At 39.4% G+C, this 288,358-nt stretch overlaps 7 protein-coding genes across 19 annotated transcripts in view; 4 read left to right on the top strand and 3 right to left on the bottom strand.

Moving 5' to 3' along the window:
- Positions 1-85,017, top strand: part of LOC101169846 (ephrin type-B receptor 1) — a 92,341-nt gene extending 7,324 nt beyond the window's left edge. The window contains exons 2-20 of one of the 2 annotated variants that reach the window (XM_011474166.4): positions 20,636-20,700; positions 21,307-21,597; positions 21,674-21,892; positions 23,463-23,643; positions 31,775-31,930; positions 39,057-39,319; positions 41,299-41,374; positions 42,434-42,558; positions 54,171-54,336; positions 54,672-54,777; positions 58,808-58,869; positions 58,944-59,141; positions 66,248-66,495; positions 70,988-71,055; positions 71,533-71,680; positions 73,139-73,288; positions 79,797-79,993; positions 80,109-80,267; positions 82,349-85,017. In XM_011474166.4, the coding sequence (XP_011472468.1) occupies positions 20,636-20,700; positions 21,307-21,597; positions 21,674-21,892; positions 23,463-23,643; positions 31,775-31,930; positions 39,057-39,319; positions 41,299-41,374; positions 42,434-42,558; positions 54,171-54,336; positions 54,672-54,777; positions 58,808-58,869; positions 58,944-59,141; positions 66,248-66,495; positions 70,988-71,055; positions 71,533-71,680; positions 73,139-73,288; positions 79,797-79,993; positions 80,109-80,267; positions 82,349-82,460 (2,990 nt within the window). In that variant the 3' untranslated portion in view covers positions 82,461-85,017. The remainder of the gene's footprint in view (positions 1-20,635; positions 20,701-21,306; positions 21,598-21,673; positions 21,893-23,462; positions 23,644-31,774; positions 31,931-39,056; positions 39,320-41,298; positions 41,375-42,433; positions 42,559-54,170; positions 54,337-54,671; positions 54,778-58,807; positions 58,870-58,943; positions 59,142-66,247; positions 66,496-70,987; positions 71,056-71,532; positions 71,681-73,138; positions 73,289-79,796; positions 79,994-80,108; positions 80,268-82,348) is intronic. The other variant, XM_078946034.1, reaches the window with a different exon arrangement.
- Positions 85,018-143,841: 58,824 nt separating this feature from the next.
- Positions 143,842-150,540, top strand: si:ch211-262h13.5 (alpha-2-HS-glycoprotein). Its single transcript, XM_004085581.5, has 7 exons — positions 143,842-144,328; positions 144,865-144,975; positions 145,988-146,075; positions 147,184-147,350; positions 148,236-148,343; positions 148,826-148,912; positions 149,745-150,540. The coding sequence occupies exons 1-7, from the start codon at positions 143,915-143,917 to the stop codon at positions 150,237-150,239; spliced, it is 1,470 nt and encodes a 489-aa protein (XP_004085629.2). The 5' UTR covers positions 143,842-143,914; the 3' UTR covers positions 150,240-150,540.
- Positions 150,541-155,203: 4,663 nt separating this feature from the next.
- On the top strand, positions 155,204-177,822 carry LOC101169597 (G-protein-signaling modulator 2). Of its 4 annotated transcripts, XM_078946625.1 has the most exons (17): positions 155,472-155,607; positions 161,534-161,656; positions 166,570-166,669; positions 166,742-166,791; positions 167,091-167,226; positions 167,530-167,669; positions 168,739-168,862; positions 168,987-169,102; positions 169,382-169,537; positions 170,054-170,162; positions 170,319-170,481; positions 170,658-170,752; positions 172,077-172,262; positions 174,204-174,363; positions 175,200-175,385; positions 175,459-175,556; positions 175,875-177,822. In XM_078946625.1, exons 2-17 carry the CDS (start codon positions 161,652-161,654, stop codon positions 176,040-176,042), a joined length of 1,992 nt encoding a protein of 663 aa, XP_078802751.1. In that variant the 5' UTR covers positions 155,472-155,607; positions 161,534-161,651; the 3' UTR covers positions 176,043-177,822. The 4 variants fall into 4 exon arrangements, with proteins under 4 accessions (XP_023810112.1, XP_023810111.1, XP_078802752.1 ...); XM_023954343.2 differs by having other exon boundaries at positions 155,406-155,607; positions 166,570-166,791; XM_078946626.1 differs by lacking the exon at positions 161,534-161,656 and having other exon boundaries at positions 155,449-155,607.
- Positions 176,680-183,316, bottom strand: mcoln3b (mucolipin TRP cation channel 3b). 4 transcript variants are annotated; one of them, XM_004068080.4, is made up of 14 exons: positions 183,053-183,316; positions 182,204-182,427; positions 181,945-182,112; positions 181,500-181,653; positions 180,492-180,567; positions 180,313-180,409; positions 179,892-179,991; positions 179,706-179,818; positions 178,534-178,683; positions 178,343-178,444; positions 178,103-178,225; positions 177,818-178,024; positions 177,564-177,694; positions 176,680-177,462 (listed from the first exon to the last, which is right to left on the bottom strand). In XM_004068080.4, the coding sequence occupies exons 2-14, from the start codon at positions 182,423-182,425 to the stop codon at positions 177,423-177,425; spliced, it is 1,683 nt and encodes a 560-aa protein (XP_004068128.1). In that variant the 5' UTR covers positions 182,426-182,427; positions 183,053-183,316; the 3' UTR covers positions 176,680-177,422. The 4 variants fall into 4 exon arrangements, with proteins under 4 accessions (XP_004068128.1, XP_078802754.1, XP_078802755.1 ...); XM_078946628.1 differs by having other exon boundaries at positions 177,564-177,688; XM_078946629.1 differs by having other exon boundaries at positions 177,564-177,685.
- Positions 183,268-200,293, top strand: dnai3 (dynein axonemal intermediate chain 3). Of its 4 annotated transcripts, none has more exons than XM_023954340.2 (22): positions 183,268-183,413; positions 185,151-185,228; positions 186,382-186,566; positions 186,870-186,974; positions 187,164-187,280; positions 187,390-187,589; positions 187,691-187,807; positions 188,213-188,409; positions 188,573-188,691; positions 190,642-190,731; positions 190,931-191,020; positions 192,090-192,206; positions 192,855-192,928; positions 193,405-193,558; positions 193,967-194,036; positions 195,690-195,799; positions 195,947-196,007; positions 196,214-196,344; positions 196,952-197,159; positions 197,889-197,980; positions 198,335-198,454; positions 199,768-200,293. In XM_023954340.2, exons 2-22 carry the CDS (start codon positions 185,174-185,176, stop codon positions 199,927-199,929), a joined length of 2,574 nt encoding a protein of 857 aa, XP_023810108.1. In that variant the 5' UTR covers positions 183,268-183,413; positions 185,151-185,173; the 3' UTR covers positions 199,930-200,293. The 4 variants fall into 4 exon arrangements, with proteins under 4 accessions (XP_023810108.1, XP_023810109.1, XP_078802750.1 ...); XM_023954341.2 differs by lacking the exon at positions 183,268-183,413 and adding an exon at positions 183,526-183,651 and having other exon boundaries at positions 186,870-187,013; XM_078946624.1 differs by lacking the exon at positions 183,268-183,413 and adding an exon at positions 183,534-183,651.
- An 18,814-nt stretch (positions 200,294-219,107) lies between these two features.
- Positions 219,108-272,450, bottom strand: syde2 (synapse defective 1, Rho GTPase, homolog 2 (C. elegans)). Of its 3 annotated transcripts, XM_023954338.2 has the most exons (9): positions 270,501-272,403; positions 264,114-264,406; positions 263,521-263,911; positions 253,158-254,296; positions 233,609-233,735; positions 227,616-227,797; positions 226,571-226,802; positions 223,626-223,678; positions 220,759-222,738 (listed from the first exon to the last, which is right to left on the bottom strand). In XM_023954338.2, exons 1-8 carry the CDS (start codon positions 272,242-272,244, stop codon positions 223,665-223,667), a joined length of 4,122 nt encoding a protein of 1,373 aa, XP_023810106.1. In that variant the 5' UTR covers positions 272,245-272,403; the 3' UTR covers positions 220,759-222,738; positions 223,626-223,664. The 3 variants fall into 3 exon arrangements, with proteins under 3 accessions (XP_023810107.1, XP_023810105.1, XP_023810106.1); XM_023954339.2 differs by lacking the exon at positions 223,626-223,678 and having other exon boundaries at positions 219,108-222,738; positions 272,127-272,450; XM_023954337.2 differs by lacking the exon at positions 223,626-223,678 and having other exon boundaries at positions 219,108-222,738.
- A 10,886-nt stretch (positions 272,451-283,336) lies between these two features.
- On the bottom strand, positions 283,337-285,831 carry c4h1orf52 (chromosome 4 C1orf52 homolog). Its single transcript, XM_004068035.4, has 3 exons — positions 285,394-285,831; positions 284,320-284,530; positions 283,337-284,159 (listed from the first exon to the last, which is right to left on the bottom strand). Exons 1-3 carry the CDS (start codon positions 285,685-285,687, stop codon positions 284,005-284,007), a joined length of 660 nt encoding a protein of 219 aa, XP_004068083.1. The 5' UTR covers positions 285,688-285,831; the 3' UTR covers positions 283,337-284,004.
- Between the last annotated feature and the right edge of the window lie 2,527 nt (positions 285,832-288,358).

The raw sequence follows: 288,358 nt of genomic DNA, 5'->3' as shown, positions 1-288,358 counted from the left end.
CACAGTGCATGTTGCGCAGTGCAGCTTTGTATTATAGCCCAGCATATGATTGAACATAATGGCCCATTATTTATTTGCTGCTTTTGAGTAGGCCTTCTGCCATGTTCTTCAAGGTCCTGCTGTGGACATATGGCTTCACAGATAGTCATGCTGGAAATTGTGGACTGCTGTTACAGTCGTAGTGGGGAGAAGGGGAGAGGGCAATGCTTACTTTGTTTTACCTTGAAAAGGTTGTGGGCCTTTTCAAACATTTTATAAAAAGAGATATGGCGTTTTTTGTTGTTGCACATCCCCGTTTTGAGCGGATGTTGATGTTTTCATGATTATTGTTGTACAATTACAGAAAAAGTGAGGAGAGAAAAAAAATATTATCTTGTTATGAGAATGTTACGTACATTTGTTGATGCCATAGGGGAAAAAAACTGCAATGTTTTCTTTCCAGATTCCCACATTTTGACAGATAAGATGTTGGTAAGGCCAAAGAGCTGCTGAAATCTTGCTGACATACTTTGATTTAAAAAGCTGTGTCACAAGGCCAAGGTTTCTACCAACAGGACAGTCTCTGATCCCTGTTTGAAGTATATTCTATGTTTGTTTATAAGCATTTTGCTCTTGCTCATTTTCATTCGCACTCGTTTTTGCGGTTTCTGTTGAGTTAGTTTTGTGTTATTAGTCCCAGTGGAGCGCTGGAACACTAGTCGCCTCTGCTCTGCTCAGAGAAAAAAAAGGACCATTTGATCATGATGTCTGGGAAAATGTCACACAAGCTCAGGACATGTTTGAATCATGATTTCACATGATTTTTGTTTTATTATTTTCAAGCTTCTATTCAAGAGATATTTATAATTTGTAAAAATATTGCATGCCAGAATCGGTGGGGTGTACAGTTTTACATGTTTAAAATTTCCTTATTTTTCATTTTGTTTAAATGCAGATTTATAAACAGCATTTGAAGCAGACTATTGGACCCATTAGTCGTTGTAAAGATATGTCTAAGAAGGTATTTGTCTTTAAAACGTCCATTTGTATGCTTTTTTGCCCAGATTGAGTGAGGACTACTTTGTTTTTCTTTTGTTTGGTTTGCTCTGGATTTGAGAAACTATGGCCATTTGTCTTCTTCTTTGCCAGAATTTCTACTGTTGCTCAATGCCTCTCATATTTTTACTCAAGGTTGATGTTTTTTTTTCATTTTAACATTTATCTTTCCACTAAACTTGGAAAATATCACAGCATTTTTCTAGTTTTCTCTTTCAGCTGTGTTACATATGCCCCTGCGCAAATATAAATGAGGTATTGTATCTCGTTGTTGTTCCAGATTTGATTACAGCTCATAGCTTTTAATGTTTTTCACAGCTAAAAAGTCTCTCTTTGCTCCACCACAGGATAAGTCGCATTTGCTTAAGACATGCACCAAATTCCAATTTTATCTTTCATGCATTCGTACCTAAATACTTCTCAACACCCTTTGAACTCCTGAGCAACCAGCACATAAATATGAGGCTTACATGAATCATGGCTTTGCTTGGTGTATGTGTAAGTGAGGAGATTAGCACAAAACTTTAATACAACTCACAAACTTTGAGGTGGTTGTTTCTTGGCTACAATAAGGGTAGGGTAGTTGCCTAACCTCATGATATGCTGTGTTGAAAAAATGACCTAACCCAGAATTAAGTCTATTATGGACCATGAAAGTAGAAAAGAAACACTTGAGTAGCTGGTGAATATTTAGTATTCTAGAATTCCTTTTATGCTTTTTATAAAACTGTTTACTTGTTTTTTTATTATAGGAACAGCTGCTGTTCTCAGTTTGTGTGAGTCTACCGAAAAATCTGTTTCTAATCTTTTGCTTCCCTGAAGTTTGGTCTATATTAGGATAGAGCCTCACGCAGGCTTTGTGTAATGCTTCAAAAAAAGTTACAACCAAAGCTTAAGCTTTTTCTTTCTTTCGTTTCAAGAGCAACAAAGATGAAGAGGATCAGCTTCATGGCAGATGGATAGAAAACTTCCCTCCCTCTGCTGAGTTGGACGAATAAAGAGAATGCATTTTTGAAGCAGTTGGATTTTGCTGTGCAGTTCAGTATTGTTGCAGGTGTCAGCATTCATTGCATGGTGCAGTTGGAGCCAGCAAATTTAGACCTTGTTTCCCAACATTTTGGAGCAGCTCCAATTAAAATTAGTGTTTGTTGAAATTGTAAAAATAGGGTTGTGGTCTTATAAAAAGAGCCAAGTTTGAGCCCAGTAAGTACTTTGTTGGTAGAAATAATTTGGTCATCTCTTGGTTGTCTGTTTAGATTGTATACGATTTGTAACCAAGACAGAAAATGTCACTGACCGACACACTGAGAGACACCTGAGCCGGGGGTGTCTGTGTCCCTGTAGGGTGGGTTCTGGTCCTTGCCCCCGCGTGCTGGGCCTCGCCAAATTCCCAACAGTGCCCGAGCCTGGTCGGGCCACGTTTGCAACAACCTTCGTGGGCCCCCTTCTCCCCGGGGTTCCCCTTCCTGGGCGGGGGCGGCTGGCCCCTGTCTTGCTCCTTTCTGGACCAACCGTGGGCCTGGTGGGTGGCTGCCTGGAGCGCGGAGCAGGTCTCCCTTGGGGGGTCCTGGCTCGTACCTGGGGTTGGGGCCCGGCGTTGGGCCCTCCTGGCGCTGCGGGGGGCTGCTCTCCTGGTTGGGCTGGGGCGGCACTCTCTTTCCCCCCATGCCTCCCTGCTCTCTGGCTCTGGGGGCCTCGCGGCGGTCCTGCTGGCCCTGGCCTGGGTGGCGGATTCGATCGCCCGGGGGGCAGTTGTTCTCTACCTGCTGCCGTGTGGCGTTGGGGGGTTCTGGCTGCCGCGGCTGCTGCGGCGGGGGTCTTGGTGTGGGGGTGGCTGGTCACTCTCCCTCCTTCTTTTCACATTTCACCATCCATTTTAGAAGAACATGAACACTCACTTGAGCACAGGTGTTAGCTCACCTTTCCACTAATAGTTTGCGTGATTGAACGAAATATTTCACACTAGTTAGCTTGAAGTCACAAGTGTGCATGTGTGAACACTATCTGTATTGCGTACATGTTGACTTGTGGACATTTTTGCAGCTAAAAGGTGTGTTTATAACATTCGAGTGTGTGTGGACAGGCCCAGCTCCTTTGAGATTTGTTATTACATCTGAACCTTACCGTAATGATAAACACCCAGCAGCTTGTTGCTCTAAGCCACTTTCTTGTTTTACACACCCCCCCCCCCCCCTCCTATGATCCCCCCCTCTCTAACATCTTTCTCTCTTCTCCCCTCCTTTCCTTTTCCGTCCGGTCCAACACAAGGATTTTTAAATATGATTAAAATGAATAAAGTTTGACCTCGATTACAAAAGGGGTTTATTCAGACATACCTCTGGTTTGTCAGAAGATTCATAACCCCTGTTGTTAAAGTAAAATATGTCCAACTCAAGAGGCCTTCAGCTCTCATCTGTCTCGCCAGCTGTTGGACAGGACAAGTAAAAAAAAAAAAAATTAAAAAAAGAAAAAATGTCACTGATTTGAATGAAAGGATTTATGGATTTAGCTCCACACCTGTCAGGTGACTCCAGGGCACCAAGCTTTTATATGCTAGCCAGTGTTGAAAAACATTTTGGTTACTCATGCAATGTTCCTTTTAAGATGATTCTGTTGGAAATCCTCTAAATCACAAGAGTGAAAGCGGAGAAAAATGTATGTAATACTAATGCCAAGATTCTTAACCCACAATTTATTTGAGGATTTACTTTTCTTTAGTTATAGAGACTTTTCTAACAGAGTATCGATTTCCTGACTTACAGTACATTTCTTTAGCTTTGGCCACATAGCACGCTCAGATCTCTCCGGAAATAGTTTGTTGGTTGAAACGCCACAATTTGATGGAAAAAAAACATCTGCAAGGTGCAGGAAGTAGGTCAGACGAGCGATAGATAGAAGCAGGGCTTTTGCTGAGGTGAGGACAAGGCATGAAGGCAACGGTTGCACTTTAGTCCGCAGGGTCCGCATTGGAGAAGATGAGGGAGCTCCAGTGTGACAGCTGGTCAAACTGTGTGCGTCTGTGTGAATGCATTCAAGTAAAGCAATTCAGTTGACTAGACAGCAGCACTTGACTTCAACGACCCCCGTGAGCACACACAGTGGCACGCACTTCACACTTAGATAAACGTCATCTTCTAGGCGCAGACGATGAGTGCAGCTGTGATCAAAGTGACATGAGTATGAGCACCGGTTGGAGGCTGGAAATGAAGATAAATGTTATATTTTTGCTGATTTTATTTCTTAGTTCTTGCTGTTCCTTTAATTTGAATAAGCTCAGTTTAAGATGTTGTGAAATCTTCCATCCCTAAACCATTCATGACAACATGTTTTTTTAGGATTTCTTTAAAGAAAGAAGGAAATATTTTTAATCTTTTGTAACTTTTAAGGATACGGTCTTATCACTAATCTTTTAGGAACCCTTAACCTGAGCTTACTGACTGATGCTAAACATATGCTAAGGTATCACCCAAACACATTATTGGAGAAAAGAAATTGATATGTTAATTTTTAGATAAAAAAAAACTGATATAGTTTTTTCTGAGAAACCATAATAAAATTTATAGTATCAGCAGGTTTACATTGATTATGTAAGAACCTTACTTCTGTTGCATATCAGTGCAAACCAAAGAGCTACAGTAACACAACAATAAGTTGTGTGACTATTTCAAAAAAATGTTTTGTTTACAAAATGCATCGAAATGTTTCTGAGTATTTCTTTATTCAAATAATTGTGAATCAGGAGCAGTTGGAAAAATGCTGTTTGAAAAAGCTTAGCCATGACGTAAAAGAAACAATCGGCTCCCTGCTCCGCTCCATTCTGATGCATCCAATTGCAGACAAATAGATCCATGTACTTCTTCATTTTCTTCATCTGAGCAGGCATCTGACTAAAAACTGTACAGCTGGAAAACTCAAATATTGCTTGCTATTTCTGTTGCACTGCTAATATTAGGTTGGGGGTGTGAGGGGCTGTAAGTAAGTGGGAGAGAGTGTAAACAGATAGCTCTCAGTTATAGGTGAAGGGAGGAAGGGGTTTCTTAGTGCCAGCGGTTCCGCCCATAACTCAGAGGCGAATTTCTAATGAACTTCTGCCGCTCTGCAGAAACTGTGTCCTAGAAAACAACACAGTTTTTTTTTTTTTTTTTTGGCTAAAAATGGCATATTCATAATTAAAAGACCACTGGAAACGCTTTTGCAATGGATCAGAAGTTGGGTGGTACTTCAAAGAGGATCGAAGTTGACAACATTTTGGTAACTACTTGCTTATATGGATGCATAAAAGGCTGTTTAAGTATCTGTGCACGTAGTCGCAGATGCTTTCTCAGCTAGTATAAGGTGGTGCTCCGAACAGATCCACTTGCTGATAGATTAGGACCATTAGGGCAGAAACAAGAGAGACCTGGTGGTTATCTGTTACCACCACTTGTTCAGTTTGCCTTACTTGAGCCTTCTGTGGAGAAACAAAGACCCGTGCATGTGTTAAATGTTGTGTGTTTATAGAATAAAAATTAGATTGGCGGAAAGCCTATCAGAGCAGCGGGAGGAACTATCTAAAATCATGCTTGGTGTTGAATTATGCTCTGTATTGTGTCTTTGAGTCACTTAACTCCAGGTTACGGTTTCCAATCATCACAAGCACTTCATTTTTATTTTGTCTTTGTCAGATTGTTTGCTTCTTTTTCCCTTATTCAGGTTTCCAATTTTTGTTTTGTCATGGACGAGTCTATTAATGAAAACTTTTGAGTTTTCAATGTAAGTCGTGCTGAGACACTCGGTGACTTTTTTCATTTCCAGAATGCGCATTCAACCTATGATATTTATAGGTCTATTTATTTTTATTACATTGCTGCTTGATGTTTATCTTGTAAAAGGTCTTCCTAAACTGAGATATTGGTGACACAAGTCTTGGGAGAATCCCTTAAAAACACTCCACAAGCAGCATATTTTTATGTTAGCTCTGTCACAGTCTTAAAGGTTAATTTTTGTTTATTGGAAAGTGAAGAAGAATATTTCATTTACTGTTGGTGATAGAGCTTTGTCAGATTTGATATAAAACTGTTTTATCACCACTGTTGGAAGTAAATCATTACAAAAGTAATTTGTCTATAACTCAAGCAAACATTTACATTAAGTTTAAATAACATAATGTGGTTATCTTAAAAATCCAAATTCAGTTAATCAAATTTACAATTTCTGACAACTAGTCTGGAACACATTTCTACTTATTTTATTTTATACATAGACAGTGAAACAACATGAAATGTTCTTCTGTAATTGTAACTGTTAAAGTACATTAAACTCACAACCTGAGACAATAATTTGGATGTAGTTCTTATATCTTCAGCTGACAAAAACCATCTTTTATTCTGTGCTTGAAAATGTTGGCTCTGATTGGCATGTCATGCATTGCAATTCTAAGAAAATGATATGTGAAGTTAAGGATCAATTTTAGTGAAAATGGACAAGTAATCTGTAATGTGTAACAGTTTGTAAGTCACTTTGCACAACACTGTTTCTCCCTGCTTGAAAGGAGCACAATAAAGTTAACGATAATCATTTACAAGAGCTTGAAGCTTGACTCTCACACGGGAAAATATATGAAAAGATATGAAGGGTTCCACAATTGGTAGACAAAATAAAAAATAGAACAAGTTTGAGCTAGATAACTGTTTAGAAGACAAGGTTAGCATCCACCATTTCCAGCTAAAATGTAAGATAAATTTGTCTCTTTGTTTCACAATAACAACCTCGGATGTTTGACACTGATATTCCCTCTAAAATAATCAACCAGTCTCTTTTTCCGGTCTGCAGCCAATCAACATGCTGTCAACCCAATTCATTTATACAGGTCTTTGCTTCATTTCTCCCCTTCAGATTTTATGATGTTTGCAGCCCATTGAATTGCAAAACAGTAGCTGTCGAATCACCTGCTCTTCATAATCACTTGAAATAGATTTTTAAATGTTTATTCAACACAGTACATAAACTTGGAAGCAACAAGCTCCACTGCAATTTGTTTTTTGTATATATTATGCTTTAAATTGCCATCATTTATCTATGCAAAATGACCACATGTATTCATCTAAATATAAATAATTTTTGCTTACAAACAGACCTGCTGGATCTACAGAGCTTAGTTAACTTTGCAACTATGAAGAAAAAGTAATTCAAATGGAGCTTTTTCCTCTCTGCTTCAACAGTAAATGCCAAATTTTCCATTTGTTATGAACAACTCCTTGGTTTAGCGAAGTGACATGGAAATTACTTATTTTTTTCTCACACGTTATATGTTAATGTGCTGTTTTAGACTAAAATGTCATTTAAATTCAGCGTACAAGACCTGGAACAATCCAGTGTCTACATTTATAAAGGAGAGTTAGGTTACATTAAAAAATGATCCTGATCTCTCATTTAAAGGAAAGAACAGGTGCAGAAAATCTCACTGATATTAATTTAAAAGAACGTCGAGGAAATGTCAATTTAAAATTAGTTTTCTTTCTTTTGTCATTTTGGCAAGATGGCGAACGAGTCCAAATTATTTGCCACAAAAGTAAAGGAGGTAAAAAAACAAAGGTGAACAAAAAGGATGAAAAACATAAAACATAAAGGAAGTGGTTGGGTGCAAACTTTGGATATTAGATCCTTTTGTTTGTCTAGATATGCCAGAAAGGTCGGTCAGATCTTCTCAAAGTGTGTTCTTTTTCTTCTGCTTCTTACTAAACTGAAAACCTTTTTTTTGTTTTGTTTTTAATCGATGTTGATTTTAACACAACATGTTAAGAACATGTTCATTGTGTTGTTATATCAAACAAAATAATGTGAAGGTCATTTTTTTTCTTGATTGGTTGACAGCTCAAAATAACCCTGGGTTCTACTGGCATAAATTGACTCTGTGAAAATGAAGAAATGTTTTAACTAACGAGTGAAGCATTTTCAAATTTGATTGGCTGACGTGAAGCGGCCTGCAGATTGGTTGGTGACGGGGGAAGGTGGTAAATGGGTGATCAACTAAGACTGTGTCTGAGGTTGTAACTTCACTTAGTATCATTAGATCTGTGTGTGTGTGGAAGCCTTGTTAGAGTGTATGTGTTGTGTTCTTTCAAAGAAAGAAAAAAGTTTTGCAAGTATTACAAACTTTTTAGAGCTATATTTTTTATACATACTCAAGTATTATAAAGATATCAACAAGGACAAATTGGGATTGAAAGCACACAACAACTTACAGATGTGTTTTTGATATTTGCAGTTGTGTTTGTTTTTGCATACCTAAAAGTACATCCTTGTAAAATGGCATAATGTGCAATAAAGTTGAGTTTAAAAAAAAGCTCAAAACAACTCTGCACTCTTTTTTCTTTTTTTTTTTAGTTTTACAAACTTTCTTTTTTTTACCCATGTGAATATTTTACAACTGCAAAATACTTTTGAAGAGAAAAGAATTAATACTATCAAGGTATTTTGCAACATAATGTGCCAAAATGTACTGCCTAGTGAGAGCAGAATTCTTGTGGTCACGGATCAGGGTCTTTTAACAAGATAATGACCCACAACGCAAACGGCTGAAAAGAACGTTAAGAGTAAAACAAAAACAAAGCAAAACACTGAATGACCTTCTGGGCCCATATCTTAGTGAACATCAGTCTGAAGAGCTGAGATGTAATCTGGATAATTTCAAAAAGTTGTGCAATAGCAACCTTTTTGTGGAAGCCTCCTCATTTAATTTTTAACAGTATTTTCTTTAAACAGCAGTTCAAGGAACATCTAATATTCATTACACTTTTATTAATTACCCAAATCTCCTGTCCCGTTAAAGGATGCTGAAAGAGTTAAAATCTTAGATTTCTCCAGAGGAGATCTGACTCTGCTTTCTTTGTCTGTGCACCAATCACACCACATGCATCGATGAAGTCTGAGGCACACTTTGGTGGGGTGCTTACCACACTGACAATGAAAGTCATCAAGCATTTCTGCCCGGAAACTAAAGGTTTTGACCTCAGGCAAGTGAGTGAAACCTTTTCCAGGGTCCCTCCTACATAACTGAATTGATGCACAACAAGTAGTGGTGGCAACAAACCTCACATTACTGAGGTGTGAACGCAAAGTCTTTTCCAGTTGCCTTCAATACTTAGCTTATTATTATGGTCTGTATTTGATTCAGGATTCAGTAGAAATAAACGTTCCTTTAGGACAGGTTGTTAAATCTAGCAAAATGAATGAAGACCTTCACAAAAAAAGTTAATCATGAGCTTGTCCACCTTTACATCTGGTGCAAATGTGTCTTTTCTTACTCTAAAACACAGTTCTTGGACATCTTGACTGTTTTAAAATGGATGTGGTTGCTCAGAAAGGCAGATGGTTATAAAGCTTACCAGATGAATATGAAAAGAGTAACCCTGCTGTGAGCTGGATCAACCCACTTGGGCTTGCAACAGACCAAGACTTTCTAGGTATTTCTACAAGTCTACACTCAAAAAACGTTCACTTTGAATGAACATAAAAAAATTATGGAAAGGATTTCCACATGATTAGATTGTGTTACTTGAACAAAAATGAATCATGTTGGTCCTGCTTAATTTATTTAGGTTGGCTCAACTTAATGTATTTAGGTTCAAACTAATAAATTTAAGTTGATTCAATTTAAATAGAGCAGTTGCACCCAACTTTAAATTGATATTGTTGCTCACTCTAAAAAGAAAGAAGTTGATCCAATTTAATTGAATCACTTCAATTGGTCACCTAAGTAAATTAAGTTTATTTAACTTGAATTTCTATTTATTTCTTTAATTTTATTTATTCATCTGTAATTGATATGTTGTTCCAAAGTTACAACCAATGGGTCTTTTAATTTTCACATCAAAGACATGAATTACCCAGCAAAGTCCATCACAAGACAGGAGCTCAATTACCACGAACTCTGTGTTAAGTATTGGAACATTAACAGTTTGCCACACAAGGTGGTTGGTCATCATCCTCTACCAAACTTTAACTCATGGTGCAAAAAAAAAATAAACATAACAGTTTAAATCACTAGTTAAAACAGAGTAAAACAGCTAGACAATAAAACCCATGGTCAAAAACTCACACTTAGACCCCAATCTGCCCAGATAGACAAAGAAAATGGTATCCCACAATTCCTTGCGATTACTAATGCATCCAATTTAATGGTATCATGTTGGATCAACGTGATTGAAATTAGTAACTTTTAGATGGATTATTTTTATGTACAATCGACATGATTCATTCACGTAAGATTTACAAACATAAAATTTTCTTGTTGAAATCACAAGTTACTTTTTCGTTAACTTAATTGGCTGGTAATTTCCTTTTTTTGAGTGTAGTGTCCTCCAGATGAAAAAATGAAGTCAGATACACTATAAACTCTAATTTAGACTTTTAAAAAAAATCAAACATATCGACAAGATTTAGCAGCTGGGTGGCTCAGTTGGCTGGGTGTAGGATTGGCGCGTGGGAAACCAAATTTTGTTTCCCAGGGGTACAATGAGCTTAATGAACTAAGTGTGGGTCCTTTGGCAAGACCCTTCATGCTACTAACGATGTAGCCACAAGGTGCCCCAAGTCTCCCTGTGCTGGTCCCCAGCCCAGATAAAATACATGGTTGTCTCAGGAAAGACATCCAGCATAAAAAATCTCTGCCAAACCACCTGTGCAACTTACTGAAACCTGATTGGCTAATGGGATGTGCCAGAAAGGGAACAAACAAACTTAACAGCAAGATATGATGCTCAAAAACAAGATTATGTTTCCTTTGACATCAACAAATATACTATATCAGCGCAGTCCCCCTTATCCTAGTGACATATTCTTCCATGAAAGTGTAACCTTTAATTTATCATCGCTGCATTGAACGTACGCTCACGTCATCCACAAAATTACCCTTCCTATCAAAGCGCAGAACATCTCTTTAACAAATGATGTCTTCCATGGCACCCACTTCCCCTCTTCTTCAACACCCAGCATGTCACATAGACGCCCCTGTGTTAGTCACAAAGGCACAAAGGATTCTGCCACAGTAACAGACTGGATGCTGCATACAGCACGTGTGTCTGAAACACAAGCACATTTCTTCATGTGGTCGTGGCAGTTTCATCATTCCCTCCAGATGAACAGAGACAGACAGGCCTCACTGGGGCTCAGTTCTAAAAAGACTGCAGCACTTTCTTCTTTCTTTGTCATGTCTCTCCTCTTATCTCAAAGACAATAACTTTTTTGTTTATTTTACAGTGACTAGCATTCCCTGTTGTCTCAAGCTTGTTTTTTTTCTTGTTGTATTTATAGTGACAAGCCTCGGTTGTGACAGGCCATGACATTTTGGTGAAGCACATTACATTTAAAGGCCCTGTTTTACTTTATCGTATTGAATTATTCAGCATAATCTGTCATAGTGACAAGTCGTCAAAAAGCTGCAATTCTCAATGTTTTCTCGCCGTAACACAATTGGCAGAGGAAACGTTGAAGTTACAGAAACGTGGCGGCTGCAGAAACAGAGGTTTAATGGCTTTCTTTTCAGTTCTGCAAAGATGAGATCTACGCTTTCTTTAAGATAGTGATAACGTGTTAGCTCTTGCCACATTGACAAGCCTCTTTTCATCAGGGGAAATCTGCACATTTTCTAGGTCAACGTTTCAGAGGACGATGCAATAAAGGAATGAAAATAGGAGTGAAATTAGAGGATGAGAATGATCTACAAAAAGAGGAGAAAGACATGAGGACTTGATTCTTAAAGTGTGAGACTGATGTATTGTGTTTGCTTTGAGTGAGATTTGTGTCCAATAAGAAGCTGTTGCACATGTGTGTTGGTCTCTTGTTCTTCATGCAGTGCTACGTTTCCCTCTATGACATTATGACAAAGCAGCTGTCTTAAAAGCAGACATTTTTTTCATTGTGAGGCTTATGTTGAATCGCAAAAATCTGCTCTGAGACCTCAGCTCTCTGTGGGTAGACTTGGCCTGAAAATGTCGGCCATGTGTTTTTATTTCTCATAGATGGTTGGAACAATTTTGTATCCATGCTTTTCAAGATTATTGGCCTAGCACCTGTTGCCGGGCAGCCTTTGGTGTCTGCTGGGTGTTTGTGCCTCAAAAGACTATTATATCTTTATTTAGGACACAATTTTTTGATCACCTTTAAAGCAAAAATGTCATCCACTGTTCTAAGTTTTGGTTTTGTGAATTTACACTTCAGCAGAAGAAAAGAATGGAAAGAAAAGCTGAGTGACATGATGAAAAGAACAGGAAGAAAAGCTGAGTGACATGATGAAAAAAGTGATGAAAATCAAGAGCTGCCTAACATTTTTTATACTTATGACCCCTTTTTAGTGCAGCATTGTAGGATTTTTTTTTTCTAAAGATGAGAGCCATATATAACTTATTTTAAGATTGTAACTGCATTTCTGAGTATTTCTTTATTTAAGTTATGATGAATATGAGTTTTAAAAAGCTCTCAGCTGTGACATAGAGACTAAAAGGAGCTAGCATCTGGCTCAAAACTGTTGCACCGATAACATTAGGTTGGGGTTGTGAGGAGCTATAAGCTAGCGTGAGAGAGTATAAACAAACGGTTGATGGAGGTCCCACCCACAACTCAGAGTCAGACTTCCTTTGAGCTACTGTAGCTCTGCACAAACTATGTCCTAGAAAACGACACAGGTTTTTTGATTTTGCTTAAAAATGGCATGATCGTAACTGCAAGATCACTAGGAACCCTTTGATAGATCAAAAGGTGATTGGAGTGGGACTTAAAAATCATTTAGTGAACTCTATCATAGCTCCTACAATTCATCCTATCCGCTCAGAAAGGATGTTTTGTAGTAACAAAACAGAGGCAGCTGCTTGGTTCCAGGCAAAATTGAGCAGTCAACATTGTACATTTCAATAAAATGTGGCTTAAAATATTTATAGTTCTTTACGATGCCAATTCTTTAGAAAAGTGTTTTTGCGCACAAAGCTACCACAAAGCTGCTTCTAAAAATAAGGAAATGTGTTAACTAGCCAGGAGTCTGCTGAAAGCTGAGTTTGCGTTTTTTGCATTTTTTCCTGAGGAACAAAGCATTGTTTTTTGTGTATTCATAGTTTAGGGGATTAATGTACTTCATTTGACTTTTAAATACCCTTTAGATTCTAAGTTGACTTGCAAAATTAGCTAGCAAAAACTAAATGTTTCTTGTTGTTTTGGCAAAGCAATTTGTGGTATCAATTGAATCTGTTAGTTTAAAAGGGGCCCAAGTTCACAATTTTTCAAAAATAGAGATATTATATGTTCTATGGTCTTGAAGGGAAAAGCTATCTGATTATATGCAAAAAAGTCCCAAGTCTGCTTGACATTTAAAATACATTAAGTGCAAAATTCCTGGACTTGAGCCTCTCTTGCATGGGTTTTGCATTATCCCATAGATGGCAGCACTAGTTATCCAATATGGCAGTGCCCCTGTTTAATTCAAGAAGGGTCCAAGTCCAGAGACTTTAGTTTGCTAGTCCTCTGAAATGATAAAGTGAGGTGCTTCATATTATAGCATTTGCTGGTGCTAAATCTAGGTAAAGCATTAATCATTTGGTGTAGCCTGCCTTTAAGCTATGCAATTAAAATCATTTCCTGAAAAATCACTTGGACTTGGGCCCCTTTTGAACTAACTGATTCAATTCACACTGTACCAAAAAAGGAAAGAAAAAAAAACTCCTGCCCTACAGCAAATGGCTACTTTTGTTTATTCTTCTGTAATATTTTGTTGTGGACTGCCTGAGCTCTTATGTAACCACACTTTAGGAGTTTACACAGGGGTAAAGCTTCCCCTATATATCAATTCACATCGCGAGTCTTTCTTACTGTTTATAAATCTTGTCCTCCGGTCTGTGTTTCTGCACAATGAGAAAAATGTAGCCTACCTGTCATGTCAGAACAACAAAACAATAAAAAGCCTCCAACATAAAGTAAAAAGTTCAGTTGCTGTCAAATAAACTCTGAAGTGACCTGTCTTTTTCTCATTTGTTTGTCTTTTTAGTGTCCCCGCATTTTGTTTAGTTCAGAAAGCCTACCTTCAAATTAGAGTATTGAGGTTTTCTTGGGGATGGTTTCTCCAAATTTACAAAAACTCTCCAGAATTAAAAAGTAATGTATGCTTGAAAGTACATTATTGAGTGAAATTTATGGGAAAAAAGGGGCTACTGTTCCTTTTAATATGTGATATTAGCACATTAACCTTTTTCTTATTTGAAGCTCCTCATCTAAACACACTTGCATCATCGTGTCAGTTTCTGCTGAAAACACGCATTTCCAAACGGCTGAGCAGACTCTTTCAGAACCAGAGGGTCACTCAATTAGCCAGCACATCAGAGTGATGTTAAACATGCAGATTACTAACTTGGGCTTCATGGGCTTGAGTTTGGAGTAGAGGAACTTTCTGCTATTAAGATCAGAGCTCAACTACAAAAATGTGAAAATGTAATCCAGAGTTTGACAACATGTCTTCTTTTGTAGATTAACTCAGAAATAAAAAAAACTTTTACTAAGCCTTTGAGTATAATTTTATGATTAGGACATTGGGGTATTCTCAACAAAGAAATTTTGTATTTAGTATTTTCGGGATTTGATTTATGTGAGTTTTATGCGTCTGTTTAGTGCAGTGCTTCTCAAATTGTGGGGGCGGGCGCGATGCGATTCCAGGGGGTCGCGCAGTAGTGGCGGTCTTAGGCACAGTTAATAAAAATGTAACTGTCCGCAAATTTAACGGGGGGCTGCGGTCAAAGCGGCTGAGTGCTTGGAAAATAATCTGCGCCACCATTGGTTTCCTATTATCTGTTCTATCACAGAGTTTGTAACAGAAACCTGTGAACTGCAGTCCCTGCAGCTGCTCCTGTCTCCTGTCACACGCGGTTTGGGAGTGTGAGAATGAAAGGGGAGGGGTAGGGGGCTCAGGCTGTTAGGTGGAACGCGCACACAGAGCCTGCCTATTACGCAACAACAGGATCATCACGTGCCTTTTGATTTTATCAGCTCATGCTAATAATGTCATTCTTTATTGTAGACATTTTGATGACGTGTCTTTATTTCCATAAATGTATTCTTTGTCTGCCTGTCGTTTACTTGGTATCAGTATTTGACATAAAGACAGCAGGTAATGCAGGAAAACAGCTGCACTTTATGAGATCATAAATAAACAATCCATCATTTAGGAAAAAAAATCAGCACAATTTTCTTTGCCTATTTCTTCAGACTAAAAACGTTAAACATATTGGTGCTGCTGTGTTGATGTTTCAGATCAATTTACATTTAATATTTATTGAATGAATTATTTTTCTCAGCATCAAATGGTTCAGTTGGTCAAAATGTTTCTAGTTTAAATAAGGAATGACAGATTCTTTTTAATTTCAGGGCACTTTAAACTTCCTTTCTGTTTCAGACTATAACAGGGTTTCTGTGTGGCTAAATAAAGTTATTATTTGATGAAAGTGGACTTGAATTGCTTTTTTCTTTTGTTAATGTTAAAAGATACAATTTTAGGTATACTTACACAATTTTTACAGATACTAGCCTGTATATTGTCACCGCAGTGAGTGTGTGAGTGTGTGTGTGTGTGTGTGTTGGGGGGGGGCGGCGAAACATTTTCTTTTTCCAAGGCAAGGCCTTGCAAAATATTATTGAGAAGCACTGGTTTAGTGCAATTTTGTATGTTTTTTTCATTAGGTAAGTACATATATCTACTAAAGCTCAATAATTTCCAGTTAAAATGGGAAATAAAATTTCAAAAACACCATACTTTTCATTCTGTAGCACCCTATCCTACTTACACATCATATTGCATAAACAAGCTACATACAGAGAATTTATGGGTTTTCCATTGACATAATGGAATCCTTAATTCCTTATTTTAACGTCAATCACACTGGTCCCAACAAAGTTGGTGTTTATGCCAGAACAAGGTCAAACAAGGTAACAAATGCAAGTACGCACACATGCTGCATAATGTAAATCAGGGCTAAGTGGCATCTTTGAACAACAGTCTAATCTGGTGTAAATGGTTTTAGCTAATTTTCAGCTGATGAGCTGACCTCTTTTGTCATTTGACCTCTGTACTTCAACCTCAACACATACAAATAAAGGAAAAGAGATCGAAGCAAGACGATAAAGGGACTCCTAATCCGGCATCTGTTCTGGAATTACTTCCCCTTCTCCCGTGTGAGACACAACAATGATTTAACAGGGTCTTTGACTGCTACAGATTTACCTGCTGTTTATCCTGCCATAAAACGGCGTCTGGCTTTGTTCACGGTGTAGCGCGGGTGGAGGGAATGCACCTCAGTGGGGGTGGAAGGCTCTCTGCAATCACATCCTCCAATGTGTCAAAAGTAATTAGGGTGATTGTTGAATGTGCCCTATTATGTGCAGAAAGGGTGTGTGTTGTGTGCTGTTAATTAGAATGATGAGCAGACTTTAATAAGGCCGGCACAGACACTCCAAAACAATACCGTCTTGTTTTCTTCTGATTAGACTTTTCCTATAAAGATGTATTCACAAGAGGGTTTACAAATACATGCTCCTTCTTAAGGAATTTGTTTGAAAGGACAAACAAAACGTTCAAAATCACAGGTGTCTATACATATATATATATATTTATATATATATATATATATATATATATATATATATATATATATATATATATATATATATATATATATATTTAGAAAGCAAAAGTATGTTTTAATTGATTAAATTAAGGGTATTAGGTAAAGGAGGTTTTTGTTTCATCTTTTTAATTATATAAATGGCAAGTTTGGTCAGCAAAACCCTCATGTGCAGGGAACTACTTTATTACTAGTCAACACGGTAAAGTATGGAAAAACAGTCCTACTTTTTAAATAGTTAATTTTTGTTCTTTTTTTATTATTTTTCACTTTTAATTAAGTGTTTTAACAATTGAGATTGTGAAGAAGTCTTATAAAAAAAACAAATAACGTGAAATGTCTAAGTTTTAACTTCCATCTTCTAGTATTATTTCCATCCATCCATCCATCCATCCATCCATCCATCCATCCATCCAACCATCCATCCAACCATCCATCCATCCATCCATCCATCCATCCATCCATCCAGCCAGCCAGCCAGCCAGCCAGCCAGCCAGCCAGCCAGCCAGCCATCCATCCATCCATCCATCCATCCATCCATCCATCCATCCATCCATCCATCCATCCATCCATCCATCCATCTTCTGAACCTGCAGAAGCCTTTTTGAAGTTTAGGCTTCGATGAAGTCTTTCTCAGCTTGTTGTTCGAAAGCTAGTTACACCCTGAGCAGGTTGGGAGTCTATTGAAGGGTCAAAAAACCACACTGAGAGGCAATTTAGAACTATGGGAGAAAAAGCCATGCATGCACAGGGAGAACATGCAAACTCCACAAAGAAAGGTCCCAGCTGGAAATTGAACCATGTGAGGTGAGAGTGCTAAGCTCTGCACCACCAAGCAGCCCTTTCAATATTCTAAGGATTTAAGTTAATTCCTGCCTTATCAAGCCACCACCATCTAGTAACATTAACCCTCATTCACAAATGTTCTTGTAAGAATTTCCCTAAATGTGTTCTTGACATATGCTGTAAGGAACATCAACGTTTTCATGATGTGCTTATAAGAAGCAGAATTGTTTGCAAATGTATTTGTGCAATTAACAAATCTGATTTATTTTTCCAAAGCATATATACTTGTTTCTATCAATTATTATGGGAATCAAGCCTTTTTCAGATCATGTCCCTTCTTGCAAAACTTTTGTGTAATGCTTTCTTGCCAATAATCTCTCACTGTTGACTCCCTTTTGCTCAAAATGTTTAATCATTCACGTTTACCCAGATTCCCCAACAAACATTAAAAATATCTGCACAAAATAAAACTGATATCTTCTGCATGTCACTGTTTTTGTTGCTTTTATCACAAACTGTCACCAAGCTTCAATAATCAGCAAATTTATAAATCGATCACATCCGTCACTGTTAGCTTCATTCATTTTTGCATGGCAAGCATGTCATTATCAAAATGTCCTTCCATCTCCAGGGAGAGTTGGAAAAACTGGGTTTTGCAGTAATTAGGTGAGCTCATTGATGAAAAAAAGGAGCATCCTGGGTAGACAAAGGATAACAGCTATAGAGAGGTGGAGCGAGGAAAAAGATGCACATAGGGAGAGTACGAGGAGGAGAGCAGATAATGAGAGGTAGTGTGACAGCATGAAAGAGTGCAAGAGGAGCTCACGTTGAGAATGAAAGGGCTGCTTGCCCACGGCTGCCTCATGGTGTGATGTCGTTGCAGTCTGTTGCCATGTTTTATTAGAAACACCACCATGCTAAGGTCTGTATTATGGGCTTGCCAGCTTACTTATGTTGGCTCCAGCTTCTCAGTGTGTCCGCTTGCTGGGCTGTGTCAGTGTTAATTTTAAATACATTAAGTTAGGTCAGCTACACAAAACACAGGGAAACCCACATTAGCATTAAATTACGATTAAAAAAGGCCCATCAGTGGACCAAGTGGTATTTTTTTTTTTACTGTAGATTGACAGAGGTTTGTTAACAGATAAAAACTGGAGAGAAGCACACAAAGGAGATCAGAAAGTGTTTTTAAAAAATAGTTTTCAATATTTCCTATTGTACTTAAATCTGTATTAGATGTATGACAAATTCATGTCAAGGTTTGCAACAGCATGAAAGTTTTAAAAATGTTATTAGTGACTTACTGTCAAAGTTGTGACTTAAAAAGCTGAGTGAAACATGGCAAAACAAAATAAATGTAAAAACTGGAAATATGGGAAACCAAAAGATAAACATGAAAGAACACTAGAGATCAGTCCTGACACTTTGATAGAGGACAGAATGCTGTGCAGTAAGTTCAACACTTAACAGGACATGCACATTCAACCCCTTAAAAGAAGGTAAAGATAAGACCAGCTGTAAAATTGTTGTGCATTTCAGGTGAAGCCTGAATTTTTCGGATTTACTGGAATTCTCTGCTGTCCAGAAAAAATGACATTTCTGAGAGAGGTGTACGGTCATTTACTCCTGCTGACTGATCCCACATTAGTGGGCAAATTATGTGACGGGTAGTAAGAACATTCATGTGGTCTGGAAAAATATGATATGGGTGCTCTTTGTGCTTTTGAAGCCGTTTTGACCTGTAATGTAATGTTTTCTGGGCAGTGAGCCGTAAAGTTACACCTGTTAGCACAATTGTCCATCATCCATTCCCGTTTCTCTGCAGGGACAGAGTACTTGCTTAGAAAAAACAACAGCTTTTTTTGTTTTAAAAACTTGCAGAAAAGTGCATGTGCTGCATTCACATCTGTGTTGAACAGATTGCCAATCAAAAATAACAAAAATAAAGAAAAGGGTGCAGTTTCTGCTGTGTGCTGCACTCCCAATATACAATGGGGTTAAATGGGTTCATTGCATAAAAAAAATCTTTAAAGCATCAGATGGTAAAAAATTTGTGACATTTTTATGTTGGAAAAAAACAACCAAGGTCTTTACGTTCATAAATTGGGCTCAAATGCATCCTTAAAAATGAAGATTTTTTTCTTTGCTTACACCATACCTGGACTTATTCCTGTCAGGGTTTTTGCCATGAAATAAAAACAATGTTGTTGAATGAAATGGAAAGCTGGATGTCAAATCTTGATTGTAATTGTGGTGTAGCTAAGGACAACAATCCCAAACAGACCAGAAAATCTACAACAAAATGGTAAAAAAAAAGGAAATATAAATAAATGATTGCTTGAAACCTTTATGAAATGAGCCAATCCAATAACCAGTAAATAAATCTTCAAAGGTGTCTTTGTGTTTATAGCTGCTCTGCTTAGTCTGCATACTACAAATAATGCAGTGTTTTGCCCTCTTTCTGTAAAATGTAACTGCAGTTTGAGTTGCAGTTGTCTTTGTCATTTTGCTTTAAATACAGTCTGATCTGATGTTAACTTGCAATGAAATCTGTTTCTGGGAAAAATATTGGCAACTACCCTGAATGCTTTCCTTTTGAAAATGATCCTTTCCCATTGTGTAAATAAACGGGAAAAGATTATCTTCAAATGACCTCAAGTTGCTTGAAAATGGCCTAAAACCCTTTCCAGTCTTACTGGCAGGAAAAATAAAATCAATAAGATCTCTCCTGATGTCTTTGCTTTAATATCTGATGTTGCAGGCAAATTGATAGAAGTTTAGCTTTTCACGGAGGTAGGTGTAGTTGCTAAAATATTAATTAGGTTTTCATAATTAAAATATAGGGTACTTTCTTTTATTATTTTTGAGGCTGCAGAACTGTTTCTTTTAAAGGAGTAGTTATAAATTAAAATGGGATTACATGGATTACCTTTGTCCCCATTGTATCATTCCAATAGAGCATTTGTTTATGCTGTATCAAACGGATTCTTATCTCTTTCTATCAAAGCCAGAACAAAGGGGAAGTGCACTGCAGACAGTATGCAAATAACATTTTTTTTATATGAAAGACATGCATCATAAAGTAGTGCTCAAGATGGCAACTTTAATTAAACTTGTGCATTTTTTCCTTCTGCTACTCATTATTTTCCCTTCTTTCTTTTTTTTTGTCCCTCTGACAGAGACAGTGATGGACACAAGGACTGCGACAGCTGAGCTCGGCTGGATATCGTTTCCTGCCAATGGAGTAAGAGCCATTGTGCAACGGTTTACTGTTCGTGTGTGTGGTGTGTGCGCATGTGTGTGTTGGTGTGCCGGCACCTGTGGGGAAAGCGGTTTGAGAACACTTTACAGTGGTCCATTAACGAGTCATTCAAATTTTTAATTACAGTGGCAAGGTGACACCAATTAACCACTGCTAACGCCGAAAAGAAGGCATTCCAAGGGATCATAGCAGTGTAGCACTCAGGAGTCTGAATTCAACAAACACTAAAAATGAAATTAAGTGGAATGGAACAGAAGAGGTTGTTCCACGCTGTTTTTGTTAAACTCAGTTAGCTTCTTCTTGCTCTGGCTCAGCATCTCGCTGGTCACAGTGGACTGTGTTCGAGGTGAGGGGCTCTAATTGTGATGGATGGTTGTCCCTGTGCAGCATGGAGCAAGGTTGAGGAGAGAAAACAAGAAGAAGGAAATAAGAAATTGGAGGCAGGAGGGGAAATAATGGAGAAAGTTTCAAATGTGTCAGGCTGCATTAAATCCATTGAGTGTTTTAGCTTTTTTAGCTTCTCATTGTGTTTCTCTCTTGCTTCACAACTATTGCCCTGCCTCACACAAAAAAAAAAAATGCCACCAGTGGGAAGAGGTGAGTGGATATGATGAGAACCTCAACACCATCAGGACATACCAAGTGTGCAACGTGTTTGAGCCCAGCCAGAACAACTGGCTGCTCACCACGTACATCGACCGACGGGCCGCACAACGTATCTACGTGGAGATCCGCTTCACTGTCCGGGATTGTGCCTCCATACCCAATGTTCTGGGCTCCTGCAAAGAGACGTTCAACCTCTACTACCTGGAAACAGACAGGAGAGAAACAGCAGGCAACAGGGGAGTGGAATACTGGGCAAACGCACCATTTCTAAAGGTAAATATCATCAAACAAGACCTGTAAAGGATTATTTGATCTCCTTTTGATTTATCTTTTTTCCTTTCTTGGTCAGGTGGACACTATAGCAGCAGATGAGAGCTTCTCCCAGGTTGACTTTGGAGGGAGACTGATGAAGGTGAACACAGAAGTACGGAGTTTTGGCCCGTTGTCCAAAGGAAGAGGGTTCCATCTGGCTTTCCAGGACCTGGGTGCCTGCATGTCCCTTCTGGCTGTCAGAGTTTTCTACAAGAAATGTCCCAGCATTGTGCAAAACTTTGCTTATTTCCCAGAGGTGAGAACAGCAAAGTGATTCTTTCAGCATTTGTAGCAACTGATGTAGAGCTTCATTGATTAATAAAGATTGACATGTAACATCAGAATTACTACAGAAATCATAAAAAGAAGGGTTTTTTTTCTGTGGAAAATTATGAATTAGAAGAAGATAAACTATATAGAAAAACAAAACAAAAAAGGATTGTGAAAAGTTCTTTCATTTCATCAAGCAGGAACTAAGCCAAAATAATGGGAGCTAAGTTTATATGTATGCAAATTTGATTTTTTTTTTTTAATTGATCAACTTTTGAAACAAAATTGTTTTAGAAATTAAGTAGAATTTAAAAGATTATATCTATCTAATTTAATAAATACTAACCCTTGGAAGCACTGTGTGAAGAAACTGGATTGTCTAGAAAGGACTGTATTGTATTAGTTCGTAACCCCGTCAGTTTCTTGCACACAGAAATAATGAATAATGACTCAAAAGACAGTAACTTATCTTTTTTAGGTTTACTCCGCACAAAGACCACAGATTTGTACGCAGGGTTACAGACAGATGACCACGGCGCATTCAAAGTCCGAACGAAGGGGTTCAGGAAAAAGGGTTGACATATATACCTTGCATTTGCATATTCAGAACCTCATTCGATGGATCATGGTGTGAAAAACCCACCCACAGACTGTTGCAGGCTAGATGTTCGAAGGTCAGAGCACCTAAAGTGTCAGATCTCTCTGGGGTTATCACAGACATTTGCCAGAACGCATACACCAGAACACACAAAGATGAAAAGGGAGGATGTTAAAGGAATGTTTGCTCTGTCTGGAGTGTAATATAATTTTGAGATGATAATACATAGTGAATCCAGTTTAAGTCATTAATGTGATAAAAGGTAAAAGTTAGTATAATAAAATGTAAAAAGGGAGTTTCTAACTATTCTGTTTCTAATCATTCCTAACACACTGTTTATTTAATCTAGACCCTGAACTAAGTGAAGCATCTCCGTCACAGCTCACACACAGCCAGAGCCGACCCAGAAAGCCTTTGGGAGGCTTCATGCTGCAGCTAGTCGAACTTCTGCCACTGATTAAAAAAGTTCCAACCATCCATCCATTTTCTAAATCCGCTTAATCTCTTTTGGGGTCACAGGGTTGCTGGAGCCTATCCGTAGTCACTGTTGGGTAAAGGGGGGGGGGGGGGGGTACAACCTGCACAGTTTATCATTTAGAAACTTTTCTATTCAAAAGAACATAGCTTACAAGCAGCATTAACTTCACTCTCCTTTCATGTGACTTAAAATTTGTTTTTAAACTTTCTCATTTTTTTTAAAAGGTATTTCTTTGGGGGAAAAACACAAATATACATAAACACATGACCCCTCCATACACAAACACAAAGCTGTGAAAGAATGTTGGTTTAAGTTAATGTAAAATGAAACATTTAAAAAAAAAAAACTAAAATGTGATGATCAGAGAAATGTTTTAATGCAGAAAGACAAAAAAATGTGACTAATTCACATATGAAGAAAAGGATTATTAGATGATTCTCAGAAAAGAGACTGATTGTTTTATGTCTTTTGATGCTGCAGACGCTGACAGGAGCAGAGTCCACCTCACTAGTCATTGCTAGAGGAAGCTGCATAGAAAATGCAGAGGAGGTGGACGTGCCTATAAAGCTCTACTGCAACGGAGACGGAGAGTGGATGGTACCCATCGGCAGCTGCAGCTGCAAGGCAGGCTATGAACCAGACAGCAGCAACGTGTGTCGAGGTGAACATTTTCTCTAAACAGAAATTTCAGTGACAAAAGAATTTGGTTAGGAATATTTCACTTTAGCAAACTCTCTTGTTTTGTGCATACATTTCATATTGTTTTGGGTAAAAGACCAACAAGGCGGCATGACAGCAAATCAATATGCATCCACCATCTTTGCAGCGTTCAGCCTCAGTAGGGTTACTCAGACTGCAATCCACACCTCAACACAATGAATGGCAAGAAGATTACGATAATGACTGAATGTGCAAACAAAAAAACACCACAAATTTAAAAAGAAAATATAACTTATAGTACATTTGTTCTGTTCTGACTTGATATATATAACAACATCATAACTGGACATATTACAGTTAATTGTTTGTGTAAACTCTGCTGAAAATGCTCTTTTTTTTGACCAGCACAGGACAGAGTATTGCCTTTTTAGCACTTTTAGCTGAATAATGTTATGCACATATAGGGCTCTTTCTGATACATCTTAGCCTGAGGGTTCTGCACACAATGCTCCATATGTTAATATTTGCTGAGGCACACTTGGATGAATGTGTTACAGAAATAGCTTTTCTTCCTCAATGTTCCAGATATCTGCACCTCTTTTTCTTCCTTTTTATATCTGGCCTCTTTCCCCATTTCCTCTCTACAGTAGTACCCATCATTTCTTATTCTCCCTGGAGAGTCTCATTCATTTGATTGAATGTGAGGGTGCACGTGTGAAGCTGTGTGATGTATTTGCATATGGGGATATGATAAGTCAGTGCGCTGCATCCCATGTTAATTAGTTTAGCGTGTTCAAGACAGATTAGTCTTCTGCAAATTAGTACTGAACTTTCAGAGTACAGAGAAGTAGAGGGGGCACAAAAAAAACAAGGAAAGAAAGTTTGATTGGGGGAGGCTGAGAGAGGTTGAAAGCTAAAAGATATGAAAAAGGAAGCAGAGACTGATAGTCGACTGTCTGCCTTGGGTTAAACCTATTATGCAGACAGACTGAATTGTTTGCCGAACTGTTGATGGCAGTTTGTGTTTTACACAGACAACATTTTCACTTTTTTCTATATTCTGATTGTTTTTATTTATTTATTTTTTGTAAAACAGTTGTGTCATGAGGAATTGTGGGTAAGTCTCATATTGACATGTTTGTAAGAGTTAAATTGTGCACAAAATATTTCTTAAAAAGAAATGAGAGGTTTAGATTAGCAAAAACTAACAATAGACAGGATGCAATCTAAATCCGTTAACCTTTAATTCTAGTTTAATGTAGCTCGAAGTCGTTTAAGATCCCAGGCCAGCTGAAAGACCTAGTCTGTCCAGCTTGTCCTGGGTCTTTCCCGGGGCCTCCACCCAATGGGACGTGCCCAAAACACCTTCCCAGGGAGGCGTCCAGTGGGCATCTGAACCAGATGCCAGAGCCAGCTCAATTGGCTTCTCTTGATGTGGAGGAGCAGCAGCTCTACTCCAAGCTTTCTCCGGGTCACTGAGCTTCTCACCCTATCTCTAAGGGACCGCCCAGCCACCTTACGGAGGAAGCTCATTTCAGCCGCTTGTACTCGGGACTTTGTTTTTTCGCTCATGACCCATGTGAGTATTGGAACGAAGATCGACTGGTAAATTGAGAGCTACGCTTTCTTGCTCAGCTCTCTCTTCACCCAAATGGACCGGTACGGCGATCGCATAACAACAGACGCCACACCAATCTACCTGTCGATCTCACGCTCCAATCTTCCCTCACTCGGGAACAAGACCCCAAGAAATTTAAACTCCTCCACCTGGGGCAGGAGCACACCCCCCACCCAGAGAGGGTAAATTTAGTTACTCAAGCAAAATCTGGGGAATGTGATTTAAGCGTTTCTGGATAGGACTTTGCATGATATGAAAAGGATGCATAGTCATACCCAGAAAAGACATCAATTCAACCCATTGAATTGATGTCATTTCAGTTGGACACACTTTTTTTAAAGGACATTTGAGCTCTTTACTGTATAGTTAGGGCTGTATTAGCCAAAGCTTGATATTAAAAGGGTAAAAAAATCCTGCCCCACGTATGAATGTTGATAGTCTGGATAAATGGTAATGAATTGTGCTTCCATTCATTGTTCTTGTTTATTTTTTTAATTGAAATGGTTTATTTCAAGCAATTAGGTAGAAATAATACACAACAGCAATATAATCATCAGTTATACATTCATACAGTAACTAATCAAACTTAGGATAATTATAAATATTAATAAATATTGCTGGAAAGGGAGTGGAAGGAAGCAAACTTATATAATCCCACCCCGTTATACTATAACCATTTTATTACATGATTTATCAATATCCGGTTCTTAGGTTTTATCAGACAGAATTAAAAATTATAAGATATCGATAAAGCACATGACAAAGATGAATTACTTAAGTATTACGTCAAAAATAACTATTTTAGAAATCAACATGGCAAATGCAGATCAGTCATCTGAAATATATGCAGATTATGTTACTTATAAAAGCCATTCATATGAATAAACATAATACTATATCAATAAAATAGACAACACTGTTTCAGGAATTTTCATAGCAAAATTTCATCAAGTATCAAAAGTTAAAAACATGTGCAAAATTATGCTACATTAGGAAAGATTTTTGAATCACTTGATCAATTTATAATCTAGTCATTGTTATCACATTTTAATGTTGATAGATTTGTGTTTCAAAATTTATTTAGTGAACAAAAGAGTATTTAATTGTGGTTTTGGAATTGTGGTCTACAAAAAATTGTTTGGTGAGGTGACTTTTCCATTAAGAGGACACAAGTAGAAACTTTGTTTGTGTATGAATAGTAAATTATCGAAGTTTAAAACCATAATAAACTTGATAACAACATGACTCTTAGTTAATATTTATTTAAGGTTTGTTTAAAAAAAAGCTTCTGTTCTACCATGCACGTTTTTCTGTTTCCTAAAACTATTTTAAAGTCTCGGCTGCACGGTGGCGCAGTGGTTAGCGCTCTTGCCTCACAGCCCATCAGTGGGGGACCTTTCTGTGTGGAGTTTGCATGTTCTCCCTGTGTATGCGTGGGTTCTCTCCGTGATCTCCGGCTTCCTCCCACCATCCAAAAACATGCTTCATAGGTTGATTGGCAACTATAAATTGACTATAGGTATGACTGTGAGAGTGAATGGATGTGTGATTGTGGACATTCTACCCTGCAACAGACTGTCCAGGTTGTCCCCTGCCTTCGCCCACAAGTGGCCGGGATAGGCTCCGGCAGCCCCGTGACCCCGAAAGGGAAAAACGGCATAGAAAATGAATGAATGAATGATGATTTTAAAGTGTTTAAGGGGCATTGAAGTCTACAATCACATATTAAGAATGCCCGGCTCTTATTGCATGCAAAAATGGTTCCCAGGAAAGAGAATTGTGATGATCCAGTCCTGTGAACCATGATAAATGTTGGACTGTAAGTCAAACACAGCAGAGGGAAGACAATGAAAGTTTTTTTTTTTAAGTAGACACCTGCCTGCACTTCTTTCAATTTTCAGGTATCCCACTATGTTATTTTAAAAGACTCATTGTGCATGTTAGCTTTGCTTCCATCAAAAGTGACGCTCAGCGGGATATGCTTACCATCTAAAGACCTAAATCAAAGACAAACTAATCTGACGTGTTGACTGCTTCTGCGATGACTGCGTAAACACGTTTGCTTTTACCATTACTTGCAGTTTCAAGCATAGTATGACAGATCATATCTTGCAGTTTTCTCCTCAATCTGTTTTTTGCGTCCTTTTTCCCCAATCAACTGATAACAACTTGGCAGGAAGCTGGACTTCACTACTGGGACAGATGGTCTCTTTTTGTGTGTTTGTGTGAAGGTTTGAGAGTGTCAAGCCACGAAAATGGTGTTTGTTTTTCACCAAATCACCATATTGCACAAACCATACGGCTAAACTGGCTCATGATCAGAGCGGGATCCATTGTGTGTGTGTGTGTGTGTGTGTGTTTGGCACTGTCTGACTCTTTCTCTCTGTCTTTGTGGGTACGCTTAAAAGAGCAAAAGATAAAGTGTGTTTTTGAAAAAAAAAAGAAAAATCTCACCCTTTTTCCAGTGCACTGGACTTCAAATTTGATGCATGCTCTTTTTCATGTTAGAAGCCCAACAATCCATTTTAAACCAGTAGGTTTTTAATTATTGCATAAACAGAATGTTTGCCAACTTTGGTTGGCTACCACCTACTGAATGTGTGGCGCCACGCTTCTTTTAGAACAGCAAACTAACAGGTCACTCTATTACAAGTAAGTGCAAAACCCGCAAACGGTACTTACATATTGTACCAAATGACTGTTTTCTAGTTTGGAATCCATAAACGTGCAAACACAGGGACCAAAGGGAGGCATCGAGAGATAAGTAATGAGGATAGGTGAGCAAGACATGTTGCCATGGTGACACGCCCCATGTGTATGAGCAAGATTGTTGAATAAATGACCTTGACAAGCCAGATGTCTATCGGCCTATTGAAGACAGGAGGAAAGGAACGTGCACGGGGCTTCTGACTATCCTGTAGAGAGGGCAGGTAGACTTTTATAAATGATGAAGCTTAACAAACATGAAAGATTGGAAAATGGATTGAGCAAAACAACTATTATACTAGGAGTTTTTTAAGCTAACCCAAAATATTGTCTTCATTAATGTCTAATATTTCAGATATTTTTCAATAGTTGGGATCAGTTTAAAGCTTTCCAGTTTAAGTGCCTTTTAACCAGTCTTCCAGAATTTAAGCAAGTGAAAAGATCAGAAAAACCTTCCTTTTTTTCTATATGTTAGAAAGAAAGTAGGGTTTCCAGAGGGCATCCTCTGAGTATTTATTTTATGCTTTTATTTTTTCCAATTGAAATTTACCCGCGCATTAAAGTCATGATTAATGTTTTCGATTTGCTTTCAATGAAAAAGTGTGGGCTATAAAAAGAAAATGAAACAAAATCAAAGTGGTTACCTTCCATTAAAGTTAACTGACAGGAACATATGTCACACCACTGGAACTTTATGGAAGCATCATTGACATCATGATAAAATGCTAGCAACAACATATCAAGACCACAGATGCATTTATCTTATTAAAGGGTCCTAAACCTGAGTAATGGCAAATCACAGAGTGGAAAGCTGTTTTCCAGGGAGATTCTTTATTAATCTTAATCTCGCTTTTTATACGAGCATGTGTTCAATGAAAAAGCGAATATAATGGAATCATTAAGCTTTATTCCATCTAAGTCTTTTTTTTCTCCTATTTTTGATTTAAATGTTCGTTTAAAAGTTTGTTTGTTTTTTGGCCATACAAGAAATAGTTCCAGTTGTACATGATTTTCTGTTTGTGTCTTTTTCTGGGAGGTCAGCTTAGATGATAGAGTATGATAGCTTAAATGCTGCATAATTTATGTGAACAAGGTGTGGAAACCTAATCATTGCTGTACATAAGGAACAAGATTATTTAAGAAAGTTAATTGTGACCTGGTTAACCTGTGCCTTTGCAGACATGTGATCCTACCATATATGCAATCTGCATGCAGCTTGCATCTATTTTTTTTCCGTTCTATAGAGGACACACTGTTATGCACAAGAAGGCTCTGAAAGGAAGCTCATGTGCTTTAGTGGACTTTTTTACAGAGACAGATTTTTTTATTTTTCTGGAGTCAGTCAGTCAGTTATAAAACTGTTCACGCACAAGCTTGATGAAATCCTGAGATCTAATCTGAGGTATATTTCAACTTTCATGTGAGTGGGCTTTCATAAAGCTCTGGGTTATGGATAACCCAGGGGAAGAGAACATGTTCCTCTGTTACAAATTGTGTTAGTACAAAAATATCAGCCAAACAAAGAAAAACAACAGTTTCTTTTTTCTTTTAACCTTTTTTTACATTTCTTTATAGTTGTGCTGTTGCAACTCTGACAATCTTCAATCTGTCTTTCCATGTTCTTAACTTGGACCTCATTAAAAGCCTGCTCTGTGATTCCCTACACACCTCACCCATAAATCTATGCAGCATTTGCATATTGATCGTTCTCTGACATTTTATCAAGATAAACAGTCATCTCAAACAGGGAAAGAAAAAACAAATTGCATAAGATGATTAAAACTGATAAACAAAACACATATTTATGTATTTGTTTACTTGCCACATCAATCTAATTGTCATTTTATTAGTTTCCATTTTTCTTCTCTGTTGTATTTGTTCCTCTTCTCACCTAACAGAGAAAATGTGAAAACTTCTGTCTAAGAATGAAAAAAATAGGAATTATTTGGGATCTTAGAAAGGGTTTGGTTTTTCCTCTATATTATATATATATATATATATATATATATATATATATATATATATATATATATATATATATATATATATATATATATATATATATATATATATATATATATATATTCATTCCAAATGAACATGAGAAACTGGAGAAATACCAGGGACTCAGAGAAGAACTGGAGAAAGCCTGGAAAGTGAAGGTGACAGTGGTGCCAGTGGTAATTGGAGCACTCGGGGCAGTAACCCCCAAGCTGGAGGAGTGGCTACAACAGATACCTGGAAAGACCTCAGACCTATCAGTCCAGAAAAGCGCAGTGCTAGGAACAGCTAAGATACTGCGTAAGACCCTCAAGCTCCCAGGCCTCCTGTAGAGGACCCGAGCTTGGAGGAGAAACCACCTGCGGAGGGTGAGAGGGGCGTTTTTTATATATATATATATATATATATATATATATATAATACAAAATGTTTTTCATGTTCTATTTTAGGATGCTCTTTAGAATATTTGAACTTCTTGAAGCAGAGAGATCCAAGCAGAAAATGCTTTGAGAAGTTGTTTTTGGTGTAAAATCAAGTGACAGCTTTGGCAGGAATAGGTTATGTTTGCAAGGATGCAAGGAAAATAAGCTATAATTCTTCCTTCATTATTCACTTCAGCACAGGAAACATTTGATTACTAATTATGATAGCTGGCTTTCTGTCACACAGAAGCAAAAGCTAAAATGACACTTTATTATTATAATTTTTGCTTCCTTTTTCAATCAAATAAACGCAAGGCCAAGAATGTGAGCAGTCTTATACAAGATTTCTCACTGTGTTTGTTTTTTATTTTTATTTTATTTTATAATGAACAATTTAAGAAAACCCGGATTCAATGTTTTTATTTTTAATTTCGGTTGAATGTTTTGTACAGTGGCAGTTCCACTGGTTTAGGTCATACTGTGCTGGAGTTTGTATAAACAACTTTTTTATAAATATTTGTTCTTATGTGTCAGGCAATGTTTTTAAAAATTCCCATTTTAAGAATAAAATACTTGTCACTAAGACATGTTTTCTCAAACCAAGATAATTTTGCTATTAAAAAACTTTCTTGTAAGCTTATTTTTCTTGCAAGACAAAAAATAAGACAATTTTTCTTGGATAAAAACATGTTTGCTGTCTTAAGATTCAGTTTGTGCAGTATATGTGTTTAGACTTGTCTGTTGCTTCAGTTTCTCTGCTGACTCCTGGTTCTCCATTTTATTAATCTTCCTTTACTGTGTTTATTTTGTGTAGCTGTCGTGATTGTAACAGTGTGTTGAATTTTAGGAAAATCTGGTGTACAACCGAAAACCAACATCCTTTCAAAGACAGTATGCATCACAGACTCTGATTGGACTAAGAGAAGGAGCAGTTTCTCTATTTTTAACTTTAATTAATTATAATTGTGTCAACCTTTCACAAAAGGGCAGGACACGTCACTCTAGTAACCAAACAAGCCTGTCAGGAAGGAACACATGGACAGGACTTTAAATTCATGCATGTAAAGGGATCATTTCTTTTCAGCTAAAAAGTTGCCCTCTGTTTAGGAATAATGAAAAATAGAGACCCTAGTTGAAAGAGCTCTGAAGATTGCAGATTTTTTTGTCATACACAGAATGTGCTTGTGTACCTTGTCAGAAGAAGACAGAAAATCCCCCTCTGTGCTCAACCTTAAAGCACCAACAGTAACTCTGCTGTCATGTTGCTTTTCTAAAACAAACACCACCAAATGTCTTCTTATCAAGACGAACAGCAAAATGATAAAAAGCTCATTTGGAGGAAAAGTTCTAAAGATTTCTAAATCTTTCCTTTGGTCTCATCACAGCTTGTCCTCAGGGCACCTTTAAGTCGTCCCAAGGGGCGGGATTATGCCAGCAGTGTCCATTCAACAGTCGCTCCACCATCGAAGCTGCCACCCTCTGTGGCTGTCGGAATGGATATTATCGGGGAGACACGGAGAAACCAGAGGACATGTGTACCAGTGAGTCAGCCTTTCCTTTTCTGTTTGACACACAAAAGCATATGTTCAGTACACGGCCGGACCTGAGCGGTACAAGACCACTCCTGCCTGACAGATTACACCACATCAGAGGCAGACATTTCCGAATGTCTAATATTTCATAATTACAAGAGAAGCCGGCATCTGCTCTGATTTATCATACGGCACATAAATTTATGAGCCTCACTCCGAGTTCTGTGACTTCCCCATCCTTGTTAGGGGATTTGGGGAGCAGTAAGTAATAATGCTGCCACGCTCCACCGGCTCTCTGTTGAAGCAAAGATGTGTTTCGTGTGTTGAAGACGGCATGTTGCTATGCAAGATGGAGCACAGAGTGAGGCAAGAACGCAGCCTCCGTGTTCCACCGAGACACTGTGTAAGTAGGTTGAGACATGAATCATTTTGGACTCTACATTTGTGTGCTCTGCTGGCTGGTGCACCGATGTTAGAACATGTGTGCGCGTGCAGGTTCATGTGACCTGAATGCAGGAAAACATCTATTTTATGTTTTACACTGATATTATAGAAACATCTGTTCCATTAGTTTTAGTCTTAATGATCTGGGTGCCAGTGTGTTTTACGCATTTTCATTTGCAATCTACATCTACTTCCCTTGGAAAGGACTGCAATATGTGTTCCCATTCTTTCCCATGGAAAGACTTAATATTCTTTTCTTGTCTGGGTGATTCTGACTCTGACTTTCAGTCGTGGTGCAGAAGTAGAGCAGTCAACCTCTGATCAGAAGATCAAAGCTTTAGTTCCCACCTCGCCCACCCATGCGCCGAAGTGTCCTTGGTCAAAACACTGAACTCCACTTTGTTCCTGGTGGTTACAGGTTGACGCCAGTGTTAGGCAGCAGAGCTGCCATGTGTGAATGTGTGTGTGAGCATAGGTAAATGGAACTGTGATTACCATTTAAAGTCACATTGATCATCTTTTGATCTGTTTTAAAAGTGTTCACAGTGTTCTTTTAATGATGATTATGCCGTTTTTAGGCAAAATGCTCTTACTAGCTTACAGCCCTTCACAACCCCAAGTAGATTCTATGCCATAATTGCAAGCTTTTTCCACCGGCATTTGAATGAAGAAATACTCAGAAATGCAATTTTAAGCTTAATGTGGTCCATCGTAAGGAAATTGCCACAAGAATACGTTAAAAACACCCAAAACAATTTTTTATTGGAGTTGGTCTTTAACAAGTAGTTGCAAACAGTCAATTGGATCACAGGCTGACCCTGTAAAGCTGTTGCTTTGTGTAATCAGAGCTACAAACAGCTTAAAGGGGCAGTCTATGAATCCAGTAATTGACAGTATGGTCCGGTGCCTTTTAATACACCTGACCTGTTCCTGTCTGTTTTTACCTGTTCCACGTAAAAAAAAAAGGATTTTTAAATGAAAGTTTATTAGCAGAGACTCCTACTGAGTATCACATGTAAAAAAGCATGAAAAGAGACACACAAGTGAAACTCCCCCAACTTTATTTATATATTGACTGAACCACTTTACACTCAGTCTAAAAGCAGAAAAAGTGAAATAGTCAGCCGGTGGAGTCCAACCTTGAGTGGAAACAATTCCGACTTAGAGTTGGCTTTAAAAAAAAACAATTAAAATGAATTATTTTACTTTCAGCTTAACTGTACTTTTCACTTTTTTGTGTCTTCATAACAGAAGCAGATATTTTGATGTTTTGTATTTTGTTGACTTCCAAAGAATCAGATCAGGAATTTTTCTGGAAGTATTTGAAACAGGAAGTGGAAATGTCAGAGTTGTGTAAAGCCTGAGTGCTGCACATTTTGTTGATGGGGTCAGTGAATTACCTCAGGGAAGGCTCATAGAAAAACCTCTCATCACCAGCAGACACGTTTCAAAAATGAGGCTGAAATTGAGAAAAATAAAATCATTTATCACAGTGGAATGGTGTCAGGTGTCAACCCCCTCAGCCTACACAGCACTCGACAAATACTTTTGGACTTCCAATTCATGGGCAAAAACAAGGTAAATTGGAGTCCTCCAATGCAGAAGTATTGAAACTGAGATCAATCTTTTTAAACAGAGAGATTGATTTTTTTCTTTTTAAAGAAAGAGTTTTACCAACCTCACCAGTAGGATCTTCAGTTGGGTTTTTGTCCAAACGATCCATACTTGCTTCTCCTTATGTGGCGGGATAGCAACTGAGCAACTGTAACCCTTGTGCTATCCTAGGCACGTTAACATTGGGAGTTGGGTCATCTAGACCCACTAGACAGTACTCTGAACCTTTTTTCTTCAATGATTTGTGATCTTCACTGGTGTCCGTGGATTACATGAAATCTTTCCACCTTTCCACCTCCATAGTGTCAACTATGGAGTCCCACAGGGCTCAGCCTTGGGACCGATCCTGTTTACGCTTTATATGCTATCCCTAGGAAACATAATCAGGAAACACAGCATCAATTTTCATTGTTATGCCGACGATACGCAGTTGTATTTATCCATGAAACCTGACCAGAATGACCAGATAGAGAAACTGAACGCCTGCATCAGTGACATCAAGACCTGGATGACAATTAATTACCTCCTCTTGAACCCAGAAAAAACTGAGGTCATTATACTTGGTCCTAAAAACCTCAGAGATGCTCTGTCTGCTCAGATAGTCTCCCTGGATGGCATAAGTATAGCCCCCAATTCCACAGTTAGAAACCTTGGGGTTTTACTTGACCAGGATTTATCATTTAAGGCTCACATATCTCAGGCGTGCAGAACTGCCTTTTTTCACCTGCGGAATATTGCTAAGATCAGAAATATACTTTCTAAGAGTGATGCTGAAAAACTCATCCATGCATTTGTTACGTCGAGGCTGGATTACTGTAACTCCTTGTTAGCAGCGTGTCCTAAGAGTTCCTTAAGAAGTCTCCAGCTTGTTCAGAACGCAGCAGCTTGATTGTTAGCTGGAACTAGCAGAAGAGATCACATCACTCCTGTGTTAGTTTCGCTCCATTGGCTCCCAGTTGATTCCAGAATCAAGTTCAATCAAGATCCTCCTGTTAACCTATAAGGCCTTACATGGAATGGCCCCGTCCTATATTAAGGACCTCATAGTCCCTTACCATCCAATGAGAACACTTCGCTCGCAAAATGCAGGACTGCTTGTGGTTCCTAGAATTAGTAAAAGTACGGTTGGAGGTAGAGCGTTTAGTCACCAAGCCCCTGTCTTATGGAATAAACTCCCAGCTCATGTAAGAGAGGCCGATTCAGTTTCTACATTCAAAGTTAGACTTAAAACATTCCTCTTTGGACAGGCTTATTGTCAGACTAGTTAGTATTCAGAGATTATTTAACTTAATGTTAATTTGTTTAAATTAAACTTAATAATAACTATTTCTTTTAAAAGGCTGCTAGAAGTTGAAGCTGGGGTAACTATGGTGCACTGGGGTTCTGTCCTCTTTCCTTTTTTTACTTCTACCCTTCCTCTCCTCTATTCTTGATCATAATTTATCATTTAGTTCTCCATGCCTCTGTTTGGTGCAGTGCGATTCATGTATTGTCCCTCTTTTCCTCTCCCCTCCTGGGGAGTGGGAGTGCTTCCAGACTCCAGTTGGCTCATCCGTGCTCCAGTTCCTGACCGTTTACCTCGCCTTTGCTCCTGCTCCTACACCTGGCTGTGGATCCTGCCTCTGGCTCATCTCTGGCTCGTCTCTGCTCTGTACCTGACCGAGTACCTCGCCTCTGCTCCTGCTCCTACACCTGGCTGTGGTTCCTGTCTCCGGCTCGACTCGCGCCTTTGACCGTCCCCACAACCACGGCTGGATGAAGCTCGTCTGCTGGACTTTTATATATGTAGTGGTAGATTTAGATAAGTTAATTCTTCTCTAAGATTTCTGGTAAATCGCCTGTCCGTCCTGGGGGAGGATCCCTCCTTCATGTGGGCACCCCTGAGGTTTCTTCGTTTTTTCCGGAATCCGGTTTTTTGGGAGTTTTTCCTTACCGCGAAGGGGGGTCTAAGGGCAAGGATGCCAGTATAGCTTAGTCAGTTTGTTAGTTCATTTTAGTATTTTCCTATTTTAACTCTTTGTATTCATGATCCTTTTGATTTCATGTTTTACTTCGAAGCCCATCGAGACGACTGTTGTTGTGATTTTGGGCTATACAAATAAAATTGAATTGAATTGAATTGAATTGAATTTATCCACCTTTGTCATGGTAGGGAGAACACATCAATGTAAGGGTGGGGTCATCTAAGATAGCACAAGGCCGAAGGACCTCCCAGGTAACTGAGCTTTGGACCCTAAGGGATCCCAGCCACCCTGTGAAGGAAGATTTTTTTGTTCTGCTGCTTTTTTTTCTTTGCTTTGGGCTAAGAGTGCAGATTGAATGAGAAAATTCACACAGCTACTCAGACTGTTTCAAAGTCCACACCACTGCAGCTGCTATTTTGTTTTCATGGCTAGTGTGATGCTCCATCTTTGTCTTGCAAATGAACAAAACACCCTGAAAACTGTAAAAAAAAAATGCCTCAAACAGGGAGGCAGTGCACATTTTTTTGGCTAAAATTGTGGCCTAAGATTTGGGAGCACTGGTTCTCATCACAACCTCTTTACACGCAGCCTAAAAGCAGAATCAGTGACAAAGGCTAGACTTGATGGATTTCCGCCCTAACTGGAAACAAGTCTCACTCAGAGCTGCTTCAAGAGGCTGCTCTGCAGGGATGGCATGGCCCCCATTAGTGGGGCCTGTATCCTAAACTCCAATAGGACCCTCTTAAAGAAATTCGTCAGGACATTGTTGGTTGTCTTCTCCAAGTCCAATAAACAACTCCCAAGATTCCTCAACAGAGTAAGGACTCGACTGAACGTCATGCTTTTTTAAGAACGTATCAAGCAACCCAGACTAAGAGCTTCTTTTGAACAGATTAAGTCAAACAATAGAGTGTGGTGAAATGCCACATGTCCACACTCCAAGGTGGTTTGGCCCAACCCCTTAAAGATGATTGTCAAGCAGAGAAGCACCCAGCCCCACTTTTGGGTTTGGTCTTTTGGTCTTTGATCTATCTGTGGATTTGATCCCACAGTCTCCCAGTTCCAGGGTGGACATTCTACTTCCAGTCAGATGGCTGGAGTGGAGATGTTACACTGATCAAACGATTGAATTGAATGCTTATGTCTGGAGGTGTGTGGATCCCAAAGGCGACAGCTGTATGGACAGATGAAAACGCTGTGCATCGGTCCACGTGTAAATAACTAAATAAACAACCAGAGGTGTATTCTCGTGGAGCATCAATGCTCATAAGAGGATGCCTCTTATATTTCAAGCTCCCCGCTGTTAGAGCTTTGATTCTGCAGTGTTGCTGTTGAGGATTACACGCTCATCCATATTCCACAGGGTCATCACAGTCATTTCTTCTTATTCTGTGATTTAGCATATGCCAAGGTTGAACATCCGTTTTATCTGAGCAGCTCTGGTTACGCGAGCGTCACACTCTCTGTGATGTGTTTGAAGAGTCAAGGAGAATAGCGCCCAGCAGGCTTAACCTTGTGAAAACGGGGGTTGGGATGTGAAGTCTCACTTTGACACAGAGTGAAAAACGAGGGAGCCGGCAACAGAGAAGCTGAGAGCTGCAAAGAGACACATGCAGAGAGCTGTTGGGTCACTTTCTGACTGTTAGTGTTGGCTCACAGGCAAGTTTCCAATAATGGATTGGACTCGGTGGCTTTGCACGAACAGTAAAAAGTCTTCAAATGGCTGATTTAACTGTAAAACTCCAGAAATGTCACATGTTAACACAAGTATCTGCTTACTTAGGATTTCCCTGATTTACATCATAAAAACTATCTTTAACCTTTTGAGATTTTATTTGCAAGGATAGAAAATTCAATTAAAAAAACAGATTACTGTCGCAGCACTGGTTTAAAAGCTATTCAGCTAGCATGTACAATGGAAATGTAACCTTACAAATAATCGCAACCAAACAAAATCCAATTTTTTTTAACAGCTTTAGTGCATTAAATCAGATTAAAAGCATGTTTCCTCTCTAATAAAATAAAAAAAATTACATATAAAATAACAGTAAAGTTTTCCCTAGAATTATATAGTAGAAAAGTAAAGCTTCTTAAAATCTTTTAAAGTAAAGCATTAAAATTGGTTATCATCATCGTATAATTTAATAAATGCTTAGTCAAAGACAAAATAGAATCAGCAGCTGAACATGAAGAATCTGTCTACCATTCTCAAGTGCTTAACAGTTCAGCTGGCACTCTGTAATTGTTTGCTTTGTTTGGTAAGTGAAACCATAATCTGTCTTGATTAGTCGATGAAACGATGTCTGGTCTACCTAAAAACTTGAATTTTGGTTCATAGGGGAGTGAACACTGGTGCAGTTCCCTACAGTGTGAATGCAGACATTGGGCTGTCCAGTGGTCTAAAGACTGCAGAATAGAGACTAGCTGTTTTTTGTCTTCTGTAGTAATTTTCTTTCTGGTCATTATAAGACAATTCCAGTGCAGGGGGTTCGGTTGGTTTTCAACAGTGTGATTTGAAGGTAAACCAAATATATTTCTTTCGTCTTCTGCCCATTTGAACCAGACCTGCCAGGACCCACTTTAGACCACTCTGTAGAACATTTATAATTAATTTTACCTTTGGGTACATAGGGCAAAAAAATTAATTATTTGGTCAAAATACAATGATATCCAGAGGAAAGGAAACTGTATATCAATGTAAGCTCTTCCCACCAACTGTCAACTGGTAGAAACATGAACATTTGGGCTGCCTGCAACCACAGGCAGTATCTGTGCAGAAAACAGTACTACTATTTGTGAAATGTTTTCAAAGAAATGCATATTTTTTTGTGACTCACCAGAAAAAACTCCATTATGTGGATGAAACTTTAAACACACAAACATTCTCTAATAAGACCCATATAAAAGGTGTTACCAAGACTCAACTAACAAACAAAACTTTTTGAGTGCTTACCTCTTGAATTTTATAAAATCTTCTGTTTAGCTATAATTTGAAGAGACTTGTCAGTTTAGAACATGATTGATGTGTTCTGTTCCTCAGCTTCAGGACTCAGACAGTGGAAATGAAAATTGATTCTGATTTCCTTTGAATCGTTCTCATTGTCCCCTCTCAGGCGTCCCCTCAGCTCCTCGCAATCTGGTCTCTGTGGTGAACCAGACATCGGTGCGGCTGGAGTGGCATCCACCCCGAGAGATCGGACACCGAGATGACTTGTCTTATAACGTGATATGCCGGCGGTGCCACAGCAGCGAGCGTCGAACATGCCAGCCATGTGACGACAACGTCGTGTTTGTTCCAGGAAAGCAGGGCTTGAAGGGAACAAGAGTGGAAATCAGCAAGCTGCGAGCTCACATGTCATACACCTTCGAAATCCAGGTTTGTTTGTGCCCAGAATTAGAAAATCTGCTGTGTTGTTAACAGTAATCTTTAAATTAAAAAAATTACACACTCCAAACTTAAATGGTACATAGATGGTTTTGAAATTTGTTCCAGCCTGGTTCTGTTTATGTTCCACCAAATGTTTTGTTAGGAAACGTTTATTTCTCTAAAAAATTTTGTCAGCAGGGAAAGGACATTTTTTAAAGAGCAATCGATTTCCTTTTGCACTTGTTAATAATATAAAACAATATAGTTTAGCCCACTTTCCAGCCAGCCCTGATGCTGTCGGCTTTTGCTTTAAATGCAAATAGTTCTCAGAATTTCACTATTATGCACAAAGTTTGAGGCGGCAGAGATGGCTGCTGACACGCTTGCTTTTATGCAAAATATGCAGTTGGTGAATTTATCTCACAAGGTCACTCTGAACGGATAAAGGCGGCATGATGGTAAACCCACATCCTGCCATCAACTGAATAGCAGCACACCTTGAATTCAGCTCAACTATTTTGAAATACAATAAAGGGAATTTGTATCTACATTCTTAGTATCGGTTAAGTTCTTTGTCCTGATTTAAAGTCCCACTCGGATCCATTGTAAAAGCATTCCCAGTGGTCTTTTAATTAATATTTGGCCGTTTTTAACCAAAACCTAAAAGCACACAAACAAGGACGTAGCAACAGTATACTGACAGAAATTTGCTTCTTTGTTGTGGGCGGGACTGTTGGTGTGGAGTTAGCCCACCTCCATTTCCCATTATCCCTCTGTTTATGCTCTTTCCTGTTACAATCCTGAGCTAACATTACGGTGCAGAAACAAATGACGAGCAATATTGCAGCCATTCAGCCATACAGTTTAGAGCCAGAGACCAGCTCAAACTCAAAGACAAGGACATACATGAATCCAGTTGTCTTCATGTGGATCAGTCAGAATGGAGCATTGCAGGAAGTTTGTGGCCTATCCATTATAGCTTCTACGTCATAGCCACAAACCGTTTCAAATTATATTTTTTTCATCTGCTCCTGATTCACAAGAATTTGGATACAATGTACTCAGCAATGCAATTTTAAGCTTAATTTTTCTCATATATGTCCGCCATCATGAGGAAAATACCATAAGAACATGTTAAAAACAAAAACATGATTTTAATCGGAGTGTGTTATAGACACAATGGTAGGCTCCTATGATGGTAAAGAAAAAATTAAAGCTTCAGTTTCTTATTCTAACGTTACGTTTTGAGCTAATCTGTTAATGCTTTGATTTTACCATTACACAAGGGGAAAAAACAGCTAAATTAAGCATGACTATGACTACCAGTAGGTCACCATTACATTAATTTGGTGTTAGTAATGAATTTGCATAATTGCCTGCTTTGTTAACTTAGTTGGAGCTGATTAAGAGGTTTTTAAAATGATGCAAGATCATCAGATCCGGACCTTGGGTTGGTGCGTCTGACCATCCATTGGGCTTTTTAAAGACATTAGGCGAGAGTCATGTTTCTCTGTAATCTTTAGCTGAAAATGATTTGAATAGTCAAAGTTATTCAAACAGTTATTCATGGAGATGTAACTGAGATTTTCTTCCTAGATAATTTTCTTTAGCCTATTCAAACTGTACATAATCCATGTAGAGTTTAACAAAAGTAAAAGTTTTGTCTTGAACCTAATAGAAAAACTGCAGAATTGTTTCCTTTTGTGGGTGACAAGTTATATAAGGTAGGATAAAAAATGCTGTTTTCCACCACTTCTAGTAGCTTTATGCAATCCACAGGCTTATTTGTTTTCCCCTATCTGCTGTACCATGTTACACTTATGCATAATGACTACCTCTGCAAGCCCGGCAAGCTTTAAAAACAAGGCAAGAGTTAAAGGAGAATTTTAGAGGTGTGAATCGGCACAGCACAAAATGAGCTCATTAAAACGGTACATTTTTTAGTCTATAATGTAGAAGAACTGACAACTGCAATTCTCTACCCACAGGCGGTCAACGGAGTGTCCAACAAGAGCCCTTACCCTGCCCAGCAGCTGTCAATCAACATAACAACCAATCAAGCTGGTGAGTTTGGTTTGCAAAGGCTGCTCCCTGTGAGTATATGTGAGCACATGGCAGTGAATTATATGTGGGAGGGTGGGCTACAGAGATAGTGGAAATTGAGCTACAGCCTTTTAATTCATAAAACATGTTACAAGCTTGTCTTCTCTCTGCCCCTACTTAGCCACTCCCCCCACACCCACTGCTTTCATCCTCTTTTGTTCTTTTTTCACATCTTCTCCCTCTTTTTCTGCTGTATCTCCTTTGCCTCCGTCCCTCATCAACTTTATTACTCCAAGACCACAAAGTAACAGAGTTATTGCTCCATCAATACTTAATGGAGACAGACACAGGTGATATTTTCACCCCCAAGACAAATTTGCACCTCATTCACCTCATCTGCTTTAACAAAAGTGTCACCCTGCTGCTTTCAGGGTGATGTTGTGAACCCTTTTTTTAATTAAATCAACCAAAAAACCTCTTCATTTTCAGGGTGCTTGTGTGTAAATATAAGCTGTGGAGGTGTGAGGTGTACAGGTGGCTAACTTCAGCTGTCAGATTATGTTTACCGCTGAACATAAACATAACTTCTGAGTGACTTTGCTGTCAACTGAAAATGTAATAGTTTCAAGCAGAAGATCCGTTAAATTAATGTGCCATCAAGCATATCAATTCGTTTCAAAACTCAGTTGAAATACAGTGACAGGATGTGTTGTCCTGATTCCCGTTTGTCTTCATTTGACTCTTTCAAAGTGTTATCCATTTGAAAATGTGATGAAAATGAACTCATAAAACAATCCTGGTTTCAAAGCCTATGAGATACATCCCACAACCTCCAATCTCTATAATTATGGATAAAAAATGCATCACACATATAACTCTTGTTGCCCCATCAGTGATGTAATTTTTTTTTATGAACCTTGAAAGGAAGACACATTTTTCCCCTTTGCTTGCAAATACATTTTGACAATACGCCAAGATTTCAGACCGTGTTTCCATATTTATGATGCTTAAGCATCCTAGTGAGCTTTTTAACATCCTAATTGATTGTGTGTCCTTGTGTGTGTGTGTGTTTTTTGACAGCTCCTTCTGTGGTTCCCATTATGCACCAAGTAAGCTCAACGAGTCGCAGCTTCTCGTTGTCTTGGCCGGCGCCGGAACAGCCCAACGGGATTATCCTGGACTATGAAGTTCGATACTACGACAAGGTAAAGAGAGACGATGGACGCCATTGGTTGCTTTTGGTGAAAGCTGGATTTATATGAATGGTCCCCTTTCGCCTGTTCAAAATGGGAAGGATGTTGAGCAAAACCCAAGCCTTCTTTGTTCCTGTGCTTAGTGACATGAAAAATGTTTTAATTACGTCCATTTTACACAGCACTACTCACAATGTTGACAGCACAACTGTGTTTGTTGTCTCTTTAAAGTATTCTTTATCAATTTTAATTATTTCTCTTGACTTCATACTGGCTGCTCAGAAGCATTAGCAGTGTGTTCTCTGGCTTCTAGATTTGTTATCATAATTAAATAAGGATAGCAAACATACCAGCTTGTTTCATTGATTAATAACTAGTATAACCGTTTAATTATTTTTTTTTTTCACTGGTGAGCTGTGTTTGTTGATGTATCATCTTTTTCAGTATTGTCTTCTGATAGGTCAAGATCGATCCTAGCTGCATATATTATGGAGCCTGTAGGCGTGATGGGGTCTTGCCGAGATGGACGGTCTCTGTTCATTCAAGAAAAATGAGGATTGGCTCGTTAGCAGCTGAACTAACAGATGTTTGTTCAAAGAGTCATTATAAACTATGATGATGAAGTAGCTTGATGTTTCAGAGCTTCATTGAACCAATGCTGGGAATGAAATCAAGATCCAGATTTTTTTATGCAGACAAAAACAAAAATATTGACATAAAACCACAGTTTTCTTTTTTATTGTCTATTCTCATTGAACTTATTTCAAACTTCTGTCACAAGTTTTAACACCTTAAGAATAACCAAAGTCTTTAGTGTATATGAACCCACAAGTTCAAACATCCACTCACACAACCCACTTACTTGATCTGAGGAGCACATGAGTGACCAGATCAACCGACCAAACTTATTTAAGTGCAAAATGTAACTTGTGCAAAGTGCAAGTGACATTAAAACCACAGACACAAAACAGTAAACAAGAAAAACAATTTTACTTCAGGATAAGAAATGCATAACAGAAAGAACCCGTGATAGGCAAAATCCGTGAAGTAGAAACCTTTATTTTTTTTTAACTATTATTAAACAATTAAATACTCTATTATACATTGAAAAGAAAGAACAAACCATTTTACAGGCTCAAGCATTTGTTTCACAAATCAAAGTCCTTTAGAAACGTTTTTTTCAACAAATAACTTCTGTACTTTACTGTCAAATAATAATTTGAATCATCAATGTGAACAGAAGACTTCAAATTGCGGAGATTAGCACCGCCCACCACGACCCGAGTAATTGGATTATACGGGAGAAAATTTAAAATGATTATGAAAAAAATACAAAGTACAGTCGGACAAATAGTGACTCAGATGTATTTCACTGCTCTTCAGACTGAGCCGCTGCGTCCTGACTCTGCTCTGCAGTGTTTTCTCCTTTTGAAGCCCGCGGTGCAGCTGTGTTTGTTCGGGAGAAGAACATAGTGATAGGCAATTGTTGTCACTCTTTTTTTTAATGTGTTTTAGAGAAACTTGAAATTGCAAGAGAATTTGCACGTACGTAATGTAAATTTGGCAAGTTTCTTTATGTACGTGTACATATTAAAATGCAACCTTATTGACGCACAGATAGAGAAGAAGCGGAGTGACTTTTTAGCCAATCAGAATGCAGAACACAATGCACAATGCAAATCCGTGAAGTAGCAAAACCGTGAAAAGTAAACCGCGTTATAGCGAGGGATCACTGTACTTCAGTACTATAAAGTTTCAAAGTTTTCCCAGGAGCAGAAAAGGCTTTGCTTCTGATAGGGGGGAGGAGATATCACTGGCCGTATTCGGACAAGAAGCAGATTTCTCAATTAAGTCATTTAGCAGTTACTTCTATCCAGAGTGACACAAAGAAAATAAATCAGGGTCTACTCATTCTGAGAAGAGTGCAGTTAAGAAAAGTCAGGCTAATTCAGTTTGAATGAGTAGGAATTGACAAAAAATGTTGGACTTTGTGTTAAAGGGATTCCAGTTGTGCAAAAAATTTGTTTTTTGAACCCCATATGTGTAAGGATTCAATTGTGTTTTTTGTTTCAGTCATGTTCTTGTTGAAGTTTGCTATGATTTAGCTGTTACTGTTTCTGTTGCACCCAGTATGGACAGGTTTAACTTTATCAGGTGTTGTCACACTTTTTGGGTCTCACTAGGTTGATGGGATTTGCAATTTTGTCATGATTTGTCATACACAACAGTTTATGACAACTTGACTCTACCAAACCCCCTGGAGATGTTCATAGGGAATGTCAGCTTTTTTTTTGCAGTGGTATGGCCCAAAATGTAAAATCAAAGAATGCAGGCTAATCCTTTGGTGTCCTGACAGTCATTTAGGATCTTAACCCTTGTGCTATCCTAGGCACTTTAACATTGGAAGTTGGGTCATATAGACCCCACTAGACAGTGGGGTGAACCTTTTTTCTTCAATAATTTGTGATCTTCAATGGTGTCCATGGATTACATGAAATCTTTCCACCTTTATCCACCTTTGTCATGGTAAGGAGAACACGTCAATGTGAGGGTGGGGTCATCTAAGATAGCACAAGGGTTAATGACCTGGCTGCACCTTGTTTGCTGATCAGACACTTTTTCAACTTTCTTAAAACTCAACTCCTTTCTATCCATACTGTGGGTTGTGTTTTCATCTCCTTTTGTTACATATAAAGCAATACCCTCTTTATCGTGCAAAATCAAATTTTTTTTTGCTTTTAAGTGCATTATAATGTTCATTTCTTTAAAAAAAATATGCCAAAGCCGTATTTTGATCCATGACATAGGCCTTTTAATTCTTTGCAGAACAGAATTTGCTTGCTATATCTGAATCCCAATACATACAAGCTTTTAAACATTACCAAACAAAGGAAAAGGATGGGGACCAAACTGGTAATCACTCTTCAGCCCAGTATTAAATGTCATGATTCTGTCTGGCAACAATCACTAGTAAATGATCATTTTCCAACCAAATCTTTTTACTGTACTTAATTAAGAAACACCGCTTTAAGTATTATTTGGAGTCTGCCCACATTTCACAGGTAGGGATATTTGCATTCTGTAGCCTCTGATATCACTCTTCTGTTTGCTGAGGTAGATCATCTTCAAAAATCATATCCTCGACTCAGTGTTGGAAGGGAATTTTATGTCTCTGTGGACCTCAGTGCTTTTCAAGGTAAAAGACAGCTCCGGCCCTTGGAAATATATAGATTCCTTTATTTATGATGGACGGTCCCTTTTCTTTCATCACTTCAGCACAGATAGCATGTTTTTGGCCACCGGGTTTTTCTCGCTTTCTTTGTAACTTTATTTCCTGTCAGGTACAGATCTTACAGTGTACAGAATTCATGCTTTATGAAACTCCCTTCAACCAAACTCTATGGAAGTTTGCTTCGTCCTTCCCACAGGAAGTGTCCTCTTTCTTTGTCGATCCAGTTTTTTTTCCGCTTTTTGCCCAAGGCCATTCCACGTTTATCCAAAAGTCACTCTGTTGTCATCATCTGCAAGCTCGGCTGTAGGGGATCCCGAGGCGTTCGAAAACCACATTTGATATGTAATCCCTGCAGCATGCCTCCAGGTCCATCCAGAGTTTTTTAGCTAGTGTACATTCACAGATAATCTCTTCTGGGAGGCATCTGGAAAGCATCCAAACTGACTTTAGATATGTGGACTACATCTCCTATTTCTGTGGACTACCCCAAGCCCTCCTTCAGATGAATGCACCTGTATGGGTTATGGTTTCTGTTCCGACTGGTAATTTGTCCCACTAGAAATGTTATCTCATTGTTTGCAGAAGTTTGAATGTCACAGCGTTAGAACAAAGGGCATTAAAGCCCGTTGCTGAAGATTCTGGAAAAAATCTTGCCAATATTAAAAAAAGGCTGGAAACTAAACCTTTTCTTGTTGACCTTTGAAAATATAACCTTGTGCAGTTTTTCAAGAGGGTCCACCCTATTTTGTCAGCACTTTAAGGAGGGTGACGCCCCCTCTAAGATGTCTTCTACTTCTGGATGTCTTCTACTTATCAGAGGTGCTGCAGTGTTTTTTCCCCAGGTATCAGAACATGTAACTTAATAAATGTGTGAGCAAATCACAATTTTTTTTCTCCCTAAATGCGTTGTGCACTGTTAAAGTCCTAAAAAGTGTAGAGTGAAGCAACCATTACATTTCCCACAATCCATTAGAGAAGTGGGCCTTTATTTCATTGCAGGAGTTGCCACATGAATGGAACTTTCAGAGGTTTCAGCATAGAAAAATTACAGAGAAATAAAAATGATTTATATTTTTTATTCTGGTTTTTATCACCAAATACAAAACAATTTTGAGCCATGAGGGGGGGGGGGGGGAGCTTAATTTAATGTCACCATTTTTATTTTTCTAACATACTATTGAGATAACATTCAAGTTATGTTACTGTGAGTTGTGTGTAGATACTTTTTTTTTTTTTGCTGGATTCTAAGGGAGACCTTTTTTTCTTTAAGAAGTTTTCATTTTTTCATTCATTTTCTATTCTGTGTAGTCCCTTTTGGGGTCACGGGGATGCCGGAGTCTATCCCGGCCACTTGTGGGCAAAGGCAAGGGATGCCCTGGACAGGTTGCCAGTCTGTCGCAGGGTAGAATGTCCACAATCACACACCCATTCACTCTCACCTATGGACAATTTAGAGTAACCAATTAACCTATGAAGCATGTTTTTGGACGGTGGGAGGAAGCTGGAGATCCTGGAGAGAACCCACACATACACGGGGAGAACATGCAAACTCCACACAGAAAGGTCCCTATTGATGTCGTGTTTTCCATCTCCCCCAGCCGGGACTTGAACCAGGGGCGTTCTTGCTGTGAGGCAAGAGCGCTAACCACTGCGCCAGCGTGCAGCCGTTTTCTTCTTTTTTTTCATTTCTATTACACAATTTAATGTTAACTTGCTGCTTTTCTGTTTTTGATCAAGTTAATGCAATGCATGAGTGTTTAATTTTAAAAATTAATCGCTCACAGAAATCCAATCATAACTGCTTTGAGCTTATATTTATTATAAAAACATATTTATAATATTGTAAAACCCAGAATAGAATGCATGTTTTGAGTCTGAATTTTGTGGGTTTTTTTAACCATCAAATTTTTTCAGAACTTTGTGACTACTTGCTCTGCAGTCTAAACTTTTTTATTTGACAAGACTTCGTGCCAACAGAGTGATATTTGCATGCATCTCTGCTGTCATTTGTCCCAAACAATCTGTTTTTTTCTCTCTCGATATGTTGGCATATTTTCATTTTTATTTATGTTGAATTCTCTCACATATGTACAAAAAGCTGCTGGTTAACTAATATGTAAATTGGCCCATCTGAAACTGAATTCAGTCAAACTCAAATGACTTGAAGTCATCTTGTATTTTGATCAAACCGCTTGAATCAGTTCTTCTTCATTGTTTGGTCAGCAGATCTCAGAACAAGAAACTTGAATCTCCTTTTTTCCCCCCTGTTAAAGTATCTGTTATGACGGAGGGGAGAGGCAATCTTTTCTGAGATGCTGCTCTCAGGCGGTCCTACTGCCTGTGCACCCACATGGTTGCCATAAATCACATGGAGTTGGGAGATTATTTGTCTGCAGAGTGGGAAAAGAAATAGTGGGAGGAGAGCTGTGGGACATTCCAGCCAAACTACACACCCGAGTGTCACAGACTCCCATCAGAGCCGAGTCATCCAGCTACTCTATTTTTATCACAAAAAAAGGAAAGGACGAAAGCTTTTCAGGAAAATCAGATGTGAAATTGTTCAACTCCCCTCTCGATAAATAGACTTGACAAGAGTTATATTGTGCTGTATCCCAGTGGTGTTTTGACCCCATGTCACTGACATTTAATTAATACTACCAAGATATTATGTCATCTTCAAAAGAAAAACTGTGTCTTTTAAGATAAGAGGACTAAAGCATCAGCTTTCCCTCCAGAGAGAAAGAGAGCTCTTCAAAGCTCTGTGAAGCCGTCTAACTCATTTAATGAGAACTTCCTGCTGCCTTGAAATGGACAGGTCCTTTATCTCTAAAAAACCAGGACACAATATGACATGGGGTTCATTGAACAAACTGCCTGAATGGACAATGTCTGACCTCGGCATTATCAAGAGCTTCCATTTACCTGTCTCATGAAAGACTTCTGCTGCTGTACCAAAGAAAGGGTTGATGGTGAGAAACTATGATTGCATATTGAACTTTTCTAATTCTGCCAGTTGAAAATAAAGTGCTTGCAGGTATATCCTCCAGATGTACCATAGGACCATGTGTTTTTCGGATGTATAGCCAACAAATGCACAAAGAAATTCAACGCAGACAGATTCAATACAAAAATCAAAGCACCTGTAAGGGATTTTCTGTCAGATACAGTCAGGAGGTCTCATACATTATGATTCACCCATTCACACACGTATTCACACACTTATGGCTGCTTAACACAGGCGCCAACCTCTAACCACCAAGAGTGATGGGGTCTTACACTTCGGACACTTTGACGCATGGGCAGGCAGGATGGGAGCCGAACTTGCAATCTTTTAATCAGAGGATGACCTCTCTTCCTCTGCACCACCAAAAGTAATTAATACTTCTGTTTTTTGGGGGATAAAACATTTAACTGGACAACTTCAGTTGATCTTTGTGTACTTTTAAGTTAACAGATTTGTTTAGGTTATTCTCACTTTTAATCTTATTAATTTCATGTGTAAACCTTTTAGATGCCAAACTGTTCAGTATTGAATAATTAGTACAAGTAATATATTGCACTCAGCTTGCTCTTTCTCTGTTTGATTAATAAGTAAAATGCTTTAAAATTTTAATGAAAAATGTGGAGTGGTTATCTTTAATTAGTTTTGTTTGCTGGTAAATGCATTACCAATGCAAAACTAACCTTAACGTCTTTCAAAAGTGCAATTTTAATGAGATTACCTAAATAACCTTTTTAATATATTCAAACCAGGTCCTCTCATAACCCACTCCCACAATAAAATGTACTTCAATGATCTCATTATGCAGATCTGGTGTCTGTTTTCTATGGCAGTGAAGAGGTCATTAACATCTTCATCATAGACAGTATTTTCATTCAGTAAATGTCATTCAAGGAGCTCCCCCACAGCTTATTAAGTGTCCAATTAGAGAAGTGCATTTTTGGCTTTAGAACTCATACACAATCTGTTTGTCATCACCATAAATAGAAAACGATGTCTTCCTTGCGAAAACTGCTAGAAAAGTTTTTCCAACCGAATATTTTACATACAGAAGAGTACAAAAAAATCCCATCTGAATAAAGGGTCTTTTCAAAGCAAGGTTGTCAGGGATCTTTAAATGTCTTCTTTTATGCGTGTTAGCAAGCAATTTAAGGAATCTGAGTAATTTAAGTGTCTAATGTATGTGATAGCAAGCTAAACTTGGAAACCCATTACCTCCCATCTCTCTGAGGACTCTGCATCAAGGACCATCTTGGACAATAGCTCGCACATTCACTTGAGTCATGTAAAGTATTTGTTGTAAAAACCTTAGGAGCAAGAGAGAGAAAGTGCCACGTTTAGTCCACAAAAGTCAGAATTGCCAAAACTTCACTGCTCTTCTGGAAGAAACTGATCCAGAAAATGTCCAACATTTCAGATGTTTAGTGTTTTCCAAAGCGCAACGGAACATCCTACATTTGTGTTAACAAATGACAATAATTAAAAAATGGAATTTGGGGCTTGACGGCACCAGCTATGGAACCACATCAATGTTTGACTGAAGTTTGGATTTTAAGTGTAAACTTAACACACTCCTCGACTTCTTTGTTCCACCATCCTTATTTGCATCCCTCCTTCCAGGTGATATACCAAGTGCCTTCCCCCCACTCTCTTCCCCCCACTCTCCAATCACTTTAGCTGTCCGGTCATCTGGAAGAACCTCCTGATTGTCCACAATTTTTCAACCCTTTAATAAATGCCACAGGTTTAGGTGCTTTTAAGCATTTGTTTGTTGCAAGTTGCTGTGGCTTTCTATTCAGTATAGCTACTTTCTGTTGGTTAACTTTATCATAGATACTTAACCCATTAGCACCCATCAGTGTTACAGAAAAAAATATCAGAAATTGATTCATTTGGCTTGTGGTAAAATACACAATTTTATTTTTAAGAAAAAAATAGTTCTGAGTTCTTGTGGGTTGAGGAGCCCTTGTGGTGTAACTGGTGTCAGGATACGTTGGTATTTCAACTTAGGTAAGCACAAGACACTGTATATAAACAAAGTGTCTTCATGGAAATCATCTGGGTCCTTGGAGTTACCTTCACATAAAAGGCATACAGCTCTCTTCCTCTTTTAACTTCCACCACATGGTCCTCTGCACTGACATTGTCCTCTTCATCTTCCTCACCACCAGAACCATACAAACCCCTATTCTGTGCTGTCTGCCACACTGTCACCACTTTGCAGTTGCTGATCTTGTTCAGATAACAATGTCTGCACAAGATGTGTGTCGCTCCACTTGTATGTATCACCCCACACTTCTCTTTTTTCTGGAAAAACATCCTGAACACGCAGGATATCGACCGTTCTTCTAGGTAAATTGGTCAGAGTTCCTACTCTCCAGCCTTTCCTTCAAACTTACTCTGCAAAAACAAATGGGACTTTATGCCATTTCACTTTGATATCACCTGATATGGGAATTTATGAAGATTTCAAATATGAATAGGACAGAAGGACTAATTTTAGCACTTAGTTTCGATTGAAAATGTCACCTGGGAGCAGTTTAATAAGCCTAAAGAGAGGGGACAGGCCATTCTCTCCAGACAGCTGTTACCCCCTCTTTCCCCGTCAGTTTAGTCACCTTCCCTTCCTCCATCAATTTCTTCCTCACCCCACCGTCCCCTGACTCCCACTCTGTAGATAATGAGTCTTAATGTAGTAAATTTGAAATGGCAGAAGAAGGCAGGATTTTTTTTCCCCTCACTACTTATCTCTGGCTGCCAGGCCTTCACAGATGGGCTGGCCCCTAACCTCTTTACCCTGGGAGGCATAGAGCTACCCCTCACCCCACCACTCACCCACCTCTACAAACACCTCCAAAATCCTAACCTTAACATTTCCAGAAAAATAACCCCTTCAAGCAGCTACATCTAAATGCCCCTTTGACTCTTCCAGATTATTTTAGCATGACAAAAGATCACAAGTCTTAATTATTTGAGTAATATTTTGATAGTAAAAGAACCCACGGAAGCCAATGAGGCTCTGCAATGTGCTCTCTATCATCATTAATCCAGACTAAAGCAATGAGGACAAATTGAGGAAGAAACCTCAGACAATAATGAGCGGACACAAGTGAGGAACGGTGTTAATGACTGCCACAGAGAAGGTGGGCACTGGTTATGAATGATTACATTCTAAAAACTCAATCTTCTTTAACCCTCTGTTTTCTTCTGCTAACCCTCCATCATTTTCCCCAATCTTCCTGGCAATTTCACCCCCCTCCCCCCTCTCCTGAGACGCCTTCCTCATGACCACCATCTCCTCCCCACTTTGCATACAACCTCCCCATCTCGCCATCCTTCATCCTTACGGCATGAATCCAACCCCTGCCTTTCATATCCTCGCCGCTGCGTGTCTGACGTTCCCTTTCGTTCTGTTCAGATTTAGCCTCTGCGAAACCTTGTTATCGGAAAGAAAATGACAGGAGACAGCCAGCCTGGAAAGAGCTGACAAGGGTCACTAATAGAAGAAAAGGCGATAGCCTTGAGTTTATGAAGAAAGAAATAACTGGTTCACTGGTTCAAGAATAATAGAAGTCCACATACTTATGTGCCTCTGTTGGTGAAAAGTAATTAAAAGCAATGTGGTCGCATTTTGTCTGCATGAAACGCTGGTGTGTGCAGTCCAAAAAGAAAAGAAAGAAAAGACCGAATGAACAGTTGACATGAAAAGGGATTAAACATGAAAGTGAAGGAAAGCAATATAAAGATTATGATGAAGAAAGGGTTTAAATATAACATTTAAAGGAAAACCTGCAGCAAATGTGTCATACTTCAATGAAAGTGTTGAACAACTGTTCATCAAATCATTGCAACCATTATTAACAATGCCGTTTTTTTCTACTTTTTCTTAGTGATTGTAGTTCAGTGTTTGCATCATATGATACTGTATATTCAGATGAAACCTTTTCTACAAAGCTGGAATATAAACAGTTCACGCAAGGTTGATAATGTTTTTTCCTTCAAATTTCATCAGAACACAGGAGGAAAATTATCTATTAAATCTTGTTAAAAAAATATTGAATAGTACAAAGATTTTTTTATTGTTTATTTTTATAAGCTCAGAATAAAATGCTCATATCATAGATACTTAACATGACGGTTATTCTTTTTTAATTGTTTATTTTCTTACCACTTTTATGCATTCTTTAAAACAAAGTTGTTGTTTTTTTGTTTCAGAAAAGTTTGACTAAACCAGACTTTTTTTTTTGTCAAACTTGGAGGTCAACTTTAGAAAAATGCTTGTTGTAACATCCTTGAATTTTCGTCATACCTAAGATAAGACTTGAGATTATATATTGAAAAAAAAGAGAATTCTTAATATATATTGTGAATTGGTCAAAAATCTGCATGTTTTTAGGTATACAATGTATATCTATACATTCAGGCAGCTTCAAAGAATTTTCTTGTGGGCTCTTAAAATCCCATGGAAAGAAAGAAAAGTGCTAGACTGTGAGATTATGTCTTAGGAAAGACAATATAGGGGGACAGTGGGGATCAGCTGAGAATAGTAGGCTGTTCCTGATAACTGAAATCTGTTTTTTATTTATTTAATTTTTTTATCCCCCTATCGTATTCATTTATATTCTGCAAACCCAAAACAAATTGGAAGACAATTCTGCGGCTGTACTTAAAGTGCCATCTGCCTATTCTGGATCTAATTTAGCCCCACAACTGAAATAGCAGGAAGCTTTTTAGGATGCAAACACAGCAACAATGCAGCTGCAGCCTTTTGTTCCTGCTCACAGCAGGTTTTTTTTTTTTTTTGCTTCTCTCTTCTTCTGCCATCACAATTATTCCTGTAATTCTGGATTTTTTACAAAAGTAACCCATACAACAGTTCCCCACAAGCTAAGCAGATGTTTGTGGTTTAGAAGTTGCTGCTGATGAATATGAATCTTATTAGTTTGCCACACTTAAAGACCAACATTCCAACAAAAATTGCGTTTTGGGTGTTTTTAACAGGCTCTTGTGGCATTTTCCTCATGACTCAGGACATATATAAAGAAAATTAAGCTAGTATTTCTGAAAAACAGCATATTTGTGACAGAAAATACTGGATGGGTCACAAACTCCCTCCTACGAGCTCTCAGCAACGGGGAGGAGAAGGGGGGGGGGGGGGTTGCTCTGCACCAACAGTTTAAAAGTGAATTCCTAATAAACTACCACCGCTCTGCAGAAACTATGTCCTAAGCAAAACAACATGTTTTTTTTATTTTTGGCTAAAAACGGCATAATAATAATAATTAAAGACCACTTTTTTTGAGAATGCTTTTACAATAGATCAAAAGATGATTTGAAATATATAGGTTTATTTGAGCTTATTTAAAGTTTATGTATGTGTTTCTTCCTCAGTCCCAATCATCACTGCTGAACAGCTCAGTGGTCCTGAGCGATACACCTAACGTGGTTCTGGAGGGTCTGAGGCCCGGGACCGGATATGTGGTGCAGGTGAGGGCCCGCACCGTCGCTGGTTATGGAGCCTACAGCAAGGAAATGCTCTTCCACACCCTCACTGACGGTAAGCGTGTGGGTGGTTGCGTGTGTGGGGAAGTGTGTGTATGTGTGAGTTGGGCTTTTATATGGAGAAGAGTGCTGAGAGAGGGAATGCAAAGGGGTACACGGCAGTGAAATCTGCCTGTGAAGCAACTAAAATTTGCCCCGCTTTTCTGCGAGAGTGCTTACACTCATGTAAAACGAGCCTGTTATGTGAGGCACAGAAGATGTCAGCCGTATTGAATGCTCCCCCTTCCCCAAAAAAACTGTTAGTTTTGTGTCACATGGATGTGAGAAAAACGCAACACAAGATTCCTTTTCTCAGTTGCTCTGCTGGATTTCATCCCTGTGCATTTGCAGATGAATATAAATCCGAGCTCGGACAGCAGCTCACTCTGATCGCGGGCTCTTTAGTAGGCGGAGTGTGTATCGTCTCACTGGTTGCTGTCACCATCATCTGTACAAGGTAATATGCAGCAAACACACACACAGACAAATGTGTTTTTTTATATAAAAAATGTCAGATTCCTTTGAAGTTAGTTGGCCCTATGAGATAACTTAACTAGTTGGATGGTGAATATTTTCTATATTTTCTAATTTCTGTAAGATCATAAGTTTACTAAACAAAGTCCCTGTTCTACCTTTCATTTTGAAACTCTCTGGATCTGTGTCTTTAGTTAACAGGAGGGTTACTTCCTGTCTGTTCTGATTTATCAGCAACTACACAGATGTGTCACTTCAGCAAGCAGTGACGAGTCCCTACAACCTTATTGTCATGGCGATTTCTTTGCAGTTTGATTATGAGCTTTGACTAGAGGGAGTCTATCAAGTCCAGGCCTTTAGAAGCGGTTAAAGGTCCTTACTTTACATGCACGATTTTACTTTATCAAACTAAAAAATATTGAAAGAAATAAACATCCCCTGTGAGTACTTTATAAATTTAAGTTTCTATAATTTACAACCCATGTAACTCTAAAATAGCCTGTATACTAACCAAAATAAAAAAAGAACATTAATTATTGTACTAATGTGCTCCTGTTTAACAGAAGTTAAAGTTAAAGTAACATTAGCTGTCACACACCAAGGTGTGTGAAATTTGTTCTTTGGATTTGACACATATCCTGGGGGTGCAGTGAGCTGCAGACACAGCAGTGCTTGGAAACCATTTGGTGATTTGACCCCCAAATCCAACCTATTCATGTTGAGTGTCAAGCAGGGTCTTTGGTATGACTCAGCCAGGATTTGAACTCACAACTATCCAGTCACAGGGCAGACACTATAACCCAAGGCCATTGAGCTGGAATATTTATTATGAATATGATTTATTTTGAATGGTTCTTAAGCTGTGAAGCTCTGATTTACCTCGGTGCATGGAAAAGGCTGCAGACTGAAAGCGCTCAGCCTTTTTATGCAGTTTAAACCTGACAGATTGTTTATTTGAAGAAACAATATACATCCATTTAACTCAGAAATACTTAAGTATAGATGTGGTACACTGCATGTCAGTGTTACCGTCCCAAATTGGTTTGTCTTTTTTAATTCAGATAGTGTCCAAACTCTTCAAATTCACAGCCTCTTCTTGTTTACACAAACAGCCTCCTCACTCACAGCGCTGGACAGAAAAGATAAACACAAAAATACATCATGTTACACAAAGTCATACTCGAAAAACAACAACAAATCAAATGAATTCCTAAAATTATTCAAAAAGAATATAATATAGAAAGACCAACTCCAGTGATGCATCTCATATGCTCCTTGTTTCGCAGTGGGCAGGGTCTTTACCATATTAACATAGTGTCAGGCTGTTTACTCCCTGCAAAATATGCATGTTGCTCCCTTTAACAGCTGTGTTGTCCAGATCACCTTACAGCTATGATGTCCTGTGTGATCACAACCAGAATGAGCCCTTTTTAAAGCAGCATCTGGAGGCATTTCAGACTGCATTTAAAAATGTTGCCCACAGTCCTGGGCTTTCACAACATCCTATGACCCTGCACAACCACTTAGTTGTCTCTGTGGTTAATCCAGCCTCCCAGACAGTGGTGGCCAACTCCAAACATTAAGAAGACCTGTCCTACTACTTTTCCACATGCATAATTGGCTGTCTGATTCAGATCGGCAACAGTGGATATATCTGGAAAACAAATTGGTGGCCGTAAAGGGCCAGAGATTCCTCCACATGCTCTAGAATCCCACTGATCAACTCGGTGAAGTCCCCTGATGAAGACCATGTTCTATTTTATTTTTGGGGTGAGAAATCAGGCCAAACCACTATGAAAGGAAGTATTAAACCCCCATTAAGCATTAGTTTGTCAATATAGCAATTTTTATGCCTAAAAGAAAAGTGAACTCTGATCAGGTTAGTTTGGATCTGCCAAAGAATTGTGTGCTAAAGCCCAGAGTATAGATCATAAGCCATGAAAATTTTTTAAACAGTTGTCTTTTTCTGAATGCACGCAAATACTAGCATTCAGCAGTGTTCTACACATGGACTGGTCAAATGCGAACTTTATGTGACATCACTTTTTTTGGGTTTTAAAATTGATCACATGGATAGGGCAGCTTTCAGTAAAATATGAACGTACGCAACTAATCTTGACCGTGAACAACCGTATTGGAGAATTTCTTCAGGGTGGGTCACTCAATGCATATATGCAATGGTTTTTTTTTGTAAATTTTTAAATTAGGTTCATTGTGTGTTACACATTATTGTCATCTGCTATTAATTAAAGTCCACTAACATTTGGTCTTCTTACATTAGTTCAATGGACACTTTAATTAAAAATCATACAAATCAAATTCTCAATATTATTTTTTCTTCATACAGTCTCATCAAACAGTTTTCCATTTTTATACACACTGTGCATGTTAGAGACACCATGTGCCCAAATCAGCTTGCTTGAGCAGTTTTGAGACCATTTCCATAGTCTGTGTTCCTTGGGGCTCTGCAAGTACATGATGTGTTTAAGTGCCAGCTTAAAGCTAGGCCATCTGGGGCTTTAAAAAAAAGGGTTTGTATCTCATTTTATGGTGATCTTTTGATGTTCACCCTTTATTCAGTTTTACATATCACAAACATGTTCATTTAAATGTTTCCAGTCTATTGGCAGTTGATGTCCCTTTCATTCAGCACAGTTTATATAAACTGAATTTTTTACTTTATTTTTTACTCATTCAGCAAATACACTATTTAAGAAGTGCCTTTGGAATTTGGAAAATAAACTTTCAGTTTAGACTCAATTTCAAGATCAAAAAGAAAAAACAGTTGAAGCAGCAAAGTGGTTTGTTCAGGGTGAAAAGAGCATCGGCAAAGGTGACCTTTGATCAGCTAATGTATCTTCTTTGACTCACGGATGAGCAGGCATTCAGTTTACATCTCTGGTTTGATCTTTCCTTTCATTTCCTGTCTTTATTTTATCTATCTTGTAAAGGTAAAATGTGCCATTTTTACTTTGACCTTGTTGGTCACTTTACAGCAACTGTATTTCCCCTGCTGGTTTTTTTAATTTGCCCCAGATCTTTCAAGAGAATCTACAACTCTGGATGTTTTAAGATGAAAATAGGTTGCATTAGATTAAAAGCAAAGAATGCACTTGTATAACTGTGGTGTTGCATCACTGCATAGTAGGACGGTAGAAAGGCCACAAGCTCATCTTTTGTCAGCCGTCTTTCTTGTTGTATCGCAGACCTTTATGTGTCTCAGGAGATTCCCTCTCTGAGTTTGCTTTGGATGGCCTATTTCACAAATCCCCTCCCACTGAGAGTTCTGTGTAAAAGCTTGTCTGCATGTGTTCACCCGATCCATATCCATCTTCACCCCATTTCATCAGCGGTTCAGTAATTATTGCATTCTTGTCCGCCGATCATAATAGCTGATCCTGTCAGGCTGGAGGACATTAGGAATTCTCCTTGGGCAGGTGCTGATGATCGTTTGTGCGTTCTTGCTTTTGCCTCAGGTCATTTTTTAGGCGGCCGTGCTCTAAAGCCGCATTGATTTTACATTACTGTTGAGGGTTCTTGCTTGTGTGCATTGACAAATCGCTGTTGAGAAGCTGTAGCAAAGACTGGCCTTGCCTTTTGTTGCTTTCACATCTTTGGCGTCTTCTAGACAGATGATAATCTACTAAATTCATAAAAAAGTTCCCTTTTATGAGAGATGAAATTGGGAATAAATTTTGCTGCAGATACGTATTCATTTATGTAAATTAAATCTGCAATTTTTATAAATAAATCAGTTTTGTGACAACACAGTGTATAAGACTTTTGTTGTTTCCTAACTCAAATGGGAAACAGGAGATCACCAATCACCACACGGGGCAGTAATGAGTAACAGCAACACAATGGGTTCTTAATAGAGTTTTTCTAGCTATTTTACCTCCCAGCAGCTGTAAAGAAAATTGCCAATTTGCATCTGCTTTTACCAAAACCTCCAACAGCATTGTGAAAATGTTCCTCCAATCTAACTGTTCTCTGGATTCTGTTTTGTTCTATAGGAGGAGACAGCTGAAGGAGAGTGTGTTTGGTGACAAGCTGCAGCAGTATAACACAGGGGGAGGTATGGACAACACTTTGTTAATGCGTATATCAGTGCATGTTTAATGTCTGACGTGCACGTTACTTTCTTCCCAGAAGGAAATCTGAGACCAGACATGTTCAGCGGTCCAGCACCCACCGTGACCTTTCCCACCCTGTCAGAGGGACGTGGTTCGCCAGGGGTCAAGATATACATCGACCCTTTTACCTATGAAGACCCCAATGAGGCAGTGCGGGAGTTCGCCAAGGAGATCGACCCATCATGTGTCAAAATAGAGGAGGTCATCGGATCAGGTTGGAAGACACGCTCAGTGTGAATCACTGAAGAAACAAACTTGAAAACCTAATATTAATTCGGTCTGACTGAGCTAATTCGATTTCAACAGGAGATTCCGCCTAAATGTTTTTAAAATAGAAAAAAAAGAGATACAAATAAGTAATTTTCTTCAACTAGGCCACACATTTGTGTAATTTGGAAAAATTCGGAGACAAGCAATTCCTATTCATTATTTTACTTGATTTCTTCTCATTTGAAGCGAGCAGAGATGTTTAATTTATGTTGAAATCCTTCAGAGGAATAAATTAAAACTGTCTTCACGCATTCTGTGTGGCTTTGTGCACCCTCATGGTGAAAAGGCTGTGTGATGTTGGGAATAGCTACGAAGCTGCATGGCAACCAAGCTCAACAAGATAAACAGGGGTGTAAATATGGGGTGGGGGGAGTGGGCTGGAAGACATGTTTAGTCACAGAAAGGTCCTCGATTCATTCAAGTTTGTCAGTAGGACAGAAATCCAACAAAATCTAGGAGCACAAGAAATAAAAAAGATTTTACTTCATGATGAGGCTTTCAACATATATATATATATATATATATACATATATATATATATATATATATATATATATATATATATATATATATATATATATATATATATATATATATATATATATATATATATATACACACACATATATATATATATATATATATATATATATATATATATATATATATATATATATATATATATATATATATATATATATATACATATATATATATATATATATATATACATATATATATATATACATATATATATATATATACACACATATATATGCATATATATATATATATATATATACCTGGAAAGACCTCAGACCTCTCAGTCCAGAAAAGCGCAGTGCTAGGAACAGCTAAGATACTGCGCAGGACCTTCAAGCTCCCAGGCCTCTGGTAGAGGACCCGAGCTTGGAGTAGAAACCACCCGCGGAGGGTGAGAGGGGCGCGCGTTTTTTTTTTTATATACATATATACACACACATATATATATATATATATATATATATATATATATATATATATATATATATATATATATATATATATACACACATGTTTTTGATAACATGTTTCCTTATTTATCAAAAATAATTTAAACTAAAAAAAATATCTAAACTGCAAAAAGAATTACAAAAGTTAAACTATTTTAATTTCATTTCATTCATACTGTTGACTGTCCTTTTTTTACTTCAAATTTGAAATAAAAAATTAATGGTTACAGGTTCAATTCCCACGATCAGAAGGATTAAACTGGAATGGAACGTATGAACTAGTCTTTTTTTTTTCTAATATTGTTTGAATTTGTCTTAGTGCACAGGTAGGAATGTGGAGCTGAATAACAGCCTTTTCATGCATGTTAAAAATCTCTTTCATAAAGAAAAGGTGTTCACTCCCACACCCTGCAGAGAAAATGGTTTGACCCCTTTATGCCTGACTTAATTTCCAATTTTAAATAAAAATAATGTTTGTTGTTTTTTCCATTCAAGGTGATGCTTAATTTCAAGGTGATGCTGGATTTAATTGTTCGTAGCCACATGAATGTTTTCTTTGATTTGTTTTTGTTTTGATTTCGAGGAAATTTATTACAAGCAAATTTATCAAAAAAGTTATGAAAGACTGATAGGACCCATCCACCATGCTGCAGCAATAAGCATAATGCTGTGTTTTGTGAGAATCAAAAAATATTTATCAGAAAATATTTTTTTACACAAATAAATCTTGTTAAGAAAAGAAATTGATAAAACAACAACTTTTCACAAGTTATTTTTTTTTTCCAGGAAATAAATCAAAGATTGGATGGATGTGGAAACTCATTTTATTTTCAGCCTGTCACTGATAAGAATTAGTGTTAAAAAGATGCTTTCAGCTGACAGTTTCATTGGCTTCTTATGTGGAGAAGAAAAGCAAGACTGTCCAGATTCTAAAAAGTGAGATTACTATAAATTACTGACAAATTTGACAAACATTTAAAAGCACAAACCTGTAATAAGAGCAGATTGCAGCAATGTTGTAAAAAGGTTTCCACTTTGGAAATTGAGTTTTTGCCATAAATCCTTAATTCACACATGTTCTGTCACTTTAATTTATTATCAGAGTTGGTATCAGATGGAGGAGCTCCTGATATTTTAGCTTTGATAACTCCCAACTGATTGAACTCCGGTCCCAAACCAATGAAGCCCAAATTGCCACTAAGCTCTGATGTTAAAGGTCCCGAACCATATTCTGACCTTCACCTCTGTGGGTATGAGCTCTGGGCTTTGGTCTGCGGAGCCACTTTGAGAGGCTTTTGGTAATCCCTCTATTTATTTCCCTCAAGGTATGGGGTTCTAAAGTCAGCCAGAGTAAAGAGAAGGGAAAATATGAGCTGGGGGGTTATGAGAGCTGGCCAGAAGAAAACGTCTTTTTTTTTTTTGTCTTTTGGGGGGGCTAGAAAAGTATAATAAAATCCATAAATATTTAGTTTTATTCTTTCTTCTTTGTTGTCCAGTTTTGAGTTTGTGTGTGGAGAAAAGCTAAAGAAAAGAGCAAAGAAGGAGAGGGAGGAACAACAGATTGAGGGGGAAAGATGAAAAAAGAAAACACTGAAAAAAGAAAAATCCCCCTCTCGTGGTGCTCTGCTCGTGCCTCCCCTGTTTTTACTTCTAAAATCACTAACCATCGTTGACATTGGTTCTACTCCCGGCTGACTTCTTTTTGTGTGGTGGTTGCATGTTCTCCCTGCAGGTTCTCTCCTGAACAGGTTGCCGGCTGGCAACCTGTTCAGGATGTACCCTGTAACCATGGCCCAACAGTCGCTGGGTTGGGTCCAAGCAGCCCCCGTGACCCTGAAAGGGATTAAGCGGGTTCTGAAGATGGATGGATAGAAGTATTATTCAATGATTGAACGTTACAAATTCTTTGTCTGTAATATTTTGCTTACCAACTGTTCAGTAACTCTTTAGTCTGATTGTTCAAACATTGAGGCATTAACAGATGAAAAAAAAAACATGCAACAAAGAGAATCTGAACCAAAATTTCATGTTCTTCTGTTTTCATGATGAAATGGTGATACTGTTTTTTTACAGAAACAATGTCCGTTTGTCTTGTAGATGTTGCTGGCGAAATGAAGCTCTCTGTCTATCTCAGATACCAGTTTTTGTTTGGGATGTTGTAGGTGCGCATCGGTCTCAGGTTTTTTTTCTTTTTTTTTGTATCAGTGGAGATGTGTTTACCCTTCATGTTCATTTTGAAAAACTGAATTTGCTGAAGCCTAAGTGCTGGTCTTTCAATCAAACTTCCTGTTAAAGCTTTGGCTGCTATAATGCTCATTTTGTACATAACAGCTTGGTGTTTTATTTTTTTATTTTTTTAACTTGTCCTGTCCAACAGCTGGTCAAACAGATGAGAGCTGAGGGCCTCTTTTGTTGGGCATATTTTACTTTGACAACAGGGGTTATGAATCTTCAGACAAACCAGAGGTATGTCTGAATAAACCCTTTTTGTAATCGAGGCCAAACTTTATTCATTTGAATCATATTTGAAAATCTTTTGTGTTGGACCGGACGGAAAAGGAAAGGAGGGAAGAACAGAGAGGGATGTTAGAGAGGGGGGGGGAGAAGGGTGAAGGGTTTTACCCCCCCTTCCTCTAATCACCCTTCAACCCCCCCTCTCCAATATCCTTCCCTCTTCTTTCCCAAATTACAAATTTAAAAGATGTGAAGGATCGCTTTTAAATAACAGTAGCAAGTCATTTTTATTGTATTACAGGGTAGAAGTAACCAACACTGCCCAACATGGATAAATCTTCCAAAAAAAACTGTTTGACTTGGAAAAACGTCCTTTTTGAAACAACGGCAAAGACGTTTCATCCTGGAGTTCTTCTCAAATAATGTGTTTTGAAAAAGTGCAGATTTAAGACAAGGTTTGACAATGAAAGCAATAAATCTTTCTCTTCTGATGCTCCATCCTTTCCTTGACCTCCTCTATTTTCCTGAGAAAAGAAGTGGCATGTCACTGGGATTCTGCCTCTCTCAGTGAAAATTACTTTCTTTGTCCATGCCCATTCAACCTCCTTTCCCTTATTATCAGTGTTCTTATTCCCTTCCTTCACTCAGTCATCTCTCCTTCTTCTGCCATCCATTTTCCCCCCTATTTTGTTTTTCCACCCATCTGTGCTTCTACTGGTTTGCACAGAGGCGCTAGGCAGTGTTTAATGAGCAGGGAGATGTGGAGCAGAGATCAGTGTGAGGCAGGACGGCACGGCCTGTCATCCAATTCCCATCACTCATCCATTATTCAACGGCTGATTTTTTTCAACAAGGACTTTTATTTTGAAGTGATATTCAATTTTCACGTCCTCAAGCTGCTCACTGCTGCACTTATTCATACAACACGCAAAGACTGAGTTTTTATTTCATCAAAGTTACAGCTGCTTCACATTTGTGACACCATCCGTCTGACCTGGTCAAATCAAAGCACTTGAAAGGGAGCCATTATGCTGTTTTCCAGCTGGTTAGTTTTAATTCCTGACACCTCAAAATTAGCTTTTCACCCTGAACAACTCCAAAACATTCATTAATATTCTTAACTGATCCGCACACACCTACACTGTTCAGGCTCTGCCTAGGCAGAATCAGGTCCCCACCCTGATCCTGTAAATTGTTGATCTTTGTGTTTTGCTTTCCAACGTGCAGCAGCTGTCTTGTCAACCTAGAAATGTTTCCTAAAGGCACACAATAAATTTAACAAAATATGACAACCATGAGAGATAAACACTTTGCAGGATGGATGCTGTTTCAGAACAGCATCCATGTAGAAGTCCTATCTCCCACAGGACTTTATTGACAAAGGAGGTGCTTAACGATTGATGGTTTGTGGAGGACCTTAGTGCAGGTGACAAGAGGCAGATGTGGCAGACAATTGTTATTTTTGATAACCTAAAAGAGGAGACATTAAAAAAACAAATTTAAAGGAACCAATAAGGTGACAAAACACAAGATTTTGACCAAAATGGATCCAGACAGAGAGGTTTTCTGCCTTTTGTTGCAGTCAATTTCTCACCAAGTCAAGGTCCAAGTTCAGATCATTCCAAAGAGGCGTTCAGTCTGTAGAATGCTAGAATGTGCCTGTCTGCGTCTTCAGGTGCTCCAGCTCTGCAGCTAGACCAGAACTCTATTCACCTGACCAGACTATTTCTGTCACCGGAACCCTTGTGCTATCCTAGGCACTTTAACATTGGGAGTTGGGTCATCTAGACCCACTAGACAGTGCGCTGAACCTTTTTTCTTCAATAATTTGTGAACCTCACTGGTGTCCATGGATTACATGAAATCCTCTTCACCTTTATCCACCTTTGTCATGGTAGGGATAACACGTCAATAGGGGTCATAGGATAGCACAAGGGGAGACATTTGTCATTTTTTTTTAAATAATAAACAAAGTTTTGGTGTGGTAATGTTCAAAATTCCTGGTTCAGTTTGTTGAGTAAATTAATTGATTTTTTTTTGCTTTGGGGTTTTTTAGTTTAATGACTGAGCAGATACCTGTGGAGTTTCGAAGAAAGATCTGAAAAGTCCCATTGCAGCAGCATCAGCAGAGGGAGGAGTGAACAATGTGCACTAGGGGTTTTGAGAGGAAGAAAGTAAAATGTTCTGACATCAGGAGCATGAAGAAAACCTGACTAAAACCCAGAGAAATGTGATTCTCCTGTATCCTTGTAAGTTCAAATTGTTCCCGGGTTTCTGACAATGGTCTTTAAAAAAAATTAAAGGAAAATGAAATCCTGTAATTTATCTTGTAAAATGCTGACAACAATAAAAACTGATAGCCTAAGAGCTAAATCTTTATAAATCAACTTTAACATTGTTTTTCTCTGCCTCGGGCTGCGTTTACACTGCCCTCTGCAACGCAGGTTCAAGCGACTTTCAATGAAAACTCTATGGAAGCATGTACATATGCACGTTCCAGGCCTTTCCAATCAAAACTCTCAAATTTAAATGTCGTCACGCAAGTTTCTACAACCATTTTTGGGCTCTACATACAAAATGTTAAACCAGAATAAACTGACCAATCAGGGACTCAGATTTGGAAGGGATGTGTGGATGGCATCCCCTATAAATCACGAAAGTGCCAACCCATTTTAAATGAATAGTTTCGGTTTGTTCACTCATTACCATGTGATTGGTGCAGAAACTATGAGCTGCATTCACAAGCACAGCTTCTGTTGGGGGTGAACACACGGCAGGTCTCCCCTTCAGTCTGATACCCTTGTCTTTCATAATTAGTGTTCCGAAGCATCATTTTGTAACCCCTTAACAACTTCCCTGTCTCAAACAACACTTTTCTGTTGTTTACAAGTTCCAGGGACAAAAAATGTGCTTCCTCACTTCTCCACCAGAGACAAATGGTTCTATAGAGGCACACGAAAGGCGAGGCACCAAATGTCACTACATCCCAGACGCCGAATCTTTATCTATGATAATTTTGACATTTATATAGAATGGAACAAAAGTGCCATGTTATTGCTGTGTAACAACACAGAGCTGTGCCGAAGGAACGGATGCTCCAAGATGCTCAGCAGCCATCAACACTTTAACTTAAAGGACAAATTAGACAGGTGATCAAACTCGCGGAAAGCCTGTATCCACAAAGTCATTTCTGTTGAACAAAAAAGATGATATTTTAGGCGGTGGAGCCATGTTTCCACCCTTATAGTAATTACTGTGTTGCTTTTATCTTGTTTGCCACCTGGACTGCACAGCCTTTTCTTTCTCCTGAGATCAGTTATTGAATGGGTCAAACTTTTTGTTGTTTTTTTTTTTTAGCCTCCAAAAAAAAACTAAAACTGGAAAAAATAGCTGCCCTTCAGCAAAGCCCCCGACCCCAATCTGCTGTGGTGGAACTGCTCAGAAACCATCAGCATGGAGGTTGCGTGCAGACAGCTGCTTCCAGCTGAGAGTGTATTAGGCCCACACACTTTTCTGCAGCACCCAAGCCAAAGGGCTAATGTTGCTTCTTACGTTTTGTGATTGTCAGAACTTATTGCTTTAAATGTTTTTCTGCTTCATTCAGGGGAGTTTGGGGAGGTGTACAAGGGTCGACTGAAACCGGTGGGGAAAAAGGAAATCCTGGTGGCCATCAAGACCTTGAAAGTGGGTTACTCTGAGAGGCAGAGGAGAGACTTCTTGGCCGAGGCGTCAATCATGGGTCAGTTTGACCAGCCCAACATCATCAGACTGGAGGGTGTGGTCACCAAGAGCAGACCTACCATGATCATCACAGAGTTTATGGAGAACGGAGCTCTGGACTCATTTTTGAGGGTAAGCAATGCACGCACACTCGCATTTAATGAGCTGACATCAGACTAATTTACTTTGAAGATTGGCTGGAAAAAATGGTAATCTCAAAGGAAAACTTATAAACTAACCTTTTCAACTCAATCTATTGAAGACGCCTCTCCAAAAACATTCAACGTGTTCCAATTGTTCAATCAATTCTCAGATTTCCAATTAAAGAAGTACAAAACTGCATTTAGACTGACATAAAAAATATTGTACCTCGGGCCTCTCTGTATGATCACAAAAAACACCACAAAGGTAAGGTTCAGGAATTTCATAAAAATAAGGGAGCCTTTATGGATACCGGTTTAATTTCTAATCTGTATTGCATTTTGGATGTTGCAGAGTATTTTAAGACTGAAAACTCCCATATCACACACAAGTACAATCTGTGAATAAATGTGTGTGAATGGCACTGTGAGTGTTAAGTGCTTTGAGCCTTCAGGAAGGTGGAAAAGCACTTTACAAGTGCATAGTGATGTTTTGTTTTATTCTAAAGAGCACTGTCACAAGTGCTTGACTTAGACCAGGGGTGTCCAAGTCCAGGCCTCGAGACTGACACAAACTCGACTGGTTTTCCAGAAACTCTGCCTTATCTGCGGTTCATTACCTAGATCAGGTGGGTTTAGTCAATATGGGGCTTCATTGGCAGGTTGGTTGGAAAACATGTAGGACATTGGCCCTCAGGGAATTGGACTCCCCTGACTTAAAACAGTTTAAGTTCACATAAGGTCCATCACGTGTGTTTTGTTCTTAGTGAAGCATAGTCCAACGTTATTACCAGTTCTTTTGCTGTTAACTTTAATGTACCCTCTGAAGACAACATAAAAGAGCTTAAAAAAATAAAGTCAACTTTGAGATAGAACTTCTGAAAAAGCTTTAATGTTCAGAAAAAAACCCTTAGTCTTTTTTTCTTAATAACTCAGACAAGATCAGTTTAAAATTAAAACCTCGTACAAGATGATATTTTTGTACCATCCATGCAAACTTCAAAAATGGCATCACAAAGATAGAATTATGTTGAATGAATTGGAACAGAGAGAGTGGGATTATAATCAGTTAGACAGAATGTGTTTATTTTCTGCCATAATTGGATTTCTGCTTTTTTTTTTTTCCACGTATCAAATTGGACTGAGCTTTTTTGAAGCCTCACACTTGTCTGCTGTTGATTGTAGATCTATTAGAGCTGGAGCTTTTTCTTTAATGTTAGTTGGAGCTTTTTCACAAAGTTGTGGGTTTTTTTCAGTCTAAAAACTTTTTTTAGAAAAAAAATGATGTATCAAATGGATTATAGTTTATAAAGGGTTTTATAAGCCTGCAAATGTTGGGGCAGAAGCGTACTAACATCCAAACTGAGCTGCAGTTGAAGGGTGGATAATTGGGAATTTGGAAAAAAGACGCAGCGGTAAAAACAAACCTCCCATTCCTCTTCTCTGTCTGTCTCTTTTTCTTTCCCTTCCTGTGCTCCTGCCTCCTCATCCTGTCTCTCTTTGATCTTGGCCTCCTTTCGAGGCGCCTCTAAAAACAGACGGGGAAACTCTTTGATGCAGAATCATGCGATGACTCGTAAACGCACACTACTACAGCGATCGATCTCAGTGATGTTGCTTTCCTGGTGTGACGGTCGTGCAGACACACCACCTGAAGCATCCGAGGTGCGTGTGTGTTTTAGTGCGTACCTGCTTGCCGATTTTTTTTTATCAGGGGATTAGAGCAGAGAAGCGTCAAAAAGCCCAGTTTGATGTGTAAAGTGAATTAAAAGACAAACCTCTCCCTACAACTGTGTCAACAGGGGGTGTCACTGAATTTTCCAAGAAATAGATATGGATAAGCAATAAAAAATCCCTATAATATCACAGATGAATGTACTTCACAGCACATGTTCAGATGTAATCAACATGGAGCACTGATCAAATGAAACTCGTTAGGACTTCTGTGCATTAATCAGGTATTGGAAGAGCCATGACCAAGTCCATGAATATTTATGAAGACGTCAAGGTGCCCCTAAGGGGTTTGCAGGTGCTGTCAGTCATCTGTTGATCATCAGAAACGCCTCATTCGAGAAGGGGGGGAAGACTCTTCATGCATTCGTCTGTGCAAATATAAAGTGACAAACTGCAGCCTGCAATCATTTGTTTTAATTCACCTGAATCCAGTACAAACAACTTTAATATCTGACTAGTGACATATCTCCATACTGTTCACAAGGAATGCCAAGGTATGTTTTTTTATATTTTTAATTTTATATTTTTAATTTTATATTTTTAGTCTGGGATTTTGAGTTTGCTCTGGGAATTTTTTGACTACAGGCAGAGGTTGGGTATTTAACTTGAAACTTGAGACCAACTTCAGTACAGAGACTTGAAACTCGACTTAAAGAAAATATGTATTTAGTTTTTTATTTGAATACATTAAGGTATGAAGTTTAAGAATAAAAATTAAAACTTAAGGGAAAAAAAGCTCTCATTACATTTTTATTTTTTGAGGTGGAGCAGTGGTTAGCAGCACAAAATCCAAACCGCTCTATTGGGCATAAAACCTCCCAATCTGGCAACACTGAATTCTCTGCTCACTAACTTGCTGTTGACTGCAATATTCCATTGGTGCAGAGGTATGGGGGAGGAGGAAACACTATAACAGAATCAACTCTTATGCCATATCAGTAATTTAGTTTTTTTTTATGAGTTAAGAAAAGGAAGAATTTTTGAAACACTTTTATTGAGTGTCCAGCTCAGAGCCCCAGCAAGGTGCCCTATAGGCAATAGCCTACCTTTGCCTAGTAATAAGTCCACCCCTGGTTAGCACTCTCGTCTCTGGGTCCTCCCTTCATAGAGTTTGCATGTTCTCACTGTGCATATGTGGGTTTTCAACGCCTTCCTCTCTCTGTCCAAAAACATGCTTCCTAGGTCTAATCTAATTTGCCCATAGGTGTGCATTGGAGTGTCAATGTGTGGCCCTGTAACAAACTGGTAACCTGTTCAGAGTGTAACCTCGCCCTCACCCGACTCCGTGACCTCATTGGGGATATAGTGGATTCTGAAAATGGATGAGTGTTTGAAAGTAACACAATTTAACTTTTTGACCAAAAGCTTGATACTAGACTTGGACAAAAACCTCATTTACATTTTTTTCCAGAAACACAACTTGGACATGTAAGCAATTTAAAACTTGATTTAGATTTGTGACAAACACTCAATACACATCCTGTCTTTTTCAACCTACACCTTGACTTACCCTTGCAACCAAGGACTTAATACTTGACCTGGATTTATAACCAAAGACTCAAGATTAGACTTTCCTGAAAGGCTTGAGTTTTGGGTCACATTTGTTGCCACAAATATTGGACTTTGAAACTTGAACTTGGCGTGAATGTTTGACCAAAGACTTAACTTGAACTTACTCCAAAATCTTGACCTTGGCTGGGATCTTTGACCATAAACATAAGACTTGACTTGAATTTGTCAACAAAGACTTGAAAGTATATTTCAGCTTTGAAATACAGTGTATTTCACAGCCTCGCTGTTTCACAGATTATTTTTAATGCAATGTTGCATGCATTTGTTTTTGTTTTTCTTCTTTTTTCGCACACTGTGTTCTGCGTTCTGATTGGCTTTCAACCTTCTCAATGAATCCCCTCTGTGCCATGTTTCCTGTACAGAATGCATTCAGTCTGCTGCATATACACGAATCTTTGATGATGAGAATCTTTGATCTTTGATCATTTGTTTTTCATTCTATGGTGGCTGATGTTATTTGTACGTATTTACATGTAATCAAGCAAAAAAACTGATGAAAATCCATGTTCATGTGTATTTCGTGCGGCCAAAATACACATTGCTGCAGTGCCAGCACGTATTTTAACCCTAACTGCAACCTTAACCCCGCCCTATTTATGTGCGAATAGTCACTTCCCCTATTATACAGTATTTATTTTTCCATGGTTTGAACTTTGAGAGTTTAAAAAAAAGAGTGAAAAGGTTCATGTCAGACATTTATGGAGTGTGTTTTGAAGGGTTTTACAGACTTAAAACATCTAGAATCCTACTTTGTGGACTTCACCTATTGCGGGTTATTTATATAAAACAACTCCCCTGATAAATGACGGACCACTCTGTCAGACTTGAGTCTTTATTGTTATATATCTACTGTAAAGAAACTATAAAGAACAACATTAGAATTTACGGTGGGTGAAATGTCTCCAAAGAGGCCAATCCTTCAACCATATTATGACACAAATGTGAAAAGTAAAGCACAGTCTATTCTCTTCATCATTCTTTTAACACAACAATTACGGCTGGGAAAGTCATCAGAGTTTTCATAATGCAATTTATTGTCCCTAATAAATGTTCTTTGGTGGCATTTTCCTTAAGTAATGACATGTGTTTTTGCCTCCAAGGCTTTATCTAAATACGGTAAATGATAAGTATGGTAATGGAAAATAAAACTAATCCTTTCACGCTTCACGCTTTTTCAGCAAAATGATGGGCAGTTCCCAGTAATCCAGCTGGTTGGTATGCTGAGGGGGATCGCATCAGGAATGAGGTACTGTCACACACACACACACCCCATACACACACACACACACCATACACATCCTTGTAATCACAGAAAAAATACAAAGCTTTTTGTCTGGTTTGAAACTCCACTGAAAGCCGAAACTAGGGTGGCGTATTAACTTTAGGCATCCACACTTGGGGAGTTGTGCATTAACCCAACAACCCTGCAAGTGAAAGATGGCCATCTCCTAGCTTAGACTCTCCATCTATAAAGCCGGCATAAAACGCAGCACACATGCACAGCAACATATTCTCACAAACAAGATCTTATCTGTGTTTTACTGCTGGCTGTGATAACACAAAAGCACGCACATCTACACATATTAAATTCCTACATTATGGATGGATGGACCCGATAGCTTTCACACAAAGATGGACACACACCCTAAAATCCCATTACATCCTTATATATTTGCCTGGCAGATAACGTGCAGTCATACAGTAAATCCTGTTGATGCTTTAGGTATCTGGCAGAGATGAGTTATGTTCACCGGGACCTGGCAGCTCGAAACATTCTGGTCAACAGTAACCTGGTGTGTAAGGTGTCTGACTTTGGCTTGTCACGTTATTTGGAAGAAGACACGTCTGACCCCACCTACACCAGCTCTCTGGTAAGAACACAAACCCAGTAACATGATCTGCCTGAAGGAATGTTTCCTTTTTGTTTTTTTTAATTGTATTTTGATTTGGGCAGATTGACCCTCCCTGGGAAGCCTTTACTGCAACCAGTTGTCTAAGAACTCTTTTCTTTCGTTACTCAACCATGAATACTGCTGAGCAGTTATTAATTTCAGAATTATGTCATTTACAGAGCTGCGGGTGGAACCTACTGCACTCTGCTTATTTTATCACAACAGACAAATACATAAAAACTCATAAGATTATTCATAGACTCGCATATTTCTTTTACAAGACTCATAAAGACACCAGGACTTGAAAGGACATAAATGATATGTTTCAATGAGATGTTACAAGTTTACATGGTTAAGAAAAGATAGATTGCTAAACAACTAAAGACATGCATCAAAAATAGTGTAATTTTTGTTGTAAAGTATTTTGCTTTCAGTTTTTTTTCCTCAAAAAAAAACTGGCAGAAAAACTACAATGCTCCTTTCAGGAAATTCTACATATTAGACAATGTTTTTTGTGCCGTATTCTCTTGGCAAACTAATGTAAGCCAGTGCGGCAAGGATTCCTTCTCTCTTAAATTCTACATTTGGCTTTAAAAACATTCCACCACATTTTTGATGTTTTTCAAAGAAAGAAGACTTGGAAGGAAAACTTAAAAATAGAAATACCAACTTTATTTGTAATCACTTATAAATCAAAATCAAGAGCAGAAATTTCTTTGTTCTTTTTAAAACAAACAAGAAGGTAAAATCCTAGTCTTTCAAATAAATGCAAGGCAAAGGTACCAAAATCAAAAAATCAAAAACGCTAAAAGTAAAAAAGAGAGAGTGTGGGTCGAAACTAAGGAAAAGGCTAATTATCTGAACTCAAAGCAGGTCAGACAGAAAGCCGAATCTATTTATTTATTTTTGCCAATTTCTTCTTCTTCTTTTGCCGTTTTATCCCTTTCGGGGTCACGGGGCTGCCGGAGTCTATCCCGGCCACTTGTGGGCGAAGGCAGGGGGACACCCTGGACAGGTCGCCAGTCTGTCGCAGGGCTCCAATCACACACCCATTCACACTCACGGACAATTTAGATTATCCAATTGACCTATGAAGCATGTTTTTGGAAGTTGGGGAGAAGCCAAAGATCCCGGAGAAAACCCACGCATGTACGAGGAGAACATGCAAACTCCACACAGAAAGGTCCCCCGTTGATGTTTTGTTTCGGGGGCCTTTTTGCTGTGAGGCAAGAGCGCTAACCACTATTTTTGCTGTGAGGCAGGAGCGCCAACCACTGCGCCACCGTGCAGACTTATTTTTGCCAATATCCAAAAATGAATTAAAGACACAAACTTCAAAAATAAGACACTTTCAGAACCCTGTTTTTTTTCTTGTCTGTCTTGTTTTATTTCTGTCCATCATTACTACATCTCTGAAATCCTCTCGTCTTTCTGTAGGGAGGTAAAATCCCGGTGCGGTGGACGGCTCCGGAGGCCATCGCCTACAGGAAGTTCACGTCTGCCTCAGATGTCTGGAGTTATGGCATCGTCACCTGGGAGGTGATGTCATATGGAGAAAGGCCTTACTGGGACATGAGCAACCAAGATGTGAGTCACCCGTCTGCTTGTGTGTCTTTCTTCTGTTGTGTGCCCCCCCTCCTCCCTGCGATGATCCTCGCACCGTGGATCTCTTTGTGTTCATCGGCCGTCCTTGTTTGGTTTTTTTTTTGCCGTGTCTCCCAGCAGGGAGTCGGTGTGCCTCAGAAAAGGCATGGGAAGTGAAGACATCAATTTAAGTGTTATACATGTTGCTGCATTAGTTTGAATCTCAAACACGTGAGGGGCTGATGTCTTCAAGGTGATGTTTAATGCAGAAATCCTTTTTTCCACTAAAACGTCTGTTCCAATTACCTTCACACTGCCATCTATTTGCTGCAGCATTTCTGCACCTTTTTGTAACTTTTGCTGTTGCTGTGTCAAATATCATTTTAAAGAAACATTTTACTAACATGTAAATGGTGCCCAAACCTAAAAGATTATTTCTAGTTAATTTTATTTGTCAATTTATTTTTAATGGAAACATTTTCAGGCTATCCATATGTACTATTTTCTCATGATAACATTTTAATTTAAAAAGAAAAGAAAAATGGGGAGGAAATCATTTTACTTCAGTCGCCTTTGTAGTATCACAATGGGGAATGCAAAATATGACTTATTTTTCTTTCCATTGGGCTAGATTGATTATACTAAGACAAGATAGGATAAGATAAAGATACTTTATTGATCCCAGCTTGGGAAATTCAGTTGTTGCAGCGTCGGCGTTAGGCTCAAGATACAAACATACACATAATATACGACAACAGAGAACCACAACAATCAATCGGAAAGGAACATCAGTGAATTAGAACAGTTGTATTGCGTGCCACATCAGGAGAGAAAAACAGACAGACCATAAATGACTTTATCTATTGCATATGGATGACAAGTTATAGAGTCCAATGGAGTGAGGTGTGAAAGATCTCCTGAAGCGGTTTGTGTGACAGCGAAGCTGCCTTAGACTGTTGGAGAAGGAGCTCCTCTGACCATCCAGTACAGGATGGAGAGGATGCTCAGGATTATCCATGATGGATACAAGCTTATTTAAAGTCCTCCTCTCCATCACAGATTCATATGTGTCCATTTTACAACCGATTACGGAGCCAGCTCTTCGGATCAGTTTGTTCAGTCTATTACTGTCCCTAGCAGATATGCTGCCCCCCCAGCAGACCACCGAGAAAATAGACATAACACATTTTTATTTTTTCAAAATATAAAATTGAGGCTTTTAGAGATGCAAAGCAGTTCATCTATGTTTTTTTATGCATTATGAGGGTAAAAAGAATAGATGATTGCATCATTTTTGAAAAATCAGCCTTCAAAGCTTTTCCTTTAGATCAGAGGCTTTTATCTCAGTATTTCTTTCCATTTTTTCTTTCATTTAAAAATGGAAAGAAAATTTAAATTTGAACTTTTTTCATTTTTTAATCCCTTTGTGCTTTCTGTTTTGTGTATTTACTTGTTTTTTTTACAAAAGGCAAAAACTGAGCATAATATGATTTTTTTTTAACCCTGCGATAGACTGGTGACCTGTCCAGGCTGTGCACATTTGCCTGACAGTAGCTGCAACAGGTAACCCTGTGACCCCAAACGGGATTCAGTGGGTTCAGGAAATTGATGGATGAAAGGATGGATTTTTCTTCTTTTTGGATGCAGCCACTTGTATTAAAAACATTTTTTTACAATGATGTTAACCCTGCTTTTGGCCATACACTTAGACTTCTTTATTTAGTTTTCTGCAGAATAGCTCTTGTCTTACTTTTAAGGAGGTATTCAGCAGCAGAACTGTATTTTTTTATTCAAATTATAAAACCACCTCTTCCTTATTTTTTACTGCTGAGTTCCATTTTTCTCTCAATCATCTACTTCACCTTAACTACAACTCTCCCAACTGCCTCCCATGCAGCCTCGCCCTGCTCCCCCTCATGGCTGCTGCTGAGTGACAGAGGCGTCCTCTTCAGCCATAATGACTGAGAGTCGGAATAATGATCAAGACACATTTATCCTGGCACACCCTGTGTATAATGATGGGAGGGTGTGTGTTACAACTGTAGCTAATAAGGGTCTTTGGGGGCATTAGTTATGCGCAGAGCTGACACCCTGAGCTCACACATCTCCCCCACACACACTTACACACACACAGTGGACCAAACCATACACGTACAAAGGTGCGCACACACCGTTTCTAGGAACACGGTGAAATTGTCAGCGCAGCCACTGAAGGTGTTCGACATGAATTAATCATAAAAGAGACCTGTGATGTTTCACTGCACTCGCTGCAATTTTGATTGACGGCTGTGCTTGCAGGGAATTTATGCATTACAACGGCTGAGACGCACGTCGGGGTCAAGTATAGTTCAGCGAGCAGGCAGACGAATTCCCAGCTCTGCATTCACAGCATTAAAGGCAAAGCTCCTCATCACTCTGGCTCACAACACTAAACTTATTGAAGGCGGAGTGAAACAGACGTTGAAGTTTGCTTTAAGGTTTCAAGGTGTTGTTAAAAGATCTAAAGGGTAACACGAGACACAGAAAAGCATGTAGCAAGAGTTTAGAATGGTTTGAACTTAGAAGTCGCAGAGGGAGGTCAAATAAGGTTCATGTGGTAAATAATGGAGACAGAACTTGGCTGAAAAAGGAAAAACTTGCGAGAAGGCAAAATCCTATCAAGCTGAAGACAATAAACAGTGTAAACCTGGGAATAAGACGGGGAAGGGGAGGTCGGGTCACGGGGAATGCTAGGAGTTCACACAAACTCTGCTTTAAAGCTGTGTGGCAGTGATGGTGTCAAAGGAAAAGCATGGTTAGCATTCTCAGACTGTAAGAAACATAAGAAACAAGTCATACAGAATCCTCCTCAGTCTATTCAACGCAATAAACATCATACTTCAACTTAAACCCCTTTTCTAACTCCTTCTCTTGTCACATTTATGCCGCCTCTTAGGTCACTGACAGTAGTGACATTCCTGAGCATAGAAACCACTTAGAACATACCAAAAAAACAACCCATTTCTTGTTTTTACCAGTAAACGCATGTTAACTGGTATTATGCATGGGCACAGGAATATGTACACAGAGGGAGTCTGTGTTTTGCTTTGTGTGCCAACATTTAAAGATATTTGAGCACTAGCGGGAAAAAACCCCCACTTAGACCTTAACTGACAGTTAAGGTCCAAAAAAATTTAACTTTTTTATACTCAGGATAAACTGTAGTGAGGTCAAGTTTTGGACACATAAACCAGTTTTGTAGAAAAATTTACTTCTGCCTTTTTTTGGTGGCTGGTTATTGGGGAGCATTAAATGATAGCTGTGTCACTTCTAGGTCTCCATTATTTCCAATAGTTCAATAAAAACTATTGTGAATAGCTATTTTGTTTTTGTAAAGTTCATTTCTAGTTGTGTTTCAACACTAATGAAATTAGGCTTTATTTTTTTAGTCGGAAGGCTTTTAAACCAGAATCTTTTAGATAATAAATAGCAATTTCCCAACAGAAAATGAACAAGCCACTAATATTTGTGGGTCTTACATAAACCTGTTTTGTTTGTATGGTTGGGCTTTTTACAATCCTAACTTGTGTGATCATGGTTCTTTGGTGAACTGATATTCCTCCAATTTCTTTTTGTTGTAAAACCTGGTGCATATATGCACAGTGCCGTCTAATGAATGTATTCGAGGATGATGGTTTTAAAGCCAAAAGGGTTCACTACAGTGGGAGTTTTAACATACCAGCTTTTATAATTAGAGTTTGAAAGACACTTGGAAAAAGTTATTTATCCTCCATATGCAGGAACCAGAATAATGTCAGGTCACATTATCAGAGCTTGATTCTACTTATATATTTCATTTTATTTTCTTTCTCTCTAGTGGCCAATCATCTTTTAAGAAGATTTCAGTTCTTCGCATTTAAAGTTCATGGTCTTTCTGCATTTTAAATTCTCACCAAAAGGTTTTTTATGGCAAATTCTTTAAATTTCTTCATCAGAATAAGCTCTGAATTTGGTGTAAAGAAGCGTGATTTAACATGTGAGACACTTCAGGATGCAGCCAGTTACACATCTGAATTTACTGCGCTGTGTCTCCCGGTCAGGTTCTCAAATGAAATGACAGCTTTTCACAGAGAATAATCTTAAGGAGAGATAAGGAGCAAGACATGATGAATCTTTAAACATCCTAATATTTCTGCATACAAGCTAGAGATAAGGTAAATGGACCTACATCTTTCCTCAAATCATCATCAGAAAGGGACATAAACTTGAGAGCAAGTATTAAAAGTGAGAGGATCTCATTATTGGATTGTACACCTTTCAAAATACCTTGGACCATCCATCTCCTCAGACAATGGTTTTAGTAAGACAAGAGCCTTCACCTCCCATGCAGTGGTAGTAGGGGGGTTGAAGGTCTGACGTGGAAAACAGTCCTGGTTTTAGAACCTGCAGATGATCATTGTGACATCATGAAAAGGTTGACTGGTTGTTTTCCTCCTTTTGTACTTAGCTCATACATCTGGATGAAGATATGTTCAAAGCTGGAGAGACCCTTTTTTTTTTTTTTTAAGTGTGTAGAACCAACAGCCAGTAGTCAGAGATGAGGATGGAGAGACATTGGTTGAGATTTTGGTTCATGAACTTAGTGTTGTTCATTCTGGATCCTCTGGACGTGCTGAGGGTCTATATCTCTCAGAATGCCGTGGGGTCACCCCGAGTAAAAGTAAAATAACTTTTTTAGGAATAGTAGTCTGCTGCCCCGCCCAACATAAGTGAAAGAAAACTGATGGATGGAGGTATGGACCTCTGTCTTCCTTAGACTCGAGTAGGAATTTGCTGATGTCATGGGGGATTTTTTATTTTTATTTTGCCCCTGCTGGCACTTAATTCACCACAGAAAGATTAAAGATATTTTAGGAACAACAGAGCCTCTCTACCAGTATATGACTTCATATTACTACCTGTCATTTTGATCACGATGATGACAGTGCTCTGTGAAGCATAGAGACAACAACATAATTAGGGATGGAGTATTTATAGCATTTTACTTCAGAGGATTTTTATAGATCAAAGGTAAAACAGATGTAGGAAGGAACTGAGAGAAAAAGCTACAACTTTGAACCTGTCAACAAGCCACAATGTCACAGTCAAAAAGTAGGTGTTTAATCACTCTGTTGTATATAGTACTTTACGTCACAGTCTGATCATCTTTTGAGCTCATTTAAAAGTGTTCCTAGTGGTCTTTAATTTTTTTTTTTTTTTTAGCCAAAATAAAAAAAGACCTGTGTCGTTTTTCTAGGACAGTTTCTGCAGCGCAGCAAGGGTTGATTAGAAATTCATCTCTGAGTCGTGACAGTGAGTCAGCCTGGGCTGATTTCCCCATCATACCTTTGTTTACAATCTCTCCTGCTAGCTTGCAGCCCCTCATGCCCCCTAACTTAAAATTACAGGTGCAACAAAAATGGCGAGCAATATTGGAGCTATCTAGCCATACAGTTTTGAGCCAGATACCAGCTCAGACCAGGAAAACGATTGATTTGTCTGCATGTGGATGCATCACATCCACATGGACCGGAGCAGGAAGCTTGTGGCTTCTATGTCACACCCAAAAGCCATTTCAAACTGTTTCTACGTTTGCAAAGAAATACTCAGAAATGCAGTTTTATGAGAAAAATGCCACAAGAATATGTAAGAAATAAACATGATTTTCATAAGAGAGGGTCTGTAATAAGTTCTTCTTTTTGTGTTTTGTTGGTCCAACAGTGTGAGTATCTTCTGTGTAGGAGAAGTCGCCCAAAGGTTTTACAAATTCCTCTCTATAAATTTTTCTATGATCTGGCAGAAAACCTCTGTCTTGTACAGAAAAGATCATTCTGCAGTGACAAGTCAAAATTAACAAAAAGTCAGCAAAAACATTATGAATGTGTTTGACTCATCATTTTATTTCTTCCAAAGTTGCATTTTGTACCTGAATGTACTGTAAGGTTTGTTTTTTTGTTAGCTCTTGATCCTAGTCTGAATCATAAGGCAGCTTTGTGGAGTAAACATTTTTTCTTGGGTCATATGTCTGAAATTCTGACATGCAAACACAGTGTTCTGGGCTGCTGAGATTACGGAGCATGCCTTGAGAGAAACTGAAAATCATGTTTCCTCTTCCATTTAGGAGAGTTCCTCCATGTCAAAACCGACACACTATCTGATAGCAGAGCCAGAAGCTGTCTCCTCACAGTACGACAGCTGGTTCAGTTCTCTAACAGGTCTATTACAGACTTGACCCCTTCATGGCCTCTATCACGATGAAAACTGACTGCTCTCTTAGCAAATGAACAGGGCTCCAAGCAGACAGTCCATGTGCTTAAATGAGGATGACAATGACCTGACATTGAATCTGTTTATCCTTATTTTACTGACTTCTGATTGCCTGGGTCAGGTGGATTTGGAAAACTGCAACCTGGAGTAACTGAATAGCTGCAAATTTGCAAAATACAATTGAAAACACAACATTTTACAGTTTCAACTCTTTTTCTCCTCTTAGGTAATAAATGCCATCGAGCAAGACTTCAGGCTGCCTGCTCCCATGGACTGTCCAGTTGTGCTGCACCAACTGATGCTGGACTGCTGGCAGAAGGACAGGAACGCACGGCCAAAGTTCCCTGATATTGTCAGCATGCTGGACAAAATGATCCGTAACCCCGCATCGCTCAAAGCCGGATCCAACAACATGCCCCCTGGGTGAGCAGAGAGACAAACCCATTTACATCCACAAGCATCTTTTCTCTGTCCCACTCATCAGCTTTACACGGTGCTGTTAATATTCCCTCTTCCCCCTCATATCTGCTTTCTGCAGCCCTCCTCATCATCCCTTATTAGACCGGGGAGCTCCAGACCTGAGCAGGGTGAGCTCAGTGGAGGACTGGCTGGCTGCTCTGAAGATGACCCAGTACAGAGACTCCTTCATTGGGTCGGGCTTCACTTCTTTGCCACTTGTCACACAAATTACTGCTGAGTAAGTCTGTTTCCAAGGAGACATCTTTTGTCTTTTCTCACCACGTCCTTTCAATTTGCTAGGAAATGGAAGACAACTTTCAAAAGCAGTTTTTTTTTGCACTATCACTTGGGAAGAAAGCAGTGAAACTAACAGATTATTAAAAAAAGAAGCATGTTTTCAGCTTAAAGACCCACTTCAATGGAAATCCTTTATTTGGTGTTTTGAACATTTTTTTGTAGCAATTTTCTCATGGTAGAGGACATATTCAAAGAAAATTAAGATTAAATGTATGTTATTGAGTATTAATTTATACAAATTGTTGTGAATCATGTGAATCAAAAAATACCATTTGAAAAAGCCTGTAGCAATGACATAACAGCTACAGTCTGTGTGCCACAAGCACCCTGCTCCGCTCCATTCTGATGCATTCACATATGTAATCATGCTACATCTCGTAGACAAAGAAATCCATATCCGTCTTTGTTTTCTTTTTCTGTGCTGCAGGCATCTGGCTGTGCCAATGTTCCCACCTAAAACTCAGAGGCAAATTTCTAATTAACTACTGCTGCTCTGCAGGCATTATGTGCTAGAAAACAAAACAGTTTTTTTTCCTAAAATTGGCATAATACAATCATAATTAAAAGATCACTGGGATTGTGTTTAAAAGATGATCGGAGTGGCACTGTAACAAGGGTTGTGCTATCTAAGATAGTACAAGGGTTAAATGACCTGTACAAACAACTGTGAGTCCTGAAGAATCAGTTGGTCTTAGAAGATCAAAAAGAAATGCTCCTTGCTCATGTTTAAAAAAAATCACATATAGTTATAGTGGAAACATTTCCACTTTCAAGCACTGCAGTAGAAATGAAGTAATAAGAGTTTTGCAGCTATTTAACCCTTGTGCTATCTTAGATGACCCCACCCTTACATTGACGTGTTCTCCCTACCATGATAAAGGTGGATAAAGGTGGAAAGATTTCATGTAGTCCATGGACACCAGTGAGGTTCACAAATCATTGAAGAAAAAAGGTTCAGCACACTGTCTAGTGGGTCTAGATGACCCAACTCCCAATGTTAAAGTGCCTAGGATAGCACAAGGGTTACACACAAAACTTACCTAGTTGATTTCGGTCTATTTTTTTCTTTTTCTTTTTTGCATTTACATTTGAGACCACCTTTCCTGGGAAGAAGCATTTAGCTAATTTAGAAATCTGAAAAGTAATTTTCTTAAATGTTTTGGTATGTAAGACTTTGGGGTTTGTGATTTACTTTTATCCTTTTCACCTTATAAATGTTTGAAAATCTCCATTTGCCTTCAAACACTAGCAGAGTGAACGTGAAAAGGATTTTAAAACAGTCTACTCAACTTGAACTGCATTTTAAAATCTGTATTTATGTCTTAAAGCACTAAAAGAGCCCAGCTCATGCTCCATGCTTCAGTTAGCTTGTAAGGAAATCAGGGATAGAAGTCCGTTCCTTGGCTTTCAAAAACTAAGCAGCCAATTTCTACTAGCTGATCCACAGATGCCGGATGGAGGCTGCTCATTCCTGCTTAAATGACTGTGTGAGGTTATACTCTTCAGATAAATTTAGCCAAAGGGATTAATTAGAGGTATTTTAAAATTGCACCAGTGTGAAGATGGTGCATAAAAGGAGTATGAGCCACTGAACGTTGCTGAAGATGCCTTACATGCAATAAGAACAAGTACCTTGGGGGACAGGGGGATGTGCAGCCTACCTGCACTCACGTTTCTTCGGTTTTTAATCCGTTCTCTGCATGATAAATTCACTGTGGCATGTGTGTGTAATTAGATTTTAAAACTGCTGCCTATGTTGCAGAGTGTTCCAGCTAATACAAAGCAGCGCAAATGACATTAGGGGAAGGAATGTTTTTTTATTGGTCCAATTTAACATGGAGTTCCTACGATGTCCTAATAGATGATATAGAATTATTGATTTATTACGCCTCATTTCAATATTCTTGGGAGGCATAGTTTTATAGAATTCGTTTTCCAGACTGTCATCCGTCTGTTCACATGTGCTCTAATAAAAAAATAAAAATAAAAAAAACAGACTACATTTTTTTCTTTTTCTTCCAGGGATCTACAGCGGATCGGGGTAGCCCTGGCTGGACACCAGAAGAAAATCCTGACCAGTGTTCAGTCAATGAGGCACCACGCCGATGATCAGTCTCCCACTGAGTCGGTTTAGCCATATTTGAGATAATCACATGACATTCAGTCTACGAGGGAGCAAAATTCTGTTCAGTGCACCGAAGCCCACCTGGATTTCCTGCTTCATGGGATCAACATTTGTCACTATTTAAAGTCTGAATCAAAAAAAAAAATTAAGCAAACAGATGCCAGTGACTGTTTTGAAACACAAATACATCTATCATCTCCAAAATAATCCCTCAGAATCCGCTTTTAAGATAACTTTGACTCCAATCACAGATCTCTGCAGGTGGTTTTCTACCAAACTAGCTTGCTTTTAGGAAACAGGGTGTGTTCTTTATGAAGGGTAGATCGTAAAAATATGTTTAAAAAAATACCAGAAAAAAACTGACTGAAGTGACACAAATGGGACCACAAGCCTAGATAAAAGGTCTTTCAAACTGTTTGTGGAGACAGGAACAGCAGCTGGCCTTTGCCCTCTGCAGCATGTTGTGTTGTGACTTCTCCATCATGTTTAAATGGGACCTTTTTTTGAACCTCTCTTCATGTTGAAGAGTCTGTAAATATGATATTGGAAGAAAATTTCCACTTTACTCAATTATTCTAATTTTAGTAAATGTTCTGTCTGTTTTTACTGGAGTATTTGTGACCTTTCTGGTCTTTTTCTTTGCTCATAGCTCAAACTTAAAGGTATTTCAGACTGCTGACTCAATCCAGTTACATATCTGAGTTGGACACCAAAATGAGGTAAAGAAATGTCAATCCGAAGCAAAGCTGTTCCCACCTTTGGGACAAATCAACTGTACACCGCAGTATTAAGAAAAACAGCGGCTCAAGACATTGTCTGAATTGCAACATTGGTGGTCTCCAACCAGCACAACCAGAAAATCTCCGAAAAGGTAATCTCTTCCAATGTTCTAGTGATTTGGCAGCAAATCCGCAAGCTGGGAGCCAGTCAATGCATAAATACAGTGCATGAACCAACCCAGAATCCATTGCTCATGTTCAGTCTACACACAGAGCAAATCTCATTTCTGCCTAAAGTGTATGGCATCCGTCCAGATGGCAATCATCGCTCTGCTGCGGGCTGTCTGGCAGGCTCCTTTGTATTCTCTTTTTTTTTATTTTATTTTATTCACTGGCTCCTGGATGCTCCTGTGTTGTCAGGGTTTGTGTTGACTGTCTCATTTCCAACCAAAATGACATCTCTGGTTATTACTGCTGTGTCTGTTTGCAGATGAAAACTATGTAAAGATACCTGTACATGTTTTCTTTTTGAACTGTGGACAAAAACTTTTTAAAGGCACCATACAGATTTACAAGACCGATTATTGACTATAATTCAACCCAAAGAAAAGAAAAAATGAGCAGGCAAATTGACAGCTTGTTTATTAATTCATAGTTGAACCCAAACCCTCTTATCTTGCACTCACAAATGTCTCTTTTCCAGTAGCTCCAAATGGAAATTGTGCTTTTTTTTGTCGCCTGACTTCCAACAACAGACAATGACAGTTGTTTGCTTTCTCTGCTGCACAGCTCTGACACGTCCCATAAAACTGTGTGTTTGTTTTCGTCTCGCAATGCTGCTTGGCAGTGCTGGAACACCCCAATGCCTTTTTCTTTTTTTCTTTTATTTATGAACACTGTGACATTGAGAGGTCTGAATATTTCAGTTTCCACTTATCGCTGAAACTCTGCCCTGATGGCGCATGCGTAGTGATACTGTGGCTTAGAATTGGCAGATTTTTGAGCATTGTATATGTTAGTAGGATCGACAGAGAACATTTTGTAGCTTAGAGACAAATTTTGTTGTAAACATCTCTAGAAAAACAGACTTGGACAGGGCTTTTACAAATGACTGAAAACGTAATATTTGATTAAAAGTTACATTACATTTCACGTCAAGAGAATGAAAAAGAGATAAAAGCAACGTCTTCATCAAATAACAACTTCATTGTGAGCTTTAAAAATGATTATTTGGGTATCGAAACAGTTTAAGGTAAAAACACAAAAGAAGGCAGTTTCACAAGAAAAAAAATTTGCATTGCAGATATTGACTTTGAAGATGCTAGAAAAAACAGGAGAGATGATCTAATCCCAGCTTCAGTTGCAGTTATGTGTAAGCTGTGCAGATAGACATGTCCTCTTGTTTTGGTTGGGTGTTTGCGACTTGGCTGTTCTGTATTGTATCAGTGTCACTGGCATTTTTTGGCACATTTTAGCATTAGCATAAGAGCATGCATGTGCATTTGCATCTTGCCATTATTTTTGTCTGACAATTTTTGGTTCCACCATTAGGAAAACAGCAATTGCAAAATGTTTAGAAGTAAACTCTAAATCCACGTACAGACCGGACAGTAGATGTGCGTTCTTGAATGCATGTTTAGCCCATGGTGTTCACACTGGTTAGCAGGGAGGGGCTTCTTTTTCTACTGTTTACTACCACATGTCCAGCACCTACAGTTGGAAAAGGCTTTGAGCGATATGTTGGAAAATGTATTCATTGCTAAAGTCTTTGGAAGGAAAGATATGGACTACCATCATGTCAGAAGAGCTGCCTTGATTTATATTTACTTGAGAAAAAAAAATAAAAACACAGATATCATCAGTCTAAACCAGGTAAACCAAATCTGAGTCCCTGATTGGTCAAAGTTCTGGTTTAACTCGCAACGTGTGTCTAGTGGTCACAAACTTAGTACATAGAGGCCAAAAACGGTCATAAAACCCTGCGTAGCTACCCGTGAACACGAGAGAACACAGAAGCCCAAAACGTGCATTTACATAGACTTTTCATCGGAAGTGGCCGCTTTAGCGTGTGTTGCCTTTGGTGGTGTGAACACAGCTTGACAGTCAACAGTGCAGTAGAAAAAAGTAGTGCACAAAACCGCATGATTGCTTTTGTCGCTAAACTTTATAAAATGTTTTGCTTCCCTAAGGGTCAGTCAAAATACTTAAGGGTTTTGGGTAAAAGATTTTGTCACAACGCTTATTCATTGGGTTCACTTACAGAATAGAAATAAAAATACAATGTTACATTAGCTTATATCTATTGTAGACAGAGAAATTGCTTTTATACTCCATTCTGTCCCCTCTTATTTGGTTTCTGGTGTTATATTTGAGTTTTAAATCCTCTTGTTTCTGTCTTCAGAGTCAATATTTGGACTTATGAGCCCATTCAGATCCACAACCAGCAACTTTTTATAAGTGTTCTTTAGGCAAAAGTTTGATTCGGCACTTGGCACCACTGATGGTACTTTGGTAATTGGACCGAAGGAAGTTTGCTCGTGACGGACAGCAAAAGACAGATGGTTCACCCTTTTACCTGCCAAGTGGTATTTCTTTTGCCCTTTTTTCTAAACACTTTCAACCAATCAACACCCAGATGGCTTCTTGTAACAAACCATCTGGTGTGTCACTTTAGTTCAGTACTACAAACCAGTATACTTGACTCAGCGGCTGCTTCTAGACTCCAGGAGAATGCTAAAAATGGCACAGTGGTCAGCTTTGTGTTTGAGAGTAAGACCGTTGGAAAGTCGGTGCTTTCCAACCTGTTACCGTGCAGGCACTGCTTCAGCCACATGCAGACTGAGTCTGATTATTACTTTGGAGCATAATAGAAGAGTTTAATAAACACTCGGCATATTGACTGGCTTGAGTATGAAGAGGCAATTCAACACTTTAATTTCCCAGCAGTGCTTCCTGTCATTGCTATTGCATTGTTGTGCGTTTTGGCATGTTGCTGCCACTTGGAATAATGTTAAAGCATTGGCAGACAAGTACTGTGTGCATTTTTTTGTGTTTGTGCACAAAAAAGTAGTAGAAAACAGATTTTCAGTACTAAAAAGGAGAAAAATGTGTGAATTTATAATATGTTTGAACATTTTTGTGATCTTTCTTTTTTAACAATTGTGTTCCAACATACGAAGCTGGTGTGTGTGGGACCAGGAAACTTCCTTTGCAGACATTCTGCATTTTAAACCAAAATGGTGCACTCTGTGGCTCCAAGAGACCAGAGAGTTAAGACCATGATAAAAAGTTTGTCTCTTTTACCTAATTTTTGAATGGCACAAATGGGTGCAGCAGAGACAAGCTCCATGCATGATTCTGTTAGGTTTGACAGCAAAACTTGACTTACACAACAGACATTTAAAGCTAAGTTCACACTGGACATGTGTTCACGGACACGCTGAACGTGGGTTTTGAACACACTTTTATCATACAGTCTTTACACAGGTCGCTACTCCACACTAGCACACATACTCATAGTTGGAAGAGGCTTGGCGCGAAATGTCAAAGCAGTGCAAATCTTGCCAATCTTCCTCCGGGCTATCTTCCTCACATCTCTATTCCGATAAATTAAGGACTAATTCCAGCCAGGCACAAACCGCAATTATGAATTTCTCAATCATTATCGAATTTCAGTTGTGTGGTACTCACCAAATCCAATTCCCTAATTGTTCATAGTTCAACTGCTTAAACTTTCATTGTGTGTTCAATTAGTTATGTAGACCCCAAAATTTTACCTAAAAACTTGCATAATGACGCGTGAAAGCAAGAGTTTTGAACACGGAAACCTTAAAAGCACAAATGTTCACATCTACATAGACTTTTCGTTGAGAGTGGTCGCTCAATTGAGTGTTTCCAAGCCCGCTGTGAACGTAGCATCAGACTTATAGACCAGGACCTGACAAGGGAAAAGAGAACCAGAGAATAACAACTCAGGCTCAGAAATGAGAGGTGACAGTGTCCCAAGCTTTAACGGGTGTTTTTTTTTTTTTTTTTATAATTACAAGCAGATTCCACAGCTTTAAGTGTGGGGTTGGAAAAGATACCAGGTGAGAGATGACAAGTGAAAAAGTTAAAGGGAGCCGAAAGGACAAAGATGAAAAGAAGGGAGCGGGAAAGAAGCTGGAGGGGGAGAGGAGGGGGAGGAGCGGGTGGCAAAGCTCCACTTGTGTTAGAATAAAAATGAGGCTGGGTGTGGAGAGATTACTCTCTTTTTGTCTTTTACTCTCTACTCTACCCAGCTTCTTCTTCCTGTGCCCAAAACCTCTCTGAATAACTCACTCTGCTTCCAGTCCACATTTCCACAGTCTGCTTTGTACTCATAGCTGTTCTATTTTCCATGCACCCTTCACACTCAGCGTTTTGTGCCCTCTTAGACTTTTATTGGAGATTTTTTTTTGAAGCCCCAGCAGTACTTTGTTTTGGAGTATTCAGAAGTGCTACAGCACTCTTTACCTGTTTTTCTCTGCACATCCTACCAGATTTGATCCAATGGACCAGTCCTGCTGTAAAAACACGAAATGTGTTTTCGTATTGATTTTTTTCTTTTTACAAACATTCATTGCTCTGCGAAAAAAAAAAAAAAAAAGTTCCTGACTTTGTTTTCCCCTAGTCTTCAAGCTGTTTTTATCTGAAATTACTCTACAACTGCAGGATGGAATACCTTGGAATTTGGATCCTTTTCCCCTCTGGAGGTTGTAATAACAGCAGTTTTCATTTTAACTGTATTAAAATGTTGCTGCACTGGTCTGCAGCTGTGTTTAACCTACTACAACATTTTAGTGCAGCCTCTCAAAGCAAAAATCTCTGCTACTGAAAACAGTAAGAATCCCATAAATTGTGAATATTCATTTTCATCCCCTAAATGGAAATAATCATCAAGATTTTGAGCTTCCTAATAAGTTCTATAACCAGCAACTAATTCTAAAATATCTGCCTGGTTGAATTTTTTTCAGAGAACCTTTTAGGTCCCAGTTTCTTGCAATCAATAATGTTTTTCTTTGTGAAAAAAGATAAAAAACTGCTTTTTAACCAACTTCCTTTCTCTGTTTACCTTCAAAACTGTTATAGATGTTGAGTGCTCACAGAGTTGGAGCATCCGATGTATGATAAGACTTTAACATCATGCATATCCATGTGTGCCTGTGTAAAATAATGTGTGTGTGCTGTTCAGTGTACAGTGAAACGTTTGTACATCGTGTTTGGGGGTTTGTAGCTGTAAACTTTCTGACATTTACAATGCACTGTTTGTCAAATAAAGAAGACCAATCAAACTGAAATGAGTTGTTCATTTAGCCCAATGCAAACCAAAAATTGAATTTGTGTTTAAAAGTATGGCTTCGAGATGAGTAATCTATAGAAGTAAACATCAAAACCTAAATAATTGTCTATTGATTGCTGATAATTGAATAAATAATAAGGGAGCTGTAGTGCACAGGCAGAGCGGTTGACCTCTAATCGGAGTATCGCAGGTTTGGTGCCCGTTCATGTCTCGAAACGTCCTCGGGCAAGACACTAAACCCCATATTGGGGTAGCCGCCTTCATTACGTGAATATGTGCGTGCACTCATAAATTGAAGTAAGACTGTGAAGCACCTTGGGCCTTAAAGCAAGGTAGAAAAGGGCTATAAGTATATGCAATTTACAATTTTACCATAAATAATTTTGACTTCAAAACCAATTGACCTTTTCTTTTTTTTTCATTAGAAAACAATAACGACTTTACAATCCTTTGCATGATTTAAAAGTCACCTAATGTGCATACAGTATCTTTGTATTCTTTGCAGAATGACTGCAAGAAAAGCATCAAGCAAAGAGTACATTTTTGTTATGGTTAATATGCAGTTTAAATTATACTGGTAAGACCAAATCATTTTAAATGTGTGTTTTATTGTTCATATTAGTAATCAATAACAATAATGCCATTCCCTGCGCTTTGTTTGCCAATGGGTGACTACAAAAATAAACCAAAATGGAAAAAAAAAACTTCCAGAAAAAGCAGGCCCAGTAATGACAGACATCTGCGTGACCAGCAGGGATCAGAGAGGATGAAGCAGAGATAAACAAAGGCATCAACTTTTGTTAGGGCACAAAAGACAGACAAGTTTGTTTTCTGCAATTATGACGTACATATTTATGGACAATAGAGCAGACAGGGCCATGGCTTGCGGTGAGAAAGGTGAGAAAAATGCCCAGCGAATCCTGGAATGGCCCTAAATTTAGATCTACTACATTACTGAAGGGTCAGGGTCACACATGTCACCTTAAGTAAGTTTGACTGAAAGAAAACCGTAGCCTTGGAGATAAAGATGGTGTTTACCCATTTGACTATAGATAATTGAGCTGAAAGGTGTGACATCAAACATTTTTCTACTTATTTCTGGTGTTCTTGTATTTATTTAGATTGCATCCAGGGATTCAACATCACATCATCTAAATCTTGTAATATGACATTAAATGTTCCACAAATATTAAAAATAACAACAGCTTTTTTGTAAGATGAGTTTTGTAATATTTTTGGACCATATAACCACAATAGATAAAAGCTTGTCCCAATGTATTTAACTTCTGTTATTCAATGCAAACTGCTGTTTATTATAAAACACAAAGGTTATTTCAATTGAGAACACCAACTGAGAATATTTTCACTCATCAACCTTTTATTTCTGCCTTTTTAAGGCCATCTCCGTCACAATAGAAACTTGTTAAACATACTTCCTTGTTTGTTTTGATGTGACAAAAAACGTAAATGGACAATCTTTACATTAAAAGCTACTCAGGACAGACAATAATCCATATTGAATTTCCATATCTGAGCGCAACATTAAGCTCTAAATTCTCCTTGATGTACTGTGCGTTGAATTCTCAGTAGATTAGAGAAGTAAGCTGCGTTCTGAAAGTAATAAGAAAGGTAATAAAACTCCATAATGAGACCCTCTTTTATGTCAGCACACTTAATGAATCATTCATAGTGCAGAAAGTAATTTTTTTTTTTTATGCGTGAGAAATATCTGTTCTTCACAATAATTCCTCATAAAGATGAATTTGAGCGATTTAGGTCAGACATTTAACCACTGAGTGGACAAAAAAAGTTGGCAGGGGATGAAAAGCAACAATGTGGGAGTTAAGAATTGACACTGAAGCTGTATTCAGTGATAACAGAAATCTATTAACTGTGGAAAGAGCTTCAGAATTCTGTGATCCCACAAAAAATGTGCTATATTTCCTACTCTGTTAATTACTAAGGGATGCTAAAAAACTATTTAAAAAAAGCACATGTTAAAAGACAATTTAAAAATGAGGTCATCAATGAGCTTTTTGTATTGTTATGTCTTGACAATAAAAAACATTTTGAAATCAAGTGTAAAGAAATAATGCTAATAGTGCTAAACTCTACTAGTTGACATCTAAAGACTTAAATCTCACGACAGTGTTTTGCCTCCAGAATTGTCAAAGGCAACAATTTTTACAAAATTCTGCCTCTCATATCTGCCAAACAGTTTCTAAACTGTGTATTAGTGTTAGCAACATCGGTGACACTATTGTTGGTTTAGATTTAAACAAATAATTAACTGTTAGACACATGGGTGGAATTAAAGCCATGCAATGGAAAACCATGGGCTGAATATTCATCCACATGAACTGGTGGTGAAAGACCCAAATTGCAGGAGGCAGAAATGTAAACATGTATTGAACAAACTTGCACACATCAAACATATGAACTAAAGGAGCAACAAAAGAGGGACAAAGCAGGAGATCTGAAGGGCACACGCTTAAATAGACAGAGGATAATTAACTCAATGAAGACAGCTGTGGATAATTAACAACCTGAACCTGGTGTGACCCTGACAAGAGAAACTCCAAAACAGAACATAACCAAAACCAAGACATATCACTAAAGTACACAATCCTCACACCATGTAGATTTGATGGGATTGTATGTCTGTTGTGGCTTTTATAATAGATAAAAAATATTGTACCAGTGAAGGATTTTTGGGGGGGGGATAAATTCTATTTCTTTTTTAGAAAATATTCACTCTTAAGATTTGAACATATATTTACTAATACATTTTTTTCAGTTTTCACTGTGAAATAGAACTGTATAAGTTGTTGAAACAAAAATATTTAGCGGTAGATATATGTTTTGTATTCTTTTTTCAAAATTTATCATCAAATTAAGAGCTACAAGATTTTAAAAAATAAATCAATAGAATTGACTTATAAACGTTTAATGTCTGGCTGACATTTCCTAGATTTCTATTGCTTTTTTTTTTTTTTTGCTTTATTTCACAATAATATTAATTATTCCAACTTTGTATTATTATTTGTACAAACGTTTCTAATAACTTACAAAAACTCCTATTTTTGCAATATACCTAGCATATTCAGAATCTTGATTTTAATCTTAAAGTCTAGACAGAATGGGACACTGTGCTAAAAATATGGAAACAGTCTCAAAATGTCAAAATAAAACTATTCCTTTCAATTTTGTTTGGTGAACCCACAAACCACATTAGTGTTTGCAACCAAAAGTCTTTGTTGTTCAATTTAAAACAACCTCTCACTGACATGCCTCAAGTATGTGTCAGGAGAAATAGCTTTGCACAAAAAAAACCTCCAAGAAAAATAAAAAACCCTCTTTAACCTGTGCTGCTCAGCAGTCTCAGTTTTTAAAACGGATGTCAGAGGTCAAGTAAAACAAAGACTTTCTCATAGTCTGCCGTGAAACCCACCTGTTAATTTCTATCAGTGTTGTTTAATAAAGCTTACTCTCATTCTAATCCAATTTCCTTTTCTTCGGCTTGTTGACCCTTTGCCAGTCTGGCTCTTCTCTCATTACTTCTGATGTTCAGCGCTCAACATGTGTGTCATACTCACCCGCTTTCTCTATGTGTGTGGGGGTTTTTTGGGGGGTTGCTTGCAAAATATGAAGATTAACCTGTGTGAACCCTCATTTTATAAGTGAACTTTAGACCATTAAGTGGGGGGCACATCTGGTAATGTGGGGACTTGGTAATCAAGTTCAATGATCACCATAATAATCACCATAATTTCCCCCTTTGTGGAATCAATTAAATTTTATTTTAATCCATAGTACATTTAAGCGTTTTATTATGAGGGGCATTTCTATTACAAATAATGATCCCTTTATGCGATGTTGTATGCTTTTCAAAATGTTGTTTTTCCTAAAAGAGAGAATTTTGTTCCAAACAATGATTTACCCACCTCACAGTCATTCTGAGCATTAAACCTGAACTTTACCACTCTGAAAAGCTTTAGTGTCATTTCAACACTTGATTAAGAATGAATACTCTTGGGAGTAAATTATACTTACACACTAAAATGCACAAGAATTCAAAAATGGCTCAGAGGTTGATATTCACTGATATGGCTTCTTCTGAAAATATAAATGAAGGATGTCTCTATAAGACCATTGCTTAGAGCAGCATATTAAAGCTATGAATACTAAGATTTCTGCCTTTTTGTCTGATGAGAGCAACACTTGGCTGGATACAAATAAAAATATTATAAAAATAAAACATTTTGCCACAATGCTTATAAGGTCAGAAAAGGTTCACTCTTGTGACAAAGGAAAAAAAACACCCCATTTAACTGAGTTGGGTTATTTATTTAAAGACAGACTTCAAGAAGAGAAAAAAAAATTTAAGCCAAGCCTGTTTGGCTTTCACTTCTGTCTGTATCTGCATATAGTGAGGCAAAAAAGTGTTGGACTTTGGTTAAGTGGGGCAACAACAGAATTGGTGACTACCCTTGTTTGGCAGGTGTGAAAGCACACCTTTACACTGATGAGAGCACTTGGGTAGGAGACTGCAACAGTTTCGTTAAACTGAGCGGCTCCCCTGAGAAATCTAAGGTCATGATTACCAGGAGCCTGGAGGAGCTGGAGAAGTTTTTACCCACTGCAGTATAAACAAGAGATGAGTGAAGATGCTGGTCTTCTCGAGCAATCTGACCTTAAAATATTCAGTGATAACGACAACAACCTGCATGATGACATTGACCCTCATCAATTCTTTTTCACTCTTAATATAGACGGCAAATATTGAAAGTGTTACAAAAATCGAATTCTTAGGGGTTGTTAATTGTGTAAAATTTGGGGGAATAATTAAAAGAGTTCACTGTATCCTCTCTTTTTACTTTTATATGAGCCATCAGAATTGTTCATAAAGTAGGCTATCTTGATCATAGAAACATTTTTTTAATCAATCCAGACTTTTAAACTTCATGACTTTGTTAATTTTTACAACGCCAACTTCTATACGGAGTCCGGGAGAAAATCATTACCATTCAATTCCAAAAACAAACTGAGAGGATGTAGGAACCTCAAGATCAAATTGATAAGAACCACAAAGAAAAGCTGTCGGTGTGTGGCACTAAACTTTGGAACGGGTAACGAGTAATGAGCTCAAACAATGTTCAAATGTCCAAATATTCAAGAAAATTTATGAAGAAACTCTGATTTCACAATATAAAGATAAGAAGAGTTAAGGATAAACTTTTGTTTGAATCATTCCAAACACATGTGTGATCTTGATTGTGGTGAAATAATCAATGCTCTTTTAATTACAATCAATTAGTGGATACATTGTGTAATGTGCAATAATAATTACTGAAATGTTTTAATTACAATCAATAAGCTGTGGATTTTATTTACTTGATCTGCAATGTGTAGCAATGATATTTGGGTTGATATGATATTGCATCCTGATCATATTCAATGAGTATTATATATCTGTTACATTATGTGTGTTTCACGCTACTGTTTACTGAAATCATGCATAAATGTTTTCTGAAGATAATAATCAATTAGCACTTGCTTTTGTAACTTGAAAAGAACCTATCTGATCAGAACCGGATCATAAAAACCATGTAAAACTATAAAATGAAATATCTTAGTAGGGTTGGGATTACATGAACTCACTTCTTCCCACTCTTTTTCAAGCAATAAGTCAAGCTTTGCTTGACTGTACTTACTAATCACTATATTTAATTAAGCAAATGTGATTTAAGTGTGCATTTGTTTGTGTTTTTTATGTATCTATGCATTTCATCATTTCTGTAATGAGTTTGATAAATCTGTGTGATTTTATTTTATATTGTATTGACTACAATTAATGCTTTATACAAAACAAAAAAAAATAAAATAAAATCAAACCTATTATGGTCATGCTGTTTCTCTGATTGTTTTTTTTATTGTGTGTATTTTTTTGCAAGTTTCTTTTTAGCAGTGCATTGTTCTGCATCCTGATGCCTGCATACCACTGTCAAAAATTTACCACCATCCCACATGTCCCCTACAGAGTGCATTCAGCTTGTCAAATCTGCATAGAATTTTGATTGTGAGCAGTTTTTGTCTTCATTCTTTAATCCTGGACTAATTATTCTATAGAGTTTTGAACTTCAAGAATTTAAACAAGAGAAAAAAAAAATGTTAATGTCTGTCTGAAAAAAGTCTATAAAGTGTGTAGTAAAGCATTTTACAACCTTATAACATCTAGAGTTGTTGTAAAATATAAGAAAGTGACTGTATTGACGTCATTTTCTAAGTACGTGCAGCCAGTGTTCAACTCCTTTCTTAGCCGCACAGACCAGGAGGAAGGGTTGGGGTTAGGCAATACGTGCAACCAACTACGTTTTGCCTTGGAGGCAAAAAATAAAAAAGAAATATGCAAAAAAAAAAACATGTGCATCTTGGCTGCACGTGTGGCCAGCATGTGCTTGGTCACACGTAAAACGTGCAAATGACATCAGCCAAAAAATAATGCTGACGACTTTGCAGATTTCATAAATCACGGGTTAAGTTTAGAACGTAACTCCCGCTATAAACGAGGGATCAATGTATAGTCCTATAGATCAATTATGAAATGTATAAATATTTGCCTTTTTTTCAATATGCAAATGAAAAATACCATAGGAAACACTTTCTGTCAATCAGTAAAAAGAAAATCAAATTAAGATAACAGGATTTACAAACACTACCTTTTGTGAATAACCATGATAACCTTAAAACAATTTGAAACCATCTGTCCAACCAAACCCAATATGCCCACTTGTATTCAGCAGTAAAAACATTGACTCTCCTGACGGGCAGAAACACTGAAGTTCTAAACTACTGCAGTGTTCCTTGTTCCACATTACCTCTCTTATCTTCTAAAATGTATGCCTTAGCTTTCTGCTTTTCAATTTTTAAGGGTTAATGGCTTTTGGTAGGAACAGGCAAAAAGAAAAAAACCTGACCAGGCGTGTAGGAGAAGTAAACAACAGCAGGAGGGGCTGCATATCTTCATCAGCAGCAGGAAAAGTGAGTGATCAAAGAGAGGAGATGAAGTGAGGAAAAACCTCAAAGATGTTCTCTAAGAATCGGTGACACTCATAGTGAGCAAACGTGTCTTTCCCTCCTCCCCCCTTCAACCTCTGGGATAAATAATTGACTCTTTCTCAACACAGGTCCACTAGTGTGAGGCGTTTTGCTCTGCAGACGTCATAGATTTAAAAACGTGTTTCTTTCAGTTTCATTACCGTTTTTTTCTTTCCTGATTTCTCTTTCATCATCTATCTTTATCTCACAGAGATCTCAACAGGAAACAATGAGCAGTTCTATCTTTTTTTGGGGGGGATGAACGTTTATCTATTATTGAGCTGCTGTCGGCAGCAGCTATCTCAATCTGGAATGCTGTTTAAATAAATATGACACAGCACCGGGGAGGTTCGCATGCATCCAGAAATGAACTCTCCCGGGCTCCGAGCTGCTAAATTTACCGGCAAAGTAAAACCTGAGTGAGCTAATTATTCCGAGCACATGTAAAGAAAACTATCAAAGGAAGCGTCGCCGATGGAGCTGACAAAACTTCTTCGGTGATTTGTCAAAAAAAAAAAAAATCTAATGAATATGAATTTCCCTCACACTTTCAATTCCTTGTCACATCAGGCTTTTGGGTGTGAGCCTCCACATCCTGTGAGGAACCTTCAGTGGTTTTCTATGTTTTTCCTATGTTCAGCACTTGCCGCTGAGCTGTCACTTGAATTCGTTTTTTTGTTTCCTAGGACAGGCGCTGGTCTGTGCTGCTTAACAAACACATACCTAACTGGCTCTGTGTCACTGTTGGTGGTCCACTGCTGGTTCAGAGACAAGTGAAAAGCGTGATAGGTTTTTAAGCAAGGGAGGTCTATGAGACTTATTTTAATTCTCCTTATGAGAGCATACCCGCAGCTAGCAGAATAAACTGGTTACTCCAGTGTCACAACTGTGATCAGTTGAATATAAACGAGCAAAGAAACGTATCCATTTGTTCTTGAATCAGGAGCAGGCCAAAAATGCTGCTAGAAAAAGAGCTTATTTATGGTGTAGAAGCTATTACAGAAAGCCACAAGCTCCCTACTCCTGCTCCAATCAAAGTCATCCACTTGTAGTCAAAAACACCCAAGTAAACACCTTCGCTTTACTTGTTTAAGTTGGCATCGGGCTCAAAACTATACAGCTGGATGGCTCCAATATTGCTGGCCATTTTTTTGGCCCCAACAATGTTAGGTTGGGGGTGTGAAGGGCTGTAAGCTAGCGAGAGAGTACAGTAAAATGTGGGGGGTTATGAAACTTCTGACTCAGGAGGTGTATAATTGTGTAAACCCCTTTTGTATTTAATGGTGAATTTTATTTATATTAACTATGTTTGTATACATCTCTTGTTGTACTGGATGGAAAAAAGAAGAGAGAAGGAGAGAGGGAGAGAGTGGGATGTTAGAGAGGGGTATAAGGGTACAAAAAATGGCAGTAAAGGGGGTTAAAGAATTTGGAGGCCTATAAAGAAGTGGGAGAAGTTAGAATCACAAAGTTGTCCCCCAGCAAGAGAAGCTGAAAGAGAAGGAAAATAAATGTTAAACCTAGCTCTCTGGACGAATATAAACAAAAGAAAATAAGAGAGTCAAACAACATGGCAGCTTACCCCTACAGCCTTACTTTAAAAATAACTAAAAAACAAAGACATGAAGTGAGGAAAATGGGCAAAGCAGACACAACACAGTAAGACAACACATGAGTCAACCACACTCTGTTGTCAGCAAAGAGGGTACACAAGCAATAACACCAGCAGCTGTGCCCCTTTCTTGAGAAGTGAAGCAAAACTCTGTTTTTTTTAGGGAAGCCTCTATAAGCTCTGGTTCAGCCAGGAAGCTACACCTGAAAACGGTATTTACAGAAAGATGCACAAAAGACCCACAAAATACAGCGAGGTTCTACTTTGCCAGAAAATACTGCACGCTCCACAAGACAAACTAACCACAAATTCTGGCCCAATGTGAACTGATTACTCTTGCAATTCCTGTGTTTCTTACAATGCAGCAAGAGAAATTTACTGCATAAATATGCATGCCAAATTTACACTGACCATCTTTTGCAAGGAACAATAAAAACAACACAAAAAACTCAATTACCAATATTAACTGACAAAAAAATTCAGACAAATTCCTGAATTGTTTTTGTCTGGTAGGATTACTATATATGGGCTTAGTAAGTTTTGTCTGATTCACACTGAATTGAATAAAGAAATACTCAGAAATCCTATTTAAGGTAACTTTTCTTTAAATTTGTCCTCCATCATGAGAAAAATGCCACAAAAACATTTTAAACACACACTCACACACAAACGATTTTCATTGGAATGGGTCTTTAAACCACCAATTGACAGACGTGAAAAAAAACGAAAAAGTGAAAAGAGATGTGAAAGCAAAACTGAAAAAGTCAAGGTTGTTATCTTCTGTGCACGATGAATATTCATTTCCTGGGATTCGTTCCAGGTTGAAAGCTGAAGCCAACAGCTGTTGTATAAAGTTTGTCTTGTGACTGAGAGTATGCAGTTTATACAATCCAAATAATTTGAAGATGTAAGAGATTTCTGCAGAATATTTTTCTTTGTTTAATTTTTTTAAAAGATAAAATAATAAGTTATTATTTGACCCAAATGCATAATATGTCACTGAGTGCAACTCCATCAAGGGCAGTGGGGATGCAAAGCGTTCAAAATGACAAACCAACAAGCAGACTTCCTACAAGAAGGTTTAATTACGGAACTGTAAAAAATCCTACTAATATATAAATCTTTGTGTTTTGGGTTATGTTTTTGAGAGGTTAAGGCCATCAAAATGACTATGAACCCATTTTGCATTTCAAGTGAAATACCGGAATTTGGGATTTTTGAGAACCTTGAATTGGAAAAATCTATCATTGATCAGTGACAACATGCAACCATTTTTTTTTCATTTTAGCATAAATCAAGGACGACTGCCTTTCAGGATTTAACATAAGTATTTTTGGTGAGCTGGTTTTTGTCGGTGAGGAGCTTCAGCTGAGGTCAAAGTCTTCTTGCAGTTTTGCATCCACATCAAACCACAGTGTAAGGACGAGAACATTTGCTTAATTTTTCAGTCTTCTTTAAAGGATGCTCATCCTATAAACAGAAACCGTTTCTACCATTACTGAATATGAATTTATAAAATTGTTAAAGGGGTAATTTGAGGGGGAAGATTTAAGCTATAAGACCAAGTACAGGAAATAGGACAGAGCCTTATTTTTTAGAGGCATGACTCTTATTTGGACACCTGTGCATTAGCACTGTGCAAATAAACCAATGAGTTGTATCGCTAGAGGAGACACGCCCGCTTTAGAAGCCTGGCCGACAGTGCCGGAGCGCGACGCAATCTTGGTGAGGTCGACGACGCCCACATGACAATGATTTCTATTGCTTTTAGTGGTGTATAAGTAGCTTTTATATAGTATATATATTTATACATTTATATATATTTATACATATATGTAAATATATTATATTTATATATATATAATATATATATATAGATACATTATTTGTTGTTGTTAAAGAAGAGAAACAGTCAGTCTTAAAAGCTCAAACTTTAATGAAAATGCATTGTTGCAGGACTTCTTACAAATTAAAAAAATTATTACAAAGAATTTTTTCAAATAATTTCTAAGCATTTAGAAGTTTTAGACCTGTTTGACATGTAATTTGAATAATTTAGAAAAACCCAACAATAAGTCAATAATAATAATAATAATAAATCGATAAGTCAACACAGTTGTCGGGTTCAAGCAAACAGTCTGGCCTCTCATCTAAATGTGTTTCCACAAATGTTTTGAACATATCTAGACTGTATTACTAGTTGGTACCACAGTGATCCATGTGGGTTAGTTCTTTTTATTGCTAAGGCCCACTTTTTCCTTAAGTCTGAATCCATTGGAAACCTGCAAGAAAAGTTCAGTCACTGATTCAGAAATGTATAAATCTATATTACTATAATAGCCTAGTATGCTGTATACAGGTTTAGCAAAATAAAATTTACATTTATGTCCACTGCAAAATTATACGTTCATCATGCCTACATGTTGATATTAGCCCTGCAGCAACATGCATGTCAACATGTGTACTATTAATGATGCCCCTGCAGCATTAAAAGAAAAAAAAGAAAAAATACTTTCCTGTGAAATGATACACCTTCCTCCTTCATGGACTCATTTCTCTGATTTTGGCAGTTGAAACCCAAACAATGAACTGGTATTATGCAAAGAAATGTGTTCACATGCATGGACTGCAGCAGTAACTTGACCTCACCAAGATGGCAGTGCTCTCCTCCCATGAGGAATCACGTGATGTCTCCTCTAGCGATATAACTCATTGAAATAAACGCTAGCATTATAGTAGCAGTCCGCTTTTCCATTACACAAATGCGCAAAATGTTATTCGAATTCTAGAAATTTTGAGAAAACACAATTTCGCTGTTTCCATTAAATCATAATTATATGAATAACACACATACTCACGCGATGATAAGTCATTCAAAAACATGAACAATACTTTGATTTACCACAAACAAATTCAAATTTCTGTGTATATTTCAGCTCTGCAAAAGCAAAAGCATCAGTAGTCACGTTCATTCCGGTATTAGCTCCACTCCTGCTGCTCAAACCTCTTTCCGTCGCAACGTCAGTTTCTCTGTGACCCACATTAGTTCAAGAGGGGAAAATAAAAACAAGAATCAAACTAGAGGATGTTTTTATGATTGTCTTGATGAAAATAAGAAAAATATCGTAAGATTTAGGAAGCCCGAGCTGGCAGCCTTTCCATCCCGCAGCAGCACTCTGTCTGTCGCGGGTGCCAGCTTAGCAAGCAAACATGCTCCGCCCCCAGCCATGCCAGGATCCGATGGAGCGACCACAGGCTGGCGACCTGTCTAGGCTGTATTCCTCATTCCCCCTAATAGCAGCCAGGACCAGCTCCGGAAACTCTGCAGCCCCAGCGGGTTAAGAAAATTGATTTAAAGTGTCTAACTGTGCAGAGTTGTTGGTCACATGACTCATTTAGTAAGAAAAAAGTGTTTCCATTGCAGTTTTGCAAAACACGCCCATTTTAATACTCCTCAAAAACCACCTCCTCCGAGTGCAAAAACGTTTTTTCGATGAAGCCGAGTTTTTTCTAAATTGACGTGTTTCCATGAGGCGAATTTATAATCGCAAATCCAATTTGCGCAATTTCATAGTCAATGGAAATGCAGTGTTCAAGAGGCATGGAAAGAGGTGGGGACTCACAATAAGCTCACTCTTGTTTGGTGACAGTAGTTGTTATAGACATGATGACTCAGAGCAAGTCGAATCAATCACTGTTGACTGGTTCCAACATGGCCGTCTCAGGAAGCAATGATGAGTGATTTGGCTTGGAGGTAAGAAATTTTCTGAGTGATGTCACACCTCAATTTGTCCATTATTACAGTCTATGAGAGAGACCCAGAGTTGAACAGATTCCCTCCCACCCTCGCGTTTTTCTTTACACACTTTTCCGGTGCCTTCTCAGCTGACAGGAATGCCTCCTGCTCCTGTTGGTTGATTTCAGGCTGTTCCAAACACCGGGATAAGAGAAAATAGTGGCACAGATTTTTTTTTCCAAGCACACCCTCTTTCAATTGGCGCCCCGGGCAACCACCTTACTGCCCATTCCTAAAACCGCTACTGGTAGCTGGGTTGGCTCTAGCAGCCCTTGAAAGGGATTCAGCATTTAGTGAATTTGGATGGATTTGAAATATTACTAGCTAGTAATATTTCATGAAACAAACAAACAAACCAAACAATTCCTTTAAATGCAAGTTTGATGGCGATTTTGCAACTTTCATGCCTTCTTTACATTTTATTCTAACCGAAAGCACAATTAAGGTTACCCACAATCAAGCATATAAATAGTCATTCTATTACTTAATGCCCTATTTTGAAGTTGGTCTTTAATTGCAGACTGTAGAACTGTGAGCTGTAAAACATTCTTACTTACTTGATTTATCACATCAAGGTAAGGATTTTGACCTTTAATTACTGCACACCTTCAGGCTAAGTGGTTTGTTATGAGTCACTCTTAGAACTGATGTGTTAGCTTCCAATTAGCCATATAGCTTGATTATTTTTATTTACTTTTTTTTACTTTTCACATACTAGAGTTTCAGAGCAGCTTTCAGGCTTTTTAATCTGAGCAGCAGGGGGTTGTTGGTGGACAAGCCGTTGAGTCCATGGAAGAAAACATTCAGGAACAGAAAGCTTCTGTGGAGAGGCACAGGAACCGTTAAGGAACTGTGCAAAAAACACCAGTGTTGTAAATTTCTGCCCAATGTGGCACTTCCACGCATCAGGAAAAAACAAGGTTTTGCAGACAAGCAGGAACATAGGTTTGTGGTTTTCCTGTCCTTTTGAACTCTAAACTGAAGCACTAAAGTGTGACATCAATCAACCCTAACCGTCTGTGTCCACATTCAAAGAGAGGAAAGCCTGGATTCTGGAAAAAGTCAAACGACTTCTGTCAGGATATGGAAGAAGAGTATTTCAGTGAATGTCTGCCATAAAGCTGCCAGAAATAGTTTTGCGTAAAGTGTTGAGAGTTGGTGTTGGTTGAGTGTCTTTGAAGCAAACAATTCTTTTTCAAACATATAACTAGAAAGTTTTGCTCCATTGTGTTGCTTTAGATTAAAAAAATAGGCAATGTGATTCTGTATTTTACATCTCAAAATTGTGCATATTAAGTTATTTAAGTTATCTTACCTATCGGCATCAATAACTAGTGTACACATGCTTTCTGGAAAGAATTTATAGTTTGTTTTTATGCATCAGAATTTAACATTGTGTCCATTTTCTCACTATTATTTTAAGCTTTTGTCTTCCGCCATATAGGAGTCTTTTTTTGTCCTTCCAAATTATCCCTCCCCTGCTTTACCTTCCTCTTCCTCCTCTGTTGCCTGCATCCCATTGTTTCTTTCCTGCCCTGAAGCCTCTTAAGACTATATTTAGCAGGTGATTCTTCAGGAGGGATCAGCGCTTGTGTTGCTTTCTGAGGACGCTCTCGGTGTTTGCAGGAAGCAGCTCCCTCTAATCACATTTTTCATGCTGTGGATCTACTGTTGGAATTTGTTTTAAAGTTGGAACAAGAAAAAGATGAAGAAAAGTTTTTCTGTAACCATGGAGGAAACTGCAAGAACCTGTGTTTTTTATAAAACATTTAAAGAGAATATAAATGAGCCTCAGATCATTGCTGACTGCCCATTGCTCTTCAATAACTATCAAATTTCTCAGATCATTAGTTATTAATTCTGTAAAAAAAAAAATTTAATTAAATCCTACAAAATTTTTTCTTACTAATAACGTTATCAGTACAGTGATATATTACTGTTTTTTTTAGATTTAAATTATTTTTGAGATATATTTTTTTAGACATCCTTTTTTTAACTATTCAAAATATTTTTTCTGTAATGTTTCTGGATAAAGTAAGTAGCAAGAACAAATTATACTGGCAAAATTGGGACGAGCACATAAACAAAGAGGACAAGGATATTGTCTATGACATGGAGACATTCTGGCTTTTCAATTTTTAACTGTAGCTGATTTTATAGTTTTCAGAGCAGATGAGGTTAGTGCCCCTTGTTTGCATTTCTTTGTTATTGTTGTTCTTAAAATAAACACAAATTATAATGAAATAGAGCTGTTAATTTTGTTAGTTTTTAATACAATACACTTTATAGTTGAATACTTTTTTATTGCAAAAAAATGTAAGTGAGGGGTCATTTTGTACTTCTCTGTAATTTTCATTTCACTTCAATTATTGCTTTAAACAGGGATTGTTTGCTGTTGAATGTAGTGTCTTCGTTGCAGTTAAAGACAGTTTTAGCACTCAGAGGTAAGATAAGAGCAACAATGACCGACCCCTTAGAACAGAAAGAATCCATTTTAAAACCATTTTAGCAGGAACTAAAGGTAAATGTTGTTGGACAACCCAAACCATTAAGTGTCCAGGAGGAAGTTTAAGATGTTTATTTGTACTCAGAATACACAGAGAGGCTGGTTGTTGGAATCACTCTGAGCCTCTGGACCATCAGATACACAGACCGCAGAAGACTGAGGGAGGTAAGTGGATGGAGGGTTAACATGGAGGTGAATGAATCTGAACGTTAAGCCCTGATCCCAGTGAACACTGGAGAGGACTCAAAGCAAAGCAGCTTGAAAGAATTAAATCTCTGTAAATAAAAACTACTCTAATCAGTCCCAGTGGTTAAACTGGCTGCAATAAAGAGCATCTCAAATGGCACATCACCAGTGATCCACTCTGGATTGGTTTTTCAAGAAAGCCACAACTGAGATCAAGTGCTTGTATAGGAACATCCAATAGTTTCAAAAGTGTTCAGCAAGACATAAATTCAAGTTTATTGTCATTTAAGTGTACCTGTACAGTAGATGTTTGCACAATGACCTTTCAATGCATCGGCTTGGCAAGTTTAAGGAATGAAGGTAAACTATAAATTAATAACACTTGATAAAGGTTATGATATGGTTACAAATGTCACCACACATTCATAAGTCATACAGGTGACAAGCAAAAGACTCTGGACACAGCCTTTGGAAGACTGTGTTAAGAATGACATCTTTCTCCAACTTTGACTGTGGTCTATCAGTTAGGAAGTCAAGTGAACAGTTCCACTGGGTGGGGCTCAAGCCAAAAGAACTCAGTTTGTTCCCTGATTGTAGTGAGGTTAGAGTGTTGAACTAAAGTGGAGAATCAGCCACAGAAACAGTAAGTGCTTTTTAAAGGCTTTGGTTGGAGATGCTGTCAGTCAGATCACTCAAGATACTAAGCTTGATCAGCGCTTGTTTGCTTCTGCTTTTGACCAAAAATTAAAAGAAAAGCAGAAAGTACCATATTTTGCAGGTCTTCAACTGTAAGCTGGTTTTAAAAAAATTTAGCAATTTTGAGAAGATTTCCATCAAAAACAGTTAGTTGGAGTACCGTACTTTTCAGACTTGGAGTACAAGTCACAGCAGCCTAAAACTGTATAAAAAAGGAGAAAAAAATCACATATAAGCACCGGAGTATAAGTCGCATCTTTGGGAAAAATGTATTTAATAAAATATGGGACAAAGAATGGACATTTAATCTCAAAAGGAAAATTATAATAACAGAATAGATACTAAAACTATACTGAATATATTCAAGCTTCACTGCCATAACCCACTGATGCCTATTCAACTTCATGAAAGATACGAGGAATCGAGTATATCTAGTATATGAACAAATATTCAGATAACCACAGCACGAAGAACATATTTACAAGTCAAATCAACTATTTATATCACTTCAATCACTAAATCCATTGAATTCTTGATCGTCTGTGTCGCTTTGGAAAAATTCCACCTAGCCCGGTAGGTGCTTCTTCTGCATTGCTGTCAGTATTAAATACTGTTATACACACTGTCTTCTAGCGGTTGTTACGATTTGTTTTTTTAAATCACAAATAAGTCGTACCTAGTGTAAGTCGTATCCCAGGACAACCTATGCAAAAAATCTATGACTTATACTTCGAAAAATACAGAAAACTCCTTTTAATTTGGGCGACCCACTTTAAGACTCATATTTACTGTTCAGAACTCAATGCGTTACAGCACATGTGTCAAACTACAGGGCCCGGGGGCCAAATGTGGCCCTCCATGTCATTTTATGTGGCCCGCGAGAGCATAAAACCTTTTCATTTTTTATAATAAAAATAAAAATTGATGTGTATTTTTTTAATTCTAGGGGGAAATCAGACATATATCGGATTAGGCAAATATACATCAGAACTTAAACACTGTCCATATAACCTAACCTGTCAGAATGAAATTTAAAAGGATTTATGCTAGAGAAACAAGCAAACATATGTTTTCTATGCAACAGTAATTGTCACTTTAAAAAGTTATAGTAAATAAATAATGAGTTATTTAACATTAAGGAGCAGTTACATTTATTTTTCATTACATTTACATGTCATATATACAAGTTATATCTGGCCCTTTGAGGACAGCCGCTATGCTGATGTGGCCCTTGGTGAAAATGAGTTTGACACCCCTGCGTTAGAGGGACTGATTCTGAATACAATAAGAAAGAGAGGTGAGTTCTGAACAAATAAAAGACCTGAGAAGAAATGATCTGTTTTCTCACTTGCTGCTTTTTTTGTCTGTCGTGTCGGTGAGAAGTGATGGGAAACAGAGGATTGACCTCCCAATGGGTGATGGAGGTGTCTTGACTTTACAAGGAATCTTTCTTCATTAACAGACAAGCTGGCATTCAGTGAAACAAAGAGATCAGGTCAGACAAGATTACAAACTTGAACTAATGTCAGCAATAAGATTATCTGGTCAGAGGCATAAACTTGAGGTGTACACGTGAAGAAAAGTATAGCAATAAAAGTGAGCTGGCATAGCTTTTTCAGACGTAATTGTGCTTTTAAAATATAAAGTAATCCTGTACATGGCTGGCTTTAAAAAAGTGCTGCTTGTAATATCAAGGTAAACACATACATTTTAAAAAAGTAGAATGGGAAAGAAAAACAGTTTTAGTTCAGATGTCAACTTGACTGTCACAGCCATTTGGACATGTAAACATGTTGATGGGTAAATTGGTCTGATTCAAACACTTTAAGAAGGTATTCTGTTCTTGGCTTGGAGTTTAGGAAAAAAAGAACACCACTCTGGTATGAGTGTGATACACATGTAGCTGGAGTCGGGAGGTAATTATCTTAGTCGGGCACAATGACCCGAGGTGCTTTTCAGTTGCCTGTCTCATGTGTCTTATTTTAAATCAGTGCACTCTTATGCTTGTCGGTTATTGTTATTATTCTGAAAGAAAAACAGTTTGTTCATTGCTAGTTTTTGCATTGTTGGTTCCAAATGCAAAGGGCAAAATTGATATTTAATGTAAAACTACATTTTAAAAAGTACAATTTGTAACTTTATTTAAGTCAAAAATTTTAGATTAGCAAAAATGTGAAAAAAATGTTAAAAATATATCTTTTAAACATCACAACCAGCTGGAATAGTAAAAATATCCAAAATCCATATTTTTATTTTCTGTGAACCGCCACCTTCACATGATGTAGAGATCTGAGAGCTTGTCCGGGCTAATGCCCCCGGTAGGGTGTACTATATGGCAGATAGGTCCTCTGTGACAAGTGAGACAAACAGCAACTCAGCGCTGCCTCATGAGCTGGCAAAAGCAAGGTGGTAACTTAACTTGAATTAGCGTAACCTACCCTGGAGTCAGGGCTTACAGATGCTAGGGCTCACCCTGAAGGAATGGCGCGGAATAACTCCCCTGTGGACCCACTACCTGCAGGAGAGCTCATGAGGGGCTGGAGTAATGTGGTTTGGGTGGTGGTCCTAGGTAGGTACCCTTAGTAGCTCAACCATACCAGAGATGTCTCTGGTGACATAAAATAAAACACTCTTCAAACTAATGAAACTATTCGAACATTAATGCAATTTCCATAATTCCAATGGTAAATCAAATGCCATTAACACTGGAGCTAAAGCGCTGAGGTAAAGGATTAAATCATTTTGAACGTGGCTGCAATCTCTTAGAGTAATCTTGTGTTTATTATTCTTTTGTTTTTTTTTCCCTTCTCACATTACTTAAAGTCAGCTGGGATGTTTTTAAATTCTTCATGACTTCCCTCACTACTAAAAATAAATAATACTAAAATGTAACCTTGTCCAACACAAAAAATGCTTATTTATACAATTTATAATTATTTCATATTTCAGATATATATATGGGAATGAACACAGTTTGTCTTTCCTGTTATGTCCAGGTTTTATGTTTTTGTACAAGCTCAATATGAATTTTGTGAAAGATAAGATCTTTAAAAATACTTCTTGAAATGAATTTAACTTTTACAGTAACTTTAATGTGCAAATTGAGATTTTAATTTTGAAACAAGTTTTTCTTGTTTAATTTTTCCCAAGTCAAAAACTCAACAGGTTTAATTTGCTAACAATCCACAGCTGTCCATATTCAGTTAATTATCCTCAGTGCATTTAAGAGCCTGGTTGGTTGTTTATCCTTGTCAAGTCACCTGCTTATCACCTTTAAATAGGTCACTGGTGTTTCACAGGCTTCTCGTGTTGAAGTTTAGTTCTTGTGTTTAAGTTTACCAACTAATGATTCACTTTCTGTCAAAAGCTCTATTTTCTGCACTGTGTTCATGACACAGCAAATGAGGACATTTTAAATTAAATTCAGACTTATTTGCCAATTTGCATCCGTCTGTTTTAATGTGTATTTAGGGATGCAGTGAAGTTAAGGAAAGCTTTAATTGTTGCACCGACAGCCACAAAAACCTGCAGCTTTGACACAGAGAAGAAATCAGCTGGAACTGCTGTGTTTGGGGAGATGGAGAAAGGGGCAAAATGGACATGTTTTTAATTTATTTTCATCTAAATGTACTTTTAAACTAACAAAAACACTTGTACGATCTGGAAAAAGTATTAAACCCTGAAAAGCATGTTTCTTTCTGAGTTTATGAACACAAATAATAATGAGATTTAGTTTTGTTTAGAGATGCATATAACACTTTGAAAGTGCAGACACATGTTAATTTTTGTTGTGCAGTTGTCTCCTTTGTTACCTAAAAAAAATAACTTAAAAATTAGATAAATTAACGTATATTCTAAAAAATATGAAAAAAGATTTAAACAAATGCTGACAGTGAGGGTTGGCTTCCATCTGTCTGTAAAATATAATTAAAGCAAAGGTTTTAGAAACTGCTTCAAAGTATGGATTTGGAGTAATTTCATTAAAGTACTGTGAATGAGGCATAACTGCTTAAACTTTAAATATTACAAAGCATCATGGGCTCCATTGTTTTATTTAAGGTTTAGTTTTGCAACATGTACTTGTTTTTATTCATTGCAACTGAAGGGATTTCCATATTTTTCATACAAGGATAACTCAATATGATTACTCCGATATCTAAGCCATAGATTTATTGTTGTAAGCCGACGTGTGATATAAACTGACATGTTACTGAAAATTGTCATCCTACATTTAGATACTTCAGGTTTTCAGGCTTTGTGAGGAAGACCCCTAACCTGAGCTGATGCATTCAGGCTGTCATTACCTAACAGCAGCAGCACACAGACAGTAAGGGGGTCCTGATTGAAGTCTCATGAGCAATCATGCTTTGATAACTTATGATGGTGCTAAGCTAGTAAAACCTAACCACCTCTATTCTTTTCCTTAGTCTTGAGGTGGGCGCAAATTTAAAATCTCAGCAGTATAACCAAAGACACTTTACCAACCGAGCAGACAAAAAAATCAGTTGCAGCCATTATGAGGATGCACTCAGATGTGAACCTGCGAGCGGCTTTGATGAGGTGACCATAAGAGAGAGACGGGGGGAGAAGTGACTTAGTTTAATATCTCCATAGTAACGGTAGATTGCAGAGAAATCAGCTTTTCTCTTTTAATCTCTTTTTAAATCATCTTTGAAAAGATGGGACATTTTGGAGACTATATAGTGTGACGGGGAGGGCGAGGATGAATCTCCGCGATAATTGTGGCCCTCTTTTCATTTACACACACACACACACACACACACAAACTCTCCACTGCTTTGTCAGACTATAAATTTTCTTTCAGCACCGGCCTTGTCTCTTTGCACGACAACTTTCAGAATGGCAATCAGCTGGCTTCATTTTCCACTGTCTCTTTGTGTAGCAGAAAACAACATCTGCTCTTAAGTCAAAAGGTGCTTCCTTTTTTTCCAAATATTGGAGTTCCTTACAGGTTGAATAGTAAAAGCAAAGTTAAGCAGAAAATTAAAACATGTTGCATTTCCCCCATCTTCCCTGAATTCTTTTAAATTTTGTCTTTAATTTCTGCCCTGTTTTTAGAAAGCAATTATGTTGTAATGTAAATTTCCTGGTCTCTGCTTGCAGCAAAAAAAAAAAAAAAGAAACTGCAAAGATTCTGCTGATATGAACTTATTTTTTACTTCTCAAGGGGTAACCCTGGTGCTGCATTAGGAATGAGTCCTGTCTAGCTCCTTAGTTTAGTGAAAGCATTAACATATTTCCACTCCCACACGGTTTGGGGAAATTATGGCAAAACTACAAGAAATGAATATTTTCAGAGTGTTCCTTTCTGTGTGTGTTGGTTGCGGGATTGTTGCATCATACTGAAGTTAAATTAAGTGCTGAGATCAGGTTGACTCACAGACTGGCACTGAAACTTGTTTTAATTACAATCTTTCATTGATTTCCTGCCTAAACCCTCAATCAGCAGCCATTTATTGAACATTTCTTCTTGGAAATGTGGACAGCACAAGAGAAATATCTATGTGAACTTCAGTAAGTTTCAGAAATTTCTGGCACTTTACACTTTTTTTTTTTAAATCTTTCTCCTCTTTAAAGATTTTTTAATGCATTCTCTGTATCTCGGAGACCAGAGCAGTGCAGCAGCTGCACAGTCCCTAGCCTTGTTAATATTTCACATAGTTAGAAGCCTGAGCTTCTAACTCCTGGTTTTTTCTCCCAAAAGGAAAGTCTTCTCCTCATTTAACCTCCAGCACCCGATCTGCATACCATCCCACCCAGCCGAGAGATTGACTGGTAACACATTTGCTGCTTGGTTATTACCCTTTTCCCCAAAGTACTGTAGGGAAAAAAAAGTAGCACATCAAATCCCAAACTTTTAGCCACTTTATAGTACTTGTGTTTTGTATCAAACAGAAAAAGGAACTTTACCTGAACTACAACTCCAAGAAGACATAAAGAGGAAGAAAATCTATGCCATGCTTGAAAAAGAGCAAATCTACATATATTTGAGCTTCTTTTCAGTAACTGTTTCCAATTATTATATGTTAAAGCAAAATAAAATGAATAAATGGGCTTTTATGATGAACCTGAGGAGTCACTGAGAAATCAGCGAATACTTAAAACTGTGAATATTGAAACGCAAATAAGCAGGGAAACATTATATTCACCTCCTCCCAATCAGAATCAATGGAAGTTGGAAGTTAATGGAAGTTTTTAATTCTCTTGGACCTGGTATTTTAGCTTTTGTTAACACCTGTCTGTCCCCATGATTTAAAAAAAAAAAAAAAAAGCCTAGCTGAACCCATACCTTGTCCAATATCAGGTTTATTTCAAAACATACTTTTTTTCCCCACAGTTCTGGACAAAGTTCCGAGTTTTTTGAAAAGTTTTGGTCTGGTTTTGAAGTTGCTTCATACAGTGCCTTGCGAAAGTATTCGCCCCCCTTGACCTTTGAACCTTTGGCCATATTTCAGGCTTCAAACATAAATATATAAAACTGTAATTCAACTGCAATTAAAAATGTATTTGAATTGCTGCCTCTGATGTTTCGGTATTCCAAATCCTTTTCCACCTCACCACTGCTATTGATACTGTAAACCAGATCCTAATCTGACAAAGTCAAAGACGAACTGTGCTTGTGTGTATCCCAGACCCTGTTTTATACTTGTTCAGTTGGGAGAGTCTCTATTCATCTTCTGCAACGGCCTATTTCATCTATGGTGTACCACAGGGATCTGTGTTGGGTTACCTCACTGTTTATTTTATCTTTTAACATAAAGTCTAATTAAATCAATGCTTTGTTGATACCGTTCACTTTTATGGTCCTTTTTTTTTAAAAGCATCTTTTATTTATTGTTTATGCCTCCCTGTGTACTATAAAGGGCCTGTGCTGCAATGCCGGCATATCTTGTTCCATTTCTGATGTGACTTCCAAAATAGTCCTGAGAGGCGATTCAGAGTTGGAACTGGTGCTTGATTAAAGACTTTAATAGAATGGTATCTGAGTAATGCTGCAGAGACGGATGATGCTGTGATAACAGTTACTGACCTGATTTTCTGGTTGAATTCATTCAACTGCAGAAGAGCTTTTGCACAGTTTGAGCGAAAATATCTTTCTGCTCAGCGTTTTTATGAACACTCTCAAAAAAGAAGTATTTTACATACTGCAGCGTGATCAAAGACATCAGAGAGATCGACACAAAAATAGAAATAGACGTTTCCCACAGTGCAGACAGACAGTCTGACACAGTTTCAGAGTTTGTGTCCAGCTTTTGAGTTGCAACAAGCTGACATTTTTGCCTCCAAGATTGTTTTAAAAATAGCTTTTAAAACTTTTGAAAGTGTGGCTACCTCCTATTTTTTCTAAATACACTTCAGGTAGATATCTGAGGTCTTCTTTGCAGTTTCGTGTAGAGGTGTCCTAATGCAGAGCCTTTTTTATTTTGTAGTTGCTCCTATTTAAAGGGTTTCACTCCACGCATTAGAGCTGCTCCTCACTGGCTGAGTTCAGGACTTCTTTTAATTTTTTACAAAATAATTTAAATTTTTATAATGCGTAATTTTTTAAATAATGTTGTGGGTGGTGGTCTTATTTGAGCAACCTGCCATTGTCAAAGTGCAATGGAGATAAATTGATATGGTGATTATCCTTCACGAATTAAATCAATTATGAGAAGCAAAAGCCACCCTCATTTGCTGTTACCTTTCTGCTGCCATACATTATATTTTATCACATATTAATGTACTGTAATTTAACAATGTTTTCATTTCACCTTTTTTCATTGATTCAATGAATTTCTTCCAACCATTTAACCCTATATAACTATTTGTATTTTTTGATACAGGCATTTCTGAGCCCCCTGCCTCTTTAGCATGTCCCAAACTTTCCTTAAAAACTCACTGTCTGTCATGGTTTTCAGGCGAGACAGACCCAGATGCTGGAACTCAGAATGATCAGACGGGTAAGTAACTTGGTAAGTGAGTTTAATCACAGGAAAGGTTGATGAGAATAAATCCTTTGACAGGAGGAAATCCGGACGTGGCTCGTGGCGAGGCTGGAGGGAACACCGCGGCTGGAGGACTCCGAGGTCGGTTCAAGACAGCAGGTGAGTGACGGCAGACTTCCACACAGGTGACCTTCGTTTGGGTGAATCCTGAGACAGAGAAGCAGAACATGAGAGCAAGGCAGGACAAAGACAAGGGACTTGACCAGGCTGACCAGGCGTAGTCACCGGTAGGAGTTAACGAACTGGCGTCGATGAATGGGCTGGATCTCCTTAAGAATAGGCAGGTTGATGAGGTGAAGTGGTCACAGCTGGTGGAAGGCAGGAGCAGAGCTGAGGGGGCGGGGCTGACCGAGGCACCGTGACACTGTATATATCTTGGTCCATGTTTTCTGTCTTGTAGTTCATCTTCATTCCACAAGAGGCAGTAGAAGGACTTTTACTGGTCATATCAAAATGGATGCTTCCTTTAAATCACAAAAACTTTTAGTGGGAATAGTTTTGGTAATTTTCAAAACTTTATAGTGAATAGGCTAGGGGTGTCCGAAATATATTTTTCAGTGTTCTGCGTCGCGCTGAGCCGTGAAGGAGAAACGCATTTCTTCACCTGGGTTTGCTCTGAAGCGCAGAAGTTTCCATGTAAATATAAGTAATAACATTTTGTTTTAGCATGACTTTTTAAAGTCAGCAACACTAATATGGATGACCGGCAACTTGATGGCGTCATCAAGTAGGAGTGACATCCAAATTAAAAGTTTTTTCTATAACTCTTCATTTGGAGGGCTAAATGTAGGGAGAGGCCGTAGGGGAAGAATTTGGATTTGGCCTTGGTCTCCAATAAGAGTTCCGTCTGATCGCCTGGAATATTCATATTACCAACTAATAAAGAACTTTCAGATTTATGTTAGTCGTCTTAAAGGAAGTCAAACACATTTAAACTAAAGCTGCTTTAAGAAAAAGAAAGCAGTGAAGAAAAAGGAAATAAAAGTGTAGAAACACCAGATCATATATAATTAAGTTATTCTTATTATTATTGATAATTTTTCTCAACTCCTCTACCCTAATAAGCTATAATAGAGACTCCTGGGAAACTGTGACCTAAATAGCAGAACAGAAGGACAGAGGTCAGAGGTGACAGGCTGCTCATCATGGTAATCATCTCATTTAGTTTTGAATAAAATGGCATTGGACCTTTGTGCCTTAATTCTCTTTTCTTCTCCTTTTTTATAGTTTTAAAAAGTAATTTTACTTTTTTAATAAAACTTTAGCAAAAATTGTATGATTGAATACTTTGCTTTGTTATTTGGCAATATTTGCAGAACACTGCTTTGCATGCAGAGAAGAGGTAAATAACATTACCATACTTTAGACTAAAATAATAAAATTGCCAACAAAGTCAGCATATTGGAAGTGATATGTAGTCTTGATGTCAGCTAATGATACTTTGGAAGAAATGTTAAAGAATACAGTTTGGTTGCAGTGCAAACTGCAGAGCTTCTGCTTAGTCAAATGTGAGTTATGTAGAATGAAATACTACAGCATAATGTTACTGTGTTGTGGACTTTGCAAAAGAAATATAAAATAAACAGATGAGCTTTTTTCAACAAAGCATCATTAAATTAAAAAAAATGGTATGAAGTTTACCAACATAAGCTGTGCATTTTATACTCTTAGGTGCTATAACAGCTTATTGGTTGTTAAAGAGAAAGAAATCCTCCAACCACATAAATTACTCTGAATATTTGGATTGCGAGTGTCAGTGGTCTAAGTATGGAAGCTAAGATGTCTCTCTCCATTGTCACTTCTTCCAGCTCCAGGGAAAGACAATGAGGCTCTCTCAGGTCACTTGAGCTACATGATATCTAGAGCGTGTCCAGGGTCTAAGGCATGAACTCCTCGGTTGGACATTTTCATTTTCATAAAATATCCATTTGATAGTTTTTGTGAAACGTTAAAAATATTTTCACACAAGAAGAGAAACTTATCTTTCCAAAGTCATTTAGACATTTTAGAAACAGGGTAAGTAGGGCTAAAAACTGATTAAACTCTTACCTACGTCAATGGGAATATTATACATGTAAACAATTAATACCCCCATAGACATGGGAATATTCAGACAGACACATACATAACATATTCATACATAATCAGAATAAGAACAAAGAAATCTCGCTCCTGCTTATCGTTTTGGGCAGCTCCTGGTTGAACCGATGAATAAGGATCAGCCTGAGTAACTTGCTGCGTTGCTAAAGAGTTCCTGTCTGACCTGTCAACTAGGATCTTTCAGTCTCTGGAGATGCTTCAGGGGGCAGTTTTATTACACAATGGAGTTCCTGTATGGGAGCAAAACCCTCTTCCTGCTCAGTCTGGCTTTGGTAGAATTTTGCAAGCATGTTTCAAGTTTTTTAGAGTAATAACTGAGCTTATCCAGAGGACGCATGAGTGTGCCTTGATTTCTATATCTACCCTGTTGCAGTGCATCAACTTAATGAACTCTCACACCTACACTGCAGTGATGTCCCCATTGATTTTGGATTATTACTCTGTCGCCATGAACACACACATTAGCTGCAGCAGAAATAATCAGCTGTCAGTGGGAATAGGACAGAAGTATATGCGGGTTAGGTGAGGATTTATGGCAGTCATTTAGGGAGGGAGGGGGTGTGGTTGTACAAACTGGTAAGGAAATGGGTGGCAGATGAAAAATAGACTGTCAGTCTGTCTGGCCTGGGTAGAATCTCAAAAGCCTAGACTTTGACAGTAAGAATGAAATATAAAGTGAAATGTAAAATATTCCAGTGGTGAGACACTTTGGCTCTGTCAGTCCTCATTATCCAGCTCCCCGCTTCTTTTCCCTTTTGTCACACCTTCCTGCTTTCAGCTCGGCTTTCTTCATTTCCCTGGCCTTCTCTGTCTCTCAGCATGCCGCGGGGTGATGCTCAGCCACAGACTGGTCGCAGTTTTCATAACACAGAGGGAGTGCGAGAGGGTGGAGAAGAAGACTGTTTGATTCCTGATGGCTCCCATCTGAATTTTTAAAGATGAGTGCAGACAGAGGGAAAATTTAAGCAGAGATTTCAAACTGAGTAACTCAAAGTCTATTTTTTTTAAATATTATGTAGCCTAAAAAAATCTGTCTGTTACCATGCTTTTCTGTTGAAGCACATCTTTATATTAAAAAAATGTTGTTTTGGTTTTTACTCCTTTTTTTCTTCTTTTATTCAATGTAATTAACACAAACTTCCAAGTGGGAAACAAATTATATTTTGCCAAAGGGTGGAAAATTGCAATCAACAAGTATTTTTCTCTTCGGAGCCCGCAGGGGTTCACATTCTAATTAACAGACAGCTCAGTGTTGGAAAACAGATGACAGTGTCAATAAAATCTCCCTCGTCTCGTTTAGAATCCAGTGATTTTTCAGCTCGCGGGTCAGGACCCTCCAGAATTACTTTTTTTTTATTGATGTTTACAGGGAAAAATAAGTAAATTCTATAACCTGCTTTGCTGATAAGATTTGTAATTTTAAATCATTGGATTCTGTGTGTTTTAAAGTGGCAAAATGGGTTTATGCTAATGTCTGACTTAGTGTTAAGAAGGTCATGACCAGAAACCTTAATTATTCATTAGGGTCATGACTTGAAAGGGCAGAGCACAAAGCATTAATCTGCCAACTTTTAGACATGAGATCATTTTCATTCCGACTTATACACTTTGATTCCTAATTTAATAAGAAAAAGCCAGCTACAGGATAAGATTCCTTAAACAAAAGCAGTTCATTGCAGACATGGCTACAAAAACACAAACAACGTTTATATAAACCTATATAAAAACATACATCCGACTATGCAGAGTAAATCACTAAACTATCAATAATTTACTTTAAAGTACAGAAAGGAAGAAATCTGAAAGAGGTGATAGAATACAGAGCTGCAGAATGAATTATTGAAAAGCAATTGGAAATGTTATTGAAATTATAGGGAGACGTCACAGATTTGTGGAAAAATGTATTTTGAATTCAATTTTATACAATAAAATTTTTTTGTCCTTTTTATTAGAAAAAAATATTGGATTCAACTTCCTGAAAACAGCTATAAAAATATTTTTGGATCGAATTTGCTTTTGTGTGTATTAGGTTTCAGGTGTGTAACAGTAAACAGTAAACAGTTGACTATTTATCACAGAAGTAATTATGGTACAAAAGTTCTAAATCTTTTTTTTTTATTTTGTCTGTACACTCTAAATTTTATGTTGATCCATTTAAGAATGGTAAATTATGTGACAGTGTAAAAGTTTTACATTTTTCTTAAGCAAATTGTTGTTGTTATTTTGTTGTAGTTTTTAACTATGTTTTCTGCATAAATGCTTTTTCTCTTTCTTTCTATTTAGCTAATACATTTTGCCTGAGTAGAAATAACAAAATAAGAAATTTGAATCTTAAAAAAAGGCAGTTACTATGAAAGTGTATTCATTCTATAGTCAAAACATTTTTTGGGGTGTATTAAAAAAATGGGTATCTTGATTCAAATCCTTCCCTTTATTTAGGTTTTAATATTTTCAAAATCTACAAAAGCAAAGAACTCCAGACAGGTTGGGCACTAACCTCATCTGCTCATGAGAACTATAAGATGAGCTGAAATTAAAAGTCGAAGTTTCGACTGACTTTATCCACAAACATTACAGAGCAAAACGTTGGATGTAGTTTTATTTACCAGTATGAACTGTTTATTTATTTATATTGTTTGTGAGTCAATCCTGACGACAATATTGGACTCAAATTACTAAAGTCTGTGTGACCTGCTGTATGCTCACATTGTGGGTGTGGTCAACTTTGTCCATGCTGGTTCACTCTGAGAGTAATCATATTAGGGATTTCTGTAGAGTTTGTTTTCACAATAATCAGTTCTTGTGATGTTTTTGAGATTATGTAGGGTGAGTTTCTGAGAAGCTGCTATCGTTTGTCAGGGGTATTTTCGTGCACTTCATGGACAGTTCCTGCTTGCCTCTGCAGCTCCACTTGCAGCTTTATATAAAGGCAAATTCCGACTGTAACTCGTTGTCTGCATCACCACAGACAAAAATAAACAGTTCATACTGGTCAATAGAACTACACCCAACGTTTTTCTCTGTAATGTTTATGGACAAAGTTCTTGTAGGTGTAGGAGGAGTAAAACAGACGGGCAATATTGTGACAAACACACAAACAAAATGTATCAGGTCTATGACACAGACACATTGTGGCTTTTCAACTTTTAATTGCAGCTCATCTTTTATCTTCTTTAGCAGATGAAGTTAGTGCCCAGCCTTTTTGGAGTTCTTTGCTACTGTGTTTCTTCAACACCTTAGAACAAATATCATGGAAAAGATTTGAATGAAGATCATCTGTTTTTCTTTTTTTTCTCTTTTTTTAATGCATGAAAAAACGTTTTTTTTTTGTTTTTTGTTTTTTATTGAATGCAACACGCTTCCATAGGTTACAACTAACCCAACAAATTTGTAAAAAATGCAGAAAACTCAGAAATGCCATGAACTGAGATTTTGATCATACCAAGTTTAAGGTAAGTATTAAACAAGAAACAACCGATTTACATCTAAAACAAAATCAAGTTTTAAAACACACTTTTTGTGTGTAAGATTTTGTCGTCAGTGTGGAAACACATTTGTGAGTCTATTAAATATTACAAAAAAATGTATCTGAAAGAAACAGTTTAAGATATTTTAGCCAAACTCTAAAGACCTGTGTTGTTTTCTAGGAAATGGTTTCTGCAGAGCAGCAGTAGTTCACATCTGAGTTGTGGGTGGGACTCTTGCTGCGGAGTAAGCTTGCCCCTGCTTCCCAACATCCATTTGTTTACACATTCTCTTCCTGGATAGCTCTTCACAAGCCCAACCTAACGTTAGGGGTGCAACAAAAATGGTGAGCAATATCGGAGCGACATAGCCATACAGCTTTGAGTTGCATGTCAGCTCAAATGCCGAAAATGAAGAAATGGATCTAGTTGTCTATAAGTGGATGCATTTGAATAGAATGGAGCAGGGAGCTTGTGGCTTACCGACTGTAGCAGCTACATCACTGGTGCAAGCTTTTTCCATTTTTGTCGTTTGCTCCTGATGCAACGATTTTAATAAAGAAAATGCTCAGAAAGGAAATTTTGAGTGTAATTTTCTTCATATATGTCCTCTATCATGAGTAAAATGCTACAAGAAATTGTTAAAATCACCAAATTTTCGTTGGAGTGTGTCTTTAAATAAAAATAAAAAAAACTTGATTAAAAGAATATTTACTTTATGTCAACCTAAATTTACGGTGACATCAACTTCTCTCAGCACAGATGAGCCTGCAGTAGAAATCGGAAATGATACATTACGATCTTGAGATTTTTTGGAATAAACAACAATTTTCTTGAGAGAAGAGGGGGAAAAAAACACCTCCAATGTTAGAGTTCTAAAGCCAAAATCTGTAGATTTCCAAACATTTGTTGGGAAGGACAATTTAAATCCACATTTTGCAAACATTACGAGTAATGGCTCCAGAAGAAGTGGACATGGACTCCTGAGTCCTGACCTTTCCCCAAAAAGAGTGTGTGGAAAAATCTGAAAGGAAAAATGCAACAATGATGACCCCATTCTGCTGCACACTCTATGAGGTGTACACAGGAAGAAAAGCGGTAAATAACACCTGAAATAATTCATCACTTTTTGTGACCTCCCTGTCAGAGTGTCTTTAAAGTGCTGTGAAAAGAAGTGCCAACATTACAGCTAAAAGCCTGAATGCCAAAGAGGGTGTATATATTTGTAGAATGAAGTTTATGAGGGGAAAACATGATATTTTTGTTGTCAAACACGAACAGTTGAATTTAAACTGTTATTTTTGTGTTTTTGGTGTTTTGAGATTAGAAGAACTGACATTTCCAAATCATAACCTCCCTAAGTGAAGTTTTTTTCCTTTTTATTCTTTGCTATGGTCCCACTGCTGTCAACAGTATGAATATATAACATCATCCAAATCAGGATGAACCAGAGGGTGTAGTTCCTCAAATGACCACCGAAAGTAGGTTTCCAAACTTTTGATGTGTTGCTCTATATTCTATCTATGAGAAAATGTGTTTGGAGTGATTTTTTTTAATATATCTGCAGTTTTGGTTTTATTGTGATACCTTTAAACTTTGACATGGGGTGGCACAATATATTTTTAAGGCATCTGATTGTCCAGTTTATGACTTGACTAACTTGCACAAAACATTATGATTAAAAATTAGGGTTGGCAAGAACAAATAGGTTACTGAGCAAAAATGGTTAATCTGACAAATGTTTTTGTCTGAGTAATATTTGATTATTTATCTATTGAAGACTGTGGGATTTTGGCTTCTTGGAGCCAGAGTGTACTTCCTATTTGGTGCGCAGGGGGGAGGAGTCACCCACTCCAGTGCTTCATACAATCAATGGTCTCACTTCAGTTGTTATTTTTTAAGTTCTAGATCTTTGAGTGGCGTAAAATAATATATGTACATAAATGTCTCTGGTTTAAAGTAACTAAACTGTATTTCACTCAAGTTTTGATTTAGGCTTTAATTAGTCAATTCAGTAACCTATATTTCTTTTATTCTAATCCATTTAGGGCTGGGCACATGATATGAAGCCTTTGTGTGATTCCAAAAAAGATCAATGTTTTCCCTCATCATGCTCCTGGGCTGCTGTCACTTCAGTTTGCACACTGTCATTTCTTTCACTGTTTTTCTTCACTGTTTTGGTTCAGTGGCTGCATGGCCCATGTTATTTCCACCAATTTTCCAGTCTGAGGTTTCCTTTTTTGTTAAATTTCATCAAGGCCTGTCTCCAGGTTACAGCTTGTTACAGGAACCCTCCTCCTTCCCATTCTACACCATCCTCTGCCTTGTGAGAGTTCCATCACCACCAACAGTATCTTGACTCTGGAGCATCTTCACTTGCTGATTCTACACCGGATCTTCAGCTTCCAGACTGTTTACCGCATGGAGTCCAACAAATCAAGACAATTTAATGGTGGATATCACTCAGTCATTATATTATTACTAAATCACTCATTCCTCCGTGATCCTCTTTTTAATGTAGTGTTCGCAGAATCGAAATTGTTGTTTGTTGAGTTACTTTTTGCAATATGGGATTATTAACGTGCCTTTTGAGCTAAGTTGAATTAGTTTTCATGCCCTTTTTTGTCAGTAGTCTCTTTCATTTAAGGCTTCTCCTCATACACTGGAAAAAATGTCCTTGTCAAAACAAGTTGAAAAATATAGAATGCAGGGGTAGGGCGGTCGACCTCTGATCGGAATATTGCAGGTTCGATTCCCGCCCTGTCCGCCTATGTGTCGAAGTGTCCCTGGGCAAGACACTGAAACCCATCTTGCCTCTGGTGGGAGGTTGGCGCCAGTGTTCGGCAGCGGAGCCTCCACCGGTGTGTGAGTGTGTGTTAATGGGTGAATGGGACTGTGACTGTAAAGCACTATTGGCCTTCGAGGAAGGTAGAAAGTGCTACACAAGTACACGCCATTTACCATTTATCCCTCGTTATTAGTGAAAAATCTGCGAATGGAACTCATAGAATTTGTTTTGGTTAGATTTTTTTACATGAGTTATGTCCTTAAGACAAAATTTAATCTTTAAAACTAGTTTTAAACTCGCATGTTTAAGTATGTCACTTTTATAGCTGAAAAAATAAGTATGTACAGTGCTGTTAAAGATTTGTCTCTTTAAGGTACATTTAATTAAAAACATGTTTGTACTTTTTTTCCCTATCAGAAGCATTACAACAGTCCGACTATTTCTAAACCAATAAAAATTAGACAAGAACTACACATTTGAAGACAAAGTTGTCCAAATTATATTTAAATAATGAGTCAAAAATCTTGTTTTATCGATTATATTACTTACAAGATGTTTTCACGATCAAATGACTCAACATTTTTTAGAGTTATTGTCCTAAAATAAGTAATTAAATAATACTAAAATGTTACTAGAAAGTTACTCTTGTTTTATATCAAGTGTAAAAAGATATATAAACTAGAAACTAGACAAGATTACTTGCAGTGTATAGGCTATTTTCTTTTTCTTACTGATGAGTCATGACTCACTTTGGAGCCTCAAATTGTTTCTTACTATTGTTTCAAATCCTTATTTTATTTATTTTCCCAACAATGGAAGCCCCTATTTAAATGGCTTCTTAATTTAAGAGGTTTTTCATGAATTAGACAAGGTCTAATAGGAAATAAAAACTGCTTTTTTTTCTTTTCTTTATTTAGTTGGCTACAGGTTTTTTCCTTTACTGGGGAGACCAACAAAAGTTTTCTCCAAATGACAAATTTACATTAATTGAGTCAGAGTGGCAGAAGTCTGACTCAAATGGAGAAACAGCAAACATTTTTCATCGAATCCTCTATGTTTGGACAGCTTGCACTCAAGGATCAAAACTGATGATTGAAGAGAGCAGAGTGTTGTCCATGGTGCTGAAGAGTCATTGCCATCCACTGCAGGAAAGTTCAGCCTCGTGCACAGAGTAACCTTTATTCATTCCCAACAGAAATGCCTCTAACTGTGCATCTTTCTTTAGGAAGGTTCAGTCCTCACAAACACACGTTGTGCCTTCTCCTGCCAACATTTCTGCTGATGTAATTGATCATGTCATTTATTTTCGCGTGGGGTTGATCCCATCCCATTCTCCAGCACGATAGTTTGGTGCTGCCAGCCTGACAGCTCCTCATGCCACATATGGCGCTAATTCAAACGCGTGCTCAGATGAAAGATTGTGTTTGTGTCAGGGGCTTGAACAGACTCCCTTGAAACTCCAACACCTGATGCGCTGCATTGCCATTCTTGCAGATTAGTTTTCACCTCTAAGCACAAGAAGAAGTGCAACCTCTACAGATTAAAGTGTCTTTTTGTAAAAGGTTGAATCCACGTCCCCCCGCGTGCTTTTCGTGTGCCCTTGTGAACATTCTGAATAATGCAGGCAGAATGTTGAAAAGTACATCTGCTGTCAACCAGAGCAAGGAAGTTAAAATTAATTGCATCTGTTTGGGGTCAAAAAGTATTCATTTCACACAAACACAAACACACAGGGGTTAATTAATACACAAATCCCCTTTTGAGTGAACACAAATTAGCCTCTAACTACTCCAACCAGTCGATTCATTTTTAGCTGAAATTAGGCTAAAAAAAAGTTTCTGTTTCACTTGTGGAATCTGAAACTCTAAAGCTGTTGTGCCAACTTTCTAAGTAAGTAATAAATCTGACCTTTGTGCAACATAGAGTAATTTGATAATACTGAGTTTCAGGAAATGTCGAGACTTATTTTTAATTTGATAGGTCAGACTCTTATTACATCCCCAACTCTGTGACTAGTTCCTCCAAAATGCCAAGCAAAATAATCCCAACTGCAACACAAAGATAAGGATTCACTCCGGTGCCAGGGGATAATCTCCTGATAATGTGATGCTCAACACCAAGGTGTGCAGCAAAGGTAGTTTTGTGGAAGTCCCATTACCTGGTACGTCCACAGATTTGTGGTGTGGGATTTTCCAAAGCACTGGTCCTGTGAGAGGCAGGAGTTACCAACACCGGTCCAACAAGGAATGCTCTTCCAGCACTGAGTCACTTAAGAGATTAGGGAGTAGAAAACGATCAGGGGCTGTGACAGTCTAATTTTTGTCAGCAGGTGTTTTCTCTCCAAAAACGCTGCTGCATTTCTCAGGACATTTGAAGAATTCTGCATTTTTTGAGGTGAATATCAATTTCTGTTTTAGTGTTACTTCATTTTTTGTTTTAGTTTATCACACTAAGATGCCTAAAAGTTTAGAAAAATGTAAAGTTACCACAGATGTCTTTATGAGATCAGTTTTTATTTTTTGACAGTGATTTTTCACAAATGAGCTGTTGATTCCAAAACTGCACATTTACAATATAAAACATACATTTAAAAATTGTTAAAATCTCAATTTTTTTTAGTAATTAAAGTTAGATTTTTTTTTTTTTTTACTTAAAAAGAAGTCTTAGTAAAATTAAATAAAATCATACATTTAAAAGTTTCAAGGTTGGATACCCTTCCTGACCCAACTCATCGCTATTTAGACAGACTTGGGACTGGCACACAGAAACAATGGAAAGTGGCCCCATGCGGTTATAAAGACCCACAGAACATCATGATCCCTGGTTGTTTTCCATCCGAGGACTAACCAGACAAAACGCATATCTTTTCTTTTTTTTTTCAGAGCCAAAATGAAGTGCGAGAAACCTTACCTTTACAAAAAAAAAAAAAATCCCAAGCAGAACAAATGAAAAAAAAAGATGTGTAACAGTGAATATAAAAAAAAACGCGTAAAGAAGTAAACTTAACTCATTATTAACCTTCCATCATAAATTACTAACATTTAAAGGTGGTATTGATCAAAGTGAGCTGTGATACTATGGCAAACACGAAAAAAAAATCTAACAGAAAGAATCACTGAATGACGAGGAGGACACTGAAGGAAAAGGAAAAAACTTTCCGCCGTGACTGAGCTGTACCTCCATGTTGACCTCCATGATTGATGCAGCTGTTCTGCAGGCGTCATTTTATTCCTGAAGCCTTTCAAATCAACTTGGCAAAGAACTGGGGGGCTCTGAATTGTTGTAATCAGTTTCTGGGCCATATCTGCACAAAGCCTTGCTCAGGAAAAATAAAAATCAGCCTCTGAGGGTCTCAGTAAGAATGAGAATAATTTTTATTGGCAGTCAGGAGTTCACTGAATCAGTGAAGCTTAGCTGTTAGTTTTGATTCCGTCCTTGAAAAATACAAATAAGGTTTTTCTAAAACTCTGAGATTTTTTACTTTTTCAAATAATTATGCTCCTGTATTAGGAGAAAAAATGCAATCATCCTTTTTAAGAAGAAATTGTGCAAACACTGAAAAAAATGATACATTATTGGAAGTCTGTGTCTCTGTAATTCTAATGTTGTTTTTTTCTGTTGAGTGTGTTTGGTGGCAGTCATGCAGGATTTAGAATGTGCTGTGACTCAGCAGACAAGAGCAAAGCTGAACGTTAAAATGACTAAATGCTAAATGCCAGCTGGGTAATGAGAAACTGTCTGACAAAATTAAGCGTTTGATTACGCCTCATATCGTGGATCCCACAAAGAAGGAGCAGAAACATCTTTTTTTTTTTTAAAAAGGTCACAGTTTCAACAAGAGAGAAACAGTTGTTTATTTACCAACATTTCTGCATTTTGCAGAGCAATGAAATGTGTTTCAAAACTGTATGTGTCCCTGCTCTCTTTTATCTCACTGGTTCTGCTATTTTTATTAGCATCTTTCAAAAAGGTGTGCAATGGTGTCTGTCACTGTACTACTTATGGTTGGTTATTGGGCTTCTTTCCGTAAAGTTTGTTCCTTGAATTGTGAGCAAGATTTGCAGCCAGGATATGAATAACAGGACAACAGACAAATTCATTTGGTGACGGGATCCAAACAGTTATGCTAATGCACAAGTGGTTTTTTTTGGTTCATTTATATAACAAAACACTAGTCACATGTAGTGATATACATGTGTAGTAATGCCAATATAAATACATTTTTTTACAAAATTATTGTGATTTAGTGACTAATTTATGGGTTTGGAAAGCAATAGAACTTTGGAGTACCTATATAGGGCAAAAACCAAACCACCTACAACAGCTATGTCTGAGTTCCCTCCCTTCTTCCTACGTGTTAAAAGCAATGTAGTGTGGGAATATCAAGTGCCCTGGAGTTCAGACTGCATGTTCACTTTTTATTTATTATTACAACGTCACAGATTTCCTGAAGTTAAAACCTAATAAATAGGAAATTTTACAAAAAACTCTTAATGAATCCATTATGTTCTGATGAGGAAACTTTATAAAAAAACAAATTACAATCCTTTTTTTTTCACATAAAAAAAATCATTCACAGTGCATTGCGGTCTATATTCGCCCATCTAGTGAGTATCAATCAAATCAATTTTTATTTATAATGTGCTTTGCACATGAATCCAGACAAAGAGTGCTTTACCCAAAAATAAAACAAATAATAAAACAAGCTTAACCATATAAAAATTGTGGCCCCTTCCACCCCTCCCCTGGACCCACACGCAACCCCAAACCCCTTTCATACCTCCCACCCTGTAACTAAACATTGAAAAACAGGCTGAGGATTGAATAAGTTGGAAATGCTAATTGTCAGTACCATCCAGTGTAAAATCATAAAACATGATAAAATGAATAGATACGTAACAAATAGAAATAAAAAATTAGCTAAAAGCTAGGTTAAAAAGATGGGTCTTAAGCCGTTTCTTAAAAGCATCAATGCTCTCTACGCCCCTCAGGTCTCCCGGCAGACCTCAATAAATGAGGGCCAGAGTGCTGAAAAGAGGCTGATTGGAAGGCCAGTGCTGGAGGATCTGAGGGTCCACGAGGGTTCATATTTGACTAAAACGTTTGACAAATAAGAAGGTGAAAGACCGTTAAGACATTTAACATCCCAAAGACAAAATGGCGAACACAGTAGCGAGTAGTGAAAGAATTTGGGTACAGCCATAAACTAACACGACAAATCAAAACCCTAAAAACCTGAAGCAAAAGAGGACAAACATTTGAGAAAGCAAAACACCTGACAAAGTCAAACAAAAACATAGATTCTTAATAGACTCAGAGTCAACCAACTAACTTGGGAAAGGTGTGGGCGCTTGATAAATGAAACCCTTTGTGAGTTGGGGAAAGCACAAAACCAATGCAGCACAACTTGAACCGCAAGGCTTAATTCAAAACAACCAAGAAAACTAAAATGACAAAACCAAAAAGGTCATTCTTATTTAGATGGAAAATGTGTTTTTCCCCCTAAAACAGTCCAGCAGACATGGTGTAAATGGCTGATAAATGATCACCATGGTTGACTTTGTTTACTCAGTTATCCAAGAAAACAACATCTGATGTGAGGCAAGCCTCCTGCAGCAGAATTCAGAATGTAGACGGGACCTTTGTGTTCTTATTATGCTGTGTTTCTTTCCTCGGCTTCACCGTGGGTCCTGCTGAGAGAAAAGCCAGATTAAGCTCTGCTGCATCATTGTAAGGCAGGATATGTGAGGATTTGGACCTTTTCTAGTTTGGTTTTATGGAAGTCAGGCTTTGTGTCCAATTCTGATTTCAGCTTTCAAAGCACAAGCAACGGTGGTTGGTTGTTTACTCTCTTGAACAAGTAATCTGAGCACAGGTGATGGTGTGAGAAATGTAAATATGATGCAATGTTTAAAAGGGAGCAGACAATTATGAGAATTGTATTCTTCAATTCTGCTCCCTTCCAATCATGAAAATGTTTAATAGGTAAAACAAACATGTACCGGTAAACATTTGGGCATAAACAATTTTCATGAAAGGAACAAATAAATAAATGAAAATAAAAAATGAAAATGAAAAAACAAGAACTAGTTTAAAGCAAATAAAAACAATCAAAAAGATGGGTAAAAAATAAGCACATCACATGTACCAAAAACTGTTTGCTTCACTACAGTTTACTTTAAAATTAAAGCAGAACGTTTAATTTATATTCTGTTCATAGGTTTATTTATGAGATTTTATTTCATGTTTATTTATTTTTTTTATCTGAAGAACATTTGTGAACCAAATTCCTTGGTGGAAATAAAGCTCCAAAACATTTAAAGGAGTCATGGATGCAGACAATCTCTTTTCTTTTAAGAATGGGCCTTCTTAGTGAAAAAAATATACACATTTCCCTATAGAAATGTTAAATTAAAAATGTTTACATCTGTAAAAGCAACTTTTATACAGAGTTACTCAGCATCAGATCAGTTGTAGCCACTTCAATCCTTTTCAGAATCAAAGCCTCTATAAGGGCCTCTCACTGCAACTGGATGCCACTGGAGAAATGCCAAGTTGTTGCTTTTATGTCCATACAAATCTGCACAAGGCAAAAGGTTGTGATTCACCAAACGCACATTTGATTGTGTATGGATACTTACTTTTCATCTCACTCACACACAAATTCACAGCTGCCGGCCAGATGCACTTATTCCTCCCAAAGACTTGGTAGCTCTGTTTCTCCTCTGGATGCTGATTTTGAGCCCCCCCATTTTTGCAACACATCATTTAAATATTCTGGGTTTTTTATGATGGCAGAAAAAGATATTTTAAAGCCCTAACGGTTTGTTTCAAGACAAATTTATGAAATTATCTGGACACAAAATTGGGTTCAGAGTTTTTTTTTGTTTTTTTCATCATACTTCCAGCATACTTGGATTTGATGTGTTATTATATACCTTACATGTTTTTTGCTTCAGTTACAGAAATGCTCAGTAACAGTGCTGAGTTGACTGAATATTGATGTCATGAAGTTTATTACCTGTTCAGTAATGAGCTCCTAAAATCCCGATTGACTGCCGCTGCTCCTCCTTTGAAGCAAACCACACAAATTATGAGTCAATAATCTGTTTAAAAAAATGCATCATTCTGCTCCATGAAAATGTCCCTCATAAATATTCTTAAATGTAATTGCCAAGTTTTTTTAAAATAAAAAGGTTTTTGAAAAACTCAGAAGTACCAAAATACCACACATCACCACTAATGTAACAAGCAAATTGTTATTTATTTCTTAATTGCTATAAACTAATTATGCCAAGCCTGCTGCACAAGGTTGAGATAAGTAAAGATTGAGCTGAAGGTGATTTTCCCACAGGCATCAGCATTCCCTTTTACCTACATAATATAAAATTCACACAGGGATCCTGCCGTGAAAATATTAATCTGTGAGTCTCAAAAAGTCAAAATATAAAATGCCAGACAAAAAAAAGTTAGAGCCGTGAGTTACAATTTCATAACAAATCATTTATCCAAGTAAAGATGATTTTTGGTTTGTAAGGTTTAATGTTATAGCTACTCAGTGGATGGATTTGGTGGACAAAGGTAATCCAAAATCCAAAAACATTATCATTTTTTTAGTGGTTTATGTATGTGGAAATATAATTTGTAGTAAATTTTGACTATAAAGACCTTTTTATGTTTGTAGCAATCTATTATCCAATATTTAAAAGCTTTTTCTTGTGATCAAGACAAATAAAATAGCTCACAAAATATATTTTTTTACAATATTTTACAATAGAAACAAAATTTCTGGGTTGGTTTTTTTTTTGTCTTGATATAAATTTTAGCTCTTTAGCTGTTCACAGTAGTTCTTTATTTATGATTATGTCTTTTTTAGCCATAATCAGAAAACCCATGCCGTTTCTGTGTAGGTTTTTTGTCGTTTCTAGGAGAGTTTCTGCAGAGCGGCAGTACACGTAGTTCTTTAGAATTTGCCTCCGAGTTGTGGGTTGGGACCTTGGCCCAGGGAACTTGTGGCGTATTTTTTACATCGCAAATAAAACCTTTTTAACAGCATTTTTTCGTCTGCTCGTAAAGAAATACTCAGAAATTCAATTTTAGGTTACTTTTCTTTATACGTCATGCGAAAAATCCTACAAGAACAAGTTAAAAATATCAAAAACACAATATTCATCAAAGTGGGTCTTTAAGCTACCAAATTTGTTATAAATTATTATATGTTTTATGTTTTTTTGTTTTTGTTTGGCCCCCCAAGCCTCCTCAGACTTGAGAATATTGCTGAAAACTAAAGCAGAGAAGCACAAAAACCTCTGTCTCTGCACAGAAAGCCCTCTGAGTATTTGTCTGAAGCTTGCAGACATATATTATTCAAATCGACAGCAGTTCTCAACATCTCCTCTGGTCTTGCTATTCTGTTTGATAGCAGTTGTCCTCATCATCATCCTCCTTGCAATCATCTCCAGCTCTATGTTTAATTCTGTTTTTGTTTATTTTGCTTGATTTGATCAGAAAACAGAAAGCTTCTTGGCGTATCATTGGACGGGCTGAGTAACCTAGCAATGCGTTTGCACTCGGCTTGGCGCTCAGATTCTTTATCAAAGCCCAGGAAGCTGCTTTGATTTCAAAGACAAGACACAGTGTGTAATGATGTTGGGAGCAGAGGACCCCCTCTGGAGTGATTGCAGGCCACGTTTGTTGGTGTTGTTTGGATGCATCAGTCTCAACGTTGAGTAGAATGGTCTCCTGCTGTCACTGCTCGGCATTCAAATGATCTTCTAGTCAATTAGTCTTGTAGCTGAAGGGAAACCAGCTCGCAGCACCTTTGATTTTTGCTCTCAGAATGACCTAAATTTCTCTTTTTAAAAGGGTGGCATGTTCAGACTGACCCCAGACTGCCAGGCCAGTCTCTTCCTGATGCTTTCAAGATAATCTGAATTCCTTTCTCAGGCAATAAAGGTTCATTTTAGGAAGTTTTTTGCTTTTCCTTACAAGCTGTTGGAGCATGAACACAAACAGCCTCTTGCATGTGTACTCTTCCCGACAAAAGTAGAAAAGCCTCATTATGATCAAAGACTTGTTTCTCTTAATTACTCTGTTGCTGCAGCCTTCTCCTGCCCTCACACACACATGCAAACACACTCATGCACACATATGCACACACATGCACAAGCACTCATGCACATATGCACACACATACATTCAAATCCACAAAGCAGAAGGCTAATTAGACTTTGGTTATTTTTAAAACAGCACCAGTGTTTCCAAGAGGGTTTCTCTGCACGTTGTTTACAATCAGGGCTGCGATTATCATGTTGCCCCACACTCACCGTGCATTTTACTGGTTGCACCTTCATCACCCCGTCCGACTTTTTCAAATGTATAACTATGTGCATGGCTCTAACAAGCTAGCTTTTGCATGTTTGTCACTTTCAAGGCTGATTTCTTGACAGAGATCCAGAAGCTGAAGAAAACTTTGCAACAGTTTTCATTAAAGGCATTGAGATATTTTGTGGAGATTATCAAAATTTTCTTTAAGTTTGAGAAGAAGAAAAAACAATCTTGGTAAGTATTAAATCTGTAAACAAATTTAATGTTCCTTATTTGAGTTTTTCAAAATAGCTGAGTTCAGTTCTGAAAACAAATGAAAAGTGCAAAAATAGAATCATCAGACTCTGAATGACATCAGGGGTATTCCAGAAAGCAGGTTATGCCAGTTACCACGGTAAGTTTGAGGCTAAGGAAGTTGAAGTTTTATGCGTTGTGCATTAAGATGTTCTTTTACCTTGTGTCTGTGAAATAGATTGCTCAAATTTCTGTTATCTTCCTCTCAGCATGACCCAATCCAGTCACTCAGCTCACTCTTCTTTCCTTTTTTTTCCTTGAAGCTGCAGCACACATGGTGTGTTTTCTGGTTGGACCACTTTCAAGCAAACTGTAGTTACCCATCTTTTTTATTTATTTTCCAGTTCATCTCCTTCAGGGTCATGAAAGTGAACCACAGCTGTCAATGGGTTGTATTCATTCTTACAATTAATCAACAAAAAATAAAACAGCATTAGGAGACAAATAAAAATCGGATTTCCACAGAGGTTTAACAATTTAGATTGCTGAAAGGAACCCTTTGATAATGCTTAAGATACTTTTTAAGACTAATTATGTCAAAGCAGGATTTTTTTGTTGCAATCGGTGAATGGCAAGAATAATTTTTTTTAAACAGGCTAAACAGGTTTAGAAATAATTGTTCCCCCTTTTACAGAAATGAAACAAACACTTAAAAAGTCGATACAAAACATTTTCGCTGAAAATTGCATTTTCAACAATTGAAAATTATATTTTAAAGACGCAAGAATCCAACAGTTTTGTCAAATATTTTGTCTTGTTGAAAAGCTCAAACCAAAGCCAGTCATGCAGATGTGCAGGACAGCTGTTGTGCGACAGTGACACCTGGCAGAAAGAGTCATTTTAATTCACATCTTCTGCTGTGTTTACTCTAATGCACCGCTGGAAGGTGAAATTATGCCGGATCAAGTCTTCCACTCATTCATGAAACTCCAGTCAAGACGTCGGTTTCAGAATAATGTTATAGAGACAACTGCGCTAGTGTTTGTTAAACCTCACATAATCCAAAAAGTGCTATTTTAATTTTGCTTTTTCAGATGTTTTGTAGCTCTCATTTCACCAGTGTGGGGCTGACTGTGTCAGGCTGTGTGTGGTTGTGTGTACAGGTGTGTGGGCACATAGATGGCACACCTGCCACTTCAAAGCTGAGGCCAGATGTAGAAGCACAGGGACTGGCACCACAGTGGGAGGTACCCCCGCAGTTCAGGCCTGTTTTATTGTTTTCATGCGCAATTATGAATTCAGTAACACAATGGCTGCCGCTTATTACATTGCCGCACCGGCCCTGCATCTTCACCTGTGGTCCCCCTTTGATGGCCCAACCTGGAGGCACCAAATTTTCAGCTGCAAAATAAAAATAGTGATGTCTCACTTTCTTTAAAACAAACACTTGCTTTTCTTTGATGTTTAAATCCGTGAAGGTTTTTGTCATATGCTGATTTCAAAAGTGTCTGTTGGCACCTAAGCTATCTTCGTATGTTGCATTCAGGATTGCAGGAATGTCCTAATATCCAACCAGCGCCACAGTAGGCTGCTAGTTACCATAGCTCTGTATTAGGTTACTTGTTTTTTTGCTTTTATGTTTTGCTGTTCTTTTGACAATACAGGCTTTTCTTTACACACACTGAGTGTAGTGGCGTGCCTGCTAATCCTTTTTGGACTTTTTCCACCCCTTTACAACATGATCTGCCATAAACCGCTTTCTTTAAACTCTGCTAAAGCTATAGTTCCGTGGTTGTCTGGGCCCAAAGAGGGTTGTAAACAGGTGTGACCGCATCTTAAGAGGAGTACAGGTGTGTTTTGCAGCTCCCTTGTGGCTTCTGCGGCAACGTCATGAAAATGGAACGTACCATTGCCCTTTGTGTGGAACGTGTATCATAAAGTATTTGTAAGGATAATGTAAGTTACACGCACTTATGCCATACTGGTAATGCTGTCGTATAGTGCCCTTTACACAGCACCATAGTAATTAGTAAATATTGGTCCCTCATTGACCCTGCGCCAATGCCTCATGCACAGGGTTTGCATTTACACTGAATAGATTACCAAAGCTATTGCTGATGAGAATGCTCGCTAGCTAACGACTGCAGACACAAATTTTTGTGTGTAATCTGTTCGTGGCTGCATACACAAAAGTACTTTTTTGGAGATTGCAGCGGGAGAGCACAACTTAGTAATTATGTACGCAGCATGACTATACATGTGAAATCTCTAGAGGACTGCACAGACTGAAACTGAGTTCTCTGGGTTAGATTTACTTCTAGTTATTTAGCAGAGATTCCCATGTGAGAATATGGAATGTTTTAGCTTCAGTGAAGAAATTAAATTAAACAATTAAATCTGTTCAGAAATAATAATAAAGTAGAACAAGTAGAAGGAAAAATGAAACCAGAAAACAGTCAAATCCATCATTCTAGACTGCAACTGATGCTGTAAAAACAGTTTTAAAATTGATTTAATTCTATTTTTCTTTGGTTATTCATCTCACAAATATTACTGTTGGTCCATCATCTACCTCTCCCCACTTATTGCATGCTTTCTTATACCGGTTTGAAAATCAAAGGTTCTTGGTTAAAAAGCTGTGGAATTCATTTTCTTTCCCTGTTTAACATAACATCACTGTGAGGACACAACTTTTCTTTTATCACAGCACTGAAACAGCTTTTTTAAAGATTGGAGTTAGCTGTAAGCTATTTCTGATTTTGGAGATTGTTTTTTTAAGTTTAGGTATTCTATTGCATGCAAATGTGGTGGCATATTTACCGCCGTTCACTTTTAACCGCGGCGTTTCACGTCCTGCCGTGCATGAGAGCGCTGTCAGGGTGTCACCCATTTAACTGAAGGGGATAATTAGGCAGAGAGAGAAAACTGGAGAACTGGAATGCCATGAAACTCACACACAGATCTTCATCACATAAAGAAAAATGCATGGCTTGCTGACGGAGCCATGCACACCCGCAGAGGCACAAGTTCCTTGTTTCAGTCGTTCTTTGGCTGGCATTTCCTGGGGTTGCTTTCTCTGCGTGAGCCTTTCACACAGCCTCTTTCTCTGGCAGTGAGCAACATTGATCTGATGGGCAGGGAGGGAAGGAAAAGGAGCGCAATCAGGCAGATGGTTGGTCAGATGCAGCCAAGCAAGGAACAGCAGTCAAAAAGAGAGACAGACTGGGTGGGAGTGGTGCTGGGAGCTGAATTTCTATTTTGCCCAAAGCAGGCATTTTCATTCAAACATCAACAGAGGATCAGTTCAGTTGACGTGAAATAAATGTTGAAGTCAAGTATAGAAAGTCTGAATTCTTTCACCGCTTTTGTGCTGTAGGTCATCTATTTTATACTTAAAACCAAATATAATCCCAAGGTAACGATTTTTATGAAGTTGTAATTAAAGTTTTAGATGCAACAGCTTTTGAGGGCATTGTCAACTAACATGTAATAACATGAATTTTTCAAAAAACGATTTGAATCTGAAACGTTTCCTGCTGTTAACAGTTTGAAGGGTCTCACATACAGCTTCCACAGAATATGAATCAATTTTTAAAGTAAAACCATGCTGAAACTGAGTGTGACCTGAGTGTAAACAAGATGGCGCCTGACATCATCGGCCGGAAGCGGAAATCTCACAATTTACCCTATAACCCTACCCCAAAAGTGTTTAGAATTGTAGAAAAACTTTTATTAAACCTTAATATGGAAAAAAAAAAATGAAATAAAGTTGTTTTCGAGCAATATGGGTGGACTTCCATTTCCGGTCAAGGACATTAGTGTCTGCGGCCCGGTCCTCTTGGAGTATTAAGGAGAACTGGATTAAACTGTGTTATTAAGGAAAAAAAGGAAAAATTGTTCAAGTCAGTTTTCATCAAATCTCAACTCACTAGAAAGACCAGCTCAAGTTCAAGAAACCTGAGCACAAAAAAAAACAATAGTTACCTGAAATTATTATACTCCAATAGTACCAAATTAGCAGCAGAACTTCCTTCTTGGTGAGGATGGAAAACAGGTGTTCCTGTACTACTGGAAATAATAATTAAAAAAATATATTTCTGCTTTATGTTTGACTTAAAAAAGTAAGTTTTGAGTCCAGTCCTAAAGATAAAGTTGGCAAATCCACACAAACTGAAATACTGAGCAGCTTTCATAAGAAAAAATCCCAATAAAGGAAGAAGTGTCCTGTAATCTGATGTTGAAAATTTATCAAAATAAAATTAGTTTACGAATGAAAAAACAATACAAAAGACATATAAACCATGTCTTTAAATGGTTCAATGCAACAACCATGGCGATACATATTTGTTTATGCTTCTTTGACATTTAACTACCAAAAAATCGCTTCAATGATGAAGCAGTTGCGACCAATGAAACACTGTTGTGTGACGGATGTGATTAGTTCTCAAAAGGTTTTAGCAGGTTTGTGTCTAAGGCATTCAAGTGTGTTTAACCCTTTTACACCAGAGCTTTAGCTCCAGTGTCGACATTCCCTCAACTACCGTAACTCTTCAATCGTAAATTCTGAAGTAGACAAAATTAGCCTTGCACTGATAAATAACAATTGCAATCATGTCATTTAGCGTGTCATTTAGATGTCACCTGCAACATCACTGGAGTTAAAAGGTTAAAGAGTTCTAAAAACGTTTTACACCCCCATTCTTTGTTGTTGGCACGGTGGTGGTTTGGACCTTTTTGACCACAAAGCCATCAAGAGTTTCATTCATTCATCTTCTTCCACTTATCCCTTTTTGGGTCATGGGGCTGCCGGAGCCTATCCCAGACACTTCCCTTGCCCAGAAGGCACCTCTGCCTTTGCCCATTTCTGGACAGGTCACCAGTCTGTCGCAGGGTCACACATACAGTATCACACACCTATACACACTCACACCTATGGACAATTTGGAGTGACCTATGACCTTAACCTATGAAGCATGTTTTTGGATGGTGAGAGGAAGCTGCAAACATGCACGGAGAGAACACGCAAACTCCACACAGAAAGGTCCCCCGGCCAACAGGAGGACAGGGCGGACGGCGCCTTCTGGGTTCTCTTTTCTTAAGCTCTGTCATTTCTCTTTTACTTATGCTTGTTTTTGTGTGTTTTATTATGGGTGGCTTATTCAATGATTTTATTTCATATGTGGGGATTGTTTTTATTGTATTCTTGTTTGTTTTTTATGGAAAGCACTTTGAGCTGTCTGTTTGACATGAAAGGTGCTTTATAAATAAAATCAATTTGAATTTGATTTTCTGGTTCAGGTCCCCCAGGACATGAACCAGGGGCCTTCTTGCTATGACGCAAGAGCGCTAACCACTGCGCCACCATGCAGCCCTATCATCAAGAGTTCCAATTTTATTTTTTTATTTTTTTAATTCATTTATTTATCTTTTTTTCCAATTTTATTTTAAAGAGCTTGATTGGGTTTCGCTCCTTTTGACACTGTAAAATCAACACATACGGAATGAAGCCAGAAGAAGTCAAATTACTGATGGATATTTATTCAGTGCTAAAGAACGGCTCTCAGGTGTTCCCGAAAACAAACATCTCGCTCAATGTAGTTACCATGTGTTCAGTGGGAACATTCAAGGCGCACATTCAAATTGAAAAAGAAAAATTCAATATTTGATGAACATTAAAGAGAGGGAAAAAATGCTAAGTGATTTTCAAAGACTGTGCTGACACCGTGGTGGATAGCAGCAAGATTAAAAGATTACTTTGGAGAAAGTGGGAGTGAAAGATAATTGAAATGGCCTGCTGCCAAGTGCAGACTGGGTGCTGGGGTGTATACAGTAAAACAGAATGAGGGAGAACAATGCAAGCGAGCAGATTCACAGCTTATGGACAGCAAAGACACTAATACAGTAGTAATTTGAAATGGACCGAGACAGATTGAGAGAAAATAAGTCTGGAGTTAGATGATTCAAATGTTGTACTCTGAAACAAAATGTCTCCACAGATGTCAGAGCAGATTAACAAAAAAGGTATTAGAAAATTGGGAAGGGAAAAAACAAAGTATTTTGCAAGACATTAATAAATCCACACAATTGCCTGCGTTCTCACTGACGGAACATTGCATGCGCGTGTGCGCATATAAACATGTGGAGCCTCCCCTGTGAGCCAGGCTTCTCCTCAGGGGTGTGTTCGCCGTGCTTTTAAGTGGCAACATCAAAGAGGCCTTCATGGATGTGCACACAAGCTTCAGGGCTGAAAAAAGTTTTCGTTGTCACAAGTTTGAATCGCAGTCACTTAAACAAGGTCATGTATTGACAGAATGACTTCTCTGCAACCTTTCTCCTGTTTGTTCTCTCCTCTTACAGACGTTGGAATAAATAAACAGGCATGCAAAAATGAGAGGGATAATGCATGCAAGCAGACAACAAAATGCTCACGGGATAAACACAATGCACTAGCACATGTCTGAATATAAAGGGGAAAAGATTGCCCAAACAGTCACAATATCACACCTAAATTATCATTGCTCCTTTTTGTGTCTTTTTGCTGTGACTGACGTCCAGCCTGAAGAGGGTAGCAGGTGACCACTGGGGATGCATCAGAGAGCTGGCCGAGGAGGTAAAATGAGGAGTGGGCAATGCATCAGGAGTGCCAGAGTTTGAAATACCACACATGGCACTTCAATCACATTCAGTGATTGGAGCTGGTCTCCCATACTGTGCGTCATCATTCCAGCTCTGAGCTTCTATAACACTCCCTGACATATCAGTGTTCCTGCGTATTTTCTCTCCACGAGTCAAATTTAAGTCCTGAACTTTCTGTCTCATCGTCTGGAAAGGCTGCGGAGCATCTGGTTTCCACGAAAATGTCATTAAACTGTAAACCCGCACAAGATAAACGTCAGCAGTCCAAGATTTAATTTTTTTTTTTTTTGACAGTCCAGAAAATGTGTTTTTTCAGACATCATGAGGCCACATTATATGTTTTTCCCTTTGACATGTTTGCAAATTCTCACTGCTTCACAGCTGAAGATTTCCGCATTAAACATAACTGATTCTTTTAGCCTTGATTCATCCTACTGGTGTTTTAAAGCCCTGCTCTGATTATCTTTTGTCTATTTCTGTCTTATTGTATAAGCATTCCTAGTGGTCTTTTAAATATGATCATACCGTTTTTAGGCAAAATGTCAAAAATCTGTGTTGTTTTCAAGGACATGGTTTCTGCAGAGCAGTAGGAGAGGAAATATGGCTCTGAGTTGTGGGTGGGACTATTGGCCTGGAGTAAACCTCCCTTGCTTGCCGCCATCCATTTTTTTACTCTCTCCCGCTAGCTCACACGCAGAAGCACATTTGAGCAGTTGTAATCACAGATTTGAGGTTCTAACTCTAAATAATCACATGCAAATGGGAATTTGTCAGTTGTGATTTTGTTTGTCAAACTTAACAGCAGAAGATTTTTACACACAGATTCAGATTTTCGGTGCGCAAGTTCTCACATTCTGTTTTACAAGTTCTCACATCTAATTTACGAGCTTGTCCATTTAGACACATTATTGCCTTCATAAACAGCCCCTCACAACCCCAACAAAAATGGCAGGCAGTATCGGAGATAATCAAACATACAGTCTTGCAGCTGGAAGGTGACTACGGTAAGTAGCAAAGTAGTTTTAGAAAAGAAGAAGAATACAAACAAAGTAAAAGAACACCAAAAACATGGTTATATGGAGGCACAAAGTGGGCAGAAATCCTCAGACTATTGTGTTCTAAAGAATGGAAACCATAAGGGGGGGGGAAAGCAAATTAGTTGTGTGCAGTAAGGTTTTGTGAAGCTCTGCAGCTTTCCTTTTTATTTAAAAAAGCTCAAAGCTTTGAGGCTTCAGTTTGACCGATTACAACGACATCTGGTGGCCAATTTATGTAAGTGCAACCACACTTTATCTTGCTTAGAATTGGACCCTTTTTTAGATCCCATTTGAGCAATTACATACAAGAGAAAAAAGATTGCTCTTTGTATACTGCCAATTGCTTGTTCACTGTTATACTTTTCAAGCACCAGATTTACAATAATGACCTTTTGTCAGGAGGAAATTATTCTCTAAAAAAATAAGGTACAATTATTTTTCGAGAATCAATTTAAACCTTGTGCCATCCTAGGCACTTTATCAGTGGGAGTTGGGTCAACTAGACCCACTAGACAGTGCTCTGAACCTTTTTTCTTCAATGATTTGTGATCTTCACTGGTGTCCATGGATTACATGAAATCTTTCCACCTTTATCCCCCTTTGTCGTGGTAGGGAGAACACGTCAATGCAAGGGTGGGGTCATCTAAGAGATCACAAGGGTTATGTGTATTCCAAAAAGTAAATGTAAACAATAAAATGGACAAGTGAGAGTGTTGGTTCAGGTTTGTTTTGAAAGCTTTATTTAAAAAGCTGCAGTATTAATATTGCGTCTGTTTGGGTTAACACGTAAACCTTGGTTTTTGTTCAGCACCACCAAAGCAACGCCAAAATGATCATAGAATATTTGGTAATTGGCTCATTTGAAAAGAAAAACACATATATTAAATCACTCACTGTAACTTACTTTAGGTGTGGTTGGAGATTTAAAAGGACATCAGCAGTATTTTTGGAGCTGCAAATAGTTTTGCATTTTTCACTGGCAACTATTGTAGTGAGAGAATCCAAGAGAAAGTTGTCTTCTTTAATAACCGATTTTCAAGACAGAAATGAACCTTTGCACAGGAAAAATGTTTGCAATTTGGGACTACATCAGCAAACAAAAGTGCTTATTGTTAAACAAAATCATAAATGTTAAGAATACTGTTAAGTAATGCTAGATGGTCAAATGCTTGCCAAAAAAAAGGAGACTTCTCTCAAGCCATCATTGCTGTCTGCTCAGACTGCAAACTGAGGAGAATGTCTTTCAAAGGACTCACTTAACTCTGACAGCTCATGTCTCCACTCCAAGCAGAATGTCCTAATTGTTCCCAAACAAACCTGAATCGGATTTGTGCCAAGACTTATCAAACTCCACCCAAAATCTTAGTGTTTCAAGTACGCACACATTATTTTCTCAACAAATGGTGTATACTTATATAGACAAGAATGCAAACATTTTGAGGACAAGGGTCTCAGGACAGTTAGTCCATGCACTTTCTGAAACACACCAAGGCTGAAATTAATATGATATAGGACAGGTTCACGTTTACACTATTTTGAGGAAACAAATATTCTGAAAATGTCTTTAACATTTTTGAAAATTCCCTCATCTGAGTACAAGGTGTTGCATGGAACCAAAAAACTGTATTTTTGTTAGTACCTTTAAAACATTTTCAGTTGACAAAGATACAAAAATGCTGAAAATCCATCAGCAAAGCAAGAAACGTGTTTCGTAGAATTTCTGATAAAGGACCCAGCCTTTTTATTTTTGCTTTTATAAGAAAAAAAGGTGCAAAGAAATTGATTAAGAGAACTAAACCAGGAAAAAAAGCTATTTTAATTTAGATTTTAGCCACTAAATAAGATTAATTACATTAATGTTTAAAATTGTATTGATTTTAGCATAAATACACAAATCTAGCTGCTAAACTTTTACACATGGAGTTTCTTGGTTGATTCTGTCAGTGGTTTTTACAACAGGCTTTATCTGTCCTCAACCTGTTGTCAATTATAACAGGAAAGCACAAAAAGTGCTGTAAACTTGCAGTAAAAGTGCAGACTAAAGTGCTGTTGGCTCATTATTTCAGATTTTTCTGGGAACCCAATGGCAGCTGCTGCTACCTGAGTGCAGAAAAACTTCATGGACTTCTGCCATAACTATTTTTGGTGGTGCTGGGCTTCTTTCATTGTCCATGGTTGCAAAAAGCAAAATCTTGTAGACATGACAGGGAAATTAAGCGTCAAAAGCTGGCTTCCTCATCCGATCCAAACGACCGGGATTTGTGGCTGCTTGTGTGGAGAATGCCATTCAGCTGTGAAAGCTTTCGCTAACATGAGCTCCCGCTTTGACCAATTACAGTGAAATTGGATTGAGCTTGAACGTCCAGGGTTTGGCCACAAACAGAGCAGGAAGTGGGTCTTCTAGAAGGGACAAGGAGTGATTGATACCAATTAAGTTGTGGGAATTAACTTCCTTCCTCTTCATTTCCCATTCTAAAGACTTTCCTTTGCAGTGCGGAGTGTGACCAATAGGATAAAAGAGGAAAAGTTGCTGCATCGTGAAAAAACACAATTGCATAAGAGCAGGCAGACAATTTTGTCAAATGAAGTGCTACAAACTGGACACAGTTTTAAAGAGTAGCAGCGAAGACAGAACAGAAACTGAAACTGCAGTTTTTTTTTTTTTTTATTGGATGCTTAACAGAGAAACAATTCCATGAAAATAATTAATTGTATAGAAACAATTTGTTTGTTTTACATCACGTCTGGGTGGCTTATCTCTCCTAAGGGGGATCACTGCACAAGGTGAAGAGCAGCAGCCCCTCTCAAATCTGTGTCTGAGCATCACTGCATCCCTCCACAGCAAGCACAAGGAGGAAATTACTGCTCACATCAAAGGAGGTTTGTCTAACTTGGGTCTGGTGTTGTGCCGGTCGAGCGGGGGCCTTGGAGCAGCCCTCACCATTCTTATCTCTCCCCCACAGACTCTTTCGGCTTTCTGCTGCAGCACAGTTGGCTCCCGGTCACAGCTGACACATGAATGCGAGGCACAGCCTGTAATGTGCACGCAGACAAACCCCAGTTCACGTGCTCCACTATGGAAAACACGCGTGCACAAAGGTGCATGTAGACACGCAGCAGTCAGACAGAATCGGTTCTGCTGAGTTAGTTTTTGTCTCCCCCTCTCCACCAGCCTCTGCAGAGAGCGGAACCTGCTTCAGTTATTATTTGAAATGGATTAAATGATTATCCCAGGACGGACGCTTGCAAAGGGAACTCTGCATTTGAATGTGATGCTCAGTGTTTGAAGTCTCTCAAGGTGGAAGCAACAAGAAAACACCATCAAAGCACAAATCCTCCACGAGAAACGGCTCACAAATAGATTTACAGGTTTGTTCTCTCCAACAATTTCAGCCTCAAGACGAAAGACAGCAGCTTGAAGTTCAGAGATCATGTTTTACTGTTCTGGTAGTGTTTGATTTGCAATTATACTGACTTTAGATGGAAAACTGGTAGCACCAACTGCTTCAATATGCTTGAAATTTGGTTGCTTCTAGCTCAGCTGTAAATTTCTTTCAAGTTTACATTTTATAAAGGCCAATTTTAGTTCTTGAAAAGGTCTTCTATTCAAATCCATATCAGATCTGAGTCCTGGCTGGTTTGAAATGCCTCAGAAATCATTCAAAAGTGAACGTCACAAGGTTTCTATTGCTGTGTCTAGTTTAAATAATATATCTGTTGTTTTGAAATGTGTTTATCCTTGTAAGTCTCACCTTTTGTAATCTTACTCCAAGGTACCATTTACTATGCGGAAAAAAGTTTTTTTTTATTTTTTTTCCAGTGAGGTTAAAAGAAATAAAAATCCTGTCTGTCCACACTGCACCCATTAAATGTATGGTTTACTGCAATGAAGGCGTTGGAGCTTTCTTTTTCTCTTTCTGTCATTTCTCCATTCCTGCCTATTCCTGTTAATATTGTGTTTTCCAGCTGATCAAAGACTATTTTCAACAGGGATTACTATATATTTAATCATCCAAACAATTTTTTTCATTTATTCCTTTAACTTACTTGTGTCTTCTTTAAAACAATCTCTCTGCTGCAAGTAAGAAACAAACATACAATGTACCGTACAATAATTCACACGTGGACTGGTAAAATGTGACGGGTTATGTCGACTGAGTATAACAATAATAGTTAGGTAAGCTTAATAGGGATGGGATTAAATACATTTTCTTCCTCCCTCTCCTTTTCAAGCAATTAATTTAACTCTTTTTGACAAACGTTCACATTTCATGGAGTCAATGTGTCCTGTACTGTATGTATACATGCAGCAAGGTCTGTCTATGATTGAGCCATTATGTATATATGTATGTATGTATATATATATATATATATTTTTTGTCTGATTCTGAAGGTTTATTTGTTTTGATTGCTTGAAATAAACCAATTCCAATTCCAAAGTTGGAAAAAATACCAAATGTTTTCTTTTGGTATAGAATGTGAGAAGAATTGAAGACGTGAACACCCACTGGTTCGTACTAAATTAATTAGGGGGGAAAAAATAGGGGCTGCTTTATAGATTGGTTAAAGGATGTGGAGGAGATGTTATAAAGAGAACTTTCCTGTTTAAAAAGGAGGGTGGTGAGGAATGTTGCTTAAGTGTTTCTTGCTCCTGTTTTGATTTTGGTGTCTGTTTGTGAAAAGTCGCCTCTCATTAACGTTTCTTCTCATTTACTCTTTTCCTGGATAGAATAGAATGTGAATCCAGTTTTCACTCAGTTTATTTTCAATCAGACCAGCAAAGTTGGTCTGAGTTTTCTTTTTATAAAAACCACCAACCACTGATTTTTCCTTTATTAATTTTGTGTAAAGATGCTTTTTTTGTCTTGAAGAATCAAGTGCATAAACTTTGTTTTTATAGTTTCTTTTGAAGACTTAAAGTCACTCTCAGTTTGGAATATTTCAAGGAATCTAAGATGGTTCAGCACCAGAAGCTGCTAATGCTGCAAATTTTCCGTCACCAGAAGGGCTTTTACACTTTGCACCGCTGCAAAACATGAAATATTCAACGAGCAAAATGCTTCCATGCTTTTACTGTTTGTTGCTTACAAAAATAAATACTTGGGGGTAAACCTTAATGCATTACAATACTTTTTTTTTTTTAATAACGACCTTTTTCTTTTATTTCTTTGTTAAAAAATGAAGATGTAGGAAGTGCAGGAGGTAGAGGCCGTATACGTTCTCCTGTCCCTCCTGAGCTGCACATGCAGACATGAATCGATCCTGTCATGTAGAATGGAACCAATGAAGCTCCTCCAAAAGTGTGATCACCCACCTACCCACTCAAGGGGCAGACAAGTCTGGCTCTCTGCTCAGAACCTGGGAATAAAACCAGTTCTGACAAAGCACTGAAAACAAGATCAACAAGAAATCATCCCATACTCATTCGACAAAGAAAAAAAAAAAATTATGTATAAATAATTTTTTAATTCATATATTAGGTATATATATACTGTTTTTATATATATATATATATATATATATATATATATATATATATATATATATATATATATATATATATATATATATATATATATATGTATAGATATATATATGTATATATCGTATATGTAGTCCACTTTATGTCTCTTTATTTTAGTTTATTGATCAACCTGAAACAGTTGTCTTCAGCTGAACTGTACATTAGGGAATTATTAACCTCCTAGTGAATTAGTGATTCATTAACCAACCACCCTGTCACCACAGATGGCCAGCCAAGCAGTGATCCCTACTGGTAGTGAAACTGCATTACAGCCTTCAGATGGTTAGTAGTCTCAATTCCAGCTTGCAGGTTTCCATTGCTCTAGGTGGTTGTGCACTTTTTGATCTACTTTTGCAGCAAGTGGCAGTTCTGACATTTGCTCTGCATGTCTTTGTTGGGTTAAATGAACCCATGGTACTTGTATTCACAAATATTAGCCCTCTGGCTTCACAGAAACTTTGTCCTTGGCATTATTTCAACATTTCCATCCTGTTTTGGTTCCAAAAGTCACCTGTTAAGGCTGAAAGCAAACACACAAGAACAAACTTCACTTTGGAACGGATTTGTCTGTTTGCCTCCTTTCAAACCTCTGCCACCATGAAGAACTGCATTTTACGACTGATAATATCCCTCCTGTGTCTCCACACTCTGTTTGTGTGTGGGGAGGATTTTGTGCTGATGCCTGTTGAACTCGCTCCTGTCCCCTGTAACGACAAAGCTGTGGAGAAGCTGTCTCGTCTCGCAATCACTTACATCAACGAGGACCGCAAGGAGGGCTACAAGTTTGCCCTGAACCGCATCACCAACGTCCACCTGCATGCACAGGTGAGTGAACAGAAGCAGCAGAGGTTGCTGCTGCTCAAAGAAAATGTATGTAAACATTTTTGCTTTGCTGTAAAATTTTGTGATGATGTGCTGACCCAGATAAAACTGTGTTATTTAATGTCCTGAAATAAGAATCAATCCTGTTCCACGCCTCATAAAAAATGCCCTGTAGGGCTGGAGTGACTTAATAAAAATCCAGATCACTTTAGTGAGGCCTTCTGAAACAAACAAGCTTTTTTCAAGCTGTCAGGCACTGCTGTGACCTGTCGTGAGGCAGAGCTTGTTTCATAGGACTCAATTTCATTTGTTTTGCTGGGGTTCAGATCAATAACGTGCAAGGTGTTCTGGTAATGTCACGCAGCACCTCCTGAACTGCACCTTAAAATGTCATCTGAAGAGCACGTGTTTCAAGACACTGCTGACACATTTTAGTTTGATGACAAATTTTTAAAACTGGTAGTGTTGCAGGAATCTGTGCAGAAGAGTTTAAGCTTCCTCCGTCTGTGTGTGACATGTGTTTGCGTTTTGAATGCCAGGGCCCAGCAGGCAACGTTTATTATCTGGACCTGGATGTCCTGGAGACCAAGTGCCACACACGCAGCCCGAAACCATGGAAACGCTGTGATGTCAGGCCATTCATGGAAACAGTGGGTCACACACAGTCACACATGAGGAGAATCCATGTACACACCTGAGCATGAAATTCTTTAAAAGTGATATAAGGGCTTGGAAAACAACTTTTCTTTTCTAAACTGTACAGATTTTTTGTATTTTTGACTGAAGCAAGTCCTTTTTTGACTATCTAACTGATTTTAAAGTACGGCAAAACATGAATTGCAATTAAAAATCAGGTCATGTGACTCACACCATCTTGACTGCTAATCTTGACCTTGACCTATGGCCCTAAACAGGCTTAGAATCAATAAACCCTGCTCTAGCTTTATGTATTTTTGTAATCTGTACTTCTTTTTATGTACTGCGTGACAGTTATTAAACTGTGATTTTATTACCCTCAAAAGGGGAATTTCTATCTTGGCAACTCCTTTTTTAAAGGTAATATTATAGTCAATGATCGCAAAGGGTCGCAGTTTATTTCCCCGCTGCCTCCAGTGTGGCTCCACTGGTGTGAAATGTGTGTGAATGTCCTGGTGATGGTCAGAGGGGCCATAGGCGCATACCAACACCCACGCCTCTGTCAGTCTTCCCCAGGGCAGCTGCAGCTACATCAGCAGCTCACCATCACCAAGTATGAATAAGGAATGAAGGAATGATGGATACATTGTAAGCGCTTTGAGCGTCTGGAAAAGCACAGAAAAATCTATTAAAACAGATAGGTCAAAGCAATTGGACATTATATATATTTTTCATATTGTGTTTTTTATGCTTATTGTTTGAGTTATTCCAATACAAAATAGTTTTGTTTTTTTTACGGTTTTTAGAGCCTTTTCAAACGCAGACCCATTCTCCCTCAGATCACTGCCATTTTTAGAAACTCTGAAAAATTCATGGTGTTGGTTTTGCTTTTAAAACAAAAGCAGACTGATCCCAGAAGCCCCCAAAGGGCATAACTTTTTTTTCACGAGCTGTGTAATTTTTTTTCATATCAAGCATTGCTGTGATCTTGCCAACAAACACCTCTCTCTTTTAAATCACCTTAAGCAAATCTCTGGCAACTGCAACACCACCATCCTGCACACGGCAGAGGGTTTCTCTTACTTGTACAGCTATGACTGTGCCCTCGTACCAGGTAATCCATTTTTTATTTACCAATTCATAATCATATAATCTGATATTTTAGGGGTGCCACAATTCTCAGTTTAAAATCAAACCACGTGGTACACCATTGAACCAAATTGTGGGACAGTGAATTGTTGCCTTCATACTGCATACGTTTGCATATGTTTACAATATACATTATTTATATTGTTTTATTACATTACATCAGGGTAATCAAAAGCCAACTGAAAGAATTTCCTTTACTGTTACTTGCCTACTAGCAAATTTAAAAAAATGATTTTGGTGAATTTTTCGTTTTTTGTTGTTGTTTTGGAATATAAAAATCATAAATCAAACCGAAACGAAACCATGACCCAGAAATCAAGGTTTGAACCGAATCTTAGTACAAGTGAATCTTTGCCTCCCTGTTAAATATGGAAGCATAACTCCAAGCTGATCGCAGCATTTCAAAGATGGCCAATGGGAAACATCTCTGCTCTTTAAACATACAAAACACACAAGTTCTGACAACATTAACTGAACAATGTTGTAAATGTTTTTTTGTGTGTCTGAAACTTTGCAAATGTTGAGAATTTAAAGGGGAAAAGGTGAGTTCTGAGAGGCCCCGCAGGGCATTTTCAAACACAGGTGTGACTAATTACAATAAGGACAACTTTGTGCACGGCTGCTCAGTACAACTAATCACAGTGTTTTTGTTTTTTTTGTGTTTATTGATTTTAGCATCATCCTAATTAATTAAAATTATTTTTTCTTTAAAACATCCAATAAAAAGGGGTCTGCAAATGGCCTCTAGATGTTTAGCTCATCTGTTCTCACCAGTCATTGATATCACATCTGAAAATCTTACGTCTCAATATAAAAACAGTCCTTAGGGAACCACACATTCTCCCCTACCCTAATAAAAAACAGTGCAGAAGCAGAAAGTAATGCACGAATGTCTATAAGCAGGACTCTAAAACTACTTGCAGGACATCACAGCACAAGTTTTAAATATTTCTGCTTGTTTAATATTCTTTGAACAGATTTTAATGAATTTTTTTCTTTCTAAAGTTTGAGGGTTTGAAGTTTTCCTTTGAATGGATTTTGATGTACAAGTCTTTTATTTCTGGTTCCTTCAGATGCCCCAGAGAAGCTTCAGCAGACCTGCCCCACCTGCCCTCTCCTTCTTTCTGTGGACAGCCCTCAGGCCATCGCCACTGCACAGATCACTCTGGCTACTTACAAGAGACAGTCCACTCTCAGTGCCGGGCTCGGAGTGAAAAATATCACCAGAGCAGCATCTCAGGTACAACTTTAGTCACCTCTGTTGGAACTGAAGCTCCGGGGCTCAATAAGTTTACTCAGAACATTGATTTCCCATAAAATCAGTGAAGCTTAATGTAAACTTGACAGGCTTGTGACATGCGTTCAAGAGTGTGGTTTTAGCATGGTGTTCACACTGGACAAGCAGGAAGGGGCTTCTTCTTTTTTTTTTCTACTTTTTACCAGCGCATTTCACACCACCTACATTTTGAAGAGGCTTGGTGTGAAATGTCAAAGCGGTGCTAATCCTGCAAATCTTGCTCCAGGCTTTTTCTTTCACAGCTCTATTCTGATAAATGAAAGACTTGGTATCATATAATTCCAGGCACAAACCGCAATTATTAATTTCTCCTTTATGATCAATTTTCAAACGGTTGGCACTTCCGTACGTCATAACCAAATTGATGTCCCTGATTGGTCAGAGTTCAACCTGGTTTAATTTTCATCGCCCGTTCAATGACTGCATGTTTTGTACTTAGAGCCTGAAAATGGTCTTAGAAAGTTGCATCGTGACGCGTTAATGCGAGAGTTTTGAATGCGGAAGCCTGAAACATGCATTTAAACATTTAAATGGACTTATATTGGAAGTGGTCGCTCAAATGTGCGTTGTAGAGGACGGTGTGCACGTCCCTTAAGACATCAGTAACACTATGTAATCGTACAACTCTATACTTTGAATACATTTGAGTCTGAAATGAAGAAAGTATCGTGGTTCAAAGCATATCGTATGTGTCTATTTTAGCAGAGCACCCTTGACAGGCCAAAAGAACGACTAAGTTACAAAACATGACAGAACAGAATCAAACCAATTCTGCCGCTGCCATTGTTTTTCTATATTTACAATTTGACACATATTTTTCATTGACAGGATGTTCCAGTAAAAGCAGTCTTTGTGGAGTACACGGTGCAGGAGTGTCCCGACGGACTCACAGAAAGAGGCACCTGCCAGCGGCCGACGCTCAACTCTGACACAGAGGTGCCCTAGCACACCTGCTAGTTATTACGGCCCAAGCCATATACATGGAAATAACTGATGCGGCATAAATTATTCACAACAAAAGCTGGAAAATGCATAGAGGTGGAATGCGGGGAAAGACTGACCTGGATCCTGTTGAAGAGTATAAACTTTGGCCACTGAGTGTGTGTGAAAAGGCTTAATTAATGTCAGACTGAAAAAGATGCCGACAAAGTGAGGCTAATTAATGTTGCTGCAAAAACTCTAAACACTGATTAGCATGCTCCTTATTCTGTGTCGCTGAAACAGTTCCTAGATGTGTCTGTTTACTATGACAGAGTAATTTCTATGATTAAAGCATGCTGCAATAAAACAGTCTTCAATAACTGTATAGTTTAGTCACTGGGTTTGACAGGATTCTGATTATTTTTCGACATTTTTTTGCTGTTTTTTATGATATGGTGTTTCAGGGTAAATTATAGGATTTTACTGTCTTGTTTTAGACTGCAGGTTTTTGTACCGGATCTCTGCTCGGAGACATGAATGAGCTTCCTGATGCTCAAGTGTCCTGTGAGATGTTCAAATTGCAGGTATATAAACTTTTACAGCATTGTTACTTCCACTCCAATGAAAATCATGTTTTTGGTGAAGAAATTTAAGTTTAAAATTGCATTTCTGAGTATTTCTTTATTCAAATCATGGTAAATCAGTAGCAGACAAAAATATTCCATTTAAAAAAGATTGTAGCAGTGACGTAGCTGTTAAAGTCAGCGGCCCACAGGCTCCCTGCCCCGCTCCATTCTGATGCAATCACTTGAAGACAAATATATTAATGTATGCCTTTTTTTTCCTCATCTGAGCTGGCATATGACTCAAAACGTTATGGCTGAATAGCTCCAATACTCCTCGCCATTTTTGTTGTAACGGTAAAGTTTTATTGGAGGTGTGAGGGGCTGTAAGCTAGTAGGAGAGTGTGTAAACAGATCAATAATGGAAAATGGGGATGGGCTTACTCCATGCCACTCTGCAGAAACCCTGTCCTTGAAAACAACAGAGGTGTTTGGATTTAGGCTGAAAACGGCATAATAGTGATTAAAAGAACACTTGTAAGGTTTCTACAATAGGTCAAAAGATGATTGGAGTGGGATTTTAACCCATTAAAGTCATAAAAGTAAAAAACGTAAAATACAACGGTAATTTTTACTTTGTAGGCCATCTCAGAGATAAGTTACAACATTTAAAAAGTTTTCTAATCAAAATGTAATGTTAGATTTACATCTTAAGCATTTTGTATTTTGTTTATGTCTGGATAAAATATGCTTCTGCTATTATTTTAGTATATTTTCCTTTTGTGGTTTGTCATATGATTTATTTTCTTCCTCCTGGATGAGACTTTGACTGTTTAACCTTGTTTGCCCACAGAATGTGGATGTGGTTCGACCGTTGCAGCCACAGGGTCACGAACTCCTCCAAACCTCGGAGACACCAACCTTTCCAGCTCCGCCCGATAACCCAGGAAATGATGCACAGCCTGCAACTGCTGACCCCCCATCACCCACTGTGGCTCAGCCACTGGCGCTTGACCCTACAGCTGCACCCCAGATTCCCTCAGATGCATCGACTGCAGTTAAACCATCTGTTCCCCTCACTTCCTCTTCCAGCGAGTCTGAAGAAACTCTTCCAAACCTTCAAAACCCAGCCAATCCAAGGCCACTTGACTCGTCCTCTGAAGAAACTGGAGGTCCTGTGGCTCTCCGTCCACCCTTCAACTTTCGCTACCAAAGGCGGGACCGTAAAAAGCGACAGGCCTTGATGGAGAATCCACCTTCTCACCAACCAGTTTTCCTGTCTGAGTTCCCCAGCGGGACGTCTCCTTTCCGGTCATGTCCTGGTCCATCTCGATATGCCACAGTGTAACCAAAGCTGTTGTAGCAAAAAATCGAATTGCTTGTAAATGATTTCCTTAGCAAAAAAAATAATAAATATTCTTCGCCTATTCATTAATGACTGGTAATCTTTGCTAATAAAAGGAAAGTTGATCCTGAAACAGCCTCCCAGCTTAAATTGTGGCTATGCTATGACAAACTCACACAATGAAATGGAATCAAAATATTCAAATAAATTGTAATTATTAAACTGTTTAAAATTTGAATGTTAATGTAGGTTGTAGAAATGTTGGTTAATATTAATAAATGAATAAATGTTATCATTTATGAAACGCTCTCTTTCCCTCCGTGCCTCCCTGTTCTGGCTCTGGGGGCCTCGCGGCGGTCCTGCTGGCCCTGGCCTGGGTGGCGGTCTTGGTCGCCCGGGGTGCGGTTGTTCCCTGCCTTTTCCCGTTTGGCGTTGGGGGGATTCCGGCTGCCGCTGCTGCTGCGGCGGGGGTCTTGGGGTGGGGATGGCTGGGCACTCCCCCTCCTTCTTTTCACGTTCCACCATCCATTTTAGAAGAACATAAACACTCACCTGAGCACAGGTGTTAGCTCACCTTTGCACTAACAGTTTGCATGGTTTAATGACTGAAATATTTCACACTAGTTGGTTTGAAGGCATAAGTATGCGTGTGAATACTATCTGTTTGTGTACATGTCGACATGTGGACATTTTTGCAGCCAACAGGTGTGTTGATAACATTTGAGTGTGTGTGTGGACAGGCCCCGCCCTTTTTGTACTACATTTGAACCTTACCGTAACGATAAACAACCAGTAAACTTGTTGCTTTATGCTGCTTCATGGTCTTATCCCCCCTACCCTCCTATTATCACCCTCCTACCCCCCTCTCTCTCTAACATCCCTCCCTTTTCTTCCCTTCTTTCCTTTTCCGTCCGGTCCAACACCCAAGATTTTCAAACATGGTTGAAATTAATAAAGTTTGGCCTCAATTACAAAAGGGGTTTATTCAGTCACACCTCTGGTTTGTATGAAGATTGATAACCCCTATTGTTAAAGTAAAATATGTCCAACACAAGAGGCCGTCAGCTCTCATCTGTCTGCCCAGCTGTTGGACAGGACAAGTTAGAAAAAATAAAAAAATAAAATAAATGAATAAATGTAAAATATCCATCTTTATTTTGTTTGGGAAGTGAATGTTTTTTGGGAACCACATTTGGGGACATTTAATGTTTTATACTCCCAGTCTTCTTAACAGCATCAGCAGCAAACGTCCCCATTTGTTGTTTGATCACATTGAGTTTAAAGCATCATCAAAATGTATAATGGTTCTTAGCATCCGAAAATACAACCTCAAATTTGTAATATAGCAACTTATTTAAGGAATTATTAATTATTCAAGAAAACTGAAGCAAAAATGTAAAAAAAACTGCAATAAAGAACTTCTACAGTTTTCAAATTCACTCTGTGATGCAGCAACTTGATACTTGAAAAGTATCCAACATGGTAATGAGTTTTGTTCTTTTCTTAAGTCTCACAACTTAAGTACTGCAGTGAAAGTGTTCGTGTGGTGTACCAAGAAAATGAACCCCAATCATCACCCTTCCACTACCATGTTTCACAGTTGGTAGGAATTTCTGCAAAATGGTTATTTTTATTTATTTTTTTCGTTTTTCTTTTGCCAAAGGTAGCACTGAACATTACAACCTAAAAATGTCTTTACTGTTTTAGAATAGGAGGTTGACTTTCTGTCCTAATGTTTTTAATGTACAGAAATAAATGAGAATTTTCTGATTAAAGTGCTGCATCAATTGCTTTTAGTATTTTTTTTCTGGCATTGTGTCTACTCTATGCTACAACCAGAAAACTCCTGTTTTTAAAAGAACAAGCTGAAAATCAGTTCATTAAGAGCTGATCATTAACCCCATCTGCAGCCAACCTTTAAACCCTACTGAAGTACTAAACATGTCCTCATGTGTCATTTTCTTTTTTGGTTTGTTTTGGTTAAATAACAGTAATTGTGATTTTAAGCAAGGACAATAATAGATGAGAGTAATAACTGAACATTGTGGTTGTACATGCTGAACTATCTCGGGGGCATGTTTGCACAGCCTGTACATGAGTTTTTGTCCAAAGCAGTAGACTCTGACCTCTGAGGTCCTGCAAGAGATATACTGTGATTCTAGTTTTGTTTTTGTTTTTTTAATTTTCTAAATCTCAATGTCTAACCTTGATTTGAATTTGCTGGACCACCCGATTCTGGGAATCTCTTCACTAAAAAATCATCTTTATGGTAATATTTTACACTCAAAATCTGTGTGAAACATCATAAATCAATAATTGCATCTTGGTAATCATAGCTTATCAAAAGATTTCAAAGTTAAGACCATTAAACAGCAGATGATGATGATTAGTTAGTCAAGAGCTTTTCACCTTTCACTCTCAGTGATGGATGTATATGAATATGTTTTACACATTTGCTGCGCATGTGGACTGCAGGTCCATCCATTTTTTTTAAATAAATTATGATGAAGTCTCATATTGTTGCTCATTTGAGGTTAGGATCTTCAATTTTCACACCCTTACAATATGTGAGTATGTTTTTATGCACAAAATAAAGTCATTGGTGTCATTTCTGAAGACATAAACCAAGACTAGCCTGCTGGTTTTGTGGGTTGCAAACACCCGTCCCTGGCAGCAGGCAAGTATGAGGACTCAGCACATACCAACGAGTTGAAATTGCTGTCATATACACAATCTCTATGCAGAATGTGGACTTTGTGCTGATGCAGCAGCTTCCCACAGGGCTGTGTAGAGACGTGGGTGTTTTGATTTGTGCTATAATGGATAAAATGTGTTTTCCAATTAGAAAAGTATATTTTTCTTTTGTCTGATTCACTTTGCTTTGGGATAGAATTGAGGTGTCTAAATTTCAATGTTAAAAGCTAAGTTTTGATTTTTTTTTTATATGGATAATTTACTAAAAAATTCCTAAAAATGTTTTCCGGTTATCTTAACTATACCTGTAGTTTCCCATTAAAAGCCGCCCCCCCCCCCCAGACGCAACCGAAACAGCCTTATCTTTCTTGTCTCCTTTGTTGATTTCTATATTTTCTGTTATTATGGTAAAACATATTTGCAAAAAGGTTGATCTTTTTTGTTTCTTCAAGTCTTGAGCATTTTTTACTGTTGAAAAAAAACATTTCAGAGGATATTTTTTACACATCTTTGTATACTTGGTGAGGTTCCTTTTAGTCAAGAACACTTCAGATTGGATTTTTTGACAGAAAATAAACTAAAATATAATAAAAAAGGTGATTACAAATTATTAATGACATAAAAACCATTCAATTTTCTCTCACTGTTAAACCTTTTACACTCATGTGAGGTGAAGTTCTTGTTACTTTTTATTAAAAGGGGTTTGTCATCCACCATCATATCATCTGCTGGACCTGCCGTGCCACATAACGCTGAAGCAAAAGAAAAGTACAAACATTCCAGGAAAGCTTTTAAAGCTCCCGGCTTCCTAAAGTGGGCTTTTGTCAACAAAGCAGCATGAGCTATTAGGAGCTCACTGGCACAGAGGAAAGAGTAGGTGCTAATGTAAAAAGGTATGCTCTACATGGCTGAGAAACACACTGGGGACCCTTTAATAAAGGGCACCTCAATGCTTTTTGAACAGAGCGAGTGAGAAAACACTCAAATATATGACCAGGAGGCTGCTCAGTTTAATACAGTTACACTTTATTAATCGCTGGGGAAGAAATCTAAATGTTGCACCATGAAAAAAATCAAATCAAATGAATAAATCGAGTGGACAGAAATAAAAGCCAAGTCAGAGACGGACCTGTTAAAGGATGATGTGGTTGAGATGCAGCACACCCTCGCAGGCCAGGAGGCATGAGTATGTTTTCATTTAAAGGACTGTGTTAAAAAAAAAAGAAAAAAACTGTTTTCACCCAGAGAAAAGGTTGTTTGAGAGGTGGGATTAAAGAGATATTTGCTGTCCTGAACACCGTTCAGCCCGCACCAGACAAACACATGCATGAGACATGTGAACAGAGAAACTAAACCAAAGATCCAAGAATTCTCAAGATTTCTACATTTGTTTGCAAGTGCTTTCTTGGAAGCAATAGTGAAAGAATGAGTAAACTGGCCTTTCTAAGTCTGGTTTCCTGCTGTGCTGCTAAATCCCCAAAAGCAAGAGGAAGGCGAGTTCAAATGTCAGTGAACCTGTAACCCTTCCTGCCTTAAAGAGCTAGTTTTATCCAAGTTAATAATCTTTTCATTTTTTTTTTCTCTCAAAAATGTAACATAAATAAATTACATGTTTTTAGCCTTCGCACTTGATATTGCAAAACCAAAACACACGGACACTCTTTTCCCCTTGATATGAAACAAACATAAAAAAACACATATAGAGGCTCTAAAATTACTTGGGAGGATACACTGTGGAGTAGTGGCTCACCACAAAGTAAAAAACGAGCCCGCTTTGAATCCCAGCTGGGTATATTCAGTTGAACCATCAAATAGGGTTACATTTTTGTCGTTTAGATGTTTTTTCTTTGAAATTTCTGCCACTTTTAAATTCATATCATTGCAGCTCACCTTCATACTGTTTATTTCCTTTTCTTTTTTGTATTTTATCAATTTCATGCACTATTTATTCAAGGTAATTTTTGATAAACGTTTTATCAGTTTAGTAAAAAACAAAAAACGTATATTGAAATTGTCTTTCACATAGTGAGGCTTGTATTATGAAAACATGAATGCAGTTATGAAAAATTATTTTTAAAATAGTTAAGCATCTTGTGATAATATTTATAGTGTCAAATAAAAATAAAGATGACTAACTGCGATTTCTTCTACTACAATTAGTGTTTTTTTTATTTTATTTTTTGTAACTACACATTTTAACAGGTGAATGTTGGATATTGTGATAATTATTTTTAAACGCGATATTTAAAATAATAAAGAAAACACGATTCCCTAAAGTGGGTAAAATGTCCCATTTCATTTTAAGGATTCAACAAGTTATTTAACTTTTCTTGGCTCTCTTTTCTTTCTGCCTGTTCTAAATTAGATGAACATGATGGGGATATGCCCGCCTCCTGGTTCCTGAACGTAAAACGTGTGAAAAGTTAGCCCGCCCTTCCAGAAGTGTCAAAGTTTCCCACGACACCTGAATACAGCACCCCGCTGCACCCCACTTGAGAAGAGGAGGGGCCTCCACGTTGACTGCTTCCCGGGACACCCCACCCCCACCCCCACCCCCAGTGTGACTCGGCGACGTTAACGACTAAAATTGATCAGCTTCCAGTTCCACAGCTCGAACCAGTGTTTCCTAAAGTTGGGGACATGTTTGTGTCGTGTGCGAGCTGTCGTCTCTGAGCCGGTAAGTCCATAATTTACTCCTTACATTTGACTGTCTCTTTTTTCTTTCTTTCTTGACTTTGGAAACTTTGGTTCCTTCCTCCTTTACTTCAAGTTAGCTAGCTTCTTTTCCCGTTGCGTTCAGTAAAAGTTTCACTCAAAAACACCGTTTGCCCTCAAGTCAGACGGGGAGCGTGTTGTGGCACGAGTGTCGATTGCCTCATAATTTCCCCCCCAGTACAGTCATAATAATAACTGACAGAAAGCTAGCTTAAAAACATGAACACTTGAATGATCCTGTAGCAACGATATACTAATATTATATCAGCAGTAAAAAACACTTTTTATTTTCTTATAGGGTTTTCCTTATCCTCTTCAACTTAATTATGATAAACCCTTAGAAAAGAGCAGTTCAAAGTTTGATTTGTCACGTCTGCTTCTGATGGTTCTCCTCCATAGAAACGACGCTGAAGTTGGCTTCCGATTCACAGCTTCCGATTCGCAAGGGCACTAAAAGAACATTCCGCTGTATTTTTTGCACTAAGATCACCTAAAACCGGGTCCTGTTCAAAAACCGCTGGACCTGGACTGCTCAAACCTGGATGAAATTATGCATTAGATAGTAAAGAACACATTAAACACAGATTCTGATTTGTGAAACCTTCCTCTGATTTGTGAAAATGTGAAATAGTGAGAAAAAGGCGATTAAAAAAAACCTGAGTCCACTTCAGACCAGGTCCTGTTCAAAAACCGCTGGACCTGGACTGCTCAAACCTGGATTAAATTATATTTTAGATAGTAAAGAACACATTAAACACAGTTTCTGATTTGTGAAACCTTCCTCTGGTTTGTGAAAATGTGAAATAGGTTCATTTTTATTGCCTTTTTCTCACTGAGTCCACTTCAGACCAGGTCTTGTTCAAAAACCGCTGGACCTGGACTGCTCAAACCTGGATTAAATTATAATTTAGATAGTAAAGAACACATTAAACACAGTTTCGGATTTGTGAAACCTTCCTCTGATTTGTGAAAATATGAAATATGTTGATTTTTATCGCATTTTACGCACTGAGTCCACCTTAGACCAGGTCCTGTGCAAAAACCGCTGTACCTGGACTGCTCAAACCTGGATTAAATTATGCATTAGATAGTAAAGAACACATTAAACACAGTTTCTGATTTGTGAAACCTTCCTCTGATTTGTGAAAATGTGAAATAGGTTGATTTTTATTGCATTTTACGCACTGAGTCCACCTTAGACCAGGTCCTGTGCAAAAACCGCTGTACCTGGACTGCTCAAACCTGGATGAAATTATGCATTAGATAGTAAAGAACACATTAAACACAGTTTCTGATTTGTGAAACCTTCCTCTGATTTGTGAAAATGTGAAATAGGTTCATTTTTATTGCCTTTTTCTCACTGAGTCCACTTCAGACCAGGTCTTGTTCAAAAACCGCTGGACCTGGACTGCTCAAACCTGGATTAAATTATAATTTAGATAGTAAAGAACACATTAAACACAGTTTCGGATTTGTGAAACCTTCTTCTGATTTGTGAAAATGTGAAATAGGTTGATTTTTATTGCATTTTACGCACTGAGTCCACCTTAGACCAGGTCCTGTCCAAAAACCGCTGGACCTGGACTGCTCAAACCTGGATTAAATTATAATTTAGATAGTAAAGAACACATTAAACACAGTTTCTGATTTGTGAAACCTTCCTCTGATTTGTGAAAATGTGAAATAGGTTCATTTTATCGCATTTTACGCACTGAGTCCACCTTAGACCAGGTCCTGTGCAAAAACCGCTGGACCTGAACTGCTCAAACCTGGATTAAATTATGCATTAGATAGTAAAGAACACATTAAACACAGTTTCTGATTTGTGAAACCTTCTTCTGATTCGTGAAATAGGTTGATTTTTATCGCATTTTACGCACTTAGTCCACCTCTGACCAGGTCCTGTTCATGTAATTTGGGTGGAATTGTATTTTTTTATTCCTTAACATTTTTATTTTTTATACTGGATTTTACTATTGTATGTGTTCACACAGGTACGAGCCGGTGGCCCTAACCTGGGTGCGCAAAATCACTTTGTTGCATTCCACATACTTGGCCCAGACAAAAGCTGGCACTTTTACGATGGACTTTAGGAATCCAAGAAGGCTAGACGAGGCGACATCAAAATCTCAAAATACAAAATAAACTGAGAAACAGATGTCAGATTGGATACATAGTTATGGTCACGGTTAGCATGTATCTCTGACATAAGTTTAGTTTTTTTGTTCAATATTTCTTGGTTTGTTTTCTGATTTACTTTAAAGTTCCTGTTTTGGTGTTTTGATGTAAGTTGTCCTTCCCTTGTCCCTATTGTCCTTAAAGTGCATAAAATGCGATAAAAATATATTATTTCACACAGCAGTTTTTGAACAGGACCTGGTCTAAGGTGGACTCAGTGCGTAAAATGCAATAAAAATCAACCTATTTCACATTTTCACAAATCAGAAGAAGGTTTCACAAATCCGAAACTGTGTTTAATGTGTTCTTTACTATCTAAATTATAATTTAATCCAGGTTTGAGCAGTCCAGGTCCAGCGGTTTTTGAACAAGACCTGGTCTGAAGTGGACTCAGTGAGAAAAAGGCAATAAAAATGAACCTATTTCACATTTTCACAAATCAGAGGAAGGTTTCACAAATCAGAAACTGTGTTTAATGTGTTCTTTACTATCTAATGCATAATTTCATCCAGGTTTGAGCAGTCCAGGTACAGCGGTTTTTGCACAGGACCTGGTCTAAGGTGGACTCAGTGCGTAAAATGCAATAAAAATCAACCTATTTCACATTTTCACAAATCAGAGGAAGGTTTCACAAATCAGAAACTGTGTTTAATGTGTTCTTTACTATCTAATGCATAATTTAATCCAGGTTTGAGCAGTTCAGGTCCAACGGTTTTTGCACAGGACCTGGTCTAAGGTGGACTCAGTGCGTAAAATGCGATAAAATGAACCTATTTCACATTTTCACAAATCAGAGGAAGGTTTCACAAATCAGAATCTGTGTTTAATGTGTTCTTTACTATCTAATGCATAATTTCATCCAGGTTTGAGCAGTCCAGGTACAGCGGTTTTTGCACAGGACCTGGTCTAAGGTGGACTCAGTGCGTAAAATGCGATAAAAATCAACATATTTCATATTTTCACAAATCAGAGGAAGGTTTCACAAATCCGAAACTGTGTTTAATGTGTTCTTTACTATCTAAATTATAATTTAATCCAGGTTTGAGCAGTCCAGGTCCAGCGGTTTTTGAACAAGACCTGGTCTGAAGTGGACTCAGTGAGAAAAAGGCAATAAAAATGAACCTATTTCACATTTTCACAAATCAGAGGAAGGTTTCACAAATCAGAAACTGTGTTTAATGTGTTCTTTACTATCTAAAATATAATTTAATCCAGGTTTGAGCAGTCCAGGTCCAGCGGTTTTTGAACAGGACCCGGTTTTAGGTGATCTTAGTGCAAAAAATACAGCGGAATGTTCTTTTAGTGCCCTTGCGAATCGGAAGCTGTGAATCGGAAGCCAACTTCAGCGTCGTCATTTTATCGCATTTTACGCACTGAGTCCACCTTAGACCAGGTCCTGTGCAAAAACCGCTGGACCTGAACTGCTCAAACCTGGATTAAATTATGCATTAGATAGTAAAGAACACATTAAACACAGTTTCTGATTTGTGAAACCTTCCTCTGATTCGTGAAATAGGTTGATTTTTATCGCATTTTACGCACTTAGTCCACCTCTGACCAGGTCCTGTTCATGTAATTTGGGTGGAATTGTATTTTTTTATTCCTTAACATTTTTATTTTTTATACTGGATTTTACTATTGTATGTGTTCACACAGGTACGAGCCGGTGGCCCTAACCTGGGTGCGCAAAATCACTTTGTTGCATTCCACATACTTGGCCCAGACAAAAGCTGGCACTTTTACGATGGACTTTAGGAATCCAAGAAGGCTAGACGAGGCGACATCAAAATCTCAAAATACAAAATAAACTGAGAAACAGATGTCAGATTGGATACATAGTTATGGTCACGGTTAGCATGTATCTCTGACATAAGTTTAGTTTTTTTGTTCAATATTTCTTGGTTTGTTTTCTGATTTACTTTAAAGTTCCTGTTTTGGTGTTTTGATGTAAGTTGTCCTTCCCTTGTCCCTATTGTCCTTAAAGTGCATAAAATGCGATAAAAATATATTATTTCACACAGCAGTTTTTGAACAGGACCTGGTCTAAGGTGGACTCAGTGCGTAAAATGCAATAAAAATCAACCTATTTCACATTTTCACAAATCAGAAGAAGGTTTCACAAATCCGAAACTGTGTTTAATGTGTTCTTTACTATCTAATGCATAATTTAATCCAGGTTTGAGCAGTTCAGGTCCAGCGGTTTTTGCACAGGACCTGGTCTAAGCTGGACTCAGTGCGTAAAATGCGATAAAATGAACGTATTTCACATTTTCACAAATCAGAGGAAGGTTTCACAAATCAGAAACTGTGTTTAATGTGTTCTTTACTATCTAAATTATAATTTAATCCAGGTTTGAGCAGTCCAGGTCCAGCGGTTTTTGGACAGGACCTGGTTTAAGGTGGACTCAGTGCGTAAAATGCAATAAAAATCAACCTATTTCACATTTTCACAAATCAGAAGAAGGTTTCACAAATCCGAAACTGTGTTTAATGTGTTCTTTACTATCTAAATTATAATTTAATCCAGGTTTGAGCAGTCCAGGTCCAGCGGTTTTTGAACAAGACCTGGTCTGAAGTGGACTCAGTGAGAAAAAGGCAATAAAAATGAACCTATTTCACATTTTCACAAATCAGAGGAAGGTTTCACAAATCAGAAACTGTGTTTAATGTGTTCTTTACTATCTAATGCATAATTTCATCCAGGTTTGAGCAGTTCAGGTCCAGCGGTTTTTGCACAGGACCTGGTCTAAGGTGGACTCAGTGCGTAAAATGCGATAAAATGAACGTATTTCACATTTTCACAAATCAGAGGAAGGTTTCACAAATCCGAAACTGTGTTTAATGTGTTCTTTACTATCTAAATTATAATTTAATCCAGGTTTGAGCAGTCCAGGTCCAGCGGTTTTTGAACAGGACCTTGTCTGAAGTGGACTCAGGTTTATTTTTATCGCCTTTTTCTCACTATTTCACATTTTCACAAATCAGAGGAAGGTTTCACAAATCAGAATCTGTGTTTAATGTGTTCTTTTCTATCTAAATTATAATTTAATCCAGGTTTGAGCAGTCCAGGTCCAGCGGTTTTTTAACAGGACCCGGTTTTAGGTGATCTTAGTGCAAAAAATACAGCGGAATGTTCCTTTAGTGCCCTTGCGAATCGGAAGCTGTGAATCGGAAGCCAACTTCAGCGTCGTTCCATAGAAAAAGTTTTTTGCCTCCCCTGGCAAACATCACCGGATGGAGAGTTTAATTAATGGGATGCCTTCATTCATATTGTAATTGTGGGGCTTTAGCATGCAAACCCTGGCTTGGTTGGTGCTGGGAAGAGTTTGTGATTGGATTTGCAATATCACGGTGAGCCTGTTTTTGTCACGCTTAAGATGTTTCCCACACCCAGTGTGTGCCTTTAGTGTCTAAAGTTTAGATAAATAAATAAGGACAATTGACAGACATGTGACAAGATCTTTGTAAATCGTGAATCCGTTTCAAAGGAATCTGTTTCCCTCAGACACACATTCAGGACAAGGATTTCCCCCCAAAATCATCATATTTTGTCTTTGTGGTTATATTTATAAACACAACACAAAATAGGTCAACGGGTAAACAGATGATCGTGTTTTCAAAAAGCAGAGGAATCAGGTTGCCCTTTAACGGTGCAACTCTGAACTTGCAGAGCTAGTTTTCTTTTAAAAACATTTTGATCCTGTCTGCAGACACGACTGCACCCTCAGGATTTTTGTGCACTGCCATCACTCTCAGACACACACAGGGAATGATGCAATCAACAACAACTAATGGAGAGGCTTCTTTCTAGCAAAAACAGTCCGGCAAATGAGGTCAGTGCTTACATATTTTATTTAGACCCACGGAGGGCTCTTGCAGTACACTCTGAATATTGTTAAAAATTGTGTTTTCACATATTGCTGTTTTATTGGACATGAGAGATGATGCAGTTATTGCGTTGGGGAAAAGAAAGACCTGCAAGGGGTAAACTTGAGCAAATGTTTGTCTGCATTTGCATTGGTGGGTATAATTACAAAGTGCTGCTCTGCTACCTCAAATACATTCCCATCTGCATCCTTCCTCCCTAGTCTTTTTGATTGATTTCTGGTTAGTTTTTGCTAATGATTTGGGGTATTTACTATCACAAGCATAAATGTTGAGTGTTCACTCCTCAGATTCAGAGAGCTGTGATGAGCAGAATCCATGCATAAAGGTCTCCTACCATAAAAGGCTTGTGTTGGTTGTTTGCAGTTTCAGATGTCAAGAGAAACGCTTCTTTTGCACTTATTCCAGGATGCTAAAATGGGGAATTCCTTATGCAGTTTATTCTTTCTTCCTTCTTTCATTATAACAGATGAGTGGCATTGCTTTGCAGTTTTTAGAAGAGAAAAGATTCAAAAGTTGGCCGTTTTTGTATCAAAAGTTATCTTAAAACATACATTTCAGATGTTTTTATTATGTTTATTGGCACCTGGTATACTATACATCAAATTCTAAAGAGCCATTTTGTTCCGATCTTTCATTTTATTATTTCAAATTTGCTTTTTGTTTGCACATATTTTTATGATAGTAATAATGATTAGCAGATTTTGACTACAGGAGGTCTCCTCTAAGTCACAGCACATGTATTTAAACTGACAAAAAGTGTGAGTAAACAGTTGTGCCCCATCTCTGCATACCTTTATGTTTAAATTCTTTTTTTTTTTAATCTAATGGCTGCTTCTTTTACGGTTTGCCACAGTGAATCACCTAGTTTATGTAACTTGCTATCTAAAACTGCCTAAATAAACTACAATTCTACTTGCTAAATTAAACCATCTGGAATTTACTAGGAATCAGAATATTATCAATCCAAGAGGGAAGTTATAATGCTCCATATTTTAATTTAAATGATTATAAAATATGACTGTGGGTGCACAAGATCAAACCCAATGCAGTTAAATACAAAAACCTTTCAATAATTCCACCTTTTATTAAGCTGTTGTAGAAAATGCATTCATTGTTTCAAATATTCCTAGTGGTGTGCAGGACAAAATCAGCTGTTCTAGCTGCGCGGATGACTATTTTTTTTTATGTGTGGAGTGTGGAACAAATAGCCTTACGCTTCAGCAGAGCCACTTAACATGGCTATAATTAACACTGAAGCCCGGACTAATTGGAAGTGACACATACCATCGGGTGACTTATCAATGCAGGTAACCAATGCCTACTTGGTGGAGAAAGACAGTAATCCGCTAAACATGGCAACGTAGCCGACTGTTCTCACTTTGAAACATTTCTGCTTGGTGACAAGTTGGTTTTAATCCGTGTTCACCTGAACAAAAGGTCTCCTACCCGGCACCTGGTCTTTAAGGTCGATGTGAGCTCAGGGAGGATTAAGTCCTTTGTTCTGCTGCTACAACCAGTTAGAGTGCTTGCAGAAGAGGCTCCAGCGGGATAGTGTGTTTTTGATTTGTATTTTTTGTTCTTTTTCCTTATTTTTTTTTTTTTTGGGTTGAAATTTTGGCAGGAGCTGATTGCGTTATGTGTATATACATGACAGAAGAGACAGTCACAGGTATTAGTCAGAGCAGCGTTTGCTCCAGAGAATACTTGAGATGTCCGTCGTGTCCACCTGCTTTGAGTGTGTCAGAATGGGAAGAGGCAACAGGTATGTGTGTTGGGGGCATGACCTCCGTTTGACTCAAGGAATCCGTTTCTGTTGTTTGATGCGAAAAAATAAAAATCTGTCGATCTAGAAAGGAAAATAAACTCCTACTTTTATATTTGCTCATGATGTCATCTTTTACAGATTTTTGGTTCAGAAAAGTGTCAAGAATCCAATTTACACATAAAATAATACTTTGAAATATGTAAAATTGTCACAAAAAAGTCATTGTTTATTTAAAAGGTGTGTTGATTTTTTATTAACTAATTTTTAAAGGATACCCAAGTTTACATGATCCTATTGTTTTGAAAAAGCGTGGCTGCCAGGCATTGGAATAAGATAGAACTGGAACTGGTTAAAATATTAGTAGTTTGCTTTAAGTATTTGTTTCTTATATTTATACGAGCTGTTTTTAAAACCTGAAAGTAAAAACCTGGATTTCTGGCTTCACTTTGGTGTGTGGTGGACTATCAACCATTCAGATGACATTTATCAAGATTACTACAAGAATACTACAGTAAGCTTGCGGTGCTTGTACTCAACTTTTCACATTGTTGTCAGCAGATGAACAATTCTCAGCTGAGGCTTTGAACAGCCTCAAAGATGGAGACAGTTTTCAAAATAAAACAATAAAGATGATCAAGTGTTAATAATAATAAAAAAATATATATTAGCCTAACTGGATTTTAGTTTTCTTTTATTTCTTTACAGAAAGACATTTTTGTGTGCTCTTTTAAACTCTTAAATCTATTATTTTTCAGTCTGACAGATTTGGTTTAGATAAATAATAATCAGTATTTTATGAATAATCTTTTTTTCTGTTTAAATTTAAGAAAACAAAGTCTCTGAAGTCTAGGATTACTGGGTGCTTAATGCTGCTGTGTTGCAGTATGTGAATTTCTCTGTAGCTAGACAAGACTGCATTTGTTTTATGGATCTGTTTCGTCAAGTGTTTACATGTCTGAGTGAGAACAGGTTTGTGATGATTGTGGGTGAAACCTGTGCGAAGTTTGACTTCTCTGAGGAAAAATACCAGGAACTACTTTAATCCATAAGAACAGAATTGAGCAGAAAAGATGCTATAAGTGGCTTTTAGAATATATCAATGGAAACCCCAAATGCATTATGGGGGAACATTTCTTGTATTTTTACAGTTTAAATGCTTTCCAGATGATTTGAGGCTGAAATCTTTAAAAGGAGAGCTTCAGCACACATGTCAGAGATCAGTAGTTAATCTTAAAGAAATGACAGACATTCAAGCACGTGAATATAGATCTGTATGAGAGCGCAGTCATTGCTGTTCTGTTTTCACTATGCCTTGTTGGAAAATGGGCTGCTTAATTTAAAAGTCAATTGATGGGCTTCTTACTTTCCCAGTCTAAAGTCATTCACAAATCTGAAAAATAATCTGACCTACATCTTTTTGGTTTTGATGGATTTTTTTTAAAGAAATACAAATGATTGTATGTTCTCAAGGTCTCTACCTCCTTTTGGGGAAAGTTTAATGTTAGACATGTTTACTTTTCAATAGAAGAAGTGGCATTTAGAGTTCTGTCAGCATCACGGTGAACTGCTGATGGGTTTCTGTAAATCATCCATAACAGCAGCCACAGGTGATGCTTAAATGTTGGTAAGCTTTTGATGGGTTTTACAGGTAATGACAGTCATGCAGTCACTAAATAACATTTCTGTGAAGTCATGAATTGTTCAGACGCAAAATGCAGTCGAGCCCAGCAGTTAAGACGTCTTTTAAGCAGAATTACAAACGGGCTTTCTTCATTGTCTTGCAAAAAAATACATTCAGTGTTGAATTTTAGGGCTTTCATTTATTTTATTTTATTTATTTTTTTCAGAGGAATCAAAACCTTTTCAGTTAAATGAAACTCGTTTGAAAGTTGCAGAAGTGTATTTTTGATTTAGTTTTCAATGCCAAACATGATTTCAAAAGCATCAAAATAGGCTTTTGCCTCCAGAATCAGACTGAAGTCATGCATCACATGAGGAGGTTACTCTGAGGTAATCCTTATTGAAAGACTTTCTTAGTAAACCTTGTTTTGACTTCTTAAAGAGCATCATAGGTGGCTCACGTTGTTGTCTGGCGGTGTTTTCATTTCCTTTGGTAAAAGTTAGGAAGGATGTTAAAAAGTGGATCTGAACCACATTTGGGACACTTTAGTGTTTCTAGGATGGAGGTTTGTATTTTCATTCCATGGTATTTGTGGTGTTTTCAAGACCGTTGTGCTCACGGAAAAATGTGCTATTTTTTGTAGTTTTTCTTGTTTTACTGTTTTTTTTTTTTTTTAATACTTTAATTTGTTTTAACTTCCCATCATGAGCTGTTTTCTCTGACCGAAATGACCAGTTATGAGAGAGAATCTTCACATGGAGGCATCAGAGAAAATCTGTCTCTTAAAAGTCTCTAATTTATTCAACAGATTATTTTTACAAATCACCTGAAAACATTTTTGGATTTAAATTTGGGCTTTTTTTTTCCCTTAACCTTTGACCTGCCGGGTGGTTTGTCCTGGCTGTCAGTGGGGAAGGCCGATGAGCGGGGGGACGTCCTGTAGAGGTGGCCAGGACTGCACAAACAAAAAAAAAAAAACGTTCTTAGTTAAAGTCATTATTAAAGAAAAACATAAATAAACAAGCTTATTAATGTGCACTCACACGGATCCTCCGTCCTGCTATCATAGTCCACCAAACTCTATGTTTGATTTTTGAAGTCATATTCACACATTCCTTTCTCGGCAAATTTCACAACTTTCTGACTTTGTTTCCAGTGTGTCGAACTATACAAGGAAATCCTCATTTCTGATCCTGTTATGACTTAAAACATGCAAAAATACGGATTTTTCTCACAGCTTCTATTGAGCAGAAAAATGTCAAATTATGTTTTTCATCATAAAGGTTTCCTTTATCTTGGATTCTTATTTATGGCCTTAAAGTGCAGCTGTTAAGTCCTCCATGTTAATTTAGAAACAAAGTAATTGATTCTGTGTTTTCACTTCATATTTATATGATATTTAATTGCCAGCTTTTTGTTCAGAGGGAAAATAAAAAGGCAGTTCAGTTCTCAGCATTCCTGGTTCCTTGCAGAATGGAGTCGTCGTGTCTGGATCTGGCTCTGGAAGGCGAGCGGCTCTGTAAGGCAGGCGACTACAGAGCAGGTGTCTCCTTCTTTGAAGCTGCCATTCAGGTGGGGACAGAGGACCTTCAAATTCTCAGTGCCATCTACAGCCAGCTGGGAAATGCCTACTTTCACCTTCAGGAGTACATCAAAGCTTTGGAATACCATCGGCATGACCTCACACTCACCAGGTAAAGAAAGTCCCAAACTTAAAAACGCTAAAAATGGACTTTTTACAAATCTTTTCTTACATTTTTAGATAAATACAATCAGATCAGTGTCTCTCTTAGATCAGTTTCTTAGAGTTTTAATTACCATTTCCTTCTCTGTTATAATATTGCCAGGCTAGACTCAGCAGCATTCCTGCTTGCAGCTGTAATTTGTGTTCATCTCTCTTGTGTTTTCACACTTATACACTTTATGAATCTAATAAAACTGTAACGTTATATTTGCATTCCCCCCCCCCCCCCCCCCTTCGCTGCATTTGCAGAGCAATCGGAGATGAAGTTGGTGAGGCTAAAGCCAGCGGTAACCTTGGGAACACGTTAAAGCTTTTAGGGCGCTACGATGAGGCTGTGGTTTGTTGTCAAAGACATCTGGAGATCACAAAAGCCATTTATGACAAGGTTTGTTACATTTTCCTGCAAGATTGTTGAGTTTACATCAAGATTTTACCTTAAGAACTTTGGAGATTTGGGCTAAATGCCTACATTTCAGCTGTTAACCCTTAAAACTGTTCATCTCTAAGATTCCCTGTCAAGCCTGTGACATAAAAGGCGGTGCATAGAATCAGCACACCAACCTCTAAAATAGTTTGCCAGCCTTGGTGTAAAAACGAAAGAACCAGGCTGTCGATGTATTTTCAGAGTGTAATTACAGCATTGGTCACTCGGCTTTCCGGCTGTGAAAGTCTGCTGGGCCTGTTGCAGGTTGGCCAAGCGCGAGCACTATATAATTTCGGGAATGTTTACCACGCCAAAGGCAAGAGCATCTGCTGGAGTGGAGCCAAGCCGGGGGAGTTTCCAGAGGAGGCCAGGACCGCTCTGAGGAAAGCCGCACACTACTATGAGTGAGTTGGTATCTCAGCTTATCTCTGGGTGTTGATTGTGTTATGCTACACCTCTAAAGTCCTGCAGAATTGCATAAAAAGGTAGCGGTGGCTCTGCTGTCCGGAGCCCTAAGCTGAAAAGTCAGCTGTTAAACACCAGAACTGACCTCAAGTTCTCTTTGCTTAAGATGCTTAAGCTGAGAGCTGCCAAATGCTACGGATAAGAATCTTATCAATGTCAAGGTGTTTGTAGCCTGCGAGGTCTATCTGATAAAAATGTTTAATCATTTCAGCTACAGGAAGAAAATCAGAAGGTTTAGAAGCAAGTCGCCCTTAACATGATTTTATTTTCATCGTAAATGACCTTGCAGAAATTCCACTCAGTTAGTAAAAGCTGGGCCTTTTGATTCACATGGCAACAGTTTAGGACAAAAAGTCTGAATGAGAAGGTGGTTTTTTGGAACATTCATAGGAGAAATTATGATTGTTTAGTTAAAAATCGCTTCATGATTCTCAATTGGAAATAAAGCAAAGAAAGTAAGACTTTTGGTTTATTTGGAAGAAAATATATTTCTTTCAAACACACTCTGAAGGTCACATGACGTTTTATTGCAATAAATGTCATTTAGTTTACTGTTTTGGTGTTCAATAAAATAAATAGCAAATAAATCAATAGTTTGTTGTTCAACATGGCCGAGAATGTTTCAGAAATGTGGGGTTATACTGGCACTAGGATAATATAAGTCCTTTTATTTTGATTTATTTTCTTCTTGTGAGTAAACGAAACAGGAGGCAAGCTTTTTCTGTGTTCTGCTCTAATGTGAGGTTGGAATTGTGTGAGCCATACATCCAGTATCATATACAGTATATATCCTTTGTGTGTTGGCTCCATCTTCAATGGAGATGCCACAGCGTGATGCAGCTCCCAGGTGACGGCTTCAAACTCTAGCTTTCACTCACAACTGAGGGGTAAAAGGAAAGACTGCAACATCTCGCAGGATTGATGTTTAACTCTGTTAAATTTAATAAAAAGGGAGTTAAAAAAGCCACAGAGGGCCTTTAAACCTAAATGTTTTATTTTTGCATAAAGAGCTAACCTGAGCCTGGTGATGGAGCTGGGGGATCGAGCTGCTCAGGGCCGGACGTATGGGAATCTCGGTAACACGTACTATCTCCTGGGTGACTTTGAATCTGCAATAGTTGCACATGAAAAGGTAAGAAGAAATCAAGAAAAAGTAGCTGTTTAATACTTTTTTAGGTCATCTTTGGTTGTAGGTTATTTATTTATTGTATTGTATTGGCCTTCACCGACATGCCACTCTTTGGGCTTTTTGGCAGCGGCTTCTTATTGCTAAAGAGTTTGGGGATAAGTCGGCCGAGCGGAGAGCCCACTGCAACCTTGGCAACGCTCACATTTTCCTCGGCCAGTTTGAAACAGCAGCTAATCACTACAAGTGAGTACAGTTCAGACTGCGTCTTAGTCCGCTTTGTACTGACAGGCGGTGCTTGTTTTCTCCCAACAGAAGTTTTCCTTTTAACAAAAATGATGACAAAGGTAAATGCAGTTTCTGCACTTGAATGTTAGTATTTTTTTTTAATGAGCAATTTGTTGATGCAGACCTTCATGTCAAACAAGCAGAAAGGAAGAGAAGATAGCAGCAGATTACTGTCATTTTCTGGCACCCACCCTTCATTCTTTGACCTTCCTCCTCCTCCTTCCTCTGTGCCCCCAGGAGGACTCTGCAGCTGGCCAGGCTTTTGAAGGACCGAGCGGTGGAAGCTCAGGCTTGTTACAGTCTGGGAAACACCTACACGCTACTGCAGGACTATGAGAGGGCCATCGATTACCACCTCAAACATCTGGTCATCGCCCAGGACCTCAAGGATTGGTAGACCATCGACAACTTATTTTGAAGGATCAAACTGGAAGGAGGATGTTAATTATTCAGCGTTAAAGCACTCATGCAAACACTGCAGCAAGTTAAAAGGGACAAATCTAATATTCTCAAAATATTACTTGGTCGAAAAGCATCAGATGTATAATTTTGGAGAAAATTCTCATAAATTTAGGATTACTGCCTCTTGGAGGATTTTCAAAATTAAAGCTTTTTTAAATAAATTCTATCTAATATTCTTAATCCATAAGGTTGAGGTGTTCTTTTCTACATTATAAAACAATTGTATTACATTTTGGCTGTTTTGAAAACAGTAAAGCAGATTACAGGTCTTTTTACGGTTCTCCTATAACTAGAAGTGCTGCTATTTCTTTACAATATCTGATTCATCTGTAATCTGTACGGCTATGCTGTTGATTTTAATGTTTATGGTGAGGATTAATCTGTTATTACAGAAAAATCTGATAGTGTGGCAAAGTTTTGATCACCCTAACTTCTTCCTCACTGCAGCGTTGGTGAAGGAAGAGCGTACTGGAGTTTAGGAAATGCCCACACTGCCCTAGGGAATCACGAGCAGGCAATGCTCTTTGCTGAAAAACATCTGGAAATTGCAAAACGGGTGAATGTTCCTCTTTTACCTCCTGTCTGTGCTGCTTTTTTTCAAGACACACTGCCATCTAGTGTTCATGTCGTGAACTGCAGAATCGAACCCCTGCATTTTCTGTTAGTGAGTGACCCGTCTAAACGTGGAGTTCTGTTGATGTTCATGCCACAGACTGGAGATAAAAGCGGAGAGATGACCGCCAGGATGAACCTGGCAGATCTACGGTTGGTTGTTGGACCCAAGTCCAATCCCAGCATGCAATACATGTTTCCCAACAACAGAATCAACGACCCCGATCCTTTAGAAACCCAACCAAGTCATCTCATCCTGCCAGGTAAATCTAAACTTGAGCTGAGAAATCTTACCTCATTTTTAGAAAAATCATAATGAAACGTAATAAATTTTTAGCATTTTTTTAATTTAAAAATTTGCTTGATGTTCTGTAATATCTGAACAGCTTCTTTAGAACGTGTTTTATTTAGATCAAAGATGGATTTCTGTTTGTTTTAGGGGTGAGAACTTCATTAAGGAGAGGCAGCGCAGAAAACCTTCTGGTGATCCCAGGTCAGCATCAGAGGCAAACTGAAGGTCTCCCAGCAGATTTAGTAAGTTTTGTCCTAATCGGGAGGTTTTAACTGCATAAAACCTCTACATTTATTTGTCGCTTGCACCTAATCTATGCACATTTTAGTTGTGTTGATGTGTTTTAACATTTTTTTTGTCTATTTTTGTTCCTTTCTTGATAGATAAAAGATTCTTTTAAACAACACCTACCTGTTGTTTCTGATCTTTGCTGTTTGTTGTGTTTATGAAAGCTGCACTGATTCCATAAAAGATTTTTGTGACGTTGAATGTTTTTTTCCCTCTGACTCACTGTTTGCCACAAAGCGGGTGGGCTTCACAATCCGCCTGCTTTGAACACAGTGAGAAGCTCTGCTGGTATGAAGAATGACTTCTGCCTCCTGACTTTGAAGTCTAGCTGAAATAAAAATGCCTAAAAGCCCCCAACAGTCTCCCTGCAGGTCACCAAAATGAGGAAAGAGAGCTCTGGTTTCACATCATCCAGCGATCCTTATTTCAAATAATAATTGACTAATAAGTACGTTATAATTTGACCCCATTCATAGCAAACTAAAGGATAAAGCTTGATGTGTCTGAAGTTGCCGGATCAGGGGCGGCCGTGGTGCAGTGGTGGGGCGATCCACCTCTGATCGGAATATTGCAGGTTTAATACCCGCCTTGCCTGCCCATGCGTCGAAGTGTCCTTGGGCAAGACACTGAACCCCACCTTGCCTCTCTGTGCCAGTGTTCGGCAGTGGAGCCGAGCCGCCATCAGTGTGTGAATGTGTGTGATGGGTGAATGGGACTGTAGTGCTTTAGCTTTCGAGGAAGGTAGAAAAGCGCTATACAATTATAGCCATTTACCATCTTTGACAAAAAAATGAAGTTTCAAAAGTTTCAGGCAAACTCATTTTAACATATCAGTTTGAAAAATATTTTCAAAAAAGGGCACGCGTGTTATTTTTGGATAATGTTGGTTCAGTTTTGCATCCATAAATCTCCATCTCTCATCACTTTTGTTTCCACATTTGGTTTTTAAAGCTAATATTAAATATTACTATAGAAAATCGACATCTAAATGACTAAAAAGTATTATTTTTTTGATTTCATGTCATATTTGTTTACTAAACATTGATTAAAATGTTTGTTAGCACGCCTTTGGTTTATTAAGATAAAAACTAAAGTTTTAGTTCAATAAAAACCAGGCTTGAAGGCTAAAGTGCTGTTTTGGAAATGTCCGCTCGTTTTTTTATGGCTATCAATATTTTAATTTCTTTGGAAGTGAGTTAATCTGAAGAGGACAAATATCACAATTCAGAAATGTGAATCTGTCAGATGCGTCAAGGTAACAGCTGTCTGTTTGTGCAGGACAAGGAGGAAGATTTGTTCTCCGGATCATCTAAAAGCAACACGATCAAAGCATCGACCAGACTCTTCCTCTTCCAGCGGCTGAGCAGCAAGAAGCAGAAGAACAGCAAACCTTTTGCAAAAGATCAGGAGGAAAACCAGAACAACTACGCCGTCGCTGATCCAAACTCACCGGTGTCTCCTAAGGTACGTCTGGTTACAATAACAGGGGACTGTGCTAAAATATTATTGAACTTAAGAGATTTCAAATTGTCTTAAATTCAGAGGGAACATGGGGTCTTTTTTTGCCACTTTGCTTTTGGTCACTGGAATTTTAATAAAAAAAGGAACGGCTGTTTCACTTCAAATATTTGGATAGTGGCACACTGATTTTGTTTTCATTTTGCCGTTCTATTCTCGAACTATTCAGCATGTGCTAGCCTAACTGGACTCATTGGACATTTTCTTGTTTTAAAACTGTAATAAAATGTTTTCAAAAGCCTGAAACTTTCTCAGAATCTGTGAACATGAACCGTTTCTAACTACTGCTCTAAGAATGTAGGATGCGCTTTTACTATTTAAGATGGAAAAGAGGTTTGTTCTTTTAAACATTGATCACCTTTTACTTAAAAATGTATATATTTACTCGTTAAATGCAAATAAATTATTTGATCTAAAAACTATTCTGTTTTTGCAAAAATATAAACTTCTCTGTTTTCAATTGCTTTTGTCTTTTTTGATTGAACGTGTTCATTTTTGTTTCAATTTTATATTTCTGTGCACAAAAGTTTGTTACTATTTATTCTTTAAGAAATGGGCTCAAAGCAAAAATACATTTACAAGCCAAAATCTTCACTGTTGTTTATCCCAAACAGGCCCAGGAGTGGAAAACGAATGGATTAAAGTTGTGACCCATTGTTTTGTTTAGCTGAAGTCGGTTTGTTGAACTCGTTTAAGCTAGAGTGAAAAAAACTGTCACAGCCTGGAAAATCAACTCAAGTGTCACCGTGAAGAATATTTTTACTGGCTTTGTCTAAACTAAGATCAGAAACAGAACATTTGGGGACAGCCATAAAATTTTTGCCTAAGCTCAATTTCCACATTTTAGTGCTAAGAGAGTTTCCCATTACATGAATCAGTAGTGATGAATCTATAGCTTCTAGGGCAGGGGTCAGCAACCTTTACCTAACAAAGAACCGTTTCCCACTGAGATGAAAGCACAGGGAGCCGCAACACTAGATGTGTTACAAAAAATGTTTTAGCCGATATATCGCGATAGTTCATTTGGCAATACTTGTATTGATTCAAAATGCTGTCAGGATATTTATTTAATTATTTTTATTCTTTATGAGCGTGAAGTTTCCTTTGATCTTTTGTCCATTTTCCAGAACCTTAAACAGACTTTTCCGTCTGTCAAACACCCAGAGTTAAAATAAGTGAGATGATGGAAACAAAGAAAAAAAATTGTTCCCTTTAAATCCAGTAAACCCAGTAAATTATATGAATTTTAAGGATGACAACTATTTTTTATTAGGAAGCAGCTGTTAGTTTGTCTGGAATCATAAGCAGTGAGTCTAAGCCCCGCCCCCGCCTCCCTACCTGTTCGTTGTTCTCCCCCGCCTGCAACCTCCCCCTCCAATGTTTTCAACACAGCGCAACATACGGTCATCAAAGCAGCAAGGTGACAGGATATTAGGGGCGCCCTGACGCAAGTTTTACATGGAAATGGGGGGGGGGGGGGGGGGGGAGGCTTTTTTTTGGGGCGCTTATGCATCTCATACAAGATCACCACTGACTGTCTTATTAGAAGAACTTTCCATCCCATAACAGTCTGTGGTGGGCGTTCACAGCTGCAGACACGCCCCCCCGCGTTCACGCTGGTCTCTTCCTCCTGTCCGCTCGCACTACCTGACGTGTTAAAGGCACCATGACAATCTTAGAACATGATAGTTATTTTACAGAAACACAGAGAACCCCAGCACAGGTATGCCGACCCCTGCCTTAGTGGTTACTGACTCTGGTAGACCTTTGCTATGAGGTTCTGCACCTGCTGAGTTTTTTTTTTCCTTAAACTCTTCGATAAGTTATTTATCTTTAAGCCTGTTTTTGCAGATTTGTCATCTGATGCGTTTGGTTTTGGCTCCACAGCAAAGACACCAGGACACCGTTGGAGAGGACAGCTTCTTTGACGTCCTCTCTCGTTTCCAGAGCAACAGACTGGACGACCAAAGGTGTTCACTGGATAGCCAGAGCCATGTCCCTGCTCACCCCTCCCCTACCTCTTCCTTACCTGTAGCTGAAGGAAATTGTGAGTCTATCATGTGTTTTTGTTAGTTTTACACTAAGTCTAAGTCATGTGTATTTAAGCATGAAATCATTTTTTCCCCTCTTCCTTCAATACAACTCGAAAAAGAACTGTTTGGTAGAGTCTGGATTTGAAAATAGCAGGTCCTGATCCACAACTATGTGGCGTTGGTGCAATTTCAGAATCTTCAGAACCGTTCTTCATTTGAGTGTTTGTCCCAGATGAGCCTTGATTGACAGTTGACCCCAAATGTTTTTGTGTTTGTTTGTGTTAGCACTGTAGAATCTGTCCTTTTTTTTGTTTTTTTTGACATTTTTATTTTTTTATGTTTAAAAAGACGTCCACTAGAGAGTAAACCAGATTAGGGAGTATTTTGGAAGCAGCATACTTCCCTTGTCAGATGGGGAAAAATATGCAAATCACTGGCTTCCAGAAACGACAGCAAGAATCTCTGCCCATTGTCTGCAAGCATTTGTGGAAATGCCCTGGAAAAGTCTCCTCTTTGCTGGAAGCACAGATGCACGTAGAATCCTTCTAGGCGTGGTATTCATAGACTACGACAATCAGGATGAGGCTGCATGAACCATTTGGAAGTTCTGACAACCTGGAAAAATGAGGCTCCACTTTGGGGGTTTTCTGATGGAGGTCAGTGCAGCTTGTGTTCATCCGGACGTGCTGCTTCAAACCCAAACTGACAAACACCCAAGTAGCTCTGGAATTGTATCCACAAATGTCTGAAAGGCATTGGCTTACCTTCCACTTTCCTAATTGAAAAAATTTCAAGTATAAACTGGACTTAAGGACAATCTTTTGTTTTACACAAACGGTTTTTTCCCCAGCTGCCTCAGAACAAAACGCAGCATCGCAGGATCCTGGTCATTTCCTGGAGCGGCTGGCCAGCTGCCAGGCCCACCGTCTGGACGACCAGCGGGCCAGCGGCAGCCATTTTCCTGGCTTACATCTCAGCACCTGCAACCCGCCTCATATACCCTCCACCTCCAGCACAGACCCTGCACCACCCCAAGGTTCTTTATGAGACTCATCCTGCTTTCAGCAGGGTGGACTCCCAAAAATGACAAATGTGCGTTTGCTTTCCAGAAAGCCCTCATATTCCCTCCCAGTACAGCCACCTTGAGGCTAGCGCTGAGCCGCCCGAGGCGGACGACGTCTTCTTCGACATGCTGGTGAAGTGCCAGGTAAGAGCGACGCTTCGGAAGTACTGTGGCAGTCAAAAAAACCTTTCACATGAACGCCATTTTCCTAAGATAAAAACTATTTTCTACAATTCCAATCAAGGTTGGTGCCAACTAAAAACTCTGAATGTGTTCCTTTCAGATTAGGATTATGGGAAATATAGTACTTTTTAAGAATTGGATTGCATAATGGTTGTGAAAAAAAACCTTTGTTGATAATTTGTTTTCCTGTTAATTGAACAGAAACAAAAAGACAGGATTGTTTTCCATTTGTGAGACTGAAGCATAGTGTAAGCAGTGCACCACACGTCTGTGTTTTAGGGCTCCAGGCTGAACGACCAGAGGAGTTCTGCTCCGCCTCCCGAACCCAAAGGGCCGACCGTTCCGGACGAGGACTTTTTCGCACTCATTCTACGTTCCCAAGGCAACAGGATGGAGGAGCAGCGAGTCCCGCCTCCCGCCAGCATCACTCTGGACAAACCAGGCTGACTTCATGAGGACAGCAGTATCCCAGGATGTGATGAGACCTTTTTTATTTATTTTCCTTGAAATATTCTTTCAGGTTTCTGAAAAAGCACACACTTCTCCAAGGATGCAGGACTTTTTTTAAGAGCTATAACTGGTCTGGGGCACAGATGTCTTGGACCAACCTACAGTACATATTAGCTTTTTTCCAGAGCTTCCATTACATGACAAACCGGATCATACCAGCTTTTGTTGGACTCTAAATCTATTTGTTCTCGATGAAAGCTGAATCGGCGTTTTTAAACTGGAAGTGTCACGCGGCCACTGCACAGAAACAATGACATGTCAGGAGGGAGACGGCTTTTATTTGAGCTCAGCCTCAAACTGTCCAGCAGTAAGTTATTGGAAAGTTTCTACAACAAACCTCCTGTGGGGAAATAAAGTGCAGCATCCGTTTCACCTGGAGACCAGAGGAACCCCTTCGGGATATTTCAATCTCCTTGAGATTTAAAGAGAGTGATTTCTGCTACGCTAAAGGCTGTAAGGCTCCTACTGAAGTGACATAGGATCATATTTTTTTAACTGGAAGATCATTTTAAGGATGATTTGTATTTAGGAAGACAAACTTTTAGCCTTTGGAGTAACAATCATGAATTCTCAGGAGATTTCAACATATTTATTAGAGCAGGGGTGTCCAAACTGAGAATTGTACACAAAAAATGATAGTATTGGATTGACTGCTATTTGATGTCATTGAATCTGCCTTTAAATAAAAAAAAGCAAACCTGACAGCTGTAGGAACCAGTCAGACCTTTCTAGATCACATAGGAGTTAGAAGAAAGTGTCACCATGTGTGCATCAATGCCAAATTTCAAATGATGTTTCTTAAAAACAAAATAACCCCTGATAGCTATTTCCTTTCCAAAATGTGGAAAATGTTTACACCAGAGTGAATGGGAACTAACTTGCTTTTATGGCACATCGTCTATGCTCGCTACTCTGTTAACTCTTTTTTATTTTTTTCCACATGGTTTCTGTTTTAAACTGGAAGTAAACGTTTTGATGTATCTGCTTTTTCCTTCATTTCTGAATTTTTAAAATGATGTTGCTCAAAAGAGCTGATCCACCAAGATTTCTTTAATTATGAGTTTAAAAAACTTGAGTGCAGGCTTCATATATGTTCCATATTCAGTCCTATTTGTTGTATTTCTTTCACTTAAAGCCCATTAGAGATTGACGATGTGCTGAATGCTGGACGCCCTGCATCAGCATTTAAACTTAAAAAAAAAGTGATTTAAAATGTGCCTTCTATTATGTCCTCTCTCTATGACCATGTGTGTATTGTATTTTTCTGAAAATGGGTCAGAACGTGCAAATCAAAGGTGCTGGACTCCCTTAAACCTGTCATGCCTCAGACGTGAGTCTTTCTTGATTCCGTTTCCATCTGAAATGCAAAAAAATTAAAAATAAAATCTGCTTTATTTTCCTTCGACATATAAAGACAAAGGATTTGGTCAAATTTGATGATGGTTGAAATGCTTTTACCTGTTGACGCAGCAGTTGATGAGGCAGCTTTTGTTTTCCTGAAGTCTATAAAGTCCAGATTTGGGCAGATCTTTACAAACCGACAGGAACTTCTGCAGGTCGGACGTTGGGTTTCCACTCTGCTGCTGGTGCTGAGTCGTGAAAATCAGAGAATTTGTGTGTAAATATGACAACACGTGCATGTTCTGTCAGAGCAGTAAACAGAAACCTGTGGGTTGTTTTGGAATGTGGGATCATAAAAGTGCAGTTGTCACCTTGATTGTGTCGTATGTGTCAGTGATGATGGTGATGAAGAGGCTGAGGATCATGTATATGAAGAGAGACACAAAGGTGTAGAGGTAAACCCTGCTGAAGATCCACACCAGGTTGTTCTTCTGCTGCATGTCCTTGAAGGTGGGAAACATGTCATCTCCGTTGATCAGGGAGAAGAGACACTCCGACACGGTGTTCAAGCTCCGGAACTGCAGAGAAAATCGCGAGAACCTTCCCAGCGGTGTCCGTGTTTTCTTTAGACTCTGTGCTGTTTACCGGTACAGTACCTTCTCGTGATACGGGCCCAGGACAACCCAGCCACAAAAACAGTAACTCAGGTATATGATTCCAGCACAGCAGATGAAACGGATCACGTTGGGAAAAGCTGCCCTGAGTGTCAGAAGAAGAATCTGAAAGCAGCAAAAGACGGTTTCCGGGGTTTCCAGATGCATCACTGTTTCTGAAGCGTGTCCATCTCTGCTAACACAACAGATATTAAGACGATGCTAATAAACATGTTTTTGTACATTATACTTCCTGAAGTAACCCATATATCTGATCACACCGATCCAGACAAACATGGTGCCGATGCCGAGGAAGATGCTGCACACGTCATAAGTCGTGAGGATCTAGAAGTGAAAATAATTATTTTTTTAAAGATGGATTCAGACGAGAATTTACAGAGCAAAAAAAAAAAATCAGAATAAATGATTCTCACTTTGGTCTGGATTTCAATCTTGAGAATTGAACCTGTGATGGTGAGCGTGTCGCTGACGATGATGAGGATGTACCATCCGCTCACAAACTCCAGCTTGTCTGACCACGGAACATCTTTGCCGCAGCGTCTGTCACAGAAGCGGCTGTACTCCTGTTGGAAAGCCAGACTGTTTTAGGGCAAATCTAAATGGGGCCAAAGCTAATTTACAAAGAAAAGTACGGCGGATGTAAGAAGACATCTGAGCTATGACAAATGTGTGTGTGTGTGTGTGTGTTGCAATGCTTCCAGGAAGGTCGCTCAGATTGAAATCTGATCCTGTTGATCATGGAAGTCTCATTTAGACACGTATGAATACATGACGATGCATATAGGACAAGTTTAGACTAGATCAACCAGTTTACTCAAAAACAAATGCATCTCCTCTACACATGACTACAGAGGTTTTCACATTCCTGGACAATAAATGGATGACAACAGATTTTAAACATGAAGGCAATCAGATACACTTTACATTTTGAAATTACATGACGATGTAGGAAAAATACATCTAATCAAACTTTATTTATATAGCACAGAGTGCTGTACACCACAAAAAAATAACCAAGAAAAGTTCATTGTTTTACATGAACTGTCCTGTTAAAACGTTATTAATGATAGGCGCTTCATGGAATTAAAACTTTTTACCAACAGTGAATACTTAGTGACTGAAAATAAGTAAATATGTATCTTTTAAAGTTTTTTAAGTGAAAGAAAGGTCATTAAAATGTTAAAAACAGGGCCTCTTTGAACACCAATAAAATGTAATTCTTTACCTGATATGATATGACAATAACAATGTTACTGTTATAGATACAGTAATTAGATTACTGTAGATTATGAGAAAAAATAGTGACATTATTGTAAGTCAAAGCAGAAGAACAGGAATAATAGAAACAAAGAAAGAGGACATAAATTTGCAAACAAGCACTGTTTATTAAGAACGTGTGGTCATTTAGACTTCTGTTGCCCACTAATGAACAGCAACAGGGTCGAAAGTGTTTTCCCTCTGCTTCTGAATTCAGAGTCCAGACACTTGTGTGTCTTTTGGGTGTTCCAGTTTCACACTAAGATAAGTAGAATTAGGCTTCTCTGTTGCTTCATCCTTTATGAAATATTTTAAAATTATTTCTCACCAGCATCAGCTTAATTCCTGTAACCACTGAGCGCGTGCAGAGGGCGAAGGAGATGATGCAGGTTGTAATGATGAGGCAGTCAAACACCACCGTCAGGTAAATACTTTTACCAGCTGAAGGGAATAGACAAACGGATCATTAGAAGCGGTAAACTGGTAGCATCTCGGAGAATTTTAGGAAAATTACCGGCTCCCGACACTTTCCAGTCCCGGCATTCGTTGATTTCCACGTCGTTTTCCAGCTGGACTGCGATCCTGCCGCTGTGAGCTTGATTATCTAAAGTAATCTGTTAACCAGAGGACAGTATTTTAAAAACACACCGATCTCAACAACAAATATCAAATGTTATATGTATTTTTTTAAACAACTTTTGTGAAATAAATCAAATGAAACTTTATTTTTTTAGCACTCCTACAACTCAGATGCCTCAAAGTGATTTACATAAAAACATAATCAAATTTAAAAACAAAACAGACTAGACAACAAATATTTTGTTCAAAACCCGCACAATGTCCCCCACCAAACACACATAATCTGATGCATCACACAAAATCTCATGCTCATTACTGCAGTTTGCTATGGCATGGAGAAACATTTGGTCACATACAAAAACTGTGAAGTCATAGCAGTCGGGCAGCTCTCGGTGTCTCACGGTCTGCAGGTTTATGGCCTTCAGAACGAAGACGATCTTCACAGAGAGTAACCTGAAAGACGAGGATACCCCATCAACTGACAGGTGCTTCAGTTTTGGATGAAGTCGGCGGCGTGTTCCTGGCATCTGCCTACCTTTTGAAATGCACTTTGAAGTGCTGGAGGATCTCCTTTGCTGATGGGGTAAACATGGGATACACATCGAGGCATTCTGGCAAAAACAGGGTCACACACAAATGTTTGGCTGATGTTTGCAAAACAGCTGTGTTTCTATGTGAAGCCACATCTTTTTTTCCTTACCTTTTTATTGTTTTGCAATGGTTTACAGCGTACATCTTTATAGGAAGTACATAAATTGAGGGTTTTAATGAGTTGATCACATGTTTGCTGTTTGCCAAACACACCTTAATCACTCTGCATGTTTGTTTATTGACTTTTGTTTTGCTATTTAAGTCACATTTTGGAAAGTAATCTTCGTGGGCTTTACTTTAAATGCAAGAGACACATTTTATATCTTGATGAAGCTAATTTTTGTATTATTTGTTGGATCACTGTCATTAAAGATGTGTTATTGACATAAAATTGAATAAAGCAATACCTGCCAACACAACTGTCTTAAGGTATCTAGTATCTTTTACATTTTGATATTGGTGCTTTTTGCCTGCCTCCAATCATAATTTGATTTTTTTGTAACCCTTGTGCTATCCTAGGCACTTTAACGTTGGGATTTGGGTCATCTAGACCCACTAGACAGTGCTCTGAACCTTTTTTCTTCAATGATTTGTGAACCTCACTGGTGTCCATGGAATACATGAAATCTTTCCACCTTTATCCACCTTTGTCATGGTAGGGAGAACACGTCAATGTAAGGGTGGGGTCATCTAAGATAGCACACGGGTTAAATGAGTTACTGCTCTGTGTGGTTAACTTAAGCCACAAGCACTTTACACCACAGCTCTGCCCATTTCTTGCCTTACATGAGGCTTAGAAAACAACACCTGTCACTAAACATGCACATGCAGTCGTAATAGCCCATTTCTCAGTGTTATTTATTTATTTTTAGCTGTGTGGTGTATGAATATTTCTTTTTGACTGCTCTTGCAAAATGGGCTTGAGCTCTACTTGGAACAGAAGCGTTCTCACCAGAATCCACGTTGGCGTCGATCTCAAAGGTCTCGTTCCCGGGATAGATGCTGCCGTTCCTGAAGAACTCCTGACACAGCCGCAGAGGCGAGTAGGCTGTGCCGTTCTTCTCAAATTCATGATTGCCGACTGTGTTGTTGTGCAGAAGTCTAAACTGGAAGGAAAAACAGAATAAAACCCAAACAATGCCGTTTAAATATGTATGTGAGGAACTGGGTGAATATGGAAACATTTGAGCTCGAGGGAGAATTACTTTTACAGCAGATCTACAAGTCAAGTGCTCAAAGTCCAGTCTCGTGACAAACTTGCCGTTTGCTGATAGTCGTAATGTTCCAATAACGTACACAAGCACAAATGCAAAAGGAAAAGCTCTATAATGTGGCATAATCATAAAAAAGAAATTGAAATCATGCGTGTTTACGGACATTTGACCAAAAGCCCCTACCTGTGTGATTATGTATTCAATTTGGTCATAAACATCTGCCTGTCTATAAATAGCATAAGTCTCTTTGTCTCCATCAACGTAATCTTTCAGAAAGAGGTGTCTGAACGTCATCAGGTTTTCTTCTTTGAACTCCACAACCATTTGGTTGCTCAGTCCAAAAGACACCAACTACGGGGGAAAAAAAAAAACCACAACAGAAAAACATGACTAACGTGGCGATGCTGACATAAAAAGATCCATCCTGTACCAGCTGACGTACTTGGATGGTAATGATCCCAATCTTGATGATCTGCAGCAGGAGCTTCCATGGCTTTCTTCCTCGTGCGTGGTATTTCTCACAGGGGTTCATGAAGTAATATTTGATCTTTCTCCTGAGGGCTTCCACTTCCTCCAGGTTTTCCAGATGCTCAGACTGGTGCTCTTCCCAGGAGGGAGAGGTGTTGGAGTCGTAGACATCGTAAATGTCCCTGGATTCCTCCATGTCTGAAACCACAGCAAAGCATCTCAGTTACAGACCAAAAAGGATTCCCTTACAAACAGATTTTAGACGAACAGGAAATGTCTGAAAGTTGTAACTCTTTAACTTTTGTGTTGAAATTAACCTCCTTGCTTTTAACCCTTGTGCTATCCTAGGCACTTTAACGTTGGGAGTTGGGTCATCTAGACCCACCAGACAGTGCTCTGAACCTTTTTTCTTCAATGATTTGTGATCTTCACTGGTGTCCATGGATTACATGAAATCTTTCCACCTTTATCCACCTTTGTCATGGTAGGGAGAACACATCAATGTAAGGGTGGGGTCATAGGATAGCATTATGGAAATCCTTTTGTTTCCTGCTAGTTTACATCTGGAATTTGTCTGAGTTTAAAGTTTGTTTGCACTTTAAGGAAGCAAACTACAATGAATATACTGACACAGAAGTCAATAATGAAAAAGAAGGGAAGGAAATGGAAACATGTTAACTGACAAAAAAGTGTGCTAAATAATACAACATAGTTTAAGTTCGGAAACCCGATCAAAAAAAAAAAAACGAAACTAAATTATTCATTAGTCTCTCAGAATGAAAAACGTCTGCGCAAGGACTAACACAGTGAAAGAAAACATTACCTGGCGTCCAGAAAAGCCACTCGATAGGCTTGACTTCAAACCAACAGCCGTTTAAAACATAAAAACTAAAAGAACATATCTTTATCTCAATGATCCATCACAAATTAAGACTTCTTTTTACGCCTAAAAGACCGAACTGAAGTGACGTCCGAAGCACCTGGAGTGTCAAGTCCAGTAGAACTTTTACGTCAGCAATCTAGTTGAATCTTATTGGCTACAACGTCTGTCCATCAAGTCAGTTGGTGTTTATTTCCCGCTTCCCTCGTAACCAATGGCAACAGAAAAGTTGGTGCTTTCTGACCAGCCAAAACCACAGGCTACGAGTGGAGACAGTTAAACACAACCTATTTTTGGAATTACGGTAAGAAAACAAATGTTCTAGTAAAGATTGGATCGGTGCAAATATTTAATATTTGACGCTTTTCAAACAATTGATCACAAGCTAGCTAAAAGCTAGCTAGCTAAATGCTGCTACTACTAACTTGACTGTCGCTGCTCAGGAGTGAATCCTTATCCTACACTTACAGAAAAGCTGTTGAAAGGCTTCATGCCTGGTCTCGTTCGCAACTTAGATGAGAAAGTTTATTTTTATTTTTTAGGTAGCTTTGTTTTTTTCTGTCTTATAACCTTTCAATCTGCTGTAATTTTTTTTACTCCAATGAATTGACAGTAGGTGTATGGAGTGTCATGTACGGTAAAAAAATTCTGTATGTGCAATATTTGACATTAAAGTTCGAAAAAGAAAAGAAAAATAATAACTTTAGCTAAAAAAATAATAATAATACAATTACTCTAAAAAAATACTTTAAAATTAAGTTAATTAATTTAAAATTACTGCTAATAATAACAAATTATTATTATCGGCAGTAATTTAAACAATGCATTGTTTAATATCAACTAGATGGCTTATTTTACTTTTTCAGCCTTCTAGCTGGCTTGTTAAAATGTAATAATAGAATTGTCACCCAAATGTGTCAGTCAGGTTTAGTGTAAAAAGTTTTAAAGAGTTTTATAAAAATTGTGCAGATGAAAAGGATGCTATGAGACACACAATGTTAATAGATAGATAGATAGATAGATAGATAGATAGATAGATAGATAGATAGATAGATAGATAGATAGATAGATAGATAGATAGATAGATAGATAGATAGATAGATAGATAGATAGATAGATAGATAGATAGATAGATGACTTTATTAATCCCACAATGGGGAAATTTCATTTATCTGTGGCAGCAACACGACATTCAGAAATAATCTATATAATATAACATCAATAAAGGACATCACAAATGACATTTATATTAAATAATTAAAAATATTACTAACATTATTATGAAAAATTATAATCAAAAATGAGATTCTAATTAAATAAAGAAATAAATATTAAATATTAAATAAAATACAGCTGCAAAAGTGTAAAAAACATGCGGTTTGCAAAACATGTAAACTGTAAAAAAAACATTACAATTTTTTTCAAAATGCAGAAATAACTAATGAAGTTCACACCAAAAACAAAGACAAACAACTGTTCGGGAATAAAAAACAATTTAAAATTGAAAAATAAATAAATAAATAAATATCACTATCAATAAATAAAAAATATTTTAACATAAGGAGCAGAGGAAAAAAGTTAGTCATTTATAACACAGTAACAAGTGTTTTGCATTCCATCTATTTGCAGTCAAATTTAATGGTACAGTAGGAATAATGGTGTTTATTATTTCTGTTTTATTCATTTACATTTTTTAGGGTCATAAATTAGACAGGATACATTGGTGCATTTTTGCAGACAATTTTGAGGAGGACAGCATTTATAATTGTCATCTTTTTTCATCCAAAAAGTTTGAAAGATGTCTTTTTTTAAATAAAAGAATAATTAATGGGTGTCTTAAGTCACCGTGAATTGGTCTCCAGTGAAATGGAATCACTACTAAAACAAAGTGAGTGCAATTCGTATATTCTCCACAAGATGGCACCACCTCCGTGATTATTCTTTTTTGAAAGACAGTCTGAAGTTTTTGTGCTAAATCACTTGGACATTAATCCAAGTGATCAAGTCATTGATAACATGTTTGCATTTTGTTTATCCACAGAATGTGTTTGTCTATAGACAAGAATGGCACCCAAGAAACAACGGAGGTCCAGAAGTGCTGCAAGGAGACAGGAGAAAAGTGAGATGTCATCTTCTTTGTTCATGTTTTTCTTGACATGACATTACATAGACCCGTACTGTGTCCATGTGTTTGGTAATTCTTTCAAGATTCTTTAAAATCAGATTAGCTTTTGTTTATTTTTTCACTGATTTCATCCTCTCATAGCTCAAACCCCTAGTTAGCAATTGATGGAAAGCAGATTTGTTTTGATGAACTTGCAGGCATTCTTTGAGACACCTACCTTAGTCTGACCCCCCACATACGCACACTTTTTTTTTCAAACATGTGCAGTGCTTTCATAATCTAAGAACATGGAATATTGCAAATGGTTCTTCGTTTGGTCGCTTACACAAAATATTTCCCAGGGGTCCGAATGCCGCAGGTGACTCACCTCTTTGTGAAATGAAGGGTGAGTTTCCACTACAATGATCTGGCGTGAGGCGTAAAGTGCTGTGAGTGGAAAATCTCGACACGCCCAGCTGGGAAGTGGTTCCTTAAGTTGAACATTCCCAGCATCCCCCTCAGCAACCTATACAGGTCATTTCCTAGAGCCGTGTTGAATTAACGCTGTTCTGGGCACAGCCTGGCCGGAAATATGGACAAGTACCGGTACAAAAAAGGACAAAGAAATCTTGTGATTTGGTGGTATCATGTGAGCTCCATTTCTGTAAAAACACAGGAATTCAGTTCAGCTGGACTTTGCTGATATGCTACTCACTGATATTGCCTTTCAGTCTAATATAGTTATGACATAACTCTCCAGCCTGCAGCAGCAACCATGGAACACAGGCATCGTTGGACTTATCATCATTATCAGTCATTGTTTTATCTGAATCATTGTTTTATCTTTCAGAAGTTTAGTTAAACTCCTGAAATCCTCCTTAACACACATTGTCCTGGATAATAGTAGTTGTGTTTTCCTCACAATAAATGCTCATCTCCCAAAGTTTCCCTTCTGATATTACAGATTGTTACAATTGTTTTTGCAATAGATGCAATCTTCATCAAACATTTTCAATGTATGATTCCTGTGCAGAAAAGGAATTTAAATCCGATTAAGATTCTGGAAAGGTTCCGCTATGTTGTTGAAGCTTTAAACAATTGACTTGTGTCCATTCAGATCCAGCTTCCACATATGACCTCCTGTGTCTTTCATTCTTCTACCATGCAGGCCAGCCTCATTGCATCTATCCTCTGGCCCTGACGTCAGCCACGCAGGAGCTTTTTGAGTGTCGTGCTGATGAGGATGTCACCAGGGACCGCCCTTATAAGCTGCTAAGAAAACACGCCATCATACAGGACATAAAGACCCGAGCTGCGGTGTCTGATTTCAGCCCTGTGGAGCAGATCCTGCTGGTATGGAGAGGTGGTGGGAAGTTCAATTGTTCTGCAGATGAAGGAAACAAAAACACGCTATGATGACACGCAGAGTGAGAGGCCGTTCTCCTTCTGTCTGTGGTGTTTGATACAAGCCAGTCGATTTCTGACTCCTGTTTTTAAAAGTTTGAACATCAAAGGTCTGACTTTCAGAGCCCGTATTTCATGTCTGAAATCATCACCAACAACTATCTCCTTTAAACGACTACTTTTTCATGCAGTCTATAATTAACCTTTTGCACATTATACTGCAAAAATGAATGCTGTAATTCTGTCTGGCAGGACTATGCAGAGGAAGAGATTCTGCTGGTTTTTGACAACGACTCCGCTTTTGGTCAAAGCTTCTACTTGGATTTGACACCAGAGGCCAAGCACAGATTAACCAAAGTCAGTAGACACTGGTAATAGGGATTCTGCTAGCTATAGGTCTGTATTTTTATGCAGTCTTTGTCAAAGTCTTTGTTTTATTCTTCCAATCTTTTTTCGATGCTTTACCATTTTGCTCCAATCAAAAACATTTTGAGGACCGCTTGTGACAACTCCAGGGATTCACGTTGAACTCTGTCTGTCCTGCAGCTTCACGATTCTGAGCTGTTTGAGGATGAAATGAGAAAAACTCCAGAACCAAAGAATTCCACATCTTTCATCACCGAAAAGGAAATAGAGCAGGAATCCGTAAAGGAAAGAGAAAAGGTGTTGCTCCATTCAAACAAAGACCTGTTAAACACGTGAAAAGGGTTTCCTCTCCATAACACGTGTGCGCAGGCTGAGCATCAACGATTTCGGTTCTTTGTCTTCACAGCTGAGGCTGAAATTCTCAAGACTGCAGGTGGAGTTGGGGACCCCAGTCTCTTTGTCTGACTACAACGTTGCAGATTCAAAGCATAACTATGTGGAGTTTCCCTCCTACCAAGACAACAGATCCTTCATCAAGGTGATGCAGAGGGACTGTGGGATACAGGCAGTTTCCAGATTGCAAAGCGATGCCACTCAAACAGCATGGTAAAAAAAAAAAAAAACAATTCGAAAAAAATCTTTGTGCAGAGTCAGACATTTTTGTCAGCTCAGGGTAGCTAACGTATCTTTTTTTTCTGTTTTTGCAGGAAGCCTAAGAAGAACGACTTTACTCAGTACAGTCCTCAAGAATTCAGCCAGGAGGAAAAAGAAGCCATCATTCAGAGCGAGAGTCTGAAGAACTTTTCCAAGTCAGTGATCCCCAGGTAAAACTTCTGTATATCCACTGAATTTCTTCTTTAGGATTTTTTTTTTATTGTGGTAACAAGCTGAGACACAACATTCAACCAAAAAAGCACCAAAACCACAAAAGAAACGTGTCTGCTAGTGCAGCTAAAGGAGCGTTGTTATGTTCTCAAAGCAGACTGTGAAGTACTATAGGCAGTTTAGAAGTAAAAGAGCAGTCCAGTACATTTTAGCTTTTATTGCTGTGAGAAAGTGTGAGATCATTACGAGAAACTGCTCTATGATCTCACACTCTCCAAAGTCGTGTTTAGTGTGCTTGGTTTTGAGGTAAGAAGTGAATAATCAACAAGAACTCAGGGAGGGAGAAGTGTTCTGCTTTGCATCACTAACTTTTATTTGTGGTTTGATTGTTTTTTTTTCTGTAGGGTGTTGTGTGCCCTTCAACAGCAGGAGATTGGAGACGTGTTTGTTGATGATTTTGAGGCTCTGGGGACAGCAGCCGATGCTGGCGACCTCCCAGGACAGACGTCTGACCTGCTGGTTTTTCACAAGGGCTTCACAGACAAAATGCACACCAAAGACAGGAAAATCAGCTGCGTGAACTGGCATCCAACCATCCCTGGTGAATCATGACCTTTCAGACCTTTCAGTCCAGAGACATACATTCTGTAATATTTCTTAAGTGAAAAACGTGTTGGTTGCATCAGGATTGAACCCAACAGAACACATCATTGTGCTGATTATATTTACTCCAGCTTGAAACCTTGTGTCTCTTGATGCGACAGGTGTGATAGCTGTGGCTTTGACAACGAAAAAGGGGGAAGAGTTGATCGACTCTGCCGTGTTTGGCTCCCGACCTTCTTACATTGTCGTCTACAGCTTCTCCTTCCCCACTAATTCCCAGGTGAGATGAGAGCAAAAAGCTGCATGAAAGCAGAGACGCCTCACTGCCTCTCCTCCCACCTTCATCCGATCCATGCTTTCTCAGCAAGCGTCGTGAAAGATATGCTCATCTCGTTGCAGATCGAGCTCCACGAAGGAAAATTTGAGTGACCCTATTGATTAAACCCGAGCACCCAATCAATAAACAGAAAGAAGGAGAGAAAGAGACCATCCGTTTAGTGTTTGTAAGGGCAGGGAACAAAGGGTGGACCAGTTTCTTTTATCTCTCTGTGACGTTTTTTATCCATTAACATTTCTTAAAAACAGTACTCACATCTCACTTTATGAGGCTAAAATACTTATTTTAGGTGTACATTGATGGCAGCTCTGTTCTTCTTGGTCGACCTTCTCACTTCCTGCTGCCTGTTTTTAGTTTATACACTCCTTGTGGGGTGGGGTCTGCCATCCTCTCCATGTACTGAAACACACATGGGAGCAGAGGGAGATAAATGGTAAATGGCGTATTCTTATAAAGCGCTTTTCTACCTTCCTCGAAGGCCCAAGGCGCTTTACAGTCACAGTCCCGTTCCCCCATTCACACACACATTCACACACTGATGGCGGCTCCGCTGCCGGGCGCTGGCGCCAACCTTTCACCAGAAGCAAGATGTGGTTCGGTGCCTTGCCCAGGGACACTTCCACACATGGGCGGGAATCGAGCCAGCAATATTCCAATCAGAGGTTGACCGCCCTACCGCTGCACCACAGCCGCCCCAATATTTATAAGCCAGCTGTAATTTTGAGCCTGAGCTTGAGTTGCTTTTCACTTTTAGGTGAAATGGTTTTACAGTGTCTCCAGTTACACATTGCTGTACTTTAAAGTTATCTATATTTGGTTAAACCTCCATTAAAAAAAAAACAGGCTTGTACACAACATTTGTAACGAATACAAAATAAATACAGAATATTTGGGGGGTTTTCAGCAGCAAATGGTAAATGGCATTTACTTTTATCACGCTTTCCTACCTTACTTGAAAGCCCAAAGCTCTTTACAGTCACAGTCCCATTCCCCCATTCACACACACACATTCACACTCTGCTGCTGAACACTGGCACCAACCTATGACCACCAGGAGTGATGTGGGGTTCTGTGTCTTTGACACAAGGCGGGAACCAAACTTGCAGTTTACCCATCAAAGGTTGACTGCTGTATCTCTGCACCACGGCCACCCTCTATGAAGTTTACTTTATTATGTCATCTTCCACAAAGAAAAAAACAACCAATAAAAACTTTCATGGGAACATTTCAGTCCATAAAAGATAAACTGCATCCACTGCAATCAAAGATCAAAACAAACAAACAAAAACTGACGAGTTCTTGATAATCTTGTTAAATTCAAGGTTTTATCATGTCATGCTACATTCATAGTGGGGATGTGATGTGTGCTTTAGAACGCACTAAAAACACATTCTTGAATGTGCATTTATCCTATGTGGTTCTATGTGGTCTATGTGGTTGAATTAAGGGGGGACGTCATCCATTTGTCACTACCAAGTCAGAGGCCCTGATTGGTCAAAATTTGACCTGGTTCAAAGATTCAAAGAGTCCCAAAACAATCATATAAACCTACATAGTTACATGCGAAAGCGAGAGTTTTGAAGCCTAAAACGCACTTTTACACCTGTTTTCATGAACTTTTCATTGAACATTGAAAGCAGTCACTTGAACCCACTTTCCGAGGGCGGTGTGATCGTTGTTGTACTCCGAAGCAGCACAGCAGACACACCCTTCTCCAGACTGTAGCTCCACCTGTGGCCAGCTTAGCTCACCATAGTTAAACCTTTTATGGAAGAAAATCACAATAAAGTTAGTTATAAATGTAGTTTGTTCAAATTAAATAAAAAAAATATTTATGATAGAAGTTTAATATTTTCTATGTGATTTTCCTGTTTTTTTCTTTTCTTTTGGTAGTTGCTGCTGAGAAGCCCTGGGGACATTTTATGCTTCGAGTTCTGCCCCTCAAATCCAAATGTCATTGCTGGTGGCTGCATAAACGGACAGGTGAGAACGTCAAAGTCCACTGCATCTCCTGGTTTTTGTTTTTGGCAGTCAACCCTGTTACTTTTATCATGCTTTTTCGATTGTCGTTTTTTTTCCTTTCACATTTCTTCCCCTGCATTCAAACAACATTCCGAATATTTCTCAGGTGGCTCAAATATTTCTTTGGTGTCACTGGTTTGTTAAACTGCTGTTGTCTCAGGTTGTGCTGTGGGACATCTCGGCTTACGTCACGTGCTTACAGGGTACCCAGCCCAGCGGGACACATTCCTCAGACAATAAAGACACATTTGTAAGTATCCATATCTAGTTTCCTATGTTGGAAAAATCCTGCAAAGGTAAATGATATTTTAAATCTGTTTTTTATTTTTATTTTTTTGCATTTCTAATACTTTACTTTTACTCAACTGACATCCAGTGATGTCAGTTGAGTAAAGCTAAATATTATTCAAACACCTCAGTGTCAAGAATGTCAAAACAGCTTCAGAGGTGTTGTGTAACCCAGTTGGATGATGATATGGTTCCTTCTGGGTTCTCATCTTCACTCTTTCATTAGAAGAGAATGTAGTTACTCAATGATGCTTTTCCAGCCCGTCACAACTTGATCCACACATGTGCAAAATGCTTTTTTAAAGTACACATTTTTACCCATTTGGGCTCCACATCTGGGATAACTCTAAAGCAAACAAATGATTGAGTAAGGTAACGTCCCTGTTTGAACTCCCAACCCTAAAAGTGTCTTATCATCTGTTGACACTTTCCACCCGACCACTGTCTTTAAACAGACAGGTACAGTGCGCCTCTATTATGCAGCCTGCGTTTGCTTTGTGCGTTTTTTTTTATTGCCTCCACAGTGGAGCAGCTGTCTCCATCTTTCTCCTGGCGTTCTTATTCTCCTTTTCTGCTTCGCCCCCGCCCTCTACGCCCTCAGTCATTTGTTCTTGTTTGCTCTTAATTCCCCAGAGTCAACAGCAACAGCTCCCATTTGCCAGCTGTTACACAAGTCCCCTTCCCACCACCACCATGGCTTGTTCTTGATAAATCAGTTGTGTGTGTGAAGAGTGGTACTGTTATGTGGACAAGCTTTGTTTTAGATGTAGATTCATGTTAGGTCTGTGCTCCACATCCACCTGTTACTGTTTTACCAGACAAATAGACTAAATGTATCAACTGTGACATTTTAAAACATCTGTGGTAAAAAGTTTGACTTGTTGGAAGTGGTAATTTGAGATCACTCTTTTGGATTTATGTCTTTGAGATCTTGTTTTTTTCATCTTCTGAATGATGAAGATGACTTAATTATGAAAGCGTATGTATTGAAACCGTACAAAATTAACCTTTTGTGGTTACATTCCTTCCAGAACTTTGATGAGAAGAAAGCGGGGACTCCCACTGTGGACTTCTCCGCCATGTCTGATATAAAAGCCACCCACAAAGCCAGGATCACTGATATCCATTGGCTGCTGCCATCAGTTCAGGTAAATTAACCCGAAAAGCTAAGAGCCTAACAGTATTGATCTGCCCAATTTCCATTATTTGAAGTCTAAGCTTATTTTATAGCAATCAAAAGTGCTATTTTTGTACCGAAATGTTAAATACTTTTCTCCACAAATTTATTAATTTGTCCAAATGTTTACCCTCAAAAAGGAACCCCTTTGCGAAATAATGAACACTTAGGACGACAAGTTAAAAGTGGAAAGTCTTACCATCAATAAAAACTGTCAATACTTTTGCAAATAGAAAAGTTACAGTTGTTCATACTTTAAAAAGTTTCTTTATAATATTGTTATTCCCAATAAAAAATGTCCTGATTTATTACTGCACTAATTTCCACTTAAAGTACAATACTTGAACTCAAGTGTTTGCTGTATTATTGAAAAAGAATAGAAATAACAAACAACACTTGCAGTTATAGAGGCATGAATGACATCCATTGGTCATACTCTGATTTAATACATTTTATTAGGAGAGTAATTTTATTTTATGATTGGTCTCTCATCTTCATATATCTTTAGATCTGCTTTTGTTCATCCTGAGAAAAGAAAAGCCACTAAATTACTAATGTCAAGCTTTAGCATCACTAAATGTCAGGTGTGTTGAGTTGATCCACTTTTTTCTCTGGTAAGGTAAGTTCAGCAGGTGTGCCTGTGGAGAACACATCCAACATTTCTGTTCAGATCGTCACCTGTGGCCTTGATGGGTATGTACTGAACAAATTCTGGATTGGTATCGTTACTAGTTCAGAACGGACTGTTTTTCACAAACATACCGGGTAAAAGTATGATGTTTGGAGAGCAGGAGCAGACAGCGTTGCTCTGTCAACCCTTTCTTGGTGGCAGATGCAGCCTATTGTTTCAGATTTAAACATGAGTACCGGGTGCTGTTAATCAAACCCACCTTTCCCACCCAAATGACACACTTTGTTTTACCATTAAATCCAAAAGTAAAACCTAAATTTGGGTTGTTGTTTTCTTCTTTTTCTTCTTTACACTTTATGATGACTTTGTAATAATTCACAATAAAGCCATTGTGAATTCTGTATGAATGAAAATAATTCAGATGAGTTCAGAACCGATGATACATTATAGTAAAAATGCAGAATAGGACTTTCTTAAGTGTTTCTGTTTGAAGGCATGTTTGACTAAATACTGTGTATGTTTTACTCCCGCTTCAAAGCACCATTATGTTTTGGGACTTGAGAGTGCCAACAGTTCCAGAGCAGCCACTGGCAGCTACGAAGCAGGAAGTGGACCAGAGGACCACAGGGACAAGCTGGAGTGTCCCTCAACCCTTCAAACACCTGAGGTCCACATGGAAACCTCTGTTCAAGGTCTATTCACTATTTTTGTCAGGCTTCCATCAGTAAAGCAAGTTAGCTGTTAATGTGATTCATGCAATTACATTTTTAAAGTGATAACAGCATTACTCTAAACATTTTGAAGAAAAACAAATATTTTTCAGATGTTAAAATTGATATGGAGTAATGTTAACACTGCAAAAACGGAATCCTGAAGTAAACAGACCCTTTTTTTCTGTCTTGCAAGAAAAATAATCTTATTAAGTAAATTTTTCAATAGTAAAATAATCTTAGTTTGACAAAACATGTCTTAGTGACTAGACATTTTTTTCTTAAAAGAAGAATATTTGTTCATTCAAAGAAAATTCTTCAAATATTTTGAATTTTGGATATATTTCTAGTCATGTTTATTTGTTGACCCTCCTTCTCCTTCTGCTGAAGATGGATTTCAGTGATGAACATGTTCCTGTGAAGTTTAGCATGGATCTGTGCACCTGCCACAGGAACACAGGTGGGAACTCACGGCGGCATGTGGGGCATCTTGACTTGTGATCATGACATGGGGACTGTCTGTTGAAGATTAACGTTACTATCTGATCTATGTGACAGCTTTGTGTGAGTTGCTATCCTTTTATTTGTTATTTTTTAATAAATGGCAGGTTTGGATTCTTGACATTTTGTTTTGCATTGTCAAGCACAGTGATCAGCGGTGCAGAGCTCATTCAGGCCCCCTGTTCCCGTCTTTGGTCTTTGGTTTCAAACAACCCCATCTGAGTAATACCGTACTTCCAAAACAAGGCCTTCATAGTTGCGGAGCTCAGAGCTAGCCGACTGTCAGCTGTTTGCAATATGCTGCTCGGACTTTTGGAGAAGGAGAGGATGACCATGTGTGACCTGGCTGCTCACAAAGAGGCCTGTCTTTGTCCGGCGTCTGTATACAAAGCTCTGGTGGCTGGATGTTTATAGAATTAACCACAGTCCCTTATTAGGGTTTTAATAAAAAATCCCTTTTGGTTCATATTTTGGTCTGATGTCTGACTCATATTGAATGTGTTTAGCATTTTGCTTGTCAGATCAGATGCTGCTGTCATTTCATCTTCACTTTACATAATTACCCACATCAGGACCGTTGAAATTAGGGGACAGTTTAGCGTCATCACACCGTGCTAAAAAGAGATCTTTGTGGATGCGGCTGGGCATCATCTGGGCCGTGCCGTCACGCACATCTTAAGTGGAACAAAGTGGATTCAGAAGATGTGTGATTGGGTTATCTGATCTGACCTTCAGGAGTTGCTAGATGAAGGACCGCGAAGAGACAAAGACGCACTGTCCCTGACAGACAGTCGAGCTTTTGTCATGGAAACGATTCTACCTGCCCAGGTTATCTAAGCACCTTCATCCTTTACGCCTTGTCCGTCTTGTCTCCATTACTCTCACTACTTTCTTTTTTTTTTTACATTCTCCTTTTTATTCCCCCTCTGGCTGCTTTATCATTTCCTCTTCCCTCCCTTTGCTTCCATTTTGTCTAAGGTTACAGTACGGACTGAATCAGTGTCACTGTTTCCTTACTTTAACCCTTTATTTTGGCAGGAGCAAGTTCTCCCGGTTTCCTTACTTTGACATGTTTCAAAGATAATTATATTGTGAAAATGCTAAAAATGGGTAAAATCAGGGCTCTTCAGGCAAAAAGAGGAAAAAAACATTTTCGGGGTAAAAAATCGCATAATTTGAAGATATAATCAGCTCAGAATGTTTTCAGTCAAACTGCTGTAATTGTAACTTTTTTATTTGTTCACAAATTATTGTTCTGTTGAGGGCAACCATTAAAAAATCAAACTAATTGTGTAGCAGTATAACCAGATGTTTCATCCAGCAGAAATCAAAAACGTTTTTGTTTTGTTTCCTCCATTTGAACTTTTGCTGCAGAATTCTGGATCATTCAAAGACTTTCAACAAAACCATTTTGGACGTAGGATTCTTTCACTTCAGCCTTGAAATAACAAACTGCGTGAGATGTTTTTTCTGCATCACTCCAACACAGGATGTTCCTGATTTTGGCAGTAATGCATCGGTGAAAGACGTCAGCTGTGGACCTGCAATTTATTTTTCAAGTAAAAAAGGATTTGTCTGTCCAAACACGATTTCTCTTCAATCCTGTCAACAGCAAAGGAGCTTTCAGAGAACCAGCCAGACTACAGTCAGCTCAGAATACCTCCAGCCAATGAAATGAGGGTTTTGGAAGATGTGAACACAAGGTTCTACGCAGGAACTGAGGTTTTGTAAAGGATTTTACTTGATAAAGAAATACTGTTGTCAGTTCATTGGTCAATAACCCTGACCCGTCACCCGAGAAGGAGGAGCAGGGTTATTTTACGGTTTCGTGCTCTGGTTTTAATACCATATTTGCATTTTTACTGGCAGGATGGGGAGATCATTTACATTGACTGGAAAGTGGGAAAGGATGAGTCTGGGCAGCAGTTCAGTGAGTGCTTTTTCTCTGTCATTGTTAACAGAAGTAGTATAATATTTTTTATCTGGTAACAGTTTCTAGTTTTCCATCTTAGGATGTTTGGATTGCAGTTTGCGTCAGACGTTTTTGTGAAATCTTTAGGCTCTTCCTTGACCACAGGAGAGCTTCTGATGTCTCTTGAGATGAATGCTGGGAAAGCGGTGTCTTGTTTCTCACAGGTCCAAAGCCGCTCGTCTGCGTGAGAGCTCATCTGATGATGGTGAACACAGTGCAGAGATCCCCCTTTTTCCAGGACATTATTTTGACATCAGGACCCTTGCACTTTGCTATCTGGAAAGAGGGCGTTACGGTAACAAATATGAAAGGATGTTTACATTTTTCAATTGATTTAAGATGTATTGTTCATTCAAAACAGATGCAGTTTGAATGTCAAAAAAGAGAGAAAGCTTTATATCTAGAAAGGTTGAAGTTAGACTTTTCTTTAAGAAACAAACCAAGCTGACAGATAAATGTTGCACATTCAAGAACGCTCACATCATGGATTCTTGAATACGCTTTTAGCATTATGGTGTTCACACTTGACTGTCACTCCCCAACAATTGCGTATGTATCAACAGTTGGAAGAGGCTTGGTGCGAAATGTTGAAGTGAAATGGTTTGTACTTCTGTGAATTAAAAAGGACGTTATCCATACGTCACTTCTTAAACCGAGTCCCTGATTGGTCAAAGTTCAACTAGTTTAACTCTCAACGTGCGTTCAATGACCGAGTGTTTTGTACATAAAGCCAAAAAAAGGACTTAAAAATGTGCGTGGCAACGTGTAGGCAGGTGGGTAAGCCCAAAGCGTACATATAAGCGCACATACATAGACTTCTCATTGAAAATGCTTGAATGTCCATTGGTGAAGGCAGTGTGAACATTACATAATAGATTCAAACTTGCTTCATGCTGCAACAGGAAGGCCCCCTGGTCAAGTCTCAGTGGAGCGGGGATGAAATCACCATGGGATGTTGGTCCTTGTCACGGCCCGCTGTGTTCTTCATCGGGAAAGCCAACGGCTGCTTGGAAGTGTGGAACCTGCTAGAAAACGGCGTCAAACCTGTGCATGTCCAGATGCATATCACCAGCTCCAGGATCACCTGCCTCAAACCCTGGGCTATGTCCTGTGAGTTTCCATCCTCTCAGTACTGCATACATGCTTTCTTCAGTTGGAAGGCATGACTCCAGTTTTTAATATAAAGCAAAGTGAATATGCATGATTTCATGGTAACAGGTGCACAAATATTAGAGATGTTACATAGTTTTTCACAGGTTTTGCTTAAGGGATAGCAGTAAGCTTAAACTGTTGGTAGACTACAGACAGTCCTAACAGGATGAATAACCTCTGACACTCGCTATAGAATTCTTCATGGTGAAAAATGAAGCCTGAACTGGACTTTAGGTCCCTCCAAAAGTTTGGAGCTCTGTTTACTCTAGCCTATCAAATAACCATACCCCAAATATGTGCCCACACAGTCGTCATGAACAGGAAAAAAGCATTGTTTATTAAATTGAGCCTTGAAACTACACTGTACTTGCCTTTATCAATGGATGGCTGCACAGTAGCATGGTGGTTAGCACTCTCGCCTCACAGGGAGAGGTTCCTGGTTCAACACCAGCTGGGTCCTTTCTGTGAGAAGTTTGCATCTTCTCCTCGTGCATGCATAGGCTTTCTCCACAGTCCAAATGCATGCTTCATCAAATTGGACACTTGGTAGAGACCCCCTGACATTTCAGCATTAACTGTGGTGCACTGAAGGCTGCGCTTTCAGCGTCCTCTTTGTACAGACCCACGTTTCTAGTTATGGTTTCTAACCATGAGCCCCATGATATTTAATTGCTTTGTACCCTCTAGTAAGGAAGCATTTCCTCGCCGTGACAAATGACCTTGGAAGTCTCCGCATCTTTGAGATTTTAAGGACACTCTACCATCCTTCCAAGAATGAGGTAAGACGACCCAAATATTCACTCATTCGCACCAGACTTGTTCAGTCCTAACAGGGGTTTGGCTCTTTGACATGCAGGAAAAATGAGTCTTAGTTTATTTGCAAATGCCAGTTTTAATTTTCCTTTCCACCACCTTAAAGAGGGCTTCCCACCTTGAGCTTTGAAGTCCACACGGACGTTCCTGGGCATTGGTTTTAGAGCCAAAATTTAAATGTACAGAGCTGTAGCAGCAACTATCACAACATTTATCATTACAAGTCATAGATCCATGAGGTTTTATGTCATAGCAACATGAAAAACTGTCATCAATGACAAAATCACAAAGAACCAATATTCTCCTTTATTTTTTTGCAGCTCTCACGCATGGAAAAATACTTTGAAATGGAGACAGACTATTTGAGGTTTTGGCAAGATAAGGAAAAACTCTGGTCCAAAGAGAAGAAGGTGGCAGAGAAACCAGAACAGAAAAACGTGGTAAGCAGCAGTTATTATTGTTGAGCTAAAAACTCTCCCTGCGGTCCACAGACGATGTGAAAACAGACAATAAAAAAAAGAGATACATGAGACCAAAAGCATGAGTTACAGCCAGGATTCTGCACTCCATCACTACGTCAGTCTCAGTCTCTGATCAGAAGAAAAGAGATTTTATATATGTGGCTAATGATATCAACGTTTCCTTGTTGGAAATTTAGTTTTTTTGACCAGAAGTAAGACAATTTTGCAAGTGTGCTCAGCAAAAAAAGAGAATACTTAATGTAGCTTTTAAAAAAGAGGTTTTGAGCTTCCATGTCATTTAGGGAGACCCTCGTTTTAGAACATTCCAAGCAGCCCTCTGCTGCCCACCTCTGTAGACATGCTCATTTTATTTTCCAGCAGGGCCTGGTTCTTACCAACATTGCCAAAAATCCCACTTCCGTGTTTATAGACTGTAGTATCCCTCCAAGTGACCCTTCTGAGCTAAAGTCCACAGAGTATGGAGTATGTTGTTTGAAGAAGCGTAAGCAGATCAGCTTCATACCAGACTGCATTTCTGCAGCAATTCATGAAGATAAAAGTCCACTTTTAAGAAGAGCAACATTTCTGCTACTTCCTTTTCGATGGTCTTAAACAACATTTGAATATCTGAGACACTAAATTTAATTTTTTGGTGTACATTTGAATAATTAGAATAAACAGAAAAAAACACATTTACCAGTCTTTCATATGGTACCTTGAAGTGTAAATCAAATAAAAAAACAACTTCATGCAAAAAACATATTAACATCAAGTCAATTAAAAAAGCAAAACAATAAATACTAAACAACATTACATTTTAGAAAGCAAAACAACATTATTGAAACCAAAATGTTATTTTTAAAAAACAAAAACAAATTCCAGAAAAATTAAATATAATAAAATGACGTGTTTTAGAAAACATAAATAATTTCAAGAATTCAAATGAATTGTTAAAAAGAATCAAACTAAATAAGAAACCAGAAAAGGTAGTTATTATGGGCATCACTGATTGGATGAGGACTTTTGTTCCCCCTTTTTCAACTGGAAGTTATTAAGCGTCGTTTATGTTCCGACAGATATTCCTTTAAACTTGTGGCCACATAAACTGCAAAAGTTTGGTGATTGCTCAACCAACTCTTTGCCACTGTTCAGGCAAAACATCCTTCTGCTTTCCCTCTTCTTCAAAGTGAAGACATTACTGTAACAGGACATATTTGAAGACCTTCGTGTGGTAAAGTATTTTTCTGTAGCTCCATGGTTGTAGTTGTTTCTCATGGGATTTTTCTGCACAGGAACCCAGCAGATCAATTAAATCCGTGTCCACCGCTGAAGAACAGGAGCTGAAAAAGTACAATGACTTCAAGATGTTTGAGGAAAGCATCCTAAAGGAAATGGGGCTGTGGCCATCTGCTGGCTCAAAGAATACCAGTAATCCCATTCACAAAATGGATTAATTGTCCATCAAGTATAGTATTTTTGTTCTCAAATTTATTATTATTCTTTGCATTGAAAAGATACTGAAATTTCTGACATTTAAACCTCCGTTAACTGTCTTTTCTTGCATAAACTAATCAACAGTTAGAATATTTCTGTTTCGTTTTTTTGCCTGAAATGTTGTGAGTGAATAAGATTCTATTTAGAGAAGTTCAGTTTTTCCCCTAGAAGTTTTTAATTTTCTGCAATTTCTAGATGTAATATTATAAAAATGTTGTTTCATTAGATAAATTATTGATAAATGGTTTCATAGCCACGCCTTGCGAGGATTTTCTCACTGTTGATGGGGTTTCTAATAAACAAAACCTGGTTTAACCAAAAAAATGACAATCTCCAATGTTTTTCCTTGAAGCACAGGAAGCCACCATGCCAAACATACCAAGTTAAGTTAACTAGAGCTAAACTTTCAGCATGTTCACGTCAAACACCAAAACTTTTTTGTGCATGACTAGCTAGTATGTAAAAAAAATGAGTTGCTTACAATTTTGCTGAAATCTGACCACTAAGGTGAATTAAGGTTGTAAACGTGTTTACTTCTGATGTAATGCTACAAACACACCAGGCAGTCAAGAATGCCCGGTGTGAATGAGGATTATTGAAAGAGCATTTAGTTTAGGGTGTTCACTCTGGACTCACTCTACCCAACACCAACACATGCACTCATGTAGTCACAGTTGGAAGAGGCTTAGTGCGAAGTGTTGAACCGGTGTACATCTCACAAATCTTTCTCCAGGCCTTTTCTTTCAAAGCTCTAGTCTGATACAAGAAAGACTTGGTGTCATATCATTCTGACAAGGTTCAAACTTTAATTATTAGTTTCTCCTCAATGATCAATTTTGAAAACGGTTGTCATTTCATGAATTGAGAAGGACGCTACCCATTCGTCACTACCAAGTGAGGAGTCCCTGATTGGTCAAAGTTCAACTGGTTTGACTTTGGCCGCATGTTTTATGTGTAGAGCCCAAAAGCTGACTTAAAAACATGAATGTGAGAGCTTTGAAGGCTTTGACATTTCATGCTAAGCCACATGTAGTTACATGCACTATTATCAGATGGCGACGGTCCAGTGTGAACACCACATGCTAAAAGCTGCTTGACAGCAGGTTCTTAAGAACACAGTACCGGTACATGCCTGGTGTGAACATAGCTGTAGCACAACTGCTTCCATGACACTTTAGATTCAAAAAATTGGTCATGAAGGACATCACATTTGATTACAATAAAAAATAAGGTTCAAGTTCATCCCTGTTTAAGTAATAAACCAAAAACTGAATTAATTATGGCTTTAAATATATTTTAAATACATTTTCTTTATTTAAATGCATTTTCCCTCTTTCTTTTCATAATACTTGCAGCTAAAGTGACTGTTGTTGCAGTTTTCGGTTTCTATTAGTTTCACTTCTTCATGGGATCAAAAATGCATCACAGAAAACCTCTAATCGGGCGCTGACAGTGGGTATCCTTCCCCAACAGAAGCTGTAGAGAGGCGAGGTGGGAGGGGTGCAGGTCAGCTACTGCATAATGTAGGGGCAGCTGTCTATTGCCAGGTTTTCACACTGTGTCCATGGAGCCTCCAGAGGAAAAGGAGCGGGCAGAGGGAATAGATGAACAACACAAACCCAAATGGAAATCAGAGGAGCTGGAGGGGAGCTGGGGTCGACTTCACTCTGGCCATGACTCATTCACCAGGACGGCCCTGTCACAGAGTGGAGGAAGAGGAGGGGTTAAAGAATGGGCTGATGTGAGGCCGCGCTGAGACAGGCGTCCATATGGCCCCTGAGGCACCAGCAAGGTCCTGGTGACAAAAGAGGCCTCCGCTCTCCCGTCATCCTCCCATCAAACCCCTCTGGGAACTGTGTTTCTTCCAGACTCCTGCTGGAATGTGCTGCCAGTCCACAAACATGTTTGCTGCACAAGCTGATCCCCAAAAATGTTATGTAATTGAGCATGCAGCCTAAACACATATGAGCGCTTCTGTCTGCTGCTCCTTTTCATGTTGGCTTCAGCGCCGCCATAAACCCAGCGCTTCCAGATGATTTGAGGGGCATTCATGATGTCAGATTGCCCTAAGTTGACTCCTTCATCTCAGTCCAAAAGATTTCCCAAACATAAAAAAGGGATCTGTAACTGAGGGGGGCGTCCTCTCTGAAAGGTTTGCCCGCCGCTTGTTTGTATTTTTTATTGCCGCCTCTTCAGAGTTTTCAAGCCCGAACCCCGGCTAAACAATGCAGGCAGGTGCTTTGTAGGAGGGGCTGTAAATCTGGCTTGGCGAATTAAGCCACTGCCTCAGCATTGTTCTGGCTGGCCTCTAAGTGGCTCCTGCTGGGTGGGGTGCTGGGTGGGGGTTTTGGTAGGGTGAATTCTTTCTTTTTATTTACAGTTCTGCCTCCACAAATCTGTTGACGTGGCTTTATTCTGTACGCTTCATGTTAAGGCGGGATTTTATTTTATTAGCGTATTTAACGTTTTTCAGATGTGAAATGTAGTTTTACTACAAGTGGGGAGATTTCTTTGCTCCGTTTACTGAAACAACTTTGTTTTATCACTTTAATCATTGAAGCCGTTTCTTCTTGAAACCACTTTGCGGTTGGTGGTGGGTTTCATTAACTGACCCCTGACCTCAGTGATCAGGTGACCAGGACACTGCTGAGGAATGTTCCCCCTGGACCTATTTTCAATTTTGTGTTTTAAAGCTTTTTGGAGAGCGTATACTTAGTGATTTTATCAGCATCCCCTGGTGGGGTTTTTTCCCCCCTTGAGCGTCCAAAAGTTAAGAAGCCCAGTTAACCTGAAAAACCTCCAATCTTTCAATCTCTTCATCCAATTATGGATTAAAAAAGGGACAGGAAATAGTATTCAACTTGTTAATTTGTTGATACATTTAAATTAATGTAACAAAACATTTTGAGCAACAGTAAAATACGTTTGGTGTTATTTCTTTGACTAAAGCACTTATTGAGAAGTTTTCTTTCATAAATTGTGTTTTAAGATGATTTCTCTTGTTTTCACTTGCTCTGCCAGCAACAAACGAAAGTGCTCCCATGCGTGGCGAATTTACTTACAACACTTTTATGTTTTAACTTTGTAATATCGACTAACCCCCCACTCTAAACACTTATCCTCCATCTCTGACATACCACTCTGTTTCTTTCTCCCCTCTTTAGTTTCTTTTTTCCGTCCGGTCCAACAAGGAATGCATACAAATATAATTTTCATAAATAAAGCTTGGCCTCAAATACAAAAGGGGTTTATTCAAATAGACAGTCTGTCTGAAGATCCATAAACCCCAATTGTAACAATGAAGTCTGTCCAATACAAGAGGCACTCAGCTCTGCTTGCTCAGCTGTTGGACACGACAGACAAGTTAGAAAAAAAAAAAGGCATCTGGGTTAAGAGATCCGTTTTCAGATGTGGGAAGTTGGATGGAAGTGGAGTGCTGCAGAAATTCTCTTTTTTTTTTAGCAAACAATGGTTTCAGATCGTAACCATTGACTGTATAAGAGAACTGGACCGAGGGAGTGAGTGTGGTGTCAGTCATAGAAAATGGTTTATTTCTGCCTCCAACCAAGTGAAGTCAGCTCAGTCGCCATTTTTTCACAATACAGTTATTGCCATGTTGGAAATAGAAATCGTCAGTAAGCAGTAATTAGTTTGAGTCGATCTGAGTCAACATTTCTATGGCAGTCACTCTCACCAATGAGGAGTGAGCTTGTTGGAAGGCCACACCCCTACCACTGAAGGTGGGCTCTGGAGAATCTGTCAAACGCAATGAACGTGAGAAAACAAACTTTTATTGAGGGAACCTGACTGGCCAGTTTAGAACATGAAAAACTTTTACTACTTAACACATATCCTTGAAAAACATAGGATTAGCAAGAACAAGTTAAAAAAAACGGTAGCAGAGCAAAAAGGGTTATTCTGACCAATAGAATGACTAGTAATGACTAGGGGTGTCAAATTTGTTGTGATTGATTGATAAATTACAGAAAAATTAGCGCGTTTTTGTTTTAATCATGTTGATCTCATTTTTAACCAATAATCTATTATGTAGGGGAGAAACTGGAGGTCTCTGTTATCAGATAATGACACTAAGGCCTGATCGTGTCAGACTATTACTTCCACAAAGTCCATTATTTTTGATAATGGATACCTCAAAGGGCAGCATGGTCACTTATGAAAGAAATTAAAATAAAATAAATTAGAGCACTCTGGATGCTTGTTGTCCCATGTTTTTTTCTGTATTATTCACCCAAAAAAATCCCCCTTGGTGGTGTGAAAGTGAACGTTGGAAGTCTGTTGTGATAAACAAAAAACGTCATAAAGTCACGTTTTAAATTATATTTTAATCTTTTACTGTGCCACCGTGTCACAAATTTAAATGTAGACACCTCAAAATGTGGCTTTTCACAGCAATTTTTAGGTTAGATTAATTACAAATCATAATTAATTATTCACTCAAAGATGTAATCACAGAACTAGTAAACTGTTTATTTCTCAGTAGAAGTCTATGGGATTTTGGCTTCTGGGAACCATTGCGTCTTTGGAATGGGAGGGGAGAGGGATCACTAAGTCCAGTTCTCACATACAGTCACTGGTCGTGCCTCAATGGTAGGCAGACAAACAAGGTTTGACTGCTGTCAGCTGGGGAGTGCGGCGCTGACAGCAGGACGGCGATAGCAAACACCTAAATCCCGGCTGCATCCCTCTACTTCCTGTGCAGGCTCAAAGTTGCTGCCACACTTATCAGCCAGATGTTGAGGCCTGCTTAGAGGAGAAGGCGTGCCACCTGCACGTTTATCAAACCTTCAGGGTCGGGGAATGGCTGCTTTCAAGGCCTCTTCTCAGTCTCACCTTTCACATTTTTCTGTCCTATCAAGCAGGGGCGGCCCTCATCCTGTCCCCGAGCTGAAAGGCGAGGGGGGAGGGAGGGAGAGGAGGTGATGAGCAGCTTACCTTTAGGAGGGATTAGTCGTATTAAAATGAAATAGTCTAGTCCTGAGTGACAGAGCAATGGACGTGAAGGAGGGCAGAGGCCGGCGGGATGGAGCAGAGGCTCCACCTTGTGTGGGGCCCGGCCCCCCGAGGATCTGAAGAGCCGCTCCTCTGTGTTCTCCTGCCCTCCATTCTTCACTTTCACTACTCTGGCTCTCTCTTCACCTCCTCCTCCCCATTTCTTTGGTGTTTTCTCATCATCGCCGCGGCCCAGGACAGGCAGATCTGTCAGCGCGGCGTCAAGAAATCTGCCCTCGGGCCCTCAGATGGGTTGCCAAGTACAGGGGCTGGACAGGATGGGAACAAAGGAGAGTCCCCCCACCACACCACCAAAAAGCACAGTAGAGAGGCTGCGCCCTCAGGAAAATGCGTTTAATCGCCCTCTTAGTGAAGGTCCTGCATGTATGGAATGTGTAGAGCATGGACAGGCCGCACAGTAACACGTGGGAGGAAAACGTTCACAAAACGATGAGCTTTCAAAGTTTTTCCAGTAAACGATGATGGATTTGAACAGAAACAAAACCAACAATAGCTGTGCATGCAGTCTGACTGGTTCGTACATGGTTTGACATGTTTTAGACATATATGGAATTTTTCACTTGTAATAAAGATTATGTTGATACATTTTTCACGAATGTCACACTTGTTTTATAGCAAAAACAAAAAAAAAAACTCATAGCATCAAAGTTAAAAGAGAAAAGGAGTCTTATTAAGGACAGACTTGCGACCCATTGTGGGTGTGCCCAAAGTTCATCCAAAAGTAGCAGGGATAGGCTCCAGCAACCTCATGACCCTAAAATAGATTAAGGGGGTTCAGAAAATAGACAGACGAGTAATTTCAAGTAGTTGAAGGACATTAGAACGTTAAACTGTACGTTTTGTTGTAAATTTGTATAAACTGGTAAATGGTAATGGCGTATACTTATATAGCGCCTTTCTTCCTACAAGGCCCAAAGCACTTTACAGTCACAGACCCATTCACCCAGTCACACACACATTCACACACACAGTCACACACTGGTGGTCGCTCCGCTGCCAAGCACAGGCGCCCGCCTACCACCAGAGGCAAGGTGGGGTTCAGTGTCTTGCCCAAGGACACTTCGACTCATGGGCGTGCAAGGCGGGAATCGAACCTGCAACCTTACGATCATGGGACGACCGCCCTACCGCTGCACCACGGCCGCCCACAAACTACATGAATAAACTACGTGTAGATGGTGAGAGGGGTGGTGTTAAATTATTCTAGGTTAAAAAAAAGTAATGCAAGTTCCTTTTGTCCCCAAACTTCTATTTCTGAATTTGTTTTAATCAAACAAGGAAATACCAAATGCTGCAGTTCCTTAATTGACCAGTGGAAGCTGGAGTCGGAAGGAAGAATTCTCTTTTGACTCACAGGTTATCTGTTATCATAGGTAACACAGGTTAACCTGTGAGTGATTCACCACCCACTGAGAATGTTTAGGCATAAACATATAAACTCAGATACATAAATCAAATGACCAATAAAGTAAAAAACAACACAGAAACAAAGGTTTATAAAAAAACATGATGGGTACAGGCTCTGTTATTTCACTACTTTTTTTTTGTCTGTTACTTGCAACGCATTTCTGCCTACATTTTTTTCCATTTATATATATATTAAAAAAAAAAACGCCCCTCTCACCCACCGCGGGTGGTTTCTCCTCCAAGCTCGGGTCCTCTACCAGAGGCCTGGGAGCTTGAGGGTCCTGCGCAGTATCTTAGCTGTTCCTAGCACTGCGCTTTTCTGGACTGAGAGGTCTGAGGTCTTTCCAGATATCTGTTGTAGCCACTCCTCCAGCTTGGGGGTTACTGCCCCGAGTACTCCAATTACCACTGGCACCACTGTCACCTTCACTTTCCATCCTTTCTCCAGTTCTTCTCTGAGTCCCTGGTATTTCTCCAGTTTATCATGTTCGTTCTTCCTGATGTTCCCATCGCTGGGCACTGCCACGTCCACCTCAACGGCTTTCCTCTGTTCTTTATCCACCACTACAATGTCTGGTTGGTTCGCCATTACCATCCTATCAGTCTGGATCTGGAAGTCCCACAGGATCTTTGCCCTCTTTTCTCTACCATCTTCGGAGGTGTTTCCCATTTTGACCTTGGGGTTTCCAGTTCATATTTTGCACACATGTTCCTGTGCATCAGGGGTGTCAAACATACGGCCCGCGGGCCTTATCCGGCCCGCAAGGTGGTTTACTCCGGCCCACACATGAAGAGTAAAAATCACAAGGATGATTAAAAAAGAAAGCAAGTTTCTAGTCCATTCTTCTGGCGAGTTATGATTTTTTAAAGAAATAACAGAAATGTGCAATTTCCGCCACTAGAGGGAGCAAAGGAATGGAAAAACAGTTGAAACAGCATATCTCTGCACGTGCCAAAAGCGAAACATAACAGCTCGGCGTCTGGGTAGGATTCACCTTGGTTCCCTATGAGCCTTACCGCTGTTATCTTGCTATAAGGATGATCATTAGCGACACCCTAATGACCAAAATGTTGTCAAACGTGAAGTGGAGTGGAGAGCCTTCCAGGAAAAATGGACAGAGTTTTTTCTTTCTTTCACGAAGCTGAATGCAAAACCCAAATGCTTTGTATGTCATCAACATCGCAGTGCTCAAAGAATATGACATTCAGCACCACTAAAGAGACTTACCATAAAGAAAAGTTTCTGGATTGCTTTAGTGTCAGATGTAAAATATTCAGTCTGTATTAATTTGAATCGACCAACTTTTCTTTAATTGAAATTAATTTTATTTGAGCTCCATTGGCCCCAAGTGATTATGCTACTACGGTGTGTTGATTGAGGCATTTTTTCCAACTGAGTAAAAAACTAAAACAAAGCTGTTATTTTGCTTTTATGTTACTGGTCCGGCCCACTTGAGATCAGACGGGTTAAATGTGGCCCCGAACCAAAATGAGTTTGACACCCCTGCTTTATATTATTCCAGCCACTTGATTGTGGCGCTCCATGTATGCTTTCCCTGCCAACATCTTACACCCTGCAGTTATGTGCTGGATTGTTTCAGGTGCCTCTTTGCACAGCCTACACCTTGGATCTTGTCTGGTGTAGTAGATCTGAGCCTCTATCGCTCTGGTGCTCAGAGCTTGTTCCTGAGCTGCCAGGATGAGTGCTTCAGTGCTGTCATGTAGGCCAGCTCTTTCTAGCCATTGGTAGGACTTCTTGATATCAGCCACTTCAATTATGGTCCGGTGGTACATCCCATGCAGGGTTGTCCTCCCATGAGGATCTGTCCTCCAGCTCTGTATCCTCTGCTCTCCATTGCCTGAGACATTCACTGAGCACACTGTCAGTCGGGGCCTTGTACTTGATATACTCATGCATCTTGGATGTTTCATCCTGGATAGTGGTTTCCACGCTCACTAGTCCTCGGCCTCCTTCCTTGCGGCTAGCATACAGTCTCAGGGTGCTGGATTTGGGATGGAACCCTCCATGCATGGTGAGGAGCTTTCGTGTTTTAACATCCGTGGTCTGTATCTCTTCCTTTGGCCATCTTATTATTCCTGCAGGGTATCTGATAACTGGCAGTGCATAGCCGTTTATTGCCCGGGTCTTATTTTTGCCATTGAGCTGGCTTCTCAGGACTTGCCTTCCTAGTTCGAGGTATTTAGCTATTGCAGCTTTCCTTGTTCCCTGCTCCAGGTTGCCATTTGCCTGTGGAATTCCAAGGTACTTGTAACTGTCCTCAATGTCTGCTATTGTTCCTTGTGGGAGTGAGACCCCTCCTGTGTGGACTACGTTGCCTCTCTTTGTCACCATCCAGCTGCATTTCTCGAGCCCGAATGACATCCCAATGTCAGTACTGTTGATCCTGGTGGTGTGGATCAGGGAGTCAATGTCACGCTCGCTCTTAGCATACAGCTTGATGTCATCCATGTAGAGGAGGTAACTGATGTTGGACCCATTTCTGAGTCGGTATCCATAGCCAGTCTTGTTGATTATTTGGCTGAGGGGGTTCAGACCTATGCAGAACAGCAGTGGGGACAGAGCATCACCCTGGTATATCCCACATTTGATGGACACTTGTGCAAGTGGCTTGCCATTGGCTTCAAGGGTGGTTTTCCAAAGCTTCATTGAGTTTCCTATGAAGGCTCTTAGAGTCCTGTTGATGTTGTACAGCTCCAAGCATTCAGTGATCCACGTGTGTGGCATTGAGTCATAGGCTTTCTTGTAATCAATCCAGGCTGTGCACAGGTTGGTGTGCTGTGACCTGCAGTCTTGAGCGACTGTTCTGTCAACCAGGAGTTGGTGTTTGGCTCCTCTGGAGTCTCAACCAATGCATTTCTGTGTGTTGCTCATGTATTAATCCATGTGCCTATTTATCTTGGTTGCAGTGATGCCTGACATGAGCTTCCATGTTGTGGACAGACAGGTTATTGGCCGGTAGTTGGATGGGACTGCACCCTTTGAGGGATCCTTCTGGATTAGGATCGTTTGCCCATTCGGGGTGAGTCCCATCTCTTAGCAGCTGGTTCATTTGTGCTGCCAGGCACAAGTGGAGTGCGGTGAGTTTCTTTAGCCAGTAGGCATGTATCATGTCAGGGCCCGGTCCTGTCCAGTTCTTCATACCTGAGACTCTTTCTTGGATGTCTGCCACTGTGATGGTTACTGGATTCTGTTCAGGGAGGTTGCTATGTTCTTTTCTCAGAGAGACCAGCCACTGGGCATTGCTGTTATGTGCTGTCTCTTTCTCCCATATACTTTTCCAGTACTGCTCAGTTTCCAGCCTTGGTGGGTCTGTTCTGCTGTTTTGTCCCTGCCACTGAGCGTACACTTTCGCAGGCTGAGTTGCGAACAGCCTGTTTATCCGTCTGGCTTCATTGTGTCTTGTGTACCTCTTTAGGCGGCTTTGTTTGGCAGTTTCCAGTGCTTCAGGTATAGGCATCTGGCTGTATCTCTTAGGTTCTTGCTTTCTCATTGTATCTCTTTGAGCCTCTGTCAACTTACTCACATCCTTCCGAGTTGCCTTGATTTTGGCCTCTAACCGTTGCTTCCATGGTGGCTATTGCTTTCTTCCATGGTTGCTCTTACAGCCAAGCATCTCAAGGATCACTGCTGCTGAAGTGTAAACCAGTTCATTGGTTTCTGTGATTGTTGTGGTAGGAATTGCCCTCAAAGCTTCATTCACAGTTTCCAGAAAACTTTCAGGCAGTAAATCAACCTAACCGTTGTAGCTGGTGTCAGGGTTGCCTAGTGTTCATTCTAGACATGATATTGCCTTTCAGGTGAGTTGCTGCCTTGCTCAGCATATCTGTAGTTGTTGGAGCTGTGTACCCAAGCTCAGGGTGGGAGTATATAGCCTCCTCTCTGACCTGCTGTTCTGGCTCTCCCGTGGTATTGCAATTGTATTGTATCGCTTCAATCTCAAGTTGGGATAGAAGTTGCCGTTTGTGGATGTTCCAGCATTGGGCTACCAGTGTGTTGGCAGTTAGCCTTGATTGTGGGTTTCGAAGCATCCATTCATTCCACATTCCCTGCATGTAACCCCTCTGGGTGGGATTACTTTAGTAGTAGCATTCTAACAGAACCTTGTTCTCACATCTAGTCCGTCTTGTTCCAGTAGCCCACTTTCCATCAGGGTGCTCTGGTCCCCTACCTGACGCAGACTTTGTTTGGCCGGGCGACGTCTGAGCCGGCCTGACATGTGGTTCATTGTCTCTCATGTTGTGAGGTAGGCAGTAGCGTTAAGGGTCTTGCCCAAGGACCCTCACTGGGTGATGCTAATTGCTCGCCATTGTTATGGATATATATATACTGTGTATATTTATACTGTATATTTATATATATTTTAAGGTGATACTAAATTAGTCTATATATATATATATATATATATATATATATATATATATATATATATGTGTGTGTGTGTGTGTGTGTGGGTGTGTGTGTGTGTGTGTGTGTGTGTGTGTTGCAAATTCACAAATAAACGTAGGCTGAGCTTCCTACCTATGACACCCTACCCAGCCCCAGCAATCTGAGCCTATGGTTTGGCTCAGAGGAAAACTGCCATCTCTGTAAGACTCCAAGCCCGACGTTACAGCACATCCTGTCCGGTTGCAAAACAGCTCTGGCCCAGGGTAGGTACAGATGGCGGCATGACCAGGTCTTGAGGAAACTGGCAGAGGTCCTGGAAGTACGGAGGATGGAGGCAGCTAAAGATCCTCCCACGAAGACACCATCTTTGATCCACTTTGTTGGAGAAGGGGCTGGAGCACAGAACACCAACCAGAGAGGGACAACATCACTGCTAACACCAGGATGCGACTGGAACTTAAGGGTGGACCTCGACCGTCAGCTCAAGTTCCCACCAGAAATAACCACCACCGCTCTGCGACCAGACATCATCCTGTGGTCCTCTGCAGCCAAAGCAGTAATCCTGGCAGAGCTCACAATCCCTTGGGAGGGAGGAATGGATGCTGCATATAAAAGGAAGAAGGACAAATACACAGAGCTGGTAGCTGAGTGCCAAGATGCTGGGTGGTCAACCATCATCTGCCCGGTGGAGGTCGGCTGCAGGGGCTTTGTTGGAACATCCACCCAGCTCCTCCTTTGGAAGATGGGAGTGACTGGGTCGAAATTGAAGAAGGCATCCAAGGACTTGGCGGAGGAGGCTGAAAAAGCCAGTTTCTGGCTATGGTTGAGGAAGAAGGACAGTTCGTGGGGAAAAGATGGGTCCTAAGGGCAGCTGCGGGGGGCGGCAGGGAGACGTCTCTGCCGTTGCTCCACCACCACGAGATGTTCCGGGATTAATGGAGCGAAACATCAATGAAGGGTGGCTCCCGGCTGGTGACCCTGCAGCTGCCCTACTGGCACCGTCGGAGGTGCGTCAGGCGGAAACGCCATGCAGGTAGCGTTTACCTGTGCTTACACCATACATACTGTATATTTATGTTTATATATATTTTATGGTTATACTAAATTTCTGCAGTAGTCTAATAGAACATTGTGAATTAGTAACAATTGGCGTGAAGGGCTTAAAATTCAGTCCAGGAGGAAAATCTGAAAGTAAATCTTTATTTTAAGAATGAATCAAGTCAAAAGTGAAAATCAGAATGCTTCAGAACTACATAAAGTTGGACTCTAACGTAAAAAATAAACAAAAGCATAGCTTTCAGTCTCAGAGAACAAACAGCAGCCCAGAAATAGAGATGAGAACAGAAACCTCAGTGGGAATCTGGAAAAGAACGGGCGAACAGCGGCTGATTACACACCAACTGAAGATAGGAGAAGACAAACAGCAGCTGTGGTGATAAGCCTGAGCCAAGTAACACAATTAAAAAGTGAGCTTACAACAAATGATTAGGAAACACAAAAAAATAAAACTAACAAGGCAAACACTGTAAATCCTAAAACTATTTGCATATTATATGAACTCAATTTGAGATCAGTTTTTTGCAAAATAACTTGTGGAGTAACTCAAGGGTCTGTCCTGGGGCCCAAGTTATCCTATCTGTATACCAATGACATTGTTAGTGCATCCAAAGGGTTAAAATGTATCTTATCTAATTAATTTGAATTTGAATTTAATTGCTGATGACACTTTTTTGGGCGATTATTTAGAACAGATAGAAAACGTGGTCCAAGAAAGGCTGAATACATGAACCAATGGTATGATGTAAATAAATTACTAAACTGTTAAAAAATGTGTTACTTGGAGATCCTATATGAATAAAAGCAAAACAAGAATAACATGGTCTATTTAATTATTATTCAAGGAGTCAAGACATGGAACTATCTAAAACAATCATTTAAAGAAACAAAATATCTCTCAAAAAACTTGTGAGGAAAGAACTGCTGCAGAAATAAAATCAATGAACCTGATGCTTAATTAAGCTAAATTTAAAAAAAAGCAAACCTGCCGGTGTCGTAATGATTCTAAACTGAAGGCTTCAATAAAAAACCCAAAAACCATAAACTGCGCACCTGATATATATCAGATATGTTCATACGCATATGTTTAGATGCAGTTCTTTATACATCTATACATAAGATAAGATATTCCTTTATTAGTCCCACGATGGGGAAATTTCCTTATTGCGGCAGCAGTACAGGAACAGAGAGCAGTATATACAGAATATATATATATTTATGTACACATATATATATATATATATATGTATATATATATGTATATATATATGTATATATATATATGTATGTATGTATGTATATATATATATACACATATATATACATATATATATGTTTATATATATATATGTTTATATATATATATACACATATATATACATATATATATGTTTATATATATGTATATATATATATACACATATATATACATATATATATGTTTATATATATATATGTTTATATATATATATATATATATATATATATATATATATATATATATATATATATATATATATATATATATATATATATATATATATATTTATTTATTTATGTACTCAGGAGTACATAACTTGCTTTCAAGCAATCTATTGTTCTCCTTTCGACAATCTTAGTATTTAATACTCATTGTGTCATGTACTATGCAAAAGAGCAAATATGTTTATTTATGATCAAAAGAAATACTTGAATTAAAGGTAAGGTAAGTGTATGTTGTTTGTCTTGTTTTTGTGTTATTTCTGCTTTGATTGCTTGAAATAAACCATTTCCAATCCAGTTCAATGTCCTTTGTCTTGATTTGTTTTCTTGGTTTCCCAGCTTGTTGCCCCTCCCTGCCACAGTCTGCATTCATGTGCGAATGACCCACAGCTGCCTTCATTTAGGTTCAATCACCCTCAGTAGATTTAAGTGCTCATTTTTGAGCAGGTCTTCTTCTTTGTAACATGTTTTCTTTCTGCCCTGTTTGTTCATGTTGAAGTTTATTAATTGTACACGTTTGTGCTGTCAAACATGATCAAAACTGCCATTTTGGGTTCTTGACATGTTGAGATTTATTTTAGAATCTTGAATTCTGTTAAAAAGTTTAAACCTGTAGTGATAATGATGTGCTCATAAGACAGATTTTTAGTTTTAGTGAGTGAATGTGGACATTATTAAAGCAAACCTCACTTCCTCCATAAATCACAAAAACATCCTTATTATCTTGACCTTCCATGTTGAATATGATTTTCTTTCTTTGATATTTGGTAAAATGATAAACTTTTATATGAAAATGTTGAAACAAAACAATTGAAAATCTCTCTGAATGGCATGATTGATAATGGAATAGTTATTGCAATTTTAGGACAAACTGGATGGTTTGAATCCCCTCAATAAAGACCCATCATTTATCACTGTTATCACCGTTTAAGCTGCAGGGGGCAGAGGAAGAAAAAGCCAAACAAAGGCTGAGTGTTGTGCGTCTGGCTGCTTGACTTCCAGTCATGATACCGACTCAAAGGTCAGCAGAGATTAAAGGAACAGATGAGAAGCAGAAGACGAGGAGAAAAGGTCTCGTTTCACCATACAGGTGGCATGTCAAGGATGTTTACCCCGCGAGACCCTATCTCCTCCCTTCCGAATTAGAAATGAACAAAAGTTCAGCTCAGTTCACTTTTTCTGACTGGCTGATATCAAGTTATGACCCTGACAATACAAACGGACTCTGTGTTATTATGGCTAACTTTGTCCTCATATGGGATTTTAGGCCTGCTTTTATTGGAACTCAGAGAACAGCTTTGGAAATGAAACCCGACCAAAGCACTTTTAAAAACAGTCTTGTTTAGTGCCAGCACCTGAATCTAAATTTAAAACCTGGTTCCAGATGTGTAAATAAATATCTCAGTCGGAGTGGCTCCTTTTCCATTTACCCTTTATAAAAAAAAATCCACAGAACACCTGAAAGCCTAACAAGAACAGCACTCTCAGGTTGAAAGATTATATACATTTTCAACCACCCGTGTTTAATGTTTTGACCCGGCGTTTACATAAATTCCACCATATATGGACAATAGATGTGGAAAAAGCAGAACATGTTCTCTGTTCTCCCACGGCTCCACGCAGCCATAAAAAAAAGCTCCGACCTGCTGCAGTCACATCAAACACGGCTGGAAAATCCACGCTGCGCTGAAAGGCCTCTGGCTGCTTCGCCTTCTTAGACTCTGTGCCAGAGATTTCTATCAACCCAGCCAGAGCTGTGCGAGTGGTCATATTTACATTCTTTATTCCTTTGGAAAAACATTTCACAATACAAGTACATTTCGGTGGAATCCCAACCTGAATACAAACGGTTTGGGCTTCAAAGAGTTTTTACAAAAAGCAAAAAAAAATCTATTTTGTGACAGTCTTACTGAAGACGATGATTCATTAATTATTATGAAGTATTAATAAATAATGTCAACAGGTTTCCCAGACTGGTTTTTATTCAGATCAAAATAATCCAAAGGGAAAATTAGTAGAACATCTACCACACTGTACGGTCACATGTCTTTGCCAAATTCAAAGGGTTTCAACACACTGGACTGCAATGATGGCTTCATAAGTTTTTGCTGCATCCCGTTTCTTGTCTGGTGTGATTTTGCGTTGTAGTTAAACTCAATTCAAATGCTGTTTTCCAATATTCATATAGCTGATGTGTTTTATTTTAAAATGATTTTATTTCAGGCCGATTCGCTTAACAACTTCCCTCAGGCAGTTGGAATCACAGGAATATAAATCAATGTATCAATTAAGTTTATTTATCGTTAAATCGTAGTCTTCATTGATCAACCCATTTCTTTTGAAGGAACACACGTTCTGTTTTGTGTGGCCTGAAAATTTGAGGAGAAATGTTTCCCTTCAGCAGACATTCTGTGTTGCATCGTGCTGTTTTTAGCTGCCTGCAATCCGGCCACCATGGAAAATGAGAACAATGCTGCAAAAGGAAAAAAGAAAAATTCAAAATCCTTTTTAAAAATGTCCCAGAAATAATTTTTGAGACATTCTACCGGAAACTGATCACTCTACTTTTGTTTGATTTTAAATTGTGCTTTCTGTTGAAAATAATGAGAAACTTTCTGTTATATCTGTGCCGCTGTTCTCTTACTTCTGGATAATTATTAAGAAGCTTTTTGATTTCTATTCCAAAGGCGTTCGGCTTCTACCCCATTCTCTGTTGGTCCTGATAACTGCTCACACCTGGTGTCGGGTAATGGGCACACCTGTTAGTTTGGAGCCTTTATCTTATCACTAAGTCTTTTTTTATCCTTTGTTTAATGTGGCTTATCTGTCTTCTGTCTGCTTACACTGGTTCATGTTGTTTTTTTTTGTTTCAGTTTCCTTCAGTTCTGAATTGATTTTGTTCGGGTTGCTTAATATGTTTGTGTATATAATTATATTTACCCGCCCACTGCAAGTTTGACTCTTATAATCTTCACCTTTCGGTTGATTTTTTTCTTTTCTTTTATATTTCTGAAACTGAATACCATTCTTTTTTTTTCAATTGTTTGTTGGCTGCACTGCTTTTATTACCTGTTTTCTGACACACAGTGGAGGACAAGTCTTCCAGAAGAGGAGATTTTCATGGGCTGCACAAACGCAGCTGCATCCTGGGAATGTCCCAGAAGCCCAGAGTTGTTTTGGGAGATTCCCACAAGCCGAGGAGGGCAATTCCCCCAACAATTTATTTGCTCTCTGCAGAAGCTGAGTTCCAGTGCTCCCACAGCAAAGAGATGAATCCCAAACAAAGTTTCCTGTAGTTAAGATGATGTTTTCCTTTTGACTTCTGAACCATACAAAGGCTGTATTCAGAGGTGTTTGGGAAGCTGTGGTTGCAGTGCTGAATCATTTGAATAACAGTGTCTGCCATGCAGAACACCAGCCATGTGTTTGAGAGTTCACTTTTTATGAATGAACTCCAGGCTTGTATTGTGTGCGGAATTATAAGGACTCTAACCAAAGCACCAAAAGCTGTAATTTTCCGACTTATTTCTTTTCTACAGGAATGTCGTTTTTCCTTTGGCAGCTGTGTAATCACTGCCACCGACTGTGGGAACAAAGTTTCTGTTCTTTGGTTTTAAAAAGAAGGACACTTGTTAAGGTTATGGGTGACTTTTGACACCCTCTCATTTAGGACTATTTTAGCTGGCATTTAGACAACAACAAACAAATGAAACCATAAAATTATCTCCAGTTTTAGCAAAATAATTGGAACTGTCCATCACTCAGAGGGAAACAGCTGATATGGATGGGTACCAAAGAAAATAACTTGTTACGCTTTTTAGAGGTTTCTCTTTGCACATCAACACAAATATAGTTGCTCCTCCATCAACTGTAAATATTTCTGTATTTCTTGCAGCTTCTTACTTTTCTCAAAGTATTTTCTTCTGCTGCTGCTGCTTCAGGAATGATGCTTGTATGTTGTAAAACAGGGCTTTTTGTGTCACAGGTTAAATTTTCCTCTAGAGGTCAAAGAAGGAAATACAAAAACAAGTATTTATATCACTTTTTTGTTTTTGCATCTTTAGTATGGACTAAGATAAAACCAAGGGGTCCATACATTGCAAGAAAGATCTAGACTACACACCATAAATTAGGTATTTTGTTATTTACATGTATGCTTCTATGATTTGTTCTAAATTTTATTGAAATACATTTACCGGTAAGTTTCTCGTTAACATTACTAATAATGACTGAGAAGAAACAACATTTTGACTAGTTTGATTCTTTTTACCTCAAAATTTAATAATAAAAACAACCCCAAAAATCAAAAATTGACCACGTAAATGGCGGGGATCTCCACCATTTTCTGCAATGACAGCTTGACGGTGACATCTGATGCTCCTTACCGCCTCATGATGTTGTTCTGAGGCAATGTGTTCCACTCTTCAACAAGTGCTACATGTAGTTCAGCCGGATCACTTGGTAGCGGGGTACAATCCTCCGTTCTCTGCTTCAGCTGGTCACAGATGTGCTCTATGGGGTTCAGGTCAGCGGACATTATTGGTCAAACCATATGAGACACTTTCACTTTCTGAAGTCGAGCTGTGACAATTCTGACAACATGTGGTGGAGCATTATCATCCATGAACAGAAAGTTGGCGGTGTGCTGGTGGATTGGGGGATGATGATGGTTGGTGTCTCCGAGGTAAGAACCTGCAGTGACTGGGCAACCTACAAGAACCAAAATGTGTTTTTTTTGGCTAACTGGTGATGCCTGCCCGGACTCTTGCACCTCCTTCACTTAAACTCAGCGTATTGCTCACCTCGCCTTCTCCAGCAACGATGATGAAGATTTCTGTGCGATGTGACCTGACTCTTTTTAGCGAACAGGACAGTAGATCATTGCTGCGTTGTCCAGGTTACATGGTCTTCTACAAGTGTTCACGGTTGTATCTTGGTGTCAGTGGAGTCCCCTGCAACGGTCGTCTTGCATCAAGTCAGAGCGGTGGAGTTGGTTTCAAATGGTTTTTCTGGAAACCCCGGTACCCCTCTCATATGGTAAATGGGCCTACAGCTGTGTGGTGTTTGCTAACCCATGCCTGAGTACTAAGGTCCTTTTTTACCGGTCATGGTTGGGGTCTGTCCCCTCCTGAGTCCATCACAAACTCTCCCAGTAGTTCTGTGTTTTGATGCAAGTGTGCTGATGCCACTTTGAGACTCACCAAGTTCACCTGTAACACCTGACTTCCTACTACCAACCCGAAGGTGCACTATGACCATGTGGCGCTGCTCTTCAGTTAAGTGACATTGTGTGTTCGTGGCTGTTTGTATGATAAACTGGGAACGACTTACTGGCAAAATTCGATTTTGATAGCCACAGAATGTTAAAATAGACGCTCCACTGAAAAGGTTTTTCTTTTACCTTTTTGTTTTTGTTTTGGCACCAACAAGAGAGACACTGTACACAGTGAGACCATTATGAGGAAACACAAAATGAGGTTTCTTGGTTTCTGAGGTTGCTTCCCTATCCTGAAAATCTGTGAAGTGAAACAAGCAGTGTTGCACTATAACCCTAACTTAAGGTGAGTAGTGTATATAAAAATGTAAGGTTAGAGGTTAAGTTTTAGATCTATACAGAGAATTATGATGATAACTTTTTATTTTTCCCAATTTTAGTATTTTGAATAAAGCTTTTAAAAACCACGCAGTATCATGTCACCACAAAAGTATTATCATATCATTTCTATATTTTACAAAACACAAAGCCTTAAAAAATGCATTCATCTCTTTATTGAAGGAACGAGGGGTTGAACAAAGGAGCATACATTACAAAATAGTCTTATTTTACACATAAATATGAAACACAAAGGCAGATGAGTAGAGCCTTGCTTAGGTCCATAAAGCTTTTGACCATGCAACGTTCAGTACCTTAAAAAAACACACACACGCACACACCAAAAGTCAGAAACATGGCTGAGTCCACCAGAGACACAAAACCATGTCCAATATGTACACAGTATAACAAAAATATCACTTTTTTTTCTGAAACAGCACGGTTATCGTATTTTTTTTTTTACAACTAAAGGTGTACGTTTAGTTCAGCACAACAACATGTGTTCAGACAAGCCACTAATGCTACAAGTCAACACTTTAGTCTTTACAAATTAAAAAACACCGACTGAAATTGTAGCGGTAAAAGTAATATACTCCGAATACATTTATATATATATATATATATATATATAAATATATATATAGTTACATCCATATACATATAGGGTTAAATACTGATCAATCTGAATCCCTGGAACGCCTGAAAACATCCTTTGTCGATTTAGGCAGCTAGCTAAGTGAAAGTACCTCAGTGAGGCGCTCGCTTAGATACAAATCAAATGCGCTTCACATTTTGTGTTTCACTGTTTTGAATGTTGGTGAAATGTTGGAACCTCTAGCTTATTTTTTCTTACTGTACATGAGAAGAGTAATCCCACATTTGAGCTAACTTATTGTAGCACAGGGTAAAGGGTGTGCTTCAATGTTTTTAAACAAGAACTGATGATTATACTCGTGTTTTTTTTTAAATCTATATACCGATTGTTTGTGCAAATTATTTTTTGTTGTTTTGTTTAGATTTCTTCTCTTTGTTCCTTACCAAGCTATGCTCAGTTAATCGATCCTTTATCTCAATTAGCTCAGCTTAACTCCTTGACGAACATAAATTCCAATTTTTTAGTATTCTCATTGCCTTTGAAGAGGAAACTGAAGGAGTGAATTTATCCAAAAGAAAATACTCAATGCAACTTAAGCTTTTCAGTTTACATCAACTTTTTCACAGGTGCTAATGCCGCGGCTCGTCGTCACATCACTGTAAAAAAACAATGGACAAAGCAAAAATCTCATGCTTTATAGGAGGTTTCAATTGTTTCTATTTGAATGTGGACATCAGAGCAAAACTTCAGTTTATCGCTTCCACTAAAGTAACTCTCTAAAAGAATTATCTGCCAAATAAGTGCATTTTTGTTGTACAATATTTCATTTTTAAACTTAATAGAAAAGCTCTCCACTGCCTCAAAAAGGAAATCCACCCTGAAAGAAAAATCCGCCCAAAGTCTTGGCAGGTCACAGTCAACACCTGGTTGAATGATGTGTGAGGAAACAGTAGAGGAATAGCAGCATGGGTACCTGACCTCTACAACCTTTACTTTAGTTCCTCTATTCTGTTTGTTAATCAGGTGGTGGACTGTGGAAAACAGGAAGGACAGCTAGTTTATTATATTTCCACAAGAATCCAGAATTATGTTAATATGTAAAGAAAAACAAAGGAAAATTGAATAGAGGATGAGGAATCAGAAAGCAAACCACTTGAAATGTGTAAAGTAGTCCCTCGCTATGTCGCAGTTCACCTTTCGCAGGTTTATTTGTGCAATTTGTTTTTTTTTTTTTATCTATTTAGTGCATTGTGTTCTGCATCCTAATTGGCTGTAGACCACTGTCAATCAATCGCCTCTATGCTGTGTCTCCCAAACAGAATGCCTTCAGTTTGTCAAATTGACATAAATCTTTGATAGCAAGCAGATGCTTTTTACTTAATTTTATTCAAAAGTTTGAACTTTGAGGGTTTCAACTAGATGGAGAAAAGATAACATTCTGAAGTCTGTCTGAGAAAAATGTCTGATATGTGTGGTAAGGAGTTTTATAGCATTAAAACATCTAGAATCGTACTTCTTGGTTTTCGCCTGGCGTAGGTTATTTTTTAAAACACAACTCCTGCAAAAACAAGGGAGCACTGAGCTAAACGGAACACTTTACACGTGTTAGAAGACAGAAGTACCAGGCTGGATTACCAAGTACTGACTGTACTGCTCATTAAACAAGCAAGTTGGCTCCATTTTACTTTGGTGTCGTCTTAAATTACAACAAAAATCCTTTGTTTTTTTATTTAGTGTTGGCATTTCTCATTATTCTTTTAAATAAAAAGATCAAATTGCTCAAAAAATGGATTAAATGAAACCCAACAAAAACAAAGCATTGGTTCATTCACTATCGGAACGTTTGGCGTCATAACCAGAACAAGCTGACAAGAATGTCTGGAGATTTCTCTGCTTATTGTTTTTGCAGAGTTAAAATGTCCTGAATGTTAGGTTTCCTCCTTTTGTAACAGGCGAAAGCACAAACGTGTGACAATAAATGTTGAATATTACAAAACAACGCAACGCTCAGTTTAATAGAAGAAAACGGCACTGACTTTGAATTCCTACTTGGAAAAAGATCAATAAGCGGAGCTCTTCGGAAGCCCTTTGGTTTTCTATTACTCACAGGAGGGTGACACATTTAGTTTCAGAGTGGATTTTCCTTTGAACGTACCACCTTCACAAAATTAAGGCACCTTTTAAACCCCCAGAGGGTCAATGGGTTCTTCTAATAAGAAGAGAAGCAACAATAACAAGAAGGAGCACAAAGCTGCACTGACGCAAATCAACAACAACGTGAAGACAGCCAAGGATAAAAATAACGGAATGTCTGTGGTTTAGGAACAAAAACCCCATTTTTCATTCTTGTCATCTCATCTTGTAGGTTTTCACAGCAGCAACGCATGTCGCACTGCCACGGATTACCATGGAAACAGTGTGGCTCTGTTCAGAAGCACCTAGATTGGGTGAAGATCTGCCCAGACCTCATCAGGCTTCAGGAGTGGATATGCTGTGTGCGTGACGGTGTGGGAGTCAGTATCCAAAATTGAGTTTGTTCTTGTTGAGCTCTCGCTCCAGGTTTCCTATCAGGGTGTCGATGCTCTCCTGCAGGTCTCTCAGGTTCACCCTGTTGTTCAGCACAGGACTGATGTCCTGGATTTTCATGTACGCCTGGTAGGCGTGCTCCTTAGGCAGCCGGGGTGGCAGGATGTGGCTGTACAACCTCTCCTCTAGCCTCTGCTCCTCCTCCTTTAATGGCTGCCTCTTGTTTGAGCCTTCATCCTCTCCCTCCTTCTCCTCATTCTCCTCTCCTCTCACTGTTTCCTCCTCCTTTGTGACCTCTTCTTCTCTCTGAAGTGGCTCCTTCGAGATGTTCTCCTCTTGGTCTTCCTCTACTGCTTCCTCCTGTTTTTCTTGGACCTCCTCCGCCTCCTCCACGTCCTCAGAGGGTACGTCATCGTAGTCCGCCTCCTCTTTATTAGGAGGCAACTGCATTTCCGAGGGGAAGTAGCTCTCCCCACAGCCGCTCCAGTCACCGGCGTAGCGGTTGCTCGGGCTGTCGAGTCGTCCCGGTTTGGGCCGTAGAACGCCCGCCATCTCCGCTTCGGTGAGATTTAGAACCTGGGGGCGCTCTTTTCTCCGCCGCAAAGGAGGAGCTGACAGCAGGTCAGAAACCGCAGGAGCGGCGGAGACTGCAGGGTCAAGAGCATCCACGACTGGAGAAAAAACAAGACAGCAGAGAGAAATTATTAATTACATATAACTACGCTATAAACAGAAACACGTTAAAGGGAGTTATAATAAAAATTGAAGGTTTCAAACGAAGGTGTCTGAACACAACGGAGCTTTAAAGCAAATCCTCTGCCCAACAACCAAGCAGTCAGCATCTGATCAAGTTAGTTTTATTCATTCAGTTAGAAAAAATGCTTTAAGTGATGTCTCTGTTATCTGAAGGTCACGGGGGTCACCTAAACTCAGTATTCCACACCAGTTATTTAACTTCACAACAATACACATGAACGTTATGTTATTTGCATGTTTGCTTGGACAAATGACTTCCAGTAATTTACTTGTCCAGTTGCCTGTTGATATGTAGTGACTATTTAAGGTTATATTGAAGTACGTTTCCATCCTTCTTGTTAAACTTATTTGTGAAAATTGATTAAAGAAATAATGAAAATTTTGACTAACAGTAACGCAAATATTTATCTAGTTACTTTCATTAAAGAGTAATTGAGCTACTAGTTATTTTTTGGATTCAGTAGTGAGGAAATGTAACTAATTACTATAACAAAGCAATGGATACATACATATAAATGTTGAATATTTATGCCACATTTTTCATTTCCGCGAGTCATGACCAAACATGCGGTCACAGGAAAAGTCTGTTTTTTTTTCCTCTAAATGAAGCTGCAGGATCATGAGGTGAATGGACATGCCGATGCAGAAGCTCTCCTACTTCACACCACCGCACAGAGAGAGGGATTTGCTGCCATCTTTGTTTCTCTGCAAACATTTGTTTAAGGGAAAGCCTGATTGGTGGTTATAGAATCTGACTGAGCAGTGGAAAGGGAAACGGAGCACTCCAGCACAGTCCTGTTACCTGCGTGCCTTCATCTCTGTGTACCTACGCTTGTCCCTGTCAGATCTCCCTTACTGGAATGGAGGGGGGGGGGGCATAAAAAAACCACAAAAAAAAAACGGTTAAGGCAATAAATCACGCTCAAAAAGAACATAAAAAGCAAACCACATTTATATGGAGTCTTTTTAATCTGCTAAAGCATAACCTTTAGAGATTCTGTATGAGCTTTCTCCAAATGGCACATTTTCACTCAGGGCTGAGATGAATACGGAGTCGTTGGCTCATGTTCAGTCAGTTCATCACTGATGTGGTTTTTATGTGCAGTGTTTGCACACCTTCCAGCCTGCCTGAGGCTACAGACTCCAGGAATCATTAGTTGAAACAAACAGAAGTGATCCTCAGTTCACAGAGAGTGTTACTTAAGTGTTATTTCATTACAGACATTATTCACCGATGGCAGGAATAAAGACATAGAAGCCAGGTTAAGTCATGTGTTTTGACAAAACACACTTTTTTAAATATACATTTATTCTCCTTACAGTGTTATGTAACTGTTACTGACTTGTGTTTACAGCCTAAAACTTATTTGCAGAAGCTGAAATCGTATCATAAATAAATAAGATGAACTTCCGACTGTTTCCGGCCATTTTACAAGTACTTGTTGGGCTAAAAACACATGGATGCTTCTCACTAATATGCAACAATGCAGCCTTTTGTTTTCCCAGTAAACCCACACATTACTGCTGATTTACAAACATTACACACCAGATCATTGCTTCTTTAAACATCTGTTCACATTTCAGCTAAACTTCGTTGCACTGATGCATAGCGTGTGGTTTTACTGTAAAACACTGACTAGTTTCACACCGGCCCGTACCAATTTCACCTTTTTATGCACTTATGGGTCGTCTATTGTAACTGAAACACAGTACAGGTTTATTAAAATAAATCCACTGAAGTAAAAGTTAAAGTATGGTACAGAAAAAACTACTCCGAGAACAAATGTACCCGTTTTGTACAACTTTAGATAAATGTACACGTAGTTTGTACTGCATCAGGTTTAAGTGGAGGTTTAAGTTTTTTAACTTTAAAATGTTTTCTTAAATCAGTATAGCTCATTGTTGGTTTTCCTTTCACTATTCACTATTTAGCGTGTTCGCTATTTTGTTTAGGTGTCCGAATCCCCACTTCCAAAGTCCAATGCCTTGGAAATTTCCCAGAATACTTTGCAAAAAAGAAATAGTGTGGATCGAGGCTCACTTGATTAACGACTATAAACCACAATGCATTGCGCTTGAATAATTTTTCCATAAAACAAAATGGATTTACATTTATTTTTTATAAATTACCAAGTTTTCATCATTAGAACAAAGCATATTCATAAATATTCTTTGTAAAATGTTAATGTTTTGGGTATTTACTTCAGCAAATGGATGATGTTATATTTGCCATTTAAAAAAAAGAAAAGTAGTACACAATTCTGAATTGCATAGAAATCTAATGGAGGAAATAGGGAGGGAATTCAGACACAGCAGCCTGACATCTGCTTGTTTTTGCTGCCACTTGTTCCACTTTTGCACTATTCTCACCTGCTGCTCATTGGTTTGGGTTCATCATTTTTGTCTTTGTGATGAATGAATAGCTTTGGAAACATTTAGGTATCACTAGTTGCTAATGTACATGCAATTCCACTGTGTGTTCAGTGTTTTTGCCCTCTCGTTTGCTTGCATCAGATTAAAGTTTCTGAAGTCTACTGCTTTTCTTCTAAGCTAGGAAATGCAGCATCCATAACTGCTGATCATAAACCCTCATTCAACACTTAAAATGATATTTTTCTGTGTTTTCTTTTAATCCTCCACATTCTACACATCTCCATGCTTCTAAAAACAGCAAACCCTGTCAAAAATGGATTTTAAAACTTGCAGTTAGTTTCCTTTTATATAATAGCTTATCCAAAATAAGACCAAAACTGCCAACTCTTCTGGCGTCTTTGACACACTTCCTGCAGACAGTGTCTGTTTTTCTTTCCTCCAGCAGTCCTCGGATGTCCAAGGTGTGTGGCTGAGAAACAATGCATTGTGGGGCTTGGTATGTGAGTGAGAAGGAGTGAAGTGAGGGCTGAAAATATCCCATAATGATTGTGAAATGTTAGGGTGAAGCTCTGGGGGCTGCAGGGCAAGGTTAAGAGTGGAATGTCTTTAATTATAGTCCGGCAGTCCAGCGCTGTGTGAGGAAGACGGGATGAAGGTGCCACTAAGGGTGTAAAGAAAAGGTCTGGACCTGGAAGGAAAGCTTGGCCGGCATCATTACAGGCAGTGAGAGGGCAGAAAAAGAAATGGGTCCTGTGGAGTTTGAAAATAACTTCTGTTTTTTCTGCAGTGGTTGCTTTTTTTTTTCTAATGCGGTTTGCACAGAACTGGTCCAGAGTGGGAGTTGAACGCTGCAGTTAAATTTAGAGACCTGACCAGAGTGAGGAGCTGTGGATGAAGTCGCAGGGGAGCCTCAGACGGCGTTTGTTTAAATGAGATAAAGTCTCTTTTAAAGGTTGGATTTACTAAAAATAATAAAAAACTAAGGCCTGGAAGATGAGAAGCTGTGAAGAAAATTGCAGTGATCAATCCTCTTCATCTGTATTGGTCTGCTTTCTGTCTCATGGTAGCCGTGCACACAGATGACCAGCACAGCGTGGACTCAGTGAGTCACCTATCTCAGGACAGGAGAGCCACGCCTCCTGCATTTGGTTTACGTTGAGGCTTTGGCTGGAACCGCCATCATCAAACATTTGTGGTGTGAGGCTCATCTCTGGGGAGCTAACAGATGGCGGCCATCTTGCTGATCTTGTGCCTAACTACAACCTCAAGGATCAAAGCAGCCCTTAGCGGTCCTTTGTGGAGCTGGACCGCAGACCCATTTAAAGAAACGGCGCATGACTCGACTGCAGTGACACAAAAAAAAAAAACATTTACCTGGCCAGAGCTGCAGCAGGTAGTGCAATACTTCGATGTGTTTTTTGAAGTGCAAAGCGCTCGCCAGCTCCTCCGAGTCGATGAAAACGCGGTTGGTGTGGCAGGACGCCTCCTGACGTTGGCTGAGCAGAACTGGGCCGAAACACACGGCCAGGTTCTGGCACGTCATCTTGTTCACGTCTTGGTGGGACGCCACACGCTTCAAGTGGTTGAGAAGCGTCCGCAGAGTCATCTGAGACAGACACACACGAACACAAAAAAAAGACATGTCATTACCATGATTAGTAGCTGCAGAAGATCCTCCTGCAGTCGCATAAAGAAACATGTTATGCAACATCAAGAGGAGGGATTTTTTGGTCAAAATATACAGATTTCACGTATTTTTGTTATAAGGGACAACAGTGCAGGAAACTGTTGAAGGCTTAATATGGCAATGTGTTAATATTATTCCATTAAAGTGAGACAAACAGCAGCATGACCTTATGCCTTTGGAACTATTCCCTTTAGGGATGGAAAGGGCTGTCTATTGGTGAAAAATGGGAATGTGGTCTGAATGAATTGTAAAGATTGTAGACAACTCATTGAGCCTGTAAAGATGTTCATGCCCATTTTTTCTCCAGCTATGTTGCAAGCGACAGGTCTTAGCAAATACTTAAACAACAGTCCTGCGGTACTCCTTTACCTTACTAACGACTGGTGTACCTCAAGGGAACAGCAGGTTTACGATCCACCGACCCAAATACCTGCAGCCCCGCTGTGGGTCGACCCTTGTGTGGCTGCATGCGTCTAAGGCATCAAATCCACAAGCAGTAGGTGTTTGTAAAGTAGCTTTAGTTTGCAGATTTTCCTGTTTGTCTTAAAAGTACGTCAGTGAAAATGAGAGCCTGAGAGATTTTCAGACTGGACAGCACCACAATTATCACTCCCAACTAAAACCCTACGCACTTCCACTCAAGCAGCACTAATCCTCGACTTTAGCATCACCCTCATCCAGGCCACGCTCAGCCCGTTCTGACGGTAATTTAGTCTTCCATCACTTCCTCACCCTCTCCACCTCCGGCAGGTGCTCCAGTAGGCTGACGGTGTGCTCTGAGTCGGCCTGCTCGATCTCGCAGCCCGCTGCTCCCATCTTCAGCGGCTTGGTGGCCATGGACTCCAGCACGGCTTCGTACAGAGGCTTGTTTATCAGGGGGAAGGGCAGCTCACGCAGGTAGTCCTTCAGTACTCCTGCAGTGTTGGAGAGAACACACAATTACTGAGTAGGGCAGGAGTGATGCTGTGTCACACCTTAGAATAGAGAACGATCCTGCATCAGTCTTTTGGCTTCAACCTTTAGTACTTCCTGTGGCGTCTGCCAAGACAACTAAATGAGTCAGACGCAGGTCGGTAGCCAAGAGCGCCAGGCGGCTCGACGTCTCCGGCAGCACCGTCGCACCTGTGACTTTAGCCTCCCACAGTGCAGACAAAAGAAAAAAAACACACACTCAACTTGTCTGCAGTCTCTGAAATCCCAGTGTATCTTTTCACCAAAAGTAAAGAAGGGGGATTAAAAAAAAAGCTTCATGTCAGCGTGACAGCTCCTTGTGAAGAGCGTCTGCTCTTTTTCTGCCCTCTGCATGAAGCCAGATCAGCTTTCAGAGAAGGCTGCGGGATGTGTAATTAGCAATATTGGGTGCACTCCAAAGTAATGCACACCTGTCCAACAAAAAGTAAGAAGACACTCAATTCCATGAAAACTGAAACCCTTAAGATTATTTATCTGATCTGTAGAATTTGGAGGCGGTTTAATTTGGGGATGTCAGGATTTCACCCCTGCTTTATACAGATAATGTTTTCCTTCAGGATGCACTGGGACAGTTTGCAGTTTAGAGGGAATCAGCTGAAATAACCCCCTAGTTGAAACTACGGTTCTCCACTGGTTTTCCTCCAGTGGAGAGTTCCTGCCTCAAGAGGAGGAGCTTAAGTATCTTGGGGTTCACTAGTAAGGGGAAAGACGGAGTGTGAGACTGGCAAGTGTAGAAACTGCATTGACTGTATCCAACCATTGTTGGGAAAAAGGAACAGAAAGGTTACTGGTCACTGGTTTATGTTCCCACCCTCACCTATGTTCACAACCAAATGAATAAGATCCAAGATTTATGTTACTTTATTTTTACAATAATTACAGGTGTTTTAGGACGGTAAAGCTGCTAACAACGCTTTATACATTTTTCTCAGATCGACATGAACATTTTCCTACTTTTCTCTCTCGTTTTCTCTCTCAAAGTCCAAACATTCTTAGAAAAATAAGGCCAGTATTGTAGACGGAAACCAAGGATCTGTTCCCGATCGAAGATTTATGTAGATTTGGCAAAGTGAACGCATTCTACTTAGGAGACCAGGCGTGGATTAATCAATCTGCAGCAGTCTACAGCTAATCGGAATGCAGAACACAGCGTGCCAGGAAAGATAATTATCGCAAAAACTCTGCAAACGAGTGACCACAGTATTAGCAGCTGAAATAAGTTTTCTCAATAGGGTGGCCAATGTTGAAGACCTCTGTCACGCGGGAGTAGTCGATGAAGATAGATGGATGACTGGAAATTTCTGTCTTCTGAACTAAACACGGCACATTTGCTTCTTTCAATATCAGTCTAACAAAAACAAGCCTAAAATAGAAGATTTAAAGACAATTTTAAAGAAATGAAATGAACCATAAACAACCTGGAATCAGGTTATAAACAAAATAGAAAAAAGTATGTAAAAAATTATTTTTTATATGATTTAAAAGAAAAGTAGTTAAGAACCAGAAAATCAAAGTAGTTAAAATGATGCCATTCTTTAAAAAAAAAAACTAATTTGATGAGTGGCATCAAGAAAACCTAAAAAAATAAATGACCAAAAAGGTCACCAGACTCCTACATCCCATGAACTGATAATTATCTAACGGGTTTTACCCGAGGAGATCAGTCACGTAACTGGATTGTACCATCCTGCAGTGTTTCAGAGCACAGATGAAGAGGATTCACCTTTGAGACTGGACACAGAGGAGAATAGTGCTGGAAATCATCCAAGCTACATCTTTAGAGGTGTTCAGGAAGAAGAACACTATCCATAAAGACGGATGCATGTGGGACCAATCGTTAAAGTTGGCATTAAATCTGGTTCCATTCAGAAAACCCCCCTTAGCAAACATTAACATGCATCACATCGGCATCACTGAAAGTCAAAAACAAAACAAAAAACTTCTGAGCGAAAGTACCAAGGTCAGGATGTTCTCACTAAAACTGTCTAAAATAGTGACCCTCAAACAAACGCATATGAACTCCTCACTTCTGCATTAGCGGATGGCCTCCTTTGCACCTGTGCTGGTTCCTTTCCGTTGTCTAACCTTCTAATTCTATCCTTCCACAACACAGTTGGGTTTAAATCCACAGACATCTCCTTAGGCACCCCTTAACATGCTAACTTTTTAATCCCTCTAAGTCCCTGCTCTGCTTTTTAAAGGAGCCCAAGGCTTAATGCCATTCAGCCTGTTTCTCAGCTCATTGTAGGCCCATCACCTGTCAGGGTCTTGAGAAAATGAACTTTATTTTGAATGAATGCTTCAAAATACATGAATAACTTTTTATTTTTTTTTAGTTTTGAGTGAGGACGAACTCCCATTTCCGGCCTTCCTTTCTAACCGCTAGGAGAGAATAAGAGGCTTTGTAGTTTTGGATTAGAGTGTGAAAGAAGTTCAGTGTCGGGCTGCAAATTCTCAGATTAGTATTGTGACTGTGTGTGTGCCGCCGTGCAATCCAAGTGTTAACATTTGGAGATCAAAACCATTCAGGAATCACAATAAAACTTCAGATCAGATGAACAAAACACTTCAAAAACAAAAAAAGACGACTAGCAGAAGAAGCAGCCCTTCTGTTTCCATCCTTATCTCTGCACATGTCTTTCCAAAAGACTGTGCTGCACTTGTCCTCTCTTCAGAGCGTGAAGTCGTCCTTGGAAGCTTTTCTGACCTTCACCGAGCTGCAGCTAGACCCAACAACAGCGGGACTGTTTTACATTAAAGCTGAACTCAAACAAGCCATTTCTTCTGTTTGGATTTGGAGTTTGAATAACATGAGCCACATGTTTGGGCTCTCTGAATAGAAAGGGTTGGTCTGTGTATGTGACTGGGCACAGCTATTTGTGTAAATCATTAGCTTGCTATGAGTCAGCGTTGTTTACTTTTGTGTCCTGGCTGCTCATACAGAAAAGCCAGGAGGGATGCACACGTGCTTACTCGCACACTGGAGGTGTTGGGAGGTGGGGGGAACAGGTGTGCTTCCCCTGCAGGTGCCTCCCAATCCTTCACAGCCAGGATGACAAACACCCGCCGAGTGCACGTTTGAGCGGCTCGCTCAGCTCTGTGTGTCGAAATCCCAGCCACGGTGGCTCGATCGAACTATTTAGACGGAGCAAAATGTGCCACCAAACACTACAAGGCACATAATGCACTGGGGCACGGCTCTACCTTTGACCTCTTGTTCAAACAAAGCGAAGGGTCACTCCTCTTGTCAGTGCTGCAGTCAGGCCTTCGCCTGGAGAACAAACAGGGGCTTGTTCTCAGTCCTGCACCCCACCCCACCCCCCCCACCCCCCCCGCCATCCAGCACGCCCACGCAGCACCGGGGGGCCTGCAGAAGACCGGTGTGTGTCCGGGCCCCGTCAAGTGACTCGACTTTACGTGCTGCTTGCTTCAACTTTCATGCAGCCTGAAATGATCTCACTGGTTCCCCACAGAAGGGCCGGCGGCTCGCTTTGGGTTCCTGGCCTGGGCTTTAATATATAGTGACACCCGCAGACCCGGGGTTCAGCTAATCGTCCATGCGTGAGCCAAATGGCATCTGTGTTTGTTCGGCAACAAAAAGGAGGGGGGGGGACACACTTGTTAATGACTTTCCGTGTCTTCACTGAAGAAGCGTCAGGAGTGTGAGGGCAAAACATGAAACACAGGGCAGTGGAAAAGACCGGTCAGGCAGAAATCTATACCAGCGGGTCGTTGTGACCCACTTGGCTGTGGGCAAATATGGATCCAAAGCCTCGACAGCATCACATTCCTCTACAAAATATTTTTTGATAAACCGTCACAAACACTTGCATCCATCGCTGTGAGGTCATGTGACCTTCCTTGGAAACATGACAACGCAAAAAAATACCGAACAAAGGAATAAAAGACAATTTAAAAAAGACTGATTAGGAGAAATCGTCTATTTTCTGTGCAGCACGTGTTGTGGGTAAAAACTCTGTTGACCCACATCAGCAGTTGCTGATGAAGATAGCATTGTTTGCTTTCATTATCAAGTTAAAACCACATTTGAAGTAGGACGACGATATGAAACAAAAGATCAGGGCTTGGAAACAATGTTAGGTCCATGCACCGAGCGTGTTTTGCAAGCTTCGGGTTGAACTGTGACCTCTGGGGTAATCCCTTTCACTGCCTGTGCTTTAAATTAGCCGTGTGACACTCCACTCCTCTTAGCTTGTACGTCGGCTGTACTAACTTTGTTTTGTTGGTGAATCACAGGATGGAATTGGTATTCTGGGAAAATATTGCAACAAAAATGAGTGAAAACTCTCAAGCAATTTTGAAAGAAAAGGTTTGTATACTTCAATGATCTAAAAATGAGCTTTTCAATGCTAATAGAAGGTGTTGGTTGTGGGTCTGCTGTTGTAATAACTCTGTTAGATGTTCAACAGCTTCCCCATCCATCACAGCAACCTCGCTTCGCAGTGCAAATGTAGGCGGCCAGCAAAAACCAACAACCCGCGCCGCTGCTGGCCCTTTTTTTTTTTCAAACCCGCTCAACTGTTAACTGTGTTCTTTGCCCTGCCAAGCAAATGCACGTCGATCAAAGCCAGCATGATAGGACGACGCCTATATGGGGCCTCTTCCTAAAACCAACAGCTGCTCCTACAATGCCCAGGGGTTTCCATGGTCTTCCTCCTGTTTTTCTTTTTTTTTTTTTGTGGGCGGGGGAAAAAAATCCTGACCCAAGTCGTTTGCTACAGCTTTGCTGGCCTTCTCATCTGTTACACTGAAAAGTCCTTTTTCTGCTGCATTTCTGCTGCATTTGAAGGCAAAAGCAGTGAAAGCATCTAAATGCTTTCCGGACAATGCCCACATCTTCAGATTGAGCTGTTGGACGAAATGAAAGGACGGCATGTCTCAACCGCAAACCTGAGGGAGAAAGAATGACCTGAATGTGGGCTGAGGCGTGGCCTGACCTGGTAGAGTATGTGTGGGCCTTTGCCCCCCTCAGGCATTGATCTATATGTTGACTGCTGGAATGCTTTTATTAAGAACAACATACACACACACACAGGGAGCACATTTGTTGACCCATTTGCACCGGTCACACCAGTTCAGACAGGTCGTCCACTCCATTGGATCAATACTTTCCTCCAAAAGAGGAAAGGCTGCTTCTACTGTTTGCTTTGCCTTTTTTCTATATATGTCAGTTCATTCATGTTTAAATGCTTTGTATTTGTTTTATTGGAATAAAGTTTAATTTATGATTGTGTTGAGTAATTTGATTTCAATTATTACTATGCCTTGAGTCAAGAGAAAAACATCTTCAGCCTTTATCACTGGATCTCCTTCAACTTTAAAAGCAAGTGTCCACCTATGAAGCTAATAGGAGGTGAAAATATCTGCTAGGCATTATGGGTAATTGTGTAGCATATAAGATGTTCTCAAACTGGATGTGGTGCTCTGACTAAAGAAAATCAGACATTTCATTCTAAGCACAGTCATAAAAAAGGATTTTAAAGTGTTTCATTGGTAGTTTGTTTTTAGACTTGACAGTAGAATGATGAAATGTAATGTGATGGTTTGCTGCTTCTCATACTTTTCTGGTGGAAAAGAGCTGGAATGTTGGTGTGATGAGTATGTGGAGCAACCAGCAACAACCTCTCTAAAGCCTCCTAAACAATATTTTTTTAACAAAAGCAATTTCTCTGTGTGTTTAAACTGAGGGGAACACCTGGCCCTGTGCTTCCTGCTGCAGGTGAGGTTCTTACCTGTGATGACATTAATATCCGGGTACACGCTCTCATTCAGCTCCACAGCGTGGCTGTCTCGTTCAAACGCCTCACGCAGCTCCTTCTTGACAGCAGCAGAACCGCACAGGCGGTAGAGACCCACCACCTGCAGTCACACATACAAAGACACACGTGCAGGTCATGCAAACGGGCAGTGGGGTCAGCATGTTAACAACCGCAGCATTCACATTCTGCATCTGTGATCCGTAAAGCCAGCTGCACAGGGCAAAGGGGTTTTCACACTGACTCCAGGTGTGTTTTCAAGGCATTTTAATACTTAAAAAAACAATGAAAACATTAAAAACAAAAAATTAAAATAGGATTTCCATGTATTATACTCAGAGTTTCCTATTTATTTGTGACTTGTTAGTTTTGCAAACATTACAAATCTTTTAAGGTTACGGTGAAATCTGATCCTATATCAATTTATATTAACCCACTGTGGCTTTTCAGGGATTTGGTGCATGAGAATGATGTTTTAATGAAGCTAAAAACCTTTGGGGAATAAAACTCACCAAATATTTGAGAGCAAAATTTAAAGTAAAAACATCACAATCGGAAAACTGTTTGGTTTGAAAACTGTTGGCAAGTTTTCAATAGTTAAAAGCAATGTAGGCTAAATAAAGCTAAACTCATATTCTGATGCTCATTCATTCTACATGCTGCAATTGCACAAATGCAATTAGCAATTTTGCAGTTTGCCTCTGCTGATTGGTTGTACAGCAAATTCAGTCATCAATATGTTTAGGTGTGATTTTTTATTTATTTTTATTTAACCTTTCTTTAACCAGGAAAGTCTTTTTCAAGGAAGTCCTGGCCAAGCAGCAGCAGCGACTAAAATACAGTTACATAATTATATAAAGAGCAAATTATATAAAGAGCAAAATAACAGGCAATAACAAACCGATTATGAAAAACAAGTGCATGTTATGGAGTCAGCCATGAGACCTCTCAGTTTAACTTTAAAAGCATTCAAGGAAATCAACTCTGTCAAGTTCCAGTCCTTCTGCAACATGTTCCATGCATAAGATGCAGAGTGGACAAAAGCCTTTTTGCCCAGTTCGGTGCGGGCAAATGGAACAGAGAGCAACACATGATCGTGTGAATGAAGAGAATAAGAATCAGCCCTTCTCTGTGACGGTAAGGAACAGAGGAGGTCAGCAGTAGTCCAAGCAGTGCCTTATAAATGAAAGTGTACCAATGAATCCTCCTCCGTATGGCCAGGGCAGGCCAACCCACTCGAGAATACAACTCACAGTGATGTGTCATTGTTTTACAGTTAGTAATGAACCTCAGAGAAGAATGATAAACCGTGTCAATCATTCGAAGACATTGAGCTGAAGCATTCATGTAAAACAGGTCTCCATAATCCAACACAGAGAGGAAAGTCGTAGCTACAAGTCGCTTCTTTACTTCAAACGAAAAACACAGCTTGTTTCGAAAATAAAAACTCAATTTTAGTCTCTGTTTCTTGACAGGATTATCCACATGAGGTTTGAAAGTGAGAGGAGTCATCAATCAATACACCAAGGTATTTATACTCATGAACCACCTCTATGTTGTTTCTTTCAAGAGTGGACACTGTGGGAATTGTATGAGGCATCTTCTTACAATTAGAAAACAACATAAGCTTGGTTTTATCAGCATTGAGAACTAATTTTAGTTGAAGTAAAGATTGCTGGACAGCACCAAAGGCTTTCTGCAAGGATTCAATGGCCTGATCAAGAGTTGATCCACAGCAAAAAATAACTTAATCATCAGCATAAAAATGCACATTAGCATCAGATACATTTAGTCCCAAATGTGTTAGTGTTAATAAACCACATACGAATTTGGGTCAGGTTAATTAGCATGTGTGCTATCGAGAAGCTACAGAAGAGCTCTAGTAAGCACATTGCTGTGTCTGGGTTCACCAAATGATTCAGGCTGTCCAATCTCCTTGCATGTCCATTTTTAAGCAAGGTCCTTTTCATGCTTGTCTAGTCATGACTAGGAACAACCATCATAAAGTTTTCTTTTTTTTTTAAACCTTCAAAGTTCAAACCTTTGTAGAATAATAAGTCCAGTATTATAGAATGGAAACAAAGATCTGGTAACTATCAAAATCTTTTGTAAGTCTGGCAAGCTGAACGCATGCACAAAGCGCAGAGGGGAATTGATTGACAGTGGTCTTTAGCCACTTAGGACGCAGAAAAACAATGTGCTGAGAAAAAACCCCATCCAAAATTGCATTAAAAAAGGTGAACTGCCATATCGTGAGGGAGCTCTGTGTTACAAAGTATTGAAGTGTTATGGAGACATTTCTGATAAGAGCTCCTGGTGAAGTTTATGATTAAGAATTTGTATTTTTTAAAGAAATACTTTACTATTTATGATGTAGAGACTATAAATAATTTTTATGAATTGTAAATATGGATTAGCGCTAATGATACACAACCCAAATAAAAGTCCAACAAAGTACCATGAAGGACCCAAACTGACTAAAGAATGTGAGTTAGACAGTAACATCTGTCCAAAGTATGTTGGTATCAGCTTACATCTGGCTACGTGAACCTCAACATAATAAGAAAATACAGGAATTAAAAAATCCCGTGCTCAATAAGTGAGTCCATCTTTATCCAAAGTAAAAAAAAGTAAGATGTTCTCAGATAATTGCTGAAGCATCATACGCTTTTTGACTGATTGGGATAAACACAAACTCTTAAAAGCCAGGTGACGGCCGAGCATGAAAAATGAAAGCAGTAACCCATCCATGTTTCTTTACCTAAGCCTTTAGAGTGTGACCTAAAGACACTGAGACATTCGATAGCTGAAACTCAGCCCCCCTGGCTTTCCTTGTTATGTTGGGATTAGGTCTGACTGCAGACAAACCATAATTTCTCCTACATGTGTCTGTCTGGTATGTGGCGTAGCAGACCAACTGGTGTGGTTGCTCTGGCAACGTGTTAGGTCAGTGGGCTGTGAATGGCAGGTCGAGTCCGCTTCCAAAGCGAATACGCTTGCTTGCGTGCATGCGCACGCACACGCCGGCCTCTCCAGCGTAGGAGCGCTGTAATGTCTCGCTGTCCTACTCGGTCAGGAGTTCGTAAGCTCTCCTCACTGCACTCTGTGGCGTTTTCCAAACCGCACACGCCAGGGAGAGAGCACGACAGATTAGGCAGGGATTTGGCTTTGTGTGCCACTAAACAGAAGTCACTGGGCACAATAAACAACAAGTCCATTCAGAAAAAAAGGAGTTTCTCCCCTTTGAGGGAAAACAAAGTGCAAGGCAGGAAACAGCTGTTAGGAGAGAAAAAAGAGCTCCCACTTATGTGCTGCGGCTACTGGGCAACAGACCAGGCAGTGCCAGCCAGAAGCTAATGGTGAAATACAGCAAAGTAAAATGAGCCAAACAACAAAAGTGGCTTAATAGGACAAATAATGAATAGTTAAATATGTAATGTATTAGCTGTTGACCAGGAATGTTTGGGTAACTTGAAGCTGCACAGTGGTGTAGTGGTTAGCACTCTCGCCTCATAGTGAGACGGCCGTATTGAGCCCCGGCTAGGTGAATGTGTTGTGTGTGTGCTGCCCTGCGATGGACTGGCAAACTGTCTAGGGTGTAACCATTGGCTGTATTTGAGAACTGGACTGAGTGACCCCCCCCCCCCTTATTCCAAACAGGAAGTACCTGCTGACTCAACGTCACAGACTTTTATTATGAAATAAACAGCTATCACTCAGTCATTTTATTTGTCAGAATAAGCGTAGTTATGCGGTCGCTCTATCGGTCCGTTGTGGTGAAGAGAGAGCTGAGCCGAAAAGCAAAGCTCTCAATTTACCGGTCGACCTACGTTCCAATACTCACATATGGTCATGAGCTATGGGTCATGACCGAAAGAACGAGGTCCCGAATACAAGCGGCTGAAATGAGCTTCCTCCGTAGGGTGGCTGGGCGCTCCCTTAGAGATAGGGTGAGAAGCTCGGTCACCCGCGGGGAGCTCGGAGTAGAACCGCTTCTCCTCCACATCGAAAGGAGCCAGTTGAGGTGGCTCGGGCATCTAGTCCGGATGCCCCCTGGACGCCTCCCTGGAGAGGTGTTCCGGGCATGTCCCACTGGGCGGAGGCCTCCGGGAAGACCCAGGACACGCTGGAGAGACTACGTCTCTCGGCTGGCCTGGGAACGCCTCGGGGTCCCCCCAGAGGAGCTGGAGGAAGTGGCTGGGGTGAGGGAAGTCTGGGCATCTCTGCTCAGTCTGCTGCCCCCGCGACCCGGTCCCGGATAAGCGGAGGAAGATGGATGGATGGATGTGGATGTGGATGATGGAATAAGCATTTTTGCTCCGCTACCTTTTTTTTTTAACATATTCTTGCTAATCCGAATATTGAAAATATTTTTGCTGTAGTGCAAGTTAGTCAATTTATAAAATGACCAATCAGATGCCTCAATAAAAATAGCTGGTCTTGTGTCAGATAATCGAAACGTTTGAATGGCAGATGTCATCTAGCCCGATTTCAGGTGGAAGGAGCGTCCACTTCCTACAAGCTCACTCCTGATTGGTGAAAGGGATTGCCATAGAAATGTTGATGATGATGATTTCTGATTCCAACATGGCAGCGTCCATATCGTGAAAAAATGGCAACTGAATTGACATCTTTTTTAGAGTCATTTTCTATAGGTGAAACCACATTAACTCGGTCCCGTTCACACATACCTTCTATGGGTGTACCCAATCTACCCAACAGTAGCTGGATGGGCTCTGGCAACCCCATGACCCTGATTGGGAACAAAGCCAGTTTAGGAAACGGATAGATGGAAAGTAGCTTGTTTAAACTCTGCAAGTGTCAAAACCTGGAAGGTCTTTCAAATTAGTACAGTTCCTAACTCAACTACAGGATTACTTAGAAGTACTACTGCAGTGTACACCCCGTGTGCTAACATTAGTACTACACCAACATCCCCGTGTTAATGACAGGAAAAACTGGGTGATTTAAGAGGCAAAGAAACACGGGTCTGAAGATTTGTCGTTAAATAGTTTTCAAACTGTGAACCAGTCTTAACTGCCTTCATTGTGGTGCCCTGATACCATGAGTCAAGGATTTCTTATACCAGAAGCTGAAATTTTTAACTGAACTGGAAGGAAAAATCATAAATACATTTATGAAAAAAGACTTACTTCTAGGCTAAGGACGGACTAAGTAAAAAACAACCAAACCGACCAAAACCACTTTGATGTTGGTGATAACCTTGACCAACATCCAACTTGTAGAAAAAAATCAGAAAAGTCATTATAAGTCTGTGACATTTTTTGTAGACTTCTTCATGAGCTGCAAGTGTCTGTAGATTATATAGAAAAATGTAAAACAAACATTTTTGTGACATATTTCTTAGGCAAGAAAACTGCATGCAGCTTCCGTGGTCCTTTCCAATCAGTCAATGTGCTTTGAAATGCAAATGTTCTCCTAAAAGTGTAATCTGTATGATCAAAGGTTCTTTTAGAATAAAACATTAGCTGGGTTAGAAAGTGGGTCACGATTAACAACTATATGAAAATGGGGGTCCCAGCATGAGACCAGCTGAAATGAAAATATATTGCAGAAAGACAGAAAAAGACCAAACCTCATTAAGATGCCACGAACAAAGGATCTAAGCAGAAGCTAACTGTGTGTGGGCCATAAAATGTCAGAATTTAATTACAAGGGTTCATTTAACATTGTTTGAAGCGTAAATGAGAGTGGAAAGTATCTTTGTGTATTATTTGTCATGTTTAAAAATTAAATCTGACAAATGGATGTGATAACAAACACTAAGTGGTGCAACAGCATTTAACTTCCAAACCTGGGGCCTCATTTATAAAACTTTGCGTAGGATTTGCGTCAGAAGTGGCGTACGGATGAAACATAGGACGTGCGTACGCAAAGAAATATTCGGATTTATAAAACCGTGCGCACGCACATCCTACGCATCTTTCCCTTAATAAATCACAACCAATTCTAAATGCAGCGCAGCTTTTTGCGGCTTCGTGACACGCCCATATTTGTCCATAAATAGTCCGTGAAACGCCCACAAATGAATATTCATTTATTGCGAAACCATGGCAAACACCGAGAGGAAATCAAAAAAACGTATCTTCACTCAATGTGAAGTAGAAGTTATTGTTGGCGAGGTGGAAAAGAGGAGAAAAGTGTTGTTTGGAGGGCACAGTGTGGGCATTACTGATGCCAAAAAGGCACGTGAGCGGCAAACGGTGGCAGACGCCATAAATGCTGTAGCCTCACAACCATCCGAGGTTGTGAGGCTACAGCGCCCCATCGGGGGGGGGACCGGAGCGCTAGATGCATGCGCCGGGGGGACCGGAGCGCCAGATGCACCGGGTGACACGCGTGGTTCCTCCGAGTGCTCCTCTGTAACGCCGGGCCCAAAAGCCCGCAGAGGTCCAACAGGACGGCTGGAGGAAGTCAGAACCGGCTCATAAGCCACTCTTCCTCGTTTGCCAGCAAGTCTTGTTGCTGTCTAAAGATGCGTTCACTCCGAATTCTTCCATTTGCCACATCTTCTAAGTGTCATGTAATGAATGATGCAGACCAGAATTGCTTGTTCACGACACTGTGCGACAGTGCGATTTACGACAGTGCGATCTACGGCAGTCTAGTTTGATGTGCGTGTCTGGGGAGTGTTAATAAAAGTGTCTGCTGCCAACTACCGAACTATTGCCACTCGTCATTCCACATGGTGTCAGAAGTGACCAGGTCAGAACCAACGTCGAATACGGAGTAAGAAGACAAAGAACTGAGTGAAATGGCTAAATTTAATCCGCCCGCCAACTTTCCCTTTGATAAGCCGACTGAATGGCCGGACTGGAGACAGCGCTTTGAGCGATACAGAATCGCCACGAAACTCAACAAGGATGAGGGGACGGTGCAGGTGAGCTGCCTCATCTATGCAATGGGCGCTGAAGCGGAGAATATTTTTAAGTCGTTTACATTTAACGAGGAGGGCGACAGAGACAAAATCGAGGTCGTCCTAGCGAAGTTCGACGACTATTTTTTCCCGCGGCGGAATGTGATCCACGAAAGAGCGTGTTTTCACCAGCGCGTGCAGCGGACAGGGGAGAAAGCAGAGAGCTTTATCCGAGCACTATATGAACTGTCAGAGCACTGTGATTTCGGAGCGGCCAGAGAGGAGCACATCCGTGACCGGATCGTGGTGGGGATCCAGGATAAAGAGCTCTCACGCAGGCTACAGTTGATGTCGGATTTAACTTTGGCGCTCACAGTTCAGACTGTACGGCAAGCAGAAGAGGTCGCAGCACAAGTGAGTCTGCAAGGGGACGCGGCGGCGGTTCAAGAGGTGCGGCACAGAAATAAAAACCCAAACTGGAGACAACAGCATAAACCAGGCAAGTCAAATGCACACAGTAAATGGGGGGAACCTGTGAAGAAATGCGGAAGATGTGGAAAGCTGCCACACAGAGGGGAGGAGAAATGTCCAGCTTCAAAAGCTAAATGCCATAACTGCCACAAGATGGGGCATTGGGCCAGAGCATGTCGCAGCAGCAGGTCAGTGAATGAGGTCACTGAAGCACAGGAAGGGGAGCAGACCTCCTACTTTCTCGGCTCCATATGCGATGCAAAAGAAAAAAAGTCTGAAGCATGGACGGTGTTGCTCCAAGTTGAATCTGTTCCTGTCCAATTTAAGATTGACACAGGGGCTGATGTCAATATTATAAATGAGGACACATTTCAAGCCCTCGACACAGGTAAGGTGTTGCATCCACCTGACCTCCCACTAGACAGTCCCGGAGGAGAACTGTCCTGCCTTGGTTGCTTTGATGCTGCAGTAAGCTACAAAAACAAGAGCTACACCTCAAAAATATATGTAGTGCATGGGCATAGAGTCAACAATCTGCTCAGCCGCTCTCTGTCTGTAGAAATGAACCTCGTGAGAAGAGTAGATGAGATCGCAAACTATACAAATGAACAAACGACCGGCAGCCAGCCCTTTGGGGAGCACGGCATTTTAAAAACGGCTCCAGTTAAAATTGAATTAAAAGAAGGTGCTGTGCCACATGCAGTTCACACAGCAAGGCGTGTACCATTCCCCATGCTACAGAAAGTGAAAGAGGAGCTGGTAAGGATGGAGCAAAATGACATTATTAAACGCGTAACAAAACCGACAGAATGGTGCGCTCCAATGGTGCCAGTCTTAAAGAAACATACAGGCAAAGCCAGGATCTGTGTCGATCTAACAAAACTCAATAAGTCGGTAAAAAGAGAGCGGTACATTCTTCCAACATCAGATGAAATAACATCTAAGTTGAGTGGTGCCACGGTGTTTTCATCTCTAGATGCTGCAAGCGGGTTCTGGCAGATTCCCCTGCACCCAGATAGCTGCGAGTTGACAACCTTTATAACACCATTTGGCAGGTACTGCTTCAAAAGACTGCCATTTGGCATCACCAGTGCGCCAGAAATTTTCCAACGTAAAATGCTGGAAACTCTGGAAGGTTTGGAGGGTGTCGAAGTCTTCATGGACGACATCTTGGTGCATGGAGCCACCATGGAGGAACATGACGCGCGTTTGGAAAGGGTCCTACGTCGAATTGATTCAGCAGGCCTTAAACTCAACAAAGAGAAATGCTCCTTGGGGCAGAACCAGTTAAGATTTCTGGGTCACCTGATCGATAAGTCAGGAGTAAGGCCAGACCCTGAGAAGGTGGAGGCAATTAACCAGCTAACCCCACCTCAAAACGTTCAGGAACTGAAACGGGTGCTAGGCATGGTGAACTACTTGGGCAAGTACATCCCTTCGCTAGCAACGGTCGGACAACCCCTTTTCGATCTCCTGAGAACGAAAAATGCATGGACCTGGGGTCCTTCGCAACAGTCAGCGTTTGATAACATCAAGGTTATGTTAACAACAGCCCCGGTTCTCACCTTCTATGATGTTACGAAGCAGACGGCGGTTTCCGCAGACGCCAGCAGCTATGGGCTAAGCGCTGTACTACTCCAGCTTCATGGAGAAGAGTGGAGGCCAGTTGCCTACTGCTCCCGTCGCCTATCAGAGGCTGAGACTAGATATGCTCAAATCGAGAAGGAATGTCTAGCCAGCGTGTGGGCCTGTGAAAAGTTTGATAAATACTTGCGAGGTTTGGATCGATTCAGGCTAGAGACCGACCACAGACCCTTAGTGCCCCTGGTGAACAGCCGTAGCTTAGATGACGTTCCTCTGAGATGTCAACGCCTTCTTATGCGGCTCATGAGGTATAACCCAGAGGCTGTCTATGTACCAGGCAAGACCCTCGTTGTTGCAGACACCCTGTCACGTTGTCCTCAGGCTCGTACCAGTGAGCCCACAGATATGCACAGCGAGGTTGAATGTTATGTAGCCACGGTAGTTCAAAGCATTCCTGCCTCTCCGAGTCGTATAGATGGCATCAGAGCGGCCACAGCCAAAGACAGGGAACTTCAAACCGTCATCGAGCTGGTAAGAAAAGGCTGGCCAGAATACAAAGACAAGGTTCCTATAAATGTCCGAGCTTACATGAAAGTTAAGAACGAGCTGGCAGAGACCAACGGCCTTCTCATCCGTGGCTGTAGAATTGTCATTCCTAAGTCTGAAAGGGGGGAGATCCTGAAGAAAATTCATGCAGGACACCAAGGGCTCACAAAATGCAGAGAGAGAGCTAACTCATCTGTTTGGTGGCCTGGTCTGTCAGCAGAGTTAAAGAACACAGTGATGCAATGTCAGACCTGTCAAGAACAGAAGCGTTCTCAACAGAAAGAACCACTCATCTCTACCCCTCTACCAGATCGTCCCTGGAAAAGAATTGGACTGGATCTCTGCGAATATAACAAGAATAATTATCTCATAGTATCAGACTACTACTCCCGTTTCTTGGAAATATTACATCTGCCATCCACCACAAGCTTCCAAGTCATTCAGAGACTAAAAGCCACATTTGCTAGATTTGGGATTCCAGACGAAGTTGTGAGTGACAATGGACCTCAGTTTTCCTGTGCAGAATTCAGAGAATTTGCTAAAGACATGGATTTCCAACACCTTACATCAAGTCCTCACCACCCTCAAAGAAACGGACATGCTGAGAGAGCAGTGCAAACCGCTAAGAAGATTCTCAGGCAGGAGGATCCACTCATTGCTCTCATGTGCTACAGGTCAACTCCCTGCTCCAGTACAGGAGTCAGCCCAGCAGAGCTCCTCATGGGGAGAAAGATCCGCACAACACTTCTCACCCTGGAGAAGAATCTCCAACCAAAATGGCCTGACAGAAAGGCTGTTTTCCAACGAGACGTTGTGGAAAAGACTAAACAAGCTTTCTACTACAACCGTCGTCATGGCGCCAGACCTCTTCCTGTTCTACGTCCAGGGGACACTGTTCTTACCAAGCTGGATCAGGAAAAGAACTGGTCAACTCCAGCAGTCGTCTCGAAGGAGTGTATAACTCCCAGATCATACCTCTTGGAAACTCCACAGGGTGTGATGTTTCGACGTAACCGTCGTCATCTTCGCAGCAACACCCCTCAGCAGGTTGTCACTGCTGCTCTTCCTACTTCAGCTGAGCCGTCTGAGGCGGAGCCTGTTCCTTCAGCCACTGCTCCTGCCTCAGAGACTGCACTTCAACCTCAGGTCTTCACAACTGCAAGTTCTCCAGCAGCTGCTTTAAAGACTGTGTACACATTCTGGACGGATGAGCAAACCTGTCAAGAGACTGGACTTATAGTCTCTATGCTGTGCAATGTGCACAATATGGCCTTTGGGGGGGTGTTTCGAAAAAAAAAAAAGGGGGAGAAGACACAGCAGAAGACAAGACAGAAGATAAAGATGGACTAAGTTTAAGTTTTATAAACGTTGAAAAGTGAATTTTGAATGTAGTTCATTGAGGATGGTTAATTGCTTCTTGCAACTGATTTGTTCGAGCATCATTACCTACAGTTTTACTGCTTGCTAAGTTTGCAGAAAGATAAACATTATTCTCAGAGAAAATGTTGGGTTAGAAAATCTAATTTAATTTAAGTTCAATGCAGAAAGGTTTACAATGTAGAGAGACGTTGAAAATATGTTTTCTACTAATTATTTTATTTTGAAAAAAGGGGAGATGTCATGTAATGAATGATGCAGACCAGAATTGCTTGTTCACGACACTGTGCGACAGTGCGATTTACGACAGTGCGATCTACGGCAGTCTAGTTTGATGTGCGTGTCTGGGGAGTGTTAATAAAAGTGTCTGCTGCCAACTACCGAACTATTGCCACTCGTCATTCCACACTAAGAGCGCAAGATCAGCCATTGTGCGTCATTACGCATTGTGATGGGGCATTCTATTTCCATCCATTTAATTACATCTGACAAGCTACAGATGTCGGCAATAATCCATGTGGAAATGGGAAATTGTTCAGCGCAAATGTAATTTCTTGTTGCTTTCTGAATGGTTGAGACATACGCCATACAATGTTTTTTTCAAAAATAAAACTAACTAAAGGCATATGCATGAATACCATAATTCCATAGCTTATGAAGAAATGTTTTAATATGAAGACAAATTTCCCCAGTGGACAATTAGTACATCTGTCCGTCCGCACGCCCGCACCTATCTGCTCCGCCAGACGGACACATTGACGAGAATATCAGTTTTGTATATTATTTCGTTCTGTTAACTATATTATTTATGAGGATGAATTGCACAACATGCCAATATTGCAGAACATATTTCACTTTTCTTTCTGCAAATATGTGTTCATTTGAATTTCTTTTGTAATTTTCGTTTGATCTTTTTTGTTTGTTTCACTGCTGATCGATCAAATGGGTGTTCGTGTAGGCTGTCAATTTTGAGACTTGCTTTGTGAAGTCTTCATGTTATTTCTGAGAGGCAGTATTGTCATTTTCACTTTCACGTGTTTCTTCCATCTGCCGACGGTGTCGCCGTTTCTCATTTAACCCGTTTTTGTGCGTACGCCTGGGTCAGAGCTTGCGTGGAGGACCGCACATTTTCCCGTCAAGTTTGCTTTTTATAAATCTCAACTATTGCGTAGAGAGTGGCGTACGCCTTCTTTTGTGCGTACGCAACGTTTATAAATGAGGCCCCTGTCCTCTACCCACTAAACAACACAAGAAAAATACACAAACTCAGAAAAACAAAGCATTCTAGGGAATTTTGTGACATGAGTCACAAAATTCTAGAAGACAGTAGAAATGGGAGGAATACAGCCCATAACTGTCCTTCAGAGCCTTTGTTGTAGGCCGTGACTTGTAGCTTTAAACCTCTTTGAACTTAAGGTGAGAGACGAGTAATTCATTTCACTGTTAGTCTCTGTTTGTTGAAACTATGGCCGTTAAAAAACTTAGAGCTAGAATATAAGATTGTATGTGACTGGTGTGACCGAAATGACAGCTTCTAAAAATCCCAGTACATTCCTGACAAAGCGTCGCTTTTGAAGACATAGAAGACTGGCTTTTTTTTATCTGGAACTTGAGCGAGACACCACTATTTCAAAGGGAGGTGCAAGTACACCAGGATATGATCAGCCAACATGGACGAGACAGTGGGTGTAGTAGTCCATCGTTTGGTCCTTCTTTATACTTATGTTAGAGTTTCTTACTGTCTTTTAGCTCATATGGAGCTGAATTCCTAGCATTGTAGGGAAGAGCTCAGCTCTGGATTGCAAGATTTACTATACTGCATCTTCACTTCAACTATTAAGTGCCAGCAATAGTGCTTTAAGCAATGATCCTTAATGCATGTGTGCAGGTTTAAGGATGGGTACCAAAACTTGATTTTAAGTTGGTACTGGTACAGACGTATACGGTAGTACCAATACTGTACAAAACACTTAATTCAGTGCATGATTTCAGTGTTTCTTTTTGGACATATCAATTACTTGTACTGTATTATATTCAGTTTTTCTATACAACTCTAGCCAATCCATTTAACTTTTCCAGCGATTGTGGGTGGGCCCATACAAAAAGGGTGAGGCCATGAGGGTGCACGAAGCTTCAGTCAAAATGGCAATGGCAAAACGAGCATTAGTTTGGCTTACTTCACAGCAAACAAAGATATTTCAATGACTTGATGGCTAAGACTGACGTGTACAATGCTCTGAGGCACCAGAATCATTTTAAAAGGTCCGGTTTAGGGCCTATACTGGATCAAATCCAAACTGTACCCTTCTCTCCGCAGGTTGGGTAACGACTGACACAAAACTCCTCTGTGACCTCTTCATGATAGATCATATAGCAGAGTTCCTATTTGTCATCTTGGGAAAACTCTAGAGATCTTAATGACAAAGCGCTCTTGTGGTCATCCAGAGTTTTGAAGAACTGTAGTTACAGTTGTCGTAACTTTTGTTCCATCTTTGAAATACTCGTGGCAGATTAACTAAACCAAGTGATTTTAGGTTCTGACTGCCTAATGACACCTTAATCCAGGTATCAGCTGCAAGCAGAATAGAGATGGCTGGATAACAAGCGGGGTGGTGGATCTTGAGGGCCACCCTGGGGCCTCATTTATAAAACTTTGCGTAGGATTTGCGTCAGAAGTGGCGTACGGATGAAACATAGGACGTGCGTACGCACAGAAATATTCGGATTTATAAAACCGTGCGCACGCACATCCTACGCATCTTTCCCTTTATAAATCACAACCGATTCTAAATGCAGCGCAGCTTTTGCGGCTACATGACACGCCCATAGTTGCCCATAAATAGTCCGTGAAACGCCCACAAATTAATATTCATGGCTTGCTAAATCATGGCAAACACAGAGGGGAAATCAAAAAAACGTAACTTCACTCAATGTGAAGTAGAAGTTATCGTTGGCGAGGTGGAAAAGAGGAGAAAAGTGTTGTTTGGGGCACAGTGTGGGCATTACTAATGCCAAAAAGGCACGTGAGCGGCAAACGGTGGCAGACGCCGTAAATGCTGTAGCCTCACAACCTCGGACGTGGCCGAAATAAAAAAGAAATGAAAGAAATGATCGGACATCAAAGTCGAGGCAAAAAAACGTCTAGCGCTGCATCGGCAGAGTGTGTCCGCCACGTGGGGGGGGACCGGACCGGAGCTGACCCCTCTTGATGAGAAACTGGCCGCTATTATTGGGGAATCCCTATTAAGTCCCCCTTATCGGCGTCCTCCTCCGCCTCAGTCACCTGACTGAGACGGAGGGGACGCCGACGCGCCAGGGTCAGGGTGACACAGGTAAGAGAAATAATTCAAATGAATGCAGTCAAGTCACATGTATGCAGGCTACACAATTACAGATTATTAATATAGAAAAATTTTATTTTAGTTGCTGGGTGTTCCAGCGGGGCCAGTGGTTACGATGCTGCAGCTGAGCAGCCGTCTGGCCCCAGCGTCTCCACGGCACGCGGCTCTCAACCCTCCAGCAGTGGACGCGTCCTCACCGATGCAGTCCTTGAAATGCAGAGGGAAGTCAGTAGTTCAATCAGAGAGGTGGCCAAGGAGTTGGGCGAAATCAAGATCGCCCTGACTGAAATAAACTGCACGATGAGGGAATTCTTAAATAAATAATATTTTCCACACCTCTTTTTCTTTACAAGCGACGCATCACTTCCAAACGCTGGCGCACAGCAGCAGCATTTGGCTCAAATGCGTGGGGATGGGGTTCAGGGTCGGGGCCAACACAGCAATCAGCGCCAGGGGGTAGAGGCACGTTTTTAAGCTATGCCACATTGTGTAGCACAGCACATGCCAGCACGATTTGGCACACACTGTCACTTTCATGTGTTTCTTCCATCTGCCGACGGCGTCGCCGTTTCTCATTTCACCCGTTTTTGTGCGTACGCCTGGGTCAGAGCTTGCGTGGAGGACCGCACATTTTCCCGTCAAGTTTGCTTTTTATAAATCTCAACTATTGCGTAGAGAGTGGCGTACGCCTTCTTTTGTGCGTACGCAACGTTTATAAATGAGGCCCCTGGTGAGGAAAAATGTGCAACGAAAGGTGGTTACATCCAACCACATCAAATCAACTGACAATGAAGTATGGAACCAAACTAGGAGAACAAGTCAGTAAAACAGCCTTCACAAATGAGTGATTGCTTTGTGCTTATCAAGCTCTCAAACTAATTTCACGTCTTTTGATGATGCACCACTTTAAAGCAAGGATCTATTACTCACTTTATCTTCTTTTGTATTGCTGCTATGTCTCCCTGAATGTACCGGGACACTTCTGCTCATAGCCTAGTCATGTTTGATGAGTAAAGACAGTAAGGATTTAAGCAAAAACACATATAGAAGCAACAATGTGACTGATTTATGCTCTGAATAGGGCTTTAGTTTTGAACAAGTTGAAAATAAATTTAAAAAAGCTTTACAACGATGTAGGTTATGGGGTTGCAGCTTTGAAAAAAACCCAATGGAACTCAACTCACATCTTCAGTCTCCAACTCAAACATTAGCTGCCTTCTTTTCACAAAACCAACAATCATCTAGCATCTTAAAAGCTCGTAAAGGCCCTAAGGACACATAATTCTGAGACGCTGAGAGTGCCTGCAAAACATGACCGCAGCCGTTTGTGAATTTGCAGTCCTGCATGCCTGGCCATGAGTGCTTTGGTCACAAAACTTGCAAATTCCTCTAGGATCAAGCAAGGACCCCCCAGCCTAACCCCTGTCTGCCTGAAACCTCGGGGAGCCCTCACTCTTGATCATAGACTGATAACACAGTCTGCTTTGCATCTCTGTAATGAAAAACGCTTCCAAACAGAAGAAATGCTCGGAGCGACAGAAGACAAACAGGTCGGAGTGAGTGAGGCGCAGACAGACAGAATGGCAGCACAATAAGAAAAAGCTCAGGTAATAGTAATTGGCGGATGGAGCTTAAACGTCTGTCAAGATAAATAAAAAAAACGTAAAAAAATGTACAACAGATATTATTAAAACTCTTTGATTTTATATCCTATGAAATTCCAATAATAAATTTGACTTTTATGTCAAGCAAATCTCAATTCAGTTTCCTGTTTCTACATTTGACATTCAGTAGAATGAGTGGGTTTGATCTGACAGACTCTCTTTGATGAGACTAAATGTTTGGCCGCTGATGGCGCACTCCCACCCACCCGAAAAGCCATCAGACGAGAACAGTCCTCGCACATTTTTACACCCGCCCTCTCAATTATCATTTGGAGGAGCTCTGGTGCTTTTAATTTTTCTCCTGCAAAAGCACAAAAAACAGAAAGACACTACATAGGGGATGATTAGGGGGCAACCCCAAAACTTCCTGTTTGAGGCACAATCAAAAAAGAAAGTAAAGACCCAGTTCATCAAGTCACTGTTTTAGGTCATGCAGTGAGCTAATCCCCATTCATCCTCGTTTAAAATGGTTCTGTCTCACAACAGAAATGAACATGCCAACAGCCTAATACATTTTCTTTATGTTCAGTAAAATTTCAGATCTCTGACAGTTGACAAGGATTTGATTTTTTTTTAATGATCCTTATAAAAATTTATACTGTATTCATCCCTCAATGGGGAAATTCTTCTCCGCATTTGACCCATCCCCTGGGGGAGCGGTGAGCTGCAGCTGAACTGCGCTCGGGAGGCAGTAGTGTTAAGGGCCTTGCCTAAGGACCCCCACTGGGTGATGTTAACTGCTCTACATTGATATGGTAATTGCACCCCAGTACCATTGCTTATTCCCCTCCGGGAATCGAACCCTGGATTCCTGCATGGTAGCTTGTCACCTTACCAACCGAGCCACCCAGCCACTGCGCTTAAACAGATTCTGATTTCTGCAAAAAATGTATGTTCACTAACTCAAACAGTGTCAAATTCACTGTTTGACACTTGTGCAAAAAATTTGTTCCAAAACGTGACACTCCTGGTACGTGTGGGAGGTTAAGGAGGTACCATGAAAGGTTTTCAGTCTCATCGCTACATAAATGATGTTGAAGAGCCGTACAAAAGCATCGGTAATCACGTCTCCATGTCTGGTTCTATGAGATCATGTGGAGACTATTCCAATACGGTGAGGTTCACCATCTACAGCCGGAGCTGCATCTGAATGACTGTCACTTTCAGCAGTTCTTCCGTCTCTCTGTGACCCAGTTTGTCAACTTGCTGTCCCGCAAAAATTAAAAATAAGAATAAAATTTGAGTACCTTTCTATTATCGTCTCAATGCAAATAAGACAAATACCATAAAGTTTGGGAGGAGGATAAAAGACAATGAACAGTTTCTCCTCCATGTTGCTTTTGGACTTCACCCGCTGATCACCTCATTAAAACTTCATGGGCCAAAGCTGAGTTCCTGATTAGTTGATCTGATGGAAACTCTGAGCCAAAGTTCATACATCTAAACTCTGGAATCATTGCGAAGATGCGACACCCACAACGTGCTGCCGTAAAATTGCTGAACCTGATCTCAAAAAGCACCACAGGACATCTGAATTCGTGTTTGGGAACATAACTTTACATTAAATATTTAACATTAAAGTTTTGCTCAAAATAGGACACAATATTTTAACCTGTGGCTCAAAGGTTAAGCAGCCTGTGTGCTGATTGGATGGTGAGGGGATCAAGTCCCAGGCAAGTAACTGACTGTATTCTCTGACAAGTCCATCCACATATTGCCCAACTGTAAAAGGTCATTTGGGATCTACTTTGCGTAAAATCCGATGAAAACACAATGTGATACTGGTTTTCAAGATATTAAAAACCAAAATGGCGTTGGCCATGGAGCTAAAATACTGGACCAAATAAACAAGTGAACACTAATGATGATCTCATGCGTCTCATTTTTATTCTTTAAATAAGATTCAGTCTCTTTTATTTTATTTATTAATTTTTTTCTTTTTTCTCTCTTTTTTTTTTTTTTACTTGTCCTGTCCAACAGCTAGGCAGGCAGATGAGAGCTGAGGGCCTCTTGTGTTGGACATATTTTACTTTAACAAGAGGGGTTATTAATCTTCAGACAATACCAAAGGTATGACTGAATAAACCCCTTTTGTAATTGAGGCCAAACTTTATTCATTTCAACCATGTTTGAAAATCTTTGGTGTTGGACCGGACGGAAAAGGAAAGAAGGGAAGAAGAGAGAGGGATGTTAGAGAGGGGGGGGGGGGGGGGGGGGTAAGACCATGAAGCAGCATAGAGCAGACAGGTTTACTGGTTGTTTATCATTACGGTACGGTTCAAATGTAGTACAAAAAGGGCGGGGCCTGTTCGCACACACTCAAATGTTATCAACACACCTGTTAGCTGCAAATGCAATGTTCACATGTCAACATGTACACAAAACAGATAGTGTTCACGAATGCATACCTATGCCTTTAAACCAACTAGTGTGAAATCTTTCGTTCATTCAATCATGCAAACTATTAGTGCAAAGGTGAGCTAACACCAGTGCTCAGGTGAGTGTTTATGTTCTTCTAAAATGGATGGTGGAATGAGAAAAGAAGGAGGAGGAGCGCCCAGCCACCCCCACACCCAGACCCCCGCCGCAGCAGCAGCGGCAGCCGGAATTCCCCCAACGCCACACGGGAACAGGCAGGGTACAACCGCCCACCGGGCGACCAAGACCGCCACCCAGGCCAGGGCCAGCAGGACCGCCGCAAGGCCCACAGAGCCAGAGAGCAGGGAGGCGCGGAGGGAAAGAGAGCGCCGCCCCAGCCCAGCCAGGAGAGCAGCCCCCCGCCGCGCCGGAAGAGCCCAACGCAGGGCCCCACCGGAGAAGGACGCCCACAGCCCCAGACGAGCACCCCACCACCACCTAGGAGTTCCGGGCATCCCCCCGCCCCGACCCCAGGTACGAGCCAGGACCCCCCCAAGGGAGACCCGCTCCGCACTCCAGGCAGCCACCCACCCGGCCCACGGTTGGTCCAGGGAGGAGCAAGGCAGGGGCCCACAAGGGGTGTTATAAATATGGCCCGACCAGGCTCGGCCACTGTTGGAAGTTTGGCGGGGCCCAGCGCTCAGGGGCAAGGACCAGGACCCACCCCCCAGGGACACGAACACCCCCGGCTCAGGTGTAATATGAACCCCCCCACCGTGCGGAGAGAGCACCGCCGGGCCCAGGGAGCGGCACCCAGGGGACACGGCCGCCGTCGCCAAGGGGCCCGCACCCCCCACCAGGGAAGGGGTAGGGGACAGATGGACAGATTCAGTCTCTTTAGATAATCATGGAGGAGGTCAGATTGAATGTATTCATTCGTCTCATTGCTGTGCATCAGCCCCTTGCTGCAGGGAGAGCACTCATCTCTCTATGCTAAAAGGATGCTGCAGAAATTCTTTACTGCCATAAAAAAAAGCTTTTCATAGTTGCAATCCATCAGTAGTCTTTTCAAAATAAGATAGCATTAGCTTTCGTTGAAGACAATAAAGAAGGTACAACATTTTCTTTTTAGTTTTTGGCTCTGAGCATTAACACACGTGTCCTGTTTTCTGTGTAAACACAGATGAGAAATAATTTGATGACCACAATAAATTATTACAGAACAGTTAAATCTGGAAAAAGTTTTAATAATTTTACAATAAAGAAAAACAAATATTTGAGAAAAGGGGTCAAAGGAAGACACTCACCTGGCAGCCTCTCTTCTCGATCTCGTTAATGCATTTGCTGATGATCAGTGGCACCATCAGTCCCGTGTTCTCCCTCTCCACCACCCGCCACGCCTCCACACCAAACACCTGTGGTTCCCGGTCTGCATCAGGCCCCCTGTCCAGCGAGTTCTGCCAGTGCTCTATCAGGCTCAGCTTGACATAAATCAGCCCCCGGGGCTCCAGCTTCACCGCTAGCTGGTGAAACCGTGTCACCCTGAAGATGCTCGGCAGCACCACAGTGCCGTGGCAGCACACCCGGTTGCGTTTGGGCGTGGGCTCCCAACTGAACACCACCAGTTTCAAGTGCTGGGCGTTCTCTAGCTCAATGTTGAAGGTGTGGTCCATGTCCAGGAAAGTTGTTCGACATGTGAGGAGTGCAGTCCGGGCTTTATTAACCGAGTCCACCTGGATGGCGCAGTACACATCTCGAGAATCGATGCGTGGGGGCTTGAGGTCCTCTGCTCCATAAAAATGAAGACTCATCAGTCCAGAAATGTACTGAGTGCACTTGGGCTGCTCTGTGAAGCTGTAATGACGGAAAGCATCAATGTCCAGCTCTGTGCCGTTCAGTCTCGAGCTCCCAAGACCTCCTTCTGTCTCTTTGGTTCTCCCTCCCTTACCCTCAGCAGTACCATGCTTTCCAGATTTGGCCACCAGCTCAGGTGAGTCCCCGTCACTCAGGTATCCTCCTTTACTGGCAGACTTTGAGCTGCCGTTATTTTTCTTTTTGCTGTAGCTATTCTGTGTGGAAACGCTGCTATCAAGGTGGTAGCGCGAGATCACATTACAGCTGGCCTGGCCCACTCCAGATGACGCTAACCGCAAAGGTCCAGAAGTCTGTGCAAAAGCCTCGGACCCTTTGCTGTTGGCCCGCGGGGATTGGGCTCTGGGCTCCAGCTGACTGCTTCCATTACTACTGTTGTTGCTGCTTTGGGTCCCCTTAACGCTGAGTTTGCGACTTAGCTCGGGGAGCTTCTTCATTTTCATGGAGATCTTCCGGACTGTACGGGGAGACTTGATCTTGTCGGGGAAGGACCAGTTGATGGAGCTGCTCTTTTTGGTCGGGTTAGGGCTTGAAGGAGGTGAGAAGCCAACAACATTGGGCAGGTCAAGACATTCTGGGGAGGAAATAACCAGACAGGACTAGATTAAATCACGGCAACGAACACATTTAACCCTAAAGTTTATTGCACCTGAGGCATAGAGGCACAATTGTAAATATTAGGACATTTTAAGGTGTACATGAGGACCGACAGAAATAATTGTCATAAAACTATAGAAAATGTGTGCAATAGGTATAATTTTCTCATATAATGCATCATCAAGTGGTTTTATTTAATAGAGTTCAACATCTTCAACATTCTGTCATACTAGAAGACTGTTGAGTCTTGTTGGAGTTGAGGCCCTAGCTAAAAGAACCACTGCTTGTTGAGAAGACATAGGTGTAACGGCACAGGCATAACAGTTGCCCTGAAGTTAAATCATGGCATCTGGACTAAAAGTATTCTTTCTTTCAAAGAAAGAAAACTTTAAGTCCAAATACCATGAATCAACTTCAAGAAAACGTTAGCTGGATAAATAAGAACCAGGTGACATGTTATTCTAGTTAAGACTCATAGAAAATACTTGCAAAATGTTCGAATTTTACAAATAAAAGCTCTACCTAGTTGTGTTAAAATTGCTTGTCAACAAATTATGTACGTATATTTATAGAAACATATTTTATCTGAAATTAAATTCTCTTTTGGTAAGCCAGCACCGTTCTTGCGTCGTACGGGTCATAAGTTAGATTTTGGTTAGTTCAGAAAAGCTCCGGTTTTGTCAGATAAACAAATGTCCACAAGCAGCCTGACTCTCCCAACATCCCTGCATCTATTTACAGAGGGGACCTGCTGTGCTATTCTGGGCGGAAGGTCTGGGGAGTGAAAAGAAGGAGACAGATCGGGTGCAGCAGGATGGAGAGTTGGGGAAGATGCTTGGCTGGAGCAGGGCAGGGTGTAGCCAGAAGATGAGGGACAAAAGCCCCCCTTGTCCATGCACTGAGAGGTCTTGACGGTCAACTGGAAGGCTGGCAAGCCAGCTGGTAAACGTACAAATGAACACAGCTGTTCTCTCACATTCCTCCTCAAACCACGTCCCCCACCCCACTTTCTATTTTTTTTTTGGTTGAGCTTTGCAGCCTTCCCTGTCATGGTTTCCTGCCAGCCATAGACACAGTGGCGCTCTGAAAAGGGAGAAAATAGGTGGAGGGCTCTCGAGGCGCTAATTTACTAAACAGCATGACATATATGGAATGGTTTTAAAATGTAAAATGAGCGTAGAATTCTTTCAACCTGTAGGTCATGAATTGCCCATTGAAGAACTTGCTTTAATGTAAACACAAGAGAGTCAGAGAAAAACAAAGGAAAAACCAGCATTTTTCTATAATGTCTCAGCAAGGAGGTTGTATAAAAAATTGACTTGGTAAAACTTCACCTTAACTCTGTTGAGATTCATGAATCATTGTATCACAAAAAGTCAAAATTAAGAGATTATTTTAGGATTCCGAAAGACAGAAATGTTTTTCAAATCCATGAAATTAAAACAAAATATTATTTTCAAATTTTATCATACATCAATAGCAAACAAAGTGCTGTTTGCTAGTCCCGCTCTGATCATCTTTTAATCTACTTCAAAAGCTTTCCCAGTGGTCTTTTGAGTATGTATATGTCGTTTTTAGGCTAAATAAATCTGTGTCATTTTCCTGGACATAGTTCCTGCAGAGCAGCAGTAATTCTTTAGAAATTAGCCTCTTAGTTGTGTTGGCGCAGAGCAACCCCACCCCCCTTCCCGTCACTCATAGCTAAGAGCTATATGTTTACACCCTCTCCCTCTCTATTTCATCAGAGTGGGTCTTTAATTGATTCTCTATGATCCAAAAGTGAACGCTTCAAAGAGAGCATCGGCTAATGCAGCAGTGAAATTGGGTTTATATCCAGGACTTGATATCTGACATTTTAAGTAAAGTTTTTCAAAATAAAAGCTTTAGAAAAATTGAGACAGTCCAACACTGATGCCGCCTCTGACTAAGTTAATGACCATTGCAATGTTAATGACTGTGGCTCCACACCCTTGTGAGGACACACAACGCTGGATCGCATGTAGCCTTTGGCCTTTTGGCAACAGCGAGCCAAGTAATGCAAAACCTCCTGGATTGAGGTTCAGGAGCGACGGTTTGACACTTAGCCCTCCAGGGCCGTGTTCTGGGGTAGAAAGGCCAAAAGGTCCACATTCCGCCGGGTGACACCTGAGCCTGGCAGCCCCCCACCCCCACCCTCTCCCAGCTCTTTGACATGCTCTTCCAATATTACTGTAACACAAAAGAGAGAGTGCGTGTAAATCTGCATTCATAAAGACTTAGCTACACCCACTCTCACCCCCGCTGACCCTGCCTTGCCCCTCAGGCACCCGGCCACTGACAACTCCTTACAAAGGACAGGAATTTATTACACTGGCTTTTCTCAGCGCTGGCACCAAACAGGTGCAGAATGAGTGTGTGTATGTGTGTGAAGCACCAACTGACACTTCTCAAATATTTGTTTCTGCCATCCTCTATCAGGAAACAGATTAGCTCTTTAGTCAACCCCACCATATAAATAATAATCAGGTAATCTGAGCCGTCATCCAATTAAACAGATATTAGGCGCAGAGTTGACAAGACTGTAAAAATGTGTAGGTGTGTGTGTGAGAGGGAGAGAGAAAACTAGGCTGAGCAAACTCAGATAAGCCTTAGAGGGAGACAATGATCTGTTGTTCCTGATTGCCCCCGTAAAACCACTTGTACTCACTTGAACGCCTGCATATGAGCGTGCCAGCCAAGCATGTGTGCGAACACAAAAAAGAAAAAGAACTGCAAAGACGGGTGCGCGCTGACAAACATGCAGAGAGCAAATACAAGTGTAAATGGCCTGTTTGTCCTCTCGTTTCTTCACCCTGTGACTTGGGACTCAGCGGTGAGCAGCTTCCTCTCCTCTTGGCTCTGAATCAGTCAGTGGTGGGAGGACCTGCAGAGTCCAGTCGTTTCATTACAAAGGCTACAAAACCCCTGCTAATATATCTCGCATGCACAATGTGGCGCCGTGCCAAAGCACTCCCCACGCTGCAGAGCTCACCCACTGCTGCTGGCATTTCGGCTTTGCTGTAACGCAGCCGGAAGAGAGGCTGCTTTGCTGGTTGTTGTCCAGCTCAAGAACTATTTACAATTATTGAAATAAAAATCAACTTAGACTAGATTTGCAGAGCTAAAAAAAAACCCACATCAAAATCAATTGTCACCATCACCAATTAAAATCGACCAGTAAGTGTAATCTGACGGAATCAACTCACATCCAACTCGCCCGTCACTGTAATGCAAAAGGAGGTCACGAAGAGAGAAACATTTTCTTCTGTCATCAGCAGCTGGACTATGCTGCTTGGGAGCATACAATTATTTTCATTAATTTGAGAGGGACCAATTCCAACCATCTTTTGATCTATTTGAAGAGTTGCCATTGGTCTTTTGATTACGATTATGCTGTTTTTTTGCTAAAATAAAAATACCGGTGTTGTTTTTTTACATCATTGTTTCTGCAGAGCAGCAGTATTTCACTAGAAATGTGCCTCTGAGTTGTTGCCTGCTTCCCCCTTTCTATCACTCATCTGTTTACACGCTCTCCTGCTAGCTTAAAGCCCCTCACACCCAATCTTACATTACAGGTGGAATATTGGAACCATCCAGTCAAACAGTTTTGATTCAGATGCCGGCTCGGATGAGGAAAACAAAGACGTACATGGATATAGTCGTCTACAAGTGGAAACATAAGAATGGAGCAGAGCAGTAAGCATACGGTCCACCCAGTGTATTTCACAACAGCATTTTTTTGTCTGCTCCTGATTCACAACCATTTGGGGGAAAAATACTCAAAAATGCAATTTAAGCCTCATTTTCTTTAGTTATGCTCTCCTAAAAAAAATGGAAATTTGGAAATATGTTTTACCAAGTTTACAGCCAAGATCACACCAAGTTGAAGCTATAAAAGATTTATTTAGTAGGAGGTTTAGTCCAGCAAAGCAACAAAAAGTCAAGTTCCTCGGATAAACTGATGGCATAGAGATGGTGCAACTTCACTGCGCGCCCAATGGCATGGTGCCACTTGCTGACAATGAAATTCTTGCTAATCGTTTCTCACCTTTTACCTCTAAAGCTATGCTCACACCGCCCTTGGTAGTGATCGTTCTAGCGACCACTTTCAATAAAAAGTCTACATAAATGTGCATAAATGCCTGTTTCTGGCTTCCAGGTTAAAACTCTTGCCTGAATTATACGAGACCCTGAGCTAAATGCACATTCAAGAATGGGTGTTTAGAAAGTATAATGTCAACACATCCAAAGGTCTAATATAAAGCTCAGTGCTGATAAACAAATGAGGATAAAGAGACTTCCAATGGGATTTTTCTATAAATTTTCCTCTGATGTTTTCTTTGATATAGATAGATAGATAGATAGATAGATAGATAGATAGATAGATAGATAGATAGATAGATAGATAGATAGATAGATAGATAGATAGATAGATAGATAGATAGATAGATAGATAGATAGATAGATAGATAGATAGATAGATAGATAGATAGATAATACTTTATTCATCCCCATTAGAAGAAATTCTGTGATTTAAACTACTTCTTATAATACACAATAGAAAATGATGATCATTATTTCTTTTATATTTAAAAGCTTTTTTTTCAGTGGACAAAAACTAATTTGTTTCTGTCCACTGAAAAAAATGGTTTTGTTCTATTTCTAGCAAGTAAAATTCTTCACACATTAAAACGATAACAGTCAGTATTTTTCTTTTGCTGTTCCAGGGAAAAGGTCAAGAGAGAAAAACGGCGTGACCTGAACTTCACTTCTAGCGATGAGCTGTGGAATCTGCTCTGGTTTGGAAGTGCTACTCGAGTTGTTGACTTCCTCAGGAGCCAGCCATGCAGTCAACAGCTAAGATTAGGTTCTCACTCTGTAACTTTATCACCCCAGAGCTACTTCTCAAATGCCTCTACCAGAGCGACCACAACAACCCCCCCCCCCCCCCCTTTCCCAAAATAGCTTTGATCCCATTTTGAGAGCAGGCCAAGTCTTATACCCCAAACAAGCTCTCAAGGGAACAAGAGATTGGGAATGCAGTGCTGAGATCAACACCCCCACCCCCCAAGAAAAGTCCATCAATCATTATTGTCCATACAAATAGAGCATTCAGATGGACAAAAAGTCAGTCAATAGGCAGCACACGAGGAGTCTAGAGTGTATCCGGTGATGGAAAAAGAAGCAACCATCCGGACAGAAGGCCAACTATAGTCAGTGTCGTCTACATGTACACGCCGCCATTAATTCAGCAGACGCTCTTATTCTTGCTCAATCAACGAGAGCTCTGTCAAAGTCTTTTTGTCCTGCAATTCAGGTGGAGTCTGTATGGACTCATTCTGAATAATGGAGTCAAAGAAGGGACCATAAAATGGGCAAATATAACAGACCATCAAGTCAAAGAAGCTCTTCCCAAAGAGGGAGGCTGACAAGTTATCTACGGATGCTGAAAGGATTCCACTAACTCGTAGAGGAGAAGTTTGGATGCTTTTTTAACAGTGCATTGTGTTCTGCATCCTGAATGGCTGTAGACCATGGCCAATCAATGTCCCCCCGTGCTGTGTCTCCAGTACAGAGTGCGTTCAGTTCGCCACATTTACATAAATTCAATTCAAATAGAAATTCAAATAATTCTTCAATCGCGAGCAAATCTTTGGCTTTCTTCTATAATAGTGGACTCGTTTTTCTACAAGGCTTTAAACATTGAGACTGTTTAAATAAGACAGAAATGTGTGAAAATGTTCATGTCTGTCTAAAAAAAGTGCATAAAGTGTGTAGTGAGGGGTTTTACAGCCTTAAAATATCAAGAATAACTGCAAGATTGTAACCCCTGGAATCTTTGAGGGAACGCTGTATTCATTAAATATATTTCTATTTTTGTACTGATTTATGAGGACAACAATTTGTTCTGTCAACTCTTTGTTTATTTTAATTTCAAACCTTTAATTAATTTCACCAAAATTGTCATAAAGTGTCCAAATGAAAGTATTTCTTGAATATCTGTAGCAACTATCCCCTAAAACATCATTAAAAGTATTCTGTATTTGGCTGCATTGGTTTGGTAAAATGTAGCATTTTTGTTAATACCTTGTATGCATAGTTAAGTTGGCATGAACAATAAATCAAATTTGTCCTTTCTTTTGCAAATAAGTTATCATGTTTTTCGTGCGGTCTTTTTCCTCAGATACAAACTCACATTACTGCACACCTACTGGAAAGACACTTTCTTCTGCTAAATATTGCCCTTTAAAGCATCGGTACTTGTGTTGGCATTTCTGTCATCTTGGACGGAAGAATGTTTGTTGTTAAATGCTTCTTTATATGGTAAAAACACATTTCAGGGGGATCTAAGGGAAAATTTGGCTGAATCTATGTCACTTTACCACAATATCACTGGGTAATAGTTTAGAGATAACTTTTCCCCAGATTATTTCACTTTTGAAAAAGAAACAAAAAATTGAAAGTGGATATGTAAAACTTCAGTGTTTACCTTTTGTTGTTTATTGTGTGTGAATTTTAGAAAAGAACATGTCAAAGGCTTTTTTGCTTCCACCTTTCTGTCATCACTTCATACATAAAGACCACAAACATTTGGTGAAATGCTGTGCAGCATCTTTTTCTGGTTAAAACCTCTAAATATCTGCTGAGTGAGACAGAAATTGAGAGACATTATTTTTCTTTCTTGGCACTATAACCTGAAAAAGTACTTTTTTAATTTAAAAATATCTTTATTTGAAATATGTGATATATATTTATGAAATTCTTTATTCAGTTTTGCATCATTGTAATCGTGTTGGAAAAAAAGGTTTTCTTTCTTTCTTTCAACATGAACAATTTTAATGAATTAAGTTCCACTTTTGGAAAGATTTAAATAAGAATTGTTTAAAAACTTTCCTACGAAATCGAGAAAAAGACATTCTGAAATGGAAAAAAAACATAAATATATTGATATATAAATGTTCTGTAAACCTCTGAAGTATGAGCTTTATTTTGAAGAATTAAATTAGAAACTGGCATGAAGATGAACTGAAACTCCATGAAGATCCTAGTTCTATAACAAGAACCATCAATAATTTTGATTTTACGGCCTTAACGATCATAAAAATGTATTCAGTTTCTTAAATCTACAAATCGTCCATAAATATTCCATCAGTTTGATGTAAGTTGTGTTTTTTTTTTTTTTTGCTTTGAGGTTTTACAAAGTAATGGTTTGACCTTGTAATCAAAGGACTGGATCACGCGAGGCACCATCCCCCCTTTGGTTAAAAGAAGAGAGTCACTCCAAAGCAAACTGTTCGCAGCGACACAGGAAACTGTGGAGGTAGCAACTCCAGTGGAGGTGGAGCAAAGGGAACCACTGTATCCACAAAACGACCAGTAATGAGTGTTGGTGACAAGACGCCAGGCGTGCAGCTCTTTTTCTGTTCCAGTGAAGTGTGGGATGGCGTCACCAAACCCGCAGGAATCAATGGCTAAGTCAACATATATCAGGGAGGGAGACGGTTCCGGAGTAGGAAAAAAAAATGCTGCACAAATGAGTAAAAATAATGAGATCACAGAGCTGCTATTGACTGCTGCTATAAGAAATAAACACGTAAACAGATACTGAAAGAGATACACAGCTCTAAAGAATTCAGAGGATAGATTTACTCTGCAGTTAATTTACTGAACAAGCTGCAGATTCTGTCCACTCATCCGCTTATGAAGCCCGGAAGGCTGGAACGACACCAACACTGCGAATTGCGTCTGCAACTTCTTAAAAGAAACAAGAAGTAACAGAACTGAAATAGCTCTGCGCTGCCCGATCAGAGGTTTTTCTGGGCCGGTACAGTGAGACTCTTTCAGGGCTGGTTTAATCCTAATCCCATAAGGAAAGTCTTTCAGGACGGGTGTTTTCATTGAACCACATGTTACGACCTGGCAGGACCTGGGAGTTTAAAGCCAGCCAATGAAGACAGAAAAGTAAAAAAATGTTTGTCAGGGAAAAGTTTGTTCTATGTTACTTCTTGAGACATAAACTGCTTTCCTAATGGTTCAAAAATCTAAATTTTGATCTAGTTTGAGAGTCAAAAGGCTGGAGCATTTGTGAAGGGAAATTATTTCAGACGTCTTTTTTAAGCAGTCATTCCTGCTATACGGTGGTTGCTGTGAGCTTGACAGGTCAAGTATTAACCAGACTATTCATGCTGGCTTTGAGCCATACCAAATAATGGTGGTTATGGACTCAACCCAAGAAGATGCAAACAAAGCTACCACAAAACAGGCTGCAAAAGAAACAGAAAAAACTGGAAACAAAAGCAGGCAAACAAAACAGTGCACTTAGAAAAATGTATGCAAATAATGCCAGAAAGGCATGGATATTAATGTATCTATCTACTGGTATTTATGGAATTTTAATGAAAGAAAATACTTAAATTGAATTAGAAGATTTTTTTTTTTTAATTTTAATATTCATTCATCAAATTGTTGATTCAGTTTCCCGTAAAGCCAATTGCTGTATTTATATTAGACAAAACAATGCTTTAGTTTAACTTTTAATTTTTGAAAAATAGTCATTGTTGCTATTGAAGTTCCAGCGCTGTTTAAACACAAATTCTGCAAAATCTGATTTTGCAACCAAAAAAATTGGTTATAAAATAAAGATTTTGGATCATAAGTTAATAATTGAACTAAAAACAAATCAGTTTAAACTTCTATAAAGGATAAAGAACCTTGTTAGTTAAAAAAAAAGTTCCAGCCTTTTGTCCGCAGTCAGAAGGTGATGGATACCGTTTGCTCTCAGGAATGTCAGCTCAGAATTCCTCCAGTCCAATGTCTGTCTGAGTTTAACTAATGAGGAACGCCAAATATCCTGGGATATGACGGGAAATGCGTGATGCTGTCTGTTTGCACAAAAACCAACGCAACAACTCAAAGCACAACCATTGTCACAGATTATCTAGATCCCTAAAAGCTACCTGACCTCTGGTCTGTTGGACATGTTTCTTTAACTTTTAAGGGTGTTTTGGGCGTGCTTCAGAGCTATAGGTGTCCAAGTCTGCAAATTCTTGGTTGGGAAGTTTGATAGCTGTCATTGATGGTCGCAAAACCACAAAAGTAAGACATAAATCCTCATCTCAGACAAGCAGAGAAGACAACTGTCAACGAACACAGGAAGGATGAAGGTAGTTTGTTGTCCCTTACCTGTTAGTCTACTTGCAGAAGCCCCGCCCTCCTCCTGAGGTTTGCACACAGGCATCTGTCTGTGGGGATGTGGAGCCTGTGTGGAATGTGCAGCATTCCCCTGGCTCACATCTCCTGAACTGCTGCCGAGGCCTTCCACGCGGACCTCCTGCCCACTTCCACTGGGTCCCTCCAGGGTCCTCCCAACCTGAACAGCATCCCTCCCTCTGCTCAGTTTCCTGTGGGGGTCCTGTGGGAGCAGCACCCGCACCGAGGGTCGGTGGGAGATGTCAGGTACGTCGTCTTCTGGTATGGGGTTGTACCAGATCTCCCCCTCATCGTCTGCATCGTTTTCCTCTGTTGGATCTACGCTCCGACACTGAGGTGACACCTTTTTCTGACTGACGCCCATCTAAACCAAGAAAAGAAAAGCTTTACTGTGAAGAAGGGGTAGCACAGACACAACACAGTGATGTTTTGCGACTAGGGACCGCCTGTTTTATATATAAGACTTGACTTGGACTTGTCAACAAAGACTTGATAACTTCTTAACAGGTTGCTACCACAGGAGCTTTTTAAAACCAAAGTTTCCAACCTCTGCAGGGGAAGCAAACCTGAGGTAGCTGCAGGCGTACTGGCCGTGGCGGCACTATTGCCGAGAATCTCAGACCATCCGGGGAGAGACTGGGGGGAGGCGGTGGCTGATGAGAGCCCTGGCTGTCCTCCTCTTCAACTCCCAGCATCCCATGCAGATCCTCTCTGGTGCAGAAGTTCTTCGCCTGGTAGCTCTGCTGCAGCCAGTTGCGTTTCTTGGAGACAGTGATGCTGATTTGCTGTGGCTTCCATGGCGAGAGCTCGCTGGTGGATCGACCGTTGGCGTGCGCCATTTGGGCATTCTCAATGAAAGCTGAAAGAATGATGGAGAAGCAGACAGACAGAGTTTAAGCAGTGTTGCCAGGAGACAATAACATTTAAATTCGGTGAGGAAAATTGAAATACAGGAAGTCCCGTTCAGCCTTGAAGTTTAAGAGAACTTCTGTATCAGAAAACCACAAACATGGTGCCTGTTTTGTGCCGTCTAAAGGGACTAAAATGAGCCACACTCTTTTAGAGACTTCCTTGACAGAAGTGCTCATTGAACTGCTTTAGCTTTAGGAAGAAAACAAAGCAAGAAACTGCTGAGAACATAAAGTAGGCGGGTGAAAAGACTCAATAATGTAGATACTTGGTCATTTAAAAGCCCTGAAGACATGGATAAAGGAGTTCCAGCCTGGTCATAAGTATGTCAACAGCTTTTTCGTCAAATACCTACACGCACACACATACACACAAGGCCTTGTTGAGCAGCAGCCCAGAGAAGTAGTCAAATGCGTGTTTGTGACAGGGAACTCGCGCTGCTGAGGGCAGGGTCCTGCTCCAACTTGTATAGCAACCTGGAATAAAAGACTGTTTTGATCCTTGCCAGCTTTCGGGCGAACCCCTCCACATGCAATAATGACAAGCTCTCCGCTCTAGGTGGAAATACATTTGGGAAGGTTATAGTTTTGGGGGATATTTTTTTTATTATTTCGGACAGAAGTTACTTTGTCGTTAGAAAACGTGAAAGGGGATTTGCCAATTAAACCTGCTGCTGTTCTTCTGTGTTGTGAAATCCAGAAAAGTCCTACAGGACTTAGATCCAAAAGCAGAGTAGGGCTCCGCTGACTTCTGTTGATCCTTAAATATCAGTGAAGACCTAAATTTGATTGTGTCACTCCTTTTCCCTTGATAAGATGCTTGTTATCATTCTGTCACTTTTCAGAGGCAAGTTTGCTTTTTCCTTTTTTTTTTTTTTAAGATGATCTTTTCTGCTTCTATATTTAACAAGAAACTTGCAACAGCAGCTGGATTTAAACCTTTCCCGAGCTAAAATTTGTCTTTTTTCCAGCACTTTTTTTTGTTGTAAATTCATCATAATTTAAGGAAAGGATACCTAGTAAAACCAAAGCTTCTCCAGACACTCACAGCCCCAGCAAAGGAAGAAAGAAAAGACGGAAAGCGATGGTTGTGCGTGGAGCTGTTGCTGGAATGCCTGTCTCCTCCAAGGGGTCTTTCTTAGCTGGAAAAGGGAAGCGTGTTCTGACACGAACAGCATTCCAGCCCGCAGATTTACACCACCTTCCACTGTCACACTTCTTTGCGGGAGCAACAGCTTTTCCAACAAAAAATATATATTAATATGTAATAATGTTGAGCTTAATCATTGAGACATTAACTCTTTTTTAAAAGCTGCCAAGTGTCTGCTCCCTTTTTTTTATAGCAGCACATCTGTGTTTTAATGTTTGATTTGAGCTGTTTGCTCTGCAGGACTTTTTGAAAGTGGAATGTCTTAGGGTGCTTTCCAATAAAGTTTTAAAAAATATTTAAACAGGAAAGCAAAAAAGGAAAAAGGTTTTTTAAAAATTGGTGCCCAAAAGGTCACCTTTATCCAAATAAAACTAACATTTTAAGAAAAACCATGGTTTTCCACCTCCACAGTTCAAAGCAGAAATATTCAGTGCAGTCTGGCAACAAATTGACTTAGAAGACTTCATCAAAATCTAAGTTCTGCAAAGAATACTTATTTATGGACTAAAGTGTGGACACAACCCACACGAAGCAGCACAAACAGCCTTCTGCAAAGCACACAGTGTCCACCATTTATTAGATGCTGTTTCACTGAAAACACTTGAAGGTAAGATTCAGCTAGAAACTCAGAACCTTTTACTTTGACAACAAAGTCTGAAAAGGTTTTAAAACCCAATTCCAACCACAGTTAGCTTTTCTTAAGTTATGTTGGGTTTCTTCTGTTGGTATAGAGAAGATTGGTAAAAAATGTAAACATGAATGCTAACAACAATTCCCTTCATAAAAGTACTGATTGCCTGACGATTTAGGGGAATTTACATTGGTGTTTTCTGTGCCATGTATGCTCAAGCAGAAAGAATAGGACCTAGCAATCAAAAAAACATGCTGATAAGTTTCAGCATCACATTCTTTGTGAATGTAAACACGATGCTTACCAAAAAGAAAAAAAAAAAGAAAAAACTTCCACTTGATGCCGAACCATTTCACATCCCTAACCTGAAGGCTCTTTGTGATGAAGCTCATAGAAAGGCAGCGATCGTGCTGACACGGTGAAGAATGTTATACTTTCGAAGGTTATCAAGGATAGAGTTGCATGGGCCTGTGTGGACCTGTGCCATGTGAGTCTGATAGTAAGACCAATTATTTACACGTCTAAACCTTGTGAGTGGCTAAATCTTTTCCTCCACTAAGACAAAGCACTTGATCCACTTTCCCAGAGGACTTTAATTTCTTTCCTGAATTCTGTTTTCTTTACAGACTCCTTTATAATAAGACCCAAACACACACACACACACACACACACCAGCTAGTTTTCTTTTTCCAAGAGAACAAAACTTTGTTGTGTATACAGGGCTGCTGAGCCCCTACAGAGGGAATCTGTTGTTATATGCCATACATTCCTGTTGACACTCATTCATATGCTAATGTAGATTCTCTGTGTCGATTTTTCTTTTTACACCAGGACAGAGCTGGGATCGCTCGGGGTTACATCACATGTCAACACTTGCGTCCCGCTGATGCGACCTGGCACAGCTGTCTGATATGTTTGTTGGCTTCCAATCTAAATTCTTCTCTACTTTGTAGAGTTTTGGGGAATCTATTCTACCGGAAAAAGAGAACAGAAAAAACACCCACATGGACACACAAGAAAGTCCAAAACTCCCAAAAAAATAAAAAAGGCAGCTGATGCTGCTGAGCAATGATCATTACCGTGACTCATATGTTGTAAATCAATCTAACATTAACCTGATACCTCAGCTTTGTCCTCCATCACCTGATCCGTGTTTAGAGCAAGCATCCTCCATAAATCTGTCCGCGTACAAAACACGAGACAAGACAAATCATTGTACCTCCTCAAGTCACGTTGAAAATGTGCAAAATACCAAATAAAAAACAGAAAAATACCCCAGAGATGTGAGGCAGCACATTTTATATTTATGGAACAATGTAGAAACGAGATACCGAAACCTTCAGACAAGAATCGACAACGGTTTAAAGGGATTTCATGTCACCTGCATATGCGTGTAAAGTCCTGAACATCTGTACAAACAAGACCTATTGCATAAATTACAGCACTACAGAGTTCAGATAAACAGGAATTTTATAACATGCTGGATTTAATTTGCAATGCACTTTATAGTTTATGAGAATCAAATAATTTAAAGTAAAATCATTATTCTAATTTAGGTTTACAAGCTAGTTAGCTTGAAATGAAACAAACGAAAAAGCAGTGATTGTGTCCAAAGCCTCACAAAATCCTCAAACTTAAAATTCAGAAGTTTACATACTAAAACTTTTATTTACTTAGTTATCTTTTTTGTGAAGTCATAATTAGTTTTTATGTTCTTATTTAAAACATTTAACACAAAAACCCCAAAGCTAAGAGAAGCAGTAATAGAAATCCTAACAAGAAAATGATAATATTGGTGTACAATATGTGTTATATGGTGTGAAAGAGGCTTTAAATGACTTGTTGGCCAGAAACTAAGCCATATCTATGGTTAAGCTAAGACAATGTAAACTGCGGTTTAATATTTTTAGGTAAATCTACCTAAGTCAAGGTAAACTAGGAATTAATACATTTAGTTCAAATTAGTCAACTTTAATTTAGCTAAGCACTGTCAACCTATACTAAGATGTTAGCTGAGCTACGTCGACATGCTAGCTTCTGGTGGTAAAATATTCTTATTATTAGCATTAGAGACCATCTCTTTGCAGACGAGCTAGCCCCTTATTGTAGCAAATCCTCTATGTGTAAACAGTGGCCTGATTTTACCTACACTCATTCCCAATTTGCCTCAACACAAAAATACACAATTATAGAAGGTTTAAATTAAATTTAAAAGACAAGTCAGGACAAGAACAAGGTAGCTACAAACTACTTGAGCTTGATATGTTCTTCAACGACTTTGCATTTTAGTATAACTTTCAAAACCAGAGGAGGAAGAGGCTGTGCTTTCAAAAAACTAAAAGTACATAAATACATACTTGAATTAGAGAAAAGTCCACAAATCTAAAAGGTGATTAACCCAACCCAAGTAATTCACAAAAGCCTTTGAGAGCTTTGGCCTTTTATTTCAAATGGCTTTTTATATGATACTGAGAGGCCATCAGTGGTACGATAAGCCCAAGGCTGACCTTGATAAATACTTAATCACTCTTCATTTTGTTCAGTCATGGTGTGGAATTAAGTGACACAAACCAAACAAGTTAAACAACAGGGATGGCATCTGAAAAATTCAATCCAAAGTCTCTTTAAAATGCATGTTACCATGGGGCTGTCAAGTGCAAATGACTGGGGAGGAAGGGGACATGACAGCACAATCGCCCCCCTCCCCTACTCTCAGACAAACACACACACATACACACACAACTACCACTGAAAACGACTGCAGCGTTTTTCCCCCCACTTTGGATGCCTCTGGCCACAGCTGTGGAAATGTTCAGCAGGAACAAGGAAGGAGGGAAAGCGAAGCAAAACGGGGAAAAAATGAGAGGGAAAATTGAGGGTTGCATGGAAACTAATATCTACAGAGCTCTGACTTTATTTCAAATAAAAACCAGCGAAGGAAAGAGCGGAGTAGTTGGAGCTGAAATAAGCCAATGGTGGCAAGAAGTCAACAGAGATGCCCCTTGGCCAGCTGCCACACACGGTTTCTAACAATGCAGGCGAGGACGGGCGGCACGCAGAGCAAATCATCTTTTTGCTGTAGTAAACAACAAAAAAAAGAGCTAATACAAAACCACTTTGGAAGCTAAAAGGAGATATGGCTCTGTGAAAAGAGTTGATGCTTCTGACCCCTTCCAGAAACCAACATGACTAATGACAAACATGACGTTTACCAAGACTGTTACAAAAATAAAAGGAGCACACAATAAAGACCCACTCCAAGGAAAAATGGATGTTTTTAAAATGTTTTTAAAAAGTTCTTGTGATATTTTTTAGATGCTGGAGGAGTATGTAAAGAAAATTGCGCTTAAAATTGCAGTTCTCAGTATTTATTCGATCAAATGATAGTGAATCAGGAGCAGAAAAAAAATGCCATTTGAAAAAGAAAATGAAATAAGAAATGCTTTTGGTGGGCCACAAGCTCCCTGCTCTGCTCCATTCTGATGTAACCACTTATAGATGACTAGATCCATGAACGTCTTCGTTTTCCTCGTCCGAGCTGGCATCTGCATAGCTCCAATATTGATCGCCATTTTTGATGCGCCGGTAATGTTATGTTGGGGGTGTGAAGGGCTGTAAGCCGGCGGGAGTGCGTTTATACAGATAACTCTGTTACGGGTGACGGGAAAGGGAGCGGGGTTGCTCCATGCCAAACTGTGTCCCCGTTTTTGATTTTGTCTAAAAACAGCATAATCATGATTAAAAGTCTTATTGAAAAAACAAAACAACAATATTCAGTCAGATAATATCAGTGAGATTTTCCAAACAGAAAAATGAGGCACCATGCAGTTTTCTGATACAGATGTTTACCTGCTTTTGTTTGGAACTAAATCATTTGGCATGTCATCATAATCACATAAACACACCCACAAAACCCAACACCACATGTAACCCACTACCAGCCGTTTGAGTTAGTAGTTACTGATGTACACTGTGAGTATTCTGCCCTACAACCGGGTGTGTGATTAATTTTATGTTAAAATGCACCTATATTAGTGTAAAGGACAGAACCCGCCACCAGGGAAAGGGGTTTTAAAAGAAAGCAAGAGGTCTGAGGGGTCTCGTCCTTTTGCTTTGCATCCAGAAGTGGAGTGGACCCCCAGCAGACGGAGCTGACTATGAGTGGAGGAGGATGACGGTAATCAAGAGGAGAGGAGGAAGCATGAGGTCTCTCTGACTTCAGAGGATCTCCTGGAGTCGAGGCCCCGCCGGATCACCTCCCTACCTGGCTGGTGTTGAGGCGATTTGGCCTTGGCGGACTTTCCGCCTTGGAGCGCCGGTTTGCAGCAGACGGGGGGAGCCTGAGGACGGAGACGGTCCTGGTGGGGCAGAGAGGAGCCCTCAATCCGCTGCTTCATCTCGGACGACAGCAGGCGCCCCTTGTGCATCCACTCCTGCATCTTGTTGACCGTAACACCGTGGGCTTTGCTGGCTGACCCACACACCCGCGCTCGGACTTGGACTGAGTCCTGCTTGCCGTCCTGACCAGGATGTGGCGCAGCCTCAGAGTTGCTGTCGGAAGACCCTGTCAGGCTGTTAACCGAGCTGCTGCTCTCATTGAGTTGCTCACCACAGCCTTGCAGCAACTCCTCGCTGCTGTCGTCTCTGCAAAGCATTTGAGGTTCAGACAGCTCACCTGCTTGCGTGACACCATCATCCTTTTTAGTCTCTGCTTCCTCTTGGTCATCGTGTGCATGTTGGACTCCAGAAGTCTGAGCACAAGCAGAGGGCCCGCTTTGATACCTGATGGCTCCATCACTTGCACACCGCAACAACGTGGGCCTTTTGGTCAACGATAGGTTGGTCACACTCTTACTGATAAGCCTCCCCTTTGACTCCAGAGCTCCGGCAAGGCAGAGAAGGAGTGAGTCAGTGTCAGACACCTGCTGAGGACTGTGGTCGCCTCCTGATGACCAGGAGTCGCTGTCGATGATTTTGACAGACAACCTGGAGCACAGGCTGTCTCTGGAGCGGCTGCTGCAGGAGGAGGCGGCTTGCCGCTCAGCTACGCCGCTGTTAGTCTGCTGGACATCCAGGTTGATATCGTTCATGGCGTTGATGAGGAGGTAATAGGCCTCCTGCAGCCGGTTTCTGAGCCTGTCAGTTTCCTGAGCGCTTTCAGCCTGTCCTCTGCCCTGCCTGGGCTCTGAACCCTCAACTCTGTCACCGTCCAATTTTGGTCTGGGGGTTTCATAAAAGGGAAGATTTTCATTGTCATAGTAATCCTCATCTTCACTGTCTAAAGGGCACTGGAGGGGCTCCTCCTGAGACACACATATATGTAACTGCGTTGGGAAGAAAGTTTGTGTGGGCCCCCAGTTTTCCAAATCTGGGGGTAAAACTTCCATATTTCTGGAGTTGGGGTCGTCTTTTTCCAGAATCTGGTTGCTGGGTTCCTGTAATGCTAACACCTGCACTGGGGGCTGCCCCCCCTTCCCCTCTGTGGGTTGAAGGGCCCCCGCCTGTACCTGCGCTCTCGATGAAACAGGGTTGGAGTTGTCCCCAAAGCCGATCGAGTCCCCGACCCTGCACTGCCGCGGGAACGACACCGAGTGTTTCCGCGGGACGTGCGGGAACCCCGGCTGGCTCCCGACCTCCTCCCCCCCTAACACTGCGTCTCTTTGAAGTGGGACCCCCGGGAGCTCCTTGTTAACCCTGCCCCCGGTGCTCGGCGGTGAGGCGGCCAACTCAGCTGCGCAACTGTGCGGGACTACCACGACCCCCCCGCTCGGCTGCGTCGCTCCTTCAGCGCAGTTCTCGTAGGTGCTCATTCTCTCGGCGGAGAGATCCAGCCCTGCGAGCGAAACTACCCCGCTAGCCTCGTCGGAGTCTCGCGAAACTTTTGCTTTACCTTCGTGGCCCCCATTCGCCGCAGCGGCGGAGCCGAATCCACCGCCGAGCGTCGCTCCTTTCTTGGACTTCTTCCCCCGGAGTTTGGCTAATAAAGTCCTCCGCAGAGGATCGGCCATTCCTTCCCCTCTCGGCTAATTCCTCCCGGTGTCTCTCGGCGCGCGCGCTCCAGAAGGGAAGGGCTTCTCTTCGGTCAAAGCTCGCCGCGCGGACGTGCTCCTCTCCATTCTCCACTGTCACCTCCTCTCTGCCGCCTCCGAGCTCTCCTGACTCTGTGTGCTCGACTGCACCACCTCCTCTCCTGCCTCTCCTCCTCTCTAGCGCCTCACCTCTCCGTGTGTTTGCAGGCTCGGATATTTGGAATATTTCCCCGGTTCAAAGTTCACACATCTCCTGCTCAGGCTGAGCCATGAAAGCGACAATAAATCTGAATTATTTCCGCTTTGAGAGGAAATTACGAACATCTGTTTTCAGCTGAACTTCACAAAGCCAGGCGATTATCACAACAATAAAACAGTCTGAAAATATTTATTATAATTAGAGTTATGAATGTGGTCCAAATTCACGTCACGTCTCCAATAGAAATAGTTAAACAAATAACAACAAGGAATATGTTACATAAGTTTGCCTTATTACAATGTAATTAATAATTATTAAAAAATTGGTAAGTCACTAATTAAAAAGATAACTACACCAAATCAGCTACTTATTTTCCAAATTCCACCTTAAAGACCCACTCCAATGAAAATCTTTTTTGAACATGTTCTTTTGACATGATGGGAGACTATATATAAAAAAAAAGTTTAAAATAGCATTTCTAAGTATTTCTATATGCAAATAATTGTGGATAGGAGCTGATGAAAATGTGCACTGTATAAACCCTGTAGCAGTGACATATGAGTGCTAAAGTAGGGGGGGGGGGCACAAGCGTTGTGCTTCACTCCATTGCAATGCATCCGCTGGCACACAAATAAATTCACGAACGTCTTTGTTTTCTTGTCAGAGCTGGGGTTTGGCTCAAAACTGCTTGGCTGGATAACTCCAATATTAGTCAGCATTATTGTTGCACTGGTAGAGTCAGGTTGGGGGTGTGAGGGGCTGTAAGGTAGCAGGAAAGAGTGTAAACAAAAGAATGATGGGAAATGGGCGCACCAATGGTCAAATCTGGTACAAAGTGAAGGGTATGGGGAAAAAACGTTTTAAGTTTACTTTAAAAAGTTATAAAGCCCATGAAAGTTTTTTAAATTGCATCTTTTTTTAATCTATTTAAAGTTATGACCAACAAAAAGATCAAAACAATATTTCAAATTCCATTTATAAAGTCAAATGTTTGGTGAAATAAATATCAATGCACACTGACTAAGTAAAACTCAGAAAGTTGACTTGTAAAACAAAAAATCATAACAACAATTTGTATTGCATCCCCTGCCTTAACAAGAATAATGATTATTTTTTTAGATTGGTAAACTATATATACTTTAGAATACGTTTTCTTGCTAACGTTAGTGAAAGCATCACATTTTCTCTTAATGAAAAAGTCCACAAAAAAAGATGTGATCATCACCAAAAACATTAATAATAAAAGTTTTAGTTCTGGCAACCACTTCTGTTGTATATCCTAAAACGTCTGTTCTGCCTAATTACAGTAAAAATGTGACTTTATTTCTAGAGTTTGTGGTTTTTCCATTTAGCCTCTTCAACAGTCCTTGTAACTGCGTATTTGTTTGGCTCTAGCTTGATGTTGATGCAATCCCACCTTTTGTTCACCTTTTTTGTTAATCAAACCCCTTTGCTGATTTATAACGTGTTTGCCAACAGATCTTTTTTGTTGACTTTCTTATTACTCAGCAGGCAGCTCAGTCAGTGCAACCCTGAGCGTAATGTGCAGAGGTCACAACAGGAAATGCAAGCCCAGACGTCACTAATGACCCGTAATAGAAAATTATTAAGCCAGAAAATAGAAGCTATCTTCGATCAGGGCACATTTAAATTGATTTTAGTTATCTTAATTGTTTTAACATAGCTGACATACTAATGTTGTATAAGTCGCTTGACAAATACGAAAGAATAGTAAAACTGAAACCATTTGTACAACTAAAAAAATCTTTTAAAGAAGGTATGAAGATGATTTTTTTTAAATTATCTTGTTGGCTTTTAATATTTAAAACTAATATGTTTTTAAAATAGTTTTTGGATGAATAGCTTTGACCCTAAAAGTTAGATAGGTTTCTTTATTTTTTTTATTTTTTTTTTATTTTTGCTATGAGCCAAGCCTTGAAATTACCACCTTCAGTGGAAGCTGTGAAGGAAATTCAGCAAACAGCAGCAGAAAAAAATTCTCATCTTTACGCAAAAACATTTTTAGTCCTGCGTTTAAATAAAGAAAGAGAAAAATGTCTGTCTTTGCAGCAACATTAAGGAGGATGGTGATTAACTCCTCACTCTTCATCATCATTTACTCCTAAATGATCAGGATTTACTCTGTCATGAGGAATTAGTGTTCCATTGGTGCCTCTTCATTTCTCCATGTTACATTCTCTCCAACCACAGCATGTGGACTTAAAAACATGGTCTGCCAATCACTGAAAATGGCTGGATTGACTGTTTTATCTTCTGTTACCGTCTTCATTTTTTTTTTTTTTTTACCCTGCATCTGATCCTTATCATTGGTTGCAGTGAAATGAAAGGGTTCGGGAGCATCAGAGGCAGCAATGAAACATACTTTACTTCAACCCTAATCTGCTTGTTTGCTGCTGCTGCTGCTTGGAATGTGTGAGGGAAGCTGCTGGAAAGCTGCAGAGGGTGTGTGAGTGCACATGAGCTCTTTAAACCTCACCCTGGGAAAAAACTATTTATATACATAGATATAGATATAGATCTGTCAATTTGGGATGAGAAAAATGGTCTCACCAAGACTTCTTATTTTAAGAAAAAAATGTCCTATTGAAAAAGGTTTTTGATAAAAAAGAAAAACATTTGTCTTGCAAGACACAAAATAAGCAATTTTTTTCTTGAAACAATGGCCTTTTTTCTTTCTTAATACTCAGTTTATATTTCCCATTTTCATTGGCTTCATAAACCCCACCGGGATCTAGAAGTTGGGTCATGTCAGCTGGATCACTCAAGCCAAAGAGTAGATACATCAAGCAATGACAGAAGCATTTTGGAATCAAAGATTTTGCAAGGGTGGATTGAGAAGTCAGAGGGAGCTGCATGGCAGCTTTGACCGAACAAAACAAAAATGAGTTGTTCAGACTAAATTGTAAAAAATAAAGTACTTGCTGCTTCCACCTACTTAAGCAGGATTTTTCTTCAGATGGGTAACCTTGATTCTCTTGTCTCATCAGAAACCTGCTATGTCTGTCTTTGCTGTAATTTTGCGCAACTTTTGACAAAAGTCCGAGGAAAATGTAGCTGTGTCTGATCCCTTGTGCCAACTTAAACCAGACAAATCCTGGAGTTGCCCGCTGGGAAACGTTTTATTTGTTTTGAATCACAGTTCATAACCCACATGACAATGTCAACATCCCAAGAATAGACGTGCTGTTGCTCAGCACATAGAAAAAAGGGTACTTTCTGTGGTTTGACCTTCCCATTTCCCTTCTGTTCAGTTCAAAAGTTTGTACAAAACTTCCTACGATTGACACCAGATTTAACGTTTTACATTGGATTAAATTGAAAACTAAGGCTGCAACAACAGGACTGTAAAGATTTGACCGCAATGTCATCAATGGATGTTCTAATTATGGGTTGGGAAGACCTCCTGGATTCCCCAATTCATTGCAGTCTCCATTTTGATGCTTCGTAGGGATCCATATTTCTACAGTATTTCTAAACAAAACCAGAGGGTTAAAGGTCATGGACAACCACATCCAGGTGGGCTGAAGAGCGTGTGTGGGGGATATGTGCTCAAGTCCATTTAGGGATTTGCACTTCAACAAAAAGGATAATCTGTGGAGCCAATGATGACATGGAGAAAACTTGTACATTTTTTTACACCTGCAGTCAGAGGCAGGTGATTTATGGCCATTAAAATGGGTACAATTAGTTACTGTTGTGTCAATAAAGATTCGTCACAGGTGTGAATCCAGTGTGGTTGTCCCTCTGGACAACCAACAAATTGTTGTTAATTAGCCGTAGCATGCTTCACAGCATGACCACAAGGTGGCTTGTTACACAACCAAGTCAGTGCCCATGTACTCCAGAATGGACCAAATTCACAACAAACACTAAACACCCTATCCAACCCCAAACTGTTTCAGTGTTCCTTTGGTTGACAGGTGGTGGTAAACTTATCTACACTAAACAAATTTTATCTAAGAGTGTTTCAACCACATACAAGTTTGTTTATTTTGCCCATTTTTGCAAAGATAGGGGTTTGAAAACACCAGTTCCAACTTGGGAGCTGAAAAACTGGCTTTGCTAAACTGTGGTGTCACGTGATCAAAGGGTTTGACGATCTTGTATTTACGGTCAATAACTAACACCCTAAAGCTCTGCTGTTGCCACCACTGAAGTAGAAAACATGAAAACATTTTTACTAACACAGAGGCAGTGAAGCTAATAAAGTAACTACATTATAAACACTCTTGTAAAAACTTTATTGAACCAAATCCACAGATCATTGAGGCCTTTTGGAAAGATTCTAATTCTTTTCAACTTTATTTTAGATAAAAACCTTTATATGATTTCATTTCAGTTTTGAAACGTACTTTCCAAACCAATAAAACAACTAAATCAGGCATAAATAGACTAACACATCCCTGTTTGCAAGACCTGATGATGAGATAGGAGATGAAGACCTGAGGACTGCAGCCACACTGCATCTCAGGTCAGTATGGCATTTGGTGTGAGAGCAGCAGAGGAAGTAAGCCTCTTTCGCCTTCCCTTTTTATTCCTCCATCAGTCTCTCATGCTCTTTGTGAGCCCAGTAGCAGAACATCTGCTTGGCTGGCTTCTTTTCAGAGGGTCTGGTCAGAGAGCACAGAAGAAAGAGGTGCATGTGGGAGAAGGAGGAAAATAAAAGGAATCCGTGTGCATCTGTGTGTGTGTGTGGGCATGTTTGTGTGTAAATGCGTGTTGGGATTCAGAGCAGTGCAGCTGTCGGGTCTCTCCTCCTGATGGCTCCCCATTGTTGACTCTCTGTGTCCTGGCTAGTTTATGGGCCGAGCTTTTTCTCTTTTTCTTCTTTTTTAAAGCGCACTGCAGCTAAATTTATGCCTGTGGACACAAGCCTTTTTCAGTGTATAAATTAGACAGGAGGATTCCTGTCAGAGCAGCTTTGACGGGAGCCTGCAGCTACAGAGAGTGACATTCCTGTCATTCATTTTTGCTAATGAAAGAAACTCTGGAAGGTTCCTCGTGTGAAGCTTATCAAGTTGCCCATTTTCATTTTGACTAAATCCTCCATGAACTTGGTCATTCTCATTGCCTTACATTTTGCTGCAGGAGAAAATCAATATTGCACCAAACTATACTAACATCAAGATTTACAGTTCAAGACCCACTCTGATTGATTATTTGAACACGTTCTTGTCGGATTTTTCTCATGAGGTCGGACATGTTTGAAGAAAACTAAGAATACGTTTGCGTTTTTGAATATCTCTATATTCAAAATTATTGTGAATCAGGAGCAGACACAAAAATGCAATTGAAAAAGCTTTTAAGTGTTAAATTGAAGCTACTACTCCGTGCTCTGTTTCGTTCTGATGCATGCACTATTAGACAAATAGATCCACGTACGCCTTCATTTTCCTCGTCTGAGCTGGCTCAAAACTGTACGACTGGGCAGCTCTGATTTTGTGGCACCAATAATGTTAGGTTGGGGTTGTAAGGGACTGTAAGCTAGCAGGACAGCAGGTAAACAGATGTATGATGGGAAGGAGGTGTGGGCTTAGTCTACACCATCAGTCCCGCCCACAACTTAAAGGCGAATTTTTATTAAAACTCCAACCGCTCTGCAGAAGTAAATGTCCTAGAAAACAACACTTTTTTTTTTAATTCATGCTTAAAATGGCATAATCATAATTAAAAGACCTTCACAATAGATCAAAAGGTGATTGGAGTGGCACTTTAGGCAAGGAGGATTCAGACTTTAACCTCTTTCTATGTGTCATCCAAAGTGGAATTTAGATATTCAACTGAATCTTTAAACTCTTTTTTTTGTACCAATGATTTTTCACCAGCTGCCACAAGAGCGATTATCATTGCAAACATGCAGCTCAGAAAGTTTTGAAATAAAAGAAAAAGGTGCATTTCAGAATTCACAAAGGGAATTCAAAGTTTGTGTTATGTGAGAAGGTTGTCACAAGTAAGTCTTTTCAGTGATGAGTGAAGCATGACTAAGCTGAAATGAGCTGGGATGATGCATCTGAACAAATTTTAGGACTTCTGGAGCAATTTGCAGAGCATAGATAAAATAAAAAACACTTCTCTGGACTCATATTACAAACTTAGCCAAAAAGTCCTCAGATTTTCTGTCAGGCTTGCCTGGAGCTGCAGAGCCTGATAATACCCTCACTGATCATCATCCAACTAACTGTATCCCACTGGATGCAAATGAAAATGTGGATCTATATTTCTATCAGGTTCAGTCAGATCTTTAGGAAAACTTTTATGAGACAAGCAAATAAAGTTGAGACAAAGAAGCCATTGTGTCGCCAACAGCTGCGTTATCACAGCACAGACAAACATCATAAACCATGTAACATCCTCACAAGTGATCCGTAATAAAAAAAAAAAACGTCCCTATCAGACATATAAACCTTGGTATCTTTTCACATCCTCTTGTCCAGATAAGATCTTATTTGACTTGATATGAAGCAGAAAGCAGAACTGGGATGTTGACCCAGAAATTGTCTTTGGGGAACTGTGAAGAAGCTAACAAAGATCCAAAGTGGACACCAAATAAGGATGCATCTGCAGCCTAATCTGAAGCATCAATCTGTGCACCTCAGTTTTGTCAGGAAACCCCAACAATTCTTCCTAAAAGCACTAGACCGAGGTCCAGCTGACAGAATTCTCACATATAGTTATCTTCTCTTTTCCTAACCCGTTCCCAGAGTGCAGAGTTAGACATGCAGCGTCTGTGCTGTCTTTGTGTCTGTTTCGTATCATTACCAAGAAGCAACTTCTGCCGTGTTTATCATCACAAGAGGTCAAATTTCTTGCAACGCGCTACTGTTCTCTATCATCTGAGCACTGTGATAGCACAGCTCTTTCTCTGGGACGTTTGCATTCTCACGCAGTGTTGCCAGATCTGAGTGACAGTTTCCAGCCCAAACTCATCGTAAAACCCGCCCACCTCAATAAAAACAAGCCCAAATCTCAACCTAGCAAAAACCTAATGTTGAACGTAAAAGTATAGCCGTAGCCTAATAAAAAATGACGCAATAATAATAAATTATTATATAATAAGTCTGTTATAATAAATTTTTTTATAAAATAAGTACAGAAAATCCAGTTATAGGTTTCTCGTATCGTGTACTCTAGATGGCTTTTGATGGCGCCCCCCTCTTTCTGCCACTGCCAGTTGCTGGACCACAGCGTATGTCAATCAGCGGTGGGCTGGTGACTGGTGGATTAGAGGGGGCGGGGCCTGCCTGGGTGCGCGTTGGCTGAACGTTCTCCTCCGGCTGAGTGTATAAGCAGGCTGCGCTATTTTTGTTCGAGCTGTAACCATTCTGACAAGGTTAATAAAAGCCAATAAAAGCCCTGCATCATCTCCATCTTTTGGAAATGAACCCAAACGGCAGAATAGGGTTCTGACTCTGCAGAGGCTCTGGGAGTTTTAAAACAGCGTCAATTATTCGCTGATTTTTGTTATTCACGGGGGGGGGGGGGAACTAAACAGGGGGATTACTGTAATGTTTCATATATTCACAATGCTTTTTTTAGGCTATATATTAATTAGTATACTTTTACTTAATATTTTAAATAATAAGAAAAATAATAATAATGACAATAAAACCGCTAAATATTTTGAAAAGCAGCCCAAATTTTATAGACCCGCCCAATGCCAATTTTACCCGCCCAACATAACCAAAAGAAGCCCAATTGGGCGGAAACCCGCCCAATCTGGCAACACTGTTCTCACGTCCACATGTGGAAATTCAATCAACCTCTTTAATGTTTTCATTTCTGCAGGCGCTTTTTTTTTTTGCGGTTGTAGCTCCTCAAGCTGTTAAAAAATTCCACCGCAGAATACGGATTTTCAATGCATTCCTCATTTTTTGATGACTCGTATGGATCATTTTGTAGTTTGTAGTCCACAGCTGCTGTACAATGATTAACTCCCAGCCTAACGTACGTCACAGATGTTCCTGGGTGCCATGGAGGGATGGAGCTATAATGTCAACCCCAAGGAAAAATGGATTGTTTAAAAATATTCAGCAGCAATCAGTGGCTGGGACCATAATGGTACTGTAATTTACTGTATTATGTTTCTGTCTTGCCTCCGTTTGGAAAATTCTAGCTTCACCAAAATATGAGAATATGAGAATAGTAAGCAGGCCTCCTTTGAGCCTGACCGTCAGACACAATTTCTGCATCCGTTGTGATGTAAATCATAACAAAAGCAACTGTTTTTTTTAGCAGGAAAAGAATCATGACAGAAGTTGCTGAAGGAGTAATGGCACCACTGTATTTTTATGGGAGTCATAAGACAATAAATTCAAATATGTGTTGATTTGGGCCACAATTGGTAGAGTAATCAGTCTGGCACTACATTAAAAAAAGACATTTAAATAATTGAATTGCTCCAGTCTGAACTACAATTCATGGAATCTCTTCATATGTCCCAATTCATCCCTTCAGGGTGATACAAGACTGTTTTTGTAATTTGAGCAAAATATAGGAGAAGAACATGTCAGATGCCGGATAATGGACCACAATCTCAGATTTTAGATGTAGAGTTTGCTGACTTTTATTTTATTTTGAAAAAAAAGGAAAAATATGATGCAGTTTAAAAGATGGAAAGGTACTCTAAAACTGCTCCTGGTTAAAAAGCACATCAAACAATATATTTGAGATGGCTACATTGTTCAAAAAGTGTGGTAGAAAGTCACGCTGGATCCCAGTCTCAATCAGTTTCTCATGGTTTTATTTTATTTTTAAAGCAAAAACTAAGCACAATATAGAAAAGACAGATTTCTTTCCCACTCCTAGAAAGGTTTAGGATAAAGAGGATCATTTGGAAGATGTAGTCGTTTAAATTCACACAACACGAAAGCAGGAAAGATAAATCTGCATGTTCCTCAATCAAGAGGTCACTTGTACTGCACACTTTTAAACATCAAAGTAGCTCCTTGGCTACTCCTCTTTAGACTTTTCTATAATTATTCAAAAATATTCTGGATATATATTAAAATGTGAGTATTATAGTATATTTTGGCCACTTCTGGAGACTGACTTGTATGGGCTTCTGCAACCTGAGACTCAGCGTCCACCTGCAGGTCTTTCATCCCTTTGTTGTGGCTCCTTGTATAATCAGAAGAGTTTGAAAAAAATAGGTGACATTTGGTAAGATTTGCATTTTTAACAGAATGGTTAACTCCTTCGTGGTGTATGTAGCTTATTTGCAATGCACCATATGATCCAGGATTTCACAAAATTTAGCATCAACCTGGATAACTAAAGCATCAAAGAATGTTTGAGCGGAAAAAAAGATCAACCTAAGCCGAAAAAGTCAAAAACATTTGGCTTTTTTTGTTTGACATTTTAATTCACGTAAATATTAACCAGTAGGATGATCTTATGTGCCAAAAGTAGGAAAAAAAAAACTTTATTCATGTTTTTTGTCCCTATCCCGGCCACTTGTGGGCAAAGGCAGGGGACACCCTGGACAGGTCGCCAGTCTGATGCAGGGCCACACGATCACACACCCAAACACATTAGCATTCACACATGCTTCATAGGTTAATTGGTTACTAAATTAACCCATGAAGCAGGTTTTTGGACTGTGACAGGAAGCTGATGTCCTCTGAGAAAACCGAGGACTTGGACCTGAACCAGTGAGGCAAGAACGCTAACCACTGTGCCACCAAAACAGATCAATATATTTAAAAACTTCTTGTATTTCTCTAATTTATTTTGGTTCACTTATATGTAGCTTAATTTTAATAAAAGTGAAATTACAGTGTTGTATCTGTCTGAAGGGTTTATTTGGGCTTCACTGCTTCGTTTAGCTTTTAAAACCAAATAGAATAAGCTTCTAAAATGAACCTTGATTTAAGCCATAAGTAGAAAAGAAGTAAGTCATCAAGTTGAGCCAATAACTCACAAGAACTTTGTGTCTTAATGGCACAACAAACTCCATAATCTTATTTTGACAAAAATTATTTTGCTTTGGGGAAAATTTATCAGAGTTTTGATGTCTAAAGGGCTGTAGGGAGTAATGCCGCGACTGTCCGGAGTGTAACAGAAGGCGGGGATGTTCTCTTATTAAAAGAGGATAAGGCCGGCCGTTTGTAAGATTACAAAAAAATGCTTTCTTCTGGTAACTAGATCTTTTCCCAAAGAATGCAGTGGATATCATAATAAAGACAGTAACCATTTCACTTAGAAGAAAGAAAAAAAGTTTGAGATAGGAGCTTTGCACAAAAAAAAAAAGAAAGTCAAAGCTGGGAGATTTCCAGCTTCAAGACTGACAGTAAGATGATTAATTCTCACAGTGACCTGGCGGCTCATTGCTCAGTCAGTCAGTCCAAGAAAAAAAAAAAAAGAGAAGAGTTATTTGTTCGTAAATATGGCTGATAGAAATCTGCACCAAGTACACGTTTCGGGCAAGGCCAGGCACATACCTGGAGGCAGGAATTTTATCCGAACCATATTTACTGCCACTTCATGTCGACCCACGATGACAGATAGGCCTGGAATTCCTCTGATCACTTAAGTGTTGCACAGTGGAAACTTTTTCTGTGCTTTTTAAAAACCATTACACTACCTCCAGCGACCACAGAAATCTAAAGAATGAAAACGGGGAGGTGGGATTTTTTTGGGGGGAGATGCTACTGTTTACTTACAGATTATAAAATAAATGCATAAATGACTGAAAACATTTTTTTTAACTCAAAACACAAGTTTAAATAGAACAGCAAATTATGTTTGCTTGCTGTAAATAAACTTTCATGAGAGACTTATAATATGAATGGGAATGAAGTGTGACACAAAACTGAATGAAAACTAGAAAACTTCCAAACTGAAGAGGAGTGCTCCTTCTGTCAATGATTTTTATTGTAACATGAAAGCAAACTTTACCACAAAAATAGAGATGTATAGTAGGTAAAGCCTGACCCCTAGTGGCCAAAAGAAGAAACGTCTCTTGAAAACATTTCAACAAGAAGACAATCACATCAAGCAGTAATTCGAGTCCAAACACAGCGTCAGAAATAAAGCAGGAATTACAGAAAAAAGAACAGACGAAGGACCGGATTTAAACATCACAGTTACTTTTTGACAGGCAAACAAAACTGGAGTCCCAGCTAGAAGTCATAGGGTTAAAACATTTGGGTTTGATATGGCTTTCGCTCATCATCGAATAATCCGCTGAGTTACAAAAATCCAAGCAACTCTGCGTACGGCGAAGAGCAGTTCAAGTCAAGCTTTTTGCTCACTAAAACAAAGATGTGAGCGCATTTCATAAAGCTTTAATTTACCAGTATCATCATATCTTTGGACAAGAAATGACTAATTAAACCACAATTAAAAAACAACAAAAACTTTAACTATAAGCGCTAAAACAATTTTAATGTCGTAAAATAATGAGAGAGAAAAAAGACAGTATTTCAGCATCCTAATAACACCCCCCTCTGTGTCTGTAGCTTACTGGCTTCTTATTTCAGACACGCGAGACCTAAATCGTGACAAAATACAGCTGCTCTTCATTCAGCATTCTGCCTGAGGATCCGTTTCTCCTCCTCCACAAAGGTCTTGTCAGAGGTGGCTTGTCCCAGCTCCCTCTTCCTCTTCTCCTTCTGCTGGAAGGTCTCCACTCGCCGTTTCTTGGCAGACGTGGCAGACTTCTCAGATTCCTCGTCTGGAAGAAATGAGAAAATCTTTTCAATTTCAACAGAAACAAGACTGAGTGTTTTCATTTAGGCCAGATTAAATAGAAAAACAGAATGTTCCGTTCACATTTGTAAACTTCTCCCAACGACTGAAATCGATCTGAGGGTTAAACAGATTGCGCGACTAACCGGAGTCAGCAGGTTGCTCCTCTGGAGGTAGGAAGCGAGCTTTGCCGGTGTGAGCCGGTGCATCTTCGCCATTGTCCTCGTAGACGTTAGACCACTTTATGGCCATGTCCGTCCCTGGAGGAGGACCTTTCTTCTTCTTCTCTGGCTCGGCAGTGTAGCTCTCAGGAGGAGGAACGGCGTTAGTTTTCCACGGCTTAAATTCTTTGACAGGCTATAAGAAAAAAATGAAGTTGTTCTGAATCAATAGAATTTCAATTTTAACCATCAAGACACTTAAAGAAGCATGAGAAAAAAGAAAAAAAAAACTACAGTTGGATCCTGACTTAAATGTTTACAGCTTGATTTTTTCCAGTCTGCATATCCTTGTGCATGAAAGAGGCCACAAAATTAAGAAACGCAGAGAGAAAACATCTATTGATAGAAATATAGTAAATAGGACCTGTAATACAAGTCATATTAGAATAATAGTATGGTACCTGCAGAAAACAAATGTTATAAAACTGTATTTGTATATTGGGAAACCATTTCTTTGGTCAGACAGAACTGTTGTAACACAGTTAGTACATAAATGCTATAGCAAAGCACAGAGGTGGTAGTATAATGATGCATCAACAAAAACCATGATCAGATAAAAAAGATCTACTCCAGAAGGGTAAAAGTATTCTAAGATGAGGTAACAAAGGAAAAAAAAAATAACTTGGCTTGCACATGTCTGGTTATGTTTACAGTATATAAGCAGTTCAAAATGTTGTAGGATCTGGCCCTTTAACACGGGTTTGAATCCTGATTATGACCAACCTCCAGTGATATGATGTCACCAGACAGACGACCAAGGTGAGAAATAGAAATGAGACTCAGGAACAAGACAATCATGACTGAGAGAGAGATGAGACTCACGAACTGTTGCACCCAAGGGGTGAGGGGTTACATTCTTAGCAATGTGAAGGAATGATGGTTACATTGACCATTAATCAAAGAGTAATTACGTAATAAAAAAAATATATTTTGGGATATATGTATATATTTTTTTTACCCATCAGTCCCTCTGGATGTCGCGTCTGCTTTGTTTCTTACCTCCTCGGGGGGTTTGACGGTCAGCGTGTCCCAGTCTATCTGCTTGTTTAGGGGGTTGTAAAGGAAGGCGGGCTTGGACACGGAGTTGAACAGCTCGTCGGGTCTGGGCAGAGCGCCGCCTCCGCCACCCGCAGCACGCTTCCCCGCTGCCTTGGAGGACCCTGCTCCGTCTCCTTCTCCCCCGGGCTTCTTCCTCCGACTGGCTCCCTCATCTTCAGAGTCTTCGCTGCTGTCGCTCAGATTGTCATAACTCGAAAAGAAGCCCAGCGAGCCAGATTTGTTGTCCTCCGTCATGCTGTGGGGTTTAAGGAGGAATTACTGCAGAGCGTCGCTTCAATCGAAAGCTGTGTGACGGTCAGCTGCTCGAATACGCAGCGATTATCTTTACTCCATTTTGAATCAGCCTCCAAAGCAGCCGTAAAGCGCATAACACTGTTGCAACTACTGTCGTAAAGCGAACCAAGGGAGGAAAAATATTTGCGCATGGTTTTCTGCCTAATTTCACACAAAAAGAAAACCTTTTTTAAAATTTCTTTGAACCTTCTTATCATAACTCCATACAAATTAGGTATCTTACTTTGAAACATTTTAAATTCTAAATTAATTTACTGAATATACAATCGGTAACAAAGATAACTGCCAAGTAAAGTAGACTACAGAAAAACATTTAATTCGTAATTAATTCATTTAATTTACCTGACCCCACAAAAGCTACGAAAGCTGTAGTTAACACAAAACGGGAAACGGGTGGGTGGGGGGAGGCTGTTTAGCCATTTTCAGTGTATTGCCACTAGAGGGCAGCACAGTCACGGCAATTCATAGAGTAAATAACAAAGAAAGCGCTGCCATTTTTTTCAATCATGTCAAAGGGTTTCCAAAAGTGACCGCCAAAGCGGGAAGAACGGTCAACAAACATGCGAGTAATTAGAAAAGATGCGTTTAAAATGATTTAAGTATTCATTTATACACCAGACCTTCCTAAAATTTAACACAATGTGTTATAATATGATCAAACACTTGAAGTAAATAATTCAATTCAATTCAATTTTATTTGTATAGCCCAAAATCACAACAACAGTCGTCTCGATGGGCTTCGAAGTAAAACATGAAATCAAAATGATCACGAATACAAAGAGTTCAATAGAAAAATACTAAAATGAACTAACAAACTGACTAAGCTATACTGGCATCCCTGCCCTTAGACCCCCCTTCGCGGTAAGGAAAAACTCCCAAAAATAAAAAAGAAAACTCTACAACGGAAAACCACAAGTCAGCAGTGATGCTGGAGTGATAAGAAACTGAACTGGACAGACATGGTAATATTTAAATGAAAAAAATATTGCAGTTGTATTTAAAACACATTATCAATAACTAAGTTAATTAAAAACATGTACAGTTTTCATAGGAAGGGGTACAAGGCCTTTATTGGACCCTTTTCTATTATTTATTTATTTAAAGAAAAACAACTTTGTGTGAATTAGACCTACAACTGTTTAAAATTCTATTTAGAATTCTGAAAGCAATTACTTACATAAGTACTTTATTTTTATTTTACAAAGACTAAGCTAGACTGAAAGCTGGAACAGGGAATTTGACAGCATGTCAATGAGTATTTGAATTTTTTTAATGCACTGGGAACTGAAGCGTTACTTCCCTCTGAAGGATCATTCCATAGACATCCTTGGTGCATTGGAACAGACATAACACTCACACATGCTGCATTTGTGGTAGCTTTAAGCCAAATTTAACAGGACTATTATAGAACTGCAACTGTGTTAAAGGTGAATTCATATCACACCATTTGGATCCACCTGGTCCCATGGTATGACTCATTTGGTAGTTGGGATTACGTTGGTCACATCCCTTGGACTTGAGATCAAGATAGTGGTTCTGTGAGCATGAGCCGTGACAGATTTGGCAGCCAAAAGGAGTAAACCCCGACCCCTACTTTATCAGTGTATGAGTTAGGGTGTAGAAACATGCCAGATTTGACCCGTACAGGTCCTGTGAGTTTTTGGGTAGTCCATGGAAGGAGAGAAACAGCTGGTTTAAGGTACATCTGTAAGAGGGCGCTCGTGTGTGTTGCAGCTCCCTTTGAGTTTTATTGAAAATGGAACGTACAATTGTCGTGCCGATGATTAGTGTATCGTGAAGTATTTGTTAGACTAATGTACAGTGAGTCAGTTGTACGGTTGGTGCCTTTATGCCACACTCTTGTCGTTAGTAAAACCTTTGTCACAACTGTCCCTACGATTAGATACGGGCTGTAAGGACATGTAAGAAGCACGTACTTATCATGTGAACAGCACTAAAGAACCCCTTCTGTAGTGCAGGGGGAAAAAAAATCATGCAAGCATCCCTGTGTCTCAACTACTTACTTCTCAACTTACTGCCCTTACTTCACCCTTGTGTGTTGTATAAGCGTTCGTTTATGGCTTTGTTGGCACACTCCAAAGTGTTTGAGTCGGCCCTACGATGGTAGAGTCCCACTTTTGACAGTGACGACTGGCGACGACTCTCCACACAATTACCTGATCACATGACCAGACCTCAGAGGTTTCAGAATTTCACTGTTTATGATGATACAACCTTTATATCAAATATTGTGTGTGGTAATGCACTCTTTTTCTGTGTGTAATAAATACAAAACAAGTTCACCACATCCGCCACCAAACTACAACTTTGACTAATTGCTGATCCAAATCCGATCTTCAATTTTTATCAACATTCCTTCTAAACAGTAGTTGAGTTAGAATTGTTTTGAGGGTTTGCTAGTAGGTCCATCCCCTATACCACAGTGCTCACAATAGATAAGGAAACTCATGCATTAGTAATTTTTCTCTGTCATGTTTTCACATTACTTTCTCATTTTAATAATAATTGCTGAACTGGAGAAATTAAGAAAGTAAACAAAAAGAGTGTTATTATTACCGTACTTAAAAAAATACTCCATAAATGCGTAATT

This window comes from Oryzias latipes, chromosome 4 (genome assembly GCF_053564925.1).
Source record: "Oryzias latipes strain Hd-rR chromosome 4, Olatipes_Hd-rR_3.1".
Taxonomy (NCBI): domain Eukaryota; kingdom Metazoa; phylum Chordata; class Actinopteri; order Beloniformes; family Adrianichthyidae; genus Oryzias; species Oryzias latipes.
The sequence above is the reverse complement of the archived record's forward strand: the minus strand, read 5'-3'. Positions and strand labels throughout refer to the sequence as shown.

Bases quoted from the DNA above. Each gene is read 5' to 3' on its own strand.
- syde2 (XM_023954337.2), bottom strand. From the start codon at position 272,244: ATGGCCGATCCTCTGCGGAGGACTTTATTAGCCAAACTCCGGGGGAAG. The intron at 263,912-264,113 runs GTTTGCTTCCCC...TTCTTGGTTTAG, and splicing joins TACGCCTGCAGCTACCTCAG to ATGGGCGTCAGTCAGAAAAA. The intron at 233,736-253,157 runs GTGAGTGTCTTC...GTGTGACTGCAG, and splicing joins TCGAGAAGAGAGGCTGCCAG to GTGGTGGGTCTCTACCGCCT.
- dnai3 (XM_023954340.2), top strand. From the start codon at position 185,174: ATGGCACCCAAGAAACAACGGAGGTCCAGAAGTGCTGCAAGGAGACAG. The intron at 195,800-195,946 runs GTTTTGTAAAGG...TTTTACTGGCAG, and splicing joins GGTTCTACGCAGGAACTGAG to GATGGGGAGATCATTTACAT. The intron at 196,345-196,951 runs GTAACAAATATG...ATGCTGCAACAG, and splicing joins TCTGGAAAGAGGGCGTTACG to GAAGGCCCCCTGGTCAAGTC.
- c4h1orf52 (XM_004068035.4), bottom strand. From the start codon at position 285,687: ATGACGGAGGACAACAAATCTGGCTCGCTGGGCTTCTTTTCGAGTTAT. The intron at 284,531-285,393 runs GTAAGAAACAAA...TTTTTCTTATAG, and splicing joins CCGTCAAACCCCCCGAGGAG to CCTGTCAAAGAATTTAAGCC. The intron at 284,160-284,319 runs GTTAGTCGCGCA...CATTTCTTCCAG, and splicing joins GGAGCAACCTGCTGACTCCG to ACGAGGAATCTGAGAAGTCT.
- LOC101169597 (XM_023954343.2), top strand. The intron at 166,792-167,090 runs GTAAAGAAAGTC...CTGCATTTGCAG, and splicing joins CATGACCTCACACTCACCAG to AGCAATCGGAGATGAAGTTG. The intron at 172,263-174,203 runs GTACGTCTGGTT...TTGGCTCCACAG, and splicing joins ACTCACCGGTGTCTCCTAAG to CAAAGACACCAGGACACCGT.
- mcoln3b (XM_004068080.4), bottom strand. From the start codon at position 182,425: ATGGAGGAATCCAGGGACATTTACGATGTCTACGACTCCAACACCTCT. The intron at 178,684-179,705 runs GTGAGAAATAAT...GCTTTCCAACAG, and splicing joins CAGGAATTAAGCTGATGCTG to GAGTACAGCCGCTTCTGTGA. The intron at 178,226-178,342 runs GTACAAAAACAT...TGCTGCTTTCAG, and splicing joins GTTACTTCAGGAAGTATAAT to ATTCTTCTTCTGACACTCAG.
- si:ch211-262h13.5 (XM_004085581.5), top strand. From the start codon at position 143,915: ATGGTACTTGTATTCACAAATATTAGCCCTCTGGCTTCACAGAAACTT. The intron at 148,344-148,825 runs GTGCCCTAGCAC...GTCTTGTTTTAG, and splicing joins CGCTCAACTCTGACACAGAG to ACTGCAGGTTTTTGTACCGG. The intron at 148,913-149,744 runs GTATATAAACTT...GTTTGCCCACAG, and splicing joins GTGAGATGTTCAAATTGCAG to AATGTGGATGTGGTTCGACC.